Source organism: Cavia porcellus, unplaced genomic scaffold (genome assembly GCF_034190915.1).
Source record: "Cavia porcellus strain 051 isolate PalLab524CR breed Dunkin Hartley unplaced genomic scaffold, mCavPor4.1 scaffold_3, whole genome shotgun sequence".
In the NCBI taxonomy this organism is placed as follows: domain Eukaryota; kingdom Metazoa; phylum Chordata; class Mammalia; order Rodentia; family Caviidae; genus Cavia; species Cavia porcellus.
Window position 1 is genome coordinate 50,532,545 of NW_026947486.1, and position 288,358 is coordinate 50,820,902.

The following is a 288,358-nucleotide window of genomic DNA, read 5'->3' on the forward strand; positions in this document are numbered from 1 at the left end:
TGGACAATTCTTTCTAAGAAAGCAAGAGACATTATAGTAGCCACTGTTGATTTCCTGTTGTCTTGTTTAGGTCTTACGTTGTTTTTATTATTTTGTTCTGAGCTGTTTTGTTCTTTTCTGGTTTACTTAGTGCCTTTAAAATAAAAAAGAGGGGCCAGGGATTTAGCTCAAGGGCATAAATGCCTGCCTGGCAAGAGCTAGGTTATGAGTTCGACCTCTGATACATAACATAACATAACATAACATAACATAACATAACATAACATAACTTAACATAACACAACATAAGAAATTTATAATAATAAATACATTATCATTAATTATAATCACCATATTCTCAATGTATTTAAATTCAAAGCCTAGTGATTCCACATAGAGGTGAGATCATGTGAATTTGTCTTTCTGTGACTTATTTCCCTTCATATAATTTTGAAATGTGCTGCTTTCATGTTGCCACAAAAGAGGGTTTCTCCCTTATGAAATGTGAAATAGTATTTCATTGTGTATGTACACCTCATTTTCTTTATCCACTCATCTGTTGATGAATATTTAGCTTGAGTCCATATCTTATCTATTGTGAATAATGCTGAAATTATCATAGGAGTGCATATATCTCTTTGATCATATGACTTACTTTCCTTTGTATTTATACCCAACAGCAATAAAATAACTGAATTATGCAGTAGTTACACGGTTTTTTTAATCTCCCTACTGTTTTATACAACTGTACATACTTAAATCCCCAATGGTAGAAGAATATCTTTCCTTTACATGTTCAGCAAAACGTATATTTTTTCTTGTTTTTAATAACCACACTAACCTATATAAAGAAATATTTTACTATAGTTTTACTTGGAATATCTTTGATCATCAAAAATGTTGAATATTTTTACACCTACCTGTTGGCAAATATGTATTCAGAAATTTTGGCTTTTTTAAATCAGCTATAAAGTGCACAAATATTTTTTTTATTCCACAAGTTATCTTTTTCACTTGATTATTTTCTTTAGTATTTAGAAACTTTTCAGTTTGATATAATATCACTTGCCTACTTTTTTTGTTACTTGTGCTTTGGGGATCATATCCAAAAAATCATTACCAAGGGTAAAGTCATAGAGATTTTACTCTATATTTTCTTCCAGCAGATTTACCATTTCATGTTTTCAAGGTTTAAGGTTTCAAGGCTTAAGTTTTTAAACCATGATGAAGCAATTTTTATGTATATTGTGTGAGATAAGGGTCTACTTTCATTCTTGTTCATGTTGATATTCAGTTGTTTTAACAACAGTTATTAAGAAACTTTCCCCATTTTGTGTCCCTGACCCCTTTTTCAAATAGTGATTTAATGTCTTAACCATATATACATGAATATTATTTCATGGTTCTCTGTTCTGTTTCATTAGTCTATGTATTTTTCTTTAAAGGCCCACATGCACAGCACCTGCCTGGCAAATGAAAGGTTTTCACTTTGATTTTTGGTACCTTCCCTACCAATGCCAATACAGTGCTGTTTTTATTATTGTATATGTGTAGTTAAACTGCTATTAGTTATATTACTGCTCCTTTGAAAATAATGTATCCCTTTTCCTCTGGATATTTTTAAGACAATTTTACTTTTATAAAACTTTTTAACATTTTGATTATCATATCAATTTTTTATTTCTTCAAGATTCTGGAAACTGCTAGATACTTTCCTTAGTTTTGGAAAATAAGTTGTCTAATATTTCTTCTGTTACTATTTTCCCTTTTTTAAGGTTTTGGGACAAAGCCTCACTATATAGTTTAGGCTGGCCTCAAACTTATGGAAATACAAATGCTAGGATTGCAGATGTGTGCCACGATGTCCAGCTCTATCTTACTTGCATATTAGAAAATTTAAGCACAAAAATCTTACTTCACTCTACTTTTTTGTGTCTGTTTTATTTGTTTCATTTTTAATACTTATCTTGTCTGTTAAGTTTATTGATCATATTTATTATTGTATCTTTCTTGTTGTTATTCCTGTCCAGTGAATTAATAATTTGAGAAAAAATCTCTTTCATTTTAAAGCTGTAAAACATTTCACTTTATTAAAGGAAGAAGAAAATTTTTTCACATGATAACACGGATGAACCTGGAACAAATTATGAGAAATGAAATATGTAGTACACAGAGAAATAAGTGTCACATGATCTCACTGTTATGTGGTTCCTAAAACAACAAATGAAGGTCAGAGAAAAGATGATGTAGGAAAACTGGTAATAAATCACTTTCTCTCCAAGACATGTTTCTCCAAGACATGATCCAAATAGATAGATACACAGATAGATAGATATAGATGTAGGTATACATATAGGTATAGGTTTAGACCTAGATATAGATATGGAAACAGCATGACTTGATGTCTTGGCTCTTTTGAATAATGCTGAAATGAAATTGATTGTGAGGCTCTCTCTGTAAGATAATGATTTCAAATCCTCTGAGTAGATAACCAGCTGAAGTATTACACAGTAGTTCTACTTTTTGTTTTATGAAATACCTCCATTCTGTTTTCCATAATTACTACTCTAATTTATATTATTGTCAACAGTGTATGAAGTTACTGTTTTTGCCACATCCTCACTGTGTTTTATTTGTATTTTTGACAATCTAACAGGTATGAGAAAATATCTCCATATCAATAATATGTAGAACTTTTTTATAAAACTATTGGTCATTTTTTAGGTTTTTTATAAATATTCAAGTTCTTTGCCTACTTTTAACTGATTTATTTGGTTTATGGCTATCAAGGTATCTTATTTACTTATAGATTTTTGTTATTAACCTATTGTAAGATATATGGCTTAGAAATAGTTTGTGTCATTCCATAGGAATTCTCTGTATGGTATTTTCTTTTATGTATATAATATTTTAATTTGATATACTGCTATGACCATGTGAAATTAATTCCTTAGATATAAGAATGTTTCAATATACACAAATTAATAAATATATATAATGAAGGAAAAATTATACAATCATCTTACTACATGAAGGAAAATCATATGAAAAGTCTCAACAATCTTATATGACAAAATTCTTAGTAAATTGGATATAGAAGAAATGTGATTTAACATAATAGATTCACACACATATGGCAAGCCCAGGATTAACATTATTCTCGATCATGAAAAGTTGAGAGATTTTCCTCTAAAATTAGGGGGAAAACAAGACTGCTCATTTTTGCACTTTTATTTCACACATTTCTAAAATTTCTTGCCAGAGGAACATGCAAAAGTAAAATTTCCAAATAATAAAAGAAAAAGTGAACTTGTCACCTTTTCCTGATGACATGATCTTCTATGGTGAAAATTAACATTTCATAAAAAACTGATAAAACTATTAAAAGAACAGGGTAAATTTGTAGAATTCAAAGTCAATACAAACAGGCCCTTGCAACCAGGACCTGTAGCGCAGAGGCTAGTTCCCTGGCCCTTATGCCAGCACCATGCTGCCCTGGGACACCAGACTTCCAGCATGAAGGGCAGGCTACTCCCATGCCAGCCTGCCATCCAACATTCACATCCTTGGACCTCAGATCTCCAGTGCAGAGGGCAGGCTGCTCCTGCACCTGACCACCCACTGGTGCCATCCTGCCCTCAGATTCTGGACTTCCATGGTAGAGGGCAGGCCATTTCTGCACTTGCTGTCCTGCCCTTGAGGAGTCCTTGCACCTCCTGGAACTAGCAAGTACTGCTCTTGATCTTTGGCTACTGCTCCTCCTTCCTGAACCTTGGACTGTAGTGCATTGATTGTGCTGGGTTGATGGAAGACTAAGTGGCCGCTTGTCCAGAAAAGAGAGCTCAGCAGGCTCTCTCTTAGTGTGGTGAGTTTGCCTCTAAAATAGAGGTCCTCAGTGGGTAGACAGGAGCAGTGGCAAGGTTTCCTCCAGGTGTAGGACCTTGGCGAGCTTGGCAGGAGTGTGGGTGAGATCTTTCTCTATACAGAGAAGATCAGGTGGGTTGAAAGGTGTGCCAATAAGACCTCCCACAACCTGGAGAAAATTAAAAGGGCTTATAAGACACCCAGTGACACAATAAGGTCCCAGCTGAGAAAAACACTATAGACAGGGAGAACTGATGATGTGGAACAACCTAAACACATAAGAGTGAGAACTAAGGGCTGATTTACATCAACACTACTAAGCTAATAAGATAAGGAAGAATATAGTACTCACCCAACAGGACTTACAGGAGGCATTCAGATGACAGGTCCTTGTTGTCATTGTGGTACTTGGCAATTGGACAAAAATCAAGCACACAGTAGGACCCTATGATACACACTACTGACAGTTGAGACTAGTGGGATTGAAAGACCAAATATTAATCCAAGAGGTGAAAATGACAAAATGAAAAAGCAAAATGAAATACCAACATCTAGTCTACCAGGTGCAAATACAGGAAACACTGAACCAGAGGATTTTAAAAGCCATACATCTGAAATCTCTACAAAGAAAGCAAGTGAAATAAAGAAACAAATCAATGAGGCTATAGATGAAATCAAATTAGACATAGATTCTCAGGTAAAGAAAGAAATGACAACCATAGTAAATGAGTTGCACGGCATAGCTAGAGAAGAAATAAATTTTTGAAAGTACAGGAGCATGGGAAACTGATTAAAACCTTGAATGAGCAATATAGAAAGCATGAAGAATGCATGAAATAAATTCAAAGAGTTATCCAAGAATTTAAAAATTCTATTGAAAGCTGGCAAAACTATTTAAATGAAGCTGAGGATAGAATTTCAGAACTTGAGACAGGATCACACCTAGCGATCATGAAAGGATAGGACTTTTACAAATAACAAAACAGCATGAAATGACAATTCAGCAGCTTAAAGATAATGCCAAGAGTAACAACATAAGACTAATAGACATCAATGAAGATGCAGGAATCAATGCAAATAACACCAATAAACTATTCACAGAATTAATAGCAGAAAATTTCCCAAACATGGGGGAATTCCAAATGTATAGATAAAAGAGACATATAGAATGCCAAACAGTCACAACCAACATAAATCTATACCCAGACATAAACTAATTAAGATTCCAGACATACAGCATAAAAACAAAATACTAAAAGCTGTTAGAGAAAAAACAAAATTGACCTATCATGAAAGCCCATTAGAATCACAGCAGACTTCACCACAAACCCTCAAGTTAAAATGAGCTTAGAGTGAAGTATTACAAGCCCTGACAGAAAACAATTTTCAATCCAGATTGATGTACTCAGAAAAACTTTGTTTCAAATTTAATGGAGAAAAAAGATACTTTCATGACAAAGTACAACTAGAGAAATCCATACCCACAAAAGCAAGTCTAGTAAGAGCACTGAAAGACATACTAGATAAAGATAAAAATGACCACAAATTTCCGGAACAATACCAGAAAGAAAATATCAGACAGAACAAGCAATCAAACAAGGGAGGAAAGCAGAAAACCAACAATCAGAACATAAAATGACAAAGTTAAACCAGTACATATCAGTTATATCCATCAATTTAAATGGCCTCAATTCAACTATTAAAGTAATAGATTGAAAAGAATGGATCAAGATGCAGGATTCCACAATATGCTATATAGAAGAAACATATCTGACTCAAAAAAATACTCATAGATTGAAAACTGAAAGGGTAAAAATCAGTATTCCATGCAACAGGAACCTAGAAAAAATCAGGGTAGCTATTCTGTTTTCAGACAATGTGATCTTCAAACCTAAAAGGACTAAAAAAGATAAAGAATGTCACAGCATAATTGTTAGTGGAAAAATTAAAAAGAAAGAACTAAAAATTATAAATTATATATGCAACAAATACAGGAATACTCAACTATGTAACACAAATACTAATGGGCATAAACAAATACACAAGAACACAATTGTAATAGGAGAGCATGGTACTCACTGTCACAAAAAGGTAGAACAACTAGACAAAAAGTCAGCAAAGAAGTAAAAGAACTATATTATACCTGTGAACAGCTGTTGAACTCAGTAAATGTTTACAGTGTTCCATGCAAATACATCAAAGTACAGATTCTTCTCAACTATGCATGGGACATTCTCCAAAATAGAACATACATTAGCCCATAAAACATTCTTAAGAAAATGAAAGGTATTGAAATTATCTCATGTATATTATCTGACCATAGTGCATTTAAATTGGAAGTTAATGGCAAAAGAAATTGCAAAACCTGCATAAATATATAGAAATTGAATAACAAGATTCCGAACAATCAATGTGTTACAGATGAAACTATAGAAGACATTAAGCAATACCTACAATTCAATGACATAGTAGATACAACATAACGAAATCTGTGGAATGCAATGAAAACAGTCCTGAAAGGGAAATGTATAGCAAAAAAACTGGAATGAGCACAAATAAACAACTTAATGCTACATCTCAAGGTTCTAGAAAAAGAAGAGTGAGTCAAACCCAAAGCACACAGAAGAGAGAAAATTGTAAAGATTAGAGCAGTGATTAATGCAATTGAGACAAAAAAATACAAAGAACTAATGAATCAATCAGCTGGTTTTCTGAGAGAATAAACAAAATTGATTAACCTCTAGCCATATTTATCAAGAAAAATCCATGCAATAAGGACAGGAAGGAGAGAAATTACTACAGATCCTATTGAAATAAAAGGAGATCATGAATATCTACTTTGAAAATATTTACTTACATAGAGTAGAAAACAGAGGAAATGGACAGATTTCTAGAAATGTATGAACTACTAATGCTCAGAAAAGAAGATATAACAATTTTGAGTAATCCAATATCAGCTGTTGAAAAAATGATTTAAAATTTACCAACAAAACAATGCCCAGGTCCTGATAGATTCACGACTGAATTCTAAGAGAAATGTAGAGAAGATTTGATGCCAAGATCAATTAAGGCTCTCCAAGAGTTACTTATGGGACATGTGTATAGCCTCTTAGCTCCCCTGTCAGTGTTAGCTAGCAGGATGTGTCATGGTCTTTCTTGACAGTGTGGAAGCACTTATAGAAGCAGGGGAATGGTAATATTTCTCTGGTGACTCAATTTTTTACCACACTATGTAGTGGTTGATCTTTGTCCCCTGCAGTCCAACAATCCCTTTTCTCAAAAGATTGGGTGATATACCAAAGATATAGGACCTCTTGAAGGAGAGGTCCCTCCTGCACTGAGTTCTTTCTGTTCTTGAAAGGCCAGGGCCAAAATGTTGGCTATCCTTTCAGCCCTGTTATTTTTCTTCTCCTAGTATCTAAACCTCACTTGTTGAAAATCCCAAATTATTAAACTATGGTTGTATGCAGAGCCCTGGGTTTAATTTTAATATTTAATATTTTATCTAGATATTAAAAACATTGAAATAGATAACATGATAAGGGAACTGTTATTTATTTATTTACTTTTTACCAGTCATGGTTGTTTTAGAAGTTGAAACTCAGTAGAAATTTAACAGATGACAATTACAAAGTTTTGTAAAGAACACTGGAGATTTGATCCAGTATACCAGTCTGGCATGATAATTAGAATGAAATTATAGTAGAATCATTGAGTTCTGTTATTAGAACTGAAAAATGTTTAAATAGTTAATTTAATACAGAATAACCTTCTATTCAGTCAGTTATTTTTACCTAATTACAAGATATTAAGTGGCATATTAAAGCAACTGTTCCTCAATTTTATCACTTTTTAACAAAATGTCATTTAAGAAGAATGCATCTGTCCACAGATGCATCTCATATTTTTATTTATGTTTAAATTTTAATTTCAAGAGTGACAGTTCCTGGACTGCACAGTGTCTGAACATCTCTTAATAGGAAAAACTCATTGTTTTACCCATGGAGAACTTAATCTCCTGATGATAGACTATGTAAGCTTATGATAACATTATATAGAAAGATTTGCTGGAGTGAGTTTGCCATAATGCAAAGGAAACCATCAGGAATCTCATTAGTGAACCGAATCAAAACAAATCAATTTCAGGCAGCTGCATTTTGTTCTCCCATTAGAATCTAGTCCAGTAGTCCCTCTAAATCCAATGTGTCCTCACTTAAGAACCTTAATAATTTTCTCAGATTATTTTAGGTCACAATAGTCAGAATATTATTTTCAACTAACAAAAATTTTTAAGCTTTCACATAAGAGCATTTAGCACATTGACAAATTATTACATGTAAATTACAGGCATTATATTTATAAAACCCATTCTATAGTATTTTGACTGATAAATAATAAGAGTGGAATCATGCATTTGACCTTGAAAACATCTTTTACCTTTATTTAAATTTGCCCTTTTTTAAGGTTATGAACCACAAGCATTAAGGTACAAACAAATGTTTTAATAATTTTGTCCAAAAACCTACACAAACTGCTTTTATGAGAGTCTCAAAAAAGCCAAAAGCATAAAAACAAATTATTGAGCTCAAAATAATGTATTTTTTAATTTTCATTTTAAACATAGCAGCTTTGGGTATTTTAACTGGTTCCCAGCACAGATTAGCAGATAGACAAACAAGACAATTTTGTCTACATCAGAGCACGCTCTTAGATGTGTATTTTGAAAATGACACCATTTAGATGTTTTAAAAACATGAAAGAGGGGCTTCTTTTCTTTATCTTGATAGATCTGGTTTACTTTGCTATAATTAACTATTTTGAGTTTGCCTTTTTGAAACCTTTTATAATGCAAACGACAGAGTTTGTTCTGGCTTTATGCACTTTGACTCAATTATTGGCCAGGAGGAATTTTCAGAGTGTACTGCATTTTTCCCTGTGAGTGTAGAAAATTTTTGTTTGCTGGATCATTTTTATGGGCCTTATGATAGGCATTGCACATTTGACTGCTGCTTGTAGGTATTGGTTCTGTTTATCCTTGCTGATTGTTCCTGTAAACAAAAAATATCACATCTTTCCAGAGTTAATCAAAACAATATGAATTAGCTTGTCAAAACCATAAACATATTGCTCAGGATTGTTCACAAAACTCTTGATGCCATTTTTATTTTTCTTAACTCAGTATAAATAAAATTTTGATAGGTTATCTCTCTTCTCCCATGACTGTACATGGAAAGCTGCTTCTCAAGGGATGCACAAAGCTTGGTGGAGTCTGTCTCTGTGTAGGAAGGGGTTAGGTCTCAATTCTTTCTCTCCAGGGACTCATTTCTCTGTGGTAACAGGTCTGGAAAAAACTTCCATAAAATCAGGATCCATTGAATAAGTGGTAGCTTATTCAGAATGGTCATGAAGGACAAAGATAATATACATATGAAGAATTTTATTCTATTTCCCTATCACATATAAAGACAGCTACATGAAGGATAGTATTAAACTTTAAGAAGACCCATGGTGGGCATTTTTTCATCCCCCAAGGAGTAAAGTATTTATACCCCTGTAGAATAATATATGAGAACATTATTTTGGTGCCAAGGATCCACACATGACCTTGTGCTTACCAGGCAAGCACTTTTCCACTGAGTTAATCCCCAGAAAGAACATTTTTCTTAAGAATCAATGTTTCAGAAAGCATTTTAAAAGTGCCTGGGGAGATATAATGGATTTCTTAACCACCATCTGTGTCAAGAAAAAGGAAAATAGAAAGCTTTTAGCTGGCGTCTTTTAGCCTTCCATGTCATAGGACCTTGAAACCCTATTTGGGTAAGACATGAGGTTATTGGATTGGGTGGTGAAGCCCCTCTTCTCTGGAAAGTGATCTCTGATGCCTTGTATAAGGTCCACAATAGTTTTACATATGGTTCTCACAAATTGTCTAAGCTATTGTTGATAGGCAAGACATTTTTAGTTTGCTCTCTCTTTAAGAAGTTTAAGGGAAGACAGAATATACAACTGGGGGAGAATTAAGATTTTCTCTGTTGGAAGGCTATAGCTGGACTGCTGGAATCTAAGGATCCATAGTATCAATAGTAAACTGACAAAAGAAGATAGAGCAAACTAGCCCCCAAAGGAGTCATTTAAATGTTCTTTTAAATTCACATAATAACTCAAGAGGAACAGAAATCCTTTATCTTGCTAGAATTTTCTGTTTTCTATTAGTTCTCTTTATGACAGAAAAGGTAAATCAATATAATTTCTGGGATGTCAACAAAAGTTTGTGAGTTTTCTATGATGCTTATTAAAACTCTTGTATTTTATTATGTTTTTTTGAAGGACAAACTCACGTTACACAGTCTTCTTCATAACTTATCTGGAGTCTTGCTTTTTGTGAGATATAAAGTGCATCTTCTGGGGCCCTTCCTGCAACTCCTATCTCTACAAACCACCACGTGGGACCAGAGAACTCCAGCCAGACGTGGCCACTGGGCCAGGCTAGACCCGGGCCCCTCTGGCAACTCCCACTGTCCCCACAGACCACCTCTTGGGACCCTTGAACTCCAGCTAGTGGCACACACAGGGCTGGGCCAGAACCAGGCCCTTTCCATGACCCACATTCCTGTTCACCCACCTCAGGACCTAGAAACTCCAAACAATGATGCATGCCCCCACAGTCCCATTGGTGTCATCAGGGATCCCCACCTCCTGGACCTAGCATTGCTGTTGATCTTCGGCTCCCACACCACCTCCCAGAACCTTGGGCTGCAGAAGATTAACCATGCAATTGAGGGGAGACTCAGTAAGAACTCAGCAGGTTTCCATCAGTGATGTGAGTTTGCCCCTAAAATAGGAATAGAGTTCGTCACCTTCAGTGGGTAAACAGGAACAACAAAGAACCTCCCTTCAGAAGTAGGCCATAGGTAAGCTTGGCAAGTGGGTGGGGGAGAACTTCCTCCTCACAGAGAAAATCAGATAGGTTGGGGAGGGTGCAACAAGGCCTCCCCCAACCAGGAGAATATTAACGGGGCCTGTGGGACACCCAGAGACACAGTAGGGTCACAGACAAAACAAATATTATAAACAGGGAGATCTAGGAACTATGAACAACTTGAAGACATAATAACAGCAAGAACTAGGAGGTTGATTTCCATGAGTACTCCTAGGTTTGCAAGCCTAGGAAGAACATAGGACTCAGCCAACAGATCCTGCAGGTGGAATTCAGGTGACTGGACACCCTATTCATTGTGGGACCCAGCAATTGGACAAACATCAACCTTACAGTAGGACCCCAAGATACACTATACTGACAGCTGACACTAGTGGGATTGAAGGACCGAATATTTACTCAAAATGGGAAAATGGCAAAATGAAAGTGCAAGATGCAATCTCAAACATCTAGTCAACCAGGAATAAATACAGGAGATACTGAAATAGAGGACTTCAAAAGTAACACACCAGAAATCTCTGAAAGTATAGCAAATGAAATAAAAAAAAAAAACTCCATGAGGCTACAGAGGAAATCAAATTAGAATTAATCTCTCATGTAAAAACAGAAATAGTAACCTTAGTAAAGGAGTTGTTCAGCGCAGTTGGAGAACAAATAATTTAAAAAGGTACAGGAGCATGGGAAATCTTGAATGAAAAATAGAGAAAACAAGCAGAATTCATGAAACAAACTCAGCGAGTTCATTCAAGAAACAAAAAATTCTATTGAAAGCTAGAAAAGCCGTTTAAATGAAGCTGATGATAGAATTTCAGACCTTGAGGAAAGAGTTAGCGATAATAAAAGAACAGAACTTTTAAAAATAACAAAGCAGCATGAAATGACAATCCAGAAGCTCCAAGATGATGCCAAGAGAAATAATATAATACTATTAAGCATTAGTGAAGATGCAGGAATCAATGCAAATGACATAACTAAAACATTCTCAAAAATAAAGCAGAAACTTTCCCAAATATGAGGGAGAAGTCTGATATACAGATAAGTGAGGCATATAAAACACCAAACAGCACAACCAACATAAATCTATACCCATTCATATAATAATTAAGATCCAAGATACGTAGCATAAAAACAGAATATTAAAAGGCATTAAAGACACAACTCACCTATCAAGGAAAGCCTATTAGAATCACAGCAGAGTTTTCAGCATAAACCCTCAAGTCAAGATGAGTTTAGAGAGAGGTATGTCAAGTCCTAAAAGAAAAGAAATTTCAACCCAGACTGATGTACCCAGTAAAGCTTTCCATTCAAATTTAATGGAGAAACAAGATACTTACATGACAAAGAACAACTAAAGAAATTCGTGTCCACAAAACCAACCCTAGAAAGAGTGTTGAAAGACATACTAGATAGAGCTAAAAATGACCACAATCCCCAGAACAACAAAAGAAAGAAACCACTAGGTAGAACAAGCAATTAAGCAAAGAGGAAAAGCAGAAAGCAAACAACTGGAATACAACGTGACAAAGTTAAGCCAGTACATTTCAGTTATATCCATAAACGTAAATGGCATCAATTCACCTATCCAAAGAAATAGGTTGACACAATGGATCAAGAAACATGATCCCACAATATGCTGTATACAAGAGACACATCTCACACAAAATGAAACTCATAGATTAAACGTCAAAGTATGGAAAACAGTATTCCATGCAACAGGAAGCCAGATAAAGTAGAGTTAACTATTGTATTGGCAGCAATGTGAACTTCAAACCTCAAATTATTAAAAGAGATAAGGAACATCACTACATACTCATTAGTGGAAAAACTCAAGAGGAAGAAGTAAAAATTATAAATACGTATGCACCACATACAGGAGCACCTAACTATATAAGACAAATAATAATGGACATGAAAGACCAAATACACAAGTGCACAATTATAACAGGGGACCTTAATACCCCATTGTCACAAAGAGATTGATCAATGAGACAAAAAAAAAATCACCAAAAAAATAAAAGAACTGAATCATACCTGTGAGCAACTGGACTTAGTAGATGTCTACAGAGTGTTCCACCCAACCATATCAGAATACACATACTTCTCAGTTGCACATGGGACATTCTCTAAGATAGACCATATATTACCACATAAAACATTCTTAAGTAAATGAAAAGGTACTGAAATTATCCCATGTGTAATATCTGACCATAGTGCACTGAAATTGGAAATTAATGGCAAAAGAAATTGCAAAATCTACATAAATATATGGAAATTAAATAACAACCTTCTGAACAACCACTGGATTACAGATTAAATTAAAGAAGAAATAAACCAATACCTACAATAAAATGAAAATGCAGAAACAATGTAACGCAAACTATGGGATGCAATGAAAGTGGTCTTAAGAGGGAAATGTATAGCAATAAATTGTCATATCAAGAAAACAGAACAAGCACCAATAAATAACCTAATGTTTCATATCAAGCTTCTAGAAAAAGAAGAGCAAGTAAAACCAAAAGTTCATAGAAGAGAGGAAATTGTAAATATTAGAGAAGAAATCAATGCAATTGAAACTAAAAAACTACAAAGAACTAATGAATCAAAAAGCTGGCTTTTTGAAAGAATAGACAAAATTGACGAACCTCTCACTAGCCTCATCAGGAAAAACTAAGAAAAAACACAAATTCATACAATAAGGACTGCAAAAGGGGAAATTATTACAGATCCAATGGAAACTCAAAAGATTCTGAATATCTGTAATGAAAATCTCTACTCACATAGAGTGGAAAACACAGAGGAAATGGACAGATTTCTAGAAATGTATGAACTACCCAAGCACAACCAAGAAGATATAGCAATTTTGAATAACCCAATATCAGCTATTGAAATAAAAAGGTAACAAAAAGCTCCAACAACAGAGAGAAGCCCAGGTCCTAATGGATTCACAGCTGAATTCTACAAGAAATTTAGAGAAGATTTGATGCCAATATTCCTTAAATTTTTCAATGAAATTGAAAAGGAAGTAATCCTCCCTAAATCATTCCTGGAGGAAAGTATTATGCTGATACTAAAACCAGAGAAAGACCCAACCAAAAAGGAGAACCATAGGCCAAACTCACTAATGAACACTGATGCAAATATTCTGAATGAAACACTGGCAAATAGAATGCACCAAATCATCAAGAAGATTATGCATCTTGGCCATGTGGGATTTATTCCAGGAGTGCAGGGATTGTTTAACATATGCAAATCAATAAATGTAATACACCACATCAACAGAGCCAAAAACAAAACCACATGATCATCTCAGTAGATGCAGAAAAAGCTTTTGATAAAGTCCAACACATGTTCATGATAAAAACCCTTCAGAAACTCAGAATACATGGTGTGTACCTCAATATCACAATGGCCATCTGTGACAAACCAACAGACAACATTATAACTAAATGGGCAAAAGCTGAAGGCTTTCACACTAAAATTAGGAACAAGACAAAGATGTCCACTATCACTACTCCTAGTCAATATACTTCTGGAAATACTAGCCAGAGCAATCAAACAGAAGAGAGAAATAAAAGGAATAAAGATAGGAAAGCAAGAAGTTAAACTATCACTATTTGCAGATGGCATGATACCCTACATAAAAGACCCAAAAAATTCCATTGAAAGACTACTAGAGGTAATAAATTCAGGAGTACACTCCTGGATACAAAGTCAATGCTCAAAAATCAGTAGCATTCCTGTAAACAAGCAAAAAACTCACTGAAGGAGAAATTACGGAAATATCGCATTTCACAATACTATCTTAAAAAATGAAATACTTGGGGCTGGGGAATTAGGTCAGCAGCATAAGCGCCTGCCTTGCAAGTGTGCAGTCATGAGTTCAATCCCTGGTACCAATAAAAATGAAAAAGACAAAAAAAAAAGAAAGAAAGAAAAAATGAAATACTTAGGATCAACCTAACTAAGAATGTAAAATTATGCTATGCTAAAAAAGGAGATTGAAGAGGATATTAGGAAATGGAAGAATAATTCTTGCTATTGGCTAGGAAGTACCAACATTGTGAAAACGGCCACACTCCCAAAACTATTATACAGATTTAATGCAATCCCAATCAACGTATCATTGACGTCTCTCACATATCTAAAAAAGCACCCCTAAAATTAATTTGGAAAGAGAAGAGACCTAAAATAGCAAAGGCAATTCTGTGCAACAAAGGCAAGAGAGAAGACATCTTAATTCCTGACTTGAAACTATACTACAAAGCTACAGTGATAAAAAATCAGCATGGTACTGGCAAAGAAATAGACCTTAGAATCAGTGGAACAGATTAGAAGATGAAAACACAACTGCAAAGACACTCAGCCACCTCATAGTTGATAAAGAGGCTAAACATATTCACTTTAAGAAGGATAGCCTGTTTAATAAATGGCATTGGAAAAATTGGCTATCCACATGCCAAAGACTGAAACTAGACCCATGCACATCATCATGCCCAAAAGTAAAGTCTAAATGGATCAAAAATATAAATATTAAAAGAGAAACACTAAATCTACTGAAGACAAGGTAGGTAGAAGACTTGGAGATGTAGGGGTAGGCAGAGAATTTATGAACACAATGCAAACTGCAGGGAAACACTTCAAAAAATCAGCAACTGGGATCTCATATTATGGAAAAGTTTCTGCACTTCAAAAGAAATCACCAACAGAGTGAAAAGAAAACCTACAAAATGGAAAAATATTAGAGCCAGCAATTATTGTCAGACAAAGGATTTATATCCAGAACATATAAAGACTTGAAAAACATCAAGCCCCCCAAATTCAATGACCTTCTCCAAAAATGGGCATCTGAGATGAACACGCAGTTCTCAGATGAAGATATACAAATGGCAAACAAATATATGAAGAATAGTGCACCATCACTGGTCATTCGAGAAATGCAAATTAAAACAGCACTGAGATTTCATCTCACTCCGAAAGAATAGCTGCCACTAAGAAAACAACTGATAGCAAATGTTGGCGAGGCTGGTGAAAAAGGAACACTGCTCTGTTGTTGGTGTGAGTGTGGACTGGTGCAGCCACTATGGGAATCACTAGAGAGATTTCTCAGAAGACTAGGATTGGAAGTTCATTCAACCCAGCTATTCCCTCCTGGGTATTTTCCCAGAAAACCTGAAAAGATCATGTCACAGTGATATATGAGCACTCATGTTCATAGCAGCACAATTTGTGATAGCTAAATCTTGGAAACAATCAAAATGCCCATCAACTGCGGAGTGAATGAAAAAGATTTGTTTTTTTACAATGGAATATACTCAGGTATAAGAAAGGATGATATTGAGCCCTTCATAGGTAAATAGAGGCAACTTGAGACTATCCTCATAAGTGAAATCAATAGGAGTCATATTTATAAATATCACATGTGTCTCTGATGTAAAAAGTAATAGGAATTGTTGGAATAATAAACTTAAAATGTGTAATTGCTATTGTAAAAAAGAGTGGAAAAGAAAGTGCTCTAAAGAATATATCTGCGTGTATGGTTAAGTGTGTAAGATACATAACCGTATTACTAAGTTTTTGTTGGGTCATTGAGCAGAACTTTTTGCAGTCTCACTGTTTGAATGTCCACTTTGTATGTTTTAATTTTGTAACTTGAACAACTATTTCCAAGACGACAGTATGTAATTTATCAAAATAAAATAAAGTGCATCTCCTGGAAAGAAGTCATAGTGCAAATTTTCTGGGCAAAGTGACCATTTGGAGATGTGCTGAGACTCCTGATTATCCCTCTCATATCTATAAGCACTGATTTTAACTGGTCCTGAGGATCTTCCCCTTAGCATATGTGTTTGGGCACTTAAGCAGATCTACCACTAAGCCATATGAGTGTAAAGTCCAAGTCTCCTCCTTGTCAGAAACTGCATTGTATCTTCCTGGAAACCAGTGTTCCTTATCACCCAGAAAGAAGCCCAGTCATAAGAGTATCTTCCTATGTTCACTCTTGTTTAGGATGGGTATACTGATTGTTTCTGGGGTCTTCAGTGGTCTTTTCTTAACTTCCCAGACATTGCACAAATTGTTGTGTCTGGTTGATGCCCTCTAAGGAAAGTGGAGACCAAGAGTTGACTACAGTGACCCTCCATTTCTCTTTCATCTTTACCCTTACTCCAGTAAAGAATGGAGAAATAGGATGATCAGTTAGAATTGGGGGAGTCATAGCTGGTGTAGAAATATATTTAAATTTTGGAAAATGCATGGGAAGCATAATAAAAGCTATCTTAACAGCATAATGTTGCTTCAAGATAGGGGACATCCTGTTTAGAATGATCCTATTGAGTAGGGTGTGTTCATATTTTTTTATTATTACAAGCTAGGACATCAATGTCTTAGCCTTTGCGGGAATGGAATAAGGTCAGCATATAGTAAATGTAATGTGTTCATAAAGGATCCTAGGATCCTTTATCATAAAGGATCTTTATGAACATATTACATTTACCCATTTACATGTAACATGTACGCTAATATACAGTAGGGTACATTATTTTTCAAACACATAGTACACTGTTAAGCATGTGATAATCCTACAGTCATCAGTCACAGATAAATACATGATGATTTCACAATGTTAGTCATCGAATATTTTGTCCTTTATTATGTCTCTTTTATCTGTGCCTATACCAGTGCCTTTTGTTAAAGAGATGTCCTTTTCTCCCAGGCAAGTTTTTTGCAATAAGATCCATCTATACCACTTTATGATACATACTCAAAATAAATCAGTATACTATGGATATTTTACTGTATATTTACTGCATATAATTCACAATGGGCAAGCTATGGATTAAGCCTAGATGTCCATCAACCAAAGAATGAATGAAAAAATATGTGGCATGCATATATATATATATATATATATATATATATACACACACACACACACATATATATATGTATGTATACATAACAGAGTATCATTCAGCCATATGGAGAAATGTAATTATGTCTTGTACAGGGAAATGAATCAAAATGGAGATCAGCTTGTTAAGCAAAATAAGCCCAACACAGAAAGACAAGAATTTTTTCTCATATGTGATATCTGGAATTTTTAAAAAAGTGATTTGTAAAACTAATGACTATCAAGCAGAAGGACAGTGAACAATGGAGGAAGTATTAAATGGTAAAGCATGCGAATGAGGGGTAAATATGACCAAAGTATCTCATGTACATATATGAAAATGTCACAACAAAACACATTATTCTGTATTGCTAATGTGAATGAATAAGAAAGATAAAATAGAAAATTCTCCTACAACCCAACCTATGTTTTACTTTTTTCTCATTACAGATGAGTTTTCATATGATAGAGCTTTGTGGAAATGGATTCATGTAGCATGTACAATTATATTGGGCTTCTTTAATTCAGCATATTGATTTTCAAATTGATCTTAAAATTGCTTTTGTTGTGAATTAATTCATTGCTTACTAAATTAATGCTATATAATTAATTACTAATATAATGCTAACTTCATTGGACAACCCACAAATTATTGATAAATATTTTAGTTAGTTCTGTTTGAGGTGTTCTATGAATGTTTGTGTAAAAGCATTCAGACATATGCTTGCATTTCTCACCAGTAAATACATTTCAGTGAATTGTCTGACAGAGTCACCTGATAGATATATGGATAAATTTTAAGTTACCAGAAGGTTACTCAAAGCTATTGAAACATTTCACATTCCAACTAGTGGTGGGTAAGAGTTTCTGTTATTCTTTTTTATAAATTAATTAAGTTTATTGGCACATGTTAGAGATGCATAATGATCACATTGATCATAGGGAATTTGTACCTGTACATGTTATATTTTGACTCTTTTTTTCACGTTGTTCTATCCTCCCTTCAACTCCTATTTTCTTCCCTATTTATCAAAGCTTTGTTTTCATTCTTCTTCCTTTATTCTTTACTGCCTTTTCCTCTGCCCCCTCCTGAGTTCCCATATGAGCAATTTCTTCCTATTTCATAATATCTATTATATATATTGGTCCTTACTTATATTTTCAGTTTCTCACATCAGAGAAAATGTGTGGTGGTCTGAATTTTTCACTTAAAAGAATGTTCTCACGGCTCATCAATTTACCAAGAAATGTCTCAAGATCATCATTCTTTATAAATTAGTAGTAATCCATTGTATAAAAAACACTCATATCTTGCTTATTCATTCTTTAGTTTATGCATCAGATTAAACTCCCCACCAACACTGAAGAAGAGTTATTTATTCCCCAAAACCCTACCAGCATTTGTTTTTGGTTTATTTCTCAAGAACAGATATTTTTTTCTGCAGTGAGATAGAATCTCAGCATTGTTTTATTCTGCATTTCTCAAATTACCTGTGATACTGATCAGTTTTCATGTACTTGCTTAGTTTTTTACTACATTATGTGAAAAGTATCAATGTTATGTTTTGACTGGTTTTACCCAGTTTTGTTTGTTTGATTTTGCTATTTCTGATGATATGGACAACTATTTTGAAGACAGCAAGATATATTATGGTTGAAATTTCTTCCTTAAAATTAGATTCAGAATGCCCAGTAATTAGAACACTAAACCCAAGAGAGAGGTAAGCCTGATTACTGCTCCAGTTGGCAGCAGTCTTTGGCATCATCTGTGTGGTGCTGACTTTGGGAGCATGCAGAATGCAAGAATTGGGGCATTTAGAAGGCTTCCACCTTGATTTCAGAAAAAGGCATGGGAGGCCAGGTGGTGTGTCTCTGAGAGGACAGCACGTGAAACTCTGATTGTAAAGGCAAAGACACAGTTAATTTCTTCTCTGATCTTCATAATTCACTGCTTTGTATGGATTTTGGGTTTATCTTGCTCTTCTTTTACGAGAAGCTTGAGGTGGAAAATTAAATTGTTAATTTGTACTTGCCCTGTTTTCCTCTAGGAATTCTTTCATTACATCCCATAAGTTCTGGTATGTTGTATCTGCATTCTCTTGTAGTTGAACATATTGTGCAATTTCTTCCTTTATTTCATCTGTGACTCATTGGTTGTTTAAAAGAGTGTTATTTGATTTCCATGTGTTTATGCATTTTTACAGTTTCTTTTGACATTAATTCCCAATTTCATTGCACTATGGTCAGATAATATGATTAGATAATTTCAATTCCTTTACATTTACTTAAGCATTTTCTGTAGGCTAGCAATATGGTCTATTTTAGAGAATGTCCCATGTGTAGCTGAGAAAAATTTGTATTTTGATGATGTTGAGTGCAGTACTCTCAAAATATCTACTAAGTCCATTTACTCACAAATTTGGTTGATTTCTTACGTTTCTTTGCTGATTTTTTGTTTAGTTGTAATGATGAAGTATTGCAGTCATCTGTTACCATTGTGTTATTACTTTGTTTAATTTTATGTCTACTAATAATTGTCTTATGTAATTCAATGCTCCCATATTTGATGCATACATAATTATGATTCTTTTCTGTTCCTTTTAAAGTTTTCCCATAACAAGTATGAAGTGGCCTCATTTATCTCTTTTGATCATTCTTGGTTTGAAGTTCACATTGTCTGCAAATAGAATACCTCTTCTTTTTTCTGGATTCCTGTTGCATGGAAGATTATTTTCCGTCCTTTGACTTTGAATCTATAAAATTCTTTTTAAGATGGTTATAATTGGTATGTATTGGCTTATCTTTATCATGTTATTTTTCTGCTCTAGGTTCACTACATTTCCACTGGTTGAGTAGTAGACATCCTTGGTGATTTCTTTTTTGTTTTACTTTTTGTGGGAGGGGGTTTGGAATTGTTGGAATTTTTATCTCTGTCCAGAATATCTCTCAGAACCCTGTAGAGTTAGCTTTTGGTCACACATTTCATTCATTGTTCTCTTTCATGAGTATCTTATTTCTCTATTAATTTTGAAAGATAGTTTTTCAAGATACATCACTCTAGGCTAGAAGTTGTTTTCTTTCAGTTGGAAGTTGTTTTAAAAAATCAGAGCCCTGAAATTCCAAGACCCAGTCCAAAAATGGGCATCTGAGATGAATACATAGTTCTCAGATAAAGAAATACAAATGGCAAATAAATACAGGAAAAAATGTTCATCATTAGATGTTAAATGTTACTCATTAGAGAAATGCAAATTAAAACCACAACGAGATTCTATCTCACTCCAGCAAGAATGGCCCGGATCAAGAAAACTACCAATAACAAATGGGGAGAGGCTGTGGGGAAAAAGGAACTCTCCTGCACTGTTGGTGGGAGTATAGACTGGTGTAACCATTGTGGAGGTCAGTACTGGAAATACTTTACTCCAAGCTCTTCTTGACTTGAAGATGTTGAGATGTCTAACATTATTCTGATGGACTTTTTTTTTTCAGGTGATCTGTTTCTCTAACAGCTTTTAATATTCTGTCCTAGTGTTGAATTTGTGGAATCTTGATTATTATATGTCTTAATGTAATTTAATTTTTGTCATTGTTATTTGGAGTTCTATATGATTCATTTAATTATATGTCAAATTCTTTATCCACACTTGGAAATTTTATGCCATTGTTCCTGTGAAAGGCTTTTTTAAAATTGCATTTCTGCTGTCTCCAGCTTTCTCACTGACCCAATCTATTTTGTGCTATTCCTTTTGTGTCATCTTGTAGCTGTTGGATTGATTTTTCATGGTCTTTTGACTTTTAAGATATGTTTCTTTTCATGATCACTAGCTGTAATTCTGTCTTCAAGATCTGAAATTCTATCTTCCTTTTTTAAATTTTTATTTTAAAGAGGTTAAGATAAAAGAAGACATAATAAACAGATGAGAACAGAACAATTTAAGCAACACAGTATTTCATCACAAGACAACCTGATATATCAGTAGCTACCATAATGTCGCTTTCCTTGAAATAGTTGAGCATACCTTCATACACAATAGTATCAAACATAACAAAATAGAACAAAACCATTAAAGAGAATGAAAGCATTACAGGACACTCACAACCAAATAACACAAAATGAAAATGGTTACTATATTATCCCATTGTACATAAAGAGTTTGTTTATATTACCACACATGTTAAAATACAATAAGATACAACACGATAGAACTAATGGAAACAAAAGAACAAAAGTATGGTAGGACTTGAATGCAAGATAATATTAAATCAGAAATGGATGACATAATGTCTAGTTTTCTTCAAAATAGCTGTTCATACCATCACAGATAATAAAATCAAACAACCCAGGATGAAACCGTTTCAACTAATGAATGAAAACATTATAAGGCTTCAAAGGATGTAATGAGGAATCACAATTACCATAAAGTTTTATGTACTCTTATCATTTCTTAAACTAGGGAGACTATATGTTACTTATTTATGTGAGTCTTATTTATTTCACTTATGAGTGTACTCTTAAGTTGCATCCATTTATTTATAAATATATCAATGTGATCATTCTTTATAGATGAGTAGTACTCCATTGTGTAAAAATGCCACACTTTTTTTTTATCCATTCCTCAGTTGATGGACACTTAGATTGTTTCCAAGATCTGGTTATTGCAAATTGTGCTGCTATAAATATGGGTGAACATATATCACTGTGGTATGATGCTTTCAGTTTTTCTGGGAATATGCCCAAAAGTGGAATAGCTGGGTCAAACGGGACTTCCAATCCCAGCCTTTTAAGAAATCTCCACACTGACCTCCACAATGGTTACACCAGTCTATACTCCCACCAACAGTGCAGGAGAGTTCCTTTTTCCCCACAGCCTCTCCCTATTTGTTATTGGTAGTTTTCTTGATCCGGGCCATTCTTGCTGGAGTGAGATAGAATCTCGTTGTGGTTTTAATTTGCATTTCTCTAATGAGTAACGATGATGAACATTTTTTCCTGTATTTATTTGCCATTCGTATTTCTTTATCTGAGAACTATGTATTCATCTCAGATGCCCATTTTTGGACTGGGTCTTGGAATTTCAGGGCTCTGATTTTTTAAAACAACTTTATGTGTTTTAGACATAAGTCCTCTGTCTGAGGGACAGTTCACTAAGATTTTTTCCCAGTTTGTGGGTTTTCTTTTCACTATGGTGGAGATTTCTTTTGACATGCAGACACTTTTTAATAAGATGTGATCCAAGTTTTTGATTCTGAGAAGGATTTCCTGTGTGAGTACTGTTCATGAGTTCTCTACCTACCCCTATGTCTTCAAGATTTTGTGGAGAAAAAGAAACTCTCCCACACTGTTGGTTGGAGTGTAGACTGGGGTAAGCACTGTGGAGGTCATTCTGGAGATTCCTCAAAAACTTGGGATTGGAAGTCCCATTTGACCCAGCTATTCCACTTTTGGGCATATTCACATCAGAACTGAAAGCCTCATACCACAGTGATATATGTTCACCCCTGTTTGTAGCAGCACAGTTTGTAATAGCCAGATCTTGGAAACAACTTAAGTATCCATCAACTGAGGAATGGATAAAAAAAGTTGTTGTATTTTTACACAATGGAGTACTACTCAGCTTTAAAGAATGATCATATTGAGATATTTATAAATAAATGGATGCAACTTGAGACCACACTCATAAGTGAAATAAATCAAATTCACATGCATAAATAACATATAATCTCCGTAGTTTAAGAAATTGTAAGTGTACATAAGATTTTATGGTAATCATGATTCCCCATTGCATTTCTTTGAAGCCTTATAATGTTTTTATTCATTAGTTGAGATGGTTTTATTCTGTTTGATTTTATTATGTGTGATTATTTGAATAGCTATTTTGAAGAAAACAAGACATTATGGCATCCATTTCTGATTTAATATCATCTTGCATTGAAGTCCTACCGTGCTTTTGTTCTTCTGTTTCCATTGGTTCTATTATGTTGTATCTTTTTGGATTTTATTATATGTGATATTATAAACAAAATTTTTATGGAAAATGAGATAATACAGTAGTCATTGTTCCTTTTCTGTTATTTGGTTGTGAATGCCCTGTAATACTTTCATTCTCTTGAATAGTTTTATACTATTTTGTTATCTTTGATGCTATTGTATATGAAGGTATGCTTAACTATTTCAAAGAAACAGACATTATGGTAGCTACTGTTAATGTTGGGTTATCTTGTGGTGAAGTACTATTTTGTTTACATTGTCTTTCCTGATCTTCTTTGTTCTGTCCTCTTTTGTCTTAATCTCTTTAAAATAAATTAAAAAATTAAAAATCCACACTCCTTCTGCCCCTTGATTCTGATAAATTTAACTTGCCCTTTCCTGGCCACACTGTTTCATCATAATTAAAAGTTCAAAGCTACCTATGTCTTCTCTGTTCTCATTTGACTCTGGATTGAATTTAAGAATTATTCTTTGGATTATGAGTTTGTTCTTCATTATATGAATTCTAAATTTTATTTCATATCAGTTGTTTATGTGACATTTTTCCCAATAGACATTGTTTCCTGCACTGAGTGCTGACTGGAGTTCAGCTTGAGATATTTGAGACCAAAATATAACAGACAGAATCAGACTTTTGTGCAGTGATGAGGGCTTTTTATAATTTTCTGAGTGATTAGTTTTGCATCTTTCAGTTTCCAGTACTGTGTACCATCCTTAAGGAAAAACAGTATTTCTCTTACATTGACTAAGCACCAAGATTAATTTCTTTGTATAACTATAATAAATTCATTTTTCACTTGATGATGAGGGTAATAAATAGTTAAAATAATGTAAAAAATGAATAAGCTTGTTCTGGCACATGAAGAAAATCTTTCCATGAATTTTCTGTGAGCTAATTCTCTGTGTGAAATTTTCCTTCAGTTTTAAAATTCCACTTAGAGGATACTGTGAATATCAACTGATTACTAGAGACAAAGAAAAGAAAGTTTCTGAATATGTATTCTGATTAAATTGGGTACAAAGAAGTCAAAGGTGATATAAAAATGTTGAAGCTTGAGTCCCAAGAGAAAGTAAAAAAGACAAGGTTCTAGAGGAATTTGAGTACGTTTCTTGCTTTACTGATTATGTAATACATGTGAATACGCAAATATAGATACCCTGTAGCCTAATATAGTGTACAATGCAAAAGCCCAGTCTAGTTATGAGATATTAGTTTAATGTTATAGCTGCCACATAAAGTTCCTGCCGCGAGTAACTTGTCTTTTATTATGCTAATTCTTAAGGACAACTGTGACTAGGACACTTTGGTTTAACAATCTTCTAAGGATAAAAATGATGAGAGTGGAGATTTTTCCGCTCAGAGAAAACAACAAACAAACAAAAATAAAACATTTATTCTTAAAACTTACATATACTATCTCTCATGCAGATCTGAAGAGAACTAGGTTTTCAAATTTATTCAGGGCCTCTGTAATAGATGCAGTCTCACAATCATATCCTAGATAACACTAAAGTTATTTATTAGTTTAGGCTCACACAACATAATTTCTTAGGTTTAAATTTGCTACAAGGGATATTTATATTTCTCAAAGGTCTAAGGCAGATACAGGTACCAGGAGAAACAACATCATTAAATGTTGTAAGTTTTTATTTTGTATTGTTTTCTTCAAGTTAAAGAAAAAAGTAAATTAATAAAGAAACCATTTTCAGCCAAATGGCAATAGAAGGGTTCGATTGAAGCATACTCTTTATTGCATAGTAAAATTCATCTTTGAAATTTTAACTTCCAGTAAAAAATATTGTCGTCCCCAATCCTTCAGATTGGAAGGGTGGATATAGCTAGAACATATATTAGTATGCATGTAACTTCCATTTCCCCTCTTTCACTGCTTTCTGAATACCCTTATTATTCTCTTCAAGAACAGAAAATAAAAACTGTTCTCTATGAAAAGAATGTTCTCATCCTTATGCAGCAATGAGCTCATATTCATTTTCTTAACTTTCCACTGCTTCAGAAAAGATTGTTATTGCTAGCATGGATGATTGAAGGAGCCAGAAATGTGATGCTTGGAGCACTTCATCAAATAAATTGTAGTTGTTCTGCTTTCTCATAATTGATGTACTACTGCCCTTAACTCATATTAGACTGCTTCAGAAAATACTTATGCTATGACAGTGGCTTGATACAGAATATTTACTTGTTTAGATCTTTGGCTTTTAACAAATCTTTTTCTTCCATTATGATGATTTATAATATGCTCCAATTACCAGGCAATATCACAACATATCCAGGTTATCAATTTAGTTCTCTAAGAGTACCACTAAAAAACTTCAAAATTCTGAAAATTGAACTATCTCATTTTCTTTTGTCTTGTGTTTCTAAGAATTTGAAACTTATAAACTTGGAAGAAATAGAAAATATCTTCCATGCATTCTAACATAATAAAAATTATATGCATTAGTAATGATCCCCCAAAGCCTCATGCACTTAATCATGGGAGTGTGATAGTTGATTAATCCACTGATTAGTTTAGCATAGTTTTGGATGTGAAAGATAGATTTATTGAAGAGACACTACTAAACCTGGGTATGCATGACACCAACTAATAGGCTTATAGCCACAATGGAATAAAAAGGCAAAGAAAGAGAGTTCCTTTACCTCCTGACTGGTAAAAAATGAATATTTTCTTGTCTGTTATCCCCCTCTGCCATGCTGCTCTACCTTGAACTCAGCCAAGTATGAACTGAAACCTCTACAAATTATGAGCCAAAAAATAAATGTTTCTTCTTTTAAATTGTGGGTGTAAGGTATTGTGTCTTACATATTAGAATGCAAGTAATAAAGACTTTGGTATTGAGTGTGATCATTCATATGGCTACCTGACGATTTGTTTCAGAAGTTTTACAAAAAGAGTTTCTTGCAGAAGGAGTTTGGAAAAATTGAGGGATTGTGGTTGGAGAAGTATCCCTAGAATGCTGTGAACTGAGCTTGATGGGATATTCTGGTTGGAGATCAAAAGACCTGAACTTTGACTATGATATATATGGAAAAGACCAAGCTCAAGAAATTTTGGTTGGAAACAAGTAAATGCAGTTGGTCTCCAGATCATATGTCCTGTGGTCTTTCAGAAACTTTGTCTGCGTTTGCTCATGCCCTGAGACTTTGCAAGACACTGAGATTAAAGTTGGATTGATTAAGATGGTGGAAGAAATTTCAAGGCAGCATAAAGTTGTGATGGTTATATGGCTACCCTTGGGGACTTTTAGGCAACTATATCTTGAGAATAAAACATTAAATGACCCAGAAAAATGATTTAGAAAATTTTGAATTTTACCAGAAAGGAAGAATCAAAAAAGTTGGAGGCTACAATTATGGATTAGATGAGAAATTGGTATCTAAAAATATTTGCATTCAGAAGTCAAGTACTTTAGAAAATGACAATAGAAAAGACAACCTGAAGGGATCACAAAAACCAGAAATATCTCACCTTTTTCAGCCTAAACATTGCAAAATTTGAAGACTTTGCTTTGAGCCCCAGGGAACCATATTCTGCAATGGTAATGACCTAAGAAGAGTTGTTCTCTTAGGATAGAGTGTAGGCACTTGACTTCCACAGCCAAGAGAGAAGACAGCCTGAATATTGTTTTGGTTGGGTGGCAAACTTTGGTGTAAGTCTCATTGTGCTAGTTTTAGACACATGTAGAATGAAGAAGTGGTGGAGTCAGGAAGACATTCATTCATGTTTCAATATAATGCCTGGAAGGTAAGACAATGTGCCCCAGAAAGGGAAGTGGTGAAGCCAAAAGTGCAGTGGGGACCCTAGAATGTTGGAGAAGTCAGAAACGTGAATCATCTGAGTGAAAAAAATCAGGTCCAAAAGACAGGCATGGGAGTTACTACCACCACATATTGTCCAAGATGCTAAATGTGGAATAATGGGATATATTGTTTGCCTTGTTGAGTTTTTCTTTCATTTTGGTCTCACTTTTCAGGGGCTTGCAGCTACGAGTTTGCCTTAAGTCTCAGAGGAGATGTTGGTCTTGAACTTTCCAGCAATGCTAAAACCATTAAGATTTTCTCAACCTTTAGAGATGGGCTAAGTGCATTTTGAATAAAGGGATGCATATGAATGTTTTTGGTCAAGGGGATGAATGTTATGACTTATATCTGGATGCCACACAAAGCCTTAAAGGCTTATAGGTGGGGCTTTTGGGAATCACTGGATCATGGATATGTGGTACTGGATTAGTGCACTGAGTGGTTTAGGACAGTTCTGAGTGTTGAATAATCAGAAGGCCCCACATTGTCAGTGGCACAAACCAGAGGTTTCATAGCCTGAATGGAATAAAAAGGAAAAGAAAAGCAAGTTGTTCATTGCTTCCTGCCTATCACATTATGAACTTTTCTCCTCTGCCATGACTCTCTGCCAAGGTGCCTTGCTGTGCAACTGACAATAGACTGAAACTTTATTACTTGTGAGTTAAAATAAAGCTTTCCTCCTTTAACTTGTGGGTGTCAGTTATTTTTCCCAGCAATGAGAAAGTAAGTAAGATGCAATGCATATATATATATATATATATATATATATATATATATATATATATACATATACATATACATATATATCCTTATACAGTACTATCAGAAACTTAAATTGGAAGTAAAATATTCTATTTTGACACACATGAAGTCTTGCAGCTAAACACTAGATACAGTTCTAACTATGTTCTATATAACATGGTGAGATGAGTATTTTGGTAAAAAAAATTTAAGTTAATGTACTTTCCCACTTTTTAGGAATGACATCCTCTCTTGAATGTCACTGAAATATCAAAAGGGACAAGAAAATATACTGACAATATAAATAAATACACGTTAAGACCTTAACCCTTCTTGAAATGTCTAATGAAACAACTGTCACAACAATACCACCAAAAAGCCAAAGTGTTTCTCAGGAATATTTTATGAAGTGACAGATTCCAAATCTAGGTTAGGGCAGACACAAACTGAATCTGAAACATCTTATACCAAAACAAAATATTTTTATTTTGTTGAGAGCATTTCACATTCATATAGGTAACAGATAGAAAATGCTTCAATTGGCTAATTCTGAGACAATAGGTACTACCAAAATAATTATAAAAGTTATTAATCATTTTAAATAAATAACAAAAATAAAAAATTCCTGAGTACACAGATTGCTGAAACACACCTCAAAATTGCTGATTCAATAAGTCTTGGTTGCACTTAAAATTTTGAATTTCTTTTTTTTTTTAATTTTATTTAAGAGGAAAAAGAGAAAAACACAAAACAAAACAAAGCAGTGTAAGGGTACACGTAATACAGAACTACAAAAAAAAAACATAACAGTAAAAAATCACCAGTTAATAGATTACATATTATCATCTTGAAAATACTTGCTCAAATCACAGTATCAAAGAATACAAAGTGGACATTCAAACAGGGAGACTGCAAACAGCTGTGTTCAATGATCCAAAAACATTAATATAGTCAGCTATTTAACACCCCTAAAAACACTTGCTGTTATATCCGTTAGAGCTCTTTTTTTTCCCCTCTCTTTTTTACAACAAAATTTACACATTTTGGATTTTATTACTCCTTAGTTCTTATTACTTTTTTTGGGGGGAGAGAATACAGTCAAATATGGCAAAACAAAGCTGTCAGTCAAAACCAAGGATAGACATAGCACATGGTGTAGAACAGAGTACAAGGTTATCAACAATGGTTATCAACGTTGTCTCTTGTTTCCTTAAAAAGAATTGTCTATCTCATTAGATATTATAAAGTTGGACAAAACAGTACAGAACAAGACCAATAAAACTTAGGCATTATAAACATTACAGACTTCCAAAGAAGACAATAGTCAAACCAGAATGGGCATCTTCGTGAATCTTATTGCCTTCAAAGTAGTTGCCTATACCCTCAAACTTGATACTATCATACAGAACGGAACAGAGTCTAATCAGTCAAAACAAGATCGTGGGAGTATTACAGGACTTCAAAACAAGTTAATAGGAAATCAAAAAGAGTTACTATTATATATCCTAAATTTTTTTTAAATTTTCCCCTTAATTAAAACAAACAGAAATAACTAAATAATTTTTTTAAAGAATAAGGGGGAGATTGAGATAAAACAGGACATAACAATATAACAATAGAGGTCAAAGCATGACTGTTTCAGCAACCTAGTACTTCACCACCAAATAACCCGACTTAATAGTAGTTACCATAGTGTCTGTCTTTTTCCTTGAAATATTTGGATAAAACTTCATATACTATAGCTTCAAATATTTCCATATCAAGAAGCCCAGAATAAAGCCTTTCTAATTAATGAGTGAAAACTTTATAAGGCTTCAAGGCCACATAATGGGGAATCATGATTACCACATATTTTTATATATTTGAATCATTACTTACATTAGGGAAACTATTCGGTATTCACACCTGTGAGATTGATTTATTTCATTTATGAGTATGGTCTCAAGTTGTGCCCATTTATTGATAAATATCTCAATGTGATCCTTCTTTATAGCTGAATAATACTCCATTGTATAGAAATACCACAACTTTTTTATCCATTCCTCAGTTGATGGACACTTTGGTTGTTTTAAGATCTGGCGATTACAAATTGTGCTGCTATAAACATAGGTGCACATATATCACTGTGGTATGATGCTTTCAGTTCTTCTGGGAATATGCCTAGAAGTGGAATAGCTGGGTCAAATGGGGCTTCCAATCCCAGCTTTCTGAGAAATCTCCCAACTGACCTCCACAATGGTTGCACCAGTTCTACACACCCACAAACAATTCAGGAGAGTTCCTTTTTCCCCACAGCCTCTCCAGCATTTGTTGTTGGTTTTCTTGATCCTGGCCATTCTTTCAGGAGTGTGATGGTATCTCAGTGTGGTTTTAATTTGAATTTCTCTAATGACCAATGATGATGAGCATTTTTTCATGTATTTATTTGCCATTTGCATTTCTTCATCTGAGAATTGCGTATTCATCTCAGATGCCCATTTTTGGATTGGATCTTTGAATTTTGGGGGTCTGAGTTTTTTTTAATTCTTTATATGTTTTAGACAAGAGTCCCTTGTCTGAGAGAGAGTTCAGAAAATCTTTTCCCAGTTTGTGGGTTTTCTTTTCACTATGCTGGAGATTTTGTTGACATGCAGAAACTTTTTAATAAGAAGTAGTCCCAGTTATTGATTCTGGGAAGTATTTCCTGTGCAGTTTGAGTGCTGTTCATGAATTCTTTACCTACTCCTATGTCTCCCAGATTTCTACCCAATTTGTCTTCCAATAGATTTAGTGTTTCTGTTTTAATATTCAGATCTTTGACCCATTTAGATTTTAATTTAGTACATGGTGATAGACATGGGTCTAGCTTTAGTTTTTGGCAAATGGAGAGCCAGTTTTTCCAGCACCATTTATTAAAGAGACTGTCGTTCTTCCAGTGAACCTGCTTGGCTCCTTTAACAAAGATAAGGTGGTTGAGAGTGTTTGTAGTTGTGGTTGTATCTTCTAATATATTCCATTGATCTTCGGTTCTGTTTTGATTCCAATAAAATGTTGATTTTGCTACTGTTGCTTTGTAGTATAAATTCAAGTCAGGGATTGTGATGCCTCCTGCTTTGTCTTTGCTGCTTAGAATTGCCTTTGCGATTCTAGGTCTCTTCTGGTTCCAGATGAAATTTAGGAGTGATTTCTCTAGATCTATAAGGTATGTTGATGGTATTTCTATTGGGATTGCATTGAATGTGTATAACAGTTTTGGAAGAATGGCCATCTTCACAATGTTTGTTCTTCCTATCCATGAGCAAGGGATGTCTTTCCATTTTCTGAGATCATCTTCAATTTCCTTTTTCAGTGTATTATAGTTTTCACTGTATATGTCTTTCACTTCTTTCGTAAGAGTAATTCCTAAATATTTCATTTTTTTGCTTGCTAATGTGAATAGTCCACTTTCTCTTATTTCCCTCTCTGTGATTTTGTTGTTCGTGTATAGGAATGCTATTGATTTCTGAGTATGGATTTTGTATCCAGCCACATTACTGAATTTATTTATTGTATCTAAGAGTCTTTCAATGGAGTTTAGGGGGTCTTCTATGTAGAGTATCATGTTATCTGCAAACAATGATAATTTAACTTCTTCTTTTCCTATCTTTACCCCTTTTATTTCTCTTTCTTGCCTAATTGCTCTGGCTAGTACTTCCAGTACTATATTAAATAGGAGTGGTGATAAAGGACATCCTTGTCTTGTGCCCGATTTTAAAGTAAAGGCTTTCAATTTTTGGCCATTTAGTATGATGCTGGCTGTTGGTTTGTCATAAATGGCATTTATTATATTGAGGTAAAGAACATTTATTCCAATTTTCTGTAAAGTTCTTATCATGAATAAATGTTGGACCTTATCGAAGGCTTTTTCTGCATCTATAGAAATGATCATGTGATTCTTATTTTTGGCTTTATTGATATCGTGGATTACATTTATTGATTTGCATACGTTGAACCACCCTTGCATTCCTGGGATGAATCCCACTTGGTCATGGTGCATAATCTTCTTGATGATTTGTTGGATCCTATTTGCCAATATTTTATTGAGGATTTTTGCATCTGTGTTCATTAGGGAGATCAGTCTATAGTTCTCTTTTTTAGTTGGGTCTTTCTCAGGTTTTGGTACTAGAGTAATATTTGCTTCCAGGAATGACTTAGGAAGGATTGCTTCCCTTTCAATTTCATTGAATAGTTTGAGGAGTGTCGGCATTAGGTCTTCTTTGTATTTCTTGTAGAATTCTGCAGTGAATCCATCTGGGCCTGGGCTCTTCTTGGTGGGTAAGGACTTAATTATATTTTCAATTTCATTAGCAGAGATTGGGTTATTCAACAGTTTTACATCCTCTTGATCTAGCTTTGGTACTTCATATGCTTCTAAGAATCTATTTCTTCTGTGTTATCAAACTTTTGAGAGTAGAGGTTTTCGAGATAGGTGTTGATGATCTTCTGTATTTCTATTGGATCTGTAGTGATTTCTCCTTTTTCATTTCTTATTGCATGAATTTGAGCTTTTTCTTCCCTTTTTTTAATAAGGTTGGCTAGGGGCTTATTGATTTTATTTATTCTTTCAAAGAATCAACTCTTTGATTCGTTGATTCTTTGGATTGTTTTCTTAGTCTCTATTGCATTGTTTTCTGCTCTGATTTTTATAATTTCCTCTCTTCTTTTGGCTTTGGGCTTGACTTGCTCTTCTTTTTCTAGCTGTTTGAGGTGTAGCATCAAGTTATTCATTTGTATTTGTTCTGTTTTCCTGATGTGGGAACTCAGTGCAATAAATTTTCCTCTCAGGACAGCTTTCATTGCATCCCCCAGATTCCGGTAAGTTGTATCTGCATTTTCATTTTCTTTTAGGTATTGTTTAATTTCTTCTTTAATTTCTTCTGTGACCCACTGATTACTCAAGAGTGTGTTATTCAGTTTCCATGTGTTTGCGGGATTTTTGCTGTATCTTTTATCATTAATTTCTAATTTCAGAGCGCTATGATCCAATAACATGCAAGGGATGATTTCAACTCTTTTGCATTTGTTTAAATATGTTCTGTGAGCTAATATATGGTCTATTTTAGAAAATGAGCCATGTACTGCTGAGAAGAATGTGTATTCTGATGTTGTTGGGTGGAACATTCTGTATATGTCTATCAAACCCATTTGTTCACAGATGTGATTCAGTTCTGTTATTTTTTTTTTGCTCTTTTTCTGTCTGGTTGATCTGTCCCTTGCTGTCAATGGCGTATTAAGGTCTCCTGTTGCAATTGTGTTACTGATAATTTGAGTTTTCATTTCTGTTAATAATTGTTTTATATAACTGGGTGCTCTGGAGTTTGGTGCGTATATATTTAAGATAGTTATCTCTTCCTCTTGGAGTTTTCCCCTTACGAGTATTGTAGTGACCTTCTTTGTCCTTTATGGTCATTGTTGGTTTAAAGTTCACGTTGTCTGCAAACAGAATGGCTACTCCTGCCTTTTTTTGGATTCCTGCTGCATGAAGAATTGTTTTCCATCCTTTGACTTTCAGTCTGTGAGTATCCTTCTGGGTTAGATGGGTTTCCTGTAAACAGCATATGGTTGGATTTTGTTTCTTGATCCATTCTGGTAGTCTGTTTCTTTTGATTGGTGCATTGAGACCATTTACATTAATGGTTATTACTGTTAAATGCTGGTTAATTGTAGGAATGTTATCTCTCTGCTGTTGCATCTTTATCTTTCTGTTCTGTTTAATTATTTGCTTTGCTTAGTGGTTTTTTCCTTTGTGTATCTAAACTGTCTTTCAATATTTTTTGCAGGGTTGGTTTGGTGTTCATGAAGTTCTTCAACTGTTCTTTGTCATGGAAGTATCGTATTTCACCATCTATTTTGAATGATAGTTTTGCAGGATACATCAGTCTAGGTTGGAAATAATTTTGCTTTAGGATCTGGAATACTTCACTCCATGCTCTTCTTGACTTTATCGTTTGTGCTGAGAAGTCTGCTGTGATTCTGATAGGTTTTCCTTTATAAGTGATCTGTCTTTTCTCTCTGACAGCTTTTAATAATCTATTCTTGTTTTGGATTTCTGGGATGGTGATTATTATATGTCTGGGTGTAGTTTTATTTTGGTTATGACTATTTGGAGTTCTATATGCTTCACTGATCCTGATGTCAGTTTCTGATCTCATGCTTGGGAAATTTTCAGCTATTCCTTCTCTAAATATCCTCCTGACATCCTTCATGTTGTTTCCCTCTCTTTTATTAATCCCTATCATTATTATTTTATTCTTCTTTGCATCGTCTTGCAGTTGTTGAATTGTTGTTTCCTGATTCCTTGTTATTTTCAAAAGATCTTTCCTTTCCTGTTCACTAGCTGCAATCCTGTCTTCAAGGTCTGAAATTCTATCTTCACTTTCATTAAGGCAGTTTTTACAACTTTCAGTGGAGTTTTTTTTTTCCTGTATATCTCTGTGCATCTGCATTATGTATTCTGTTTGTTTCTTATATTGCTCGTCTAGGGATTCTATCTTTTTGTTTAGTTCCTCCATTTTTTAATCTGTGTTTTCTTTAGATATATTTAGAATCTCTTTCATTTCTTTTATCATTTCTTCTTTTATCTGGGAGATTTTTTTCGAGTTTGAATTTCTTTAAAGCTTCCTGGAGTTGCTTGTCAATTTCTGTAGCTATTGTGTCCAATATATGAGGTGGATGGTATATATTTTCTTCTATATACATTGCTCCTAGGGATTCTTGAGATGGGCTGGAGGTTTGAGGTTGTAATTTGGTCTTTCGTTTTGTCATTTTCCTATAATTCTGTGTTTCAAATGTTATTTGAAAGCTTCCTCAGGACCTGTTGAAAATCCTCTTCTATGTTTGCAGCTACTGAGACTCTGGCACCACGCTACCCCAAGCCCTTGGGCCTGCAGAACCAGTGGCCCTCCTCTGCATGCTCAGAACTCCGCAGTTCCAGACAAGCTGGGCCTCAGGACACTGTGCGCCCACCTGCCCCTTGGAAGCTCCACAGCTCTTCAGTCGCAGCCGGGTTAGGGTACTCACCACAGGCCGCGGTGCCTCAGGAACCTGTGATCCCTCCCTGCTTGCAGAGATATCCACAGTCCTCCAGACACACGGAGAGGCCGATGAAGGCACCCCAGATCTGCCTAGCTCCTCCTCTGCACACCGATCAGGCGCGGCAGCAAAACAGGCTGGGTTCGGGTGATCAAAATTTTGAATTTCTACAAGCACCCTAGTGGTACCTATGCCTCTTGTCAAGAAACAGACTGAAACAGTTTTATATGCTACAATGTATTGTTATAAACATTTATGGCATTCTACTACTAACATCTTCACATTTGATTCAAAAATTGAAAAACTTTTTAAAATAAAATTTACTTTTGCAATTGAAAAGGACTTTGATTTTTTTTAAATTATTGTCTCTTTTAAAAGTTTTAAGTACATATTTAGAAATGCAAGTGAATTTGTTCTCATATAATTCCTTTATGTCACCATTCAATTGTGTTAAAAATGTCTCTAGATGCTTTGAAAACCAATGACCCCAAACCAACAAAGTGCAGCAAAGAAAAACCTTAGTTATCTTAGATTTTGAGTGTATCACAATAACTTCCTTTTATTGTTTATGCCATAACAGTTTTATTCTTATAGTTGTTGCTTCCAGTTACAAATGAACAAACTGAGACATAGAGTAGTTTAAGTTTTCATATATGATAAATAGAGAATCTGAAATTCTAACCCAGGTTGACCTAAGGACATGCTCAGCATTTAATCAGTACTAGCCAGCCTTTCTGATAGAATTGTTTTAAAATGGCAAATGCATTGGATCAAAAAGGAAACATCTACATTCATTAAAATTTACTTTGTTTTTTCTTTTGTAAAACACTTTTAGGCTGGATAGTAGGAACAATGCTTCAATTGAGAAATCTACTACTCTATAAAGTTGTCTTTCATTAGAAATGGGCTCATCTTCAAGCAATTGATATTTCAAGTGGACTAAACACAGCATTGGTCCATGTGTCACCATATGAGCAAGACAAATGACATCAGTTTTATAGGTTCTAATTTTAATAGTGTACTTTGATATATTATCTCTTTAGGAAAAAAGTTGTTTTGTCACTGTACAATATTTCACAAAAGGGAACAAATATTTGCTTTAGTCTGACCCATTATTCTTGAGAGGTTCATATCAGGAAATGTCATTGCATGAGCCCCACCCAGATGCTGATACTATATATATGTATCTTCCTCATTTTTCTTGACAAACACTATGCAGATAACACAGCCATCTGGCAATGGGAACACAAATAATGTAAAAATAAGATATGTTTGTGTAGATAAAATATTGATGAATGGAACCTTGAGAGCTAAGATGAAAGTGAAACAGAACATATAGGTAAATCATTCTGATAGGTGTGGTAATGCTGATATTACATTCCTCTATTCTCTACTTTTCCTGCTGACAGCACTGCAGGTGACAAAAAACTCTCTCAATTTTGCTTCTAAAATCAGTACTGAAGCAAGCAAAGGCAGCAATTTCCATTTTGCTGCTGAGAAAATCAAATAATGTAGTGATATTGACCCTTGCGTACAATCTGTAGTTTATGATCAAATCACACCAAGGTGATGTGCAAAATAGCTGAACAATGCAATGTTTTCTCTCCTGTACCCTGATTTTGATCTCCAAAACAAGTGTAAAAGGGGAAAGAAAATGCTTGAATAACTCTGATTACCTGCCTTCACTAATATGTATAATAGCTAAAATACATAAAGTGTGCATAACAACCCAACATACTGCTGAGAAATTTATCATTTACTTTTCTTATCCACCCTATCAGAATATACTATTATTAATGGTTACACTTTTGTAGATAAGGGCATAAGTTTTGAGGAATTGAATAGCTTGCCCATAGTCATACAGTTGATGTAAGTAAAATTAGAATTCTAGTAGGCAGTCTGGTTTTAGAATTTGTGATTTTAATTATCATTGCATACTGTCTTTCATCTCCAAGGACATTTTAGCCAAACAAACAAAGAAAAAACACAGCACTAGCTTGCTGACTATTATATAATAATGACTTTCAGTGTCCATAAACATATCCCAGGCATGAATGTAATCATTTACAGTTTACTCAAAGTTTAATAATATCTTTTTTTGATTTTACAATACCCAGAGCTGATAAGGCAAAAATTGTATGGCCACTCCTCAGATAAATAATTTGAATGTCAGAGATTAAACGTGGCTGAATAGAAGAGGAGCAATATTGGAGTTAACTCAGAGAAAATCAACTAAAAAGACAATTGGAAAAATAGGAAAGTATTCACATTCTGATGCCAAAATCAATCTGAAACAAGGGACTTGTAGGTAAAGAAAAGACATAAGACCTTATAAAAAGGTGACCCAGCCCATAACATGGTTAGTGGGATTCCTGACTGCATTTGGAGCAGAAATCATCATTCATGGAAGTTTACAAAAAATAGATTGACTAAAATTGTGCTGCTAAATCAAGCCACACAGGATTGATTTGAGATATAAGCACTCTGGCTTCTTTTGCCTGCCTCCACACAGAGGACGCTGCAGCCTGGCAGCTACTTTCACTGATACACAGGGATACGTGACCAGAGAACATCTCCCTCCCAATGGCCACATTTTTTTGTTTCTTGGCTTGTTTTTGTTCCTCTTTTTTTGTCTAATACCACAACAGCTAACTGGATCCTCTAGTGACAGCAACGTTAGGGACTACAATTGTGGTGATGAAGTCAATAGTGCAAAAGCATCACTCTTCTTGCCCCACAACCAGTGGCTGAAGAAAGAGACACTTAGCATGGAATTTAAACAATCTTGGACCTTGTCAGAGTGAGTGGGAGGTTAACACTTCCCCTGCTGGAGACGACCTTGTAGTGTGACCAAGAAGCCTTGGGCTGTCTCTGTGAGAGTGGCAGCATCAACCTCCATCCTGAAATAAATGGCATGAGATGGGAAGGTGGAAGTGAAACAGAGGAGGGTGTACAAGACTTTTAGGAGCCAATTATACAAGGGACTGCAGGCAACCTTGGGCTGCCTTTGTCTGAAGGCACAACAACAACTAAGAGAAGGACTCAGACACATGATATAAGGAGAAAGGGGCCGACCACTAGGGAACACATAGAAAGTTGGTAGAAGAAGACTGATCCCATCTCCCACATCCAGAGATCAAGATCATCCCTGAACACAACACTAATTGTACTGTAGACTTGGCAGAGTTTGGGCTCTGACTTGGACACTAACACAGAATGTGGACACCGGCATAATTTTTGTTATAGTTGTTTGTTTTGTTTTACTTATTATGTCTGTTTTGTTTTGAATATTTTTGGTTAAGTTTTTACTTTTTTGTTTAGTTCCAAATTTTTCTCTTTCCTCAACTTTCTTGATTTTTTTTGATATTTTCATCCATGTTAATAGTATTCCTAGCCTTTGTGGTTTTCTTTGATTCCATTTATTTATTTTTCCTTCCTACTCAGTCACTCTCTCTTGTCCTCTTTCCTGGTTTCCCAAAGGTTGAGTGATCATCTTTTTGTCTTTCAAGCTTGATTATAATGTATTTCTTTTCATTTATCTCTCTGTTTTGTCACATTTCCCCTTTCAATTTTCCCCAACAGTGCAGAATCACTCTAAGAGGAAACTCATTGCATACAAGTTCCTGATTTATATTGGATTTTGTTGTATAACTAGATCTTCCTCCTCTGTTTAAAGGTACCAAATTTAGAGTTACTACAGTTTGTCAGTTTGTAGGCTGTTCTCAATGATATTGCTATTGCCAATTTTACTACTGTAGCCAGGGTGCAATATCTGTTCTAATTAGTTGCTTTTACATGTATGACAAACAGTATGAGTGTTTATGTTCATATCTATCATGATAAGTCAGCACAGAAGGACTGTGTGCTGAAGCAAATAGAATGTAGCTTTTCATTGCTAACATGTTGAGAAGGAACAGATCTTTGGACTGACACAAAGACTGAAGAGTCAGCTACACAGAGAAGACATTTTTGAGGAAAAGACATTTCCTAGAGAAGTCTTGATATTAGTGATAATGCTATCTACAATAAAAAAATTTTTCAAGTATCATGAGAGAAAACAAATTTAAATTTTAATAAATAAAAGATGAATAGACATAGAGGCAAAATGCAACCCCAGACCTTTAGTTCTCCTAGGACAGACCCAAGTGAATGAGATAGAGGAAAACAGAATGTATCCACCTGAACCTTTTGAAATAATAGCATTAAAATTTTAAAACCAGATGAATGAAACTGTAGGAAAAATCAGATCAGAAATAATTTTTCAGAGTAAAAAAAGAGATGACAATCAAAATGAAAGACCTTCTCAATGAATCTAGAGTAGACATAGATTTAAAATGATAAACTTAGGACAATATGGCAACTACAAATGTGCAGTGTAGGAAAAACATGGAACCTATGAAATAGATTCAAACAGATACTCAGAAGACTAAAAGTTTCACTGAAAGTATATCCAATGCATTGAACCAACCTTAGGATAAAAACAGATCTAGAAAACAGGATTCTACTTAACAACCATAAAAAGAAAGATTCCTTAAAAATTGAAGAGTATTATGAAAATCAGTCAAACAGCTTGTGGTGGACTGAAAACTGATGGTTAATTTAAACACCAGCTGAACTGAATCAGCATGGTGCTGAGTGTAGATCATACCACCAGAGGATTGCTGTTAGTATAAAAAGGAGACCTAGAGAGGAAGATTTGTGCTGCTGTTTCTCCTGTTTCAGGGGTTCTCCTGAAGTTATTTGTTGAGCTTTTTTTCCTAATATGAACTTGGTTATTCTCATCATCAGAAGAGCCTGAGGCAGCATTGTTGCTGAGAATGGCTATGGTTCACTTGTGGGATCTCTGATCCTTATGTTGAGTATCCTTCTGTGGCTCAGAGGGGATGATGGTGTGCTTTTCAGTCTCCAGGAGAAGCTTGTCATGTTGGCTTCTTGTTACAAACTCAGCTGTTATCATCAGAGGAGCTTAGGACCTTGTTATTCCTAAGGATGGCTGTGGTACTTTCTGGGGGAGCTCTGGTTCTTACCTTGAGTGTTGCTTCTGGGCTCTAGTGCAGATTTTTCAGCCTACTGGTACAAATCCTTCATCCTGCTTGTGTAGACTTTCTACCTTCCACTGCTAGTCTTGGGGCCTTCGCAGTACAGATTCATGAAACAGACTTGCATACGTCACTGTCAGGGGCTCTAAGCCTCCTGTTGGACTCATGGGAGGCATTGTCATGGACTATAGGTGTTCATCTGAACTGATGAAAGATATTACCATGGGATCTAGGCTCTTGGCTGGGTTCTCTAGTTCTTTAATGTTTGAAACATTTTCCTGCACTTTCTTTGTATTTAATTACTAGGTTAACCATTATAAATAATATAAACTATGTGTCACATATTTTCTTGTTCTTGCAATTTCTGACTACAACACAAATGCATGATGATGCAAAGAAAAATAATAGAAGATTCAATCTGTGAGAAAGTAAGAGACAGGGAAAACAACATAAATAAGAAACTTGTTAATAGTTGGGTGTGGTGGTGTATGCCTGTAATCCCAGTACATAGGAGGCTGAGGCAGGAAGATCATAGCAAGCTCAAGACCAGCCTGGGCTACAAAGTGAGTTCAATACTAGAATGAATTGCTCAGTGAGACATTGTCTCAGAAAGACAAAACAAAACAAAACAAAACAATTCTGTTAACAGAAACAATTATAGAAAACATCCCATACTTGAAAAAGAATTTGACATGCAGATAAATAAGACATATAGAACTCCAATTAGCTATCACCAAAATAATTTTTTGAATTTAACAGTGCATTTGTTTAATGCATTTGGAAGAATTTCACAGGTATGGAAAACCATAATAACTTATTGCAAACTACTCATCTAAAATGACAAAAAATATGCTTATTTCTTCACAGTGGAGGTCAAAAGATAGAATTTGTTAAGTGACAAATAACAGTTTGAAGCCAAGACTTTTGTATAAAACATTTTTGTTTTCGGTACCAGGAATTGAATTCCTGACCTTTTTTCAATTTCTTTTGTTTTTGGTACCAAGAATCAAACTCATGGCCTTTAACTTGCCAGGCAGGCACTGTGCTTCTGAGGTATACCCCCAGCCTTAGAAAGCTACTTTTCTAAGGAAATAATTATTTTAAGTAAAATGTTTTGTGCATTTTGTAATGCTGTTGAGTTTAAGCATGTATGATATTACTGTGGGCCAAAGGGATACTTTTTAAAAGCAAAACAGAAAAAAAGGACAGAAACAATACAGAATTTCAAAAAAAGTAGGAAAGTAACACTAGTTAATATATTGCATATTGTTATTTTAGAAGTAGTTGTTCAGGTTACAAGATTTAGGCACAAAAAATGAACAAACAGTTGAAAAATTAAAGCACAAACTGCTCTTTTGGATGAAGTAACAGATTAGTAGTATGGATATCTATCTTGTATATAAACATAAATAAATATACACACATACATATATATGTATATATTTACATATATATATATATATATTTATACATATATAATCTTTTATGTTCTTCCTTATTTCTTTTCTCCTCTCCCTTACCCCAGTGGTTCTTTCCTTTTGATCAGTTTCCTTCCTTTTCATGTTCACAGTATCCATTGTATGTGTTGCATATTATTACATTTTTAGCTTTTTTTACAGTAGGGAGACAACACAATATTTACAAATGTGAGTTTCATTTAATTCACTGTGAATATGATTTCAATTTGTCCCCATTTACTTATAAAGACTCAAGATGATCCATCTTTATAGCTGAGTAATATTCCATTGTATAAAAATGCCACATCTTTTTTTTTTTTTTTCCATTTTGCAGTTGATGGGCATTTGGGTTGTTTCCAATATTTAGGTATTCAAAAATGTGCTACTATAAACATTGATACACATACATCATTCTAGCATGATGTTTTCAATTTTTTTCAGAAAACACCCAAGGGGAAGAGCTGGATTGAATGGCACTTCCCATCCTAGTTTTTGAGGAATAACCACAATGGTTTCCACAATGGCTGCACCAGTCTACACTCCCACCAACATTGGAGAAGCATTTCTTTTCCAACTCAGCCCCACTATATTTGTTGTTGATTGATTTCTTGATGCCAGCCATTCTCTGGAATGAGATGATATCTCAATGTTCTTTTAATTTCCATTTCTCAAATGATCAATGATACCTGAACATTTCTTCATCTTTGTATTTACCATTTGTATTTCTTTTTTTTTTTTTTTTTTTTTTTTTTTTTTTTTTTTTGGTACTGAGGACTGAGCTCACAACCATGCACTTGCAAGGCAGGCACTTATGCTGTTGAGCTAAATCCCCAGCCCCTACCATTTGTATTTCTTCACCTGAGAAGTATGCATTCATTTCAGTTGTCCATTTTGGGTTTGATCTTTCAATTAGGGGTGCCTGCTGTTTTTCAACTCCTTATACATTCTTGAAATAAGTCCTTTGAGGGACAGCTGGCTAAAATTCTTTCCCATACTGTGGATTTTCCTTTCACTCTGTTGGTGATTTATTTTAAAGTGAAAAACATTTTAATATGATGAGATCTCAGTCATTGATTCTTTGAAGTACTTCCCATGCAGATTACACTTTGTTTATGAACTCCTGGTGTACCTCAATGTCTTCAAGATTTCTACCTACCTGGTCTTCCAGCAGATTTAGTGTTGCTATTTTAATACTTAGATCTTTGATTCATTTTGAGTAAAAGTTAGTGCATGTTGATAGGCGTGGCTCATTTCAGTCTTTGGCATGTGAAAAGCCGGCCCAACTGGCACACATCCAGCAAGCTCCAAGTGGCAAGCAGTGGGTAGCAGTCTGTCCCGGGAGCCAAAAGTGGGCCAGGTGATTCCCAATACACTGAGAAAGCTTTGAAACATTGCTCAAAACCAGAAATAGGTGTCACTCCAGCTGGCCCTGAGGAATGCCATGTTGCTCTGGGATCTTGGCCTGCGCCAACACGTGTTTCCTGTGCAACTCCCACCAGCCATGAGGAACACGTGGGGTCCTTGGACCTTGCCCCTCACAGTCACCCGCTTCCTGTGTGACTTCAGTCAGCACTGAGAAGTGCCATGTTGCCCTGAGACTGTGGCCCATGCCCAGCACACACCCAGACCCAAAACATATGCTGGCCCCTCAGGGACATTCCCTAACTCCTGGACCTAATACTGTTTTTGATTTTCAGCTCCCACCCTTTGTCCCAGAACCTTGAACTACAGAAGATTAACTGGGCTAACCTGAACAGAGATTCAGTAACTACCTTACCTAAATAGGTCTCAGCAGGCTTCAGTCAGTATGGTGAATATACCCCTAAAATAGGGTATATAGGGCCATTAGTAAATCTCCCACCAACTAACTATAATACCATGAAGTCTGACAAGAGTGTGGGTGACTCCTTCCTCTACACAGAAAACATCAGGCAAGATAAGGATTGTGCCAAGAAGGATTCTCCAAACTTGGAGAAAATCAAAAGGGCTTATGAGACACACAGGCACACAATAGGGAAACAGTAGGGCCTCAGCTGAGACAAACACTACAGAAAAGGAGATTTGATGACCTGGAATAACCTGAAGATAAAGTAATATCTGGAACTAAGAGTTGACCTACATCAATACTAGTAGGCTTGTCAGCACAGGAAGAATATAGGACTCACTCAACAGGCCCTGCAGTGAGAAGGCAGGTGACTGGCTCACCTATTCATTGTGGAACCCAACAACTGGACAAACATCAACCTTACATTAGGATCCCAGGATACACACTAACAATAGTTGAAACTAGTGGGATTGAAGGACCAAATATTAACTCAAAATGGGAAAATGGCAAATAAAAAAAGCAAAATGCAATCTTAAACATCTATGGAGCAAGTACAAGAGATAATGAAATACAGGATTTCAAAAGTAACACATCGGAAATCTCTGTAAAGATAACAAGTGAAATTAAAAAAAAAAAAAAAACGAATTCCATACAGCTATAGAGGAAATCAAATTAGAAGTACTCTCTGATGTAGAGATAGAAATAACCTTAATAAAGGAGTTGATGAGCACAGTTAAATAAGAAATAGAGAAAAAAGTACAAGAGTATGAGAAACTGAAACTTTGAATGAACAATATAGAAAACAAGCAGAATTCATGAAATACATTCAAAGAGACATCCAAGAAACACAAAACTCTATTAAAAGTTGGCAAAATCATTTAAATGAAGCTGAGGATAGGATTTCCGGCCTTGAAGACAGGATCTCAATTAGCAATCATGAAAGGACAGAACTTTTAAAAACAACAAAGCAGCATGAAATGACAATCCAGCAGCTTCAACATGCTAAGAGCAACAAAATAAGATTAAAAGGCATCAGTGAATATGTAGGAATCAATGCAAATGACATAATTAAAATATTCACAGAAATAATAGCAAAAAATTTCCGCAATATGGGAAGAAAAACTGATATGAATATAAGCAAGGCATACAGAACACTAAACAAGCACAACAAACATAAATCTACACCCAGACATATAATGATTAAGATCCCAGGCATGAAGCATAAAAATGGAATACTAAAAGCTGTTAGACAAAAGAGACAACTCAAGAAGCCCATCTCAACTTCCAGGACAACATGGCAGATAGATAGCAGCAGCTATGGAGGCTCTCTGAGATACCCCACTTAGAGTCCAGGAATGCTGCGGTGCGAGGAGTCCTAAGCAGGAGGAGATGTACCTTGCTAACCCAGGAATGAACTAAGCTAAGAGAAACCAACTGGAAACACAGTCCTGGTGCTATAACAGGAACAGATAAGGTCTCAGCATGGAAGCTGGAGCCCGTGCTGCTGGAAGCCATGATTTGAATTTCCTGCTGCCACTGCTGCATTTAAATAGGCACAGCAGGGAGAGAGACATGCGAAAACTCTGAGAGTGGGAATTGGCGAACAGAGTTGAGAGCGGGACTGGTAGGGAGCCCTGCATTGACCTGCGGTGAGTTAGCGGAACGGGGACCCTTCCATAGAGTAGGAGGCCACAGCAAAGGACATACTGGGACTGGGCAGACTTGCCAGAAAAGGATGCTGCAGTGACTTTAGTCACGTATTCCCCTCTCAAGCGGGATTGGTGGGGAGGGCCTGGCCTGGGGGACGCTGCTGACTAAGACCCAATAGGTGAGCCCAAACCAGGTCCCAGTGCCTGGAGGTGAACCCTCGCAGTGAAGCCTTCCGTAGGTTGACCCGGCGTGGCGGGCCCAGAAGAGGCTGCCCAGGGCTGTCTCCCTAGTCCACTGCAGTGGGCAGGAACACCTAGCCAGCTCAATTCAAACAAACTGTAACAGACAAAGAGAAAAAAAAAAACTGGGCCTGCTATACTCGCTTGTATGGAAGGAACAAAAAGTATGGGAAGAGGAAGCAACAAGAAAGGGTCCTCAGTCCCCAATCCTGAGAACACTGATCCAGGAAAGGTGAATGCAAAGGAGAATGAGAAATAAAACATGCAATATCAGACATGGCACCAATAGACATAAAGCGATATCTCTGTAGCCTCATAGATGAATTTAAAAGCAAAGTATTTAATGAAATAAAGCAAGATATAAGTAGAATAGTTAGAGAAATGCTAAGCACCGCCCAAGAAAAAACAGATGGTGGAATGGAAGAACAGAAAAAAGGGGAGAACTGGGAGATGGCGAAAATAGAGAAAACAAAGAATACATGAAGCAGGTTCAAAGAGATTACCAGGAAATTAAAATTCTATTGAAAGCTGGCATAACAGCTTGAAAGAAACTAAGGATGGATTATCTGAACTGGAGGGCAGATTTGTAATGTGGGAGCATGAAATGAAAAACTTCTTAAAAATAACAAGAAAACAAACAGCAATAATACAAAGGCTAGAAGATGATAGGAGGATCTATAACTTAAGAATTAAGACCATAAAAGAAGAAGTAGGAACACAAACAAATGGACTACAAAAGCTATTCACAGAAATAATCCAAGAGAATTTCCCTAATTTAGCAAAAGGTAAAGATACTCACATGTATGAGGCATACAGGACACCAGCCACCTACAACCCCAACAAAGCTACACCCAGGCATATAATAATCAAAATTCCAGAAATCCAATGTAAGAATAGAATATTAAAAGCCGTCAGAGACAAGAAACAGACTACTTACAAGGGAACACCCATCAGAATTACAGCAGATTTCTTGGCACAAACCATCAAACCACGAAGAGCATGGCGGGAAATAATTCAAGCTTTGAAAGATAATAACCTCCAGCCAAGATTGATATATCCTGCACAGCTGTCCCTAGAAATTGATGGAAAAACAAGGTGCTTCCAGGATAAAGAGGAACTAGGGGAATTTGCAACCACCAATTCAACTCTACAGAGAATACTGCAGGATATTCTAAAAAAGGAAAGTATCAAGATCCCAGAAACAGTGGTTGAGAAGCCACAATGAATGGAGCAGAAAACAAAATGAAAAAGACACACTGACAACAAAAAACAGAAAAAGATCTCAACAGAAATGATGCAGAGAAGATTGGATGGTAGTAACAGCTATTTTGTAGAAAAAAAGACATCATAATAGCTAGTGCTGATTTAATATCATCTTGTTTTGAAGTCCCATCAAGCTTTTATTCTTCTGTCTCCATCAGTCTTAACAGGTTGTATCTTATTGGATTTTATTATATGAGATAATATAAGCAAAAACTTTTATAGACAAGGAGATTATACAAAAAGCATTGTTCATTTTCTAATAGTTGGTTCTAAATACCCTGTAATACTGTCATTCTCTTGAATGGTTTTACATTGTCTTGATATGTTTGGTGCTACAGTATACAAAGTTATACTCAAAGATTTCAAGGAAATAGACACTATGGTAACTACTTTTATGTCAGGATATATTGTGGAGAAACACTATTTTGCTTAAATGGTTATGCTTTGACCTGCGCTGTTTTGTTGTTATGCCCTCTTTTATCTCAATCTCTCTTTTTTTTCTCAATTATTTACATTCTTATTTTTATACTTTTAATTAAGGGAAAGATTAAAAAATAGCAGGATACATTATAGTAACCCACTTTGATTTCCTATTAACTTGATTTGAAACCCTGTATTGCTCTCACCATCTTGTTTTGACTGATTTTCCCCTATTCTGCTTTGCTTGATAGTACCAAGTTCGAAAGTATAGGCAACAACTGTGAAGATAATATGAATCATTATGACGCCCATTCTGGTTGACTATTATCTTCTTTTAAAGTCCTGTAATGTCCCCAATGTTTTGGTTTTATTCTTTACTGTTGTGTTCAATTTTATTATAACTGATGATATAGGCAATTCTTTTTAAGATAGCAAGATGCAGTATGGTAACCATTGTTGATCACCTTGTTTTTTTGTTTTTTTGTTTTTTTTTTTACATTATCTATTATGTCCTTTCTTTTGATTTGACTGACTCTGTTCTGTTATGTCATATTTGGTTTTACTCTCTTCAAAAAAGAGTAATAAGAACTGTGGAAGTGGTAAAGCCCAAGGTGTGTAATTGTCATTGTACAAGAGAGAAGAAAGGTGGGTGCTCTAAAGGATATAGCTGCATGTATACTTAAGTGTATAGGATAGATAACCATATTCCTGAGTTTTGTTGGATCGTTGAACAGGACTGTTTGCAGTCTTGCTGTTTGAAAGTCCACTTTGTGTGCTTTAATTTTGTAACTTGAACAACTATTTCTAAGATAACAATATGCAATCTATTAACTAGTGATTCCCTGCTGTTTATTCTTTCTGAAATACTGTATAACTTGTACCCTTTTTCTGTTTTTTTTATTATTCTCCTTAAATAAAATTTAAAAAAAAGAACTCCATCTAAAACAAAAGGAAACTCATAGACTGAAAGTCAAAAGATGGAAAACAATACTTCATGCAACAGGAAACCAAAAAAAGGGTGGTTAGCTATTTTGTTTGCAGACAATGTGAACTTCAAACAAATAAAGATCAGAAGAGATAAAGAAGGTCATTACATACTGGTTAGGGGAAAACTTCAAGCGGATGAGATAATGATCTTAAATATATATGCACCAAATTCCAGAGCACCCAGTTATATAAAGCAAGTGTTAACAGAAATGAAAAAAACCAAATTAGCAATAACACAATTATAACAGGTTACCTTAATATACCATTGACATCAAAGGACAGATCAACCGGACAAAAAAATCAGCAAAGAAATAACAGGACTGAATCACACCTGTGAACAAATGGACTTGATAGACACATACAGAGTGTTCCATCCAGCAATATCAGAATACACATTCTTCTCAGCAGTACATGGACATTCTCTAAAATAGACCATATGTTAGCTCACAGAACATATTTAAATAAATGAAAAAAGAGTTGAAATTATCCCTTGCATGTTATCAGATCATAGTGCCCTGAAATTAGAAATTAATGATAAAAGATACTGCAAAAATCCCACAAACACATGTAAACTGAACAACACACTCTTGAGCAAGCAGTGGGTCAACAGGGGAAATTAAAGAAGATATTAAACATTACCTATAGGCAAACGAAAATACAAATACAACTTACTGGAATCTGGGGGATGCAATGAAAGCTGTCCTCAGAGGGAAATTTATTGCACCGAGTTCTCACATGAGGAAAACAGAACGAATACAAATAAATAACCTGATGTTACACCTCAAACATCCAGAAAAAGAAGAGCAAATCAAGTCCAAAGCCAAAAGAAGATAGGAAGTTATAAACATCAGAGCAGAAATTAATGCAATAGAGACCAAGAAAACAATCCAAAGAATCAACGAATCAAAGAGTTGGTTCTTTGAAAGAATAAATAAAATTGATAAGCTCCTAGACAAGCTTATTTTTAAAAAGGGAAGAAAAAAGCACAATTTCATGCAATAAGGAATGAAAACGGTGAAATCACTACAGACTCAGTAGAATTAGAGAAGATCAACACATATTTCAAAAACCTATACTCTCATAGGTTTGATAACACAGAAGAAATAAGACAGATTTCTAGAAACATATGAAGTACCAAATGTCAAGAAGATGTAAAATTGCTGAATAACCCAATCTCTTAATGAAATTGAAAATGTAATTAAATCCTTACCTACAAAGAAGAGCCCAGGCCCACATGGATTCACTGTAGAATTCCACAAGAAGTACAAAGAAGACTTGATGCCAACACTCCTCAAATTCTTCAATGAAGTTGAAAGGGAAGCAATCCTTCCTAATTCATTCCCAAAAGCAAATACTATTCTAGTACCAAAACCTGAGAAAGACACAACTAAAAAAAGAGAACTAATGAACACAGATGCAAAAATCCTCAATAAAATATTGGGAAATCATCAAGAAGATTATACACCATGACCAAATGGGATTCATCCCAGGCATGTAGGAATGGTTCAACATACGTAAATCAATAAATGTACTCCACCATATCAATAGAACCAAAAGTAAGAATCACATGATCATTTCAATACAGGCAAAAAAGGCTTTTGATAAGGTCCAACACTCATTAATGATAAGAACCTTACAGAAATTTGTAATAGATAGCCCTTACCTCAATATGACAAACCAACAGGCAGAATCATATTAAATGGCCAAAAAACTGAAGGCCTTTACCTCAAAACCAGGCACAAGACAAGGATGTCCCTTATCACTGCTCCTATTTAATATAGTACTGGAAATACTAGCCCCAGAAATTACATGAGAGAGATATAAAAGGGGTAAAGACAGGAAAGAAGTTAATTTATCATTATTTGCACATGACATGATACTCTACATAGAATATCTCAAAACTCTGTTGAAAGACTCCTAGATATAATAAATAAATTCAGCAATGTAGCTTGATACAAAATCAATACTGAAAAATCAATAGCATTTCTATACACTAACAACAATATCACAGAGAGAAAAATAAGAGAAGCCATACCCTTCATACTAGCAACCAAAAAATTAAATATTTAAGAATTAGTTTCACAAAAGAAGTGAAAGATCTATATAGGGAAAATTATAATACACTGAAAAAAAGAAATTGAAGATGATCTCAGAAAAGGGAACGGCATCCTTTGCTCATGAATATAGAAGAATAAATATTGTGAAAATGGTGATTTTCCCAAAACTCTTTTACAGATTTGATGCAATCCCAACAAAAATACCATCAAAATACCTCATAGATCTAGAGAAATCACCCCTAAAATTGATCTTGAACAAGCAGAGACCTGGAATAGCAAAGACAGTTCTAAGTAGCAAGGGAAGGCAGGAGGCATCACAATCCTTGACTTGAAGTTATACTACAAAGCAACTGTAGTAAAATCAACATGGTACTGGAATCAAAACGTAGCCAAAATTCAATGGAATGGATGAGAGGATACAACCACAACTACAAACAAACTCAACCACCTTATATTTGATAATGGGTCCAAAAATATTCACAGAAAGGATTACAGTCTCTTTCATAAATGGTGTTGGAAAAACTGTCTCTCCATATGTTAAAAACTAATGCTAGACCCATGTCTATCACCCTGTGCTAAATTAAAATCTAAATGGATCAAAGATCTGAATATTAAAGCAGAAACACTAAATCTATTGGAAGACAAATTGGGTAAGAATCTTGAAGACATAGGGGTAGGTATAGAATTCATGAACAGGAATCAAACCGCATGGGAAATACCTCCCAAAATCAATAGCTAGGATCAGCTCTTATTAAAAAGTCTCTGCATGTCAAAAGAAATCTCCAGCATAGTGAAAAGAAAACTGACAAACTGGGAAAAAATCTTAGTGAACTGTTCCTGAGACAAAGGACTTCTGTCTAAAACATATAATTTTAAAAAATCAGATCCCCAAAATTCAAAGCCCAATCCAAAAATGGGCATCTGAGATGAATACACAGTTCTCAGATGAAGAAATACAAATGGAAAATAAATGCGTGAAGAAATGTTCATCATCATCAGTCATTAGAGAAATGCAAATTAAAACCACACTGATATTCCATCAGTGTGGCCAGGATCAAGAAAACTACCAGCAACAAATGCTGGAGAGGCTGTGGGGGAATAGGAACTCTCCTGCACTGTTGGTGGGAGTGTAGACTGGTGCAACCACTATGGAGGTCTGTCTGGAGCTTTCTCAAAAAGCTGGTATTGGAAGTCCCATTTGTTCCAGCTATTCCAATTCTAGGCACATTCCCAGAAAAACTGAAAACATCATACCACAGTGATATATGTGCATCCTTGTTTATAGCAGCACAATTTATAATAGCCAGATCTTGGAAGCAACCTAAGTGTCCATCAACTGAGGAATGGATAAAATTTGTGGTCTATTTATACAGAGGAGTCTACTCAGCTATAAAGGATTACATTGAGATATTATAAATAAATGGACCCAGCTTGAGACCACATTCATAAGGGAAATAATTCAAACTCACATGTATAAATACCGAATAGTTTCTCTTGTGTAAGAAATGGTAAGAATACATAAAAGTATGTGGTATTCATGATTCCCCATTATATTGCTTTGAAGCCTTATAATGTTTTCATTCACTAATTGTAATGATTTTATTCTGGGTTGTTTGATTTTATTTTCTGTGATGGTATGAACAGTTATTTTGAAGAAAACAAGACGTTATAGCTAGTGCTGATTTAATATAATCTTGTTTTGAAGTCCTATCAAGTTTTTGTCCTTCTTTCTCCATCAGTTCTATCATGTTGTATTTTATTGGATTTTATTATATGTGATAGTACAAACAAAATTTTTATAGATAAGCAGATGATATAGTAACCATTGTTCATTTTCTGTTCATTGGTTCTAAATAACCCTTTAATACTTTCATTCTCTTGCATGGTTTTACACTGTATTGTTATGTTTGATGCTGTAGTATATGAAGTTATACTCACATATTTCAAGGAAACAGACACTATGGTAACTACTGTTATGTTGGTTATCTTGTAATGAAACACTATGTTGCTTAAATTGTTCTGTTCTGTTCTGTGTTATGTCCTCTTTTATCCTTATCTCCTTTTTTAAATAATAAAAAAGGAGATGCAAAAACTCCATTTAAAGACTAATATATATATATATATATATATATATATATATATATATATATATATAAAACAAACAAATTTAGCAGTGTAGCTAGATACAAAGTCAAGGATCAAAATTCAATTGCATTCCTGTTCACAAATAAAAAACTTACTGAGAGAAAATACAGAAATATCACCCTTCATGATAGCATCTAAAAAATGAAATACTTAAGAATCAAGGTAACTAAGAATGTCAAAGACCTATATGCTGGAAATTATAGTACACTAAAAAAGAAGATTAAAGAGAATATTAGAAAATGGAAGCATAATCCTTGCTCTTGCCTAGGTAGAACCAACATTGTCAAATTGGCCATACTCCCAAAATTTTATACAGATTTAATGCAATCCCAATCAAAATACCATTAACATACCTCATAGATCTAGAGAAAACACTCCTAAAATTCATTTGGAAACAGAAGAAACCTAGAATAACAAAGGCAATACGGGGCAACAAAGGCAAGGCAGGAGGTATCTCAATTCCTGACTTGAAACTGTACTACAAATACACAGTGATAAAATCACCATGGTATTGGCAAAGAAACAGACCTGAGGATCAGTGGATTAAATAAGATGCAAGCACTACTGCAAAGGCACTCAGCCACCTGGTGTTTGACAAAGGGGCTATACATGTTCAGCTCACTCCTTAATAAATGGTGTTGGAAAAACTGGATCTCCACATGCTGAAGACTGAGACTAGATCCGTGTCTATCATCATGCAGAAAACTAAAGTCTATATGAATGAAATACCTAAATATTAGAACAGAAACACTAAATCTATTGGAAGACAAGGTAGGTAGAATTCTTGGAGACATAGGGGTAGGAAGAGAATTCATGAACACAATGCATAGTGCACAGGAAACACTTCAAAGAATCAACAATTGGGATCTCATATTACTTGAAGTTTCTGCACTTCAAAAGAAATCACCAACAGAGTGGAAAGAAAACCCACGGAATGGGAAAGAATTTTAGTCAACAACCCCTCAGACAAAGGATTTTTATTCAGAACATATAGGGAATTGAAAAACATCAAGCCTCCCAAATTCAAAGACCCTCTCCAAAAATGGGCATCGGAGATGAACACACAATTCTCAGATGAAGATATACAAATGGCAAATAAATACATGAAGAAATGTTCACTATCCCTGGTCTTTTGAGAAACGCAAATTAAAACGGCATTGGGATTTCATCTCACTCTGGAAAGAATAACTGCCAACAAGAAATCAACTGATATCAAATGTTGGCAAGGCTGTCAGGCAAAAGGAACACTTCTCCACTGTTGGTAGGAGTACAGACCATTGCAACCACTATGGAAATCAGTGGGGGAGAATTCTCAGAAGACTAGGATTTGAAGTTCCATTCAATCCAGCTATTCCCCTCCTGGGTATTTTCCCAGAAAACCAGAAAAGGTCATATCACAGTGAGATAGGTGAACCAATATTTATAGTAGCACAATTTGTAATAGCTAAATCTTGGAAACAAACAAGATGCCCATCAACCACCGAGTGGATGAAAAATGTTGTGGTATTTTTACATGATGGAATATTACTCAGCTATAAAAATGATGATCTTGAGTCTTTATAGGCAAATGTACACAACTTGAGGCTATCCTCTTTAATAAAATAATCATATTTATAAATATCACATTGTGTTTATAGTCTAAAAAGTAATAAGAAATGTTGGAGTAATAATACCTAAGTGTAATAATACCTAAAAGTAATAATACCTATGGTAATAAAGAGAGGAAAAGAAAGTGCTCTAAAGGATATAACTGCATGTATGTTTAAGTGTGTAGGATAGATAAGCATATTACTAAGGTTTTGTTGAATCACTGAACAGAACTGTTTGCAGTCTCGCTGTTTAAATGTCCACTTTGTATGCTTAGCTTTTTTAACTTGAACAATTCTCTCTAAGAGGACAATATGTGATTTATCAACTAGTGATTCCTTGTTTATTTTTTTTTCAAATTATGTATTATTTCTATCTTTTCTCTTTGTTTTTTTAAATAAAAAAGAGATAAATGGTTTAATACCAATGGCCGTAAATAACTAATTTATAATAAAATTTCTGTAATTCTTTAGCAATCACTATTAAGAAATCTAATCTCAGTATTTTTTTTACCTCTGTAGGATTTTATAGAAAGGGCAGCCAATCCAACGAACTATGACCAAGAAAGAGGATAGTTATTATTTACAACTAAATTAAGAATCATGAGTACTATTCTAGACAATCTCAGAAAGTATCACTGTTCTAGCAGTTATCCATTAATGTGGCCATTTTACTGTAGAAAATATGTGAATTGACTTTGATTATGTATGTGGTTCTCTGGGCAGGCACAGGCACATTAACTAGAAAAAATTTACTGAAACAACATAGGATTATTTATTGGATCTCATCAAACAATTAACTGATAATTTCCTGATTAATAAGAAATGTGCAAAAGTAAACACTTTAAGCATGAATTAAAATTATTGATAATTATAAGTTTCAAAAATTCAAATTAGTGTAAGAAAATTTTGAATTATATATATCTTAATTTCATTCACTTGACTTCAGACTTAACATTTTCCAAATTCCAAAAGGTTTTTCTATCTTTGATTTAAAATCATGAAAACAAATATTTATTTACAGCAATCAGGAAAGCTGAAGAGAAAACATTTGGAATAATTTATTTTTTCCAATTACTTTAGGTTATAATTTTAAAACTTAGAGCATGTTATTAATATAGAATGGCATGGTTAATTTTAGGAAATTGGTACATGTATTTAGCGTACCTTGATCATTTGCAAATTAGCACTTGTATAGATTTTATTCTTCACTAATTATATTGAGTAGCTTTTAATCATTTTAAAACTCAACAAATGACTGGAGAAGATATTTTTATAGAGTCAAATGGAAGAAACTGAGTATGTGGTTTGGGCTATGAGAGCAAAATATATCTCATTCACTATTCTATATGGTTAGCTGTAGTAACTTTGTCTAACAATTTTCTTCTTACTCTAATCTGACTCTAATTGCTTACATAAATGTGTATTGCATTCAAGAGAACTCAATTCTTATTTCTAACAAATTCTCTGACTTACAACTTACTAGACTGTATTCAATTGTATATTCTTATATAAAAGACCATTTTATATTGCTCATATCAAGAGGCAGAGCTAATATCTGGTACACACATAAGTTGTGTATGAGCCATTAATTACATGCCCTGGTTGAGATGCAAGAGACATGATGTGACTTTCTATCTGAATCCTTACAACAAAGTAGGTTATATGTGATTTTATTGTCCCTGGTTTTTATGATAGTACAAAAGGGGAAGACATAAAAAAGGGAACTAATGAAACAAAGAAGGGGTTTTACAGATGTAAGAAGGGGTAAGAACAGGCTCAGGAACTAGGAAGTTTTTCCTTTATTCTGTATTAAGCTATATGGGCAAGGGTTGAAAAGATGATTCAAGAATGGTATTTCTTTGCTCTTGCCATTTCAATGAATCTGTTACCTGTCATTCCTAGATTGCTTTAAGATCTTTTTAGAAAACTCATAAGGTCAGAGATTATCTGCAGCAGATTTGTGTAAGGACTATGTGCTTGGTACTGAAGTCATGGCTTCCTGAAAAGCAATACAGGACAGACCATGTAACAAAAAACTACTAGTTTGTTTACAAGCATTTTTTAAACCCAATATATTCCTCAAGATAGAGTTCATCATTGGGAAAATTTAAATATAGGCACTATTGCCATGAGTAGATTTATTGTCACATAGGATGTATATAGGGTTTATCAACCATCATACTGCACTTGATGCCTTGATGGTTTCACATTTACCTACCAGAAGAGGACTATGGAGAATTTATGGTGTTTTACTTAGTAAGATTTCAAACTATAATCACATGCGTTACTGTGCATATTAGTCTAGCTTTCCCAGTTTGTTGAATAAAATATCTTATATTCACAACTTAAAGGAGAAAATGTTCCATTAAGCTCATGGTTTTGGAAATTCAGGTTATGACTAGATGGCTCCAAGCCAGAAACAGTATGATGCAAGGGCATGGTAGATAAAAACTCTTCAACCTATGGTAGCCACGAATCAGATAGAGCAGGCATGGGCTAGGGAAAAGAATACCCTTCTAAGTCATGTGCCAAATAACTTGCCTCTTCCAACTCAACCCTACTTCAGAATACCTTTGAATCCAAGAAATAGCATTCCACCCCTGGTCCCTCAAAGATTTGTTTCCATACCATGCAGAATGTCTTTAGGACATATCTAAGAGTTGCCAAAGTCTCAACAATTCCAACATTGCTAAAAATAGTTCAAGATCAAAGTCTGTTCTGAAATTCAAGATAACTCTTAGCTGTGTATCACTGTAAAAACCGAAAAGGAAGTTAAATACTTCCAACATTTAATGGAACACGGCAAACTGTGATAGTCAACTAATTGTGTCAATATAAGTAATAAACACCCAACTAAATAGAAACAGCATAGTACTGTGTGTGGCTGAAGGGATTTACTGAACAAAGAAGACCTACTCTAGTGAGGCTTGACACCTGAATAATATAAAAGGGACATTAAGAAGGAAGGTTCACTTCTGTTTCTTCAGAGGGGCTCCAGTCTTCATGTTCACCTTGGAAATAGTTTTTTGGATTCCACACAGACTCTTCAGCCTTCCGGTGCTTCATTAGAGATCCTTTGGCCTCCTGATATGAACTCATATGGGACATTAAGGTGAACTCTAGGCCTTCAATTGGATCCTTTTAATATCCAGCACACAGACAGCCTTTTTGCACTCTTCCACACCAGACTCTGTGGGCAGCTGTTGTAAGCCACTCTGGTAAATTCTTTGATATTTGTATAACTTGCAGTAAATCTCTCTAGTACGTGCTGACAGATAAACTTTCCCATTGCAAAAGTAAGAAAATAGGGCTTATAAAGGAATAGGATCAAGGCAAGACTGAAACCTAGCAGGAGAAACATTAAATCCTTTAGCTACATGTTCAATATCTAGGCAGGTTGTGGCAATATGTGAGCACCAAAGCACTTGCATGGCTTTCACCTATGGCGTTGTCAGTTGCAGCCCATGACCTCTCTCAGGCTGATTCTACCTACTACCTGCAGCTTTCTTCAACAGACATCCCATTTTCTTGCATCTACAACTTCCTGGAGTTATTGGTGCAGTGCTGTCTTCACTTTCACAAGTTCAGAATTGCCCTCTAAGGGATACTGGGCAGAGACTGATCCTGTCTCATGTTTTTATCTGGCCTCACAGACCTTCTACTGAAGTCTGGATGGAAGCCTCCATAAATTCACAATGCTTGCATTTTGCATGGCTAAAAAACCACCACATAGATGGTGCCAAGATCTGCCACCACCATCATGTTCCCCTTGGATTATGGCTGAAGCAGTCTGAGTGACTGGATGTCTGAAGTCAGGGAAGTATTTCCATAGGTGACTCTGAATGAGTAGGGTACCTAAGGGTGCCTTCTCAAAGTAAAGCTTTTCAAAGGAGTTATTCCCTTTTATACACTTGAGCCCGAAAAATTAGGAGTCTGGTAGTTTCCTGAGATGACTTGTTGTCATCTTTCCTATTACTCTGATGCACAGTAATGGCTTTGTTTAGATGCTAACCTTTTCACCAACCATGTTCTCCTCGACAGCTTCATAGGAGTTTCCTTTCAGGCACAACTATAAACTTATGCAATATTTCAGCTCTACTTTTTGCCCCTGATTATTATTAAAAGGTGGCTAAATGTATCCATACCACAACTTGAACATACAGCTGCCTTGAAATTTCCTCCACCATATCAATTTGTCTGCCACCTTTAAATTCAGTCTCACAAACAGTCCGAGGACATGGATAAATGTAGACAAATTCTTTACCAGAATGAAACACACATGGTCTCTAGTCCAGTTAATGTGGGCTTCTCCTTCCCATCTAAAACCTTCTGTGTCTGTCCTTTGCTGCCTGCATTCCTACCAGCATTCTTGACTTCTGAGGTAACACCAAAATTGTGTACCAAGTTCTGCTTATAACACCTCAAGGCTTTTCTAGCTGACACTTTTAAACCTTTCCAAATGCCTCCTGTAAACCAGTTCCAAAGGCTTCAAACCACAGTCACAGCAATGGCCCTACTTCTCTGTTACCAACTTTCTCTATTCACTTTTCCATTGCTGAGAAAAAATACCTAAGACACATATACAAACCTTAAAAGAGGTAAGGTTTAACTGAGGTTTAACAAAGCCATACAAGTTTGGCCGGCTTTGAAGCAGAAGCAGCATTGTGGAAGGGCATGGTAGAAGGAAGTTGCTTAACTCATGACAACCACGATGCAGAGATAAAAGGGAGAAGCTGGGTCAAGAATATAATCTTTTAGGCTACATTTTCAATGACTTGCCTCTTCTAACCAGTCCCAAACTTCAAACACATATTTTTGTGGGATATATTAGACGCAAATCATAACAGTGAGTTTAATGGCTTACGAAGACAATTAATACTAATTTAAAGACAAGCAATTTTCATTTAAGAAGCTTAATGTGATAAAAAAAACACTGATTTAATTTGTCAGGTAACTGACAGTAAGCAATTATTTGTCATATGAGTTTTTATTGATATTCATGCCCAACTCCATGAGAAAATTCTGAAACAATTTTTGGCACTATATTTATCTTCACAAACATTCTACAAAAGGCAGAATATTAATATCTTCACTTTATATCTGAAGAAATTGAAATTCAGAAATTAAACAATTTGCCTGATACTATCGGTAGCATAGGCAAGAAATGATTAGGTCTATAGACAGGGCAGTGTTCTAGATACCTGACTAAATATTATCTCCAAATATCAATAATTATATCCAAATCTTTCCTTTTATTGTTTCACTTCTTCAGCATTTAGCTTTCCTAGTTTAGACATGAGTCACATACAAATATCACCACTACTAATAAAACTACTACTGAAAAATGGAATTAGGATTTGTGTATAAAATGTGTAAATTTCTCACTATTAGAATTTTCAATTTTTCTTGATGTAGAAAACAAAATAAAAATAACCTTTATCTCTAATAGGCTCCTGCCGGGATCATGATATTTTAGTTTTCTCCACTGAATTTATATATACTTTTAACTTGTATGTCATGACAGTCATATCCACTAAAATACAATTCAAATAATCAAAGGAAAGATATGAACTGATTCAAAGATGTGGTTTTTCAAGAATGATACAAAGTAGCAGACAAAGTTGTCTTTGCAGAATTATTAAAAATGCATAGGATCACTTTCACATCTATAGCTATATATCTACAAGTCAGTCCATTCTTAATTTTTATCTCCTAATCTTATAGATTTGGTATTTTACTTTATTATTTATTTTATTGTGACACTGAGAATCGAACTCAGGACCCTGTGTTTGCCAGGCAAGTGCTGTTCCACTGAGCGGTATCCCTGGTCAGGTTTGGTATTTTAAAACAGGCAATTACAAGTATTTTTTTCTGGGGAATGTCCTCTTTAAGGAAAATCTCCTTTTAGCTCTCTGTCATCTGTTTCTTCTTATAATTTGGCATGTCAATTAGCCACTATTTTCTAGTATTTTTCAAACACTCCCTGCACCCAGAAGACTCTGAGGTCTGTAAGAATTTCAAAAATAAGGTATTAAGTTTGGTATACATCCATTATTCACATGATTCCTCTGAGTTTCCAATATTTGTATTTTCCTTGGGAGTCTCTGAGTTGGGCTATGGTATGGCGCTGGATTCTGAAGCTTCTGATTGTGAACTCTCTTCATCAAGAACAATATCTTCAGGATTTGGTGGGGGTGGACAGAAATCTTCATTAGGGCAGATTTGCTGGAAAAGTGTTTCAGCCTGGTATGGGATGAAAGGAGAAAACAACTGGATATCAATTTAAAATGTATGTGAATTTCAGGCACTATCTAAAAAGACTAAGTGTCACCTTAAAAAGTGTATTTAACCAGGTAATAATATTTGACCATTACATATAATTTTCTTAAAATCAGCCTTTACAATTGTCTTCTAATTTTACACATTTATTTAGGAACACACTTCAAATATGACAATCTTTGATCAGGTTCATTATCAAGTATTCAGATTGCTGAGAATTTAAGCATGTTGAATCTATATATCAAAAGAAATACAATTTCCTTTAATATTGCTTATCTAATTTCCCATAGCTCCTATTTTTATATTCTAATTTAGTATATAATATTTTCAAAAGTCATTGCACAAGTCAAGACAATTCTTCATTATTTGACAACTATTTGCTGTTCTGAGATAATTTTCCTCCTACCAGCCTTTGAAAAGTATTAGCACAGTTTTTAAGCTCATAAAATTTGAACAAATGACTTCCTACAAAGCCTTACTTTGAATAGATGACTTCTGCCACTTAATAGCTATGCAATTCAAGGAATGGTTAGTCAGAATTTGAACTCTGGTTTCTTTACCTATAAAATGGAATGGAGTAAGACTTGATATAGAGGTATATGGTAGTTACTAACAATAACAAAAATGTCAAAATTAATCTGAGCTTAATGTGAAAGGGAAAAAATTAAAAAATAAAAGTGATCTTACTAAAAATAGGGAGTAAATCTGACAAGTGTCAGTGATACCCTTCACTGTCAGATAAGGATTTCTACCATTGAGGGAGTTTGCCCTCTACCCTAATGAGTCATAAAAGGACCTTAAAAATATACTTGCTTGTTTTAAGAATCATGTTTTCCTGCACCATTTTGCCTTTTTTCCTGAAGCACAATCATCATCAACAATTAGGTGACAATTAGGCAGGAGGTGACAAACTATGGTCCAGTCCAGATTGCTGATTGATTTTGCAAATAAAATTTTATTGGAACACAGTTACATTCTTTCATTTAACTACTGCCAATGTCTGCTTTCACAGTATAATGGCAGAGTTGAGTAGTGGCAACAGACTTTATTAGCCAAAAAAGCAATACCTATATTAGGTGATTAAAATTTCTGCTTCTTCAAGGTAGCTGAAAGGATAATAAAGAAATGCATCTGAACTTTCACACAGATTTGAAAGAAGGGATAAAGAGAGGAAAACACTAATTTTCTTTGCTCTGGAATATGCTTCAAGGGTATATGCAATTGAGATTATATTATTATTTGTACTATAAGGCCTTATTTAAAAGACTTCCCATTTTGGCATAAAAATACTGAAGTTTATTGAAGGATTAAAAACTGCTTAGGTTATCTGTATAAACTTGTCAATTTTTGTTTGCAAAAAAAAGGCAGGACTACTGAAACTAAAATGACTAAGTCAGTTTAGGGCATAAAAGAAGATTCTGAGATAGTGTCAGAATGAATGATGGGTGACAGATATGATATCTTGCTTTTGCTTGATATCACTGATTGAATATGATTTTTCAAGAATCACCTTTAGACTCTCAAGAAGAGAATAAAAACATTTTGGCAAAAGACTTTAGATGTCAAGATCGTAATCATTGTCTACACCCTGCTCCTAGAACCAAAAAATAGATTAAAGACTGAATGATGCAATTTTCTACAAAAAGTTCCCTGGCACAAATAGGAATGAAATCTAGTCCTTGCCATGAGGCAATATTAGACCACTACCATTTATTAATTTAATACACATATCTGCCAACTCTGATGAAAATTTAGATTTATATCTCAAAAAAGTAGTTTCTGTTTTTTACTTTTTGTCAAGGGCAGAAATATGAATTTGTACACACATATATATCTTTTGCTTTATAAAATCATAATTTATATCTGGCAGCTTGCATTAGCCTGCACCTTTTCAGAAATCTGCCCAAGAATGCTGTAACAAACTTCTACTTTGATTTACCCTATTCCTCAGTAGCTATAATAATAGCTGTAGGTTTTTGACAAAACATTAATAGAACCATGTTGATCATCAAATACTAAGTTATATTCTATTCCAAGCTTAAAAATGCATTAAGACTACTTTAAAATTACATTTTGTATGACTTTTCTAATTACACCCTTATTGAAATGACTGAGGTTATGAGGGAAAAAAGTGTATTTCAAAATAATACACTTAAAGGTCAAATGCTTAAACTAGAATTGACATTTCTTCATAACACTGGCATTATAAATTCATTTTTATAAAACAGTATTTTTAACATTTTCCATCATTATTTCCACAATGGAACTCATAATTTCTTGTAATCATTATATTCAAGGATGTGAAAATATTAGGTAAATAATATTTAAAGTAGCCTTATCATTCAGAGACAAAACATCAATGGGTGAATTATAGAGATGTTGTTAAATGAGAAAGATGTTTTTCTAGTCTGCTTTCTCTCCTCTCAGAAGAAAAGAACAACCCACTTTCCTCACTATACCAACTTTTTAATACAAAATCAAGACATACAGAAAGCCTTACCTGTTTGACTGCATTATCATTTCCTAAGCCACAGTCTGGGCCAGAGCAGACATAAACGTTGGGTGGTAAATCATTATAACAGTTCCTGCTGACTTTTGAAGAATCTCTCATATTGAAGTAGAGAGCCCATAGAATTCTTGGCTTCTCAACTTCTTCATTTTCTAAATGAGGAAATATACATTAAGCTTACCAATTCCTATACTGGATAGCCAATTACCAATAAACCCACGAGTAGTCTATGCAGTAAATGATGTATATGAAAAATGGTTAAATGTACATCTAGAAACTCTGCTTGTATATATTTCAAGCAATAATGGCTTTTCAACCTAAGAAAAATTAATTTTAAAAATTATTCTGATGAGTAAGTTAATTTGATTTACCTCCAATTATGCTCCCCTGGATTTCTATTACATCTCATTAGCATCAAAGTGCTTATAATCATCATATTCAGCCTTAAATTATATCTATGAAGAGATAACATAAATTGATTTTGTGTTTCAAATGGACATAGCAGCTTGAAGTTACACAGTATACACAGCTTGAAGTTACATGTATATATGAGATGTCCAAAATAACCAATTTTAAAGAAATGAGAATTAGAAGTTATCTAGGGATGGGAGGAGCTTGGGACAAATGGAGAACGACTACAGGTGGATATGAGGTGTTTTGTGAAGGTGATAGAAATGTTCTGTACTTGACTGTTATGATATTTGGATATTATTTCAATGCATTTTTAAAAACTGAATTTTACATTTTAAATAGGTAAATTATATGGAATAGAAATGATATGTCAATAAATGTACAACTAGGGGCTGGGGATTTAGCTCAGCAGCATAAGCACCTGCCTTGTAAGCAGGCAGTCATGAGTTCGATCCTCGGTACTGATTAAAAAAAAAAAAAAACTACTAAAAGAGCACATGTGAGATAAAAAATTTGACACCCTAACTCACATTCTAATGTTTTGTCATACATGGTCACGAAATTAATGACAAACAAATAACAAAAATGAGGTTATGATAGCGTGTGTCATTTCAAGTACATTCTCTTGTTTAACAGTAAGTGTATTATGCTATTAGGTATTGACACAGAAGCAGAGGATACATACACAAATGAGGGAGACTTAGCTTTAATTCATCTCTTTGATTTGGTCCTCTAATCAGGGCCTACCACACAACACTTGCTAACTAAATAATTTCTGAATTGATTTCAACCTTATTTTCAAGTATGTGCTTGTACAGAGATCTAACCATTTTTCTGCATCTCATTAAAAAGTTTTAATTAAATTTTCTTTTGCTGAAGATATACAATATTACTGTTAATATGTTTATTGACTAGACTTTTCTCTAGTGTGTCTGAACATAAACAAATTCTGTGCACTTTTAAAAATAAATATTTATAAAGATTATGCAAGATTATGAGGCACTTTGTAAATCATAAAGAAAATGCTAAATTTATAATTATTTAGCTAATTCTGTTATTGCTAAATTGGTAATGAATATAGAAAAAATTTTCAGCTAATTCTGGTATTGAATTAATAAACCATGTTCTAGTAACCAATTTTGGACAAAGAATTTAAATTTCATTACATTTAATTTAAAGTATCTTCACGGCAAGAATACTAAATATGCTGTTTTTCTGTTTAATCTTGAATAATCCATAATTTTTAATACAAGCGGATGAAGAAATTCTGTGTGGCAGAAGTAATCTTTAAAGGTGCTTCTTTCTAATGCTAAGATCTGAGACTAAGGTATCATTAACTTCATGAAGGCACATATTACGTGTCAAAACTTCTATTGATGAAATAAAAAAACACAAGGAACTGATATTTCACAGCTAAAACTACACTGGTTTCAGCAAATTGGTGGACTTATTTTCAATATATTATAAGAGAAAGCACTTAAACAGACCATCTATATATAATTCGTCACAGTTGTCAGAGGGAGTCTTGTAAAGAAGGTATGGAATGTCTCAATTATTGCCATCCTATATTTCTAAAAATATGTTAGAGTTTATTTTGTACTTCTTGAAAGCCCCAGATCAGAGAAGAGTTTTTATTCAATGAAAGTAGAGGGAAATGAATAATCTAATACATTAAAAGAAAGAAATTTGATGGAGGCAATGGCTTTGAAAAGAAACCAAGTGAAGAGTTTGACATAGGCTAAAGATAAATGTTCTAGATACAAAGTATCAAACTTTGGCCTTTAAAAAAAACTGTCAAGGAGCTGTACAATTGTTTCATTATTTGAAGTGAGGTGGAAGGTAAAAAAACAAGTGAAAAATACCATTTAGTTTTGAACAACACAACTGTCAAAAAATAAATTTGCTGAGCTTTGGTTAGGTGTGAATCACAAATTGCCAGGAGTAGAATTGATTTTCTGCACTAGCTCATTTCTTTCCTTTACACAGTGTAAAGGAATAAGGAAGAAATAAACAATACAGAATAATAGTACTAAAAAAGCAAACAGAAAACAAGGAATCATGGAAAATCAAATTTAAAAATATTCTATAGCTGCATTCCACGTCTAAGGAGAAAGTAAACTAGTTAAGTTGCCTGTTGTGCTCTGTCTCTTTACTTGGTCTGCATTTGCCTTTTATTGTGTATCCATTTCTGTGTTACTAAATGAAGGTTTCTATGTAAGCAGATGATGAAAATTTTATCAGTCAGTATCAGCACTGTATTACTAACATGCAAAATACAGCAGATTTATTTTCATAAATTATAATTAGTTGGTCACAAATGTTAAAAAGAAAAGACAAGACTTTTGCTTTTATAGCCCAACAAGAATTTAACACTCTTACCAGCCACCAACTTCAAACTATTCATAAGAGGAATTTATTTTTTAGGAAACTCTGCTCTTTGAGACAGAAATGAATGAGATGGAATGAACTAACTTCACAAGTCATGCATAGTGGTGAGAAAAAGTGAAAGAAGATGGTGCAGTGATGACATAATATTTTAAACATTTTAAGATGTCTATTAAAATTCTTGCTTCAGTTGGCATTGAAAATTTTATGGGTAAAATAAGAAACCACTTAAGTTAGTTCTTCGAGTGAGATTGACACACACAGTACTTTATAAATCTTTCTGGGGTGCTTTGAAAGACATTCTACAATCTGGAACAATTATTACATGTAAGAGCAATGAGCAATTGCTTCACTGTCTCACAGGATCACATTCATTAAACATGAAACATCTGGTATTTCCTTGGAGCAAGAAGCAAGAAGAGTTTAGAGATTTGTGAAATTCTTAAAGGAGGCTGGCAGGTAGGATTCTAAGAAGTTATTAGTGTGACTGTTTCTTGAGCTGAAGGGCATCTTAAGAGTTCTGGCTGATATATGCAAGTGAAAATGTAAGAATGAGAGGGAATATCTTCAGAACTTAACTGGAATTTCTCATACATTATTAGTAGTTCTAAAAACATACTATAGTTGAAAAGAAAATATCGTCTTTTCCAAGTAATGAGCTTTGTTGCAAGATTACTAGGCTTGTACAAAGGTTTATGACGCAAAGTATACAGAATGCAGAGCTCAAAAAGAGAATAAGGACATTCCATTGGTAAATAGCTTAACATAAAATATTCACAATGTTCTCAAATGTAAGGGTTTGTATTATTGTTAAATAATACAAACAAAATAAAGGCTATCAATCTGTGAGAAATATGAGTTTTTGCTACAGTGAATATGCCTTAATGTATTAAACATTCTTAATGCTGACAGGGTTTGTTTAATCTCATTTAGTCAGGAAAATGAATTGAGTTCTTTTCTCCAGGTGTCTTTATATATTTGACCCACCATGGCCCAGTGCTCACTTTTTCTGGTGTTTCATTTTTAATAACTCCAACAGTATTTGTTCTTGATATTTTAATTAAAATATGATCACTACCTCATTCTGATGATAAAAAGGTCTATGTGTCAGTGAACATTAGCTTTCAGTGTCTCAGTGCACTTGAGGACTCCTATGAGAACATAGTTTTTACTAAAGAGTTTTGCTCAGGTTCTAAAAATACATTGAAAAATGAGATCATTTTAACCATTAATATTAATGTTTAAAAATATATTAAGTGCCTAGAGGTTGCTAAGTAATGAACATATAATGGCCCCAGGTTGATTTTATGAAACAGAATATTAAATGCATTTAAGAAGTGAAGAGTAATGATATAAGATCCAAACTTAGTATACTATTTGAGACAATTACACAACAAAATAACAAAAGAAACAATATGAAGTTTTCAGAAATGACAAGAAATTTAACATTTTTATAAACAAGATACACATGTAAGTAAAAGCAAAAGGTAAAGCAATTAGTCCATATTAGCTTTAGGAACATTATCATGTATACTTTTTGTCAAAAAATTTAAAAATAATTAAACAGTCACGTGATATTTTTCAAGTGAAGAAAACAAATTTTAAACAAATCAAATTCTAAAGTTGAAAAAAGTTTTCAGTTTGAAAGATTTTTTGGGCAGCACAAAAGGAAATTAACTCTATTAATATTAATTCACAAAAATGGAAACAATGGTATTCTCATACATATACAGATTCCCCTTTATGCACCATCTCTGCATTAAGAAAACAAACATACACAAAAAGTAATCAAAAGGAAATACAACAAGTAGGAGTAAACATGGTTGTCCAAACAAATGCAACACTCAAAGTAAATGAAGATATAAGAATTAATTGGAGAAAGTGGAGCAAGATTAAAGTGAATATGCAAATTCTACCAAATCATCTTCACATAAACATTCATCAGACTATTCTCTCATCAATTATACACAAAACATGCTCCATTTGCTCCATTTATGGCTATATGAACTGCCATATTATGTGAAGAAATGTTTAAAAATTTATGGTAGAAAAGCATTTGGGAATGCTTTGCATAGTTACCACATCACTAACATGATATTGATTAAAAATAAGAAATGTTCCTACAGTTGGATATTATATTTTAATCTTTTATTAGTTCCACCAACTTGTTTTTCTTAAAAGAAGGTAATTTTTCTGATAAAGGAATTACATATTATTTAGTAAACAAGGTGTAAAATAAAGAAAATTATAAGGAAAATTTTCCATAATCTTCCTAAAATGAAGAGAAAATTTTCCGATAGTCTTTCATTCACATAAATATTTATGTGTATAGATATTTGGAATTTAATTTTATACATTTTTACGAGTATATGTGATGTGTATTTTTACTTTAACATACAGATTAAAGATTTGCACATGGTTAGGAGGACACTGTGTTCAATTACCTTAGTAGAACATATGAGAGTTGTTGAATACATTGTATTTCAGTTTGTAATGCAGAAGCCTTCAAAGAACACCCAAAAAGAGTATGACAGATTATCTTTTCATAATGAATCACTATTTTTTCTTACCTATCTCCATTTCTGTATATGGAATAAACAATTTCTGCACAACTGGTTCTAAATCTTCTCTTGCTGTTTTAAAAGATGTACAAGTCAAATGAACTAAATCTGCAAAAACAAAACAAAACAAAATAAAAATTTTTACTTTCTCCCCATTGCAACTGTTTCACTCAACCTGAAGATACATATGCAGCCAAACATGTATTAAATAATATCTGAAAGAACTCACATCAAGCCTTAGTTGAGGTTCATTTTGTAAAGCTAAGAGTAGAAAAGCATAGGAAATCACATATTTTACAGAAAAAAAAAGCCTACATTAGCCCTGGGAAATTCCTAAGGATATTCATTTAGAATAAAATAATTATGTAGAAAAAGACCTCAAATGGAGTTTTTATTTTCTAAGATAACAAACTTCTTATGTTTAAGATAATCTAGTCACAAACACTTTGCTGATAAGTTAATAACAAATACATTCATCATAAAGTTCTCTAAAAGCCTTGTAGAAGAACACTGCTGACTTAGTTAGATCCATACATATATTTGAAAGTCCACAAAGAGGTGCAGATTAAAATGGTCTATATATTGTTTTAGGAATTAGAAAATATTGCTTTTTTGCATTTATAAATTCAAAGGGTCTGCACCTTAGAGAGAGAATATTTAGGGTTACAGTATATCCTATTAAACAATTAAAATAGCCCCTTCCTAGAAATAGTACAACCCCGTGATGGTGAATATTTTAGAGGTTTTAGTGATATGAATAGCCTGCTATAGCCTGGTATAAATGAGCATTGTTAGAACTACAAAAGGCCTATGCTGAAATAAAAGTTAACAAAAGTCCAAAGCACTGAAAGGAAGGATTAAGCAAATCACTAAATGGGAAAAATTCTCATTGTCCCAAAAAGAGCTAGCCTAGAGCAGAATACAGAAAAGTATATACTAGAGAAGGAGTACTAAGAAATTTTCAGCCTAATATACCAGTAGAAAGGTATACCCACTTCGTGTCTAATAATTTATTTCAGACAGAATTTTTGTTGAAACTATAAGAAATAATGCAAATTTTATTATGGAAGCCAAGTAAGAATAGGATTCTCAGTATCAAAACTCATTCCATGTTCCACTATTTCAAGATATCTAAGAATAAACTGAGGGACTCTTTTTTTTTTTTTTTTTTGTACTGAGGATTGAACTCACAACCATGTGCTTGCAAGGCAGGGCCTTATGCTGCTGAGCTAAATCCCCAGCACATTTGAGGGACTCCTAATGATTATGTGAGCCAAGATCAAATTTTGCAGTCTTGCCTTGCCTAAACTCCCCACCACTGTCTTGGTCCACTAAAGAAAGTAATAATCTAGGATATCCTCATATTTCTTAACAATATGCCAGTTGAGCCCACATAATGCTTGCAAAATTCTAGTAGTGAATTAGGACTATCACCTTGTAATTCCTCACTTTTAAAGCAATTCTGAGAAATACAAACACATTCACAGCATTTATTCTCATGCCAAGGATGCAACTTAGATGATACATTATTAATTGATCCACAAATTTATAGTATGATCAACTTTTTTGCCACTACACTTCTGTTTCTAACTCACCTAATTGTATGTGCCATTCTGAATACGTCTTAGTTTTCTTTGGATCAGAAATTGTCAGCTATAATATCTTTGATTATTTTCAAAGTTGCACTAATCTTATCTTTTATATCCTTTGTAGGAGCAGGTTTTAGAGAGCTTTTTTATACTCTTTGTGAAATACAACATTTACTAATATGTGTCCTGAATAACTGTCCATTAACTAATGATAATTTGCTTTCTCTATACAGTAACTCTAACATTCAGTGTTCAATTGTTGGAGTAGATATGCATGCATACACCAATATATGTATGCATACATTTTCATAAGGAAAATTTTTTATCTGAAATATAGAAAGTTATTTGATTTACCAAGATAGAGGCAAGGAAAATGCCAAAAGATTATCCTCAACTTTGCATGAGAAATATTCATACACATGTAAGCTATATCCATAAAAATCTCAAAACAACTTAAAAATAACTACAACTATACATCTAACATGCACATACCATTATTCTACAATATTCTAAGTGTGCTATAAGTATTAGTTTTTCTACTTATGGAATACAAGTTATCATTTTACAGATGAGAAATCAAAGAATGGGTAGGGCAAATTTCCCAAAATCATGCAACTGATAAAAGAAAAAGCTGGGACTTAGAGCTATGATGGAAGCCCAGAAGTCTGTCTTGAGAGTACATATCTTTGGTTACTAAATGATACTGTGTCACTATCATAATCTGCATAAGGTGCAGTAATTGTTTAAATCAGTGGTCTTTAAACTGGGATGTTCTAGAGAATACAAAAATATTTTTCATAAGGTACAATAACTATTCAAGAGATTGCTTTCCAGATCAATTTTGCTTACTTTTACTTGATTAAGTGATGCATTTCAATAAATTTTACTATGGTCTGTAATAATTTATTTATTAAAACTGCAATGATAGTTATTAGGATACTATGATAAATAATTATATCATATTATAATAGAAGTAATATAATAGTTGCATTAATTATTTAATGTAAAATATGTGTCTTAATACTTGGAAGCTAAATGGTTCCATTACCTTTTTTAAAAATTCTACTTCCATTCATTTTTTTCAAATGCATGATTGTGAGTAACAGATACCCTTGCTAATATATTTAAGAGTTATAGTATTACAAACAGATATTTTAATGGTAGATATTTGCAAATGATTTAAGCCTTCAAATAAAACAATGTGTATGTTTTTTTTTTTTTTTTTGTCTTTTTCATTTTTATCGGTACCAAGGATCGAACTCATGACCGCCTGCTTGCAAGGCAGGTGCTTATGCAGCTGAACTAAATCCCCAGCCCCAAACAATGTATATACTAACTTGGAAATGTTTTGGGGTACATAAGCAACAAATCTGAAGACTCAAACTCAAAACTAAAACTGTAGAACATATTGTCACATTTTTTAAAACATTCAAGTCTATATATTACATACTTATTTTATCTCATGATTTTATCATAGACATAACTTGGTAATTAAAGGCAAAGAACAACACAAGCTACATCAAACAGAACAAATGCTTTCTCAAAAGTATTACTTTCATTAACCATAAATTAAAACTGTTATTAAGAATGCAGAATATGCTATATAAGTGGAAATAGTTCCCGTAGGTATTACATAAAAAAAAGCCTAATTCTAATTTTATAAACCACTCCTTTTTCTTCATTTAGCAATTGCTTTAATTACTAGGCCAAAAAGATAACAAAATGTACTTTCTATCACAATTCTTGCACTAGTAATATATTTAAATTTGTGTTAGTATTCAAGAAACTTTAATTCAAAATAAACTGTAATTCCCAGAAACAAAAATGCAATCTTGAAAAACTCTCACGAATGGAGTGACATTCTAAACCAGCACCACTGAAAAAACGCATCTGAAATTCAGAAGTCAGAAATCAAACATGTCTAGAAATAACAATACAATTTTATTTTCCAAAATGGGATTTAGAATACTGATATCTCTTTGAATTTACTATTCTGAAAGACAGAAGTGAGGTTTACATTCAGACATACAGATGAGCATGATGAAAAGTGGTAAATGTAACGTACAATAACAGAACTACATAGTATGAGTTGATTATATGCATCTGGTTTTAACTTGGCTCTCTTTATCGGTTTGGCCAAATGAGTTTACTTCTCTGGCTTCCGTATCCTCATGATTAAATGGAAGAAGAGTAAGTTTCTCTGTAAGATCTCTTACAGTACAAAATTTCTGAAGCTAATTCCTTACTCTTTCAATGATGGCAGATTTTAAAACAAAACCTTGATGGCATTTTGAACAGGGATAGAAAACTTAAAGACTACAAAAGTTAAGACTATTCCTTAAGGCTCTAAACTTATCACAGACAGTAGTCTGTACTCAAGAAGTCAAACTTTTCCAAATGTTTTTAAAGTATGTTTTTAGGCTCAATGCTACATGCAAAGAAGACCACCAAGCTCCGTCCTGGCTCATGCCACTGGGTGTGCCAGGGTGCCTCAGTGACCCCCATGGCTGCCTGTGGAGGACAACCACCAAGCTCCAGCCTGGTTTGTGCCACTGGGCATGCCTGCATGCCTCAGCAACTCCTGCCGTTGCCAGGTGGAGAACAACCAATGAGCTTTACCCTGGCTCACCCAACTGGGCATGCCTGCTTGACTCAGCCCCCCTTGTCCCCTGGCCAAAGCTGGAGGAAGACCACTGAGCTGGGCCTGTGCATGTCGGTGCTCTCACACTGCCGCCACAGGAGGACGACTGCTATGTTCCTTTCTGGCTCAGGTTGCTGAGCCGTGCCTGTAACCTGGCACATTCCTCCCACATGCTGATCCAGAGAACCATGCACCCACCCTGGCTCAGCCCACTGCCCTCTGCTACCTTTCCTATCTCTCAGACCAAGCACTGCTGTGAACCTTTGGCTCCTACTCTCCCTCTCAGATAGTTGAACTGCAGTGGACTGGCAGTGCTGGTTTGATGGGAGACTCGTGACCCCTCGCCCAGGCAGAGGACCTTGGCAGGTTCCAGTAACTATGTACCCAACAATTGGGTGGACATCAACCACACTTTAGGACCCTAGGAGATACACTGCAGACAGTTGTGACTATTGGGATTAAAAAACCAGATATTGGCCCAGAAGGTGAAAATGACAAAACAAAAAACCAAAATGCAATCCAAACATCCAGTCCAGTCCATTATGTGCAAGAACAGATGACATTGAGGACTTTAAAAGTCATACACCAGAAATCTCTGAAAGATGGCAAATGAAGTAAACAAATAAATCCATGAGGCTTCAGAGGAAATAAAAGTAGAAGTAATGTCTTATATAAAGACAGAAATAACAACCTTAGTAAAGGATTTGCTCAACCTCGCTAGGGAAGAAATAGAAAAAAATACATGAGCAAGGGAAATTGCTTGAAGCTTTGAATGAACAATGTACAAAACAAGTAGAATTCATGAAACAAATTTAAAGAGACATCCAAGAAACAAAAAATTCCATTCAAAGCTGGGAAAAACCGTTTAAATGAAGCTGAAGAAAGAATTTCAGACCTTGAAGACAGGATCACAGATAGGACCCATGAAAAGATAGAATATATCAAAAGAACAAAGCAGTATGAAATGCCAATCTAGCAGCTTCAACATGATGCCAAGAGAAAAAAATATAAGACTCATAGGCACAGTAAGGATGCAGGAGGCAATGCAAAGAACATAACTAAGCTGCTCACAGAAGTGATAGCAGATAATTTCCCAAACATGGGAAAAAATATGACAATACAAATAAGTGAGATATATAGAATACCAAGAAGTCATAACCAACATGCATCTACACTCAGAAATATAATAATTAAGATCCCAGACATACAACATAAAAAGAGAATACTAAAAGCTGTTAGAGAAAAGACACAACTCACCTATCAAGGAAAGCCTATTAGAATCACAGAAAACCTCTCAGCACAAACCTTCAGGTTAAGATGAGCTTGGAGTGAAGTATTTCAAACCTTAAAACAAAAAATACTTTCAACCCAGACTGATATAACCAGAAAAACTGTCTTTAAAATTTAATGGAGAAACAAGATACTTCCATGACAAAGAACTGAAGAAATTCGTATCTACCAAACCAACCCTAGCAAGGGTACTGAAAGACATATGATAAAAGATAAAAATGACCACAATCTCCAGAACAACAACAGAAAGAAACCACCAGGCTGGACAAGCAATTAAATAAGGGAGGAAAGTGGCAAACCCAACAACAGGAACACAATATGGCAAAGTCAAGCCGGTACATATCAGTGGTATCCATAAATGTAAATATCAATGCACCTATCAAAAGAAATAGTTTGACAGAATGGATAAAGAAACAAGACCCCACAATATGCCATACACAAGAAGTACAGCTGACACAAAAAGAAACTCATAAACCAAAATTCAAAGGATGAAAAACAGTATTCCATGTAACAGGAACCCAGAAAAAAGAGGGGGTAGCTATTCTGTTTTCAGACAAAGTGAACTTCAAACCTAAAATGTTTAAAAGAGATAAAGAAGGCCACTACATTCTTGTAACCTGAACATTACAAGAGGAAGAACTAACAATTTTAAATATATATGCACCAAATACAGGAGCACCCAACTATATCAGACAAACCTTAATAGACATGAATAACCAAATACACAAGAACACCATTGTAATATGAGACCTTAATACCCCACTATCACAAAGAGATAAATCAACTAGACAAAAAAAAAATCAACAAAGAAATGACAGAACTGAATCACACCTGAGAGCGAATGGACTTAGTGGATGTTTACAGTGTTCCACTCAACCACACCAGAATGTACATACTTTTCAGCTGCACATGGGACATTTCCAAAAATAGACAACATATTAACTCATAAAACACTCTTAAGTTAATGCAAAGGCAGTGAAATTATTCCGTGCATAATATCTGATCATAATACACTAAAACTGGGTATCAATGGCAAAAATCCCCTGCAAAACCTGCATAAATACATGGAAATTAAATAACATTCTGAACAACAGGTGGGTTTACAGATGAAATTAAAGAAGAAATAAAACAATACCTATGATACAATGAAAATGCAGGAAGCAACATACTGTAACCTATGGGATGCAATGAAAGCAGTCCTAAGAGGAAAATATACAGCAATAAATAGTCACATCAAGAAAATGGAATGAACACAAGTAAATAAGCTAATGCCACATCTCAAGCTTCTAGATATGGAAGAGTAAGTCAATATCAAAGTCCATAGAAGAGGAAATTGTAAAGATTAGAGCAGAAATTAATGCAATTGAAACAAAAAAATACAAACAATATGAATCAAAGGTCTTTTTTAAAAGAGGATAAACAAAATTGATAAACCTCTAGCCAACCTTATCAAGAAAAAGAAAGAAAAAATTCAAACCCATCCAATAAGGACTGAAAGAGGGAAATTACTATAGATCCCATGGAAATTCAAAATATCATGAACACTTACTTTGAAAATCTCTACTCACATAGGGCAGAATACAGAGGAAATGGACAAAGCTCAATCAAGAGGATATAACAATTTTGAGTAAACCAATATAAGCTACTGAAATCAAAAACATAATTAAAAACGTACCAAAGAAGAAAAGCCCAGGTACTGGTGGATTCACTGCTGAATTCTACAAGAAATTCAGAGAAGATTTAATGCCAACACTCCTTAAACACTCCAATGAAATTGAAAGAAAAGAAGTCATCCCTAAACCATTCTTGGAGGCAAGTCTTATGCTGATACCAAAATCAGAGAAATCCCTAACCAAAAAGGAGAACTATGGATCAGTCTCACTAATGAACATTGATGCAACGATTCTCAATAAAATACTTGTGAATAGAATGCAGCAAATCATTAAGATTATATATCATGATCAAGTGGGATTGATTACAAGAATGCAGGATGGTTCAACATACGTAAGTCAATAAATGTAAGACACCACTTCAAAAAAGCCAAAAATAAAAATAACATGATCATCTCAATAGATGCAGAAAAAGCTTTTGATAAACTCCAACACATATTCATGATAAAAACCCTACAGAAACTCAGAATAGATGGTATATACCTCAATCTCAGAAAGGTCAACAAACCAACAGCCAACATTATAGAAAATGGAAAAAAATCTGAAAGCCTTTATCCTAAAATCAGGCACAAGACAAGGATGTCCACTATCACCACTCCTATTCAATATAGTTTTAGAAATATTAGCTACAGAAATCAGACAAGAGAGATAATTAAAATGAATAAAAATAGGAAAAAAAGTTAAATCATCATTATTTGCAGAAGACATGATACTGTACATGGAAGACCCCAAAAACTCCATTAAAAGACTACTAGAGGTAATAAAAAAATTCAGCAGTGTGGCTGGATACAAAGATAACAATCAAAACATAGTATTCCTCTGCACAAACAAAATCTCACTGCAGAAGAAATTATGGAAATATCACCTGTCACAACAGCATCTTAAAAAATCAGATATTTAGGAATCTCCCTAACCACGAATGTTAAAAGATCTATATTCTGAAAATCATACTGCTCTAAAAAAGGAGATTGAAAAGGATATTAAAAAATGGAAGGATATTCCTTGCTCTTGGTTAGGAAGAACCAACATTGTGAAAGTGGCCATGCTCTCAAAACTGTTACACAGATTCAAAGCAATCCCAATTAAAATACAACTACCATCCCTTAAAGATACAAAGAAAACATTCCTAAAATTCATTTGGAAACAGAAGAAAGCTAGAATAGCAAAGGCAATTCTGGGCAACAAAGGGAAGGCAGGAGGCATTTCAATTTCTGACTTGAAACTATACTACAAACGCACAGTAATACAATCATCATGGTACTGACAAAGAAAGAGACCTCAGGATAAATGCAACTGATTAGGAGATACAAACAGTACCTCAAAGATACTCAGTCACCTTATATTTGACAAAGGGGGCTAGCCGGAAGGAGAGGAGAGGGACTTTGGTTCAGCCCAGCCCGCTGCCTCTTCTAGCCAAGGAGCACATCACAGCTGCTGGCCAGGAGGAGGGAGCTGGGCCAAGTCCCTGGAACCTGCTCTGACCTCTCCTGTGACCTTCTTTTGATCTGGAGAGAACTAGCACTACTGCCATTGCCTGGAGGAAGGAGCAGTCCTGCTGAGGAGGTTTGAGGCCTACTTAGGCAATAAGGGGACCTTCTATCAGCCTGGGGAGTTTTTCCATCCAAGCAGCTGGATTGTTACACAACATCCAATACCCAGGAGAGTATGAGATCCTTGCTCTAGGGGGTTGGGGGCCCACTGGGCTTGCAGCCACACTAGACTGGGCTTAGCAGGATTTGGGATTGCTTGGACCACACCAGGTGGCATTCTATCCCTCAGGGGAGCTTTGCTACCAGAAGGGGAAACTGTGCAAACTGAGGAAGCTTTAGGTTTACCTTAGAGGAGCTTGGCAAGCCTCTTTTAATCCAGGGGCTCTGCTGCCCAAGGAGGGCGCTACTACCAGAGGAGTCCCAAGAGCCCAGGACATAAAAGTCAATTTACAACATGACCAGGGGAAACTCTGGAACAACACTTGAAACACGGTAATATAGGAAAATGACAAAACGAAAGACCAAAATGCAATCTCAAACATCCAACCCATCCCAAGAAAGCCTAGGAGCCATGTACATAGAAGAAAATACATGCCATATACCTGAAATACCTGAAACAATAGTAACCGAAATAAAGAAGCAACTCCGGGAAGCTTTAAAGGAATTCAAACAAGAAATAATCTCTCAGGTAAAAGAAGAAAAAATAAAAGAAATGAAGGAGATGCTAAATATATCTAAAGAACACACAGTTAAAAAAATTGGAGGAACTAAACAAAAAGATAGAATCTCTGGATGAACAATATAAGAAACAAACAGAATATATAAAACAGATGCAAAGAGATATACAGGAAATCAAAAACTCCCCTGAAAGTTGTAAAAACCGCCTCAATGAATGCGAAGATAGAATTTCGGACCTCGAAGACAAGATTGCAGCCAGTGAACAGGAAAGTAAAGTTCTTTCAAAAATAACAAGAAATCAAGATATAACAATTCAGTACCTGCAAGATGACGCAAAGAAAAACAACATAAGGTTGTTAGGGATAAATGAAAAAGGAGACAATATAAAGGATGTCAAGAGGATATTTAGAGAAGTAATTGCTAAAAACTTCCCAAACATGAAATTGAAAACTGATATCAGGATCAATGAAGCATGTAGAACTCCAAATAGCTACAGCCAAAATAAGACTATACCCAGAAACATAATAATCACCATTCCAGAAATTGAACAAAAGAACAGAATGTTAAAAGCTGTCAGAGAGAAAAGACAGATAACCTATAAAGGAAAACCTATCAGAATCACAGCAGACTTCTCAACACAAACAATAAAGGCAAGGAGAGTGGAGTGAAGTATTTCAGACCCTAAAGGAAAATGATTTCCAACCTAGACTGATGTACGTTGCAAAACTGTACTTCAAAATTGATGTAGAAATAAGATACTTTCACGACAAAGAACAGCTGAAGAAATTCATGATCACTAAGCCAATCCTGCAAAGAATACTGAGACAGTTTAGATACACTTAGGAAAAAAACACTTAACAAATCAGACAATTAAAAAGAACAGAAAGATAAAGATGCAACAGCAGAAATATAACATGTCAGCAATAAACCAATATATAACAGTTATAATCATTAATGTAAATGGTCTCAATGCACTAATTAAAAGAAATAGACTGGCAGAATGGATCAAGAAACAAAATCCAACCATATGCTATCTACAAGAAACCCATCTAACCCAAAAGGATACTCACAGACTGAAAGTCAAAGGATGGAAAACAATACTCCATGCAACAGGAACCCAAAAAAAAGTGTGGGTAGCTATTCTGTTTTCAGACAGTGTGAACGTCAAACCAATAATGATCAAAGGAGATACAGCAGGTCACTATATACTGGTTATGGGAAAACTTCAAGAGGAAGACATAACTATCTTAAATATATATGCACCAAATTCCACAGCATCCAGTTATATAAAATAAATATTAACAAATGAGATACCAAAAAAGCAATAGCACAATTATAACAGGAGATTTTAACACACCATTGACACCAATGGACAGATCAACGAGACAGAAAATCAGCAAAGAAACAAAAGAACTGAATCACACCTGTGAACAAATGGAAATGATACACATATACAGAGTATTCCGCTCAACAACAACAGAATACACATTCTTCTCAGCAGTACATGGGTCATTCTCTAAATTAGACCACATATTAACTCACAGAACATATTTAAACAAATGCAAAACAGTAGAAATCATCCCCTGCATGTTATCAGATGATAACGCTATGAAATTAGTAATTAATGATAAAAGATACTGCAAAAATCCCACAAACACATGGAAACTGAATAACACAATCTTGAGTAATCAGTGGGTAACAGAGGAAATCAAAGAAGGAATTAAACAGTATTTACAAACAAATGAAAACACAAATACAACTTACCGGAATCTGTGGGATGCAATGAAAGCTGTCCTCAGAGGGAAATTTATTACACTGAGTTCCCACATCAGGAAAACAGAACAAATACAAATAAATAACTTGATGCTATACCTCAAACATCTAGAAAAAGAAGAGCAAATCAAATCCAGAGCCAGAAGAAGAGAAGAAATAAAAATCAGAGCAGAAATCAATGCAATGGAGAATAAGAAAACAATCCAAAAAAAATCAATGAATCAAAGAGTTGGTTCTTTGAAAGAATAAATAAAATCAATAGACCCCTAGCCAACCTTATTTAAAAAAAGGGGAGAAAAAGATCAAATTCATGCAATAAGGAATGAAAAAGGTGAAATCACTACAGACTCTACAGAAATACAGATTATCAACACCTATTTAGAAAACCTCTACTCTCAAAGGTTTGATAATACAGAAGAAATAGACAGATTCCTAGAAACATATGAAGTACCAAAGCCAGATCAAGAGGATGTAAAACTGCTGAATAACCCAATCTGTATTAATGAAATTGAAAATGTAAGTAAATCGTTGCCTATAAAGAAGAGGCCAGGCCCAGACTGATTCACTGCAGAATTCTACAAGAAATACAAAGAAGATCTAATGCTGACACTCCTCAAACTATTCAATGAAATTGAAAGGGAAATAATCCTTCCTAAGTCATTCCTGGAAGCAAATATTACTCTAGTACCAAACCCTGAGACAGACCCAACTAAAAAAGAGAACTATAGACGAAACTCCGTAATGAACACAGATGCAAAAATCCTTATCAAAATATTGGCAAGTAGGATGCAGCAAAGATTATACACCATGACCAAGTGGGATTCATCCCATTTATTCAGGGATGGTTCAATATACGTAAATCAATAAATGTAATCCACCATATCAATAGAGTCAAAAGTAAGAATCACATGATCATTTCTACAGATGCAGAAAAAGCTTTTGATAAGGCACAACATTCATTTATAATAAGAACTTTGCAGAAAATTGGAATAGATGGTCTTTACCTCAACATAATAAAGGCCATCTATGACAAACCACAGCCAGTATCATACTACATGGCCAAAAATTGAAGGCCTTTACTTTAAAATCAGGCACAAGACAAGGATGTCCCTGTCACCGCTCCTATTTAACACAGTACTGGAAATACTAGCCAGAGCAATTAGAAAAGAAAGAGAAATAAAAGGCATAAAGATAGAAAAAGAAGAAGTGAAATTATCACTATTTGCAGATGATATGATATTCTACATAGAAGACCCCCAAAACTCTATTGAAAGACTCCTAGATATAATCAATTCAGCAATGTGGCTGGATACAAAATTATTACTCAAAAATCAAGAGCATTCTTATACACTAACAACAAAATCACAGAAAGAGAAATAAGAGAAGCCACCCCCTTCAACCTAACAAACAAAAAAATGAAATACATAGGAATTCTTCTCATGAAAGAAGTGAAAGACCTACACAGGGAAAATTATAATACACTGAAAAATGAAATTGAAAATTATCACAGAAAATGAAAAGACATCCCTTGCTCATGAATAGGAAGAATAAATATTGTGAAAATGGCCATTCTCCCAAAACTGTTATACAGATTCAATGCAATCCCGATAAAAATACCATCAACATACCTCATAGATCTAGAGAAATCATTCCTAAAATTCATCTGGAGTGAGAAGAGACTCAGAATAGCAAAGACAGTTCTAAGCAGCAAAGGCAAAGCAGGAGGCATCACAGTCCCTGACTTGAAGTTATACAATAAGCAACTGTAGTAAAATCAACATAGTCCTGGAACCAAAACAGAGCCAAAGATCAGTGGAATAGATTAGAAGATACAACCATAACTACAAACACACTCAACCACCTTATCTTTGATAAAGGGGCCAAACATGTTACTGGAAGAATGACAGTCTCTTTAATAAATGGTGTTGGAAAAACTGGCTCTCCATATGCCAAAAACTAAAACTAGACCCATGCCTGTCACCATATACTAAAATAAAATCTAAGTGGATCAAAGATCTAAATATTAAAAGAGAAACACTAAATCTATTGGAAGACAAATTGGGTAAAAACTTTAAAGAAATAGGGGAAGGTAGAGAATTCAGGAACAGGATTCAAGCCGCACGGGAATACTTCCCAGTGTTGATAACTGGGATCACATCTTATTAACAAGTTTCTTCACATCAAAAAAAAAAAAAAAAAAACTCTAACATAGTGAAAAGAAAACCCACAAACTGGGAAAAAAATCCTAGTGAACTGGCCCTCAGACAAAGGACTTCTGTCTAAAACATATAACGAATTAAAAAAAAAAATCAGACCCCCAAAATTCAAAGACCCCATCCAAAAATGGGCATCTGAGATGAATAAACAATTTTCAGGTGAAGAAATACAAACGGCAAATAAATATATGAAAAAATGTTCATCATCATTAGTCATTAGAAAAATGCAAATTAAAACCACACTGAGATTTCATCTCACCCCTGAAAGAATGGCCAAGATCAAGAAAACCATCAACAATAAATGCTGGAGAGGCTGTGGGGAAAAAGTAACTCTCCTGCACTGTTGGTGGGAGTGTAGACTTGTGCAGCCATTGTGGAGGTGAGTCTGGAGATTTCTCAGAAAGCTGCGATGGGAAGCACCATTTGACCCAGCTATTCCACTTCTAGGCATATTCCCAGAAGAGCTGAAAACATCATACCACAGTGATATATGAGCACCCATGTTTATAGCAGCACAATTTGTAATCACCAGATCTTGGAAACAACCTAAGTGTCCATCAACTGAGGAATGGATAAAAAAGTTGAGGTATTTTTACACAATGGAGTACTACTCAGCTATAAAAATTGATTACTTTGAGACATTTATAAATAAGTGGACGCAGCTTAAGACCATACTCATAAGTGAAATAAATCAAACTCACATGTATAAATACCGAAGTTTCCCTAGTGTAAGAAACGATAAGAATACATAAAAGTACGTGGTAATCATGATTCCCAGTAACATTGGTTTGAAGCCATATAATGTTTTAACTCAGTAATTGGAATAGTTTTAATCTGAGTTCTTTTATTTTATTGTTTGTGATACTACAAATACCTATTTTGAAGAAAATAAGACAGCGTAATAGCTAGTGCTGATTTAATATCATCCTGTTTTGAAGCCCCATCAATTTGTTGTTCATCTGTTTCCATTGGTTCTAACATGTTGTATCTTATTATATGTTAATGTATGTAATAGTATAAGCAAATTTTTTATAGGCAAAGAGGTAATATGGAAACTGATGTTCGGTTTCTGTTAGCTGGTTCTAAATACCTTGCAATAATTTCATTCTCTTGAACGGTTTCACACTGTCTTGATAAGTTTGATGCTATAGTATATGAAGTCAGACTCGAATATTTCAAGGAAAGAGTCACTATGGTAACTACTATTAATGTCAGGCTATCTGGTGGTGAAACACAATGATGCAAAATAAATTTTTTGGTTCTGACTGGTGTGGTTCTATTGATATGTTCTTTTTTTATCTCAATCTCCACCCCCCTTTTTTTAAAATTAATTTATTTCTTAGTATCTTTTAACTAAGGGAAAACTAAATTAAAAATCTTGCGATATAGTAATTTTTTGGTTCCCTGTTAACCTGATGTGAACCCCTGTATTGTTCTCCACATCTTGTTCTGACTGATTTTATTATATTCTGTTTTGCTTAATAGTATTAAGTTTGAGGGTATAGGCAACCATTTGGAAGGCAACCAGATATTCTATGATACCCATTATCGTTTGACTATTATTTTCTTTGGAAGTCCTGTAAGCTCTCCAATGTAGGTTTCATTGGTCTTCTGTACTGTTTTGTTCAATTCTTTTATACCAGCTGATATATGCAACTCTTTTTAGGATAACAAGAGGCATAATGGTAACCACTGTTGATCACCTAGTAATATATATATTTTGCATTATATACTATGTCCATCCTCCTGTTCTAACTGACTCTGTTTTGCTTTGTCACATTGGGTTTTTCTTTGGTCTGTCTTGTTTTTTTTTTTTTATGTTTCTTATTTTCCTCTTCAAAGAAAAAGTTATAAGAACTGTGGGAGTAATGGAAACCAAAAAGTGTGATTGTTAGCGTAAAAAAGAGAGGAAGGAAAGTGATCTAAAGGATATAACTGCAAGTATATTTAAATGTGTAGGATAGAGAATCATATTGCTGAGTTTTTGTTGGATTATTGGACAGAACTCTCTGCAATCTCACTGTATTAATGTCCACTTTGTATGCTTTAATTTTGTAATATGGACAACTGTTTCTGAGATGATAATGTGTGATCTATTAACTGGTGAATTCTTACTGTATATTTTTTCTCTTGAAATTCTGTATTCCTTCTAGCCTTTTAATGTTTTGCTTCATTTTAGTTTTGTTTTTCTCTTTAAATAAATAAATAAATAAATAAATAAATGAATAAAAAGATTTGACAAAGGGGCTAAACATGTTCACTGGAAAAAAAACATAGCCTCTTTAATAAATGGTGTTGGAAAAATAGGCTTTCCAAATGCCAAAGGCTAAAACTAGACCCATATTTATCACCACACACTAAACTAAAATAAAAAAGAATTAATACAGAAACACTAAGTCTACTGGAGGACAAGGTAGGTAAAATTTGGAGACATAGGGGTAGGAAGAGAATTCATGAATAAAACGCAAGCCACAGGTGAAATGCTTCAAAGAATCAACAACAAAGTTTCTGCTCTTCAAAAAAAGTCACCAACAAAGTGAAAAGAAAACCCACAGAATGGGAAAGAACTGTAGTCAACAACCCCTCACACAAAGGAGTTATATCCAGAACATATAAAGAACCGAAAAACATCAAGTCCCCCAAATTCAAACACCCTCTCCAAAAATGGGCATTGGAGATGAACATACAGCCCTCAGATGAAGATATAAAAATGGCAAACAAATACATGAAGAAATGTTCACCATCACTGTGCATTCGAGAAATTCAAATTAAAACAGCATTGAGATTTCATCTCCCTGGAAAGAATGACTGCCATCAAGAATACAACTGATAACTAATGTTGGTGAGGATGCAGGGAAAAAGGAACACTTCTGCACTGTTGGTGCGTGCGCAGACTGGTGCACACACTGTGGAAATCAGTATGGAGATTCCTCAAAAAACTAGGATTGGATGTTCCATTCAATCCAGCCTTTCCCTTCCTGGGTTTTTCCCAGAAAAATTGAAAACATCATATCACAGAGATATATGTGCATCCTTGTTCACATCAGCACAATTTGTGACAGCTAAATCCGGGAAACCAAAATTTCCATCAACTGCAGAGTGGATGAAAAAATGTATTTTTATACAATGGAATATTACTCAGCTACAAAAAGATGGTCATGAGGCCTTTATAAGTTAATGGAGGCAACTTGAAAAATATATTCATTAGTGAAATAAACATGATTCACAGTAGTAAATGAAAGGGTTTTGGCCCAGACAGGACACTGTAGCCAGGAAAGCCACAACCAGAAGCAGGAAGCCCCATCTCCCCTGCCCCTAGGAAGTTACCTGTGACGCCATCTTCCCGCCCCTGGAAATTTACATATGGCGCCAAACCTACGACCAATGGGCTACCCGTGTATCCCTAATGCCCGCTTTAGGTTCCACCCCAAACTGAGGCTATTTACAGGCCCCAACGCCACGTGTCCGCCGGAGAGATCGCCGGACGCCAGCGGTGGGGGTGCCGGTCATCTCTCTCCGTGTTCTCAGAATAAAGGCCACTTATTTTATATTTCTCATCTTTTGTTAATATTTTTCATCTTTTGGAAATAACCCTAGCAGTAAATATCACACTGTCTCTCTGTGTAAAAAACAATAAAAACTGACAGAATAATGGGATCCAAATTGTATAATAGATATTGTCAAAGTGAAAGGAAAGTTAAGTGCTGTAATGGGTATAATGGCATATATAGTGTGTAAGATAGATGACCGTATTACTGAGTTTCTATTAGAACACTGAACAGAATGATTTGCACTGTCAGTGTTTGAGTGCCTAGTCACTATTTATGCTTTGATTTCCTGACTATGGCAACTATTTTTTAAGATGACAATGGGTAAGGTATCAACTACTGATTTTAGGATGTTAAGTTTTTTGAATCCGATATTGTTCTACAGTTCTTTTCTGTTTTTCTATTTTCTGTTTCAATTTTATTAGAAAAAAGAGAACAATGTGCAATATAACAACAATTCTTAAATTCTTTATTGTTTTGAAAACCTGTACTGTTTTTGTTCTGAGGTTGCTGTTGCTGTTTATATGTCTTTTGCTTTTTGTTTTTCTTTTCTGAGTTTTCTCTTTTTAAAATAAAAAAAAGAGTATATTTTAAGGTATGTTTTGTTGTGCAACCTAAGCAAACAGAATTTGTGTCTTATATTTGTGTTTAATACAAGAATAAAGGCTAATGCAATTTATAGAATATGAATATAGTATTGTGTCACTGAAATAAAAAAGGTAAGAAGTTCACTTGTACTAACTGAGATACTGAGTGTGACATATAATTGCTTTTCATGTGTAGTTTTTATTTTTTAAATTTTATATTAAAGAAGGTAAATTAAACATGAAAAACAGAACAAAAGATATCAGAGGAAAACAATGTATGAAACACAGATTTCAAAGCAAGACAACAGGAGATCTTCAATGTCTGTCATATTGTCTCTTGTTTGCTTCTAAATAGTTGTTCATATCTTCATATACAATGAATTAATACAAAACAAAATAGTATTAAATTGATCAGAATAGGATAATGAAAGCATTTTTGGTCTTGAAAACCAGACAACAGGGAAGTCAACAATGGCTGCCATAATGTCTCTTGTTCTCTTCAAAATGGCTGTCCATATCTTCATGTATGTTGAAATTAAACAATACAAAACAGACTAAAATCACTCTGACCAAGAATAATAGTATCTCCGGATTTCACAGCATGACACTACAGAATCAGCCCTGGGAACCTTACTGTCTTTTTTTCTTCAAAGTAGCTGTCCATTTCATCATGCATTATATAATCAATTCTCATAAGTGTTTAGGAGAAGTTCTACGCATGCATGAGTCTCTACATGTATACCTATCCTTTCTGTATTAGAGGGAAAAACAAAACAAAACAAAACAAATTCCTAGAAAACCACCAGACCCCATCCCCCCAAAAAACAAATAAATAACAATAGGAAGGAGCACAAAACAGTGACAATACAGACCTGACAAACAAGGTGGTATGAGCATAACTAGAGTTATTATTTTACATACTGATCTTCAAGAGTTCCTCAGATCACTATACATGTACAATTGTTTCAGTCCTATGAATGTTAACTATTTTGTTCCAAGAAATTATATTTTGTAGCATAATCATCTTAGCTATCCTAAATGTGTTTATATAATTTTAGATGTATTTTTCCCTTCCGCTTTTTTCATTGTTTTCCCTGAGATGTTATTTTTACCGTTTAAGTACATTCTTACCCTATCACTGTATTTATTGAGTCTTTGTATGTTATGTATTCTTATCATTTCATACACTAGGGAGACTATATGGTATTTACGCATGTGAATATGGTTTATTTCACTTATGAGTATGATCTCAAGTTGCATTCCCTTACTTAAAAATATCTCAATGAAATGGATGTAGTTTTAAAAATGGTAAGAATATATAAAAGAATGTGGTAATAATGATTCCCCACTATATTGCTTGGAAGCTTTATAATGTTTTCATTCATTAGATGGAATGGTTTTATTCTAGGTTGTTTGATTTTATTGTCTGTGATGTTATAAACAGCTGTTTTTGAAGAAAACAGGACATTATAATAGCTAGTAGTGATTTAATATCATCTTGTTTTGAAGTCTCACCAAACTTTTGTTCTTCTGTCTCCATCAGTTTTATCATGTTATATCTTATTGGATTTTATTAGATGTGATAGTATAAACAAAAATTTTTATGGATAAGGAGATAATATAGTAACCATTGTTCATTTTCTGTTAGTTGGTTCTGAATACCCTGTAATACTTTCATTCTCTTGAATAGTTTTACACCGTCTTGTTATGTTTGATACTATAGTATATGAAGATATACTCAAATATTTCAAAGAAAGAGACACTATGGTAGCTATTGTTATGTCAGGTTGTCTTGTGGTGAAACACTATGTTGCTTAAATTGTTCTGTTCTGAAAAAAACATCGCAATGTGATCATTCTTTAGAGCTGAGTAGTACTCCACTGTATAAAAATACCACAATTTTTTTTATCCATTCATCAGTTGATGCACATTTAAGTTGTTTTCAAGATGTGGTTATTACCAATTGTGCTGCTATAAACATGGGTGCACATATATCTGTTGTTTTCAGTTCTTCTGGAAATATTCCCAAAAGTGGCATAGCTGGGTGAAATGGGACTTCCAATCGGATTTTTGAGGTACCTCTAAACTAACCTCCAAAGTGGTTGTACCAATCTGCACACACACCAAAAGTGCAGAAGAGTTCCTTATTCCTGCAGCCTCTCCATCATTTGTTGATGGTAGTTTTCTTTATCCTGGCCATTATTTCTGGAGGAAGATGGAATGTTAGTGTGGTTTTTATTTGCATTTCTCTAATGACCAATGATGAGGAACACTGTTTCATGTATTTGTTTGCTACTTGCATTTCTTCATCTGAGGACTGTGTGTTCACCTCAGATGCACATTATTGGAGTTGGCATTTGAATTTCGTGGATCTGATTTTTTTTTTTAAAAAAAGCTATACGTTCTAGACAGAAGTCCTTTGTGTGAGGGACTGTTCACTAAAATTTTTTCCAAATTTGTCAATTTGCTTTTCACTATGCTGGAGATTTCTTTCAACATGCAAAACTTTTTTAATAGAACGTGATTCCAAATATTGATTCTGTGAAGTATTTCACATGCAGTTTGTTTCTCTATCTACCCCATGTCTTCAAGATTTCTACCTACTTTGTCTTGCAACAGATTTAGTGTTTCTATATTGTAATCAGATCTTTGATTAATTTAGACTTTAGTTTAGTACATGGTGATAGGCATGGGTCTAGTTTTAGTTTTTGGCATATGCAGAGCCAACATTTCTACCACCATTTATTGAAGAGAGTATCTTTCTTCCAGTGGACATGTTTGGCCCCTTTATCAAAGGCATGGTGGCTGAGTGTGTTTGTAGTTGTATCTTCTATTCCATTGACCTTGAGATCTGTTTTCTTCCAGTATCATGCAGATTTTATTATAGTAGCTTTGTAGTATAAATTCAAGTCAGGGATTGTGATGCCTCCTGCCTTCCCTTTGTTGTTTAGAATTGCCTGCGTGATTCTAGGTCTCTTCTGATTCCAGATGAATTTTAGGAGTGATTTCTGTAGGTCTATGAGGTATACTAGTGGTATTTTGATTGGGAATGAATTAAATATGTATAGAAGTTTTGGAAGAATGGCCATTTTCACAATGTTTGTTCTTCCTATCCATGAAGAAGAGTTGTCTTTCCATTTTCGGTGGTCCTCTTCAATTTCTTTTTTTCAGAGTATTATAATTTTCCCTGAATAGATATTTTACTTCTTTTGTTAATTCCTATTTCCTTTTTTTTTTTTTTTTGACACTATCATGAAGGGTATATCTTCTCTTATTTCTTTCTTTCTTTCTTTCTTTCTTTTTTTTTTTTTTTGTCTTTTTCCTTTTTATCAGTACTGGGGATCAAACTCACGACTGCCTGCTTACAAGGCAGGTGCTTATGCTGCTGAGCTAAATTCCCAGCTGTTATTTCTTTCTTAGTGGTATTACTGTTAGTGTATAGGAGTCCTATTGTGTTATGAGTCTTAACTTTTTTTCTTTTTTGTCTTTTTCATTTTATCGGTACTGGGGATCGAACTCACGACTGCCTGCTTGCAAGGCAGGTGCTTATGCTATTCAGCTAAATCTACAGCCCCTGCTTGCAAGGCAGGTGCTTATGCTATTCAGCTAAATCTACAGCCCCGAGTGTTAACTTTTTATCCAGCTACATTAATGAATTTAGTTATTATATTTGGGACTGTTTCAATGGAGATTTTGGGGTCTTCTATATACAGTATCATGTCATCTGCCAATAATGATAATTTAACTTATTTTCCTATCCTTATTCTATTTAATTATTCCTCTTGTCTAATTGCTCTGGCTAGTATTTCCAGCACTATATTGACTACAAGTCGTGATAAAGGACACTGTTGTGTTGTTCCTGATTTTAGGGCAAAGGCTTTCAGTTTTGGCCATTTAATATGATGCTAGCAGTTGGTTTGTCATAGATGGTTTATCATATTGAGGTAAAGACAATTTATTCCAATTTTCTGTATGATTCTTATCATGAATAAGTGTTGGACTTTATCAAAAGATTTTTCTGCATTGATAGCAATGATCAAGTGGTTCTTACTTGTGGCTTTATTGATATAGTTGATCACATTTATTGATTTCCATATTTTGAACCATCTATGCATTCCTGGGATAAATCTCACTTGGTCATTGTGTATAATATTCTTGATTTGCTGCATTCTCTTTGCCAATATTTAATTGAGAATTTTTGAATTTATGTTCATTAGTGAAATTGGCCTCTAGTTCTCCTTTTTCGTTGGGTCTTTCTCAGCAAGAGTAATACTTGCTCATTAGTAATATTATTCCAGGAATGAGTTAGAGATAACTGCTTCCCTTCCAATTTCATTGAAGAGTTTGAGGAGTGTCAGCAGCAAATCTTTGAATTTCTTGTAGAATTCCGTAGTGAATCTGTCCGGATCTGGGCTTTACTTTGTAGGATTTAACTACATTTTCAATTTCATTAATTGAATTTGGATTATTCAGCAGTTTTACATCTTCTTGAGCCAGCTTTGGTAATTTGTATGTTTCTAGGATTCTGTTCCTTTTTTTTTTTTTCTATGATATTAAGCCTAGGAGAGCAGATGTTTTCAAAATACGTACTGATGATCTTCTGTATTTCCACAGGGTCTGTAGTGATTTTACCATTTTCATTCCTTATTGCACGAATTTGAGCTTTTTCTTCCTTATAAAATAAGGTTGGCTAGGGGCTTATCAATTTTATTTATTCTTTCAAAGAACAAACTGTTTGATTCACTGATTCTTTGTACTGTTTTCTTAGTCTCTGTTGCATTTATTTCTGCTCTGACATTTGTAACTTCCTCCCTTCTTTTGGTTTGGGGCTTGACTTGCTCTTCTTTTTCTAGATGTTTGAGGTGTAACATCAGTTTGCTTATTTGTGTTCATTCTGTTTTCCTCATGTGGGAGTTCAAAACAATAACTTTTCCTCTGAGGACTTCTTGCATTGTATCCCATGTGTCCTGGTAAGATGTATTTGTATTGTTTGCTTGTAAATATTTAATTTCTTCTTTAATTTCCTCTGTGACCCATTGATTGCTCAGGAGTGTATTATTCAATTTCTATGTGTTTGTGTGGTTTTTGCAGAGTATTCTGTCATTAATTTTTAGACTCATGGTGCTATGATCTGATATCATGCATGGGATAACTTCAATTCTTTTGCACTTAAGTATGTTTTGTGGGCTAGTATATAGACTATTTTAGAGAATGTTCCATGTGCTCCTGAGAAGAATGTATATTTTGATGTTGTTAGGTGGAAGACTGTATATGTCTATCAAGTCCATTTTTTCACAGGTGTGATCCAGTTGTTATTTCTTTGCTGATTTTTTGTGTATTTGATCTGTCCCTTTGTTTCAATGGCATGTTAAGATCTCCTGTTATAATTGTGTTATTGCTTGAGTTTTCATTTCTGTTAATATTTTTGTATAGCTGGGGGTTCTTGAATTTGATGCATATATATTTATAATTGTCATCTCTTACTCTTGAAGTTTTCCCATAACTTGTATGTAGTGACCTTCTTTTCTCTTTGGATCATTCTGGGTTTGAATTTCAGATTGTCTGCAAACAGAATGGCCACCCCTGATTTTTTTGGTGATCCTGTTCCATGGAGTATTGTTTTTCATCCTTTGACTTTCAGTCTATGAGTTTTTGGGATAGATTGGTTTCCTGTATACAGTATATGGTTGGATTTTTCTTTTCTTTTCTTTTTTTTTTTTTTTTTTTTTTTTTTTTTTTTTTTTGAGACATGGTCTCCCTAGTAGTTCAGGCTAGCCTTGAGCACACTTTGTAGCCCAGGCTGGTCTCAAACTCAGCCTTGGATCCTCCTGCCTCAGCCTCCAAAATGCTGGGATTACAGGTGTGAGCCAGTATGCCAGGCTTTGGATTTTGTTTTTTGATTCACTCTGGCAGTCTGTTTCTTTTATTTGCTGAATTGAGGCCATTTACATTAATGGTTATTACTGTTATATATTAGTTTATTTTTGAAATGTTATCTTCTGCAGTTGGTTCTTTACCTTTTCACTCTTTTGAATCCTTTGCCGTGTTTAGTGGTTTTTTTCCTATATCTATCTAGAATGTCTTTCAGTATTCTTTGCAGGGTTGATTTGGTGGTCATGGTGGTCTTTAGCTGTTCTTTGAAGTGGAAGTGTCTTATTTCTCCAACATCAGTCCAGGTTGGAAATCATTTTTCTTTAGGATCTGAAATACTTCACTCCATGCTTTTCTTGACTTCATTTTTTGTGTTGAGATTGCTGTGATTCTGATAGGTTTTCCTTTATAGGTGATCTGTCTTTTCCCTCTAGCAGGGTTTAATATTCTGTTCTTATCCTGGATTTCTGGGATGGTGATTATTATATGCCTGGGTGTAGTTTTATTTTGGTTATGACTATTTGGAGTTCTATATTATACACTGATATTTATGTCAGTTTCTATTCTCATGTTTGGGAAATTTTTAGCTATTATATCTATCTCTAAGTAGCCTCTTGATATCATTTGTGTCATCACCTTCTTTTTTGTTTATACCTGGTAATGTTATAGTGTTTTTCTTTGCATTATCTTACAGCTGTTGAATTGTTATTTTCCGATTCCTTGTTATTTTTAAAAGATCTTTCCTTTCCTATTCACTAGCTGCAATCTTGTCTCCAAGTTCTGACATTGTCTTCACTTTCACTGAGGTGATTTTACCAACTTCCAATGGAACTTTTCATTTTTTGTATATCTCTTTGAATCTGCTACATACATTCCATTTGTTTCTTATATTGTTCATTCAGAGTTTCCATCTTTTTGCATTATTGCTATAATTTTTTAAGTAGGTCTTCTTCAGATGTGTTCCGCATATCTTTTATTACATTTATCATTTCTTCTTCTACCTAGGAGATTATTTCTGATCTGAGTTCTTTTATAGATTCTCAGAGTTGTTTCTGTATTTTAGTTTTTATTATTTCAGGAATTTCAGCTGTATGGCTTACATTTTCTTCTGTGTCTATGTCTCTTAGGCTTGCTTGGCTTAGTCTGAAAGTTTAAGATTGCATTTTGGTCTTTTGTTTTGTCATTTTCCTATAATTCTGGATTTTGAGTGATGTTCCAAAGGTTCCCCAGTGTACTAGGAATCACCTGGCCCACTTTTGGCTCCCAGGGTAGGCTTCAGGCAATTGCTAGCTGATTGGAGGTCACTGGGCATGGCCCAGTTAGCCCTGAGGGGACCTGTAGTGCATCTTCCTGTGGTTTGGGACCCTGGGTGTGGTCTTGCCACCTGGGTGAGTTGTTCCAAGGCTTTTCAGTGCATTGTGATTTAAGTCACACACATTCAGCTCCCAGGACTGAATTCTGTAGTTTTTAATTTTAGCTTATTAGTACATATGTGTAGGATATGATGTTTACATTCCCTGTGAGATGGTAGTATGTGTATATAAATAGCAATTCCTTTTTTTTTTTAAATTCCTTATTTCCCCATATACTTTGATCACTTTTTTTGGGTATATGTTCACATCATATAATGTTTATATGTTCCCTTTTCGTGATAGTACATGTATATAACACATCTTAATGTCTTTTTGCACTTCCTTCCCTTCCTTCTCTCTCTCTCCTCTATTTTTTAATCCCTCTTCCCATTTAAGAATGATCTTCTTACTTAATGTTAGATTGTATTTTGCTCTTTTTGTGATTTGGATTTCTCATATAAGGGAAACCATGTGATATTTAAGTTTGTGTGTCTGATTTATTTCACTTTAAGGTTTTGGTCTCAAGTTCCATTCATTTTCCTACAAATGAATCAAGTCTATATTTTATTGCAGAGTAATTCATGGTACATAAATATATTTTCTTTTTCTGTTTCTTTGTCTGGACATACGGTCTACTCCCATGATCTAGCTACTATGAGTTGTGCTGCTATTAACATATGTATACATGTAAAAGCTCAGAGTCAACTTGTACATTCATAGCATTATTCATAAAAAAGTATGAAAACTTTTGATAATAAGAAAAAAATCAGTTTACTTGTAAAATAAAATCTTTCATGAAAATAGTAATAAAATAATTTAAAACAGCACATTTTCAAATAGTGAATAACTAAGCAAAATGTTAGGGCAATTATTTTAAACCATTACCTAAATTCACTTTTTATTAAAGGTATATAACATTTCAATGGAGTCGCAAAAGCAGACAAGAAGGATTTGAACATGGCTGAATAGAGGAGGAATCACTTCCGAAAGACTCAGAGAAGATGAACTAAAAACACAAGTAATTGGAAGAGGAGAAAGAAAATATAACCATCATGCAAAAAAAAAAAAAAATCAATTTTAAGGAAGAGATGTGTAAATTAAACTAAACATACATATAAGAGCTTAGAAAAGAGGCAGGCCCATAGGCATGGCCCAGAAGGCCCCTGCCCATGCCTATCACCCAAAGCATCAATTCTGTAATAGGTGGCAGGATCCAAACTGCTCAACAGAGTCTACCAGCATAGTCTAGACTTGGGGCATACAGGCCCTTAGCCTCATCAAATGCAGAAGAGGCTGCAGTTTGGTAGCATTTCACCAGCACACAGCAGAGGTGAGTGATCAAAGCTTCTTCTACCTGTCCATTTGTCCTCAGACTCTAAGTAGAAAAGTGATTGCTGCTTGTGTTGAAAGTCTTCAATATTGGACCCCAGGCACACCCGAGTCACCACAGAGATTGCCTGTGGTTTCTTCCAAGTCAACTGGGACATCTATCTGGCACACAGAGCTGGCCTGCCTTAAGTCCATACTTAGCAGTACAGGCTCCCTTGGGCATACACCTAGCTTTCACTGTCCTGCTCTAATTGAGGCCTGCTGAAGTCTCCATCTGACATTTAGCTCAAGGATCCAAGCAACTCGGTTTTACAACTTGATGTTCTAAGTCCATGTAAATCTCTACCTTTTACACATGGACTGTGGCAATGTCCATTCAGCACCAAAAGTGCTATCTCCATGCTGGGAACAGCAAAGTCTCCATCCTTCATTTAGCCAGAGCTCTATGCCTGATCCCTGCCTATTCTGCCTCAATGTACTCTCGATGTCCATGAGATGCCACCCGGTGTCCTACACTCTCAGTGGGGCTGCAGAAATCTTCCTACATAAGTTTTGGGCATATTTGTTTCTCTGCTGAACAACTGGAGTTGACAGGAGTCTCTGCATGGTGTCAGAATTCTATACCATGGACACCAGAATGTATATCAGGTAACCAGCATTGGCCCCTAACCAGCAAAAATCTATGACAAGAGTCTCAGAACCAAGGCATACATTCTTTGGTCTGAACTCCCAGTTTGGAAAGCTGCCACAAATTGGTTTATGCAGAAAGGCATCCTTGAACTGAATAACCTCCATACAAACTCACAGGCTATAAAGAAGGACAAAGAGGAATGTGACTTGTAAAATAAAGACTATTGGTCTGGAAAGAAGATAGTCTTCTGGAAATACAGAGGAAGTCTTTCTCTTTCTTCCTCTTGCTTTTTCTTCCATTTTGTAACTTTATTGGTATATTTTTTAACTATCACTATTTTATTTTTTAGTGTAGGTCGGAATTTCACCATCCATATTCTTGTCCCTCCTTTTAAATTACAATTTATTTGTTTAAAGAGATCTTCCTATTCTTTCCCTCTCCCCTTTTTTCACTTTCTTCTTCCAACTTGTTCCTTTAGCATTTTTCTCATTTCCTTTTTCTCTACTTTAATCTGAACTCCCCATTATTTTTCACTTTTCTATTTGGTCATCTCTGTTAATGTTATTTAATACCACTAGTTTCCCTTTACTCCTTAATAGTACCTTTTATATCTAGTTTACCACATTCTTCACAACTTATATTGCTTTATTTTCCATAATTCATTTTTCTCTTTCAACTTCATATCACATTCACACCATTCACCTGTGTGAATATATAAGTACCTAACAATATTTTACTAGAGTTGAATGCTGTTTTATGGTAAAAGGGGATAAAAATTCTCTATTGAGTGGACACTTGCTGTATATAATTTTGTGATTTGTCTAAATTTTGCTATATAAATATAGCTCTTCACCTATGGTTAACGATGACAACATATCAGTTATGAGAATTTGTCATGTTTTAGTTTATTTGATGCTAATGTTATTAGTGATTATTTTACTTTAACTAAATTGATATAGCTGCTGTGATCACCTGATCTCTCTTGTACACCAATACTTAGATTGCCTAGCGGCCACAGTACTACAGTTCAATGCAATAGGACCAGGTAATAGTTGAAATATAGGTTGTAGTCTTTTTCATCTTGGGGCAGACTCAAAGGGCAGGTGCAGCCATGCCTAGAAGATGGCCCTGTAAAGTAGTCATTACACAGAGAGGTCTGTATTTTAGTAATAAAATTACCTACCATAAGAAATTTACAAACCTCAGTGCAGAAAATGAATATACAAAACAGCAACAACAAAATAGAAAGTGAGAAATCATGGAAACAAAAATGTCAATCCAAAACAACAACTTTCCCAAAACAAATCCAGAGGGCAATAAAGTAGAGGAATTTGAAAGCTATCTAACTGAAATTTCTGAAATCGTAGTAGCAGAAGTAACAAAGCAGATGAACAAGTCTCTAAAAACCAAATCAGGAATAATTACACAGATAATTAAAGAGATGATAACCAAAATGAAGGTAGTGGTTAGTGAATCTATGGTAGATACAGATTTAAAAAATAGGAGACCTGAGGAATGACACAGAAATAATGAGCAAACAATATAGGAAAGAACTGGATTCCATAAAACTGATTCAAACAGATATCCAGTACATTAGAAATTCTATGAAATTTATACACAACAAAATCAGTTAATACAAAGATAAAATATCAGATCTAAAAGACAAGGTTTTGACTAGGGATCATCAAATGAATGCATTCATAAAAAGAGCAAGGGACCATGAAAAATTAACCTAACAGCTAGTAGATGATGCCAAGAATAATAATATAAGATTAATTAAAATCAATTTAAAAAGCAGAAGACAACAAATGTGCATAAAAATCTACTTTATATAAATAATAGTAGAAAAATTTCCGAGCAGAGACCAAGAATTTATAGACAGATAACTGAGACATTTGCAAATCTAAATAGCCACCAGGGGAAAAAAAGTTACACCAAAACATATTATAGTCCAGATTCTAGAAGTACAACAAATAAACACAATATTGAGAGTGCTAGAGAAAAGAAAGGAATCATCTATAAAAGAAAACGCAACAGAATCACAGCAGATTTCTTAACACAAACCCGTAAGTCAAGAAGAGCTTGGTGAAGTATCTCAATTCCTTAAAGAAAATAACCCTGAACTAAGATTGGTGTACCCTGCAAAATTATCTTTCAAAATTCATGGAAAAATAAGATATTTCACTGATAAAGAACTCCTGAAGTAATTCAGGATCACAAAACCAGCAATCCCAAAATGGATTGTGAAGAATATTCTACATCAATGAAGACAACTATTAAAAACTTCGAAAAGAATGAATCTACCAGGAGAGGCCAGCAATTGAATAGAAGGGAAAGAAAGGGAATCAACGTCAGGAACACAATATAATGATAAGGAGAAATAACTGTCAGTTTATATATCAATATAAATGGTCTCAACTCAACCATCAAAAGAAACAAATTGGCAGAATGCAACAAGAATCAAAATCCAACAACATCCTTCACAAAAAGAAACATTTAACTCAAACAACAAAATCATAGATTGGTGGTAGCAAATCTATGAAACACATGCAACAGTGGGCTATTTATATCATGGGAAGCTTTAAAATATTGCTATCACTATCATATATTGAAAGTCAAAAATGAAAACAATAGTCCATGTAACAGGAGCCCCCACAAAAGGATGAATGACTATTTTATGTCCAGACAAAGTGTATTTCAAGACAAGACTGCACATAAGACACAATAGTCTCTACATACTTGTTATGGGAACAATCCCAGAAAAAAGGACAACAATCATAAATATATACACATCATATTCTAGCACATCCATGTATACAAGACCTATATGCATATGAAAAATCAGATAACTTTTTAATATGTAAAAACCTTCTAATAAGAGATTTGAACTGTTGATTCTGAGTTGTATTTCCCACACATTTTGATTTTTGTTCATGAATTCTCTGCCTACCCCTATGTCTTCAAGATTTCTACCTACTCTGTCTCCCAGCAGATTTAATGTTGCTGTTTTAACATTTATATCTTTGATCCATTTTGACTTTAGTGCCTAGTGACAGGCATGGTTCTAGTTTTAGTTTTTGGCATATGGAAAGCCAGGTTTCCAAGCACCACTTATTACTTATTAAGGGTCTTTATTCCAGGGAACATGTTTAGCCCTTTTGTCAAAAATGGTGGCCGAGTGTATTTGCAGTTGTGATTGTATCTTCTAACCTATTCCATTGATGTTCAGGTCTATTTTCATTCAGGTGCCATGCTGATTTTATCATCATAGCTTTGTCATATAACTTCAAGTCAGGGATTGTGATGTCTCCTGCCTTGTCCTTGTTGCCCAGAATTGCATTTGCTCTTTTGGTCTCTTTTGGTTCCAGATGAATTTTAGCAATGATTTCTTTAGATCTTTGAAGTATACTTATGGTATTTTGATTGGAATTGCATTAGATCTGTATAACAATTTTAGGAAAATGGCCATTATCAGAATGTTTGCTCTTCTTATCCATGAACAAGAAATGTCTTTCCATTTTCTCAGATCCTCTTCAATTTTTTTCCAGAGTGCTGTAATTTTCACTGAATATATCTTTCACTTCCTTTGCTAGATTATTTCATTTTTCTGGATGACATTGTAAAGTGTGTGGTTTCTCATATTTCTCTCTCAGGGAGTTTGTTGTTTGTTTAGAGGAATGCTATTGATTTTTGAGTGTTGACTTTGTATCCAGCTACATTACTGAACTTGGTTATCACATCTACAAGTCTTTCAATGAAGTTTTGGGGGTCTTCTCTGTAGACTATCATTTCATCTGTAAATAATCATAATATAACTTCTTCCTTTCTTATCCTTAGTTCTTTGATTTCTCTCTTTTCTAATTGCTCTTGCTGTGTTCCCAGAACTATATTGAATAGGAGTAGTGATCATGTACATTCTTGCTTTATTCCTGATTTTATAGTGAAAGCTTTTAGTTTCTCACCATTTAATATGATGCTCGCTGTTGGCAAGTCATAGACAATTTTTATCAGATTGAGGTAAAGACCATTTATTCCTATTTTCAGTAGGGTTCTTATCATGAATGAGTGTTGTGTTTCATCAAAAGTTTTTCTGTTCTATTAATGTTGTGAGTCATTTTTGGCTCTATTGACACAACATCTTCAATAAACATTGTGAAAGGATAGAAACTGCTCAAAGGGGAAAAATAAGTCAGGGAAAAGGAAAAGTATGAGAAAACAAAAAAAGATACAAATTTGTATATATACACATAAAATAGCTAAGATGATTGTACTACTAATTCTATTAATTCTTGGAATAATTTTTCATGTCTATATCTGGTAATCTGAGTAGCTCTTTTGAAGATAACTATGCAGAATAAAAATCTTTGTTATGTTCCTACCACCTTGTTTTTAAAGCCTATTTTGTTCTTACTGGGGCTCTTTGTTACTGTCATTTATTTATCTCTTTTTTTTCTTTTTTTCTTGTATTTTGTTTTGTTTTTCCCTCCAGTACAGAAAGAATTGATGTACATGTAGAGGCTTAGACATGCCTAGAACTCCTCCTGAAGAGTTTATAAGTATTGTTTTTATTACATGTGATGGTATGAACTCCTACTTTGAAGAAAATGACATATTATGTCATCATTTTGTTTTGAAGTCCAATAATGTTTTCATTTTTTGCTTTGATTGGTTTTAGTCTGTTTTCTATTGTTTAATTTCAACATGTGTGAAGGCATGGCCAGCTGTTTAGAAGAAAACAAGAAACATTATGGTAGCAATTTTCCTATTGTATAGTTTTGAATGCCATAATGCTATCATTCTTTTGTTTTAATTAGGTTTGCACTACGTTGGTTTGAATTCATTGTGTGTAAAGACATGGACAACTATTTTGAAGAAACATTATGGAGGCCACTGTTGATTTCCAGTTGTCATGTTGTGAAGTCCTTGTTGCTTGCTTTGTTTTGTTCTGATATGCTTTGTTCTGTTTTGCTTTATTCTCTTTAAAATAAAAAAAAATAAAAATCAGATAAGCACTAATAAAATTGTAATGGGGGACCACAACACCCAAGTATCACAAATAGATCAACTAGACAAAAAAAAAAAAATCAATAAAGAAATATCAGAGCTGAACCACGCTTTTGAAAAAATGGAATCAGTAGATATCTACACTGCTCCACCCAACAAACACAGAATACATACTCACTTCAGCAGCAAAATTGAATTTTCTGAAAAACAGACCAAATGCTAGCTCATAGAACATGCTTAAGTAAATGTGAAGACATTAAACTTATCTCATGCATATTATCAGATCACAGTAAAATGAGAATGGAAATTAATGACAAAAGAGACCACAAATACTGCATAAACACATGGAAATTAAATAATTCCCTAATGAATAAAAAATGGGTCACAGATGAAATAAAAAAGAAATTAGACAGTCGACAATGGAATAATGTCAATATGATATGTAGGAACTTATTAGATACATTGCCAGTCATAAAAGGAAAGTTATTAGCAGTGAATTCCCACATGAGAAAAATAGTACAATATCACACAAATAACCTAATGTTGATTTTTAAGATTCTAGAAAAAGAAAAATTTTAAAGCAAAGATCATATAAGGAAGGAAACTGTAAAATTTAGAGCAGAAATAAATACTATTGAGAATAAGAAAACAAAAAGAATCACTTAATAGAAGACTTATTTCTTTGAAAGAATAAAATAGACAAACTCTTAGTCAACCTTATAAAAGCAAGGACAGAAAAGACAAAAATCCATGTAATTAAGAATGAAAAGGGTAATGTTAAAATGGATCCTGCAGTAAAGTAGAAGTCCATCAGTATGTACTCTGAGAACTTGTACTCTAACAAGATGGACAATTCAGAAAAAAACGGATTGATTCCTAGATACATATGAATTATGAAAGCTGAATCAAGAAGATATAAAAATTCTAAATAACCAAATATCAGTTAACAAAATTGAAGAAGTCATAATAAACTGCCAACAAAGAAAATTCCCAGTCCTGATGGATTCACTGTTGAATTCTATAAAAACTTTAGAGAAGATCTAGTGTCACTACTCCTCAAACCATTCAATGAAATAGAAAGGGAAACAGTGCTCCCAAACTCATTCTTGGAAGCAAGCATTTTATCCTGACACCAAAACCAGAGAAGAACGCAACCAAAAAAGAAACTAAGAGGCAATCTCCTTAATGAACATAGATGCAAAAATTCTTAATAAAATATTAGCAGTCAATGTGTAACAAATCACCAAGAAGACTATAAACCATGAAGAAGTAGGATTCATTCTAATGATACAAGGATGGTTCACCATATATATGCAAATTAATAAATACAAAAGAAAATCCCAACCCACTAGATGTCTGGCAAGTTTATGTTCCCTAAAACAAAAGAATTAATTTTACAAACAATGGAGGCTGAGACATAAACACATTTATTGAGAGAAAGTTGTTGACTTAGCAAGAGAGACAGAAGGGGTCCCAAGTAGGTTGCTGAGGATCCTGCCATATTTAGTAATTTTTATAGAGCAAAGTCATAAGGTGAGGTGAGTTCAACGTGGGGAAAAATGGGAACTCACAAGGTGGGCATGAGGTGAGCACAACTATGGTCAACCAAAAAGATTACAAGTATAATTTCTCAGGCAAAATTATTTACACCGTGAACAAATGGGGAAACAAGTCAGGCAGTAAGTGGGCATGAATACAGAATAGGGCCTTGGCCTGTAAAGGGTTAGATTACTGGCTCCTCAAGGTGGTGGATACATATTTAGAATATGAATACCAGATGTTTATCCTTAAGGAGTGGCTGCATCTGTTTTGTCTTTTGTTTTGAGATCTAGCCTGCAGAGGGAGCTGTTTGTTTTCTCCCATAGTTGCAAGGTATCTGGTCTTTTGCCAGGAATCCTTCATGGTCCTAGTCCTGTCTGACTGCCTATAATATTTCTATCTAACTCAGTAGTCTACAACACAATGTTTTAACAGAAGCAAGAATAAAAACCATACGAACATCTCAACAGAAGAGGAAAAAAGTACCAGACAAAGTCCAACACATATTCATGATGAAAACATGGAATAGGATAGAAGGACTTTATCTCAATTTGATAAAAGCCATCTATGATAAATCAATACCCACATTATATTAAATGGTAAAAAAAATAGTTAGCTTTTGTTTTCAAAGCAGGAACAAGACAAGGATATCCACTATCACCACTCTTGTTTAATATAGTTCTGGAAAGAGGAATATGGATAGAAAAGAAAGAAATTAACTTATCATTTGCTGATTACATGATAGAAAACCATAAAACTCCAACACTTCCTAGAATAACCAATTTCAGCAGTGTAGTAGGATACAAAGACAACATTAAGAAATTAACAGAGTTCCTATATACAAATAAAAATGACACTGAGAGAATTAGAGCAAAAACAACTTCCACAAGAGCATCAAAGGAAATGGAATACTTAGGAATCAATCTAATGAAGAAAGTGGAAGACTTTTACATTGAAAACTACAGTATGCTGAAAAAGGTGTTCAAAAAAGATGTCAGAAAATGTACAGATATTCCCTGTACCTGGGTAGGTAGAACCAATATAGTCAAAATGACCATATTTCCAAAACTTTTTTTCAGATTTAATGAAATCTCAGTCAAAATGGCAACAGTATATCTCATAGAACTACACATAGAAACTCTAAAATTCCTAAAATGCTGTGAAGATATTCATAACTTCCACTATTTGATTTTTTGCCTCTGTCTTTTTTCCTTTTGAAATCCAGAAACCCTAGTCTTGAAAATATACATATTTTAAGGCCCATACATTATTGTTTAGACACCTAGTTAACAGTTAGACCTCAAACAGCAAGTGAACTTTTGTCAAATCCCCAAAAAGCCTCCTACTCTCTTTAACTATAAAAATTACAGAAAAGGAAACAAATGGGTTTATCTCAAGGCACCAAAATGCCTGGTGTCCACACTCAGGATCAGTGTCAATTAACAAGATGCATAAGAGGGGTTTGTAACATTCCAAGGCAATGATAGTGCTGTGAAAGGTGGTGTCCACTGGAACCCCATGACCTTGTGAACTCATCTAGGGATTTATAACAGAAGGAAACAAAGGAATACAGGTCAGCCAGTAACCAGTAACCACTAGTTTCAATGGCAAAAGCTACTTGACCACTGAAGTTTGAAATAAACCTCACTTTTTTCTGGAACTTTTTATCCTATGGGTTAATGTCTTGAGAATGCTGTAACAATGGAACTGGAAGAAATGTAGAATAGTAAAAGCAATTATGAGCAACAAAGACAAAGTAGGGTGTGTCACCATCCCTGATCAGAAGTTCTACTATAGAGCTAGTGTGATAAAAACAGCATGGTACTAGCAAAAGAAAACCAAACCAAAGCAAACCAAACGCAGACTCAAGGATGAAAGAAACAAAATAGAAGATGCACACTCACCTATCCTACATGCAACAAAGGCACCAAACACCTTTTAAAAATGATGCTGGGAAAAGTGGCTTTCCACATGTCAAAGATTAAAACTAGACCCACACAATATTTATCACCATGCATGAAACTAAAATCAAAAAGGATCAAAAATCTAAAAGTCTGGCAGAAGAAAAAACAATTAAACCTCTTGAAGACATATGTGTAGCCAAAAACTTATGAAGAACAGCCCAATTGCACAGGAAATACTACAAAGAATCACATTGGGGATCACATCAAATTAAAAAGGTTTTGGGCTGGGGGTTTAGCTCAGTGGCACAAGCACCTACCTGGCAAGATCAAAGTGATGGGTTCAATCCCTGGTACCAAAAAGAAAATTAAAAAGATTTTGCACAGTGAAAGAAACCATCAATTCAATGAAGAAGCAACCCAGATATTGAGACAAATTTTTATCACTTTCTCTTCAGACAGAACACTAATATCCAGAAAATATAAAGCACTAAAAAAACCTCCTAAAGCCTTCCAAATTTAAAGAACCAATCCAAAAATGGTCATCTGAAATGAATACATATTTCCCAGATCAAGAAGTATAAACAGCAAATTAATACATGATAAAAACGTACAATATGACTAGTCATTCCAGAAAAGCAAATTAAAACCACCCTGAGATTTGATCTCACTCTAAAAAAAAGTAGCCACATCAAGAAGTCAACCAATAACAAATGCTGGTGATACTGTGAGCAAAAAGAAACACCTTTCCAATAGTCAAGCTCCCAGAAATCCAGCACTGGAACAGAATAACTAGAATCACAGAGTTGTCAACATAAACCATGGAGTCAAAAAGAGTTTGGAATGAAGTGTTTCAAATCCTGAAAGAAAACAATTTCCAACCCAGACTAATGTATCTTGAAAAATTCTCTTTCAAAATTGACAGAAAAATAAGATACTTCCATGACACAGAGTAACCAACGGAATTCATGACCACCAAACCAATCTTACAGAGAGTGCTGAAGGATATTCTAGAGAGAGAGAAAGATGATCACGGTCCAGGAACAGCAGCAGAGGAGGACTGCCAAACACAACAGACAACTGAATGAAGGGGAAAAATGCAGGGCCAACAGCAGGATAGCATGGCAGAGACAAACCAATGTATGCTAGTTGTAACCATTAATGTAGATCACCTCAATTCAGCAATGAAAAGCAACACAGGGAGAATGGATCAAGAACCAAGATCCATCAATATACTGTATAAAAGAAACACATTTAAATTGAAAGGAAATTCAATCAAAGGAGAGAAAACAGTTCTTCCATGTGATAGGAGACCAGAATAAAAGCAAGGGTTACTTGCCCATCAACTATAGAATGGATAAGAAATATGGGACAATTTCATACAATGGAAAGCTACCCAGCTATAAATTAGAATAATCTCAAGGATCTTGTAGGTAAATGGATGCAACTAGAGATCATGTTCATGGGCGAAACATTTTGAACTCATATGAGTGAACCCTAGTATAAAAAATAGGAGTTAATGGGATCCAAAAAGCAATATAGTTATTGTAGAAGCAAAAGGGGAGGAAACACCTGGGAGGGAAAGGTGGTAACTGCTGTTAATTTCTTGTCTTGAACTCTTGTATTGTTTTCACAAGTTAGGTTTGGTTTTGTTCTGTCTTGTTCTGTTAGATTTTAATTTGGTCTGATGGTATGGTCAATTATTTTGAACATAATGGGATATATATTGGTAATCATCGTTGGCTTCCTACCTTGTTTTAAATTCTTATAATGCTTTCATTCATTTGTTAACTGGTTTTATTCTGCTTTGATTTGATTTTATTATGTGTGATGGTATGAACAGCTATTTTGAAGAATACAAGACATTATGGCAGCTATTGCTGATTTCTTATCGTCTTGTTTTGAAGTCCTATCATGCTTTTATTATTTTCTTTTTATTGGTTCTATTCTGTTGTGTATTATTTAATTTTATTATGTGTGACAGTATGGACAACATTTTTTGAAGGAAATGAAATATACTAACGATTATTTCCTGTTATCTGGTTTTGAAGTCTTGTAATGCTTTATTTCTTTTGATTGGTTTTATACTATTTTGATATTATTGTGTATGATGGTATGGTCACTATATCAAAGAAAATAAGAGACATTATGGTAGTCAATGTTGATATCTTGTTGTCTTATGAAGTCCTGTGTTGCTTGTATTGTTCTATTCTGATTTGCTATGTTCTGTTTTGTTTTGTTTTGTTCTCTTTAAAATAAAAAACAAAATTAAGCAAAATGGATGCAATTGCAAGTCATTAATCTAAAAAATATAAGGAGGCATAGAAACACAGCCCATGGTCTTATTTATACATTAAATGTAAAAATGAATCTCATAATATAGAGAAACAAAAATGGTTATCAGAGGCTGGAAAGAGGTGAAAAGATAAAAGAAATGTTGATCTAAGGATGCAGTTTCATTATACTAGAGAACTAAGTTTCAGTGATCTAAGGTAGTACCTGATCACCACAGAAAATAAATACTGTATGTTTCAGAACTAATAATTTGTAATGTTCTTATCTTCAAAACATGTCAGTGGCATGAATTATGTATTAATTAAATTAGCTTCACTGAACTTTTCTAAAATTTATACATATTACTATCACATTGGACCTCATAAGTAAATATAATTACTACTTGTAATTTAAAAATATAATTCAGTATATGTTTTAATTAAGCATGATTTACTCAGGTATAATGGCACTGTTTACACTGGCTACCAATATGTGCCAGGTAATTATCCCAAAATAAAGAACAATGAGTTTAGCTCATAATTTTGCTATTATAGCCTCTATTTTCAGAGCAGTAAAGTTACATGGTTTCACTTAGCTGGCTTTAATTACAGCCCTATTACTTATACATTGTGACCAAAGTCTAAATGTGTTTGTTTTCTAATGTTAAGTCCAGGGAAAATAAGTCACAACAAAATCTCTGTTTAGAGTTAATGACTTAAAATATATTAAATTTTCACAAATTTTAGAACTTATTCTTCCTAAATACTGATTCACTTTTTGATTTCAAAAAGTCATTAAAAAACAGATGAGCAATAATAGTTCAATATCAATAAGTGGTATAAATATGAGAAATCCATAATTTAGGATCTTACACCACAAATAATCACATTCAGCATTTTCATGTTTCAGTGCTTGACCTAGAAATAATGAGATTTTGATTTCAAATTATTCTGTGAGGAAGCAATCATGTAAATTTAAAAGCATAGCTCCATTGCATTTTACTGAAAAGGTTCAGGAGAAAGGGTAAAACTTATAAGATGTTGAGCAGTAGTTAACAAAGAGAATGTTAGTATAACATTTTAAACTAAGTAGTTTACCAATACTTGGAGAATTCTCAGAGTGAGAAATGAAGAGGTTTGGTTCTATGAAATAAACATGTAAGAGTTCCCTCATTTTTTCTGAGAGAAAACAGAAAAGAAAAACAAGAGAAAGGAAAAGAGTAGTTTAAAGCCTACTGTGATGTTTTTATTGGACTAGTTCTGTTTTAGAAGATAGAGCCAAGAAGATAAAAATTTGCAAAGAGTTTTCATATAAATACTCTGTTAAGAAATACTCTGTTAAGGAATGGTGCAGGAAAATACACCATTAAAGACTTTAAATGACCAAGTTACCAGTTGTACCTGATGTCTGTGAACAGTCCCAAAGCATAAGAAAGAAAAATCATATATTTATAGTAAAAGCAAGTATGTGATAAAAATGTCACTTTTGTATTTGAGTGTCATTTTTTAATCTACTTAAATATTACATCAACCATCAGCTGTATAGTAGTATAATTATTAACTAAATTTTGTTAAATAACATATTATTATAAAGTACATGAAAATATTGAGAAATGATCAGTCATGAACTTCTCTTTTTCTCTATAACAAGGCAAAGTGTAAAGAATGAATCCAAGCCTATTTTTCAGGCAATCGTCCTGGAATATAAGCTTTTCATTGAGACTAAAAAGCTGAAAGCTAGTCTGTCTATAGTACTGGTTTTGTAGTGATGAACTCATCAAGACATAATGATGTTCATGAGATAGTTTTATTACAAAAGAAGCAAGTAAGATATTGGAGTTGAAGAAGGCCTTAGAAGAAAACAAATCTTGATCCTTTTGTTTGAAGTTTGTTACATAAAGAAAACAAAATAATGAAAATGACACATGCTTACACTGTGGGATGATTGAAATCAAGGTAGCTAATATATCTCCACCATGCAGAATTTACCTTTCTTTTTGTGACAAAAACATGTAAAATCTACTCTTTTACCAATTTTGAATAAATATATTTCAAAATACCACGCTGCACCTCATTCATAAGTAACTACTATTTTTCAAATAAAAATAAGAATAAAACTGTTCATCTTCATACACAAACTCAAGAAATAAGGCTTCATATGAAGTTTATTTTCATTTTTCCAGTGTTAAGTAAAATGTACTTATTTAAAGTCTATGGACATAATTGGTAAGCTATGGTCCTACTCCTCATTTTAGACAAGAAATACAAATGTAATTATGTTGCGATTGATCTGAGAAGGCATGTAGTGTGGTGGTTAACTCTAAGCTTTGGGATAAATCCTCCATCTGTGATCTGGGAGAAATTAACTTACCTTTTCTTTGTCTCAATTTTCTAGTATGAATAGAGAAAAAAATGAGACCTATCTCAGATGTGTAAGGAATAAGCTGAGTTAACTCATGTGGATATACATAGTTAACAGCTATTACTTTTTATTATTATTAAATGGAATAAATTATTAACCCAGAGGAAAGTATAGGATGCTTGCTAAACAGAACAAAATTCTATTTGAATGTACCAACCTCCCTTGATGAATGTAGTAATTATGTACTACAAACATGTAGAAACTCAAATATAAACAAAGTGAATGAGTCAGGAAAATGGATTGAGAAGCTTGTAATATGGGAACAGTATATACAAAGTCACAAAAGGAAGAGAAAACCATGGTAATGTTAAAATGAATAATATTACTGTATGCGGTATCCACAGTCCAGTATATTAATGAGGTATTCTTACTATACTTCCTGTTATAAATAGAAGCTGCTATTCTATGCCAGGCACTATGTCAAATGCATTATAAACCCTGAATCTTTTTAACAGCCTAAATTCATTAAAACCCACAATTTTTTGAATGACTATCATACAAAGATATAGAATTTTCTATATTATATAACAGAAAACAGCCCAGATTCTAGGGCTGGTCTACTCTATGATTTATGACTAAAGAAATATATGTGGATAGAATTAATACTATTTTTAACTTTACAACTTCAGCATAGAGGTAAGCTTTTCAGGCCCTGAGTCAGAAGAAACTATGTTTGTATCCAAGATCTAACACTGAGGCTTATGATCTTAAGATAATCTAATTAAATTCCCAGAGATTTAGTTTGCTAATTTAAACAAAAGCCCTATAGTACTTAGTTCATAAAGTTAAAATTGTATTAAATGATGAATGTAAAGTGTTTAGTCCATTCATGGTTATGAAAAATTATTGATATTATTACTATAATTTTTCAAGGGTAAACATAACAATATGGCCTTTGTTCATGGGACACTGGTATCTTCTGATTCAGTTATATACATGAGGGGCTTAAAGATCATCTATAGGGCAATTGAGATGCTATATATCCAGCTGACTGACAGTGCCTGCAATCAAACAAGACTCATTAAAACTATTTATCAGATGCTGCCATAGAATACGCTTCAAAAATAGTGATCTACTGTATTTGGACAGGGCAGAGACATTCTTCTAGCATCAGTTGCATACATCTTTGCACTCTCAAATATACTAAAATGAGGAACTTCTTTGATGTCTTCAAAGTGACTATGTGAATTAATACAACTAACAAAGAATTTATGAAGATAAATACATAGATTTCTAACGAGTATTACTGTTTCTCTTCGAGAACATATTGGTAAGTGAAAATGTCTAAATTTCAGGAAAATAAATAAGGGATATTTAAAATAATTATGACATTGTTTATAAAAGTAAATATGAACGCCATAGTACTACTTCATGCTACAAATCACAATACAACACAAGAGGAATGGGTTGCCCATTCTTACTCAAATTAGCTGACCAGAAGAAAATGTGTGGAATTGGGAGAATACATCCGCATTGATATAGATATATAGATAGATATAGATATAGATATAGATATAGATATAGATATATAGATATATCAGATGTAATAACCCATCAGGAAGACAAGAAAGAATTCAAAGAAATACTAACATTCTCAATATAGATCAGTGATTAGTATGGCATAAGCAAATTGGAAAAGTTAAATTTCAGGAAATGCTCACTAAGGTAGGAAGAATTTACTGAAATGATGTTAAATGGTAACCTTAATGAACTCATAAGATATTTATGTATAGCAGTAGACTAGAAAGAGACATGCAAAATGGGGATTCAATCAATATGGTAGTAAGATGCTCAAGGTAATATCTGAAATTATTATGTATTTTAAATTATCAGACTAAAAAGAAAAATCATGAATCGAACAATAAAAAAGCAAAACAACAAAAGCAAAATGAAAACAACAACAACAAACAACAAAAAATGGCAATACAGGATTTCAAAACAACATGATAGGAATATAACAGTGTTTGTTATACTGCATATAGTTATCCTTAAAGTAAATTTTAGGCTACCAAATACAGAAAAGCAAAACTGATTAAACAGTAAACTTTCCTTTGGGTAGTTTCTTTCCTTTTCACCATATCTAATATAAAATTTAGATCTCATTTACTCTTTTAGTTTTTTACAATAGTGAGATAATACATTGTTTACACATGTGAGTTTTCATTTACTCAACTTTATGAGTATGGTTTCAGGATGCATCTAGTGACCTATGAAAGTGTCAAGTCCATCATGTTTATGGCCAAGTAGTATTCCATTATACAAAAATACAACTTTTTTTTAAAATTTGACTTCAGTTGATAGGCATTTGGATTCTTTCCAAGATTTAGCTATTACAATTTATGCTGCTATAAACATGAGTGCAAATATATCTCTGTGGTATATTGTTTTCAATTCTTCTAGGAAAATATCCAGAAGGGGAATAGTAGGACCAAATGAAGCTTCTAATCTTAGTTCATTAAGGAATCTCCATGCTGATTTACACAGCGGTTTTACCAGTCTACACTACCACCAACAATGGAGAAGTGTTCCTTTTCCCCCATTGTGTCATCAGCATTTGTTCTTGGTTAATTTCTTGACGTTATCCATTCTTCATGGAGTGAGATGATATCTCAGTGTTGTTTTTATTTGAATTTGCCAAATGACCAATGATGTGAATGTTTTTTTATACATTTCTCTGCCATTTATATTTCTTCATCTGAGAACTGTGTATTCATTCTAGATGGCTATTTTTGGATTGAGTCTCTAATTTGGAGAGCCTCACTTGTTAAATTCTTTACATGATCTGACAAAAGTCGTTTGTCTGAGGGACAGTTGACAAAGATCTTTTCACAATCTGTTCATTTTATTTTCCCTCTGTTGGTGATTTCTTTTGGTGTGCAAATACTTTTTAATAATGTGAGAACCCATTTGTTGATTCTTTGAAGTACTTCTCACGCAGTTTAATTTTTGTTCATGAACTCTCAGCCTACTTCTACGTCTGAGATTTCTATTTAATTTGTTTTCCAGTAGGTTTGTATTTCTGTCTTAATGTTTAGATCTTTGATTTATTTTGACTTTAGTTTAGTGTATGGTGATAGGCATGGGTCTAGTTTAAGTTTTCAGTAAGTAGAAAGCCAGTTTTTCCTACACTACTTACTAAATATGTTGTCTTTCTTCCAGTGAACAAGTTTGGCCCCTTTCTCAAAGATTAGGTGGCTGAGTGTGTTTGTAGTAGTGTCTGTATCTTTGGTTCTGTTCCATTGATCTTTGGGTCTATTTTTTGCCAGTACAATGCTGATTCTATTATAGCAGCTTTGTAGTATATTTTCAAGTCTGGAATTGTGATGCCTCCTACCTTATCTTTGTTGTCCAGAGTTGCCTTTGCGATTGTAGTTCTCTTCTGGTTCCATATGAATTTAAGGAGTACTTTCTCTAGATTTGTCAGTATGCTAATGGTATTTTGATTGGAATTGTATTAAATCTGTATAAGGTTTTGAGAATATGAACATTTTCTCAATGTTGGTTTTTCTTTTCCCAGAGGAATGGATATCTTTTCATTTTCTGAATTAATCTTCAATTTCTTTTTTTCACATTGCCATATTTGCCAGTGTATACATCTTTTACTTCTTTCTTAGATTGATTCTTCAGTATGTCATTTATTTTAATGTTATTGTGAAGGGTGTGGGTTCTCTAATTTCTTACTCAATGAGATTTTGTTTGTGTACAGGAATGCTCCTGAATTTTGAAGACTGACTTGTATCCAGTTATGTTGCTTAATTTGCTTATTAAGTCTAGAAGCCTGTTTGTAGAGTTTTTAGGGTCTTTTATGTAGAATATCATGTCATCTGCTAATAATGATAATTTAACTCCTTCCTTTCCTATTGTTATTCCCTTTCTTTCTCTTTCTTGTTTAACTGCTATGGCTAATGTTTTCAGAACTATATTGAATAGGAGTGGTGATAGTGGAAAATCTTTTCTTGTTCCTGATTTTAGAGTTAAAGCTTTCAATTTTTGACCATTTAGTATGATGTTGGCTATTAGTCTGTCATAGATGGCTTTTATCAAATTGAAGTAAAGACCATCTATTCCTGTTTTCTCTAGAGTTTTTATGATGAATGAGTGTTGAACTTTAATAGGAGTCATTTTCTGCACCTATTGAGATGCTCATGCGATTTTTGTCTTTGGTTATGTTGATATGTCACATTAAATTTATTAACCTGCCTATGCTGATACATCCCTGCATTCCTGGGATAAACCCCTCTTGGTCATAGTGTATAATCTTGATTTGCTGCTTTCCGTTTACTAGTTATTTGTTGAAGCTTTTGGCATCTATGTCTATTATAGAGATTGGCCTATAATTTTCTTTTTTGGTTAGTCTTTCTCTGGTTTTGGTATCAGGGTCATTTTTGCCTTCCAGAATGAATTTGAGAGTAATTTTTTCCCTTTCAAGTTCTTTAAAGAGTTTGAGGAACATTGTTATTAATCATGGCTAAATTTCTTATAGAATGTGCTGATTCCATTAGGACTTTTTTTTCTAAGTATTTAGTTAGGTTTTCAATTTTATCAACTGGTATTGGGTTATTCAGAAGTTTTATATCTTCTTGATTCAGCTTTGGTAATTCATACGTTCCTAGGAATCTATTTCTTCTGTGTTTTTGATACTATGACAATAAAGGTTTTCAAAGCAGATATTGATGATCATCTGTATTTCCACATGATCTTTAGTGATTTCACACTTTTCATACTTTATTGCATGAATTTAAGGTTTTTCTTTTATTTATTTTGATAAGGTTGGCTAGGGGTTTATTAATTTTATTTATTCTTTCAAGGTACCAGCTTTTCAATATATTAATTGTTTGTATTGTTTCCTTAGTCTCTAGTGTACTAATTTCTGAACTTATCTTTAAAATTTTGGGATTTGAGTTTGACTTATTGTTTTTCTAGAAGTTTGAGGTATAGCAGTAGGTTGTTTTGTGTGTGTGTGTGTGTGTGTGTGTGTGTGTGTTCTTTCCATTTTCCTGTTGTGATAGTTCACCAATTTGAATTTCCCTCTGAGGAATGATTGCATTGCATCCCACAGGTCTGGCAAGATTTATTTGCCTTTTCATTTCACTGTATATATTGTTTAGTTTCTTATTTAATTTTGTACATAACCAATTCATTGCTCAGAAAGGTGCTCTATAATTTCCATCTGTTTATGGAGCTTTTGTGGTTTCTTTTTCCATGAATTTCCTATTTCAGTACACGATGGTCAGTTAACATGCATAGGATAATTTCAATTCCTTTTCATTTAATTAAGCATGTTCTACGGGCTACTATATGTTCTAATTTTGAGAACATTCCATGTGCAACTGAGAAGAATGTGTATTCTGATGTTGTTGTGTGGAACACTCTGTAAACATCTACTAAGTTTATTTGTTCACAATTTTGATGTTATTCTGCTCTTTCCCAATTTTTTTGTATCACTGATATGTCTCTTTGATTGAATGGGGTATTAAGGTCCTCATTATAATTGTAGTAAGTGTTAGCTTGATTTTTCATGACTATTAATATTTGTCTTGTATAATTTTGTGCTTTTATATTTGGTGCATATATATTTGTTCGTTATCTCTTTCTTGAGGTGTTCTCCTAACAAGTACGTAGAGACATTCTTTATCTCTTTTGATCAGTCTTGGTTTGAAATACACATGATCTGCAAACAGAACAGCAAATCATTTTTTCTAGGATCCTGTTACCAGGAGTATTATTTGACTTTTAGTCTGTGAAATCACATTTGAGTTAAATGCATTTCATGTATACAGCATATCATTAGACTTTGTTTCTTAATCTACTCTCTCAATCTGTTTCTATTTATTGGTGACTTCAGGCCACTTAGGTCAATGGTTATAGCTGATATATATTGGTTTATCCTTGTTATGTTATTCTTCTGCTGTTGGTTCTCTACTTTTGCCCTCTGTTTAATTGCTTGTTCTGCTTGTGGTTTTTCTTCTGTTGTTGTTCTTGGAACTGTGATAATTTTTATCTCTTTCTAGAATGTCTTTCATTACTATTTGCAGTGTTAGTTGTGTGATCATGAAGTTTCTTAAGTTGCCCCTTGTTGTAGAAATATCTTATTTCTCTACTGATTTTGAAAGATAGTTTTGCAGGGTACATCAATCTTAGTTGGAAGGTTTTTTGTTTTTTTTTTTTTTTTCCATACTTGAAATACTTCACTCTGTACTCTTCTTTATTTGATGGTTTGTGTTGAGAAGTCTGCCACGATTCTGATAGGGTTTCCTTTATAGGTTACCTATTTCTTTTCAATAGCAACTTTCAATATTCTGTTCTTATGCTGAATTTCTGGGATGCTGACTTTTATGTTGAGGTATAGATTTACTTTGGTTAGGGCTACTTGGAAGTCTAAATGCTGCACTTATTCGCAGGTCTGGTTGTTTTCCAATGTCTTTGGCAATTTTCTGCTATTTCTTTTGCAAACTATCTTTTTATATCATTTGTGTTGTCTCCTTTTTTTAGTTGACACCTATCAGATTATATTGTTTCTCTTTGCATCACCTTGCAAATGTTGAATTATTTCCTGGTTCCTTTTTATATTTTTATTTTTTGTTATTATTATTATTATTTTTTTTTTTTTTTTTTGTCTTTTTTCCTTTTTATCGGTACCGGGGATCAAACTCACGACCGCCTGCTTGCAAGGCAGGTGCTTATGCCGCTGAGCTAAATCTCTAGCCCCCCCTTCCTTTTTATTTTTAATAGACCTTTACCTTTATGATCACTAGCCAAAATTCTATCTTTGAAGGGCTGAGAGTCTGTCTTTAATTTCATTTATGCAACCTTTCCAACTCTCAGTGGAATTTTTGATTTTCTGGCTATTTCCTTGAATCTCCTTGAATCTGTTTCACACATTCTAATAGTTCCCTGTATTGTTAACCCAAGGTTTGCATCCTTTTTCTATGCTCTTCTATTTTTTAATCAATGTCTTCTTTGACATACTCACCAATTCTTTTATTATGTTTATCATTTCTGTTTTTACCTGACAGATTATTTCTTACCTGACTTCCTTTCTAGATTCCTGGAGTTCTTTCTTTACTTCCATCGGTTTCATTTCAGAAATTTCATGTGTGCGGTTCCTGATTTCATTAATGTTTGTGTCTCCTGTGCCAGATATGGATGAGATACTACTTTGAAACTGCATTTTGTTGTTTCGTTTTGGCATTTTTCTATATTTCTATAATTCAGTTCTAGTTACTTAGTGAGCTGGCAGCCCATCTAGCAGCAGGCCTTATTACTTACTGAGGGTTGCCAATGGCTATGGGTCTTTGTGTGCATTGTCTTAGTCCTCATGGGCTTCAGACATGGTTCTTGCACATGTGAAGATTACTGGGGGAAAACTCCAAGTACCTGGAGGCCTTACTGAGGGTTCTTGGTTGACTGTGGGTTGCTTAGTGCACATTTTCAGTCCCCATGGGCCTCACCGAGGGTTCCTAGGTGACTGCTGTTCCCTAGGCATGTACTTCTCATCACTGTGGTCCTCAGGGATGGTTCCTCTGTGTGAGCAGGTTGCGGGAAACACACTGCTAAAAGCTGTGGGCCTTAGAGTGAGTTTCTAGATGACTGTACATCACGATATACAGCACACCATTTCCCAGGAGCCTCACCTATGGTTCCTGCGTGTGGAAAGGTCACTGCATACAGCATCCCAGTCCCTGTGGGCCTCACTGTGGGTTCCCAGAGACCTTGGTTACCCAGTGCAGTCTCCCTATCCCCATGAGTAAAATAAAAACTTCATTTAAGTTTACAACAAAAAACATCAGAAAAACAAGTTAAACAAACAAAGAACTAAGCATCAGTTACCTTCAACCCAATCAGTTGGAGATGACCTCTGCTCTTAGTATGTCAATTTCAATTCTTTGGAATTTGTTTCTTATACACTGATAACTGTAAAAATGCAGATGTATATGTGTGTTTTTGGGTCTATGTACACACACACATATATATATATATATATATATATATATATATATATAAACATGTATGTGAAGGATTAATATATTTGGAGATATTATGTATACATATATACACATACATGTATATATGTATTCACACACATACACACACACACACATATATATATATATATACACACACACACATATATGTATATATATCTCCAAATATATTAATTCTTCTCAACTCTAAATAAGTTTAAAAATTTTAGCAGGTAAAGATTACTTCAAATATATTGTGAATCAATATTACCCTGATATAAAAGTTAAATAATGGCCAAAAAAAAAAAAAACCTACACAAGAATGAAAGAAAACTACAGGTCAACTTTGATGAATATGGATGTACAAATCCTCAGCAAAATACAATCAATACTATCAGGGTTAATCCCAACGACACAGGGACAGTCTCACATGAACAAGTAAATAAATGTGCTATACCACAACTACAGATCAAAGCACAAATTATTATCAGCTCAATAAATGTAAGAAAGACACTTGATAAAATTCAACATCCTTTCATTATAAAAACATTAACAAATTAGGTAGAGATGGAATGAATTTTAATATTATAAAGGCCATTTATAATAATCCAGTGATTAACATTATACTGAAAGAGGAAGAGCTATAATCCAAGTTGTTAAACAAGACAAGGATGCGCAATTTCACACCTTTAATACACACAGCTTTAGAAATGCTATGCAGAGCAAGAGAAAGAAAAAACATCATAAAAATGGAAAAAGAGTAAGTCAAATTTTCATTGTTTGTAGACAAAAGAATCTCATATACAGAACTTCCTCCAACACCCAAAAACATCTATTAGAATAAATGAACTTGGCAAAGTTGAAAAAAAAAACATTGTACAAAAATTAGTTGTGTAGGTATACATCAATAGCAAAATATCTGAAATAGAAATCCTGAAAGGAACCCCATTAACAAAAGCTACAAAAAAAATACTCAGGAATAAATCTCATCAAGAGACAAAGAATTGCTACAACAAAAATTATACAGGGCTGATAAAAGACATTGAAAAAGACACTAAAAATTAATACATTGAAATTATTATAGATAATATATCCATAGTACCCATCTTAACTAATTTTTTTGCTGAGACACAGTACCTGACACCCATAATTTAAAGAAAGAAATGTTTAGTTTGGCTCATAGTGTGTAGAGATTTCAGTCCATAGTTGTCTGGATCTAAGGTAGCATTACATGTAATTACTTAGAAGACAGAAAGGAAGTAGAGCAGGATTAAGGGATAAAGAGGGAGATATAACCTTCCTGACACACACACACACAAAGTGATCTACCTCTTCTCACCAGGATTTACTTCCCAAAATAACTTCCAGGTATAAACAGATCAATGGAATAATCCAGTGATGAGTATAACATACCCATGATCTAGTCACTTCTCCAAAACGCCACCTTTGAGTGGATGTAGCTTTAGGGGAACATTTAGATATAAACCATAAGAGTACACAAAACAATCCATAGATTCAATATGGTTCTTATCAAAATATCAATTTGAATTAAACAAAATGCTAAAATTGGGCTGGGGATTTAGCGCAGTGGCATAAGAATGAGGTTGTGAGTTCAAACTCTTATACAAAAAAAAAAAAAAAAATCTTGGGTGGGTGTTTAGCTCAGTGGTGTAAGTGCCTGTCTGGCAAGCACAAGGTCAAGAGTTGAATCCCTGGTACCAAAATTAGGAGGAAAAAAAAAAAAAAACTTTTCCTGCGAAATGCTAAAATTTATATATAATCATAAAAAACTCAAAGAGTCAAAACCATTTGTTGAGCAAACCCAAAAAAAATGATATTATAGTACCTCACTTCAAAACATACTACAAAAATGTAGTACTAAAACTGCATGGTATTGGCGTAAAAACTACACAGAGATCAATAAGACAGAACAGTGAGCCTAGAAGTAAATCTTAACATCTACAGATGTTTTACAAGTGTATCAATAATTTTTGATAATTTTGTTCTAATTTAGAAATACTTTTAATTTCTGAAATAAAACCCATGTAGATAAAATCTCAAATATTTAATATGGTACATATTTCTGTACAAATGGTAAAAATAAGTTTAATGTTTCTAGACAAATATGGCTGTAAATTTCTGTACAATGGCAACTCTGGGATGGCTTTTTCCAAAGTTGGCAGCACAGTTTAATTCTGCAGAAATTCAAATAATATATATTTATCTGAAAAAAATCAATTAATAACAGTATGTTATGCATAAATAGCAGAAACAGCTTTTCCAGGTCTGCAGTCATCTAAACAAAATTGTAGACCAAGAACACACCATTAGAGAAACAACATTCTTTTCAATAAGTGGTACTGGGAAACATGGGGATCAATAAGCAAAAAAATAAAATTATTACTTTGTTTCATCATTTATAAAACAGACTCAAAATAGATTTAATCTTTAAAATGTAATCCATGCAACGGTGAAACTACTGGGAAGAAATACTGATGAGATGCTTTTGGTCAAAGAACTTCACAAGTATTTTTTGACAAAATGTACTGGCAAAAATAGACAAATAAGATTTAATCAAACTAAAAAGCTTCTATATAGCAAAAGAAACAATTGAGAGAGTGACAACTCTGAAGAATAGGAGAAAATGTTTACAAACTACTCTTCCAACAAGGATTATTATTCAGAACTCCAGAAAGTCAACAATACTGTACTCAATTGATCAGCCCACAAGAAACCCAACTAAATAATGGGAAAATAATGTGAAAAAATTTCTCAGAAGGAATACAAATGGTGAAATACATTAAAGTATACTCAATTTGTTTACCCATCAAAAATAAAAAACAAATTAACAATTAGATATTTTACCATAGTTAACTAGCTATTAACAAATAAATAAATACTCAGAAACAAATTAAAACAAAACATAAAACCCAGTATAACACCAGAAGATGCTGGTAAGGATATGAATAAGGGAATTGCTGTGAACTATTAGTGAAAACAGAAATTATTAGAACCACTGTGGAAAGGATTATAAACATTCCTTAAAAATTAAAGGCAGAAATAATGTATCAACCAGCAATGTTACTACTGGGTATATATCAAAAGGAAATAAAATTAGTACACTGAAGAGATATATGCACTCCCATTATTCTAGTACCACTACAAATAATAGATAAGAAAGAGGAACTTAGGTACCTATCAAGTGATAAAAAATTAATGCATGTACACAATGAAATACTAACCAAAAAGAATAGACTCCAGTCATTTGCTACAATACAGATGGACCTAAAAGGCATAATAGTAAGAAAAATAAGCAACGCACAGAGAGGCAAGTGTTACATGAGCTCATTCATATGAGGAATCTAAAAATACTGACATAAAAATGTTCAGAGCAGAATAGTGATTATGTGTCTGGGGAGTACAGAAATGAATGAGTGATAAGAAAAGGCTAATATTTGTTTACAGTTAGACTGGAGCGTAAAGTGAGATAAGAAAATGTATTATATATTTTAAAAATCTAAAAGAAAGGATTTTGAAAGTTTTCACTATAAAGAAAGAGCAAATTCTTGAGGAGGTACATATGTTTAACCAGATCAAAACATCACAATAACCCATTAATACACATGTAATTTGTCTCTTTATATACCAGAAAATAAATTTATATAATCATAAATAAATATATGAAACAGTTTAAAATGGAGATCCAAAGAGCATCCTTTCTCCTTTTACCATTTGAGGACATAGAGAAGATACCACTAGAAGAATGGGCTCTTCCTCAGATATAAACTACTGGTACCATGATCCTGGACTTATCCACCTCTACAACTGTATAAATTAAATTACTATTGCTTACAAACTATCTATATTTTGTTATATTATTCTTAAAATACTAAGGAAAATGGTAAATAAGAAACTGAATAGTTAAAATAAATTGTGTGAAAGTAAGGTTTTAATAAACAAGGAAAATTGTTGAAAAAATTATGATTATATAGAAATGATTTCACTGGAGAACTAGAAAATTATGCCTGTGAAGATATAATCTGTATAGAAATGTTTAGAGGCAATAGGAAGACAAGAAATGACTTATCATATGGTCACATACTATATGAATAAATACTGCTAATTATAAACAAATGAGAAAATCTCTATAAACACAACTATATGACTGTAATAGCTATCTCTCTTATTCCCTAAAAAAAATCCAGAAAAGATAAATAGTACACCTGTACAATACTTACATGTGCCTTTCATGCATGTCATTGTTGAGGAACATAACTCAATGACACGAACAGCAAAAGTTTCTGGCTCCTCTCCTGGTACTGTCAAAATGGAAATCTAAAACCAGAAAAAAATTAGTTAAAATTGTTAGATTTCATTTTAACTCTTATATCATTAGGGTGCTAACTTATAAACTATCCTTGGTGTTTGAAAAACAAAATTGGCTTGTAGGAATTTAATTTTGGAATATAATTTGAAATATGTTGTGGGAAACCCTGTAACTGGCCATCATCTTATGTTAATAAGACAACAGGCATCTTAATGTTAAGTTTCTATCTTTTCTCACCTAGCCTGTCACATGTCTCTGTGGTTTGGCCCTTACAGCAATTTATGGGCCTGCACCCAGGAGACTCAAATTACCCTACAGCCCCTGGCCTCTTTAAAACTTCCCGCTGTTGCTAAGTTACCTGCTGACGTGTCAAAACCCAGCCCCTTCCCCAATACCCTATATATTTGTTACTTTTTCCTTGAATAAATGAGACTTGATCTGACTTCTGACTTGTCTCCATTCTTCGCATCTCTTGTCCCTTTCATCCCCACTCCAGCTCTAGGGTCTCCGTGGACTTACCAGCCAGGACAATATGTAAAATGTGTATGTGTGCTTTTGCATTTACTTTCTGTATTTTTATATCAGATACATTGTGTATATAATTCTCATTGACATTAAATATATAAAATCTTCAGTATTTAATAAATTCAAATACCGTTTTTGAAAGATTTAATTATAATGTATTAATTCTAAAATAGATGTACTTTTAGTATTTAAATACCAGATATTATGAATACACTTTTGATTATTTAAGGGCTAAAAATAGCAGTTAGAAAGCACTAAAATGATGTTACCAATCAACAAAATGTTAAAATTTGCATAAGTAAATATATACTGAAACATTTCAAAGTGAAAGTTTTTTAAATCTAATGAAAGACTATCAATAAGACTAGAAATTCAAATACAAAAGTGAAACAAAAAATTATTACAAAATACTCTTTATTGACATGCGGTACACTTTCTTAAAACTACTGTTACATCAAATGGCTTTATATGTAAAAGAATAAATGACAATCAGGTCAATATTTCTCTGTACAGCTAAGGATTCAACATTAATCCTCATACTAATCTACAATCTGGAGAAATTATATTCTCTAATATATTCTATAATGGAGAGATTGCTTGCCAAAATAGAAAGGTCCAGTGGTATTTTTCCCTATAAGTACTATACTTACATTTTAACTGGGAATGCAGTATTGACAGATCACAGAGAAAACATCTATAATAATTTCTAAAAATAGAAACTGATAATCATATCTGTCCTACTTTATGTGTTCAAGATAGCTCAAAAGCTGAGTTCTTCACATTCCTCTTAACTTCCTTTGGTGGTATTCATGACAGCAAACATTAAAGAAAAAGAAGCATGTAAGACATTGACTAAAAATATACTCATAATTGGAAAAGATTCTCAAGAACTTTACCAACAAATAAGACTTCTTATAATTCCTGAAACTATCAAATTTTCATTAAGATACTATCAGCAACCATCTACTGCACTAACCATCACCTAAACTCTGAGAAGTTAAATATCTCAAATCTTAGAGTTAATAAAAGACATTAAGAGAATTCTCTCAACCTTCTATTATCAATCATGTCCAGAAAAGTTACCTTGACTCATATTTATTCTTTTCTTTCTCTAAGTCTTGCTTTTCTGTCACAGAAAGAAAAAGAGTGAAGCTATGATTGCTCTGTGGAGGACAGATGTGAAAGAGAGATCAGAGGCAGGATGATGAGTTAAAAAAGGCAGAGGTAATGAGCTCTATAACCAGAACAGAGACAGTAAGATTGATAGGAAAGAAAAGTTCCTAAAACCAGCTCTTGGAAAGTTACATTGGCAGGAACTCAAGGCTGCTGAGATGTCAGAGAGAGGCAAAATGTTATTGTTGTTAGAAAGGTATCAGGAGAAAGGAAGCATCAATGAGAAGAAGTTTTGTGAGGGAAGATGTGAAATCAGCTTTAAGGGTGTGCCACTTGACAGATGCCACACAGACAGTCTGGTTCATGGGAAAGACATTCCTGTGATACATGTATAAGTGCCTGAACCAATATTTATGCATAGTTGAAACTATGAGAATACACAGAGACATCTGGTGAATGCGCATGGAGCAAGATAACACTGTGGGATAAAAGAGAAATCTGGAGGAGCCACAAATATTTAAGGACAAGATAGAAGAATAAGAGTTCATAAAAAAAGCAGAGAGAAGATAGCCAGAGTCATGAGAACCAGCAAAGTACAGTGTCATAAAGCCCAAAGAGTATAGCCTTAAGATAAAGGGAATAATAATTGTTAAATGTACCACATAATTTGTCAAATGTACCAGAAAAATTCTAGTAGAGAAGGGTGAAAAAAATATCTCCTGACACCAACTCTTATGACATTACTAATGAACTTAACAGGACAAACTGTGGTGGAAATATAAGGGTAGTAGTCAGATTGGTGTTGTTTAGAAATGAACAGGAGGTAAGTAACTGGAGGCAGCAAGGATGCACAGTGTCTTGAAAATGTTGATGAGGGGAGAAGACAGATTGGATACTAGTTAGAGATGGAGAAGAGCCAAAGGAATAAGTTTTTTGTTCATTTGATTGTTTTATTTAATTTTATTTATTTATTTATTGGAATGAAGGTTGCCTGCTCCCTTTACATTGAAGGAAAGATATTGGTAAAAGAGTCTGAAAGCATGACACAAAAGGCAATAAAGGATGGCATGTGTGTGTGAGCATGTGTGTATTCATTTATCAAGGGGATTTGTGAAGGATGGTAGTCTGAGGAAGGGATGGATAGTAGGACTTGGAAGTGAAGAGTCATTGAGTATGCAGTAGCCTCATTTTTTACCAGTGAGGTAAGAAAGTAAGACAAGTAAGGGAGGAGTACTGTGGGTAGATAGTGAAGTTTGAGACTAGTTACTGCATGAAAAACAAGCAGGAAATAACTAAAGCCAGTGGAAGAGTTTACTGGTAGTGGGCGCTGAGGCAGCTGAATGAAGTTCACTTCCATGACTTCGAAGTACTGTGGCTTTCTCAAACAGCCATCAGTGACTCAGGTGCACAGTATAGCCTGATCCAAGGACAGGAAACCTCTTTGTGGGTAGAGTCATGACACATGGATACACGGGAATTGAAAGTGTTGGAAAAAGGGAATTTCAGAAGATATCAAGGGCAGAGAAAAGTAAAGAGGGGAGATTATAAACGGGGAAGAAACAGAGGGGATGGGAATTTGTGACTCTCTTAACATGGTGGGTATAAGAGAATAAAGGAGCTGGAAGAATGACAGCAGATTATGGAATTATAAATCCACGATCTTCAGACTTGATCATTAACATTGCTCCACAATATGACTGAAAGAGAGATCATTGTTCAACTCCATGCAGTGACATATCCTTGACCCACTTGTACACCTCCATTCTCAGATGATAATTCTATTGTGTAGCTTAAAGAATGTTCCATGAGATGGGAACTCGCAAACCTATAAATGGTCCTGCACTTGCCTTCTTGTTTCACTGTCATTCACATCTTATCTCAGGGCAATGCTTCAACCTGTTCCCTGAATCTCATCCTCCTAAACCTTTGCCTGGACTTTGCTCCATCAATTTTTCTCCTTCCTCTTAGTTCTTTTTTTTTTTTTTTTTTTTTTTTGTTCTTTTTCATTTTTATCGGTACCAGGGATCGAACTCACGACTGCCTGCTTGCAAGGCAGGCGCTTATGCCACTGAGCTAAATCCCCAGCCCCTCCTCTTAGTTCTTATAGCTTAGCTTTTTCCAAGAGTTGTCTTTATTTAATCTCTCTTTATTTTCATGCCTCCATGTCACACTTTGATCCACTCTCAAACATCACAGTTTAACCAATGATATAGAAAAATCAATTGGCAATGAGAGGTTAGTAAGGTAAGTGATATAACAGCTGCTACTTTTACTATACCCATGTTCACACTTGTCATACTGAACTGTACTTTCTATTCGTCTGCAACTGTTTTGACTTCCAGACTGGATGCTATTTGAGGGCAGGGATGCTATCTTGGTTAAGGTTATCATCTCAGAATCTGGTACATTGGTTGGCGGGTAAAAGGCACTTGTTTACTAAATGATTAAATGAAATGTGTATTTACACTTGCATATATAACATACATTATTGGTGCCTCTTTATATATAATGTTCATTTGTTAGCAATAAAAACTGAGAAAACTAAATTTATCCACTCATATATACTTTTTATATAATAGGAGGCTTCTAATTTAAGGAATCCTAGGTGCCTACATTTAGGCATAGCATATAGAACTGACACTCACACCTGAGTAAGCTGATTTTATATCACTGTAATAGAGAATCAGAAAAGGAACCCATGAAATTTAGATGCTTGGACTAGGAAAAAATTATTGGCCCAAAGACACTCCAGTGGAATTGGGAATAAGAAGAAGATACTAAAGTGAACAGGGGTGATTTAAAAATATCATAACAGGGATTGTGTGCTGAAATTAAATCATATCAAACATAATTACTTTCTGGATTTGCTATAGTTGCCTACTACAAAGCCTTTTGTCCTAAGATTTTTCAAATATATTCTTTAGGAATTCTCTTTTCTTTGCATAGCACTACATTTTCAATTTCACAGAAATAACTGTCAAAACAAAGATTTAGTGCACTATTTGTTGAATAAAACTATATATAAGATTCAATTATTTACTGCACTGGAGGTAAATACTTAGGAAACCATAGCTATTATACTATTGCCATTATGTGTTTTCAATGTATTTTAATATATTTTACTTCAATAATGTTGATTTCTACATATTGCTATGTAGATTAAATTATGTAATAATGTTATTTAAAAAACTAGATTCTAAAATATTGCCTCATACCTGTGGGATGGCTAGCATCAATAAAAGAGATATCATGTGTTGATAAGGATATGGATAAATGACAACCCTTGTACACGGTTAGTGGCAATGGAAAATGGTACTAAATTACAGAAAATAGAAGAAGATTCTACAAAAAATTAAAATCCAGAAATAAGCATGACCTAGCAAATCTGCTTCTCGGTATATATCTGAAGAAAACAAAATTCTTTTCTTAAACAGATATTTGCACACCCATGTTCCTTACAATATTGGTCCAAATAGACAATACATGGAAACAACCTATGTGTATATCAAATAATAAATAAAAAGTACAACATGTGCATATATGGAATAATAATATGTCAAGTATTATTTATCCCTAAAAAGGAAAGACTATCATCTCGGACAACATAGATGAACATGGAGGACATTTTATTAAGTGAAATTATCCAGGCACAAGCACTACATGATGATACTTATATGTACAGTCTGAAAAAAAGCCAAATTCATAGAAGCAGAATAGAAGACTTGTTATTAAGGTTTGAGGAATGGGTGAAATGCAAGAGTTGGTCACAGGATAAAAATGTTGAGACAAACAGGAAGAATACATTTTAGGGATTAAAGGTATAATATGAGGGCTACAGTAAATAATACTATACTACATATTTAAAATTTGACAAAAATAGATAAAAAGTATTCTCACCACAAAAAAAGTAACTAAAAAATGGATATGTTAATTAGATTGACAGTAGCAATGTGTTCCCCATGAATACTATACCACTGTAATTTCCATTTTAATATACACAAATTTATTTATAAAAACATAGGACTGAATTTACCTGTTGCTCTGAATTTGTTTTTAATACAGATCTATCTGTAATTAGGACTGCTCTGGAGATTTGCCTGGAAAACACAAGAGTAAAACAGTAATTTAGAACCCACAGATAAATTTCATGTATAGTTATACAATCACCAGGATGCATGTTTCAAATATTCAACTCAGGATAAAAATGATACCTTCAAAAACAAAGTAAAGTTCTGCTTTAATCTCTTAACTCATAAAAGAGGGATATGTGACCTACAGATAAACCCTGCCTTATGCAAAAATATGTGAAACCATGCAAGAGAAGAGTAGTAGATATTGAGTGCATCTTTGGTTTGGCATAGCTTTGCATAAATTACAGAATCACACAGAAATGTCAACAAAATCACAGGACTATTTCACCTTTCTTTGCCTAGCAAATGGAGAAATATCTTACCTGTATTGCACAAGTGAGCAGGTGTTCTCAGAAAAGTAACTGTCCTCTACAAGAAAATGCTTAGAGTTTATTCTCTGACCAAACTGATCGATGACTGCTTTACATCTATAAAGAAGATAAACATAGTGAAAAAGTTTACAATAATGGGTAAATAACTGAGAAAATGTACATTATCAGCTATTGATTGAATCAAATACTCATGAAGATTAAAGAACTACCTATAATTCCATGATTTGACATAAAATTGACACTGATTACAGAATATATGCTATTGTTGCTGTTTTAACATTTTAAAAACTGTAACATGACTGTAGAATACTACCAAAATACTTACTTTTATTGCCATTAACAATGAAGAGTAAAGTTTGGAAAAATAATTGTAAGTATAATTAAAAACATTCCTTATGTCTAGGAACATAAATCTTTTTCTTTTAGAAAACATTTTCTTTTTTCCCCTTTAACAGTTCTAAGAAGACAAGAAGAAAAGTCTTATTACATGACTCACAGCAAATAAAAGCTACTAAAGGCTTTTCATCTTTCTGTTAAATGTTGCTTTTTTGTTGAAGAATAACTGTCTGGTCATATATTTGATAGTGCTTTATACTGGAAAGAAAAGGATAGTGCTTTTTAAATATTTGTGTATACTCTACTTCAAAGAATGATCACAGAAATGCATGAACATAATCAGGTCTCTGTCATCTAATATATGTTGAGACAATGAATCATATAGAACCCTGCATTGACCTTCTTTCAGTGTGTCTAGATAAAAGGACTGAAATTAGAATCCATCTCCTTACAGTACCACAAGTTATAAATGTACTTTATAGGGCTAATTATCCAAACCAATGGACTAAGAGTGACATCCTTAAAATGGACTTCAAAGCTGCTATGTAATATTTCAGGAACTATATACAAATGACTGTTTGTTACATTTTTTTATTACAGAAATATCAGTTTACTTTTGTTTTGCTTCTTTTGTAATCAGAATTTATTAGAAAAACACTGCACTGCATAAAATGCAAATAAATAATTTCAAATTCATATTTAAAATGTACTGCTATAAGCTAATGTATGCTCAACTGCTAAAATAAACAAAATACTTGACATTTACCAGGCATAAATGTATTAAAAATAAAATAACAAATACTCAAATCCAATAGTCATGGGAATTTAATTTGTGATTCCCAAAGGCAGACTATGTTTTGTTAGTACTTTGGAATAAAAGTCATATCATCGTTCTCCAGACAGAATATGATGTTATGTGTGCGTAATGTACATTTTGACCCCATTTTATATAACATTTGTTATACGAATATAAAAACAATTTTTCTATCTCATTTTTACTTTCTTTTGCCTGCGATACCTCCACACATTTCACTATACTGTAGTTCTTGTCTTACAAAATATTTAAGTAAATAAACATAAGGTATTATGATTATGTATTTTCTAAAATAATTGTTTCATAACTGAAAAAGTTTCTCATTCACTCTTCTGTTTTGAAGCATCCATAAATAATTTAAAAAGCAAAGTCTTTCAAGAAATGGAGAAATGTACAGATCTACTATGATACATTGATAACTTGTGTTCTGTAAGTACCAATTAGCCTTTTCCTTACCTTTTACGGAGAGACTACAGATAGGTCAAGAAGAAATAATGTGATTTGAGGAAAGTGGTCTGTAAGATGTCCTATACCTTGACAAGGATTTTGGTTACTCAGATTTATCACTTCTTAAAACTCAGCAAATGAGTGATTAAGATTTGGACATTTCACTCTAAAATTAACATCAATAGAAAAACACTGAAAAAAGTATTGAATTAATTTGTGAATTGCACAGTAAAGTATTTAGGGGTAATTTTATAAATACATGCAATATACTGTGAAGTGTATAAAAAGGTGAATTAATAGATAAAAGTTTGAGAATGGTGGTACATATCTATAATCTCAGCATTCTCAGAGGGAGGAGAATAGAGAGTTTGAGCCCAGCCTTAGCAATTCAGTGACTTAGGGGGACTCTGTCTGAAAACAAAACAAGTGGATGGGGATGCAGCTCAGTGTGGAGGCACTGGCATCAATTCCCAGTACTAGAAAAAAATGGAAGGATATTTGGATAGATGTGCGATTTGGATATTATATTAAAATATTAGTTGTGAAGCTTTGGTTACAGGTATATAGTTATTCACTTTAAATTCAAGTTCAGCACAGGTTTTAAAATTTTCATCATAAAATGTTGCAATAAAACAGAGAGGAATGCTATGAATATAAATCCTAGAATTGCGTATCCTTTGCAAAGGGTTTTCATTTAAGTAATTTAAGTAATCCACATAATTAAACTGGGCTTTCAAGCTTGTGCATACCTTGCTTTATAGGATTCTAAACACTAACAAGGCCAATTTAGTGACTACCCATTTGGTAACACGCAAATATTGGTTTCAAAAGTTATAGTATTAGAAAGAATTAATGGGGATCATTCAAAGAGAAAACCTGGGGTATGGGAATGTAAGAGTTTAACCATGGAAGGACATGACACTAGTAATTGTGTCTATGTTGAAGTTTCGGATGAACCAGTGATTCTCAAAGGAGGAGGAGAAGGAAGCAAATCAGAATCACACCTGGGGGACTTTTACAAATTATAAGTACCCCTGGAGATTCTGATAAGCTTCCAAATCCCAGGAAAGAATCACTGTCAAACATGCCACTGCTACTGTTGTACATTTTTGTTGTGCTAGGTAGAGAATAGTAAGCAGCTATGGGTATAGAGAAAATATTTATGCAGAGACAGAGGTGACAGTAACATATATCCAGTCTCAGTCTGATACTATGACTCACTGGTTAGTCTCATTCTTACTCTGAAGTACTGAAGCTCTAGACCTAAACCAGTGGTGACAAAACTATGGCATGCATGCTGCATCGGGCTGTTTGTGTCACTGAAAGCTCTAAAAGACTCACCATCACTGATAAGCAGTGCAATTCAAACCAAGACATGATTACGCAAGTAATGAGACTTTTTGTTTCTTTGTTTATCCCCAGATACTTGAGTTACCGTCATATATTCAGTCTAATTGGGAGTAAAACGAAGGAAGGAATATTGATTTGGGACTTGGCGTTAGTCTTTGTATTATAAAAATTAATAGAAAAATTAGATGACACTCAAGTAAAAGAAAACAATAATACAAAACAGTGTTTCCAGAGACATTAAAATAGCTTGCTGGCCACACCTTCCATATAAACCTAATAAGTTCTGTTAAAGATGAACAGAACTTACAATTTAGTTGAGAGCCTTGTTAAGTCTCATAAATAGTAAAGTGAGGAGGAATATGGTGAGAGTTTCCTAATTTAGGGAACACAATAACCAAGTTGATCATAAGAATCACTAAAGCTAGACAGAACATTTAAAGGGCTAAGTTATCCAAACAAACAAATTACAATACTTATTCAGTTCTTGGTTCAGTGATATTAGAGCATAAATACAAAAATGCCAGTAAGTAAGAAAACACTAAGCAAGATAAAACTCAGTATCTTGTGGTTGGCCCAGAAGAGAGTAACTTTATAACAGGTATTCAATCCTTATAGTTTTCAAAATACGACAACTATACAGTAAACAAGGTAAAAATCACAGGTGAAACAATTCAAAAGAAAAGTATTAATTAAGGGAACTGGATGATCCATAATCATTGAAGAAAACAACTCTATTCAATATACCCTTTTCAGCTTCCTCAAACACATTAGTTCAAATATCACCTCACTCATGAAGCCATCCTCAAAATGCTACACCTGCATTTTTTTTCTTGGATGAAAATCTCCAATAGTTTTGAAACATTAACAGGTAAATTATTCTAAGTCTATGATTTTTTTTTCTGTTTTGATCTCTTAACAAGTTCAGCATTTTTACTATCATTTTCTTGATAGACTCCATCTATACATTTAAAAAACATCTAGTTGAACAAATAAGCATTGTATATATTCAAGGAGAGAAATGTGATGATCTGACACACGCACACATGGACAAATGATCAATCCAAATAATACATCCAATCATCATATAGTTCCTATTTGTGTGTTTTTACCAAATTCAGGTATTTCAGGTAATACAATATTATTAATCACATTCTTAAAAAAAAAAGCACCATGTCCCAATCTTGAGTTTATCATGGCTCTTCACTTGCTCCACTGCCTTTGAAGTCTTACATCAGATAATGGCACAACCAGTCATGTTTCCTTATTTCAAACGCTTTTCACATCTAACCTGCTACTTGATTTTTTAAAAAAATTTATTTACGTTTTCGGTTCATGTAGTTTAGTCATTTTGGGACATGTTTACTCAATGTTTATTCTACCTTACAAATATGTCTTACATTATACATTTCTTCTCTACATCTCTACTAACAAAACCATAGACTTAATGGATTGCTAAATTGTTGGTAACGCATTTGGTTAAACTAAATGTATAGTGCAACCACCATGTGTCAATCACCATTCTAAGAGGCAAGGAAAAATAAAAGTGTCTTGCCCTACAGGAGTTTACAATATAATAAAGATTCTATCATGGCCAATTTTAAGATACTAGCAAAGTTCAGTGATAAACAATAAGGACATGGCATTATAGAGTGATAAGAAGAGGTATTGAACTCAGTTTAGAATGGTTAGGGATTACAGAATGTTAAGTGATATATTCAGTGCTTCTAAAGGACTTTACATAGTTAGGCAAGCTAATAAAGATAACAATATTATGGGTAGAAGAACAGCATTTACAGAAACATAAAGTAAGAGAAGGGCAGATACAGCCACCCATGAACAGTTAAATATTATGATGGTTATACTTAACTGTCATCTTGACTTTTTGGGAGCTACAGAGTTGATTAATAAAGCACACTTCTGGATTGTTTGGGTAGATTATGGAGGCATGACTTTGAGTACTATATCTGATCCTTGGCTACTTCCTCACTGGTACTCTTCCCCTGCTCTGCTTCCCAGAGGTCATGATCTAAGCGGCTTTGTTTCATCATATCCTTTGATGTTTTTGCCTTAGGGACAGCTGACAATGAGCTAAAACCATGATCCAAATAAACCTCTTTTCCTGAGAGTTGTGTGTCAGGTGTTTGGTTTCAGTGATGGGAAAGCTGACTAGTACAGAAAATTGGTATCAGAAGTGTGATCATTGAAGTGGTTTTACTTGACCTAGTGATGCAAAAGTCACTGAAATAATTTGTCAGAAAAGTTTGGAATAGCTTAGATACGTGGGTTAGAGAAGCCCTAGAAAGCTGTACACCAAGGTTGATAGATTATTCTGGTTAGAGCTCATAAGAACAGAATGCTGATAGGAATGCTGCTAGTAAAGGCCAGGGGCAAGAGGTATCAAGTGGAAACAAGTATTGCATTGGTCACTAGACTAAGGACCATGTGTGTTATATTCTGGCAAAAAAAAAAATCATGTACAATTTGCTGAGACCTTGAAAGAAGACGAGATTAAGGGCAGTAGACTAACTGATTTCACAAAGGAAGTTTCAAGGCAATCTGATATTTAGGCTGTGAAATTGATGATAGTGGCAGCTCTGAGCCAGACTTATAGTAAGAAGAAGCAGGAACAAAAAGATGAGCAGCATGATTTCACGAAACAAACAAACAAATGGTCCCAAAGGGGCCACATGTAAAGTTATGGCAAAATGCAGTGTAGTTGATGAGTGTCACTAAAAATAAATCAAGCACTTTGAACAGTGACAAGAAGGTGCCTTTAGAGTGTTGGAACAAATGGTCAGTCCCCATTCATTGCAGGCTAAAGGGTACAAATGTATAAACATTTTCTCTATTTCTTTGTAATGAGCACTGAATACAGGGCCTTTGAACTGGGTAAACCCCCAACCCATTTTATTTTTTATTTTGAGATACAGTCTTACTAAGTTAACCATGCTGGGCTCTAACTTCTTATCCTTCTGCTGCAACTTCTAAGATTATAGGTATGGATTATAGGTATGTACTACCAAACTTGGTTTAAACCTTTCCATTGAGAAGTGATTCCTAATGCCCCTGTTTAGGGACCATTTGGGACATTGGTGCCTCAAGATTTATTTTACTATGCTTAGCCACAAAGATACTCAGAGGACTTGGCAGTTGTGGTTCAAGAAAGGCTGGCTACTACTTGAGTTGGCAGCAAACCTCGGCATTGTCCAGGTGATGTGATGTTTTTTAGGTATTCAGAGTGCAAGAGTTGTGGGGTCATGGAAATTCTCACTCAGATTCAGAGGAAGGTCTGGGAGACCAGTGTGCCCCCATGGGAAGTGGGTACATGAAGCTGTGGGAATAAAGCGAAAGGTGGAGTGGACATACACCAAGTAAGAAATGCTAGGAATATGGAACACTTTTTTAAGAAAACCCATAAGCAGTGAAGGGAGACAGTTCAAGAGAGAAGTCATGTGGGCTACAACCAGCAAGGCCATGGAGGAAGGGCTGCCCAAGTCCCTTGGAACTCAAATTTCATTACCAGATGCTGTACATGTAATTCCAGGATTTAATATATGATCTGCTGGATTTTAGATCTTGCTTTGTTCCTATTTTTTTCTATCTTCGTATACCTCTTTTTTGAACTGGAAATGTTTACACTGTACCATTGCATAATGGGACTAAATCACGTGTAATTTAAGTTGTACAGCGATTCATAGCTAAATTTACCCTGAGTTTCAGAGAATACTGACATTTTAGCAATGTGGAGACTCTAAAGAAAACATTATATTGTTTTCAGTTGTATACGGGGTAGTTTATCATGTTAGGTGGAATTATAAACTTATTTTTGTCTTTATTTGGAGATTAAGCATAGCTTAAGGAGATATGTCTGGATGTCAGACTCACAAATGGTTCAATGCAACGGTTATGCTTCACTGTTTATTTGAAAGGCTTGGGAGCTGCCTAGGGGATTAGTGAAGCACACTTCTGTGTCTGAGTAGGTCATAGAGGCATGACCTTGGGTACTCTATCTGGCCCCTGGGCTCTTCCTCTCTGGTGATTATCCCCTGTTTTGCTTTCTAGAAGATATGAACTAAGCAGTGTTACTCCACCATATCTTTCTGCCCTAACGTTTCTTCCTAGGAGACAGTAGGCCATGGACTAAAATCTCTGAAAGCATACTAAAAATGAGTATGTTCTGCTTTTAAGCTGATGTGCCCCAAGGATGAAAAATCTGACCTATTCAAAGCATAATCTGATTATGAAATGGAAAGTGATGAAGGAAGAGTTTAGAAAGGCAGCCAGGAGCAGATCACATTCCACATGTCATATAGGAAGGTTTTAGACTTTATTTTGAGGTAATATAAACTCCCTGAAGCTCTTTAAATAGGGAATGAGAATTGGATCTGCAGAGTGTATAGATCTCAGTGTACAAATATTTGTTCATGTATTTATTTTATAATATCTCCCTGTAGACTGTAAGCCTGAAGAGCAAAAGATCATGGTTGCGTTTTTCCTTTGTATCCCCAGTGTGTGACACACAGAGAAGACATTATATTACATTTTCTTCTTATATGAGATGAGTGAAATGGTGGATTATGGAAGTACTTTGTGTATGTGAAAAAAAGATAGAAAAAATACAGAATGTCTGATTTAGGAGGTAAAAGAGTCTCTTTCCATAATAGTGCTTCTTCTAAAACTCTGCCAAGATACTAATTTAAAAACAGCGAATTTGATCTTGTTTAAAGGTACAACTGATAGCAGAGCATAGCAGAGAACAATCTTCACAATAGGTCTTCCTACATGTGATGGTAATGTCTCCAATTACATTAATGATTGCTCGTAACATGTATTGAGGTCTGATATGAATAACAAAGGGAATTCTAAGATTTATGCATTCAATTAATATTCACAATAAACATATAAGGTAAATACTGCCAAATGCTCCACTTTCCAAATAATGAAACTGTGGCACAGAGAAAACACATTTAAATTCACATGGCTAAGAAGTCATGAAGTCTGCATTCAAATCCAGTCTACTTGACTTTAAAGCCTGAACTCCTCAATACAGTCGCTGTACAAAAGAGCATGTTCTGTTTCATTTAAATCTTTATCCTCAAAGCAATGGGGGCTAGCAAAGGTTACATATCTGGACTATAATCACTTTACTATGCAAAAAGAATATATTAAAATTTGAGAATATGCAATGATAAATATTACTAAGAATCAGCCACCTATTTACCCTAAACATACTTACTATTAACATCTAAATATACAAGTAAAATATAGATTTTCCTGACATCTGAAGAAAATGCTTTCAAAAAATTTGCATAGCAAGCTATCTAGTTACGAAATAGCTGAAGTCTACATGGAACACTAGCTGAAGTAATTAGATAAAGTACTAGTTATAGATATATTTGATCTAAAGACAAATCTACCTTATTCAAATACTGCATTGCTAAACAACAAAATTTAATTTATAGTCTTACCTAGTCAGCATAGCTTAAACAGAAAAGGAAGCTCTTCAACAATAGTTTTAATTCCAGAAATAGTCAACCAAGTTACAGTATTAGAATTTAGAAAAGAACCACTGAGATATATCTCCATTTTCTCAAATTAAGAAAGCAGTGCCAAAGGATGATATAGTGAGGAAAGTACCAGGCAGTGTGGGTTTCAAGAAAAATGAATTAAATCAAAATGAAGAATACAATTTAGCAGAAAACAGGTGTGTATTAGTTTACACATTTCACATACTTTTGTTTCATGTGCATTCAATATCCTATTTATTCTCTCCAAGTCTGTATAGTACTTTGTACCTTGATATGTGTTTGTCACAATAAACTCAGTGATATAATCATTTATGCTTCTACCAACTTTTCTAAATGTATGGAGAAAAAGAAAGCACAAAGGGCTACAATAAGTCTTTAATTTTCATTTGTTCATTTAAGTCAAAGTTATTGAGTATAATGGTGCTAGGAACCTGCCTTTGTTCTGGAGATGCAATACTAAGGTCCTTCCTTTACTTACAGAGAACTTATAAAATAAGTATACCAAAGAATCTGACTGAGAGTCTAACAGAGGATTTGGTTCCAGGCTGTGGGATCAGAAAATAAACTTAGAGCTCTGACCTAAACAATGAGGATCTCTTAACAAAAGGGAAAAAGAGATGTCAAATGTTCCACATAGAAATATAGGGGAAGAGAAGCAAAATAAAACCCTAAGGGGACAAATGTAAATATTTACATATTGCTTACTTAAAATTATATTAAGTAAAACAATTTTCTGAATTATATTAGAATTCTTAAAAAGACAGATGTGTTGGATATATCCAACTATAAAGTTGAGGGTTTTTCCCTCAAAAAATTATCCTTCACTTTATATTTAAGTCATAAGCAAAATCTCTATTACTGTTATCTCTATGAAATATTTGATGCTGAATGACAAATTAGTCCTGGAAAAGACATGTTAGCCTAAACCACATTGAATCAATGCTAGTAGCTTTAGAGACTATTTGAATTGATAGAATAGATTTTTTAAAAAGGAAAAAAGATAATATAAATCCAGTAGTAATTATTGCAGGTATACACTAAAATTTGAAGTAATGTTTGTTTCATAAATAAAAAAAAAATAAAAAATCACTAAAGCAATTCACATATTAAGAATACAGTGGAAACCTCAATTATAATAAATGCAAGGCAAGTTTTAAAAACTGTCCTACTATTATAGAAATCAATATTTACAACTCAGAATAAATTTTCCAGTATAAGAATTACATAACAGATATAAAATGTCTGTATCTTTAAATAAAAATAAATAAATAAATAAAAACCAATATAGATTAAAAAATGATGTTCACTGGTAAAATGGGATTCTATTAATTGATAATAACACAAAAGAGACGCTGTCCTATTTTACTTTTATTCATAAAAGTAGAAACATATAGGTTGTTAAATAATTCTTTTTGCTTTTCACTGGAACTGAAAAATAATATCTAATTTTTAATTTAGTTTTGACAGAGTATTAGGTAGTTCGGGCCAGCCTTGAATACACAATATAGCCCAGAATGCCCTTGAATATACAATGTAGGCCAGGCTGGCACTGAACTTATGTTGATCCTCCCACCTCAGCCTGCCAAGTGTTGGCACTACAGACATGTACCACCATGCCTGGCAAAGATTATCTCATGTGAGAATCATTTACATTTGGCATACAAAATATTTCAAGCTTATTTATTTATAAATATTAAGGAAAAGCTCTGTATTTTCTACAAATTTTAAGTAAACTGAACCATAACATATCTGAAAGAAAAACAGATTATCGTAATCTGTCTTCCTCATGTTGCAGTTTTAGTAACTGGTTCAGAGAAAAGGGTGTTCCCACTGTCATTTATGGTAGTGACAAAATTCTAAGTCTTGTCTTATTTCAAGGTTAATAGACCTTACTATATAAGTTAGGTGTTGTATGCTGAATGTTATATTTTAGTATTTCTATCTAATTTCTACTAATATTTTAGTATTTCTATCCAAAGAGCTGTTTGCAAATCAAGGCATGAATATCCTGACCTTTAGGGTCATATTTTTTACCATAGATTATCACATTTCATATAGATAGTATCTTTCTGTTAAAGAGCTAAAGTGCTTTATAAGCCATTTAAATCATGTGTCGTTTTATTTAACTAAAGTACTATATGTTTCTAGAGGTGAGATTTTTAGCCATATCTCAAAATACTGATTTATTACACTACAACTAGTTTGTTAGAAAATAATACCTATTTTTGCCATTTAGACTATATTGTAAAATGAATAGAAAAAGCTTAACACTTATACTGTTTAAGGTTCTAGTTTAAATATGGAGGCATTTTATTCTTGTTTATTATATCCTCCCCAAAACAGTGATACATGACATATAGGCTTGAGAATATATGACATGAAAGAAAAACACTGCAATTTCAACGTATCTTCCTGCCACAGTACAGTTTCAGTGTAAAACCTAGAAATGGTAGAATAGTATCTAATGTAATTTAAAGTACATATTTTATTAATAATAAATGTTAGAAAATAATTGAAATATAAAAATTCACAGGTAAACAGTGTTCAATTTTCCTTTAAAAAGAAAGCAATTTTGTATTTCAATCCAAAACCAGTGTTAGGCTGGATACTGATATAAAAAATTTTATCCTCAGACAACCAGGCAGCATATTTTATTATACCAATCTGAAAACTAATTAAAGTCTTTTCTCTTGGAGTGACATGTGTTATCAGTAGAGATTAATCGGATGGATTTTTAGGTGAGCTTCACTTATAAAAATGCAGTAACATAGGGCTTTGTTATTATCTGATGAAAATCATTTAGAGGAAGAGGTAAGGCCACAAGGAAAACCAACATCACTCATCACACACTCCAGGCAGCTGAAATGATTTGTCTTCCAAGCTTAGATGATAAGAAACTATTGTACGGCCATACTGCAGGAAAATTAATTTAGTTCCTATATTCTGAACTCACTTTCTTTGTTCCGGAGGACCTAAACACAAATTACTTTTAATCAAGGTTGATATATTATTAATATCAAGGAGGATCTTTCTAGAATATTTTTTTTTAAAAATTGACATTAGTATTTTTCAACTGGATTTAGGGGCATAAATATAGGAAGGTTACTTATATCATCCTTACTTTCCAGATTCTTTGTCCACTACAAGGCACTGTATAGAATGGCGAAGACAATAGATTCCCCCAAAAACAGCACACATCCTAGAACGAGATTAGAAACATAAGAATTAGGATGATTGGGTTGAAGCTTGAGGTTCTATTGTTTTAAGTATTTTACATTTAGTATTTGGTATTACAGATAAAACATTTTAACAATTTCTAATTTTCTCTATCATGATATTAAGAATCTCTGAGGTAAATTAGCCGAATCTTGATGTAGCACAATTGTTACTGGTAGAAATAATAATACTGAAATCCAGAATTGGGATTAAGTCAAAAGTGTTCCTAAACAAGGGTCAAATATCATACTAAAATGATCTCCTATATGTTTAAGGTACATAAACCACAAATATTCTCAAAAGTTGATGTATGAGACACACAACAGAAATTACCATAGAATAGCGTTAATTAAGAAGAGATCAACTGGGGAAGACTATGGGAGACTGGAAATTTTATATGGCATAAAAGTAAAGTTTATGAGTTAATGAATCAGAAGCTCTAAGGAGTTTGTCTCTCTCAGTAATCATCAATGCTTGGGTTGTAATGTTCATGTAGGGAGAAAATAGACTTTAAGATCTAAACAAGGAAAGAAGTAGAAAAGGAAACAAGAAGCACCTGGAGTCTTAAGGGGATAAACTTAAAGGATGATCTACAAAATAAATCTACTTACTAATTGAGGGAAAAAGCAAATAAAACATCCTTTTATTGTTTAGTTTAACCTCACAGTTCGGGAGACTTGATAATACATTGCTACATAATACAAGACACTCTTATCCAATCGATGAAATATAAATATTGGCTCCATGTCAGTGACAACTGTGGTGTCTTGTTGAAAGCAACAATCAAAGCTTTTTTGGAGGATGTTATTTTACTGAAGCCCACGTAAAACTGTCAAAGATAATTACTTGATGATGACTTTAGAATCTAAAATTATATATTGAATGAAAAAACTAACAAATTTGGGTAAGACTGAGCAGACACAACAAATAGAATTAAATTGCTCAAAACTGTACTCAGAACTAAGTAGAGATTATGAATATGCTTTAAGTGAATGAATCAAAGAATGAAATTTCCAGAGCACGGTAGTAGGCTGAAAATGTAGCTCCCAAGATGTCCACACCCTAACACTTTGGACTTAATTATGCTAAATCTTATGTGGAAGGATTTTTCTTTTGTGGAAGAAGGATTTCTACAAAACAGTAATCATATTTTTACACATATATTTTAGAAAACCCCTAATCATGTGTACAAGATGATGGATGTGAAAAAATGCTTATGCACTTTTGTAGTGCAGCATGCCATAGTTATTAAGGAGCAGAATTCCAACTGCCTAATTTATGTGCCAATTATTCTACCTTCTGTGTGACTTTTAATACAGTAGTTAGCCTCCCCATAGCCTAGTTTCTTCATTTGTACAATAGTAACATTTATTCATATAGGACTCTTCTGAGAATTATTCAATATTTTTAAAGAAGTTAGTAATTTTTAAGAAGTTAGAAGTGACATACAAAATATTTTTAAAGAAGTTAGAAGTGGCATACAAAATTTCATATATATATATTTATATTCATTAACAAACAAGTACTCTTTTATAAAAGATGTATCACATAAAATCCCAATATACATCAAGAAGAGAATGAACAAAAGAAAATATATATTCCCAAAAGAGATCTAGCTATAAGCTTTATGCTCGAATTCCTGGAAGTGATCTGTAAACCCCTGAAATATCATATCTGAAAGAAATGTTTTTGTTTGCCTGGAGGTACTAATTCACCATACATTCTTTTTTTTTGAAAAAAAGTAAAACTAAATTTCATAACAAATTAATAGAAAAATAACAATACTTAATGGATTACATGTTGTTATCTTTATAGTAGTTGCTCAGGCATAAAACATGGGCATAAAAATTTCTGCAACTGATATTAGTGCAAATTTGATTTTAATGAATTAAGAGACACTAATAGTATAACTGCATTTTGACCCTTTTCCCTACTGTCCTTTCCCCTTTCACCCATTCTACTTCCTTTTTTCTTCTGAACAATTTCTTCCCGTTTCACAATATATATTATACATTTTAGAACTTATTTATTCTTTTGGTTTCTCGCAATAAGGAAACAACATGATATTTACACATGTGAGTCTGAGTTATTTCACTTAGAGTATGGTCTCAAGTTCATCCATTTACCTATAAAAGTCTCAAGTTTATGCTTCTTTATAGCTGAGCAGTATTCTATTTTATAACCGTAAGATTGAGGGCAGGACTGAATAAAACTGGATAGCTTTAAGTCGACCAGATCCAAAAAAATTAATACTGTAATACTGACAAAATTGTAAGTACATGAGTATTCTTTATAGTCTTTGTACTTTCTGATATTCTGAAACTATATTATAATCTATGGATTATAATGAAAAGTGGTCAGTGGCAGAGATACATGACATTCTCTAAACATGGTAGTGATATTTCTATTGTCTTTTAAAACTTTTATAGTATTTTTATTATCTTTTGACAAAGCTAGCTAAGATAGGTTAGAGGTTAGATAATAATTCTTTCTGGTCTCAAATAGCAGCGATAAAAGGAAAAAAAAATTCCCTATTGAAAAGCTTAGAATTATAAAGGACACATTAGTTTCAGCATGAAAACTTTTACATGCTTGAAAACCTGTTAAGGCTATAAATTTTATGCAGCACAGCAGCTGTAAGATATTCTTTTTTCTTGGTAGTCTTTTTCACGAATCATGTATTAAAATATGCAATAGTATTTACTAATCATGCTGGCACACCCAGTATAATTTGAGGCATTACACTCCATAAGTTTCTAAAAAAGTTAGAAAAAATATTTTCAATTGCTTATCTGCATTTTTCAAGACATATTTCTGCTTCTGTTGTTTACAGACAAATGCTTAATTCAGAAGAAATTCAGATCAAGACAATCAGCCAATCTTTGCTATCAATTTCCTATTGCTAGCAAAAAAAGACTATATACATGTGAATCATTACTGCACCACTCCAAATACATAGGCTGAATTATGCTAAGACCGCCAAATGGACCTTACAATCAATGATCTCATTTGCCTTGAGATGGCTTTATGTCATGTGACAGTAGCATCAGCATTTCCAAGCTCCTCACAAGCAGCTATAAATACGTTTACAACAATCAATTGAGTTTTTCATTTTGGTTAGTTTGGTTCTAGACATACACACACCCACACACATACACCACGCTAAGAGAAAATTTAATCCTATTGTATCACTTTCTCCTTGGGGAAAATAATTACTTTTAAATGTTTTCCTAGATTCTATGAAAAATAAAGGAATCAAATTAGAAGTTGCACAAAGTTAAAAAATTATAAAATATTATGTGACAGTGTATTACTATATTATCAAAAGCACATGGAATACACTTAAATAAAAATGAATTTATTTTCTATAAAGACCTTTCACTTTATATCACAGTATTTATGAAACTCATTGTTACCTTATATATCAAGCATCTATTAATTTACTTTGCGATTACTAGAAATCGAATTCAAGGTCTTTATGCTGAGCTACATAAGCAGCCTTTTTAAAATTTAATTTAGAAACAGAGTCTTGCTCAGTCTCTGTGGCTTGAGTTAGGCTTGAACCTGTGTGATCCTCCTGTATCAGTCTCTGAGAATGCTGAAGTTATACTCATGCACCAACATGACAGACGTATTAAATACCAACATTAATTTACATGATAATTAATTTGACTCTGAAAATTAATTTGTATGATATTTGCAGATTAAATAATGTCTCCAAAATATTTATAAATTCTACATAATAAAGGAATCTAATGTTGAGAATCAGTTAAGTGTGTGGCAAGGAATATTAGAGAAAGAAGCCTAATCAGACATAGTGGTGACAATCCAACTCAATTTTCTCTTAATTTTAAATGAGAACTTACATGAGTTATGTTTGTGGAAAGCATGATTATTTAATATTAATGTTTGCAACTGTACATTTTCTACAGTTGAATGTGTGTTTATATTTGACACATTGCTCTTCTTGGGATGTTCTTCCCATATCAAGCTCACCTACTAAACAAGGGAGATAAAGTACAAGGATATAGCTCAGTAGGACAGGGCCTCCCTGGGAAGCACAAGGTCCTGAGTTCAATCCTCAGCACCAATAAATACATAAATAAACAAATAAATAACAGAAGGAGAAATAACATGTAGCTTACAATGGTGGTATTTGATCTTTCTTTCACCTCTATTTTCTTCATGTATCTTAGGTTACTGTGACAAAAACCAGTGATTTGTAAGAAGTGTCAGGGAAAAATGAGGATATTGATAAAGAACTGTCTCTCTGCTTGGCTATTCTGCCCAGTTCTTTGCATATTCACTCTTTAGAAAAAAATTTTTTTTTGGTTAGTAGGAGCTACTTGGAGATAATCAGCAATAGAGGTAAACTTTTATAAGTAGGTAAAAAGCACAAAAATGCAGTTCTTGAGCACTGCATTTAAAGCTAAAATAATCATCATGTCTAACCCCAACAACGCATCAGTAACCAGCGACCTGCAGTTATCCAGGAACCCTTGGTGAGGCCTTTGGGTACTCAGATTCTGTGCAGTGACCCACAGTCATCCAGGAAACCTCAGTGAGGCTCATGGGGATTGGATGTCTGCACCCAGTTACCCACTGTCATCCAGGAACCCTAGATGAGGCCTGTGAGGAGGACTGCGAGTCCACTCCCAGTTATCTATCCATACCAGAGAACCACTGGTGAGACCACTGGGAAACAGGAGTCCATACTCAGTGACCTGCAGGCATCCTGGAACCCTTGGTGAGGCCAGCAAGGACTCAGAGTCTTCCCAATGACCTGCCCACGACCTGCCCACATACAGGAATCATCTTTGAGGCCAACAGGAACTAGGAGTCCATGGTCAGTGACCTCAAGTCATCTAGTAACCTCCAGTGAGGCCCATGGGGACTAGGAGTCTGCCCTCATCTACCCCCTCCCCTCCCCAGCTGGTGTCTTGGTTACTTTTCTCTCATTTCTGGGACAAAATACCTGACACCCAAAATGAAGGCAGGAAAAATTCATTTACATTAAAGTTTTTGGAGGTTTCATCCCATACTCAGCTGGTTCCAAGACATAGTGTCATGGCTAAGTTGCAACTACCATGGCAACCACAAGCAACAAGAGCAAAAAGGGTAAAAAGGTAAAAACACACTTCCTTCCTTCCATTATACTGTATATCAGTTACCCGTCTATGGATGGGAGCAGTACTCACATCACCAACCCTGCCCCTAGGCATTGCTGAAAAGTCCAGGTCCCAAGCCAAGATCTGATGCAAACTCTTAGCTTTAACCTCTGTACAAATGAAAACAAAATGAAACACTCCCAACATTCAATGGCACAAGATAAACCTTACCATTCCAAAGTGTACATGTTTTAGATTTAAAAATTTGTACCACAGATAGTTCAAACTTGGACAAACTTTTATGGCCAGAAAACAAAACTGATGTCAAAAAGGAGAGAAATGTTATCAAATACATCATAACCACATAAAATTACTTGTAGCATATAGTATACTACTGTAATAATTCCATACCCATTCCCTGTTGCTAATGTGAATTCAATGGTTATAAAATATCTACCTAAAATCACTGAGTGATACTAATTATCTTCTCTTTTCAGTAGTTCAACCTTCCAGTAAATTTTATATTATAGCAATGAATGATCTTTCACATTTGTTAAATATTTTTCACTGTATAAGCACAATTTACAAAATATGTGTTACTTGGTTGTTTACATTAATAAGATTTCAGGTCATCTATGGGGAGGCAGAACAGTTTAGGAGGAATCTAGCTATACACAGAATTTTCAAACTTCATGGGGATAGAGGAAAGCAGCCACTGTAACCTTGGTGAGTCAACTGCACTAAACTCTGAGTTTCAGCCTAATAAGAGCCATGGATAGGGAAGAGGAGAGATAAGCTCAATAAATCCCCCAAAATCAAAACAAAGGAGACAATAGAGCAGAAATTAATAAGCTATAAAATAGAGAAATTTTTGTTAAAAACTACATATTTAATTTCTATAAGTTTGTAACTTATACAAGGCTATACGCCAAAAAATTAAGAAAGCTTCAATCCTGGTAGTATGCCTTCTTTGTCAGGTTTTTTTTAACTACTGGGCATCTTAACTCATTAAAAAAGGATAAAAGCTAAGTTTTCTGTATTTCACTAGATCAATTTTAATGACCTACAAATACCATCAATATGATAATACAAAGTACATTCAGTACATAAAAGCCACCAAACAAACATTACTACAAGTCAATAAGGGAAGACAGCAATTCAATAAAAAAATGGATGAAGGATATCTTAAACCAATGATGACAAACTTTTTAGAACTTTCTGTGACACCAATAGCATGCTGTATTATGTATGCCATAGGTTCACCAACCATTATTCTGAACCATGAGTGTCAATAAACATATAGGAAGAGGCTCAAAATCACAAATGGTCATGAAAGTACTATATATGATATTTTATCTATCTATTTATATATATAAATTATAACTTATGTGACATGGCTGACAAACATTTTAAAATGGCGGCAAACATCTTATACACTTTGGAAACTCACACACTATTAGTAAGATGTAACTGGTACAAATGTCTGGAGAAACAATGGGGCAATATGGTATAAAATGTTAAATATTCATATATTCTATGATTAAAGTATTTTACCCCTAGACATGTATCCTAAAGAAACTCTTGAACACGTAAGAAGAAACATAATCAAAGATTCTTACATTGAAAATCTAGAAATATACTAGGTTTGCAAAAGTACATTCTGAATGTATATTTATTTTTTTTATAATTTTCATATCGTTCAAGTATTGTCTTCAGAAGAGACCAGAAAACTAATGTGAAACTTACCTGCAGAAACACTGGGGGAGTTCTCCTTGACCATACAAAGGAAACAAAAATGGAGTGTTTCCATATCGCCCAAGACAATGAAGAAAGTTTTTGGTAGCTTTGAGACCATCTATGGTACTGCTGGTTGTTTCTGATGTCATTGCAATCGAATGCAGAACAAAATATTGGAGGTTCGGGGTTAATTTTTGAGTTTTTAAAAATTCAGAAAATGTTATTGTCTCATAGGCTATGGAAAGAAAGATGAAAGTTAGTGACTAAAATAAGAACTAAATTATTTCAAATCAATTTACACAATTTAATCAAGTCTGCTAATACACTTCCCAAGGACATAGGTGGTATAATTATTATTTCATTTGGAACAGTGACTGGTGATACTAAGGGAGGATAAAGGAATAAATTTTCTACTTTAATTGGACTGATGGTATAATTTTAGGCTTTGGGTGATGAATCATTGTGTAGTGTTTAACAAATTTAAAGTAACAAAATATCATTAAAGAACTCAGTACTTCAATGAAATTGGCAATAATTTCAATAATCTTTTTGATAACTTCAAAATACTACCAATAGTCACAGTTAAAAATATTAAACATGATAAAATGGAATTCTATTGACAGAAATGATGGAATATTTTACTTTTGTTAAGTGTATATCCCTTATTAAAACTTACAATGATACACCGACTGAAAAGCAACTAAAATAATTTTTATATGGTTACTGGAATTGGGAACACTGCCATATTATCATACATCCAAACATAAGGGATAACTATAAAGGAATCTTTTAAATCAAGAACAAAAATGATATTACTGGACAATTACTGGTATGATATAATAATTCCATGACAAAAAATTATGATGCATTTTTAAAGTAATAAGTAACTCACTAAACTTTGTCAAGTAAATAAAAACTCAATTAATTGGAGAACACAATTTAATGAACAACAACACCTTTATATTCACCTTTATATTCATCAGGATGTTCCTCATATTCCATACAAAATGTAAGAAATTTCATGAGCATTCGTTTTTCTATTACAGTGAGGTGTCTGTTATTAAAGACATCTGCTCTGGAACAAGGAACCTAAAAAATATTAAGATTTTCAGTTAAAAAACGCTTCTCAATGACACTTGTATTTCAAATTACATTTTCCCTTTCACATTTCATAGGATTATTACTTCCTTTCTAGTCCAGTTGTTTAATGTTACCATCCATCAATTCTAATGTCATCTCTGTTAACATCAAAGCTTATTGTAGAACTCTTAATTCTTGTAAGTTGTTGTTCACACCATTAAAAGGCCAAAGGCATATCACCTTTAAGACGGAATAAATTACAGTAATTCAAATCTACCAGTTCAGCCTGGTACTGTGATAACTCGGTTTATGAATTTAATTCATTCCACAACTCTGGAGAAGATGGCTACATTGGTGTTCATGCAGGGAAAAGGGTTAACATCATGTTTCTCACCTAACGTAGTTTGAGAACACAAAGAAAAATCTGCCTAATGCTCTTTTCGTGAACTGAATTATTCACAAACCAAAGTGTTCATGAACCAAGAGTTATTGTAACTCATGAAAATATTAGTTAGAAATTTTACTAAGCAATTCTTTTCATTTAAATTTGTAAAACACTATACATGATTGGAAGTAACTCCCTTACTAGAAAAATAGCAGTCTTGTTCTTTCATCCTTTCAAAATAGACCATAAAATCTTAAAACTCATTCACATATATAATACCAGATCAGAACAGTACCTGTTCCACTCTTCCTTCTCGAAATGAAAGAATCCTGGTAATATTTTTGAACTCTGCATAACGACTAACATTAGATTTGATTAAAAGATCAATCAGCAAACCCCTAGAATATAGTAGCTGTAAAAAGAAAATATTTTAGAGGATAAAAGGAAAAAAAATGGAAAAAAGATGAACACAAATTATATATATATATATATATATATATACTTGATAGATTTTAAAGTTAGCTATGAAAAAAACTATACTTATAAATATTATGTATAATGCAATTTACTAGAGGTTCACAATTCACTATCTGAAATTCAAAATCCAAAAACCTCTATAACATACAGGTCTTTTTTCATAAGTATTTTGGCCAGAAAACCTGACCCAAATTGCTGTTAAGCCCTTTCTATCCTTGTCCCAACAAATATGAATATTCATTTCACTGAAGCAATGTTAATGTGTTTTCCTGTTAGGTTGCTGAGTGGCTCCTTATTACAGCACATGAAAAAAAAAAAAAAAAAAAAAAAAAAAAAACCTCAATACACAACACACCAAGACTTCAGAGTTTTGAATAAGGGACTACAGACCAATATAAAGCCAGGAGGTTAAAAGAAAAAGTCAATCAGTAGACCAACCCAGTACACCAAAAGAAGACATTTGGTGTGTTTCCAATGAGTGAAATTATAAGGTTCTTCAATAATCCTAGATGTCTAGGTTTTTGTGAGGTATATCTTTGTCAAGAAATGAAGATTGTTAGTGTCAGCATGTATATAGGGAATTGACTAATCTTTCAGCATTTCTCATAACTATTAGAAAGATAAACACAATAATTTAAACAGTATTATCTAACTTGTTTTAAATTTAGCTATGTTATTAAACGAAATAGACTTGTCTATTTTCTGTAATCAACATATCTTTATATAATGTGTATAAATAAATGTTGCATGGCTAAGTGGCAAAATAAAATTTGTTTTATGATACAAATAGAAAGAAATTCTCAAAAAACAAACCTAACAAAAGCATGAACTTCTAAGAAAAAAAAAGACTTTCAGTCTCTTAGTTTAGTGATATTCTACAAGTGATCATTTTAGTTCAGCATTGTGCAGAATATTCAATGTATTCTTAAGTTAGTATCAATATCCTAATAAATATGACATTTTTAATCATTACTTTATTCCTAGCATACTAAAAAACTGATATAAGCCTATTTTATAATATATTGTCAATTGTTAATTGTAGAATAAACAGATACCTAAGAAAACCTTATTTGTACAAAAAAAGTATTTGAGATTTAAGTATTCCTCAGTAGCCATAATAATTTCAAAAACATGAAGCCCAATACTACCAAATATATATTTAAACATAACTACCTTTTTATCACCCTCTTTTTGATATATCATGGCAATTTCACAGTGATGACAGGCTAAGAAACACTACAATTTGATTAAAAAACTGGTAAATATCTATAATCACTAACAAGTTTTGTTTTACTTTGCACAGTATCTTCATAATTATTTAAAGGAATAAATTGACAAAATGAGATTTTATTATAGAAATGTATTTGTTTTTATTTTCTTTTTTAGTCTGAACAGTGGAATACTATATAGATTTTAACTAACTAGTTTATGCTGAGTTGTCATTTAAAAAGCTATATATGCTGGGCATGATGATGTATCCTTATAATAACAGCATTCTTGGAGGCTGAGGCAAGAGAATGAAAGGCCAAAGCCCAATCATGGCAACTTAGGGAAGCCCTGTTTCAAAATAATAATAATAATAATAATAATAATAATGAATAAAATACAGTGAAAAGGCTGGGGATATAGCTCAGTACAAAAGTCCTGAGTTCAATCCCTAGTACCACATGCAAAAAAGGCTATATATACATACGTGTGTGTGTGTGTGTTTTATACACCATAAACCCCTCCTCTACTTGTTAAATTATACCATGATGACTTTGAGATGCAATATCTGTTGAAACTTCAACTAGAAACTTCAGGGGACTTTAGAAAAAAGAGAGGGCTTAAGATAAGATATATGGTAATCAACCTAAACATTTATGTAAAACCTTCAATTATTAGAACAGACAAAATTTCCAGGGAATAACTGATTAAGCCACAAAATAGAATATACTATTCTCAATATAGCAGGAATTGAGTAAATCAGCATTAAGTGACTAATATTTAAAGAAACATTCTTTGCATACTTCTACTTTTGCAAAAGGAGCATTTAAAACATTCTTTGCATACTTCTACTTTTGCAAAAGGAGCAAAGTAAATGTTTTTGTTTTTGTTTTAATATGGAAACTGTACAAGACAAATTATGACTTCATAGTCAACTCTCTCCACTTTTCTTTCTTACACCAAGGAAACAAAGTAACCATCTAAATCTATAAAAACATCCAAATATCTCCTTCAAAGTCTTCCCAATTGTTTCAGTTATTTATTCCAATGCTTTGTTCCTATCATTGCCATTCATTTTCTTACATAAGCAATTTAATGGTTTACACTAATTCTTCCAATTGAGATATATTTCTTGATGAGACATATATTTCAACTGACCTGAAACTCCTGAGTTTGAACCTTGCTAAGATCTAGGATTTATAGGTGAGGATATCTTTTTCAATAAATTAGAAGTTAATGTTTTATAATAAAATGGTTAAAATTGCTACGTACCTTTGATACTAAATCAATATTAAATCGCCTGCCTTCTTTAATAATCTGAGAATAAGCAATTCTATTTTTCTTCAATTGTTCTGTACTGTCCTCTGCTGTAGACTTATTTTTACTTGTTTCCTCCTCTGAAGTTTTATCATCACTATGGCTTTCTTTCTTCCCTGTCACTTCAGCATCATTTACTTCTGGGGCAACTTCTGTATCACTGTTTGGGGTTTGATATGCAGTCACTTCGCTGTTCAGAGGGCTTAATGACACTTCTTCTGTAGACAGACAGTTAGGATCTGCAGCTTCTGTGGAGTTTGCAGATGTCACAGAAGCATGATTTTTCTGCAGTGCACCAGTTTCTTCAATATCTTCATGCAAATTCTGACTAATAAATGACAATAATAATCAATAATTTACTTTTCACATTTGTATACTGTTCTACTTGTTACATGTTGCCATGTAGGATTCAAACATTAAACATGTAAGCTTTAAATATAATATGAAACATATTTCAAAAATAAATATTTCAGGATTTAGGACATCATGATACATGTACATTTTTATAAATTTTAAGAAAACATAGGAACTGAGTTTTAGAAGCAACACAGCACAGCTTTAAGAATTAACAGATCTGTGTTACTCCTTCTGAGATCCAAATTATACACCTATATCAAGATAATGCCACATAGTATCTGGCTTTGAAAATTAAATGAAGTATTTCATTCAAAGAACTTGGAATAATGAATGGGAAATATAAATGCTCAACAATATTTATCAATGATGATTATTACCAAGGAATATTTGACTTGATAGTGTGAGAGAAATATCTTCAGGTAAGTGGGAAAAACACAAAAATAAAACACCAGGTTGTCACAATATCATATCTAACAAGATATTTCTGTATTCATTCCTTCCATATACCATTTTAGTATTAATGTCATTAATATACTGAAACTCTATTTTCAAAGTTACTATTAGAATAAACCTTCTTAGTCCATCATTGTACTGATTGATGCACCAGCTTCCCATTCATTCTACCTACACCATGAAATTCTCTCAAACAGAGCTACTATTTTCATTTATTTGATGTACTGGTCAATACTGTTCCAACACCTTATATTTGACAGACTCTTATAAGGGAACATCTGCAAATTGGTTGCTCAAGTACTAGCATTAGCATTTCGTTCAATCAGATCTAAATTGTGCCCCTGAAAAAATCTTCCTCTTTCTACATTTAAACAAATTCTCAATTTGCTTAAACCTTTCATCTGATCTCTTCCAACTTTTTAACATAGTATTTCTAATATCAAAGTTAGCAACAGCAATATCCACATTTTGTTCCATATCATGTTTTTAAATGTTTTTTTCTTTCCACTCCCCAAAATACTAACATTTCCCATTTCCAAACATGACCACATATATTAGAAATCTAGTTTACATTTCATATTCAAGAATTATTCCTTAAACTTACCACACTCATCACTCTATTGTTCCACGCAATTATAATACACACAGTGTACCCTTGCATTCATTTATCCACTCTTTTTAATATTCTTTGGTTGTACAGTACAGGTTGAGCATCCTCAACTGAAAATCTAGAATTTGAAAATGTTTCAAAATCTCAAAAGTTTTCAGTGCCATGTTGGTGCTCAAAGCTTTTGGAATTTCAAACATTGTTGGATGTCCAATGTGCAGGTTAGCAATACTCAGGTGGTAAAGTCTATCTCAATACTGTAATATCAGAAAAACAGACTGAAATTTGGAACACCTTTGAATGCAAGAATGTCAGATAATCAATGCTTCGCTTGAAGACTCAAAAATCTATTTTTATATGTTCCTAATGCTATATACTGAATTGTACTGCAAACACTATATCAAATAAATGCTTGAAGGATTCATGTTCTGTAGATGCAAAGAACATTTTTAAATATGAAAAATTATTTGCAGAAAACAAAAGAGAACATTAGGCCAAGTTAAAAAAAATGTAATATAAATTCGAAAGTTAGCATGCTGTGAAAAATGTAATATAAACTCGAAAGTTAGCATGCTGTGAAAAATAAATGAAGTTTCTTAATTAAAATTAATAAATACAACAAAAAGGTAACAAAGAATGAAATTCAAATGTCAAGAAATAAAATACTATATAATATTTTGATACAATCACATAAACAGCTGCTAGATGATACAAAGAATAATATAAAATTAACTGGAATCAATGAAAAGAATTGAAAGATAGTACAAAGGGTATAAAAAACTGTTCGCAAAAGTAATAACAGAACATTTTCCACGCATGGAAAAGAATTTTACATATACTTAAGTGAGGCATATAAAACTCAAAATTGTTCAGAAAAAAAACTGCATCAAAACATATAGTAGCAAAGATTCTCAAAGTTCAACAAAACAATGGAATTTTTAATGGAATTAATGAAAATAAAGAAATCACCTATAAACAAACCCATATCAGAATGTCAGCAGATTTTTTAAACACAAACCATTAATTCAAGGAAAACATGTAAATAAGAATTTCAAACCCTAAAAGACAACAACCTCCAGCCCAGATTGTTGTATTCCAGTGTTATTTTTCAAAATTGATGAAATAAGAATCTTTTTTTATGAACCCCAAACAAGTACTCTAAAATGTTACAAGGATGTTTTAGAAAGTGACAACAAAGAAAACAACTCCAAGTATCCAAATGAAATGAAACCACCAGGTAAGGCAAGCAAATAAATGTAGGAGAAATGCAACCAGAAACAGGAAAATGATATGATGAGAGTAAATTAGTACCTATCAGTTATGACCAACAATGTGAATAATGTCAGTTTACCTATCAAAAGAAACAGATTTTCAAAGGCATCAAGAAACAAGATCCAATAACATGCTGCATAAAAGAAACATAGCTAACTCAAAAAGAAATTCATTAACTGAAAGTCAAAGGACTGAAAACAATATTCCACGCCAGAGAAACACAGAAAAATGCAGATGCAGCTGTTCCATTTGCAGACAAAGTGAATTTCAAGGTAGGACTGATAAAAGGAGACAAAGGTCATTACATATTTGTTAAACAAATAATCCAGAGGATGAGGTAAAAACCATAAATATATACATATATACGCCAAATACAGGCATAACAAATTATGTAAGACAAACAGTAATACATGTGAAAAATCAGAAAATCAGTACTAGAGAACCCCACTTCTACGCATACATAGATGAACTAGACAACAATTCAATAAAGAAATACTAAATGTTAAACAAAGCTTGGAGCAAATGAAATTAGCAGATACCTACAGAAAGTTTCACTAACAATATAATACATATTTTTCTTAGCAGTACATGGCGTTTTTCTGCAAAATACATCACATACTAGCTGAAAGAACACCCTTAAGGAAAAACAAAGAATTGAGATTCCTGCCCGGACCAGTGAGCAGGGATGACACATGGAATCCCGTCCTAGTGTGCTGGAACTCTCTTCTTTGCCTGGGGACCAGCCCGCAGTTTCCTGCTGGGACCAGTGAGTGGGGACCAGGTGCAGAATCTGGTCCCAGTCTGGAGAAAATCTCTTCCTAGCCTGGGGACCAGCCTGCAGTTTCCTGCCAGGACCAGTGAGTGGGGACAAGGCATGGAATCCCCTTCCAGTGTGGCGGAACCCTTCCTCGCCTGGGGGCCAGGCCGCAGTTCCCTGCCGGGACCAGTGAGTAGGGACACGTGGAATACTGTCCCAGTCTGGGGGAACTCTCTTCCTCACCTGGCAGCCAGGCCTTGGTTCCCTGCTGGGACCAGAGAGTGGGGAACAGACATGGAATCATGTCCCAGCCTGGCTGAGCACTCTCGCTCACCTGGGGGCTTGCTGCCAGGAAAAGTGAGTCCAGTTGAGCCACGGAACCCCTTTCGGAACTCCATCACAGCCTGGTGGGTCCTCTCTCCCTCACTTGGAACAACACTTGAAGCTCAAAAATATAGGAAAATGACAAAACAAAAGACCAAAATGCAATCTCACATATCCAGCCCATCCCAGGAAAGCCTAGGAGCCATGAGCATAGAAGAAAATACATGCCACATACCTGAAATGCCTGAAATAATAGTAACTGAAATAAAGAAGCAACTCTGAGAAGCCTTAAAGGAATTCAAACTAGAAATAATCTCTCAGGTAAAAGAAGAAATGATAAAAGAAATGAAGGAAATGCTGAACATATCGAAAGAAGACACAGTTAAAAAATTGGAGGAACTAAACAAAAACATAGAATCCCTGGATGAACAATATAAGAAACAAACAGAAAATATAAAGCAGATGCAAAAAGATACACAGGAAATCAAAAACTCCACTGAAAGTTGTAAAAACCGTCTCAATGAATGTGAAGATAGAATCTCAGACCTTGAAGGCAAGATTGCAGCCAGTGAACAGGAAAGGAAAGATCTTTTAAAAGTAACAAGAAATCAGGAAATAACAATTCAACACCTGCAAGATGATGCAAAGAGGAACAAGATAAGTTTGATAGGGATAAATGAAAAAGAAGGGGACAACATAAAGGATGTCAAGAGGATATTTAGAAAAGTAATAGCTGAAAATTTCTCAAACACAAGATTAGAAACTGATATCAAGATCAATGAAGCATCCAGAAGTCCAAATAGCCATACCCAAAATAAAAATATACCCAGACATAATAATGATCATCCCAGAAATCAAACAGAAGAATAGAATATTGAAAGCTGTCAGAGAGAAAAGACAGATCATCTATAAAGGAAAACCTATCAGAATCACAGCAGACTTCTCAGCACAAACAATAGAGTCAAGAAGAGCATGGATTTTTTTTCCCCTTAGTTTAAAATAGAAATTTAAAAAATTAATTAATATTTAATGAATAAGGGAGAAGTTGAGATAAAAGGGGGCATAACAACATAACAATACAGGTTAAAGCATGACACTTTCAGCAACCTTGAATTCCTGCAATACCCCCCGTTATCTTGTTTTGACTGATTAGACTCTATTCTGTTCTGTATGAAAGTATCAAGTATCAGAGTACAGGCAACTACTTCGAAGGCTATAAGATTCACTATGGTGCCCATTCTGGTTTGACTATTATCCTCTTTTGAAGTTCTGTAAGATTTACAAAGTTTAGGTGTTATTGGTCTTGTTCTCTACTGTTTTATTTAACTTTACAATACCTAATGAGAAAGACAGTTCTTCTTAAGGAAGCAAGAGGCATTATGGTACCCATTGTTGATAACCTTATACTCTGTTTTTACATCATGTGCTATGTCTATCCTTGGTTTTGACTGACAGCTTTGTTTTATCATGCTTGATTTTATTCTCTTGCAAAAAAAAAGAGTAATAAGATCTAAGGGAGCAATAAAACACAAAATGTGTAAATTTTGTTGTAATACAGAGAAGGAAAGAAAAGTGCCCTAAAGGATACAACAGCAAGGGTGTTTAGGTGTGTTAAATAGAAGACCATATTAATATTTTTGATTGGACTACTGAACACAACTGTTTGCAATCTCATTGTTTGAATGTTTGCTTTGTATGCTTTGATCCTGTGACCTGAAATAGCGAGTAATCTATTAACTGGTGATAGCTTAATGTTTTTTTTTGTTTGTTTGTTTGTTTGTTTGTAGTTCTGAATTACTTGTACCCTTACACTGTTTTGTTTTGTTCTGCTTTTTTTCTCTTTTTCCTTTTAAATTAAAAAAAAAAATAAGTTACTGCTATATAAAAGAAAGAAGAGCCTGGAGTGATGTATTTCAGAACCTAAAGGAAAATGATTTCCAACCTAGGCTGATGTACCCTGCAAAAGTGTCCTTAATAATCTATGGAGAAATAAGATACTTCCATGACAAAGAACAGCTGAAAAACTTCATGATCACCAAGCCAAACTGCAAAGAATACTGAAAGACAGCTTCAATACATTTAGGAAAAAAACACTAAACAAAGCAGACAAACAGAGCAGAAAGATAAAGATGCAACAGCAGACAGATAACATGTCAACCATAAACCAAAATATAACAGTTAAAACCATTAATGTAAATGGTCTCAATTAAAAGAAATTGCACCAATTAAAAGAAACAGACTGGCAGAATGGATCCAGAAACAAAATTCAACCATATTCTGTCTACAAGAAACCATCTAACCCAAAAGGATACTCACAAACTAAAAAAAAACAATACTTCATGCAACAGGAACACCAAAAAAAAAAAAAAAAAAAAAAAAAAAAAAAAAAAAAAAAAAAAAGTGGGGGTAGCTATTCTGTTTGCAGATAATATGAACTTGAAGCCAATAATGAACAGAAGGGATAAAGAAGGTCACTACATACTGGTTAGGGGAAAATTCAAAGAGGAAGAGATAACTATCTTAAATATATATGCATCAAACAGAGCACCCAGTTATATAAAACAAGTACTAACAGAAATGAAAAACCAAATAAGCAGTAACATGAATCAAACAGGAGATTTTAACACACCAATGACACCAATGGACAGATCAACCAGACAGAAAATCAGCAAAGAAATAAAAGAACTGAATCACACCTATAAACAAATGGACTTAATAGACATATACAAAGTATTCAACCCAACAACAACAGAATACACATTCTCATGGGTCATTCTCTAAAACAGACCACATATTAATTCTCAGAATATATTTAAATAAATGCAAAAGGGTCGAAATTATCCCCTGCATGGTATCGGGCCATAGCACTATGAAATTAGAAATTAATGAAAAAAGAAACTGCAAAAATCCCACAGACACATGGAAACCGAATAACACACTCTTGAAAAATCAGTAGGTAACACAGGAAATTAAAGAAGAAATTAAACAATATTTGCAAACAAATGAAAACACAAATACAATTTACCGGAATCTGTGGGATGCAATGAAAGCTGTCCTCAGAGTAAAATTTATTGCACTGAGTTCCCACATTAGGAAAACAGAATGAATACAAATAAATAACCTGATGTTACACCTCAAACATCTAGAAAAATAAGAGCAAGTCAAGTCCAAACCCAAAAGAAGACAAGAAATTATAAAAATCAGAGCAGAAATCAATGCAATAGAGAATAAAAAAAATCCAAAAAAATCAAAGAATCAAAGAGTTGGTTCTTTGAAAGAATAAATAAAATTGACAAGCCCCTAGCCAACCTTATTTATAAAAGGGAAGAAAAGGCTCAAATTCATGCAAAAAGGAATGAAAGAGGCAAAATTACTACAGACCCTATAGAAATACAGATCATTAACACCTATTTCAAAAATCTCTACTATAAAAGGTTTGATAACACAGAGGAAATGGACAGATTCCTAGAAGCATACGAAGTACCAAAGCTAGGTCAAAAAAGATGCAAAACTACAGAATAACCCAATTTCTATTAATGGAATTGAAAATGGAATTAAATCTTTACCTACAAAGAAGAGCCCAGGCCCAGACAGATTCAATGCAGAATTCTGCAAGAAATACAAAGAAGACCTAATGCCGACACTCCTCAAACTCTTCAATAAATTTGAAATGGAAGCAATCCCTCCTAAATCGCTCCTAGAAGCAAATATTACTCTAGTACCAAAACCTGAGCCAGAGAGAAAAAAAAAGTTAAATTATCATTATTTGGAGATGACATGATACTCTACATAGAAGACACCCAAAACTCTATTGAAAGACTCCTAGATATAATAAATGAATTCAGTAATGTAGCTGGATACACAATCAATACTCAAAAATCAATAGCATTCCTACACACTAACAAAAGTCACAGAGAGAGAAATGAGAGGCCACACCCTTCACAAAAGTAACCAAAAAAAATGAGATATTTAGGAATTACTCTCACGAAAGAAATCAAAGACCTATACAAGGAAAATTATAATACACTGAAAAATGAAATTGAAGAAGACCTCAGAAAATGGAAAGACATTCCTTGCTCATGGATAGGAAGAATAAATATTGTGAAAATGGCCATTCTCCTAAAAACTGTTATATAGATTCAATGCAATCCCAATAAAAATGCCATCAACATACCTCATAGAACTCGAGAAATCACTCCCAAAATTCATCTGGAGTGAAAAGAGACCTAGAATAGCAAGGACAGTTCTAAGTAGCAAAGGCAAGACAGAGATATCGCAATCCCTGACTTGAAATTATACTACAAAGCAACTGTAGTGAAATCAACATGGTACTAGAAACAAAGCAGAGTCGGAGATCAGTGGAATAGATTAGAAGATACAACCACAACTACAAACACACTCAACCACCTTATCTTTGATAAAGGGGCCAAACATGTTCACTGGAAGAACAGTCTCTTTAATAAATGGTGTTGGAAAACCTGGCTCTCCATATGCCGAAAACTAACACTAGACCCATGCCTATCACCATGAACTAAAATAAAATTTAAATGGATCAAAGATCTGAATATTAAAACAGAAACACTAAATCTATTGGAAGACAAATTGGGTAAAAACCTTGAAGACATAGGAGTAGGTAGAGAACTCATGAACAGGACTCAAACCGCACGGGAAATACTTCCCAGAGTCAAAAATTGGGATCGCCTCTTATTTAAAAAGTTTCTGCATGTCAAAAGAAATCTCCAGCATAGGGAAAAGAAAACCCACAAACTGAGAAAAAATCTTAGTGAACTGCCCCTCAGATAAAGGACTTCTGTCTAAAACATACAATTAAAAAAACTCAGACCCCCAAAATTCAAAAACCCAATCCAAAAATGGGCATCTGAGATGAATAAACAATTTTCAGATGAAGAAATACAAACGGCAGATAAATACATGAAAAAATGTTCATCATCACTGGTCATTGGATAAATGCAAATTAAAACCACACTGAGATTCTATCTCACTCCTGAAAGAAAGGCCAAGATCAAGAAAACCACCAACAACAAATGCTGAAGAGGCTGTGGGGAAAAAGGAACTCTCCTGAATTGTTGGTGGGAGTATAGAACTGGTGCAACCATTGTGAAGGTCAGTTGGGAGATTTCTCAGACAGCTGGGATTGGAAGTACCATTTGACCCAGCTATTCCACTTCGAGGCATATTCCCAGAAGAACTGAAAGCATCATACCACAATAATATATGTGCACCCATGTTTATAGCAGCACAATTTTTAATAGCCAGATCTTGGAAACAACCTAAGTGTCCATCAACTGAGGAATGGATAAAATAGTTGTGTTATTGTTATACAATGGAGTACTACTCAGCTATAAAGAATGACCACATTGAGATATTTATAAACAAATGGATGCAGCTTGAGACCATACTCATAAGTGAAATAAATCAAACTCACATGTATAAATACGGATTCCCTAGTGCAAGAAATGATAAGAATACATAAAAATAATTTTAATCATGATTCCCAATCATATGGTTTGAAGCCATATAATGTTTTCACTCGTTAATTGCAAAGGTTTTAACCTGGGTTGTTCGATTTTAGTATCGGTGATAGTACGAATAGCTATTTTGAAGAAAACAACACGTCATAAAAGCTAGTGCTGATTTAATATCATCTTGTTTTGAAGTCTCATCAAGGTGTTGTACATCTGTTTCCACTGGTTTTAACATTATCTTACTATGTTTTACTATATGCCATAGTATAAACAAAAAATTTTATAGACAAATAATATAGAAACTGTTGTTCATTTTCTATTAACTGGATCTAAATATCCTGTAATTCTTTAATTCTCTTGAATGGCTTCACACTCTCTTGATGTGCTTGATGCTATAGTATACGAATTTATACTCAAATAATACAAGGAAAGAGGCACTATGGTGACTACTATTATGTTCGATTATCTGGTGGTGAAACACAATGATGCTTAATTTGTTCGGTTCTCACCTGTGTTGTTCTGTTACAATGTCCTCTTTTATCTCAATCTCCTTTTTTAAAAATTAATCTATTTTCTTCTTTTTTTTTTCAATTAAGGGAAAACGAGATTGGGGAATAGCAGGATTTATTATAGTAACTTTTTTGTTTTCCTACTGACCTGATTTGAACCCCAGTGTGCTCTCCCCATCTTGTTCTGTCTGATTTTGCTGTGTTCTATTTTGTTTGATGGTGTCAAGTTTGAGTTCATAGGCAATCGCTTAGGAGGCAATGGGATTCACTGTGATGCCCATTATGGTTTGACTATTGTCTTCTTTTGAAGTCCTGTAAGGTCTCCAGTGTAGGTTTTGTTGATCTTGTTCTGTACTGTTTTGATCAATTCTATTATACCTGATGATATAGGCAATTCATTTTAAAAATAGCAAGAGGCACAATGGTAGCCATTTTTGATCACCTGATACTCTGTTTTTGCATCATGTACTGTGCTCATCCTTCTGTTCTAACCAACTCTGTTTTGTTTAGTCACATTAGTTTTATTTACTTCAAAGAAAGGAATAAGAACTGTGGGTGTAAAAAAACCCAAAAAGTGTGATTGTTCTTGTAAAAAAGAGAGGAAAGGAAGGTGGTCTAAGGGATATAACTGCATGTATGTTTGAGTGTGTGGGATGGAAAACCTTATTATTGAGCTTTTGTTGGATCATTGAATGAAACTGTCTGCAATCTCACTGTATGAATGTCCACTTTATATGCTTTAACTTTATAATTTGGACAACTGTTTCTAAGATGGCAGTGTGTAACCTATTAACTAGTGATTTCTTATTGAATATTTTTTTTCTTGAAATTCTGTATTATTTGTACCCTGTTACTGCTTTGTTTTTTATTTCCTTTCTTTTTTCTCTTTAAATAAAAAAAGATGTGATACTTTTCTATAATGGAATATTACTCAGCTATAAAAAAGTATGATCTTGAGACCTTCACAAGTAAATGGAGACAACTTGAGACTATCTTCATAAGTGAAATAAATAAGAATCATATTTATAAATATCACATTGAGTCTCTAGTGTAAAAAGAAATAGGAACTGTAGGGTAATAAAACCCAAAATGTGTTATTACTATTGTAAAAAAGAAAGGAAAAGAAAGTGCTCTAAAGCATATAACTGCATGTATGTTTAAGTGTGTAGGGTTGATAACCTTATTACTAAGATTTGTTGAATTGTTAAGCACAACTGTTTTCAGTCTCACCGTTTGAATGGCCACTTTGTATGCCTTAATTTTGTAACTTGAATAACTGTTTCTAAGAGGAAAATATGTAATTTATTAACTAGTGACTTCTTACTGACTTTTTTGAAATTCTGTATTACTTCTACCCTTTTTTCTGTTTTGCTTTTTTTCTCTTTAAATAAAATTTAAAAAAAGAAAAAAAACAAAGAATTATGCCATGTGCATTATAAAATGACAATTCAATGAAATTGGAAATCAATGGCAAAAGAATACACAAAAAATGCATAAACATATGAAAATAAAATATTATCTGATTGAACAACCAATGGGTTACAGATGAAATCAAAGAAGGAAATAGACAATTTCTACAATTAAATGATAAAACAAAAACACACCAGAACTTATGAAAGTAATGAAAGTAGTTCTATGAGGAAAAATTATAGTGACACCAGAAAAACATTGTTGGCTCAAATAAAGAACCTAATTTTGAACCTCAATATTCTAGAAAAAGAAGAACAAGTAAAATACAAAAGTCATATGAGAAATTAAACTGCAAAGATCAAAGCAAAAATTAATGCAATCAAGACTAAGAACACAATACAATGATTCAATGAAGGAAACAGTTGGTTCTTTGAAAGAGTAAATAAAATTGACAAACTTATAGCCAACTATGTCAAAACAAGAAAAGAAAATAATTAGTTCCACGCAATTAGGAATGAAAAAGGAGAAATCACAAGGGATTCAGGAGAAATCCAGATTATCAGTACCTTTGTAGTAGTTTTATTCTAATAAGATAGCAAATTCAGAATAAACAGACAAATTCCTAGATATATATGAATTACAAAAGTTTCATCAAGAAAATAAAAAAAGTCTATAAAACTGAATGTGAGGCAAAAGAACTGAAGAAGTAGTAATAAAGCTATCAACAAAGAAAATTCCAGGTCCAGAGAGACTCATTGTTATTTCTATAAGAAATTTAAAGAAGACCTAATACCACTATTTCTCAAACTCTAATGAAATGAAAAGAGAGGCAATACTCATAAAGTTGTTACTAAAAGCAACCATTAACATGATACCAAAATCAGTGAAGAATCCAACCAAAAACGTGAACTAGAGTCCAATCTCTTAATGAACATAAATCTAAATATTATTAATAAGATACTGGCAAACAGAATGCAGAAAATCATCATAAAGTTTCCCATCATGACCAAATAAGATTCAAGGATTTAGGCATTGTTCAAGATACATAGATTAAAAAACCAAAGACAAAAATCACAAGATATTAAATTATCATTATGTATGGATGGCATGATGATCTACATAGAAGACTGAAAAATTTCACCAAAAGATTTGTAGAATTAATAACCAAATGTACTAGCATTGGAAGATACCAACTCAACAATCAAAAATCAGTATCATTCCTGTACATAGATAACAAACTCACTAAGAGAGAAATTAGGGAAACAACACTTATCACAATAGCATCAAGAAAAATAAAATATTTAGGAATCAATATAATATAGTAAAAGATCTTTCTACTGAAAATTACAGTACTCTGAAAGAGGACCTTGAAAAAGATACCACAAAATAGAATAACATCTCCTGTTTTTAGATATGCAGAAACATTGTATTGAAACTGGCCATATTTCTATAACTCTTAAACACATTTAATGCAATTCTAATGAAAATAACAATCATGTACCTCAGAGAAAAGCAGAAAATAATCCTAAAATTCATATGGAATCAGAACACACCTATAATATCAAAAGCTATTCTGGGCAGCAAGAGCAAGGCAAAGGGTATCACAATCTCTGATTTGAAGTTACACTACAAATTTATCATGGTAAACACTGCAGGGTACTGACAAGGAAACAGTCTTGAGAATCAAAGGAAATGAATAGAAGAAGCAGAAACCACTGCAAGCACTCAGTTACTTTATCTTTTACAAAGCTGACAAAAACCTTCACTGGAAAAAAGACAGATTCTTTAGTAAATATTACTGGAAAAAATGGCTTTCTACATGCTGAAGACTAAACCTAGACCCATGTCTCTCATCATGCACTCAACTAAAATTGAAAGGTATCACTGATCTAAACATAAAAGCAGAAACAATCTGCCACAACATAGAATAGTTAATACTCTAGAACAAATATGGGTAGGCAAACTTTACGAATAGAGGAAGTACTGTAATACAAAGAATCCACAACTGGTATTACATCAAATTAGAAACATTTTACATAGTGAAAGAAATTACCAGTAGAATGAAGACATAAGCCAAAGAACAGGAAAAAGTATGTATTAGCTACTCCTTAGACAAAAGACTAACATCTAGAATATACCGAGAAATAAAAAAAGACACACCCCCCAAATTTAGAAACCCAGTCCAAAAACTGGGCATCTGAAATGAATAGATACTTCTTAGGTGATGACGAACAGCAAGCAAATAAATATACCAAAAAGTGTTCACCATTACTGAGAAATGTAAAGTAGACCAAAACTGTGACTCCATCTCCAGAGACAATTGGCTGTCATGGAGCTAGGTATGGTGGTGCACATCAGTAATCCCATTACTCAGGAAACTCAGAGAGGAAGATCATCATGAGTTTGAGGCCAGCCTGGACTGAAAAGTGAGTTCAAGGCCAGTTTGAACTACATAGCAAGATAGTGTCTCAAAAAACAAAGAAACAATAATGGTTGTCATCAATACATCAACCAGTAACAAATGTTGGCAAAAAGTAAATATATATATATAACTATAAGAAACAGAACTCTCACTAAAAAAAATGATCATTCAAAAAAATGGGTAACTCAAATGAATAAACACTTCTCAGAAGTGTACTCCACTGCTGCTGTCAGTATAAATTGTTGATACAAGCACTACAGAAATCAGTATGGAAGACCAAGGATTTAGCTCAGTGGCGTAAGTGCCTGCCTTGTAACAAGCGCGAGGTAGTGAGTTTGATCCCTGGTACCAAAAAAAAAAAAAAAAAAAACCAGTATAAGAATTTCTAAAAAAATCTAACACTAAAAGTTCCATTTGATCTAAATGTGCCCTTGTAGATATCTTGCTGAAAGATTTAAAACTTTCATACCATAGTGATTTATGCATACCTATGTTTAAGAGCAGCACCATTTATAACTAAATCTCTCATACAGCACACTTGGCCATCAAGAGATAAATGGATTAAAACATCTGATATCTATGCACAATGAAGTAGTTTTCAGCCATAAAAAGGATGAACAATTCATTTTTAGATAAACAGATGCACCTCGAAACCATTTGTTAAGTGAAATAAAGGAGACACACAAGTTTCCTTCATTATTTCTCTTGCATAAGAAACCCTAAGGGTAAATAAGGAGTAAAATGGAGGCTAGATATTGAGAAATAGGAAGAAAAAAATCAAATGGGAAGGGGAACAAAGGAGGAAGGAATGGCAGGGGAAGGAAGGAAAAAATGATTAAAAGAAGAACGTAAGGGGCAAAATGGAAACTAAGCTTTTGTCAAAGGGAAGAAAAAGAAGGGTGGAAGGAGAGGAGAGGAATGGGAAAAAATTAAGGCAAATGTACAGGTACAAACTCCCTACAATGAACATGATCATAAGTTATGGCCAATATGTACTAATAAAAAATTTTTAAAATAAAAAAGATATATTTACAAATGTAAATGTGATTCCTTACAAAGGAATAAATCAGTCCATCTGAAACTATTAGATCCAATTACAAAAATCAGTAAACTATCAAAGAAAAAAATTACAAGCAAAAATTGATAGCATTTTTCTATGTCAATAATGAATCCCCAGAGGAAATGAATCAGAAATTCTGTACACAGTAGATTGAAAATAACTAACTAAATAAATATACATACATACTTAGGAATCAGAGTATCCAAACAGGTGAAATACTTTTCTAATGAAAATTATAAAATGGTGAACAAAGTAACTGAGAGACAGTGGAGACTTCCAGGAATATAGCAGAGTGGTAGCAGCAGAGAAAAAAAGCCTTTCTGGGATTTGGAGTCCAGACACTGAAATATAGTAACATGAGAAGGAGAATAAGGAAGGAAGTAAGACCCAAAGACCCAGGAATGATCTAATGTGAAAACTGAAGCCCATGGGGAGAGCAAAGAGAAAGAGAGACTTCAAAGAGGAACAAAGAGATGGCAGGTAGTACTTTCTCCCAGAGCCCAGACTCAGTGTGTGAAGGGCAGCTTGGTGACTACTGGTTACTCAAGAGGCCTCCACAGAGAAATGCACCAGTATAACACAGCAGTGGGCACAGAATGGACTGCTAATTTATTCATGTTCAGATGTCCACCAGGATAGGGCACTTGGCTGACAGCCATCTTGAAAGAGTGGCCAACTAACCTCAGAACTCAGAATAGCTGTAATCTCCATCTAGTGGCTCCCATTGACAGGATCAGGATCCAAGTGCAAGCCAGGAGGAGCCAAGTTCAAGGCAGGAGCAGAGCCAGAAACCAGCCTGAAGTTCAGTGCAACTAAAGGTATATGCTCACTAGAAATGTAAACAACTCGGCTGTAAATTATGGCTGGATTGCTGGGATTAATCAATTCAGATCTGTACTTAGCCCACACCGTCTACAAGGAACAGCAGAAGCACACCATGAGGAAGACATTTTTTTCTATATCATTCTTTTTTTTCTTTTTTATCCCTTTATTTTTTCTTTTTCTTTTTTATTGATTGTTATTTTTATGAGTGTAAACATGGTTTCTAGTTTTTGCTGTTATTGTTGTTTTTGTTTTTGTTTCTTCTTCTCTCTTTCCCTCCTGTCTTTTTCACCAGTTTCCCAAATTTTGTGTGATCTTCCTTTGTCCTCCAGTCTTGCATCTAATTTCTTCCTCTTCTTCTGTATCTCTATTTTCTCTCTGACTGCTTCTAAATTCTCACCACTGATGGTAAAATGTCTATACTGAGGGCTTATTTATTGCATACAATTTTCTGTTTCATTTAGATGGTTATACAACCACAAATGTGTTTAAAGGTGGCAAATTAAAACTTACCTCAGTTTGTCATTCTAGGCTGGATTTGATGCTATTATTCCTGATTGTACCACTTTAGCCAAGGTGATACAAGTGTTCTAATTAGCTGTTCTTCCTGGTATATCAAGACTAAGATTGTCTAATGGTCATAAAAAATACAATATACCAGCACCAAAGAATGAGGGGCTGGCCAAGTAGGAAGCAACTTCTCATCCTAGGAGATTGAAGAGACTGGATCTTGCAACAGACTCAAAACCCAAAAGCCAGCTACATTTTAAAGACAACTCTGAGAAGTATACAGTTCCTAAAGGGTCTAAATAGTAGTGACAAGGCTACTCACTTGTCATAGGCAATTTGCATGCACTAATACAAGAGTATTGAGAGACTTCAACAACCCACGATCACAAAGAGACACACGAACTAAACAAAAAACAAATCAACAATAAAATATTAGATCTGCGGCCAGCGATATAACTTAGCAGCATAAGTACCTGCCTGGCATGTACAAGGTCCAGAGTTTGATTTCCGGCACCAAAAAAAAAAAAAAAAAAAAAAAAAGCTAGAACTGAACCAAGTTTCCAAACAAATGAACTTAGTACATGTCCACAAAGTGTTCCACCCCACAACATCAGAAAAAAGATTCTTCTAAATTGCACACAAGATACACTCCAAATACACCACGTACTAGCTCACAGAATATGCTTAATAGAACAGAATTGAAATTACCCCATGCGGGGCTGGGGATTTAGCTCAATGGCATAAGCGCCTGCCTTGCAAGCAGGCAGTCGTGAGTTCGATCCCTGGTACCGATAAAAGTGAAAAAGACCAAAAAAAAAAAAAAAAAAAAAAAAGAAATTACCCCATGTATATTTTCAGATTATAGTACAAAAATACTATAAATCAATGGCATATACCCAATAAATAAATAAAACTTCTTAAACACATGAAAATTAAATTATACCTCTGTAACAACCAATGGGTAATAGATAGAATATAAAAAATGAGATAGTTTCTACAGTTGAGTTAATGACAATATGATGTACTGGAACTTATGGAAAGCCACACACAGTTTTATGAGGGAAATTTGCAGCAGTGGATTTCCATAACAGAAAAAGAGAAAGGCTTAAATAAACAACTTAATGTTGAACCTCAAAGCTCTAGACAAGGGAAATCAAGCCCAAAGCTTCTATGAGTGAGGATATTACAAAGATCAGAACAGAAATTAATAAGAGACTAAGAAAACAGTAAAAAGATTCAAATGAATACAAAAGTTGATTCTTTGAAAGAGTAAATAAAATTGACAAACGCTTAGGTAACCTTATCCAATGAAAAGACACAAAAGACTTAAATGCATGCAACTAGGAATAAAAATGGTGAAATCACAACAATCTTGCATAAATTCAGATCATTAACACCTATTTCAAGAAATTATATTCTAGGAAAATAGAAAACACAGAAAAATGGTCAGATTCCTAGATACACATGAATTATCAAAACTGAATCAAGACGATGCAAAAATACTAAATAAACCAATAATGAAATTAAAGATGTAATCAACAACATATCAGCAAGGAAAAGCCCAACGCCTTCCAAATTCACTGCTAATTCTACAATAAATTTAGAGAAGATCTAATGCCACTACTTTTCAAAATCTTAAATGAAATTGAAAGAGAAGCAGTCCTCCCAAATCACTCCTGGAAGCATGCGTTAACTTGATATCAAAACCAAAGAAGCACACAACAAAAAAGGATAACTATGGGCCAATCTCTCTAACATAGATTCAAACATCCTCTAAAAAATACTGGAAAACAGAATGCACAAAATCATCAAGAAGATTATATAACAAGACACATTAGGATTCCTTCCAGTGATGCGTGGATGGTTAAATATGCAAAAAACAACAAATATAGTACATTCATTCAAAAGAGTCAAAGACAAAAATCACATGATCATCTCAACAGATGCAGAAAAGCTTTTAATAAAGTACAACATTCATTCATGATAAAAAATCATATAGAAAATCAGAATAGATAGTCTTTACCTTAAACTGATAAAAGCTATGTATGACAAGCCAACAACCAGCATCATACTAAATGCTCAAAAATTGAAAGCTTTCACTCTAAAATCAGGAATAAGACAAGGATGTCTAACATTATCACTCCTATACAATACAGTTCTGGAAACAGTACAGTTGGACAAGAAAAAGGAATAAGGATAGAAAAGGAAGAAGTTACATTATCATTATTTGCATATGACATGCAAAAACTTTTGCCTATGATTTCTAGATTAATAACTAAATTTAGCAGCATAGTTAGATACACAGTGAACATTGAAACATAAATAGTATGACAAAAATAAACTCACTGATAAAGAGATGAGGGAAATATCTTTCACAATTGCATTCAAAAAAATTAAATAGCTAGTAATCAATCTAACAAAAATAGCAAAAGGTCTCTACATTGAAAATTACTCTGAAAAAATGAGACTGAAGAGGATACCAAAAATGGAAAGATATTTCTTCCTGTTGGGTAGGAAGAACCAATATAAGAAAACTGTCTATGTTTCCAAAGTTGTTACACAGATTTAATATAAACCTTATCAAAATTCTAATAGCATATCCTGCAGGAATAGAGAAAACAAACCAAAAATTCATTTGGAACTAGAAGACAGCTAGAATAAGGATCAAATTTTGCCAACAAAGGAAATCCAGGGGCATTACAATCCCTGACATGAAACTATACTGCAAAGTTACTGTGATAAAAACAACATGGTACTGGGGGAAAAAAAAAGAACCAGACCCAACAATCAATAGAATGGATTACAAAATACAGAAAGAATTCCAAACACATTCAGCAACCTGACTTTTCAAAAAAGGGCCAAACACATTCACTGGAAGAAAGCCTCTTTAATAAATGATACCAGAAAAACTGGCTTTCCACATGCTGAAGATCAACACTAGATCCATTATCTTCACAATGAACTAAACTGAAATTGAAATGGATCACAGATCTAAGTATTAAAACAGAAACAGTAAATCTGCTGGAAGACAGAATACATAGAACTCTTAAAAATATTGGTGTAGGCAAATCTACGAAAAAAAACTTCAATCACATAGGAAATACTGCAAAGAATGAACAACTGCATTCTTACCTTATTAAACAGCTTTTGCACAGCAAGAGAAATCGTCAACACAGGGAAGAAACAACACACAGTGTGGGGAAAAAATTGGCCAGCTGTTTTTCAGACAAAGGACAAATATCTAGAATATATAACACATATACACACAAATCAAAGCCCCCAAATTTAAAGACTCAGTCCAAAAATAGGCATCTGAAATGAAGAGATGCTTCTCAAATGAAGACGCAGAAACAGCAAATAAATATATAAAAAATGTTCATAATCATTGGTCATTGGAAAGATGCGAATTGAAACAATGCTAAAATTCTATCTCACTCCAGAGAAAATGGCTATTATCAAGAAATCAACCAATAAGAAATGCTACAAGGGGGAAAGGAACCATTCTCCACTGTTGGTGGGAGTGTATACTGGTACAACCACTGTGGAAATTATTGAGTAGATTTCTCCTCAAAAAAGAGTTTTCCTCAAAAAACTAAAACTAATGGTTCCATTTGGCTCTGTTAATCTCTTTGATATCTTTCTAAAAGAATTAAAAGGATCATATTAGAGTGATAGATTCACATTCATGTTTATAGCAGCACAGTTTGTAGTAGCTAAATCTTGGAAACAGTACCAGCTACCCATCAACCAATGAATGGATAAAGGATTTTTTTAAAATATACAATAAAGTACTATTTTTCCAAAAATGATAAATTTGAGACATTTCTGGGTAAATGGATGCACTTTGAGCCTATAATCTTAAGTGAAATTAATTGGACAAGCACATTCTTTCTGTGGTGTGAGAAACCAAAAGGGTAAAAAAGTTCAAATGGGAAGGAGAACCTGGGAAGAAAGGAAGGAATGAAAAAGAACAAAAAATGAGAAAAGAAAACAAAATGGAATGGAGTTTTTGTAAATATGGAGGGGAAGAGGGATTAAAGGAGGATAGGACAATGGGGAAAAAAGAATGAAGATGTATCATGTACAAGTACAAATTTCCTATGATGAATGTATTCATTATGTGTACTTAAAATGTACCAATAAACTTATATTTAAAAATTGTGAAGAAATGAAAGAGAATATTAGAAAATAAAGACATTCTTTATTCTTGGATCTGTGGAAACAATAATGTAAAACAGCTATTTGACCAAAACTAACTTACAGATGTAATGCAATCACATTAAATATCAATAACAATGTTTCAGAGTCTAGTAAAAAAAAAATCCCAAATCTCACATGGATTCAAAATGAATGAGAATGGCTACAGCAAAAAGAACAAAGCTGTAAGTATCTCAGTAATGGCTTTCAAGTTATAATCAAAAGCTTTAGTAACAAACACATGGTTCTGGCACAAAAATAGACATGTAGACCAATGAAATACAAAACACAACACAGAAAAAAATCCAGTGTATCTACAACCATATTTTTGATAAAGAGACAAAAAACATACATTTTAGAAAAGATAATCTCTTTTTAACAAATGATTTTTGGAAAACTGGATATCAACTTTCAGAACATTGAAACTATTTCTGTACTTATCAAAGCAAAACAGATCCAAGCCCTAGACATAAAAGAGAAAACACTGAAACCGCTGAACCATAATATAGGGGAAACAAATGAATAGCCATAAGCAAAGACTTTCTGAGTAGAAGCCAAATGTCACAGGAAATAATACCACATGTCAACAAATGAGATTCCATTAAATTTTAAAAAAAGTTTCTGCACAGCAAACAAAAGTCAAAACAGTAAAAAGACAACATATATAAAGGGAGAAAAAATGTGCTATTTACTCCCCTGATAGATACCAAAGTCTAGATTCATAGACCACATAAAAGAACTCAAAACATAAAAAGACATAAAAAATTAACCCCCAAAACAAGGAACCCAATCAAATAACTGGCAAATGAAATGAACAGGTATTTCGTAAAATAAAAAGTCTAAATGATCAATTTATAAAAATGTGCTCAGTTTCTTTAGTCATTAGAGAAATGCAAATCAAAACAACTCTGGAATTCCACTTTAGCCAAGGAACAATGGCTATCATTTAAGAACACACACACACACACACACACACACACACACACACACAGAATAACCGTGAGGATGCAGCACATAAGAAACCTCCCACATTGTTGGTAGTAATGTAAACTATTACAATCACTATAGAAATCAATACAATAAGTTCCTAACTTACAAATATTTGAGTTGCAAACATTCACAGATATGAATGTACCTCTCCTTATGAACATTCATAGATGTGAACAAATCATGGAAGTAGCTCATGTGTCTACTGGATACTATCACAGTTGTGTAGCTGTGTGCTTACTATAAAGTGAAATAATGTTATGCTGTGGTTTATTTAAATGTCCCCCAAAGCCTCATTCAGTCATGGGGGCGACTGAATCTAGCATTTGTGATTGGTTGGTTGTCTAGTGCTTGGATTAGGGTTGTGTTTCACCCACCCAGGGCTAGGGCCTGTGTAAGGGTGGGAAGAAAGTGGGTCTTTCAACTTTGCTTTCACTTTTGCTGTTTGCAGAGGCCATGAATGGCTACCCTGACATGCCAAAGTGCCTTAGAGCCAACTGAGTATGGACTGAAACCCCGAGAACTATAAGAAATTCCTTCCCTAACTTTGGGCATCGGGTATTTTGTCTCAACAATGAGTAAAAAGTAACCAAGATGGTATAGTGTTTTGTGTGTGTTGTTTTTATGTTTCACATTGTATATTTGTATTCAAAAGTATATAAGACACACTTTATTGAATTTATAAACAAATCAGACTTACGAATGTTCTCTGAAAATGGAACTTGTTTGTAAGTTGGGGACTTACTGTATGGAAATTCCTCAAAAAATTAAAAACTAAAAATAGAAATTCCTTTTTACTTAACTACCCCCCCACTAGCTACATTCACAGGAGAATAAGAGGCATCATACTATAATGATATCTGCGTTCCCACATTTATAGCAGCATGATTCATAGTAGCTAAGCTCTTGAAACAGTGTAGGTGTGAATAAGTGGACAAATAAATAAAGAAAAGATGGCATATATGCATAGGGGAATATTATTCAGCCACAAAGAATTATATTGTGTCATTGTAAGAAACATGGATGGAACTTGAGAACTTTCTGATAAACAAAATAAGTAAACAAATATTTTACCTTACATAAGAAACCTAAATTATAAATAAGTGAATGAATAAAATAAAGGAGAGATGACAAGAAACGAGAAGGTAGACACTTGGAGGTGGGGATCAGTGGTAGGTTAGAGTAAAAGAGAGCTGAGAATAAAAAGGATTGGAATGATCAAGATATGTTATATGAATATACCAATTCCTCAAATGAACATCGCTATTCTGTATTGCAAATGTGCAATAATAAAAAGTAACAACTTTTTAATGTATTTGTCACAGAATAATGTATTTGTCACAGAATAAAGTGTTAGTAACTTGCCACATATAGAGGGAGAGTGAATGACTGAGAGAATAAGAGTGAGACAGCACCAAGTATTCAAGCTTGACATCTCTTTATAGGTTCAATATCCCTTATCTGAAATGATTGTGATAGGTAATCTTTTCAGAATTTTGATTTTTCTCAGATCTTCGAATATTTTCATATACAAAATAAGACTACCTTCGGCATGAAAGTAAAGACTAGTATTAAAGTCTAAGCATGAAATTCATTTATATTTAATTGATACCATATATGCATGGCCTGAAGGTAATTTTACACGGTATCTTTTAGTGAGCCCTCATTTTGACTGTAGCCTATTACATAAAGTTAGATGCAAAATTTTGCATTGGTAGAATCTCAAAATGGTTTGAATTTTGGACCACTTTGGATTGTAGAAGCTCCATCTGTCTTGCTTGATACAACTAAATAGTGTAGATGCTTAGTGTGAATGGCTGGTAAAATATAAGATTCTGGTAATTTGTCACTCAGCCAGATTGCTAATTTGAACTGTCAATGCTAAGACAGTAGTGTGTAAGAACTGGAACAATGTTTTTAACAAGTGAGAGACCATAAATGATTGGACAGTTGGTGAATAACTATAAAGTCTCAAGGATGTGATAATAACATCCTTTCTGATTAAAGGTTCGTTAAGTAGTCTTAAAGATAAGTAGAAAAAATAGTTAACTGTGATATGTGGCTGTGGGTGGAAAACACATGATTCTCCAAAAAAAAAAAAAAAAAAAGTTTCCTTTAAAAAAGCAGCTTATAGAAAGACAGAAAACTGATATATTGAAGAAGTATTATCCAGACAGGAAATACAAGGAAACAACAAAAATATTTACAAAATAGGAGAGTGCAGTAATATCTTAGGATACATACAAGATCAACATATGAAAATCAGTTGCACTTCTAGATAATAGCAATGCTTGTGTGAAATCAAAAATTAAAAACAACATTTACAAATGTTCCAAAGAAAATAAAATATTCAACTGTATAATTAACAAAACATGCACAGCATCTTGATGCTAAAAACTGCTAAGTTTTGCTGAAGTGAATCAAAGACAATTTCTAAAAATGGAGACGTATATCCTGTTAATAGAGTGGAAGACTCAAAATAACAAAGGTATCAATTCTGCTCTAAATTGATCTATTGATATAAAACAATTACATTTCCCCCAATGTTGTTAATATAGACAGGCATATTAAAGCATTTATATGGAAAAGCATAAACTCTAGAATATCTAAAACAATCTTGACCAAAAAAAAAAATCATTAAGTGGAACCATTCTACTAGCTATCAGAGCTTATTACATAGCTGCAGTAATGAAGGCAGTGTAGTATTAATGAATAAAAAACACAAAGATCAATAGAATAATAATATAAAGAACCCACCCCAGTAAAGATAATCACTCCAGTATACAATAGCCTTTTCAACAAATGTTGCTAAAGCAATTAGATGGCCTGAAGAAAGGGAGAGCAAAAAACATAGACCTAAAGTTCACACTTTCTACAAAACTTTACTGAAAGTGAACTATGAATTTAAATATACAATATAAAACTATAAAACATTTCTAAAAGAATAGGAAAAATCTTCTGGATCTAAACTCAAAAAAAGTTACCAGAGTTGACATCAAAAGCATAATCCATAAAAGAAAAGGAAAAAAAAAGGTAAACTAAACTTTATTAGAAGGAAAAACATTTGCTCTGCAAAGTATCTTATTTAAAGAGAATAAAGACTGGAAAAAATATTCACCAAATCACATATCTGGCAAAGGACATACAATTAGAATAAAGATGTCTAAAAGGAATAGTAAAAAAGTCCAATAAAAACATAGTAAAAGGCATTAATAAAAATGTCAACAAAAATGGTATACAGATGTTAAATAAGTACATTAAAAGATATTCAAAATCAGCCATTAGGGAAATACATATTAGGATCACAAAGAGTTATCGCATCTATCACAATAGCTAAAATTTTAAAAAGTAGCAATATCAAATTCAGGTGAAGATGTGGAAAAACTCTATTATTCACATGTATCAAGTAGGAATTTAAAATAGTGCAACTCTTGTGGAAAACAGCATGGCATTTAAAAAAACAAGAAAAAAGTACTAAACATGCAATTACCATTTGATACAGCAATTTTACATTTGGATATTTATACAAAGAAAAAAGAATACAAAATCTTTATCCCAGAGGAACATTTTTTTGAAAATTGCTCACATAAGAACTTATACACAAAACATACCATAGCATTATTTTTAACAACCAAAAGCTGGAAAAAATCCCAGATGTTTTTCAATTGAAGAATGATTAAACAACGGACAGCAGAAAAAATGAAGAAACCTTTGATGTACACAACAATATGTAAGAGCCTCCAGAAAATTATGCTGTTTAAAAGCCAATGCCAGAGGATTACATACCATATAGTTCCCTCTGCATAATAGTTTCAAAAAAAGAGTCTAGAGTTAAAAAAAAGATTACTGCTTGCCAGGAGTTATTGTCTGCTGCGAGGGAGAAAACAGAAACAAAAAGATGAGATATAGTTACAAAAATAAAACAAGAAGCTTACTTGTGATAAGGGAAGTGTTCCATTTTGTAATAACTGTGGGAGTAGGTACCTAAATTTTTATGTGTGATAAAATTGTGTAGAACTAAATACATAGACACAAACCATATATCCGCAGATATTAATAAAACACAAAAATGGAAGAGTCAAGAACTTGTACCAATACTTTTCACTGTTCATAAAGGGGTATTAATGCAGATTTTGTGAGGTATCCTTCAATATCAAAATTTTACCACATAACACTACCATTACTTTAAAAGAAATAAAACTTTCTAGATAACTAAGTTTGGCTCTTAACCTGATAATTTTTATTCCAACTGTTTCTAATATGCATCTTTCAAAAATGTAGTTTAAGTCCTACTATTTTTCAAGTAGAGGACTGAAAATATAATTTAGCTTTTACTTTAAGACACTGTGACATAATATGAAGATGCATGGAGGGCTCTCCTGTTGTGGAAAGTCCTTTTCTACCATACTGAATAGCCTAATGACTGCTCACGACTTGCTGATACAATATTTTCTTTTGTTAGTTTAACACCTAGTACCTAAAATAGCAGATTAGAGCTCAGGGAGACTTTTGTCTGGTGAACCTTGTAGAGCTTTCAATGATACAAATAGTCCACAGCAGCAAAAGTGCCATAGGTTCACCACCACTGAGTTGTAACCCTTCATGTTTAACTAGTCATAAAACAAAAGCAAAAAGTGGGGACATCTCTTACTGTTTTTCAAGTATGGAAACAAAATTCAGTAAATGCTGTTGCAAGTGGCATGCAAAATTACAGTATGTCTTAATTCACTTTATTTACCAAATCTGGTACCATATGACATCTGTGTTTTCCCCAAAATCAATATTACCATGAAAGGCAAACATTTCAAATTGATATAGTACATCAAGGCAGTAAGGACTGTGCAATTAAAGACATTTTAGAACGTGCCAAGAACAATGAGATTAGTTTGTTGGAAGTTAAGGGGAGCATTTTGAGGGAGATTAATGGAAATATGTTTCTTACTAAATAATTTTTAATTTAAATACTCATCATATTTTGAGCATGTTTCAGACTATAACCACTGAATTTAATTTTTAAATGGAAAATTATAGTCTTCAATTTTGCTACACTATTATGCAAGAAGGATGGTGTACTTAGAAGGACACTGAAGTAGGAATAAAGAATACTGGGCTCCAGCAATTCATATAACTTTTGGCAAGTTACATAAGCTCTGACACTATCAAAGATTCTATACCAAAATCATTAAACCAGTTTGATTAATAACCACCATCAAATTTTTACTGCTGGCTTTTTCTGAGTAGATGTCAAAAAGAAGTCGTTACTTTATCCTAAATAAATAATTTTCATACCTGGCATAACAAAATACTTCCACATTTTGAATTGTCCTGTTCTTCCTACTAAGAACAATGGCTTCTTCGTTTTCAAGGATCTGTTCTTTCCATATGGAACTTTCAATTACAATGTCATTGTTTTCCTGAGTAGTACACAAAGTTTTAATTAAATTGAGCAATCAGAATCCCTAACTTTGTAATAAAATTTCTCTTGTCTAAACACATGTTTTTCCTTTAAACACTTTAAACCTCAAAAAGGCTTATAACTTCAGAGTCATTTAAGTAATTCAAACAGTGTGTCAACTTTAAAGGAAGGAGAGGGAAGCAATATGAAAAATCTGTGCTATTAAAAACTAGCCTTATAATAGATTTCTATCAAAATTGTGATATTTTGAGTCATTTGGACATTGATGTTTTGATAATGCTTAAGAACCAGTACAAACATCCTTCTATTTCCTGAGAAACAAGCATACCCATTATCAATTTCTTGTTACCAGAACAATTTTATTTTAGTTTAAGAAACAGCTGGGTCAAAATGACTTCCTTCATTCAATTTACTTTAGATCTTTAAAGAATAGTCACTAAACATGTCAAATTTGTAATGTATATATGTATTTTTGAAAAGTACTCAGAATAACATAAATAAGGACTCTATAATAACCAGGTCTAAATATCTTATACTCAAAAAAGGCGATAAAAACAACAATGTATAATAAAGCATGCAAACTACGAAGGATTGAAAGTGTTCCCATAAGATTTGCATTAATTCTTAACTACATACATTTTTTGGAGGAAATTTCATGATATAGAAGTATTTGTATACAGGAGGTTTTTTAAGACATCAACATATGATTTGTCCAAATATCTAGGATCAATTTTTAATCTGTTTAAAATTTTAAGTTGCTTGATACATATATTCTTCAGAGAGGACATTATTTTTGTACTAGGGATTGAACTTAGAGCCTTCACACTCAACTGCATTCATTGCTGACTCTTCTTATTTTGAGACAGGGCCCTGCTAAGTCACTAAATTGACCAGGCTAAGATTGAATTTCAGTCCTCCTGCCTTACCCTTTCAGAGTGCTGGAATTACAGGTGTGTGGCACTATACGTGGCCAGAGAAAATTTTTAAAATTGTGAAATTTTATATATATTCAATGAACTAGGAGTAAAATATAAACAGTATTATCACTTGTGTTAAGTTCATATCAGAAAATTTCTAAACTTAAAATTTCAAAAGTAGGTTAGTAGTTTCAAACGGCTTTGCTATGATAAATTTCCTATCTTAATATGAAGAAAACTAGTTTCAGAAAGCTATTACTATAAAGTGTGATATTAGATAATACTAAATATCCTGACATAAGTAAAAGGGAAGGTATATCACAACTTCAAATGTGATTTCCATCCCAAGTAAAGAACGGTGGATCAAGAAGGGAAAGTAAAGGAGAAAAAGATATAGTGAAAGAATCAAGATTCTGAAGTAAAACAAGCATTGAAACAAAAGGTTATTCTACAAATACATTTGGATTTAAATAAATGTAACCTATTAAAAAGTTAGTTCTAAAAATGCTTTTACCCAAGTTTTTCATTTAGTCAACTGGGCTGCTATTTGTTGTGGCTGTTGTACTTGCTGTTCTGATAACTAGTGGTTTTTCTCATGAAAGTACTAAATATGTATAAACATAAGATGACTTTCACATGTGTGATAAAGGTAAGGTCCAAAGCAATTTCTGATCAATTTAAATATATGAGTATTTTAGACACATAAATAAAACAGCTACATGTCCAGTTTTATCTATCCTGATTTACAAATATATTGAATTATTATGAAGTGTTACTTTACAAATTCCATGTATTACTCCATACTCATTTCACACAATGGTATTCAGACTGTAATTTCACCATATCTTGAACATCAGTCATATACACCACTAAATCAACCAATATAAGTACAATGCTTAATATGATAACTGGCATGCAAGTGCTTAAAAAACTTTATTTTTAGTCAAATACAGTTTTCTGGAATATATCATTCTGCTTTCTAAACAGTTGAAATTTTTAAAGAAAGTGCTTTCTGATTTCACGTAAGTTCTTAACAGCAGGAATTTCATTTCGTCACATGTGACCTTTTAATACAAAATTAAGAAATTTTTTAAAGTCTGTGTTATAAAAATTGGAAAACACTAACATAACCAACTCTCCATATTATGACATAAGTGATCTCTAAAAGCTTGGTTAAGAACCTACCATATTGCCTTTATTTTTTTTCCCTTTTATTGATTCTCTCAGGTGGCCTAGAAGAATATGCAAAAGCCACTACTAACTGAGATCATTTCAAATGAACTTCCCCAAACAGTTGTGGGGCTTTTCATCATTGATATTATTTAAAATATAATAACTTAAAAGAGTAATTAGCAATTTGTGAAACTTTATAAGAAATTGGATACTTTTTGTGAAAGATAATTGGGTTAGGAAAAAAATCTTGCCTTATATTTAGGCACACAGAGTAACTAGGGAATAAGATCAAATTTATATAATTAGTCTTTAGCCAACTTATCTACCTTTAAAAATTTATGTCTATTATTATGAAGGCATCAGAAAAGCATTAGATAAAAATATATTTGTGTATATATTTGCCAAATGAGTGTATAAGGTATCAAGTCTATATTAATTAAGATTAGAATTTTCTTGAAAGCAGGGATTATATGACACAAAATACAGCCTAGCAAATTAAGAGATCAGATAAGAACTTTACCTGATATTCCTTTATCCAGGATAACAGGCCTGAGAAGCTAAAACTGGCCCAGTTGCCTCCATAATAGCTTCTTCTGTAAAAATAAAATAAGAGGAAAAAAAAAAAAAAACAGTGAAAAACTAAGTCAGCAATCATCATCAACCAAACCATACTTGACTCTTAAATTCATTTTATTGTCTGATACTGCTGCCTCAAGAGCTCAAAAGTTCATAAAATTAAGGGGTTAACATAAGAGAAAGTAATAGTCTAAAATAAAATTGGGATTCTAAAATCAAAGGAAAAATTCTATTGCACTATGAATTAAAAATATCTTTAATCTCATTAGTTTCCATTCTTGATCATGTGAATATTAACATGGCATTGAGTGGGCAACATGAATATATGTGACTCTTCAGCTCACAAAAATACCTAGAAAGATAGCCTTAATAGAGCTCAAAGTCACACACACACACACACACACACACACACAGGAACACACACGTGCTTATGCGCACATACATACATACACACACACTGAATTTTCTATAAGTAGTTACATCCCTGTCATAACCACACTGACATTCCATATCAAAAGTCTCTCTCTCTCTCTCTCTCTCTCTCTCTCTCTCTCTCTCCCTCACTCTCTCTCTCTCTCTCACACACACACACACACACACTTGGTTACTTTATATAAAGCAGACAAACTTCTCACTGTAGATAAAATAAAAGTAGATTGTGGGACACAGTTATTCTTACCAAGATATGATAAATTAAATGGGAACAAAATTCCCACACATAATTGCTTTAACCAGTATCCTTTACTACACATTCCAGTGATAATTGCTCTATTTGGAATAACCCAGAAGTCTCCTAAATAAGATCTGGCAAACACAGCAGGTATTGGACTGAAGTAGATATTTTTTGACAAGAAAAACTCTAATTCTACAATGAATATTGGTCTTTCTAATCCTTGCAAAACTATTTTTATTTAAGTGACAGTATTTGTCATGGGATCCTACCTACAACTCACATTCCATTTCTACTGCTAGATATTTTTTGTTGTTGTTGTTTTTTGGTACCAACAATAAAATTTGAGACCTCAAACTTATCAGGCAAATCTGGGCCAATGAGCAGCCCTGAAATTCCTGGTTTAGTTCTTATATTCATTAGTTGTTCCTCTATCTTTATGAAATAAATGTTCATAGAAGTTCTTTAAAGATTGAAACAAAAATATTTTATATTACACCCCAATTTTTACTTCCATAATGTTATGGAACATTGTCTTAAAATTCTAGTATAATTCTCCTCAGTCAATTGTTGATATGAATCAAAGAATATTTTATGAAATAATCGTTTTGTTGCTCTAATAGAGAAAAAAGTTAAACACTGGCCAAAGTAAGTCTGTTGATATAATCACTATTTATATATGATAGCTCTTTCAAGGATAATGTAAATTCATACTTAGCTTAGAATCTAGAGTAGCCTTTAAAATTTAGATACAATTTCAGCTAAATTACTAATTCTAGATGGTCACCCCTTGCTAAAATGTTAAATTTGGAGAGACTTGGAAGCTGTTATCCCTGCATCAGAGAATGACAGAAGGGAAAGAAAAAGGATAGCAATGACAAGTATGGAAAACAAGAAGGCAAAGAAATGAACATTAGCAATGGAAGTTTTCCAACTTCATTTTACAACTTCTCTCCCTTCCCTCAAAATAAATCATATCTGTTATCACTTTCCATCCTCCAAAAATAACTCAACAAGGCCACAAATTATACTGGATATTGCAGGTAAAATGCTGAAGTCTTTGTTTTTATATTTTCTGGAAGATATTAAGATTTATTTTAAGAGATCACAAGGTTATAGGTGAATAGCCCTAACTAACAAATATGTTAAAGTTCCAATATCAAAGTAAATTCATTGGGAATGAAGATATATATATTGCTACTAGTTGGAATAAAACAATTGATATATTACAATAGATAAAAATGAAAATCTTTGTAAAACATCATTTTGAAAAATGAGTGATCCAGCCATAATGTAGGAGTAAATATCCAAAATTAATTTGAAAAAGGCACTAGTAGGCCATTTGCAGACTGGCAGTAGAGAGAACAAGGCCACATCAGGAAACAAGCGCAGTGTGAGAACCAGCGCCATGTGCAGACTACCAGCTAAATGGAAAAAAACAGACTCCAGACTCTCTGTGAGCCAGCGCCATTTGTGATGGGGGATAGGGAGAAGAAAGCCACACCAGGAAACAAATCCAGTCTGGGAACCAGTGCCATGTGTGGGCTGCCACCAGACTGGGAAGACACAGAACTCAGCCTCTCCCCATGAGTCAGCAGCATTCCCAGACTGGGAGTAAAGAGAACAAGGCCACACCAGGAAGGAAACCCAGTCTGGGAACCAGCACCTTGTGCAGGCTACTGGACTGGGAACAGACAGATCCCATACTCTCCCCATGAGTCAGCACCATTCACAGACTGGGAATAGAGAGAACAAGGTCACACCAGCAAGCAAACCCAGTCTGGGAAACAGGTCCACGTGCAGGCTGTTATAACCTAAGCCCCCCCTAACTGCTTCGCCATGTAGCCTGTTCTGTAAAGCGCTGTGCTGCTCCCCCTCCCCTTCCCCCCTTCACATCTAACTAGGTTAAGTTTCAATTTTCTAAAAGGCCTGAGGGATCAGTTCCTGTGTTAATTGTGTTGTTCTTTACAAAAGAAGTGCTTGCTGTTCTTTAAGAATTGATTAACCTCAGGAAATTACAGAAAGTTCTGTAAGGTCCAGCTGCCAGCTGCAATCTAATTGTGTCAATAGCAACAGCATTCCTGTGGTTTTTTGCTTTATAAGTCACTGCCTTGAGCTGTGAGGCACGCAGTCTCCAAATTGGCTCCTGGAGACTGTGACGCCAGGCCTGGCCTAAAATAAAGCCTTTGCTCCCCAAATTTTAATTTCTTGCTTCCTTGGGTTTTATTCCGGGGTCCGAGCTATCACACAGGCCATCACCAGAATGGAAAAAGACAGATCCCAGCCTCTTCCTGTAAGTGCCATTTGTGGACTGAGGGTAGAGACAACAAGGCCACAGCAGTAAACAAGCCCAATCTGGTAACCAACACCATGCATAGGGCACCACCAGACTAGGAACAGACAGACCTCAGCCTCTCCCCATCAGTCAGCACCATTCACAAACTGGAAATAGAGGGAACAAGGCCACACCAGCAAGCAAGCCCAAGCAAGCACCATTCATAGGCCCCACCAGACTAGAACAGACAGAGCCCAGCTTCTCCTCACCTGTCAGTGACATTTGGGGACTCAGGGTAGAGATAGAAAAGCTACAGCAGCAAGCAAGTCCAGTCTGGGAACCAGTGCCATGTGCGGTACCAGACTGAGAACACATAGGCACCAGCCCTTTCCAGCAAGTGGGCTCGCAAACAAAAAGTACCAACTCCCCCTCCCCCTTCTACCCATAAGCTACTAGCTTACCAGAGAAACACAGGCTACGATGATAGCTATCAAAGTCAAATGCAATTGGATGCCTATGGTGCCTTGGTGTTTCACTAACATTGCAGGTCTAGGGCCAGTGGTCTGATCATAGGTTCAGAGGTAGTGGTACACAGTGTGGCATCTAAGGGGGGCATATCGTTTTGAGGGTTGTAGCCATTGTTGATTCCTATGGTCTCATTTTAAAGTCCTATATCATTTCCATTGTTTTGTTGGGTTGGGCTTTATTCTCTTTGTTTAGTTTGATTATGTTAAATACAATGGCAAGAGCAGCTATCTCTAGATAGCAAGATATATTATGGTAGCAATTTTGGATTTCCTATTGGCTTGTTTTGAAGTCCTTTACTGCATTCATTGTTTTGTTTTTTATTGTTTCTATTCTCTTCTGTTCTGTATGGTTTTTACTATGTTTGAAGTTATCTGAAGCTATTTTGAAGATGTCAAGGGGCATTATGGTAACTTTTGTTGATTTCATAATGTTTTGAAGTCTTGTGTCTCTTACATGGGTTTCTTTTGATGTTTTATTGTGTTTTATTCTCTTTAAAATAAAATTTTTAAAAATCACTAGTAACTAGGATATTTAAAGAACTATTTCATCTTAATAAAACAAATACCCAATTTTTCTAAATGGTCAAAGGTTTGAATAGAAACTTCATAAAGATAGTAAGAATCACATGAAAAGGTACCCACTATCATAAGCCATAAGGTAAATACTTATAAAATTTGCACTACAAATGAGTATAAAGAGATGTGAGTGGTGTGGTTCATGTCTATAGTCCCAGCAACTAAGGAGGTGGGATCAGGAATATCACAAGTTCTAAGTTTGCCCGGGCAACACAGCAAAAGCAAACAATGACAAATATAATGAGAACTAGCTCACATCTACCAGAATCATGACAATAATGGGCTATTGATAGGAGATCCAGGATGCTTTTTTTTTTTTTTTTGAAAGAATAAAATGGTACAAATACTTTTTAAAAATATGTAGCAATTACAACTATTTATCTCTACTATGATCCAATTAATTCAGTAAATCTATTGCTAAGCAAATGATACAATAAAACTGTGTATCAACAAAAAACAGAAATATCTTTTCATAGTAAGTTACTTCATCCTCTACGTGGCTCTTTTCTGCATTCATCACTTCTACAATTGTTCTTCCTAAAGTATAAGTATACATTCCACAGAGAGCATTTTTAATTTTTCACATTGTTCAATGGATTTTTCTGGCAATTGTGTAAGATTTATACAAGTTGTATTACTATTTACATTAAGACAGAGACCTCTCCATATACACATTAGGCAACAGTCAGGGCCATACAGCTACAAATGGTACATATGCAATTAAAATTCAATTCTCGTCAACACTAGTCTTATATATCACAATATATAAACTTCCAAACTTTTAAATGGGCCAACATTTATCATTCAGGATAATGGCAGCTATGGTTCAATGAACACAAACCCTTAGAACCTTAATATTATCTTGTCCTACTAACTAAATTCATCTATCTCAAACTGTATTCTAAGGCTGGGGATATAACTCAGTGGCACAGTGCCTACCTGGCAAGCACAAGTTCGATTCCCAGTACCAAAAAATAAGTATTCCATTAATAGCAGCAATAGGTGTTTCAAGAAAAAAAGGTATAATGGCAAAACAAATTTGAAAAAGGCTAGATTTAAGAAAATTAAAGAAAAATGAAAACTATTTTTTTCATAATACACCTTCTTACCACTATTTAATATGACAAGAAAACTCATTTGACTAATGAGCATTTTTTAAAAACCATGTTAAATATGTTATTGGATTAGGCTTAGCAGAATAAATTTTTGAGAGATGGTGTAACTCTTATTAAAGAAAAAAGAGAAAAATAGGAAAAATATATGTATGCATACTGAGCGTGGCATTTTACATCCACTATTTCAGTTAGGCTTCACAAGAATCTTGATAGATGACTGCTATAATTATTTCCATTTACAATTAGGAAAACCAAAATGTTGCAGTGGTTTTGCATAATCCACTCAAAGAAATGGTAAAGCTAAACTTAAGCCCAGGGTATACCTAGTCTTAAAGCCTAAGTACTTCCTACTATATAACATTATCTACTGTAACCTACAAGATTCTGGAAACTAACTGTAAGTGAAAGCAGCAGACTCTGTTTTAAAACACTAGATGGAATTAAGTATATATTGTTTTAATTTATTTCTATAATAAAATGGGATAAAATATTACAATAATAACTTCATGACTATGTCTACTTTAATTTCAGAGTTCAAAAACAATTCATTTCTAGAAACCAAAGAAAACAAATTTTATTTGTTGTATATTCAATATATACAGACATCTTCATCTGTATGGTAGGATAGAAATATGGTAGTCTTGGCCAACTACAACATACTTTTATTTAAAATACTCCATGCACATTAAACAGAGCATAAATGTCAATACCCCAGAGACCAGGCCAACCAAGCCCTTTGGAGCTCACATTATACAACAATCTCCCCTGGGTGCTGGACAAGAAGTTATAGGATTTAACCTTTGCCTTGATGCATTTCAGTGTTTGTCTCAAATTCTTTCTATGGACTTATTCCTCCTTTGGAATCGGAATGTTTGTTTACCTTGGCCTATTGTATGTTGGGAGCATTTAACTTTCTTTTTTGATTTTATATGGGCTCAAAGCTATAAGTTTGCCTTCAGTTTCAGAGAAGATTTTGAACTTGAAATTTTTAGCAATGCTGGAACTGTTAAAACTTTAGAGACACAGAGATAGATTAAATGAATTTTGTATAATGAAGTAGATGTGAGTCACTGGAGGGTTAAACTGTATTGCTCAGATCTAAAATATATATAGGACTGTGCTCCGCCTCACTAGCCAAATGTACATACAGTGATTTCCATCTCACAAGGAAGCCTTGGCTTGTTGCTTGAGACTGAAAGGACCCTGCCCAGCATCCCTATTATCTCCATCATCGGAGGACCCACAGGAAGGTCCCAGTGGGCCTTTTTGATCCCCACCCAACAAACCCTGAGTGGGCAGAGCCACATGCGCTTCCTCTCATGAGCAGTAAGTGCACGCAGCTATTTTCATCCCATAGGGAAGCCTTGGTGCATACCTTGGACATAAGTAGGGAACCGCCCGGCATTCACCATACTGGGCGACCCAACTGAAGGTCCCTCTAGGCCATTTGGATCCCAAGCAGTGACAGATGAGGGGCCTGGAGCCACCTGTGCCCTGCCTCATAAGCCCAAAGGGCATGAGGAAATTTCCATGCCACAGGGAAGTATTTGTGCATGGATCGGACACTGGTAGGATGGACACTGGTAGGACACCATCCAGCATCCCCCATCACCAAAGGACCCACAGGAAGGTTCCTCTGGGCCTATTTGGGCCACACCCAGTGACACAGTGTCTGGGAGCCACCTGGTAAGGCCAGTCTAACAAGCTCCATTCAACTCTTTAATGAAATTGAAAGGGAAGCAATTTTCCCTAACTCATTCCTGGAAACAAGTATTACTCTAATACCAAAACCAGAGAAAGATCAAACCAAAAAAGAGAACTACAGGCCAGTCTCCCCAATGAACAGAGATGCAAAAATTCTCAATAAATAACTGGCAAAGACATTGCAGCAAATCATTAAGAAGATTCTACACCAAGACCAACTGGGATTTATTCCAAAAATGCAGGGATCCTTCAACATATGCTCACATGCTTATTGCTATAGATGCGGAAAATCCTTTGATAAGGTGCAACACTCATTCATGATAAGAACCCTCTGAAAAAGTGGAATAGATGATCTTCACCGAAATATGATAAAAGCCATCTATGACAAACCAACAGCCAGCATAATATTAAATGGACAAAAATTGAATTTTTTTTCTCTAAAATCAGTAACAAGACAAGGATGTCCATTATCACTGCTCCTATTCAACATAGTACTGGAAATACTAGCCAGAGCAATTACACAAGAGAAAAATAAAAGGAGTAAGAAGAGGAAAAGAAGAAGTTAAGTTATCATTATTTGCAGATGATATGATACTCTACATAGAAGACCCCCAAATCTCCATTAAAAGACTCCCAGGTACAATAACTAAATTCAGTAATATAGCAGGACACAAAGTGAACAGTCAAAAATCAGTAACATTCCTATACACAAACAACAAACTCACTGAGTGAGAAATAAGAGAAACCACACCCTTCACAATAACATCCAAATAAATGAAATATTTAGAAATCAATCTAACAAAATATGTAACAGATTTATTCAGGGAAAATTATAATACCCTGAAAAAATAAATTGAAGAGGACCTCAGAAAATGGAAAGACATTCATTATTCATGGATAGATTTAAGAACAAATATTGTGAAAATGGCCATTCTCCCAAAATTGTTATAAAGATTTTTTTTAAAATTTTATTTAAAAGGAAAAAGAGAAAAAAAAAAACAAAACAAAGCGGTGTAAGGGTACAAGTAATACAGAACTACAAAAAAAAAAAAAAAAAAAAAACAGTAAGAAATCACCAGTTAATAGATTACACATTATCATCTTAGAGATAGTTGCTCAAGTCACAGTATCAAAGCATACAAAGTGAATATTCAAACAGAGAGACTGCAAACAGCTGTGTTCAATGATCCAACCAAAAACATTAATATGGTCAGCTATTTAACACCCCTAAACACACTTAAACACACTAATTGTTATAAAGATTTAATGCAATCCCAATCAAAGTACCACTACATACCTCACAGATCTAGAGAATTCATTCTTAAACTTCATCCGGAACCAGAAACAATCTAGAATACCAAAGGCAATTCTGACTTACAAAGACAAGGCAAGAGGCATCACAATCCCTAACTTGAAGTTATACTACAAAGCTACTGCAATAAAATCAGCATAATACTGGAATAAAAACAGACCTAAAGATAAATGAAATTGATTAGAAGATACAACTGCAACTACCATACACACTCAGCCACCTTATCTTTGACAAAAGGGTCAAACATGTTCACTGTAAGAAAGATAAGTGGTGCTGGAAAAACTGGTTCTCCATATGGCCAAAACTAAAACTACATCCATGCCTATCACCATGTACTAAACTAAACTCAAAATAGATCAAAGACCTAAATATTAAAACAGAAACACTAAATCTGCTGGAAGACAAATTAGGTAGAAATCTTGAAGACATAGGTAGGCAGAGTATTCGTAAACAAAAGTCAAACCACACAGGAAATACTTCCTAGAATCAATAACTGGAATCTCTTTTTATTAAAAAATTTTTGCATGTCAAAAGAAATGTCCAGCAGAGTAAGAAGAAAACCTACGAATTTTTAAAAACTGTTCAGTCAACTGTTTCTCAGACAAAGGACTTCTGTCTAGAACATATAAAGAATTTTTTTTTAAAAAAGCAGATCCTTAATACTCAAAGACCCAATCCAAAAATGGGTATCAGAGTTGAATACACAATTGTCAGATAAAGAAATACAAATGGCAAATAAATACATGAAAAAATGTTCAGTATCACTGGTCATTAGAGAAATGCAAATTAAAACAAACTGAGGTTCCATCTCACTCCAGAAAGAATGGCCAGGATTAAAAAAAAAAAACTACCAACAACAAATGTGGAAGAGGCTGCAGAGAAAAAGAAACTCTTCTGTATTGCTGGTGGGAGTGTAGACTGGTGCAATCACTAAGGAGGTCAGTCTGGAAGTTCCTCAAAAACCTGGGATTGGAAGTTCCATTTGACCCCACTATTCCACTTCTGGGCATTTTTCTCAGAATTGAAAACATCATATCACAATTATATATGTGCACCTATGTTTATAGCAGCCAGATCTTGGAAATAAACTAAATGGCCATCAACTGAGGAATGGATTTAAAAAAAAAGAAAAAAAAGATATGGTATTTTTATAGAATGGAGTCTACTCAGCTATAAAGAATGATCGCATTGAAATATTTATAAGTAAATGTATTCAACTTGAGACCATACTCATAAGTGAAATAAATCAAACGCACATGTGTAAATACCATAGTGTCTCCCGAGTGTAAGAAATGGTGAGAGTACATAAGATACAATTTTGACTGTATGTGTCTGGTGACCTGAGGAATTCTTTTGAAGATCACTATGTAAAATAACAACCTTAGTTATGTTCCTATCACCTTGTTTTGAAGGTCTATATCTTCATTGTTTTGAGCTCTTCGCTATTATTTGGCATTTGTTTCTTGTTTTTCTAGTAATTTGCTTTCTTTTGTTTTGTTTTTCACTCTAATGCAGAAAAGATAGGTGTACATGTAGAGGTTTATACATTCATAGGTCTTCTCTTAAACAGTTTGAGAATTTATTGTATTATGCATGATGAAACAAACAGCTTACTTTGAAGAAAAACAGATATTATGGCATCGATCAGTGATTCCCTGTAGTCATGCTATGAAATCCAGTAATGCTTTTATTCTTTGTTCACAGAGGTTTTATTTTATTTTTTATTATTTAATTTCAATGAACATTAAGGTATGGGCAGCTATTTTGAAGAGAACAAGAGACATTATGGTATCCACTGTGGATTTTCTTATTGTCTGGTTTTGAAGACCTGTAATGCCTTCATTTTTCTGTTTTGATCAGTTTTATACTGTCTTGTTTTGTATGAATTCATTGTGTGTGAAGATATAAACAACTATTTAGAAGAAAACAAGAGACATTATAGTAGCCACTATTGATCTCCTGTTGTCCTGCTTTGAAATCCGTGTCACTTACATTGTTTTCCTCTGATCTGCTTTGTTCCATTTTGTTTTACCCTTTTTATAATAAAAAAATAAAATAAAATATACCCAAAAGTCTCATGCTAAGCTGAGGTATGGTCAGAAAGAATGAGTCACTGTGAGAGTAACTTGGAAGGGTGTATTCTTGCCCCTGGTTCCTTCCTTCTTTTTTTGCCTTCTAGCCATTATGCAATGAATAGCTTTCCTCAGTCCTACATTTCTGTTATGCAGTTTCTTACTTGGAGACAGTTACTGTTCACCAAATGTCTTAAACTTTAAGTCAAATTTACCTTTCCTCCTTTAAATTACTAGTGTTGAGTACTCTGCTGCAGAACTAGGAAAGTGACTGTTACATATACACTCAACAATGAGTCAATTGCTTTCACAGTTCTTTGTTTTTATTAATGATACTGCATATGTACAAAATACTATCACACAATACTGTCACAAAAAATAATGATGGAACTATCAAATTGGTCAGCAATCTCAAACCTAGTATCATCTCCAAGATGTAACCAAAAATAGTATGCATCCATAGCTTTGCACATAATTCTGAGTTTGTCTTCACGTGTTGTAATTAAATTATATGAATATTTCTTCTCACTAGACTAACAGCAATTTATAGCTAAGAGTGGTAACTTAGTCATCTTTGAGCTTTTAATGCAAGGTAATAATTGATAACTAAGAGAAATTATTACCACTAACATGTTGGTATTAATCAAAGCTTTAGGACTTGACAACTGGTTTCAAATTCCAGCTGTGCCTCTGACTCGCTGTGTGACTTTAATCAATCTCCTTATTGCAGTTACTCTTTACAACCTCATAGTTTACATTTGTAACTATGACAGTACTTAAAGCAGTGTCTAACAGATGGTAAGTTATCAACATCATCATCATCTTCTGGAATACACAGATTAAATGACTGAGGATTTCTGAGTGGTTCTCTGGCTTACTCTATCCTCTTCTGTGGAATCTTGACAGCTCCTTAAATTTGTAAGCCATGCTTGACGGAAGATTCTGGGAAGAGGTTAGAACACCAGAATATTAACAGTAATGCATCTAAGAGAATAATCTCAAGAGGTTTCAATAGAGAAGGACTTCTTCAGCAGTTGGACTCCAGGCCATGTATGTTATGATTTGGGAGAAAATTTTCCTGTGTTTTGCTAATGTCTGTAGGGTTTGTAAGAGACAGATTAAAGTCTGAAGACTAACCTGCCTGAAGAAATTTCAAGATAGTCCAACATTCATGTATTTGCATGCCTACTTTGAGAGGATTTTAGCCATCTATCTGGAGAGTCAAAAACAAAAGGCACCACCGGTGTTAAAAGTTTTGAGTTTGGCTAGAAAACAACCAACAGGAGTCTTGGAAAGGTGAAACACTGGAGAACTGTTGCTTAAAAGATTAGCATTAAAAAGAAGGCAAATTTAGGGCTGGGGATTTAGCTCAGTGGCATAAGCGCCTGCCTTACAAGCAGGCAGTCGTGAGTTCGATCCTCGGTACCAATAAAGAAGAAAAAGACAAAAAAAAGAAGGCAAATTCTTTGGAACTGAACAATCGGAAAAATAACATGAGGGTATGTAAGGAACATTTCACAGGCTCAAAACTGCAAAATAGAAAGACTTTGCCTGGAGAAGAGTGTACTCTGTTGGAGTAGGTCTGCTTAAGGAATTGGTTCTCTTGGACTCAGTTCACCATGGTCAGTCATCCTGACACTGGGAAGCTCCTGCAAGCAACAACAAGATACAAAAGGGTTCAGCTACTGTTCCAGCAGACAGCAGATCTTGGTAACAACCATACAGTGCTCCTTTTACATGCATGCAGAATGCAAGATTTATAGAATCAGAGGGACTTCCACCCAGATTTCAGAAGAAGGCCTGGGAGGCCAAGCAGTGTGTTTCTTAAGAGCACAGTGCATAAAGGTATATGAAGCCAAAAGTGCTGTGGAGACCAGGATACTGGAAAAGCAAGGAACAAGGAATATCTGAGGCAAGCAGCAAGCAGCACACAAAGCTTGATGAAGAGAGAATGGTTGAGGGCTAAAACCACCAGCAATACCACAGGGCTTGGGCTTAGCATGTTACTTGAAGTTCATCTCACCACAATTTCCCTTGGCTGTGAGATAGGGAGCTACAAGATTTAATAATATTCCTGAGCCTTGCTTTGGTCCATTCCTTTCTTTCTTTGAGTGCTGGAAGTTTTTAGCTGTCTTTTCACTTTTACAAGGGCTCAAAATGAAAAAGACTTTGGACTTGACTTTTCAACAATGCTGAAACCCTTAGCAGTTTGGCACTCATAGAGATAAACCAAACACATCTGCATAAAGAGATGCGCGTGAATCTTTTGGGGGCCAAGAGTAAAATGTTATAGTTTATGTCTAGATGTCCTTCCAAAGCTTAATGCACTCACAAGAGGGACTTTGGGGAGACTATTGGATCATGGGTACATGATACTCTTCAGTGGGTTAGTCTACTGATGTGTTTACAGTTCACTGTGATATTGAGAATTGACGCCTGGCTTAAGGAAATGGATCAGTGGAGGCATATTGGAAACATCTATTTCCCTCCTTCTTTTTTTGGTTTCTATCTGCTTCTTGATTGCCAAGTCTTTTACTGCTTCTCCTCAGCCATGCACTTCTGCATTGAAGCTTCTGTATACAAACTATACTTCAACAAACCATGAGCTAAAATAAATTTTTCCTTTAAGCTGTAGATGCTGGATATTGTGTCCTGACAACAATAGAAGTGACTAAGACTGTCACAAAGTAAGCAGATCTACTTTCTCATGGCTTCTTGACTTGATGTTACATCTTTGAAGCCAGAAAATCATGAAGTGAAAACTCTGAATTTCAGAGCCAGGTTAAACAACTCCCTTATGTTGTGACTGGCAGGTATTTTGTTCTAGTAACAGGATACTCAAAACTTAGTTGAGTTAAAGTTTATCACAGTAAGGGCTAACTTATATTTCTAATCTAGCTTTATTTTTAAAGTATTAACAAACTCCACATATTTCCTTAAATAAGTCTTTATTCTGAGAAAACTTCATACTTTGGGAATAAGAAAACAAAATAAATTTAAACCTAAAGTTAAAAAGGTACAGCTACCTATGAAAAATTCAAAAAGTAACTTAACCTCTCTATGTCTCATATTGTCTGCTTATTACATTCAGATGATTGCACCTACCTTCAGTGGGCTATGATGCAAATTAAATTGCATAACATGTAATAGAACTAATATGTTAACTATCATAACATATGACTTCAAAATATAATAACTTTTACTATCACTATCTATATAAATATTTTTATATTTTATTATGAAGCTTGAATGTATGAAGTCATCAGAAGTAAATTTAAACTCATATTTTTATTAGAGCTTTTAAAAATAATGTCCAACACCTGAATTTTTAATGTGGAAAACATTTTGGCATGTGAATCCTTGTTTCATAAAGACTGATGAGAGAATCATACAAGTGGCTGTATATATAATAGTGAAAAAGAATTCCAAAGGTGAGCCATATAGGAAAACTAAATTTAATTTAGAAACTCTATCCAATAACTAAGAAGTTAATAGTCTTTCAAAATAAAATAAAAAAGCAATAAATGTAAATTAATGCCATTTTTTGGATTCCTACATATTCATAATCGGATAATTTATGTAAAAACAAACTGACAAATCTAGTGATATCTCATTTTCTGGCATTCTGTAAATCACTGATTCCTAATTCACTTAGTATTTAACAGAAAATAGAAAACATATTTATTCTCCTTTGTGCTTTTTCAATGAAATATTAGTGTACCAAGATACAATAGTCAAAAGCCATAAATGCATAAGTAGATTAGGAGTTTGTTTCGGGGCCATTGTGGGAATAGAAGCTTAAAATATGTTTCATTTCATACATCTACTTTCCAATAACTTCCTTTTATTATCATCTTTAAAGGAAAATATAATTCTGGATATTTCTCCTCATTCAGATTATTCTAAATTTAAATTTTAATGATCTTTAAAAACACATACAATCATATCTGTTGGCTACATTTTACAACAATCAAATATGAAGCCTAAAATACAGAGCACATTTAAGTTTCATATACTCATACATATATATATAAGTGAAATGGTAGGTATGAAGTTTCCAAGCCTCTTGGAAAATTACTTATTTAAGTAACAAAACCACTCATGAGAAAATTAAAATGATCCATTGGGTTTACTCTCAAAGGAAACAGGACCTATTCCAAATAATACAATAGAAAAACTTTTATGTTATATATTTATATATCTATATAATATGGGTAAAATTAAGTAAACCCAGTTCCTTTTCTAACTTAAATTTATATACATATGTATATACACTTAAATTTTAAACTTTTATACAGACATTCAGAAAGCATTAAATACTCCCATTGATAAGACTTACGAGTCAACATGTAGAACCCTCTGGCCACTCCTTGAACATGCAGCTGCAAAGATGGATTCAGGCAAACCTATTAAAAACACACATCTATATCATTTAGAATGTAGAAATATATACATATATATACTTATTTATTTATTAACACAAAATTTTCAAGTCATACTATCATTGTATAGACTCATTAAACAAAAAGAAGTATCTTTGTTCAAAATTACACTTTGTATTAATTACTGTTAGAAGTTCCTTAAGCACATACCACTGCTACTGAAATTTTTATGCAGAAGAGAGATTTTTAAAAAGATAAAAATTTAAATATTTTCACCTAAAAATTACCATAAATGAGCAATTGTGAGACTACTATTTATATAAACCTGATGTTTCCAACTCCAGTAAGACATAAGGATCTATAGCTATATTCTAGAAATAAAAAAGAATCTGAAACTTGAATACATCAACCAGTTACAGCTTAGAAGAAATAAGTTATAGAGTGGAAAGTAAAACTCATATTGAACTTCAAAACTACAATGCCTCTAAGAGGAAAGAGAATACTGTTTTGGTTTAAGACATATGGACAGATGTGGGGGCATCGGCCTGTAATCTCAGATCTCAAGAAGCTGAGACTGGAGAATCACTGTGAGTATAAGGCCAGCCTAAACTACACAGCAAGACCTTGTCTCAAAATAAATAAATAAATAGCAGGGGGGCGGGATATTAACTAGTGCAAAAAGTGGCCATTAATAAGATAATATTTTAATTTTGGTCAGTATAGCAGCTTGCACAAAAAAACATTACTGGCTTGGAATCAAATGTCATACCAAAGAGTCAATTATTATAAAAGAAAATATATACTACTAATACTACTACTATTGATACAACCAAAAAGATAAAATGGTCAAAAATAATGCTGTGTAATTTTAAAACTTCAGGTTTCCACTGTATCAATCCTCTAAATTGTAAGTTCAAGACTTGTCAATAAAGATTTTATCAGAAAAGCTGCCATTTCAGTGGACATTACTAATTTTTTTTTTTTATTTCAGTCCTACAAATAACCATGTTTTAAAAGTTTAGTATAAACTCAGACATGGTGGCTCATGCTTATAATCTCAGCACTCAGGAGGCAGATGCAGAAAGATTACCACAAGTTCAAGGCTAGCCTGGAATACACAGTAAATTCAAGATCAGCCTCAACTGCATTGTGAGACTCTCTCAAAATAAAATAAAATAAAATAAAATAAAGAGAGAATTTATTATAATTTTATAGAACTACCATTACCAGGAAACATCCTGATCCATTAGTACTTTAGCTAGCAGGAAAAAAGCATTGTTCCACTCTTTCAGTACACTAAATATCAAGGATTTCAGGAAAAGATAAGATTATCTTCTTTTGACTGGGGATTTATCGAAGTAGCACAGGCACCTGCTTGGCTATACGAGGTTGTGAGTTCGATCCCAGGTACTAAACAAACAAAAAAAGATTATCTTCTTTATATAAAAGTTAATATGCCCACGGAAGCAAGAGAAATAACCAACCTCTAGTTAAAAACAACATTAAATATAAGGTCTAGCTGCCTACAAGGAACAATTACTTTTCTGGGGTCTAACACTGTGGATATATAATGTATGGTTCAAAAAAGCAAGTTCTGACAAAATGTACTAAACATAATCATTAAATATCAATTATTAGAAACAAGTCATCATAAGTATCCCATTTTCGCTTTGGATACAGCTCAAGATACTAAAATGCAAATTTTTAGGGCAGAATCAAATACAAGGAGTGAAATTTTAAATAGCTAAGCAAAGTAAATCCTTTAGTTAAAACTATCAATATCCTTTATCTTAAAATCTTCTAAAACTTTTTACAAACCACAAATAAATTTTCTTGTCAAATAAATCAAATCATTATAGTACTTTAAAAGCTGATAAGCAACTTAGAAGGACAACAGCAAAAAATACACCTAAGTATATTAGCAGAATTAGCATATTAAAGGTTGATGCTCTTTGTATAATAATGACAACATAATAGCACTTAATGTTACAGGATTTGGGGCTGGGGATTTAGCTCAGCAGCATAAGCACCTGGCTGGCAAACAGGAGGTAATGAATTTGATCCCCAGTACCAAAAAAAAAAAAAAAAAAAATAGAGGTGGGCCTAGCCATGGGACCCCATTGCAGCCTGGCAGCTCACTCTTTCTCACCTGGGGGCCAAGCTGCAGCTTCCTGCCTGGAAGAGTGAGGTGGGCAGAGCAGCGGGACCCCGTTCCAGCTTTGCCCACCACCCTCTCTCACCCGGAGGGCACACAGCAGCTGGCCCACCTGAAGGAGGGAACTGGGCCAAACTGCTGGAAACTGCTCTGACCTTACCTGCAACCTTCTTTTGGCCTGGAGCATTTCAGCACTACTGCCACCTCCTGGAGGAGGGAGCAGCCCAGCTGAGGAGGGAAGCTTTGCTGCCACAGTGGGGAGCTGTATAGCTTAAGGAGGCTTTAGGTCTACCTGAGAGGAACCTGGCAACCTTCTCTTAATCCCTGGGCTTCACTGCCCAAGGAGGGAGCTACACTACCAGAGGAGTCCCAGGAGTCCAGGACATAAGAGACAATTTCCAACACACCCAGGGGAAGCTTGGGAAGCTTGAAAATATAGGAAAATGACAAAATGAAACACCAAAATGCAATCTCAAACATCTAGCCAATCCCGAGAAAGCCTAGGAGCCATGTACATAGAAGAAAATACACGCTACATACCTGAAACACCTGAAATAATAGTAACCAAAATAAAGAAGCAACTGTGGGAAGCCTTAAAGGAATTCAAACTAGAAATAATCTCTCAGGTAAAAGAAGAAATGATAAAAGAAATGCAGGAAATGTTGAACATATCTAAAGAAGACACAGTTAAAAAATTGGAGGAACTAAACAAAAAGATAGAATTCCTGGATAAACAATATAAAATAAGAAACAAACAAAATATGTAAAGCAGATACAAAGAGATATACAGGAAATCAAAAGTTCCATTGAAAGTTGTAAAAACCACCTCAATGAATGTGAAGATAGAATTTCAGACCTCAAAGACAAGACTGCAGCCAGTAAACAGGAAAGGAAAGATCTTTTAAAAATAGCAAGAAATCAAGAAATAACAATTAAACACCTGCAAGATGACGCAAAGAGAAAAAACTTAAGGTTGATAGGGGATACATGAAAAAGAAGGGGACAACATAAAGGAAGTCAAGAGGATATTTAGAGAAGTAATAGCTGAAAATTTCCCAGACATGAGATTGGAAACTGAAATCAAGATCAAATAATCATAACCAAAATAAAACTGTACCCAGACATATAATAATTGCCATCCCAGAAATCGAACAAAAGAATAGCATATTAAAAGCTGTCAGAGAGAAAAGACAGATCACCTATAAAGGAAAACTTATCACAATCACAGCACACTTCTCAGCACAAACAATAAAGTCGAGAAAAGGATGGAGTGAAGTATTTCAAATCCTAAAGGAAAATGATTTCCAACCTAGCCTGATGTACCCTGCAAAACTCACTCAAAACTGATGGAGAAATAAGATACTTCCATGACAAAGAGCAGCTGAAGAACTTCATGATCCCCAAGCCAACCTTGCAAATAATACTGAAAGACAGCCTAGATACCTTTAGGGAAAAACCACTAAGCAAAGCAGATAATTAAACAGAACAGAAAGATAAAGATGAAACAGCAGAAAGATAACATGTCAACAATAAACCAATACATAACAGTTATAACCATTAATGTAAATGGTCTCAATGCACCAATTAAAAGAAACAGACTGGCAGAATGGATCAAGAAACAAAATCCAACCATATCCTATCTACAAGAAACCCATCTAACCCAAAACGATACTCACAGACTAAAAATCAAAGGATGGAAAACAATACTTCATGCAACAGGAACAAAAAAAAAAGTGGGGGTAGCTATTCTGCTTGCAGACAATGTGAACTTTAAACCAATAATTATCAGAAGTGATAAAGAAGGTCACTACATACTGGTTAGGGGAAAACTTCAAGAGGAAGAGATAACTATCTTAAATATATATGCAACAAATTGTAGAGCACACAGTTATATAAAACAAGTATTAACAGAAATGAAAAACCAAATTAGCAGCAACACAATTCTAACAGGAGATCTTAACACACTAATGATACCAAGGGACAGATCAACCAGACAGAAAAACAGCAAAGAAAAAAAAAGAACTGTATCTACCTGTGAACAAACGGACTTGATGGACATAATACAGAGTACCAATAACAACAGAACAAACATTCTTCTCAGGAGTACATTTGTCATTCTCTAAAATAGACCATATATTAACTTACAGAACATATTTACATAAATGCAAAAGGGCTGAAATTATCTCTTACCTGCTATCGGATCATACCGCTATGAAATGAGAAATTAATGATTAAAGATACTGCAAAAATCTCACAAACAAATGGAAACACAAGAGTGTGAATAACACACTCTTGAGTAATCAGTGGGTCACAGAGGAAATTAAAGAAGAAATTAAACAATACCTACAAACAAATGAAAACACAAATATAACTTACGGGAATCTGTGGGGTGCAATGAAAGCTGTCCCCAGAGCAAAATTTATTGCACTGAGTTCCCACATCAGGAAAACAGAACGAACACAAATAAATAACCTGATGCTACACATCAAACAGCTAGAAAAAGAAGAGTAACTCAAGCCCAAAGCCAAAAGAAGAGAGGAAATTATAAAAATCAGAGCAGAAATCAATGCAATAGAGACTAGAAAAACAAAACAAAAAAATCAATGAATCAAAGAGTTGATTCTTTGAAAGAATAAATAAAATCGATAAGCCCCTAGCCAACCTTATTTTAAAAAGGGAAGAAAAAGCTCAAATTCATGCAATTAGGAATGAAAAAGGCGAAATCACTACAGACCCAATAGAAATACAGAAGATCATCAACACCTATATCAAAAACCTCTACTCTCAAAGGTTTGATAACACAGAGGAAATAGGACAGATTCCTAGAAGCATGTGAAGTACCAAAGCTAGGTCATGAAGATGTAAAACTGCTGAATAACCCAATTTCTATTGATGAAATTGCAAACGTAATTAAGTTCTTACCTATAAAGAAGATCCCAGGCCCAGACAGATTCCCTGCAGAATTCTACAAGAAATACAAAGAAGACTTAATGCCCAAATTCCTCAAACTCTTCAATGAAATTGAAAGGTAAGCAATTCTTCCTATATCGTTCCTAGAAGCAAATATTACTCTAGTGCCAAAATCTGAAAAGGACCAAACTGAAAAAGAGAACTACAGACCAATCTCACTAATGAACACAGGTGCAAAAATCCTCAATAAAATATTGGCAAATCAGATGCAGCAAATCATCAGTAAGATTATACACCATGATCAAGTGGGATTCATCCCAGGCATGCAAGGATGGCTCAATATAAGTAAATCAATAAATGTAATCCACCATATCAACAGAGCCAAAAATAAGAATCACATGATCATTTCTATAGATGCAGAAAAGCTTTTGATAAGGTCCAACATTCATTTATGATAATAACCTTGCAGAAAATTGGAATAGATGGTCTTTACCTCAATATAATAAAGGCCGTCTATGACAAACCAACAGCCAGTATCATACTAAATGGCCAAAAATTGAAGGCCTTTACATTAAAATCAGGCACAAGACAAGGGTGTCCTTTATCACCACTCCTATGTAATGTAGTATTGGAAATACTATCCATAGCAATTAGAAAAGAGAGAAAAATAAAAGGGGTAAAGTTAGGAAATCAAGAAGTTAAATTATCCTTACTTGCAGATGACATGATACTCTACATAGAAGACACCCAAAACTCCACTGAAAGACTCCTAGATAGAATAAATAAATTCAGCAATGTGGCTGGATACAAAATCAATACTCAAAAATCAATAGCATTCCTATATACTAACAACAAAATCACAGAGAGAGAAATAAGAGAAGCCACACCTTTCACACTAGCAACCAAAAAAAAAATGAAATACTTAGGAATTACTCTCATGAAAGAAGTGAAAGACCTATACAGGGAAAATTATAATACACTGAAAATGAAATTGAACATGATCTCAGAAAATGGAGAGACACACTTGCTCATGGATAGGAAGAATAAATATTGTGAAAATGGCTATTCCCCAAAACTGTTATACAGATTCAATGCAATCTGGATAAAAATACCATCAACATACCTCATAGATCTAGAGAATTCACTCCTAAAATTCATCTGGAGCGAGAAGAGACCTAAAATGGCAAGGACAGTTCTAAGCAGCAAACGCAAGGCAGGAGGCATCACAATCCCTGACTCGAAGTTTTACTACAAAGCAACTGTAGTTAAATCAACATGGTACTGGAACTTAAACAGAGCCAAAGATCAGTGTAATAGATTAGAAGACACAACCACAAGTATAAACATACTCACCCACCTTATCTTTGATAAAGGGGCCAAACATGTTCACTGGAAGAATGACAGTCTCTTTAATAAATGGTGTTGGAAAAACTGGCTCTCCATACACCGAAAACTAAAACTGGACCCATGTCTATTACCATGTACTAAAATAAAATCTAAATGGATCAAAGATATAAATATTAAAAACAGAAACACTAAATCTATTGGGAGAAAAATTGGGTAAAAAACTTGAAGACATAGGAGTAGGTAGAGAATTCATGAACAGGACTCAAATGAACAGGACACAAGGGAAATACTTCTCAGAGTCAATAATTGGGATCGCTTTTTATTAAAAAATTTCTGCAGGTCAAAAGAAATCTCCAGCACAGTTAAAAGAAAACCCACAAACCGAGAAAAAATCTTAGTGAACTGCCCCTCAGACAAAGGACTTCTGTCTAAAACATATAAAGAATTAAAAAAAACCAGACCCCCAAATTTCAAAGACCCAATCCAAAAATGAGCATCTGAGATGAATACACACTTCTCAGATAAAGAAATACAAATGACAAATAAATACATGAAAAACTGTTCATCATCATTAGTCATTAGAAAAATGCAAATTAAAAGTACACTGAGATTTCATCTCAGCCTGAAAGAATGGCCAAGATCAAGAAAACCACCAACAACAAATGCTGAAGAGGCTGTGGGGAAAAAGGAACTTTCCTGAATTGTTGGTGGGAGTGTAGACTGGTGCAACCATTGTGGAGGTCAGTCTGGAGATTTCTCAGAAAGCTGAGATTGGAAGCCTCAGTTGACCCAGCTATTCCACTTCTAGGCATATTCCCAGAAGAACTGAAAGCATCATACCACAATAATATATGTGCACCCATGTTTACAGCAGCACAATTTGTAATAGCCAGATCTTGGAAACAACCTAAATGTCCATCAACTGAGAAATGGATAAAAAAAGTTGTGGTATTTTTATACAATGGAGTACTACTCAGCTATAAAGAAAGATCACATTGAGATAGTTATAAATAAATGGACGCAGCTTGAGACCATACTCATAAGTGAAATAAATCAAACTCACATGTAGAAATACGGAATAGTTTCCCTAGTGTAAGAAATGATAAGTATACATAAAAGTATGTGATAATTATGATTCCCAATCATATTGGTTTGAAGCTATGTAATGTTTTCACTCATTAATTAGAATGGTTTTAATCTGGGTTGTTCGATTTTATTGTCTGTGATAGTACAAATAGCAATTTTGAAGAAAACAAGATATCATGATAGCTAGTGCTGATTTAATATCATCTTGTCTTGAAGTTCCATCAAGCTGTTGTCCATCTGTTTCCATTGGTTTTAACATGTTGTATCTTATCATATTTTACTATATGCGATAGTATAAACAAAAATTTTTACAGGCAAAGAGATAATATAGAAACTGTTGTTCGTTTTCTGTTAGCTGGTTCTAAATACCCTGTAATTCTTACATTCTCTTGAATGGCTTCACACTGTCTTGATATGTTTGATGCTATAGTATACGAAGTTATACTCAAATAATTCAAGGAAAGAGACACTACGGTGACTACTATTATGTCAGGTTATCTCGTGGTGAAACACAATGATGCTTAAATTGTTCGGTTCTGACCTGTGTTGTTCTGTTACTATGTCTTCTTTTATCTCAATCTCCTTTTTTATTAATTTATTTTTTTATTTTTTTAATTAAGGGAAAACTAAATTAAAAATAGCAGGATATATTATAGTAATTTTTTTTGTTTTCCTATTAACCTGATTTGAACCCCAGTATTGCTCTCCCCATCTTGTTCTGTCTGATTTTATTATATTCTGTTTTGTTTAATAGTATCGAGTTTGAGGGTATAGGCAACCACTTTGAAGGCAATAAGATATACTATGATGCCCATTATGGTTGGACTATTATCCTATTTTTGAAGTCCTGTAAGGTCTCCAGTGTAGGTTTTATTGGTCTTGTTCTTTACTGTTTTGATCAATTCTATTATACCTTATGATATAGGCAACTCCTTTTAAGATAGCAAGAGGCATAATGGTAACCATTTTTGATCACCTGATATTCTATTTTTGCATCATGTACTAGGTCCATCCTTCTGTTCTAACAGACTCTGTTTTGTCACATTTGGTTTTATTCTCTTCAAAAAAAGTAATAAGAACTGTGGGAGTAATAAAACCCAAAAAGTGTAAATGTTATTGTAAAAAGGAAAGGAAAAGAAAGTGGTCTAAAGGATATAACTGCATATATATTTAAGTGTGTAGGATAAAAAACCGTATTACTGAGTTTTTGTTGGATCACTGAACAGAAATGTCTGCAGTTTCACTGCATGAATGTCCACTTTGTATGCTTTAATTTTGTAATTTGGACAACTGTTTCTAAGATGACAATATGTAATCTATTAACACGTGATTTCTTACTGTATATTTTTTCTTGAAATGCTGTATTATTTGTACCCTTTTACTGCTTTGTTGTTTTTTTTTCTTTTTTCTCTTTAAATAAAAAAAAATTATGGGGTTTTATACTCTTCACATTGTCATCTCATTTATTTCTTATAATGGAAATAGTATTGCCTGTGTGAGGAAACAGATTCTAGCATGTTGCCAAATACATGTCAAGTATTTCAGTATCTCCAATTCAAATTAACATGTAAGTCACTATCTTCAAGTTGGACATAGCTTTGAGAATAAGAATTTAAGGTCAGTACAAGGAACACATTGAAACGAGCATGGATTCAGTGGAACAGACTTAGTCCTTAATCTTTTGTTGGTTAACTAGTTGGACAACCTCAAACAAATTACTTCAATATTACTATTTACCTATTAGGACTATTTAGTTGTTAATAAGGATATTTGCCTCATGAACTCTATGTTTATTAACATTTAAAAAGATAGATTAGGACCACCTAACTTTCACTTAACACTACCACAAATATGCTAACTCCAATAGCGGTAAACATTATTCTCTTCTATTTGGCCCAAAACAGCTGCCATTTCCGGTAGACAGATAGGATATAGTAATTCCATGCCTGCAATCAACTCTGTGAGAAGTTAAATCTCTGCTGATAAAACAAAGCCAAAAATAGATTAAAACACTTGAGTCCAAATTATACAAAACTAAAATGACAATCATTTGAACTTTTTTTCTATACCTTCATGTACACATCCCAAGTTTGTGGGACAAACAGGTTGTTCCAGTGTTAAATGTTCATGATTAAAAAAACAAACAATACAACTAGCAATGTCTTTCTGGCGAAGATCATATATATATCTTCCCATCCATTCAATGAACATAGTTCTTTGAGCATCTAAAACACATATTCTCGATAACTATATGCTGGAGAAAACAAATGGAGAAAGAGAAAAAGGGAGAAAGAAGAGAGGGAAGACAGAACAGAGCAGACTGTGATAGCCAGTGTGGATAAAAAGGATTAAAGAAATTATCCTAGCCTAACAGATTCTAGTCTAAAGACCAAAAATTTAAATGTTAATAGAATTAGTATATTTAAAACTGTTATAGAAAATCAATGGGAGAAAATAATCCCACTGTTGGAGGGAACACTAAAAAGCTCCAGACAACAAAAGAAAATAGCTGGGTCTTTCAGAATCTTCAACAACATAAAGTCAAGGATGTAGAAGGAAAAGCAAAATGTAAGCAAGTATTCTTATTTTTTAAATTTTATTTTAAAGAGAATAAATCCAAGCAAAACAAAACAGAACAAACCCAATCAAAACAAATCAGTTTAAGTGACACAGGACTCCAAAACAATATGAAATCAACAATGTTTATCATAATGCCACTTATTGTCTTCAAAATTGCTGTAGATACCTTCAGAGATAGTAAAAATCAAACAAAACAGAATAGACAAAACAAAACAAAACTGTGAACGCAACAAGACCTCAAAACAAGACACTAGTAAATCCAAAATGGCTACCATAATATATCTTGCTATCTTTAAACAGTTGCCCATACAGTCAGACACACACACCCACAAATGAAACAAACAAAACAGAATAAAACCCAACCCAACAAAACAATGAGAATGATACAGGACCTCAAAACACAACCATAGCTACCACCTTCAGAAAGAGATCGCCCTCTAGATGTCACACTGTGTACTGCTATCCTCTGAATAGATGATCAGACCACTGGCCCTAGACTTACAAGGTCAGTGAAACATCAAAACACCACAAGCATCAAACTATATTTCACCTCAATAGCTATAATCATATGCTGTTTCTCCAGATAAGCTGGTTGCTGAGGGGTAGGGAGTTTGGCTCTTGTTGATTACCAGCTCACAGGCTGGAAGCAGCTATGGGCTGGCTGTTCCCTGGCAGGGGTGGCCTATGCATGGTGCTGGTTTTCAGGAACAGTTTGCTTCTTGTTGAGGTATTTTTCTCTTCCCCCGCAGTCTGCAAATGGTGCTGACTCATGGGAAAAGGCTAGGGTCTGGCTTACATGATAGCAATTATCAAATAGTATGCCATTATATAGCTATGCTAGATTCTCTTTATCCATATTTTTCTGTCAATGAACATTTAAATAGTTCAATATTTGATAGCAAATATTTTTTCATGTATCATGTAAGCTTTTCATACTGAAGATGATTACTAAACTACAAGGCTGTACCAAAGAATTGGCTTTGCTGTGGCATTAAAGGAAACATGTATAACATGACAGCAACAGTCGCAGGCAAGTCATTTTATTAAGAACATAAATATAAGTTGCGAAAAGAGTGTTGCGTAAGAGATATAACTGAAGAAATTGAGGTTTGGTTTATCACACCTTTCTCTGTTGAAATTCTATTACAGAGTTGGCAACTAAAAAAGAAAATATACCACAAGAATACTATTCCATATGGTCCTAGTTTTCACTATTTTGTAAAACCTATCTGAATAAAATAAAAATGTTTATCAAATAAAAGAAACAGGCTAAAATCAAGGGAAATTAGTGGGAAATTGACACTTTCAATAATTTTCCTTACAATATTTTATAGGAATGAGGCCAGTTTTCATTAATTTTTCAAACTCCTCTTTTAATCCAAATCCTTAGTGTTAAACCTTATCTTTTAAAATTATAATACTTAACTCTGTGACATAGTCTTAAAACTATATTAGTATCTGGCATTGATTCCCTTACACTATATTTATATAAGATAAACATAAAAAGATTTACACCATTCCCAGCATATTGAACAATAAATAAGCGTTTACCGACAGGACTTTAATGACCTTATAGCCCAAGTCATGTGGAACCATACATCACTATTTTATAGGACAACTCAAAATGGATACCTGCTTTCTACTTTGAAAGTCATTTAAGATGATATGTATAACTAGTAAAGATCAAAATGGAAAGAAAATTACATAGAACTAGAAAATTTATGGTGCCTGATTTAACAGAGAATAACTTCCTTTTGTAGGAAAAAAATACTGACAAGGAAAAAAACATGTGAATACAAAAAGTTTTTAGAGACCTAGACTTTTTACTACCTAAATAATCTTATGCAGACCCCTCATGCTTTATCCTAAACAAAATATACATGACATTTGGTATAGAACTGATTGGAAATTAACACAAAGTTGCAACTGCATGCTTAACTCATGTTGCTGCCACTAAAAAAAAAAAGACAATAGTAAATTAGGCAGAAATTAAATTATAAACCTGATTCAAGTAGTTTGACTCCTACCTTAAATTTTACATTCAAAGTTTATAACTCTACCTTTTTATTGACTACATCGACTAGAAAAAAATAAATAAATAAACTTCCAGGTTAGTAGAGGGAACTAAGAACAGATACAAAAATCTTTTAGGCATAATTATCTTTTTAAATAATTATGTTATTAACTCTTGTTCCTCACAATTTACCAAATATATTTTTTAAATGCAGAAATTTGAAATTGATAGAACTTTTTCCTCATGCAAGTACTATATTTATACTGATGAACTTCTTAGAATTTGAGAAAAATGCACTATCATTAAATTGTTAATGCAAATTTTCCTAATTTAAAAAACTCCAGTATAATGTAAGCCCTTTGGAATACTTAATAGCAACAATACTGCTTCTGTACACAGACTACTAAAATAAAAGTTGGGAGGACTGGCTTCTTCTTTTGCAGTTTATATTAAATATGTGTGACATCAGGAAGATCACATCATGTCTGCAAGTCAGCTTCTATATGGACATCCTTATTAGAGAAAATAAACGTCTTGCGGTTAGTTACTAAAGGGTTTCAGTTTCTGAAAGGGAAGTAGTTCAATAATCTTGACTTGGATTCTATCTGGGGGCAAAAGGTTTGAATAATAATATAAAAATAGAACTTTGGGAACACTGCAAATGCAGCAGCTATTAGAATCTTCAAGAACCTCCACAAAAAAAGTGCACACAAAGTATCAATTCTCAAATTTCAGGTTATGTATTTAATTATTTTCAGAAAATAAAAGAGAAAGTCCTTAAAGTAATGAAGCATGAAAAGTTACCCTTGCCTATAGTCAATATTAAAAACACAAAAATCTGGGGCTGGGGATTTAGCTCAGTGCATAAGCACCCGCCTTGCAAGTACACAGTTGTGAGTTTGATCCACTACATGTTTTTTTTTTTTTTATCCTACACATTAAAAAGTTGAATAGTGATTACATTAATTACCCTGAAGTAAAGACCCAGTAAACTGCAAAGTTAAGATCAGCACCCGCAGAATTTGTGCTCTATTCCATATTATACTATTTCAGGATATCTTTCTGCCTATCCCCAACAAGTAGCTTTATATTTAATTCTGTTTACCAAATGTTTCCTGAGCTTAAGTAGATATTGTAACTGGTGAGCATCAATAAGAATACAAAGCTGTTAGGATATATTCTGGCATAAATTTAAGAAGCACATTAAATGGCAGCTAATCCATAAAGAATGACTCAAAAAATTACAAAATAATTATTTTTCAAGTCCAAATAAAAATATAGTGGGCCTTCGAGTTATGACCAGTTTCATATATGAACAACTTGGGTTATGACCAGAATTTACAACTTAAGTCTTGAGTTACAACCCAACCCAGGCCACTTGTACGGTTATACACAGACTCACAATGCCAGAAAAGTATACGTAAGCATCATTCTAAGCCCAGATGCATGTTTCTGGATGTAATTTCATAGATCTTATAAAGGATAATCCATCAAAAAGTGGTAATGGTGAAACATTTTGTGCCAGTAAGGGGTGGTTTCACAATTTTAAAGAGAACCAAGATTGATAGTATAACTAAGCATGGTAAATCAGCCACTGCTGATAAAAGGACTACGGAAAATTATATACAATACATTGAAACAATGACACAGAAATGGCATTTGCCCTCTTCAAGTTTTAAATTATGAAATTGGCCTTTTTGGAAGAAAATACCCACTACAATATATATTATCCAGGAAGAGAAAAAAAAAAAAAAATGCCAGGCCACAAGCCTATGAAGGAGAGGCTAATCTCTGAGCCAATGTAAGTGGTGACCTCAAGATGAAGCCTCTGAAACCCCTAGAGTGTTCACAAAATATAAAGCCATAAAGAATAATAAGGGGTTATTTGATGATCTAATGCAAAAGCCTGGGTAAAAAGAATGATTTTTTTTTTTTTTGAGTGCATCAGTCGGGGATGCTTTCCATTTTACCATTAATAGATATTGGGGCAACCCACTTTTCAGGCCCCCTTCTGTCCCTCTCAAACAGAATCTTTCTTTCTCTCAATAAATTCTTTCTACTGTTAACTTCCATTGTTATCCCACCTCACACCCATCTTATAATTTGCCAATGGATCAATATTACCTTAGTGAGTATACCTCCAATCTTATTGATTATAGTTCTGTGCCTCCTTTAGCCTGCCTCACCTTCGTGACTTTACTCAATAAAACACCCTTGAGATCCTGGGTTGATAGGCAACCCATTTTATGAGCCCTTTCTGTCCCTCTTAGACAGAGCTTTCTTTCTCTCAATAAATTCTTCCAACTGTTAAATAAAAAAAAGAAATATGTAGAGAACAAAGGTTTACCACTTAAAGTTCTCCTTATCATGAACAATGCTCCTGATCACACATAAAATATGAAAGAATTGACTGAAGAACTCCCCCTGGTTCTCAGCCAAGTTCCTCTAACCTACTACAACTGTACTACAGCCTATGGGCCAGCATATTATAGCTAACTTTAAAAAACTATAAACCAAGAAACTGTTCCTGAAATACTTCCAGATGGTCTCAGATACAAATTTAACTCTCAAAAGAGCTCTAGAAGGAACATTACAATATCCTTTCCTGGGTGGAGTTAATTGAGAAATCCTGGGGCAATGTCTAAGGACACTGCGATGTGCCTGGAAGAAAGTGTGGCCTAAAATTATACAGGAGACTTGGAAGGCTATGCAGAGGAGCCAGAACCTTCACCTGATCCTGTAATTGACTATATTATACTATACCAGAGTCCATAGGCTTGTAGGTAGACAGTGCTAATGTTGAAGAACTGGTGGAGGAACACTCAGAGGAATTGTCTACTGAGGAATTTAAACAACTTCCAGCTGAGCAGCAGAAAATGGCAGCTAAAAATTCTTTAGCTTTATGAGGAGAGGGGAAATATCAACAATCAGTGCAGTAGAGTTTTTCTAAAGTAAAATAAATTCTGAAACAACCAACAGAGCTACAAACATTTACAGAGAAGACCCAATCAGAAAAAAAAGTCAATTGCTGCATTTACTTGCTTAATGACAATGTCATGTCATTCTATGAAACACTGTTTAAAAAAAGACATAAACGAACAATATGAGACCAGTTTTTAGTTCTGAAAAGGTTAAGAACTAGTGATCGAGAAGCAAGTGCTAGTGGGCTACAGACTCTCCAAGGAGAAAAAGACACAATAAAGCCAGATTCCTGGTGTTCTTAAAGGAAAGGAGCTTCCCTTCTAAACAATAACCTCCTTCCATTTCATCCTCACTTCCTGCAAGCCAAAATGTTAAGTTGAATGATGAGTACAGTATAAAATTTTTGTTTCCGGTAAACTAGGCACATTTTTAACTTTTTGATGAATACAATGGAAAAATTATTGGTATTTCTGATAAATTACAAACATTATTCAACCCTTTTTTATTAAGAAAATGTTAGGTAAGGGGTACTTTGGGAGGTTCAGAATGCATTATAAATATTTCCATTATTTTCTATGGCAAATGGTCTTGACTTACAACCAACTTGAATTACAAAGAGCACTTGTGAGCAAACTGAATTCATAAATCAGTGTCCACTGTATCGACTTATGCAATGGGTGTCAATTAATAATAAATAATTACATGAAAGGTTGGTATGAAACTGAAAAATCTGTACAATGCCAAATTAAACATATGGATTATTTTCAATACAAATGAGGAAAAATACCAGAGAGGCATGAAAAGGTCATTATTTTATTCAAGAGTCAATCCTAACACTGACAGATCAACTAGAGATTATGTGTCTTCTAGTATGTTCTAATATGACATACATACCACCTAAGATATATATATATATATATATATATATACTCTAGCCAAAAATACTAACCTGAGTCCATCATACCTTTAGATGTAACTTTCAGAAGTTACAGGAAAGATATGGATGATGAATACAGAAAACAATACTCACCACAAGGAAGAAAGAATCTAAAGGGTCACTGGCCTAAGCTCTTCAACTAACACCATTTTTTAAAAAAGAATAAATTAACTACTGTACAATAACAAATTTTATAGGACATATCAACCAAAACGCAATTCATGATACAGAACTAGATGTCACTACACATATCTGCAGAAAAAGTTAATGGTGACAATAAGTTGTTAGGAAAAGTTAAAACAGGATTCACATACCAGAAGAGATAAAAATGAAATGGAATGGGTTAAAAGGTGAGAATTGTGAAGTGTAAAAATACTTGCACAGTGGTACATACAGAACAATCTTATTTTATCATGAATATTTTCTGATATTATAATTTCGTGGGAGAAAGGACTTAAAAAACTGAAAACTAAAGGGCAAATAAATACATTTACTTTGATAAGCCAATATAACCTAGTGAGTTTGAAGACTTGCACACCTAGGATACTATATAACAGCAGTAGGTAGAGCAGAGTTATGTGCATCTATGTGAATTAAACCCACAAGTGTAACACCAATCAACAAAAGCAAGTCCTGCAAAGAAAACAAATTTTACATTTCTGAAAGTTGGGCAGGCACAAAACAGTTAAAACTAGGAATTCATTTTACTATTGCTCACTGAAGTATACTTATCTGTGTATTGCATTTGTAGGGACCGTATTTATAATAAAACAGAAAGCTGTGGACCAGATCAAGCACTACATTGTAAGAGTTATGTACTCAGCTAGCCATCTATGTAGCCTCCTTTGAGATATATGGGTTTTTTAATAAATATCAAAAATTTATACTCCTTTCAAATTTTATTATCAGTAATGTAAAATATGGCTAGCATTATCCTTATACCTTTTTATCTATTTTAAATTATTTCCTTGAGAATTAATTTTCTAGATCTAGAGTTATGAAGTCTAAAGCAAAGAACATATTCACAATTTGATCTGTCAAATCATTTTGCCAGGATCCCAAAATACAATATTATCAGCATACCAACTGAATACAACTTTAAGAACAATTAGCTATTACTGCCAATGCTTTATTAGGTTATATGGCATATCACTATTAGTTAGGAAAAATATTTTCTCAACATTTTGTTGACCCTATGTTCATTCTTCTCATTTATTTATAGCCTCTGCTCACTTATCTACAGAAATCTTGATGTTTTTCATGCAAATTTGCAGGAATTGTTAAATGTAATTGGTCCCTTCATAGGAGTTGCCAATATTTTCCCTCTGGCTTCTTTTTCATTTTACTATTTTCCAGAGCAGGTGCTACAATGTTTCATACATTCAAACATTAATGTTTTGTTTTCTGTGCTTTCTATACTTTCAAAGAGGGAAAGCTAACATTTCCCAACATACCCAATGACCTATTCTATTCTTCCTACCTTATGCTACTTATTTCTCATTTTAAAACAGACTACACTGAAACACTCAACTGGAAGAAGAGAAATTACAAAAATAGATCATCTAGGACAAAATATAGGAGTTGTTTCAATTCAGTGCTAAGAATTACATTACTAGGCTGGGGACCGAAAGGTGAGTGTCCAGCTGAGCAGAGGCCGGCCCTGCTGCCGCCTATCCTGCCCAGGACCCATACCGCCACCGCTGGGGACTGGAAGGTGCGCATCCAGCCCAGCGGAGGCCGGCCCTGCTGCCACCTCTTCCGCCCAGAGCCCAACTACCACCGCTGGGGACCGGAAGTTGAGTGTCCAGCCGGGCGGAGGCCGGCCCTGCTGCTGCCTCTCCCGCCCAGGTCTCATATTGCCACTGCTGGGGACTGGAAGGTGCACATCCAGCTGAGCGGAGGCCGGCCCTGCTGCCACCTCTCCCGCCTGGGGCCCATACTACCAGCTCTAGGGACCCGAAGATGGGCATCCAGCTTAGCGGAGGCGACTCTGGTCCGGCCCTGAAACGGTGCAAACTGAGGAAGCTTTAGGTCTACCTAAGAGGAACCTGGCAAGACACTTTTAATCCGGGGGCTCCACTGCCAAAGGAGGGAGCTACTACAAGAGGAGTCCCAAGAGCCCAGGACATAAGAGTGAATTTACAACACAACCAGGGGAAACTCTGAAACAATACTTGAAACAGAGTAATATAGGAAAATGACAAAACGAAAGACCGAAATTCAATCTAAAACGCCCAACCCATCCCCCCAAGAAAGCCTAGGAGCCATGTACATAGAAGAAAATACATGCCATATACCTGAAATACCTGAAACAATAGTAACAGAAATAAAGAAGCAGCTCTGGGAAGATCTGAAGGAATTCAAATTAGAAATAATATATCAGGTAAAAGAAGAAATAATAAAAGAAATGAAGAAGATGCTGAACATATCTAAAGAAGACACAGCTAAAAAATTGGAGGAACTAAACAAAAGGATAGAATCTCTGGATGAACAATATAAGAAACAAACAGAATATATAAAACAGATGCAAAGAGATATACAGGAAATCAAAAGCAACATTGAAAGTTGTAAAAACCGCCTGAATGAATGCGAAGACAGAATTTCGGACCTTGAAGACAAGATTGCAGCCACTGAACAGGAAAGGAAAAATCTTTTAAAAATAACAAGAAATCAAGAAATAACAATACAACACCTGCAAGACGACGCAAAGAAAAACATCAGGTTGATAGGGATAAATGAAAAAGGAGACAATACAAAGGATGTCAAGAGGATATATAGAGAAGTAATTGCTGAAAACTTCCCAAACATGAAATTGGAAACTGATATCAGGATCAATGAGGCATACAGAACTCCAAATAGCCATAAGCAAAATAAAACTATACCCAGACATATAATAATCACCATTCCAGAAATCGAACAAAAGAATAGAATATTAAAAGCTGTCAGAGATAAAAGACAGATCACCTATAAAGGAAAACCTATCAGAATCACAGCAGACTTCTCAACACAAATAATAAAGGCAAGAAGAGCATGGAGTGAAGTATTTCAGACCCTAAAGGAAAACGATTTCCAACCTAGACTGATGTACCATGAAAAACTGTCCTTCAAAAATTGATGGAGAAATAAGATACTTCCACGACAAAGAACAGCTGAAGAAACTCATGATCACCAAGCCAATCCTGCAAAGAATACTGAAAGACACTCTAGATACACTTAAGAAAAAACCACTTAACAAAGCAGACAATTAAATAGAACAGAAAAAAAGATGCAACAGCTGAAATATAACATGTCACTAATAAACCAATATATAACATTAACATAAATGGTCTCAATGCACTAATTAAAAGAAATAGACTGGCAGAATGGATCAAGAATCAAAATCCAACCATATGCTGTCTACAAGAAACCCATCTAACCCAAAAGTATACTCAAAGACTGAAAGTCAAAGGATGGAAAACAATACTTCATGCAACAGGAACTCAAAAAAAAAAAAAAAAAAAAGCGGGGGTAGCTATTCTGTTTGCAGACAATGTGAACTTCAAACCAATAATGATCAGAAGAGACAAAGCAGGTCACTACATACTGGTTATGGGAAAACTTCAAGAGGAAGACATAACTATCTTAAATATATATGCACCAAATTCCAAAGACCCAGTTATATAAAACAAGTAATATCAGAAATGAAAAACCAAATTCACAGGAATTATAACAGGAGATTTTAACACACCATTGACACCAATGGACAGATCAACAGGCCAGAAAATCAGCAAAGAGATAAAAGAACTGAATCACACCTGTGAACAAATGGAATTGATAGACATATACAGAGTATTCCGCCCAACAACAACAGAATACACATTTTTCTCAGCAGTACATGGGTCATTCTCTAAAATAGACCATATATTAACTCATAGAACATATTTAAAGAAATGCAAGAGTTGAAATCATCCCCTGCATGTTATCAGATCATAGCGCTATGAAATTAGTAATTAATGATAAAAGATACTGCAAAAATCCCATAAACACATGGAAACTGAATAACACACTCTTGAGTAATCAGTGGGTCATAGAGTAAATTAAAGAGGAAATTAAACAATACCTACAAACAAATGAAAACACAAATACTACTTACCGGAATCTGTGGGATGCAACGAAAGTTGTCCTCAGAGGGAAATTTATTGCACTGAGTTCCCACATCAGGAAAACAGAACAAATACAAATAAATACCTTGATGCTACACCATAAACAGCTAGAAAAGAAGAGCAAGTCAACCCAAAGCCAAAAGAAGAGAGGAAATTATAAAAACCAGAGCAGAAATCAATGCAATAGAGACTAAGAAAACAATACAAAGAATCAATGAATCAAACAGTTGGTTCTTTGAAAGAATAAATAAAATTGATAAGCCCCTAGCCAAACTTATTTTAAAAAGGAAAGAAAAAGCTCAAATTCATACAATAAGGAATGAAAAAGGTGAAATCACTACAGACCCAATAGAAATACAGAAGATCATCAACACCTATATCAAAAACCTATACTCTCAAAGGTTAGATAACACAGAAGAAATAGACAGATTTCTAGAAGCATATGAAGTACCAAATCTAGGTCAAGAAGAAGTAAAACTGCTGAATAACCCAATTTCTATTCATGAAATCGAAAATGTAATTAAGTCATTACCTACAAAGAAGAGCCCAGGCCCAGATGGATTCACTGCAGAATTCTACAAGAAATACAAAGAGGACCTAATGCTGACACTCCTCAAACTCTTCAATGAAATTGAAAGGGAAACAATCCTTCCTAACTAAGTCATTCCTGGAAGCAAATATTACTCTAGTACCAAAACCTGAGAAAGACCCAACTGAAAAAGAGAACTACAGACTAATCTCCCTAATGAACACAGATACAAAGTTCCTCAATAAAATATTGGCAAATAGGATGCAGCAAGTCCTCAAGAAGATTATACACCATGACCAAGTGGGATTCATTCCAGGTATGCAGGGATGGTTCAATATATGTAAATCAATAAATGTAATCCACCATATCAATAGAGTCAAAAGTAAGAATCACATGATCATTTCTATAGATGCAGAAAAAGCTTTTGATAAGGTACAACATTCATTTCTGATAAGAACCTTACAGAAAATTGGAATAGATGGTCTTTACCTCAACATAATAAAGGCCATCTATGACAAACCAACAGCCAGTATCATACTAAACGGCCAAAAATTGAAGGCCTTTACTTTAAAATCAGCCACAAGACAAGGATGTCCCCTGTCACCGCTCCTATTTAATATAATACTGGAAATACTAGCCAGGGCAATTAGACACGAAAGAAAAATAAAAGGCATAAAGATAGGAAAAGAAGAAGTTAAATTATCACTATTTGCAGATGATATGATACTCTACATAGAAGACCCCCAAAACTCCATTGAAAGGCTCCTAGATATAATAAATAAATTCAGCAATGTGGCTGGATGCAAAATCAATACTCAAAAATCAACAGCATTCTTATATACTAACAACAAAAATCACAGAGAGAGAAATAAGAAAAGCCACACCCTTCACACTAGCAACCAAGAAAATGAAATATTTAGGAATTACTCTCACGAAAGAAGTGAAAGACCTATACAGGGAAAATTATAATACATTGAAAAATGAAATTGAAGATGATCTCAGGAAATGGAAAGACATCCCTTGCTCATGGATAGGAAGAATAAATATTGTGAAAATGGCCATTCTCCCAAAACTGTTATACAGATTTAATGCAATCCCAATAGAAATACCATCAACATACCTCATAGGTCTCGAGAAATGAATCCTAAAATTCATCTGGAACCAGAAGAGACCTAGAATAGCAAAGACAGTTCTAAGCAGCAAAGGCAAGGCAGGAGGCATCACAATCCCTGACTTGAAGTTATACTACAAAGCAACTGTAGTAAAATCAACATGGTACTGGAATCAACAGAGCCGAAGACCAATGGAATAGATTAGAAGATACAACCACAACTACAAACACACTCAGCCACCTTATCTTGATAAAGGGGCCAAACAGGTTCACTGGAAGTATGATAGTCTCTTTAATAAATGGTGTTGGAAAAACTGGCTCTCCATATGCCGAAAACTAAAACTAGACCCATACCTATCACCATATACTAAATTAAAATCTAAATGGATCAAAGATCTAAATATTAAAACAGAAACACTAAATCTATTGGAAGACAAATTGGGTAAAAACCTTGAAGACATAGGGGTAGGTAGAGAATTCATGAACAAGACTCAAACCGCACGGGAAATACTTCCCAAAGTCAATAACTGGGATCACATCTTATTAAAAAGTTTCTGTACATCGAAAGAAATCTCTAACATAGTGAAAAGAAAACCCACAAACTGGAAAAAAATCCTAGTGAACTGTCCCTCAGACAAAGGACTTCTGTGTAAAACATACAAAGAATTAAAAAAAAAATCAGACCCCCAAAATTCAAAGACCCCATCCAAAAATGGGCATCGGAGATGAATAAACAATTTTCAGATGAAGAAATACAAACGGCAAATAAATATATGAAAAAATGTTCAATCACTAGTCATTAAAGAAATGCAAATTAAAACCACACTGAGATTTCATCTCACTCCTGAAAAAATGGCCAAGATCAAGAAAACCACCAATAACAAATGCTGGAGAGGCTGTGGGGAAAAAGGAGCTCTCCTGCACTGTTGGTGGGAGTGTAGACTGGTGCAACCATTGAGGTCAGTCTGGAGATTTCTCAGAAAGCTGGGACTGGAAGTACCATTTGACCCAGCTATTCCACTCCTAGGCATATTCCCAGAAGAACTGAAAGCATCATACCACAGTGATATATGTGCACCCATGTTTATAGCAGCACAATTTGTAATAGCCAGATCTTGGAAACAACCTAAGTGTCCATCAACTGAGGAATGGATAAAAAAGTTGTGGTGTTTTTATACAATGGAGTACTACTCAGCTATAAAGAACGATCATGTTGAGACATTTATAAATAAATGGACACAGCTTGAGACCATACTTATAAGTGAAATAAATCAAACTCACCTGTATAAGTACTGAATAGTTTCCCTAGTGTAAGAAACGAGAAGAATACATGAAATTACTTGGTAATCATGGTTCCCAGTCACACTGGTTTCAAGCCATGTAATGTTTTCACTCATTACTTGGAGTGGTTTTAATTTGGGTGTTTTTATTTTATTGTCTGTGATACTACAAATGACTATTTTGAAGAGAATAAGAGCGTAATAGCTAGCGCTGATTTAATATCATCCTGTTTTGAAGCCCCATCAAGTTTTTGTTCATTTGTTTCCATTGGTTCTAAGATGTGGTACCTTATTATATCTTAATGTATGCGATAGTATAAGCAAGTTTTTTATAGACAAAGAGATAATATAGAAATTGATGTTTGCTTTCTGCTAGCTGGTTCTAAATTCCCTGCAACAATTTCATTCTCTTGAATGGTCTCACACTGTCTTGATAAATTTGATGCTATAGTATACGAAGTTAGACTCAAATATTTCAAGGAAAGAGTCACTATGGTAACTACTACTAATGTCAAGCTTTCTGGGGGTGAAACACAATGATGGTTAAATTTTTCGATTCTGACCGGTGTTGTTATATTGATACTTCTTTTTTTTTTACTCAGTCTCCCCCCTTTTTCTTTCCTTTTTTTTTTAAAAATTAATTTATTTCTTAGTATCTTTTAACTAAGGGAAAATTAAATTAAAAATAGTGCGACAGATTATAGTATTTTTTTGTTTCCCTATTAACCTGATTTGAACCCCTGTAGTGTTCTCCATATCTTGTTCTGACTGATTTTATTATATTCTGTTTTGCTTAATAGTATCAAGTTTGAGGGTATAGGCAACCATTTGGAAGGCAACCAGATATTCTATGATGCCGTTATTGTTTGACTATTATCTTCTTTGGAATCCTGTAAGCTCTCTAATGTGGTTTTATTGGTCTTATGTACAGTTTTGTTCAATTCTTTTATACTAGCTGATATAGGCTACTCTTTTTAGGATAACAAGAGGCATAATGGTAACCATTGTTGATCACCTAGTAATCCCCCCCTTTATTTTTTTATTTTTATTTTTTTTTTCATTTTATGCTATGTCCATCCTCCTGATCTAAATGACTCTGTTTTGCTTTGTCACACTGGGTTTTTCTTTGGTCCGTCTTGTTTTGTTTTTTGGCCTTTTTTTTCAATCTTTTTTCTTTTCCTCTTCAAAGAAAAAGTTAAAAAAAAAACTGTGGAAGTAATGGAAACTAAAATGCATGATTGGTAGTGTAAAAAAGAGAGGAAGGAAAGTGATCTCAAGGATATAACTGCAAGTTTATTTAAATGTGTAGGAAAGAGAACCATACTGCTGAGTTTTTCTTGGATCATTGAACAGAACTGATTGCAATCTCACTGTATTAATCTCCACTTTGTATGCTTTAATTTTGTAATCTGCACAGCTGTTTGTAAGTTGACAATGTGTGATCTATTAACTGATGAACTCTTACTGTTATGTTTTTTCTCTTGAAATTTTGTGTTGCTTCTAGCCTTTTACTGTCTTGCTTTGTTTAGTTTTGTTTTTCTCTTTAAATTAAAAAAAAAAGAATTACATTACTAGCTCAATGGTGCTGAAATAACTGGCTAAGGGAGACAAACTGCATGCTCTACAAAAAATACATTTGAAATGAATTAATGTTTAAATGTGAAAGATGAAACACTAAATTCTTAATCTTAGAGGGAGGAGTAGGGGTTTCTACTCCTCCAAGAAAAAAAATAATAAAAGAAAAAAACGTTGATGGACTTGATAATATGAAAATTATGCATTTATACAACAGAAAACATTGTAAAACATTGTGTACAGTGGCACACATTTGTAATCTTAGCACTCATGAAGCAGGATATATATCTCATAGTAGTTAAAAGATTCTAAATCTAATAATAACGAAAACAATTTAAGGAGACAGGTGATATAAACTGGGCATTAACATTATTTTTTTGTCTATTTTACATTTTCAACCATTTACATAGTAATAAGCACAGCCTAACTTTTCAGTTAAAAGGTTTCACACAGAAACTGAATAGTAGATGATGTAGCATGAGTAACAGCTCAATTATATGGGATTATAATTGTTTCTCTTCATTGGGACTTTATGTTAAACAGGAGAGTGTGAAGGAGCAGCCACATCTGATTTTAATTGCTCTAGCATGAGTTATCCAAAACATCATGCAAATACTACAGAAAATGAGAAAATGACAAGAGACATGGGAGATGAAAATTATGCTACTGAAAGAAGTTGGATAACAGATGCAGCTTTTGGATGAACTGGCTCAATGTTATGATTTACAGAGAAAGGTAGGCAGCTCTAAGACAGTCTTTTACAGAGTTAAATAACTCCTGTTACATTTCTAGGTTTTGAGAGCAGAAAAGACATATTTTTCCATCAACAAACGCCTGAATTATGCAAAGCATTTTTTCAGAACAGCAAAATGCGGGCTTTATTTAGCTACTGAATTTTGCTGTTGTACTGACAAATAAACATTTCATAATATGTCAAAATGAAATGTTAAATCTGTACAAAACAGCCAGGGATTTAGCTCAGCGGCATAAGCACCTGCTTGGCAAGCATGAGATCATGAGCTTGATCCCTGATACAAAAAAAAAAAAAAATCTGTTCAAAACAATAGTGATACATAAGTAAAGGTGGTGAACAAAACAGAAGATAGAAAGGAAATTTAAAGTCTGATAGAAATAGTGGTAATAGACACACAAAAGCAATTCCCACCAAGCAGCCAATGCAAAGAGGAACAAGTTAAAACTGGCATTTGAATCTTTTCAGCACTGTCCACAGAAATCATAAGCTCTTCCTAGAAAGTATTGAGGTAATAGTTATGGAAATAAAGCACCTCATTATGGTTTTGTGAGGCATAAAAATCAACTGTATTTTCTGAGTACTTGCAAAGCCTTTTATATGAATTATTTCATTCATTCTTCAGTACTACTCTGCAATATATTCTATTTACAAACAAGAAAATTGAAGATTGAAGAGGTTAAGGAACATCCTTAATTTGGCACAAGAAGCAGAACTGAGATTAAACCTCAACTCATCCCATTTCTGAACCAAACTGTGATTGTTACATTATACTGTTCAAAGGAGATACATGCCTGTCAAAGTGACTCAAATACACAGAAGGTATAGCATTTGTAAAAGTAAAAGACTTCTTAAATAACGCTTTCACTTCTACACATTACGCTATTTAGTTCATCAATATTCTCCGTTGCAAACTTTCAAATTTTGTACCAACTCCTGTAAAAAAATGTTATCTATATAAATAAAACACATTCATCCTTATCAGATGTGTTCTAACAGTCTACTTTTCGTAAAAAATACTGCAATTCATTTCATGCCCCATAAACAGGTAGCATCTTGTAATTTAAAAAAAAAAAATTAGCCAGTTATGGTGCACACCTGTAAATACAACAGTCAACAGGCTAAGGCAGGAGTCTTGCCATAATTTTAATGCCAGATTGAACTGCATAATGAGATTAAGATTGGTCTGAACTACACAGCAAGAGCTTGTCTCAAAAATCTAAACATACAAAAAAAACCAAAACCCTGCTCTAGACAACAGGTGTATGTATGTGTGCAAAAACAAAATATACCCTGTGACATTAGAAATAAATCAGATAACCTAAGAGAAGGTTAAATGAGATATACATGTGGAAAATCACTTGAATCCAGTAAAAATGGACATTTGTCAAATACCAATTACCAGGACACTTGCTGCACTATTAATCTTCCCCAAGGCTTAGAGAAGTAAAGCTACTCTACTACTATCGTAAGGACCATAGTCAAGCAATACGCTGCTATTCAGTTAACTGCCCAAATACTTCAGTTCAAAAATATCAAGAAATAGGACTGAGCTACTACATGACTTATGAAAAAAAGCAGCTAATCTGTTTCAAAAAATGTCTTTTTATCAGCCATATTTATTGAAAAACATTCTAAAGTTAACACTGACATGACTTCTTAAAATGATTAAACAAAATAAAAATTAGTATTTTTCCAATGATGCAGTCATAATCTGTGACACACAATGGTAACTTTAGACCTGGTAAATCCCTACATTACAGATAATCTAATTCAAATCACTTATTTTACAGATAAGCAGACTGATGCCCAAAAGTTTGTCTAATTTGCCCAAAGTCACAGAGTAGAAAGGTAATATGTTTACCATATACCATGTTACCACATTTCCAATTGTACTATGCTGAAGACTCTCAAGGAAAGCAGAAATTATGGGCAGTATCACAGTGCAATTTCGCCCATGTTATTTTTGTCATCCCTCTCTTTTCCCATATCTTTAGCAATAATACTCTTGAAAAGGATTGGTCTGCTTATCTCTGCAAGAATAAAATAAGTTAGCCTATTCCACAATCCACTTCAGGAGAAAAACTCAGAGATAACACATGGTGTGTTTTATACAGAAAAGCAATGCTGAAGGAATTTTTACATAGTTTTCAAAAGTAAAAAGGATTAAATGAAAAACCTACATTGTCTAAAACACAGCTTTAGGGACTTTACTGTCAGGAAGTGACTCTGAGCAGGATTTAAAATTAACCAGTTGGCTTTCTATGTTTACTTGTGAGTCTGTCCCAGTCCTAAACCTCTTGTCTGGAAGTAAACCTCTATGAATTACTGGTTCCTCTGAGGCCTGTAATTGCCTGTGATGTCATGACACCACAAAGGACAGGACAAGGCTACATCTGAGGATGCCTGGCACCAACCCAATTAACTAGACTGTAGCTGCAGGTGTCTCACTCCTGTGGTGAATGTCAACCTGGAGTTAAGATAGTTAGCATAAATTAACAGAATTTATTACTTGGAAAAGTTCTAGAGTTGATTTCCAAGGACCTGCTTAGTTTTCCGCGCTTTCCACAATTATCCTCCACCCTTTTTTGAAAACCAAATAAATAGCGGCTGCCTAGAGAAGTTCTTTGTCTCAGCCCCCAGAGAATCTTGAATTCTGCTAGAGGATTTTGATACTTCTGGAGCCCTAAAATCATCACTTTGTCTCCTTATTTAAGCCTTCACCATTCACTCTCACTTAGAAGTTTGTAGGTCTGATCAGTCTGCTTTAAGGAAGGACAAAAGTTCATGAGCAAAGGCAATATGGTAAACTTCACAAGGGCAAGAGACTAGGTCTTCCCTACACTAAATGGTACCAGGTCACTGTGCTGTTTTCATAGAGATTTGCATTTCAGGAGTTTCTCTCTTCCTTTTCTTATAAAGATACCAACTGACACTTATAAATCTAATAGTACTCCCCCACAGTCTTGGTAGGAGTTGACAATACTCCTTGTATCCTTAAATTCCAAGGCAGTAATATATTTTGAGCATGCTGAAACTACTCCTAAGAATGAACATATTCTGATTGAAGACCTGAAGAATTACTGTATGTTGGAAGCATGTCAACATTTCCACATAGCTCTTATAAAGTACATCTTAACCACTCACAAGTTCCTGGCTTGTGGCAGATAATACAGGCTGCCACTTAAATTACTTCTAAGGAAATGTTGTATAACGAAATATTTTTAGCTTGGGGCCAAAGTTCCTTTTTTATAACCCACAAAATTTCATTCAAAAGACTTTTTAAATGACAAACTATCCTGAAATGTGTGCCTGAGCCATTTTTGTCCTATTTATATTCCAGTTGACCTTCTTTTATTCTGTTCCCTTCTTTTTGATTCTCCACAGTTCAAGTACTTCACCTTATTCCTCTGCCTTTGGGTGTTCAAGAGATACTTCCCATATTTTCTGACTGGAAGGAAATGGGCAGCTTAACTTAAGAAAATATATTCAACATTTTATTTTTTAAAAAATAGTATCTTTAAAATTGGTTATTCGGGAAAAACTTTTACCTTATTTTACAGAAAATTGGAATAAAATGAGTCAAGATCAAAGGGAATTTAATATATCCTCAAATGATTGTACTTGAAGATCCAAGTGACTTTTGATGCTCTACTAAACTGTTCTGAGAGAAAAATTACATTTCATAGCCTATTTCAATGTTTCTTATATATGCATGATTAATTCTGCTTTTGTTAATAAAATGAAACTATGAAACACTTTATTTCCCCCTCAGTAGCATGTTTAATGAAGCAAACATTTATTTTAAATGCTTTTAGCAAAGTATTTCAGAAAAGAAACAGTAGGAACACATCAAAATAATTCTAATTAAATGCAGTGATTCAAAGTGTTAAAATCACTTTGAGAGATGCTTTTAATAATTTTTCCACTTTTGATAAAGTAAAAAAGTTGTATATCATAAATTTAAGCAACATGTTTTATAAAACCCAGAATGTGTAACTTTTAAGCAATGTTAAACACTTACTGTTCAAAATTAACTTAGAGTAAGCTCTTCTCACACATTGAGAGTATTACACTCATTAGAATAAGTCTAAAAAGAATCTTTTTCCAAATCACTTCTGACGCCTTTCAATACAATTTTCTGGATTATTTAGGCTCCTCCTACCTACTACCTCCAGGACAACTCCAACAGGATGGATGTGTTCCTATTTTCATAAGAAGGCAAAAATATTACAAAGTAGTATCAACAGCATTTAATAAGAATAAATACTTATCAAGTGAAATTTAGACACAGACAAGAATCTCTTGATTTAAAGAAAAAAATTTTAAACATCTCAAATTCCTAGGTAACAAAAGAGAAAGGCAAAACTATAGAAACTAAATATGTTTTAAAATGAACACCATTATAGATGGATATTTTTCTTAGTAAAACTAAGATGAATTGGGAAGTAAAAATGAGTAGTATAATGGCTTTTTCTAGTTCTCATTCAACATCTGTTCACAGTAGTTACAAACAGGGTATCTGAATCCAAGAAGTTCCTTTCAAACTAGGAATAAGCAGGCAGTCGTGATTTCGATCCCAGGTACCGATAAAAAGGAAAAAGACAAAAAAAAAAAAAAAAAAAAAAAAAAAAAAAAAAAAAAAAAAAAACTAGGAATAAATGTCTTTGCTATTCTAAAGACAAGTACCCAGGTGCAATTACAATAAGAGAATTTTTTGTTAAACAGCTTAAAACCTATGTAGTTTACCATGTCTATATTCCAAAGCAAGAATACTGAGGATCTGAGAGAGAGCCTGCCCCCCCCCATTCACATAGCTAGTTAATGGTGAAGCATTGTTTTCCCAATTATTTCTACTAAAATATGCCTCAATTATGTTTACTAACATATGAACTTTGAGGGTCAAAACAGTGATTCTTGTTTCTGAGACAGAAGAGTGGGCTTTTGGAAATTAACCAACTGTATAATCTCTGGCAAGTTAGATTCCCAACTCCCCTTTTTGTCTTCTGTGACATTTAGAGATTAAGTATTCTAACCAGGTTGTCATGATATTACATCTGACTTAAGTGCTTGGCACACTGATTAGGAAATAATAAACATTTGAAAGCAGGTAGTTGTTAGTTTTACTCTGATCTTGTAAACATGGCTGCTCCTACTGTTTGGAAAGACAAGAACTAAATGCTTTAATACAACGGGCAAGGTCACATCTACCAGAGCTTCTCAGACCTACCACGTTAGAAAGACAGGAGAAAACTACCCACAACTGTCCTGCCCATCTAAAATTCATCCCTTAGAGTTTTAATAAAAACAAAAAGCTAACTTGCTGCCAAATGTCTTCTGCCGTGTGCTGTACCTTCAATTTGTCAAACAGAAATTGCAGGGGGTTCCTGCCTTCACCTAAATCACAAAGGACAGAAAAACAAATGGAGAGGTAAGGTTACACACCAGAACTGAAACTCAGTTTGTTCTGAGCACCTTAAATAGTAAGTAGATTAAGTGTGTGGTAGAAAGTAAAATACTTTCAACATCAAAAAGCAGGAATGGCTACCACAATAAAATGCAATTCACTAAGCTTCCAACACCATACCAATTAAGCATTTCTTTATAACTGCAGATTAAGCTGGATATCAGCAGAGCTGCACCCTACCAACACATATGAAAAAGTTCGATGAAATGGCAAGACAAAATAGTAGGGAATATCACCTTGAAATCAACAAGGAAAGAAGCATGTCCTGCTAAAGGCGTCTCTACTCATAAAACTCCGACTTTCCATATTCATTCAACTTCAAACCCACCTTCCTCTAATAACATTAACAGGAATCACTCTAGAAACAACCTCAGCAATCAGGCAAAACAAACGGATCCCTACTCAAAGGCGCAAGGCACCGCGGGTCCAAGCCCCACCCTGGGGCTGCTAAGTGCCATGCTGACTCCAGATTACCTCACTTCCTTTCTGTGCTCCCTCCCACGCTCGACCCTGGGTTCCTGTCAATGACAGACTACATAGGAACAATAGAGACTTCCTACACTTTGTCGGAGGAGTATGGAGCCACACATACCCGTCCCTATTACGATCACATCAAACTCCGACGGGAGACTATCCGCCATCTTGACAGGAAACGTCATGTGACTATTACTTGTGGAAATGAGATTAAATTAGGCTTTCCCCCTTAGAAAGCGAAAGGAAGAGTGCATTCTGGGTACTGTAGTTCTTGCGTGCCGCGTCCAGGTAAACAAGGATCCCATTCTTTATGAAATCTCTAGAATGTTAAAAGTTCCGTTCGTTTTCCAGGTTAAGTACCGTAGCTCACTTCTTTTGGAGATTAAGCCTAAAAAATAATGTACATTTTTCATTCCGCTGACTAGAATAAGTGTAAGAAAACCAAGAGTTATTGGAAAACAAGAGAGGAGGAGTAAACTGAAAAAGGCTTGCTCCATGAAAAACGGAAATTTTTATTTCGGCCCGAAAACTTCCTTCCTCTCCCTGAATGCCTGTATTTTTGTTTTGGTCCCCCACAGCATAGCTTTTCACACCAATCTTTCAAACTATGTTCCTTGTCTTTTTCGTATCTTTCTTTACTTTACAAGCTTTTCAAAATAAACCAAACAGAAGATACAGCAATGAGATCTTCCACTGTAGTTCCTGTCCTCTAAAACGCTGCTTTTCATCCCCAGGGCACATTCGGGTGTTTTGTTTTGTTTTTGTTTGGTTTTTTGTTTGTGTGTTTCTTCTGATGTTTGTGAAAATGCGCACATTTGTTGTTCCTTCAGCATGGAATGATGTTCTCTTTCTCTAGATAACTTTTATTCCTAGAATTAGAGTGAAGATATATTTAACCTGAGTTAAAAATTACACAATATAGAAATTATCAAAACATCACAATACCTCATAACTATGAACACTTTTTATCTGTCAGTTCAAAATATATTTTAAAATTATGAAATAAAGCAAAAAATAAAGCTTTGGAGAAAAATATGTGAGTTTTTGAGATAATTTTTGAAAGAAGATAATGCTCAGCTTCAGATCTTCCTTCTTTCTTCTCGATTTTATGTTGGATTGTTTCCCTGCATAGTGCTACTGCTCTATGAATTCCAGTAGTGTATTCTGTCCCCACATATGCAACAAAAACATACACCCAGAAATACAGCACTGTAAAGTAAAATCTCCTGTATGACAGAAAATAAGTTTTCTTTATCCTTACACCATGCACTTAATATAAGCCTGTTTCCATAGTAAAGATTCAATAAATGCTTCAACAGAACAGAGTTCTGACTTTCCTAATAAAGATATTAAGCATTATCAGGGCAAGGAGTAAGTTGTGTTCACCTTTTCATCTGCTCATCACTATCATATATCTTGTAATTTTAAGATGTTTGACATATCTAATCTTGAAAAATTCCATGCAAATTCTTTAAAATGTGTTTTGATGTGGATTTTTAGTTGCATTTCTGTTGCATTTTGCCATAATCATTAGGAGTACTGTAGAATTTCATTAATTTTTAATGGATTAACTTGTTGTATTGAGCAATTTTCTTATCATATGATCCTCTGATGAATATTTCATGTAAAGGAGATTTCCCTGACAAGTGTTATGTATTGTTCAATAAAACACTGTTGTTTGCCTTGGCTATAAAAAGAAACTATTGTTCATTTTCAGAAGTAAAATCAATATTATTTGTGAGACTCTTCATGGTAACAATGAGGGGCCATGGATGTATGGTTTAAAACGTGAAAATTAAAGTGTTTGTATCTTGTTTTGGAGATACATGTACATATACATGTGTAAGTGTTTATGATACACATTTATCATATATGGATCTTTTTCAATATAGGTATCTAAATTTCTAATTTTTTAAATTACTTTTCCTAACAATAACAGTGAAGATAAAACTCATTAATTTGTTCCTCAAATACTCTTTGAACATCTACGGTGTTCAAGGCACTGATTAAATGCTGATATTGTAACAAGGAATTAAATAAACAAAAACAAATTTTACATCTAGTGGGGTAAAACAAATTAAATAATTTGTGTTATTAACTTTTCAATCTCCAATCTGTCCTATCCCAAACATGAAACTTTTCTAAGAGTGTAGAAAGCACATCCTCAGAAAGACAGTAGTACCAACATATATAGCTGTCCTTTCTCCAAAGTTACCATATGACTCGTTTACACTGTGGAAATGCTTTAGGAAAATTAAAAGCATCAGCATGGAGAAAATGCTCAAAATATTTTTTCTTTCAATTTTTAAAAAGATTTTATTCTAAATAAAGGCAACTATAGGGATTGATAATGTTCATTAAAAGACATGAAACAAATGCCTGAATTGTCTATTATTCTAAGGATATTTTTTCTTGAGAGCTGAAATATTTTATTTGGATAAGTTATACTACAATGAGATAATAACTAAGACGACTAGCCTATGTAACCACTATAGCAATAATTTTGTACCTATTGGTTTCTTGAGTTGGAAAACTAATTTTCTGAACAATTACGTTGTATTCAACTGTGCAATGACTATTACCTGTTCACAAACAAGTAATTTAATGGTCTTTATACCTGTGGCCTTTGCTTTGACTCCAGAATCATATATTTAATCCTTTACTCAACATCTCTTCTGAGCATATCCAGTGCTAAACTACTAAATATTCCAACTGTACTCCCAAATCTTCTCCATCCAGTATTACCTGTCTTAGAAATAGTGCCACTATTCTACTCACTCAAGATAAAAATTAAGAAACATTCTTGATACATCATTTTCTTTCATGCTTAAGTCATATTACATCAACAATTCATGCTAGGCTTGTCTAAAAATATATTGTGAATATTGTATATACAAATCTGAACAAGCCCCACAGTCTTTTCCTTCACTACTGTAGAAGGAGCAAACTAGTCTTCTCACTGATGCTTACTTCTCTCCAGTTCCCTCCCCACACTGAAAACAAAATAAACATCCTAAAACTAAAAACTGACCATATTTTCCTTGATATTCTTCATGATTTTCCATTGCTCTTAAAATATACGTCATCATCTTAAACATGGGCTAATGATCACTATTTAAGCTTTCAAATTAATCTCATACCTCTTCCCCTTCTCTCTATAAGCTACAACTGTTAACTCTCAATTTCTACTGATAGTCCATGAGCTCTGTAATTTAAAAGTTATTGTGCAATCCTCATAGCTCACATGAATAAGTGTTATAAAATATTTGAAGAGAGCGCTAGTAAACTTTAACTTCCTTCCAAATTTATTTGATCATGAAGCCCCTATTCATGTCCTGCACAATTACTTTCACCAGAACACTCCTTGGGAACATGGTTCTGAGACAAAATCATGTACATTGCCGTATTCAAAAGATCACTAATGTCATGACAGCAATCATTTTCACTATATAAGAAATGTTTTAAAAACTAGTTTTAGTAGCAAAATGATTATTTTTGCTAACTACTGAATTTTCTAGCTTTTTTAAGTAAGGATACGGGATCTACCAGACTCCCTTCCTAGGATATTCTAATGAAAATCATAGCTATCAGATGCAGAATAATATGTTTAAACAAATTGATATTTGTCTGGATGTAAAGTGGGCTTCAGTAGCTATTTTATATGAGGCATCTATCTTGTATATGAATGACAGGAAACAAATATAACAGAGGAATTCTGCTAGTAAATTTGACATGCAGAAAGATACAGAGTATCTATGAGAACAAAAGCAAATTGCTGCTCTCAAGATAGAACTGTCATCTCTTTCCATAAGGATGGGCTGCGGTTTGTTTTATATCCTCATTTCCTGCAAACTCGAATGTGTTTTCACAATAACTGCATCTTTTCTTTAGCTTACCAAAGTGGTTATTACAACAAAAAGAGAGGTTTTGTGTTTTCATTTTTTTCAGTGCTGTGCACTTAACCCAGAGCCTCAGACATGCTAGGCAATAGTTTTATCACTGCACTACATGTCCAGTCCAAAACAATTAAAATTCTTTATCGTCTTGCAAACACAAAGCCAAAGAATTCTGATTAAAAAGTTTTAAAGCACTTATATAACCCAAGAACAAATTAGCACACAGAGCATACAAAATCTGATTATAAATTATTCTCTACTGTTAATTCTCCTAAAAATTATATCTGAAGTTTTTAAAAATTTACTCTACAGGCCCATGCCTATCACCATGTACTAAATTAAAATCTAAATGGGTCAAAGATCTGAATATTAAAACAGAAACACTAAATCTATTGGAAGACAAATTGGGTAGAAACCTTGAAGACATAGGGGTAGGTAGAGATTTCATGAACAGGACTCAAACTGCATGGGAAATACTTCCCAGAATCAATAACTGGGACCACCACTTATTAAAAAGTTTCTGCATGTCAAAAGAAATCTCCAGCATAGTGAAAAGAAACCCACAAACTGGGAAAAGATTTTAGTGAACTCTCTCTCAGACAAGGGACTCTTGTCTAAAATATATAAAGAATTAAAAAAACTCAGACCCCCAAAATTCAAAGATCCAATCCAAAAATGGGCATCTGAGATGAATACGCACTTCTCAGATGAAGAAATACAAATGGCAAATAAATACGTGAAAAAATGTTCATCATCATTGGTCATTAGAGAAATGCAAATTAAAACCACACTGAGATACCATCTCACTCCTGAAAGAATGGCCAGGATCAAGAAAAGCAAAAACAACAAATGCTGAAGAGGCTGTGGGGAAAAAGGAACTCTCCTACATTGTTGGTGGGAGTGTAGACTGGTACAACCTTTGTGGAGGTCAGTCTGGAGATTTCTCAAAAAGCTGGGATTGGAAGTCCCAGTTTATTCCAGCTATTCCACTTCTAGGCATATTCCCAGAAGAACTGAAAGCATCATACAACAGTGATATATGTGCACCTATGTTTATAGCAGCACACTTGGTAATCGCCAGATCTTGGAAACAACCCAAGTGTCCATCAACTGAGGAATGGATAAAAAAGTTGTGGTATTTCTATACAATGGAGTATTACTCAGCTATAAAGAAGGATCACATTGAGATATTTATCAATAAATGGGCAAAGCTCGAGATCATACTTATAAGTGAAATAAATCAATCTCGCATGTGTGAATACTGAATAGTTTCCCTAATGTAAGTAATGATTCAAGTATATAAAATATGTGGTAATCATGATTCCCCATTATGTGGCCTTGAAGCCTTATAAAGCTTTCACTTATTAATTGGAAAGGCTTTATTCTGGGCTTCTTGATATGGAAATATTTGAAGCTATAGTATATGAAGTTATATTCAAATATTTCAAGGAAAAAGACAGACACTATGGGAACTACTATTAAGTCAGGTTACTTGGTGGTGAAGCACTAGGTTGCTGAAACTGTCATGCTTTGACCTGCATTGTTATGTTGTTATGTCCTCTTTTATCTCAATCTCTCCTTTATTCATTAAAAAATTATTTAGTTATTTTTTATGGTTTTTTTTAATTAAGGGGAAAAATTTAAAAAATTAGCAGGGTATATAGTAACTTTTTTTGATTTCCTATTAACTTGTTTTGAAGTCCTGTAATACTCCCACTATCTTGTTTTGACTGATTAGACTCTGTTCCATTCTGTATGATAGTATCAAGTTTGAGGGTATAGGCAACTACTTTGAAGGCAATAAGTTTCACTAAGCTGCCCATTCTGGTTTGACTACTATCTCCTTTGGAAGTCCTGTAATGTTTACAATGTTTATGTTTTATTGGTCTTGTTCTCTACTGTTTTGTTCAACTTTATAATACCTAATGAGACAGATAACTCTTTTTAAGGAAACAAGAGGCATTATGGTAACCATTGTTGATAACCTTGTACTCTGTTTTTATATCATATACTATGTCTATCCTTGGTTTTGACTGACAGCTTTGTTTTGGTATATTTGACTTTATTCTCTTCCAAAAAAATTAATAAGAACTAAGGAGTAAAAAAACCCAAAATGTGTAAATTTTGTTGTAAAAAAGAGAGGGGAAAGAAGTGCTCTAAAGGATACAACTGCAAGTGTGTTTGCGGGTGTTAAATAGCTGACCATATTAATGTTTTTGGTTGGATCATTGAACACAACTGTTTGCAGTCTCTCTGTTTGAATGTTCATTTTGTATGTTTTGATACTGTGACTTGAGCAACTATCTCTAAGATGATAACGTGTAATCTATTAACTGGTGATTTCTTACTGTTTTTTTTTTTTGTAGTTCTATATTACTTGTACCCTTACACCACTTTGTTTTATTTTATTTTCTCTCTTTTTCCTTTTAAATAAAATTTTTAAAAATTTACTCTTCAAATACTAGAAAAATTAATTTCCATGTATACATTGATCAGGAAATCATATTATAAGCAAAGAGCTTAAATTATCAATGTACCCTCTTCCTATGATCCAGTTAACAACTAGATGATCTCTGGAACCTAATGAAATCTATTCTACTTGGAAATCCTCTGAAGAAGAAAATTTCATAGCATTTTTTTCCAATGTCCTCACTGTTAGGAGCCTATAACTCACAAGCTTTGGCTTCTTTAATGTTTGCTTGTTTATTTGTCTTTCACTGCTAAGAATAAAGGCTAGGTTCTTTACATACTAAACATGAGCTCTACTAAGTTATACCTCCAAAACCTCTATAATTTTAAACATTAAATTTAGAGTTTGATATGATGTATTGATATCAATTAACATATCATGAAATTAGTGAAAATAAAACAGCTAAATCCAATTTAGTTTAGCATTAAAAATTCTGTGTTAGTGACTTTTTCCTTACTGGCACACACTACCCAGTGCAAAAACATAATGCGTAAATATTCATTTTTGTTTCACAGTTGGTAGGGGTTTCCGTCCACAGCCAGCTGGCTCAAAGACATGACGACATGGAAGAGGAGAATTGGTCATGGCATGGCAGGCAGGACACAGACAGAGATCAATGAATATGGAGGGAGATACATCCTTCCAGGTCATACCCTATATGACTCACCTCCTTCTATCAGATTTTACTTCCAAAAGTTGCATTTTGCTATAAACTCATCAGCAGACCAATCTGCTTGTTAAGTTTCACAGCCCCATGATACAATCACCTTCCTAAAGCCTCATCTATGAGCATATAAGGCTTTAGCACGACATCTAAATATAAACCATAATATCAACCATACAATGGTTTCTATATAAACATTGTGTCATAAGAGGTCAATTAAAGGAAAATCATAGATTCCTTTGGCTTTACAGAGAATAAAAGAAAGAGTTTTTATGAAATATGAAACTATCAAAACACATATAAAGGTATGAACTATTAAAGTATATGAAACCATAGTAAGTAATAAGGAAGCTTAAATCACATTCCCAGTGTCCATCAACTCAGCAATGGTAAAAAAGTTGTGGAATGTTTATAAAATCGATCACTACTCACCTGTAAAGAATGATAACATTGATATATTTATAAATAAATGGACGCAGCTTGAGACCATACTCATAAGCGAAATAAATCAAACTCACAAGTATAAATACCGTATAGTCTCCCTTGTTAAGAAATGGTAACTATACATAAAAATATGTGGTAATAATGATTCCTCATTATATTGCTTTGAAGCCTTACAATGTTTTCATTCATTAATTGGAATGTTTTCATTCTGGCTTATTTTATTTTATTGTTTGTGATGGTATGAACAGCTATTTTGAAGAAAACAAGAGATTATAATAGCTAGTGTTGATTTAATACCATCTTATTTTGAAGTCCTACCAAGCTTTGGTTCTTCTGTCTCCATTGGTTTTATCATGTTGTATCTTATAGAATTTTAGTATATGTGATAATATAAACAAAATTTTTTATGGACAAGGAGATAATATAGTAACCATTGTTCATGTTCTGTTAGTTGGTTTTGAATACCTTGTAATAATTTCATTCTCTTGAATGGTTTTATACTATCTTGTTATGTTTGATACTATAGTGTATGAAGCTATACTCAAATATTTCAAGGAAAGGGACACTATGGTAGTTACTGTTATGTCAGATTTTCTTGTGGTGAAACACTATGCTGCTTAAATGGTTCTGTCCTGGTCTGTTTTGCTAGGTCCTCTTTTATCTTAATCTTTTTTAAATAAAAAAATAATTTTAAAAAAAGTGAAGATAGACTTTCAGACCTCAGCGACAAGATTATAGCTAATGAACAGGAAATGAAAGATTTTTTAAAAAAATAAAGAATCAAGAAATAACAATTCAACAGATTCAAAATGATGCAAAGAAAAACCACATAACACTGATAGCTATAAATGAATAAGAAGGTGACAACACAAATGATGTCAAGAGGCTATGGAAGTAACAGCTGAAAATTTCCCAAACATGAGAATGGAAACTGATACAGATAAATGAAGTATATAGATCTCCAAATAGCCATAACCAAAATAAAACTACATCCAGATATATAATAATTAATATCTGAGATATCCAACGTAAGAGCAGAATAATAAAAGCTCTTAGATTGAAGAGACATATGATCTATAAAGGAAAGCCTATCAGAATCAGTGCAGACTTCTTAACACAAACAATGAAGTCAAGAAGAGCATGGAGTGAAGTATTTCAGGTTCTAAAGGAAAATGACTATAAACCCAGATTGATGTAACCTGAAAAATTATCATTCAAAATTGACGGAGAAATAAGTTACTTCCATGACAAAGAACAGCTGAAGAACTTCATGACCACAAACCAACCCTGCAAAGAATACTGAAAGATACACATAGAAAAAAACCGCTAAGCAAGGCAAACAATTAAACATAGGGGAAAGGAAAAGAATGAACTGCAGAAAGATAACATGTCAAATATATATATATATCAGGTGTAACCATTAATGTAAATGGCCTCAATTTACCAATTAAAAGAAACAGACTGGGAGAATGGATTAGTAAACAACATCCACCCTCATTTTGTCTACAAGAAACCCATCTAACCCAAAGGGAAACTCATAGATTGAAAGTCAAAGAATAGAAAACAATGCTTCATGCAACAGGAACCAAAAAATAGATAAATAAATAAGCAGGGGTAGCTATTCTATTGGTAGAAAATCTGAAATTCAAATCAAGAGTGATCAAAAGAGACAAAGAAGGTCACTACATACTAGTTAGGGGAAAATTTCAAGAGGAAGACATAAAAATCTTAAATGTATATGCACCAAATTCAGGAGCACTCAGCTATACAAAAAAAATATTAACAGAAATGAAAATTCAAATAAGCATGAAAACAATTATAACAGGAAACCTTAGCACGTCAATGACACAAAGAGACAGATCAACTAGTCAGAAAATCGGTAAAGAAACAACAGAACTGAATCACATTTGAAACCAAACGGACTTAGTGGACATATACATAGTGTTGTACCCAACAACATCAGAATACACATTCTTCTCAGCAGCACATGGGACATTCTCTAAAATAGACCATATACTAGCCCATGCATTTAAGTAAAGCAAAAACTTAAATTGACCCATGTGTGTTTTCAGGTCATAGAGCCATGAAACTAGAAATTAATGGCAAAAGAAACTGAAAAAACTCCATAAACACATGGAAACTGAATAATACACTCCTGAACAATGAGTGGGTCACAGATTAAATTAAAGAAGAAATTAAACAATATCTACAAGAAAATGTAAACACAAATAAAATTTACCAGAAATTGCAGGATGCAATGAAAGCATTTCTGAGAGGAAAATTTATTGCATTGAATTCCAATATCAGGAAAACAAACACAAATAAAAAATCTGATGCTACACCTGAAACATCTAGAAAAAGAAGAGCAAGTCAAGTCCAAAGCCAAAAGAAGGGAGGAAAATTTAAAGATCAGAGCAGAAATCAATGCAATAGAGACTAAGAAAACAATACAAAGAATCAATGAATCAAAGAGTTGGTTCTTTGAAAGAATAAATAAAATTCATAAGCCCCTAGCCAACATTATTTTAAAAAGGAAAGAAAAAACTCAAATTCATGAAATAAAGAATGGAAAGTGTGAAATCACTGCAGATCCGATGGAAATACAGAAGTTCGTCTATACCTACTGTGAAGCCCTCTACTCTTATAGGTTTGATAACACAGAAGAAATGGGGAGATTCCTGGAAATGTGCCAATAACTGAAGCTGGGTCAAAAAGATTTAAATCTTCTGAATAACCCAATTTCACTTAATGAAACTGAAAATGCAATGAAAAACTTACCAACAAAAAAATGCCCAGGTCCAGACGGATTCACTGTAGAATCCGAGAAGAAATTCAAAGAAGACTCAATGCTGACACTCCTCAAACTCTTTGATGAAATTGAAAGGGAAGAAATTCTCCCAAACTCATTCCTGGAAGCAAGTATTTCTCTAATACCAAAATCAGAGAAAGACCCAAACAAACAAGAGAACTACAGGCCGAACTTCCCAACTAACACAGATGCAAAAATTACCAATAAAATACTGGCAAACAATGCAGCAAATCATCAAGAAGATTATACACCATGACCAAGTGGTGTTCATTCCAGGAATTCAGGGATGGTTCACCATATGGAAATCAATAAATGTAATCCACCATATCAATAAAACCAAAAGTAAGAATCACATGATCATTTCTATAGATGCAGAAAGAAGCTTTTGATAATGTCCAACACTCATTCATGATAGGAACATTATAGAAAGTCAAAATAGATGGCCTTTACCTCAATATGATAAACGCCATCTATGACAAACCAACAGCCAGCATCATATTAAATAGCCCAAAACTGAAAGCCTTTACTCTAAAATCAAGCACAAAACAAGGATGTCCTTTATCACAACTCCTGTTTAATACAGTGCTGAAAATACTAGCCAGAGCAATTAGACAAGAGAGAGAAATGAAAGGAGTAAGGGCAGGAAAAGAAGTTTAATTATCATTATTTGCAGATGACATGATATTCTACATAGAAGACCTCAAAGACTCCATTGAAAGAGTCCTAGGTATAATAACTAAATTCAGTAATGTAGCTGGATGCAACGTCAACATTCCAAAATCCATAGCATTCCATTACATTAATAACAAACTCCGAAGAGAGAAATAAGCGAAGCCATACCATTCACAATAACATTTAGAAAATGAAATACATAGGAATCAATCTTACCAATAGAAGTGAAAGATCTATACAGTGAAAACTGTAGTAATCTATAAAAAGAAATCGAAGGAGATCTCAGAAAATGGAAACACATTCATTGTTCATGAATAGGAAGAACAAATAATGTGAAAATGGCCAGTCTCCCAAAATTGTTATACATATTTAATGTAATTCCCATCTAAATACCACTAGTATACCACAGAGATCTAGAGAAATCATTCCTAAAATTATCTGAAACCAGAAGAGACCTAGAATAGCAAAGGCAATTCTGAGCAACAAAGGAAAGGCAGGAGGTATCACAGTCCCTCACTTGAAGTTATACTACAAAGCCACTGTAATAAAATCAACGTAGTACTGTAATGAAAACAGATCTGAAGATCAGTGGAATAGATTAGAAGATACAGCTACAACTACAAACACACTCAGCCACCTTATCTTTGATAAAGTGGCCAAACACTTTCACTGGAAGAAAAACAGTCTCTTTAATAAGTGGTCCTGGAAAAATTGGCTCTCCATATGGCAAAAACTAAAACTAGAATCATGCCTATCACCATGTACTAAACTAAAGTCAAAATGGATCAAAGATCTAAATATTCAAGCAGAAACACTAAGTCTACCTACTAACACTAGGAAGAAATCTTAAAGACATAGGGGTAGGTAGAGAACTCATGAACAAATGTCAAACTGCATGGGAAATACTTCCCACAATAAATAACTGGGATCTCATCTTATTAAAAAGTTTTTGCATGTCAAAATAAATCTCAAAGTATAAAAGAAACCTATGAATTCTGAACAAATGTTAGTCAAATGTCTCTCAGGCAAATAACTTCTGTCTGAAACATACAAATAATTAAAAATATCAGACCCCCAAAATTCAAAGACCCAATCCAAATTGAGCCTCTATGAATATACAGTTCTATGTTAAAGAAATACAAATGGCAAAAAATACATGAAAATGTTCAGCATCATTGGTCATCAGAGAAATGCCAATTTAAACCACAATGAGATTCTATCTCACTACAGAAATAATGGCCAGAATCAAGGAAACTACCAAGAACAAATTCTGGAGAGGTTGTGGGGAAAAAGAAACTCTTCTGCACTGTTGATATGAGTGTAGACTAGTGTAACCACTGAGGAGGTCAGTCTGGAATTTCCTCAAAAACCTAGTTTTGGAAGTCCCATTTGACCCAGCTATTCTACTTCTAGACATTTTTCTCAGAGGATCTGAAAACATCATACCACAGTGATATATGTGCACCCATGTTTATAGCAGCACAACTGCTAGTAGCCAGAGCTTGGAAACAAACTAAAAGCCCATCATGTGAAAAATGGATAAAAAATATGTGGTACTTTTATACATTGGAGTCCTACTCAGCAATAAAGAATGATCATATTGAAATATTTATAAGTAAATGGGTGCAACTTGAGACCATACTCATAATTGAAATAAATCAGACTCACATGTGCAAATACGGTATTGTCTCCCTAAAGTAAGAAATCATAAGAGTACATAAGATACAAAATCCTCAGTAAATACAGTGATCTACTCAAATGGGGGAAAATAATATCTCAGAGAAAAGGAGGAAAAACAAAAATTAAGGGAAAGGAAAAATGTATCTCAGTTTGTATAAACACACTTAGGACAGCTAATATGATTGTGCTACAGATTATATAAGTTCTTGGAAAAATACAGTTAAAATTCAAAGAGTTGGAATAATATTGCATGTTTGTGTTTGGTGATCTGAGGGACTCTTGAAGATCTCGTAAAATAACAACCTTAGTTATGGACCTACCACCTTTTTTTGGAAGGTTTATACTGGCATTGTTTTGGGCTCTTTGCTAATTTGTTAATTTTCATTTTTGTTTCTTATTTTTCTAGTAATTTGTTTTGCTTTTTCCTCTAATACAGAAAGGATAGGTGTACATGTAGAGACTCATACATGCATAGAACTTCTCCTTAACAGTTTATGAGAATCTATTGTATTATGCATGATTAAATAAACAGCTACTTTGAAGAAAAAGAGACATTATGGTATCGAATGCTGATTCCATATCATCATACTGTGAAACCCAGTAGTGCTTTTATTCTTTGTTCAGAGTGGTATTATTCTGTTTTGTATTGTTTAATTGCAGCATACATGAAGTTATGGACAGCTATTTTGAAGAGAACAATAGTACGTTAGCCATTGTTGATTTTCCTATTGTCTGGTTTTGAAGGCCTATAATGCCTTCCTTATTCTGTTCTGATCCGTTTTATACTATTTTCTTCTAAATGAATTCATTACGTGTGAAGATATAGATAACTATTTAGAAGAAAACAAGATGCATTATTGTAGCCAGCGTAGATTTCCTGTTGTCTTGCTTTGAAGTCTGTCACATTGTTTTCTTCTGACATCCTTTGTTCTGATTTTTGCCCTATTTAAAAGTATAAATAAAATAAATAAAATTCATGTACATTAAGTGCTGCACACTTAAAACTTAATAGTGTATATTTTATATGTTCTTATCAAAGAAAAAGAGAGAAGATCATAATTCTTTGGCCCCACAAAACCTTGTCTGAATACAAGTCTATGGAATGTCATAAAAATGTTTGGCCTCCTGTGGGATCCTTTATGCCACTGAAATGGAGAACTAATGGCATCTATCAAACAGGAGCACTGTTGGGTTATACTATCACTAGCAAAAGATAAAAGACTGTTTTGGTGTCAACTGATGCTCTTTCCTGCTGATCCATAGACTTCAGTGGGATTGTAAGATGGAGACTGGGAGTGTAGGAGAATACCTGGGGATAGCCAATACAAGAGAAAGAAAAAAGATGCCAGAACAGAATATGGGGAGTGAAGTTGTCTCCCAACTGATCCCAGAGGCTGCTGGACTCATAGAATGGAAACAGGCATGGTGAGATGTGTTACAGTTGTAAGGTCAGAACATTGAATTTGGAGAAGGGCAAACAGGTGAAGGTATGCATAACAGGACCCAATTCAAGAACCCAAGAAGACACCTGGCTAAAGGAGGGACAACCATGGTCTGCTATCATCCTGGGAATACTACTGACTACTAAGAATGGTTGTATAAATACTACAGTATGTACAAGACACGTGGACATTTAGCATAATCAACAAAGTAGAATATTTGTTCCTTTTTTCTTGTTTAACTTTTGTCATTTTATGTGTTTGTGTGTGTGTGTGTGTGTGTGTATGGAAATAATTGCTCGTACAAATTGTACTCTATTGCCCCTAAAATAGTCTATGTTGTTTAGTCACATATGTCAATATCAACAGGTTTTTAAATCTATCTAACTTTGCTGTCAGTTCTATAGTTAGATACAAACTCTATTATCAACTTTCATTTATAATCTTTTCTTTGCTTTCTTTACTTTCCATGTTTATTGCTATCTTTTTCAATTTTCTTTCCATGTTTTCTCTGTTATATACTACAGAATGAATCTCTATATAATAAGCTTTAATTTTTCTAGCCTGTTAGACTTTCTTACTCTGTCTTCTCCCAAAATGTCAAAACAGTAGAAATCTTTTTCAAATAAATTCCTAATTATCAGGTATCATATAAATCTATCTTCTCAATTATTGATATTACTGAAAGACACATTTTCCTCTCTTAGCAATGTTAGGGGTTGAACTTACCATTCATAACAGATGAGGATGAAATGTTTACAAAGAGACATATCCACCACCATTGACATATCACACACACACACACACACACACACACACACACACACACACACACACTAATCAATATTATCCCCACAGGACAGCAGAAGAGATGGTTTTTCCATGTGTGCCACAAACTATTAGGTAGTGCATGATTACCATAAAGAGGGGAACAAGGTACCTACAACACAGCTAATTCCTGAAAATCTTATTGCACAGACACTTCCATTGATCAAATTTCACACAAAAATTTCAGAAATTTAACAGGTTATATTATTAAAGAATAAATATGCAACTGAATGACCCAATTAAAAGATGACCATTTCACTTAAAGAAGATAAAAATAAGAAGCTGAATGAATTATGGGAGATAGGGAATAGTATGAAAGAACACTTCAGTAAAGAGTTAGAATATATTTTTTAAGAAAAATTAACAAGAAGAAATCCTGAAAAAGTAAAAGCCAAATCAAGTGTTAGTAGGTAAGATCAGTCAGAGGAAAGATATAAGGTCTCAGGACAAAGTAGATAAAAATAAAACATTTGTTCAATAATAATGATAGATAAGAGAGTATTAAAGGACTATCAAAGACTTCTAGACAACTCTAAAACAACAAATTGAAGGCTGGTGTTTTATCATATTTGAAAAAGGGGTTTAAACGAGATAATTGCCTAAAAATATACACTGGAATTATTGCAGAAATTTCTAAAATATAGAAAACAGGATGTCTAACCAAGAAAATGAAGCATTTTACAATGACAAGTACTCTAAAAGAAACTTCTCCTTGACACATCACATATAATATGTTAGAAATTTAGAAAATAGGGAAAATATTTTTAAAACTGCTAAAAACATAAGAGAAATCACCAATGATGGCAAAGTCATCAGAATAGCATCAGACATTTCTTTTTCAATATTGTGAAACTTTCTTATTTACTAAAGCTAAGAAAAAGAGAGAACTAGGTAGAGAAAAGTCTACCAAGCAAGATTTGGCTGATTTTAAAAAAAGATGAAAAAGAAAGGAAAAGTAAAAATAAAAAATAAACATATAGAATAGTTTGGGGCTATTGTGAAGGGAGATGATAGCAAGCAGCAGATATTTCAACACAAACTTCAAGCCAAGAGATTTTGGAGTGAAGATTTTCAAATGCTGAAAGAAATAGCTGCAAGCTCAGATTACTATGCCCTGAAAAGCAATCCTTCATAATTGCAGGAGAAACAAAGATCTTATGATATAGGCTAATGAAATTTGTGACAAAAAAAAACTAGCCAAATACAATTACAGGTTTATAAACAGTGACAAGAGGAAAGGTAACATTCATCAGGTCAAAAAAAAAAAAAAAAAGAGTATGTCTCAATGGGAGACTAATTAAACATATGAGTTATAGGGTATTATCAAGGACTGAACTAGAAAACAACACAAAATCAATACACATTATTTTATCATAAAGCTCAATGTAAGCGGTTTTACATTTTCAATAAAAAGGCAAGATAGGCAGACTAAATAAAAAATGAACCCATTATGAGGTATTCAAAGGATTCATCTCATTTACTAAAAATAAATTGCAAAATACAAATAAATGATTGTAAAAAGGTGCTCCAAACTTTTGCAACCTGAAATCATCATTAAGGGTAGCTATTTTATTTTAGTTTTAAACTTTTTTATTTTAAAAATAAAAATACAAAAAATAAACAAAATAAACAAATAACTCAATTCCCAAAACAATAGTGATATAACATTTCCAGACAAGATTATAGGAATTTAACAATGGTTTTTGTATTGCATATTGTTATCTACTAAAGAGTTGCTCAAATTACCAGACACAGGCATGCAAAATTGATCAAACAATATGAGCATTAATTGCTCCTTTCCTTGAACTAATAGAATTAGTAGTACAATTATCTTACTTATTATATATATATATATATATATATTATATATATAATATTTTCCTTTTATTTTCCTTCTTGTTGACTTCAAATCAGAACTTTTCAAAAGAGAAAAAAACCACTATATTATATAGGGCAAGGGAGAAATTAAGCAAAAAGTGTTAATTTAAAAATATACAGGCACCAAATATCAGCACAAGCAACTCCACAAAAACTACTTGATAAAAACTATTGAAAGAGATCAATGTAAATATGGTAGGAACTACAATTACTCATCGTCACAAATGAATAGTTTAACTAGATAAAAAATCTACCAAGAAATGTGAGCTAAACTAAACAAAGAACAAATTTAATTAACATAATATCTCATTCAACAATAGCCAAATATTCTTTTCAGCAGCCCACAAAACTTTCTCCAAAATGGACTGTATTTTAGATCACAAAGTTTGTCTCAATATACACAAAATGAATTATTTTCATGCAACTCATTAGAACACAACACAATGAAATTAGGCATTGACAGAAAAAGAAAATACAAAAACTACATAAATACCTAGAAATTGCATAATACATCTATTAGGAATCACAGAAAAGAAATAAGGGAAAAACTTAAACATTTTGAGAATAAAATGAGACACAATGAGAGGTGTACTTACAAGAAATTTTATAGTCACAAATACCTACCTTATAAAACTAGAGTAATGTTAAATAAATAACTTCAAGATTTATTTCAATTTCCCTAGAAAAACAAGAACAATAAAAATCCAAAAATAAAAAGATCAAAGATTAATAGCATTGAGACTAAGAAAACACACAAAAGATCGATTTCTCAAAGACTTTGTATTTAAAAACAAACAAGATTGATAAATCCTTAGTCAAACTTACCAAAAATAAAGACAGAGAAAAAACAATATCAATAAAATTATAAATGAAAAAAGGAAAATTGCAACTAACACCACTGAAATCCAGGGATTATTAAGAAATATTTTGAAAGTCACATCCTTTTTTTTGGAGTACCAGGAATCAAACTCAGGACCTCACACTTGCCAGGCAGGTGCTTTATCATTGAGCTAAATCCCTGGCCTAAAAACTACATTCTTTTTTTTTATTTAAAGAAAAAAAAAACAGATAAAAAGGGTAGAAACAATACAAAATTTCAGAAAAATAAGCAGTAAGAAATCAGCAGTCAATAAGTTACATACCATCATTTTAGAAATAGTTGCTTGAGTTACCATTCTTTCTGGAATAAAATCAAACATCAGTGTTGTTTGAATTTGCACTAACCAGATGGCCAGTGATACTGAACAATTTTGTATTTACTGGCTGTTTGTATTTATTAATTTTAGGAGTGTCTATTCATATCAAATGTCCATTTTGAATTGGGTCTTTACATTTCTGGGAGTATAAATTTTTTAATTCTTTACATTCTAGATATTAATTCTTTGTCTGAAGACTAGCTTTCAAAAAAATTTTCCCCATTCTGCAGGTTGTCTCTTTACTGTATTAGTGGTTTCTTTTGGTATACAGAATCTTTTTAACTTGATAAGAACCTACTTTTTGATTCTTTGTATTGTTTTTCATGCAACTAGAGTTTTGTTCAGAAAGTCTGCCTACACATATGTCTTCAAGAGGTTTACCTATTTTGTCTTCCAGCAGATTTTATTTCTGTACTAATGTTTACATTTTTATCTGCTTTGATTTTAGTTTAGTTAATTGTAATAGATATAGGTCTAGTTCAGTCTTAGGCATGTGGATAGCCAGTTTTCCCAGCACCATGTACTAAAATGACTATCTTTCCTCTGTTGAAGTGAATTGGCTACTTTGTGAACAATAGCATAACTGAATAACTGAGTGTGCCTGGAGTAGTTCGTGTCTTCTATTATGCTCCATTGATGTATGAGTCTCTTTTTCCCATTACCATGTTTTATTTTTTACTATAAATCTGTAGTATACTTTGAAGTCTTGGATTGTGGTGTCCTCTGCTTTGCCCTTGCCTGAAATTCCTTTTGCTATTCTAGGTCTCTTCAGTTTCCTTATGAATTTAATATTGTTTTTTCCATTTCTGTAAGGAATGCTATTGGCAAATTGATTGGAATTGCATTAAATCTATACAACAGTTTTAAAATTATGGCTATTTTAACTATATTCATTCCAGCTATCCCGGAAAAGGGGTTATCTTTCCATTTCATGATATCCTATTCCATGTCCTTTCTCATAGTAATATAGTTTTTGTTGTAGAGTTCTTTCACTTTCTTGGTTAAGTTAATTCTTGTGTTCCATTTTTCTTAATATTACATAGAAAGGTATTGTTTCCACAATTCCTCCTTCCCCGATGAGTTTTTCATTAGTGTACAAGAAATGCTATTAATTTCAAACTGTAGATGTTTATCCTGCCACACTTCTGAATTTAGATATCATTTGTAAGACTCTTTAAAGTTTTGCTAGTCTTATAGTTATAGGACCATGGCATTGGTAAATAAAAATAATTTAACTTCTTCTGCTACCCATATATATTTTATTTCTTTCTTTTATGTCATTGCTCTAACTATTGCTCTAAAAACCCTATTAAACAAAAGTGATTATGTGGACATCTTTGTCTTGTTTCTGATTTTAGAAGAAAAGCTTTCAGCTCCTCTCCACTTAGTATAATGTTAACAGGTGGTTTGTCATAGATGGATTTTATTAGGTTGAGATAGCAACATTGTATTTCTATTTATTTTGGGGTGTTTTTCTTTTACAAAAATTGATGTTGGATTTTCTCTAATGTGTTTTTAGTATGTTGAAAGGATTACATGATTTTTGTACTTACTTCAGCTCATGAGATGCATTATATTTATTGATTTGCCTATGTTTAATTTTCCTTGCATCCCTGAAAGAATCCTAGTTGATTTTTATGTATGATCTTTTTGATGATTTTCTGCATTCTGCCTGCTAATATTTTATTGGGGAGTTTTGCATCTGTGTTCATTAAAGATATTGGCCCGTAGTTCTCTTTATTTGGCTGGATCTTTTTCTGGTTTTGGAATTAGGGTAATGCTTGCTTCCATAAATGAGTTTAGCAGTACTGCTTCTCTTTCAATTTCATTAAATAGTTATGAAATACTGGCATTAGATCTCTCTAAAGTTCTTTCATGATTCACCAGTAAATCTGTAAACATCTGGACTTTTCTTTGTTGGTAATATATTTTATTAGTTCTTGAATTTCTCTGACAGATATTCAGGGTTTTATATATTTTTGGTTCAAACTAGAGCAATTCATGTGTTTCTAGGAATTTACATATTTTCTCTGAATTTTGCATTTTCTAGAGTACAGTTTCTGAAAATAAATATTTTTGGATTTTTAGTAGAAATCCTTTGTGATTTCATATTTTTCATTTCTAATTGCATGGATTTTGTTTTTCTTTTGGCTTTCCTTAATTTGGAAAAATTGGCTAAGGGTTTGCCAATTAAAAAAAAACTTTCAAAGAACTCTTTGATTCACTGTTTCTTTGTTTTCTTTTTTATCTCAATTTTTAAAATTTCTGTCTTGGCTTTTATAACGTTCTATGTTATATTAGCTTTGGTTCTTGTTTTCCTAACCTCTTGGGATGTGTCATTAGGTTATTTAAGTTCATTCTGCTTTTCTGATTTGGGAATTCACTATTATGAATTTCCATACTAGAGTTGCTTTCATTGCATCACAAAAGTCCTAGCATGTCATTCTGGCATTACCATTTGATTGCAGAAATTGTCCAATTTCTCCTTTAATCTTATTTGTGACCCACTAATTGTTCAAGACAGTGTTTTACTTCCATGTGCTCATATAGCTTTTATATATTATTCTGCCATTCATTTCTAGTTTCATTCCACTATGATCTCATAATATACAAGAGACATTTACATAGCCATAGTTTCTTGGTTAGTATGTGGTCTAATTTGGAGACAGGGTCATGTGCTGCTGAGAAGAATGTGTATTTTTTAGGATGGAACATAATGTTTGTTTGAAGGTTTGGATTGATTCTAATATTTCTTTGCTTTTATTTTTATTTCAAAGATAGTAAAATACAGCAAATCGAGACATAACGATTCCAATTGATACAATACAGTACAATTGGTATGGAACTTCAGAGCAGGATACTGGGCTAACAATAATAGGTACAGTAATATAGCTTGTTTTCCTCACCATAGTTGTCCATTTAATCAGGTATAGCAAAATCAAACCAAAAACAGAACACTTAAAAAACCTGTCAAAACAGATTATTGAATAGAGCAAAACATTTGATTGGAACAAAGAAAAGCAGTGAAAACAATATTTGCCTTCAAAAACAATATAGAAAAAAATCCCCCAAATTTTCTGTATTTGATACTGTCATCCTCCCAAAAGATGCTCAGATATCGGGCCCCAGGTGAGCATAATCAATCAAACCATACAAGCAGTTAGTTGCTTTATGTGCTTTAGTTTCTATCAACTCTGGCTGTCCTCAAAACTAAACAGTGCCTAAGGGGGGGGGCACATTTGATTTTCAGCCCATGCGCTGGTAAGCTCATGGAAGACACTGATTTATTCTTTTTTTTTTATTTAAGAGGAAAAAGAGAAAAACACAAAACAAAACAAAGCAGTGTAAGGTTACACATAATACAGAACTACAAAAAAAAAAAAAACATAACAGTAAGAAATCACCTGTTAATAGATTACATATTATCATCTTGGAAATAGTTGCTCAAATCACAGTATCAAAGAATACACAGTAGACATTCAAACAGAGAGACTGCAAACAGCTGTGTTCAATGATCCAAAAACATTAATATAGTCAGCTATTTAACACCCCTAAACACACTTGCTGTTATATCCGTTAGAGCTCTTTTTTTTTTCCTCCCTCTCTTTTTTACAACAAAATTTACACATTTTGGATTTTATTACTCCTTAGTTCTTATTACTTTTTTTGGGGGGGAGAGAATAAAGTCAAATATGGCAAAACAAAGCTGTCAGTCAAAACCAAGGATAGACATAGCACATGATGTAGAACAGAGTACAAGGTTATTAACAATGGTTATCAACGTTGTCTCTTGTTTCCTTAAAAAGAATTGTCTATCTCATTAGATATTATAAAGTTGGACAAAACAGTAGAGAACAAGACCAATAAAACTTAGGCATTGTAAACATTACAGGACTTCCAAAGGAGACAATAGTCAAGCCAGAATGGGCATCTTTGTGAATCTTATTGCCTTCAAAGTTGCCTATAGACTTGATACTATCGCACAGAATGGAACAGAGTCTAATCAGTCAAAACAAGATAGTGGGAGTATTACAGGACTTCAAAACAAGTCAATAGGAAATCAAAAAGAGTTACTATTATATATCCTAATTTTTAAAATTTTTCCCTTAATTAAAATAAACATAAGAAATAACTAAATAATTTTTTTAAAGAATAGTAGTTACCATAGTGTCTGTCTTTTTCCTTGAAATATTTGGATAAAACTTCATATACTATAGCTTCAAATATTTCCATATCAAGAAGCCCAGAATAAAGCTTTTCTAATTAATAAGTGAAAATTTTATAAGGCTTCAAGGCCACATAATGGGGAATCATGATTACCACATATTTTTATATATTAGAATCATTACTTACATTAGGGAAACTATTCGGTATTCATACATGCGAGATTGATTTATTTCACTTATGAGTATGGTCTCAAGCTGTGCCCATTTATTGATAAATATCTCAATGTGATCCTTCTTTATAGCTGAATAATACTCCATTGTATAGAAATACCACAACTTTTTTATCCATTCCTCAGTTGATGGACACTTGGGTTGTTTCCAAGATCTGGCGATTACAAATTGTGCTGCTATAAACATAGGGGCACATATATCACTGTAGTATGATGCTTTCAGTTCTGCTGGGAATATGCCTAGAAGTGGAATAGCTGGAATAAATGGGATTTCCAATCCCAACTTTTTGAGAAACCTCCAGACTGACCTCCACAAAGGCTGTACCAGTCTACACTCCCACCAACAGTGCAGGAGAGTTCCTTTTTCCCCACAGCCTCTCCAGCATTTTTTGTTGTTGGTTTTCTTGATCCTGGCCATTCTTTCAGGAGTGAGATGGTATCTCAGTGTGGTTTTAATTTGCATTTCTCTAATGACCAATGATGATGAGCATTTTTTCACGTATTTATTTGCCATTTGCATTTCTTCCTCTGAGAACTGCGTATTCATCTCAGATGCCCATTTTTGGATTGGATCTTTGAATTTTGGAGGTCCGAGTTTTTTTAATTCTTTATATGTCTTAGACAAGAGTCCCTTGTCTGAGAGAGAGTTCACTAAAATCTTTTCCCAGTTTGTGGGTTTTCTTTTCACTATGCTGGAGATTTCTTTTGACATGCAGAAACTTTTTAATAAGAAGTGGTCCCAGTTATTGATTCTGGGAAGTATTTCCCATGTGGTTTGAGTCCTGTTCATGAATTCTCTACCTACTCCTATGTCTTCAAGGTTTCTACCCAATTTGTCTTCCAATAGATTTAGTGTTTCTGTTTTAATATTCAGATCTTTGACCCATTTAGATTTTAATTTAGTACATGGTGATAGACATGGGTCTAGCTTTAGTTTTCAGCAAATGGACAGCCAGTTTTTCCAGCACCATTTATTAAAGAGACTGTCGTTCTTCCAGTGAACCTGCTTAGCTCCTTTATCAAAGATAAGGTGGTTGAGTGTGTTTGTAGTTGTGGTTGTATCTTCTAATCTATTCCATTGATCTTCAGCTCTGTTTTGATTCCAATACCATGTTGATTTTACTACTGTTGCTTTGTAGTATAATTTCAAGTCAGGGATTGTGATGCCTCCTGCTTTGTCTTTGCTGCTTAGAATTGCCTTTGCGATTCTAGGTCTCTTCTGGTTCCAGATGAAATTTAGGTGTGATATCTCTAGATCTATAAGGTATGTTGATGGTATTTCTATTGGGATTGCATTGAATTTGTATAACAGTTTTGGGAGAATGGCCATCTTCACAATGTTTGTTCTTCCTATCCATGAGCAAGGGATGTCTTTCCATTTTCTGAGATCATCTTCAATTTCCTTTTTCAGTGTATTATAGTTTTCACTGTATAAGTCTTTCACTTCTTTCGTAAGAGTAATTCCTAAATATTTCATTTTTTTGCTTGCTAATGTGAATACTCCAGTTTCTCTTATTTCCCTCTCAGTGATTTTGTTGTTTGTGTATAGGAATGCTATTGATTTCTGAGTATTGATTTTGTATCCAGCCACATTACTGAATTTATTTATTGTATCTAAGAGTCTTTCAATGGAGCTTAGGGGGTCTTCTATGTATAGTATCATGTCATCTGCAAACAATGACAACTTAACTTCTTCTTTTCCTATCTTTACCCCTTTTATTTCTCTTTCTTGCCTAATTGCTCTGGCTAGTACTTCCAGTACTATATTAAATAGGAGTGGTGATAAAGGACATCCTTGTCTTGTGCCTGATTTTAAAGTAAAGGCTTTCAAATTTTGGCCATTTAGTATGATGCTGGCTGTTGGTTTATCATAAATGGCCTTTATTATATTGAGGTAAAGACCATCTATTCCAATTTTCTGTAGAGTTTTTATCATGAATAAATGTTGGACCTTATCGAAGGCTTTTTCTGCATCTATAGAAATGATCATGTGATTCTTATTTTTGGCTTTATTGATATGGTGGATTATATTTATTGATTTGCGTATGTTGAACCATCCTTGCATTCCTGGGATGAATCCCACTTGGTCATGGTGTATAATCTTCTTGATGATTTGCTGGATCCTATTTGCCAATATTTTATTGAGGATTTTTGCATCTGTGTTCATTAGGGAGATCGGTCTATAGTTCTCTTTTTTAGTTGGGTCTTTCTCACGTTTTGGTTCTAGAGTAATATTTGCTTCCAGGAATGACTTAGGAAGGATTGCTTCCCTTTCAATTTCATTGAATAGTTTGAGGAGTGTCAGCATTAGGTCTTCTTTGTATTTCTTGTAGAATTCTGCAGTGAATCCATCTGGGCCTGGGCTCTTCTGGTGGGTAAGGACTTAATTACATTTTCAATTTCAGTAACAGAGATTGGGTTATTCAACAGTTTTACATCCTCTTGATCTAGCTTTGGCACTTCATATGCTTCTAAGAATCTGTCTATTTCTTCTGTGTTATCAAACTTTTGAGAGTAGAGGTTTTCGAAATAGGTGTTGATGATCTTCTGTATTTCTATTGGGTCTGTAGTGATTTCTCCTTTTTCATTTCTTATTGCATGAATCTGAGCTTTTTCTTCCCTTTTTTAATAAGGTTGGCTAGGGGCTTATCGATTTTATTTATTCTTTCAAAGAACCAACTCTGATTTGTTGATTCTTTGGATTGTTTTCTTAGTCTCTATTGTATTGATTTCTGCTCTGATTTTTATAATTTCCTCTCTTCTTTTGGCTTTGGCCTTGACTTGCTCTTCTTTTTCTAGCTGTTTGAGGTGTAGCGTCAAGTTATTTATTTGTATTCATTCTGTTTTCCTGATGTGGGATCTCAGTGCAATAAATTTTCCTCTCAGGACGGCTTTCATTGCATCCCACAGATTCCGGTAAGTTGTATCTGCATTTTCATTTTCTTTTAGGTATTGTTTGATTTCTTCTTTAATTTCTTCTGTGACCCACTGATTACTCAAGAGTGTGTTATTCAGTTTCCATGTGTTTGTGGGATTTTTGCAGTATCTTTTATCATTAATTTCTAATTTCAGAGCGCTATGATCCGATAACATGCAAGGGATGATTTCAGCTCTTTTGCACTTGTTTAAATATGTTCTGTGAGCTAATATATGGTCTATTTTAGAGAATGATCCATGTCCTGCTGAGAAGAATGTGTATTCTGATGTTTTGGGGTGGAACATTCTGTATATGTCTATCATTTTTTCACAGGTATGATTCAGTTCTGTTATTTCTTTGCTCATTTTCTGTTTGGTTGATCTGTCCCTTGGTGTCAATGGCGTATTAAGGTCTCCTGTTACAATTGTGTTACTGATAATTTGAGTTTTCATTTCTGTTAATAATTGTTTTATATAAGTGGGTACTCTGGAGTTTGGTGCATATATATTTAAGATAGTTATCTCTTCCTCTTGGAGTTTTCCCCTTATGAGTATGTAGTGACCTTCTTTATCCTTTATGGTCATTGTTGGTTTAAAGTTCACGTTGTCTGCAAACAGAATGGCTACTCCTGCCTTTTTTTGGATTCCTGCTGCATGAAGAATTGTTTTCCATCCTTTGACTTTCAGTCTGTGAGTATCCTTCTGGGTTAGATGGGTTTCCTGTAAACAGCATATGGTTGGATTTTGTTTCTTGATCCATTCTGCTAGTCTGTTTCTTTTGGTTGGTGAATTGAGACCATTTACATTAATGGTTATTACTGTTAAATGTTGGTTAATTGTAGGAATCTTATCTCTCTGCTGTTGCATCTTTATCTTTCTGTTCTGTTTAATTATTTGCTTTGCTTAGTGGTTTTTTCCTTTGTGTATCTAAACTGTCTTTCAATATTTTTTGCAGGGTTGCTTTGGTGTTCATGAAGTTCTTCAGCTGTTCTTTGTCATGGAAGTATCGTATTTCACCATTTATTTTAAATGATAGTTTTGCAGGATATATCAGTCTAGGTTGGAAATCATTTTGCTTTAGGATCTGGAATACTTCACTCAATGCTCTTCTTGACTTTATTGTTTGTGATGAGAAGTCTGCTGTGATTCTGATAGGTTTTCCTTTATAAGTGATCTGTCTTTTCTCTCTGACAGCTTTTAATAATCTATTCTTGTGTTGGATTTCTGGGATGGTGATTATTATATGTCTGGGTGTAGTTTTATTTTGGTTATGACTATTTGGAGTTCTATATGCTTCACTGATCCTGATGTCAGTTTCTGATCTCATGCTTGGGAAATTTTCAGCTATTACTTCTCTAAATATCCTCTTGATATCCTTTATGTTGTCTCCTTCTTTTTCATTAATCCCTATCATTCTTATGTTATTCTTCTTTGCATCGTCTTGCAGTTGTTGAATTGTTGTTTCCTGATTCCTTGTTATTTTTAAAAGATCTTTCCTTTCCTGTTCACTAGCTGCGATCCTGTCTTCAAGGTCTGAAATTCTATCTTCACTTTCATTAAGGCGATTTTTACAACTTTCAGTGGAGTTTTTTATTTCCTGTATATCTCTGTGCATCTGCATTATGTATTCTGTTTGTTTCTTATATTGCTCGTCTAGGGATTCTATCTTTTTGTTTAGTTCCTCCAATTTTTTTATCTGTGTTTTCTTTAGATATATTTAGAATCACTTTCATTTCTTTTATCATTTCTTCTTTTATCTGGGATATTATTTCGAGTTTGAATTTCTTTAAAGCTTCCTGGAGTTGCTTGTCAACTTCAGTAGCTATTGTGTCTGATATATGAGGTGGATGGGATATATTTTCTTCTAAATACATTCCTCGTAGGGTTTCCTGAGATGGACTGGAGGTTTGAGGTTGTAATTTGGTCTTTCATTTTGTCATTTTCCTATATTTCTGTGTTTCTAGTGTTATTTGAAAGCTTCCTCAGGATCTGTTGAAAATCCCCTTCTATGTTTCCAGCTACTGAGACTCTGGCACCACGCTACCCCAAGCCATTGGGCCTTCAGAACCAATGGCCCTCCTCTGCTTGTTCAGAACTCCGCAGTTTCAGACAAGCTGGGCATCAGGGACACTGTGCACCCTCCTGCCCCTTGGAAGATCCACAGCTCTTCAATCGCAGCCGGGTTAGGGTACTCACCACAGGCGGCAGTGCCTCAGGAGCCTGTGATCCCTCCCTGCTTGCAGAGATATCCACAGTCCTCCAGACAAAGGAAGGGGCTTCTGCAGGCACTCCAGATCCGCCCAGCTCCTCCTCTGCATGCCGATGGCTAGGCGAGGCTGGGCTCGGGGGATAGTGTAGGCCCGCCCACCCGTCGGGAGCTCAGCAGACCTCCAAGTGTAGCCGGGATGGGGAGGCGGCTGTAGTGGCCTCTAACCCACTGCTCCACTTCACTGCACCCAGAAGACTGGGGGGTCTGGAACAGTCTGAGATTTGGGCAGACTGTGCTGTGCACTCACCACAGGCCGAGGTGCCTCAGGAACCTGCGATCCCTCCCTGCTTGCAGAAATATTCAGTCCTCCAGACAAAGGAAGGGGCTTCTGCAGTCACTCTGGATCCGCCCAGATCCTCCTCTGCATGCCGATGGCTAGCAACACTGATTTATTCTTTCCCTGGTGCACCTGTGGCTTGCTTGCACCTCCGCTTACCAGGAAGGATGGCTTGTTGCTTCTTTGTTGATTTGTTACCTAGCTGATCTGTCCATTTTTGACAGTAAGGTATTAAGGAATTCTAATTAGCATTGTATTGCTGTTTATGTGATTTTTAATATCAATTATTATTTGAAGAAGCTGAGTGTTCCGGTATTTCATACCTATGTTTATAATTATTACTTCTTTCTTTTGAATTATTCCCTTTACTAGTATGTACTGACCTTCTTTATCTAGTCTGATTAGTCTTAGCTTGAAATCCACTTTGTCTGAAATTAAGATAGCAACTTATGCTTTTTTTCTGGATTTTTATTGCATGGAATATTATTTCTTATTCTTTGACCCTTAATCCATGAGTGTCTTTCTATGTTAAATGTGTTTCTTGTATTTAACATTGTTTTTTTTTCTTAGAAAATCCGTGTCTTCTAGTTAGGTATTTGAAATGATTTATATTGAGAATTATTAATAAGAAATATTGACATTACTCTTATTGCATCTATATTTCTGTGGCTTTTTTCTCATCTGACTCCCTTTGCTTAGCTGTTGATACTATCAGCAATATTCATTTCTTTTAACTTATTGACACTGTTGGTTTCATTGTCTCTTTCTAGGATATTGTGGGGATGTTTTGGGGATTATGGTTTGGTTTTCATGAACTTTGTCAGGTGCTCCTTATCATGGAAATGTCTTATTTCCTCAACAATTTTAAAGGAATGTTTGGCATGGCACATAAACTGATTTTGAAAGATGATAATTATAAACCTTTAAACATTTCACTTCAAGACCTCTTGGTCTTTAAATTTTTGTAGAGTTGTATTCTGTGATTCTAATGGGCTTGCTTTTGTATGTGACTCATTGCCTTTTTTCAAATCTTTTTAAGGATTTTGTCCTTGTGATACATATCTAAATTTTTGAGGAAAATGCAGCATGAAGAAGTTCCATTTTGGTCATAGCTATTTGATACTATATATGTCTAACTTATCTCCATGTCTATTTCTTTACTTATATGTGGTAAGTATTCTGCCATAGTTTCTCAGAACAGGTGTTTATGTCACTTGGGTTGTGTTCTGATTTCCGATAATTCCAGTTATTCTCCAATTAGTCTTATGTTTAAATTTTAAAAAGAACAAAACAAAACAAAAGAGATAAGAACAAAGCAATGCAGGCAACACAGGATTTCAAAATAAGACAACAGGAAATCAGTCATGCCTATCACAGCATCTCATGTTTTATCCAAAATAATTTTCCATATCTTCATACACAATGAACTCAAACACAACAAAACAGTATAAAATTGATCAAAACAAAAGAATGAAAGCATAATCAGCCTTCAATCCAGACAATAAGAACATCTACAACAGCTACCATTAAGTCCCTTGTTCTCTTCAAAATAGCTGTCCATGCCTTCTCACATATAGAAATCAAATAGTAAATAAAAGACTAAAACCAAAGAATAAAATTATTATTGGACTTCAAAACAAGATGATAGAAAATCAGCAATGGCTACCATAATGTCTCATTTGTTTAAAAGTAGATATTCATGCCATTACACAAAATAAAATCAATTCTTGCAAATTCCTTATAATGAGTTCTAGGCATGTATAAACCTGTACATGTATATCTATCCTTTCTGTATTAGAGTTAAAAATAAACAAAATATGAGAAAAACAAAAAAATAACAGAGACAAATAAATAACAATAATGAAGAGTCCAAAACAATATAGACTTTCAAAAGATTGTGCTACTAAAAATTGTGCTGCTATAAACATGGGTTCACATATATCACTGTGGTATGATGTTTTCTATTCTTCTGGAAATAACCCAGAAGTGGAATAGCTGATTCAAATGGGACTTCCAATCACAGTTTTTTGAGGAACCTCCAGACTCGTTTTCACAGTGGTTGCACCAGTTTAAAACCTCACTAACAGTGCAAAAGTGTTCCTTTTTCCTCTTAGCCTCTCCATCATTTGTTACTGGACATTTTCTTGATCGTGGCTATTCTTTCTGAAAAGAAATGGAATCTCAGTGTTGTTTTAATTTGCATGTCTCTAATGACATGCAAAATTATTGAACATTTTTAAACTTATTTATTTGTCATTTGTATTTCTTCATCTGAGAAGTGTGTATTCATCTCAGTTGCCAATTTCTGGATTGGGTCCTTGAATTGAGGGGATTTTAAAAGTTTTTTTTATATATTCTGGATTGAATTCCTTTGTCTGAGGGACAGTTGACTAAGATTTTGTACCAATTCATGAGTTTTCTATTTACTCTGTTGGAGATTTCTTTAGACATGCAAAAGCATTTTTAATAAGATGAAATCCCAGTTCTTGATTCTGGGAAGTATTTCCTGTGCAGTTTGATTTTTGTTCATGATCTCTCTGCCTGCTCCTACAAAATCAAGATTTTACCTACTTTGTTATCTAGTAAATACAGTGTTTCTGTTTTAATATTTATATCTTTGCTCCATTTTGTCATTAATATAGTGCATGGTGATAGGCATGGGTTTTAGTTTTAGTTTTAAGCATATGGAATGCCAATTTTTCCAAGACCAAATATTAAACAGGCTATAATTTTTCCAGCGAACATATTTGGAAGTTTGCTGACTGTGTTTTTAGTTGTTTACATATCTCCTGTTCTATTTTACTGATCCTCAAATCTTTTTTTCACTAGTACCATCATGATTTTATTATTGCAAATTTTTAGCATAATTTCAAGTGAGGAAATGTGATATTTTCTTCCCTGTCTTTGTTGCACAGAATTTATTTTGATATTCTAGGCATCTTCTGGATCCAGATGAATTTTAGGAATTATTTCTCTAGATCTGTGAGGTATGATAATGGTATTTTGATTGGAATTACATTAAATCTATATAAAAATTTTGGGAGAATGGCCATTTTCACAATGTTTGTTCCTCCTATCCATGAACAAGTAATGTTTTCAATTACCTGAGATCATCTTAAATTTATTTTTTCAGAGTGTAAATTTAACTTAATAGACCTTTTACTTTCTTTGTTAGATTGATTTCTAAGTATTGCATTTCTTTGGATGCTACTGTGTAGGGTGTGCTTTCTCTTATTTCTCTCTCAGTGAGTTTGTGGTTTGTGTACAGAAATGCTATTGATATTTGAGTGCTGACTTTGTAGCCAACGACATTACTGAATTTGCTTATTGCATCTAGAATGCTTTCAATGGATTTTTGGAATTCTTGTATGTAGAGTATCATGCCACCTGCAGATAATGATAATTTAACTGCTTACTTTCTTATCCTTATTCCTTTTATTACTCTCATTCTTGTATAGTTGCTCTTGCTGATATTTCCAGAATTATATTGAATAAGAGTGGTGATACTGGACATCATTGTCTTGGTCCTGATTTTTGAGTGAAAGCTTTCAGTTTTGACCATTTAATATGATGCTGGCTGTTGGTTTGTCATACATAGATTTTATCAGATTGAGGTACATCTATTCTAATTTTCCACAGGGATCTTATCGTGAATAAGCATTGGAATTTATCAAAAGCTATTTTTACATCTATTGAAATGATCATATCATTCTTATCTTGAGCTCTATAGATATGGAGCATTATGATTTATAATTTGCATATGTTGACCCATCCTTGCATTCCTGCGATGGATTTCACTTGATCATGTTGTATAACCTTCCTATATTCTTTCCGAATTTTATTTGCCAGTATTTCATTGACAATATTTGCATTGATGTTCATTAAACTGACTGGCCTGTAATTCTCTTTTCTCACAGGATTTTTCTATGGCTTTGGTGTCAGGGAAATATTTGCTACCAGGAATGAATTAGCAAGAATTGCTTCCCTCTCAATTTCACTGAGAGTTTGAATGTTGGAAGTAAGTATTACTTGAACTTTTTTAGATTTCAGCAGTGAATACACTAGAATGTGGGCTTTTATTTATTGGTAAGTTTCTAAATACATTTTAAATTTTATGAAATGAAATTGGATTACTGAACAATTGTATATCTTCTTGACCCAGCTTTGGTAATTCATGCATGTTTAGGAATCTATCCATTTCTTCTGTATTATCCAACCATTGAGAGTAAAGTTTTTCAACTGCTCATCATCCTGAGCACCACTAGAGTTTAAGACCATTGTGCCCAGTGGTCAAGGATGCACCCAGCTTCCAGCCACACTACACTGGGTTCTACAGGTTCCTGGCCTGCCTAGGCCATGCCTGGTAACCTTCTTTCAATCCAGGGAACTATGCTGCCAGAGAAGGGAACTGGACTCCCAGGGAGAGTGAGTTCTTGCTCACCATCCCGAGCCCAAGGAGAGTCTAAAATAATCACTTCCTGTGGTCAAGGACCTGCCCAGGTTCCAGCCACACTAGACTAGGCTTGGGAGGTTTTGAGGCATGACTAGATTACACCCAGTGACCTTCTTCAATCAGGGGAGTTGAGAGCACATGAAGTGAGTTCCAGTGCATTGCTCCTTTCAAAGCTTGGGACCATCATCCACAGGTGTTAGCTGCCCACCCAGGATCCTGGAACACTGGAGGTGGCATGGGAGGTCCTGTGGGCCCAACTGGACCATGCTCAGCAGCCCCCATACAGTCTCAAGAGATGGGGCATAAGAGAAGATTTCCAACATGCCCAGGGGAAGCACTAGAACAACACTTGAAACAAGAAAATATAGGAAAATGACAAAATGAATGAAGAAAATGAAATCGCAAATTTCCTGCCCATCAAAGAAAACTTAGGAGCCATGTAAATGGAAGAAAAGGTAGGCCATGCACCTGAAATACCTGAAATAATAGCAACTGAAATAAAAAATCAACTCTAGGAAGCTTTAAAGGAATTCAAACTAGAAAGAATCTATCAGGTAAAAGAAGAAATGATAAAAGTAATGAAAAAGATGAAGAACACATCTGAAGAAGACATAGTTAAAAAATTAGAGGAACAAAACAAAAAGATAGAATACCAGAATGAACAATGTAAGAAACAAAGAGAACACATGAAGCAAATTCAAAAAGATATACAGGAAATAAAAATTCCATTGAAAATTGTGAAAACTGCCTCAATGAAAGTGAAGATAGAATTTCAGACCTCAAAGACAAGATTGCAGCTAGTGAACAGGAATGGAAAGATCTTTTAAAAACAAGAATGAAACAGGAAATAACAATTCAACAGCTTCAAGATGATGCAAAGAAAAACATTAGATTAATAGGTATAAGTGAAAAACAAAGGGATAACACAAATGATATCAAGAGGCTATTTACAGAAGTAATAGCTGAAAATTTTCCAAACATGAGAATGGAAACTGACATTAGGATTAGTGAAGCATATAGAACCCCAAAAAGCCAGAACCAAAATAAAACTACACCCAGACATATAATAATCACCATCCCAGAAATCCAACATAAGAACAGAATATTAAAAGCTGTTAGAGAGTAAAGAGAGATCAACGATAAATTAAAACCTATCAGAATCACAGCAGACTTCTCAACCAAAGCAATGAAGTCAAGAAAAGTGGGGAGTGAAGTTTGTCAGATCCTAAAGGAGAATGATTTCCAACCTAGACTGATGTACCCTACAAAAATATCCTTCAAAATGGATGGAAAAATAAGATACTTCCACAACAAAGAATAGCTGAAGGACTTTACAATCAACAAGCCAACCCAGCAAAGAATACTGAAAGACAGTTCAGATACACTTAGAAAAAAACAACTAAGCAAAGCAGACAACTAAACAAAATGGAAAGATAAACATTCATCAGCAGAAAGATAACATGTCAGCAATAAAGCAACATGTAACAGTTATAACCATTAATATAAATGGTCTCATTTCACCAATTAAAAGAAACAAACTTGCAGAATGTATCAAGAAAAACAAACTATATGCTGCCTACAAGAACCCCATCTAACACAAAATGAAACTCATAGACTGAAAGTCAAAGGATGGACAACAATACTTCATGTAACAGGAATTTAAAAAAAAAGCAAGAGTAGCTATTCTGTTTGCAGACAATGTGAACTTCAAACCAAGAATGATCCTAATAGATTAAAAAGGTCACTACATGCTGGTTAGGGGAAAATATCAAGAGGAAGAGATAACAAATGTAAATATATATGCACCAAATTACAGAGCACACAGTTATACAAAGCAAGTACTAACAGAAATGAAAAATCAAACTACTAATAACACAATTATAACAGGAGGCCTTACCACACCATTGACACCAAGGGACAGATGAAACAGACAGAAAATCAGCAAAGAAAAAACAGAACAGAATCACACCTCTGAACAAGTGGACTTGAAAGACATATACAGAGTTCCATCCAACAACATCACAATAAACATTGTTCTCAGCAGTACATGGGACATTCTCTAAAACAGACCACATACTAACCCACAGAACATTTAAATAAATGCAAAAGAGTTGAAATTATCCCATGCATGTTATCAGACCATAGTACCATGAAACTAGAAATTAATGATAAAAGAAATTGCAAAAACCTCACAAACACATGGAAATTGAATGACACAATCTTGAGCAATCCATGCTCACAAGGGAAATAAAAGAAGGAATTAAACAATACCAACAAGCAAATGAACATATAAATACAACTTAGTGGAATCTGTGGGATGCAATAAAAGCAGTTCTCAGCAGAAAATTTATTGCACTGAGCTCCCACATCAGGAAAACAGAATGAATACAAATAAACAACCTGATGCTACACCTCAAATATCTAGAAAAAGAAGAGCAAATCAAGCCCAAAGCCAAAGGAGGGGAGGAAATTATAAAAATCAGAGCAGAAATTAATGCAATAAAGACTAAGAAAACTCTACAAAGAATCAGTGAATCAAAGAGTTGGTTCTTTTAGAGAATAAACAAAAATTGATAAGCCTCTAGACAACCTTATTAAAAAAGGAAAGAAAAAGCTCAAATTCATGCAACAAGGAATGAAAAAGGTGAAATTACTACAGACCCTGTGGAAATACAGAAGATCATCAACACCTATTTGTAAAACCTCTAGTCTCATAGGTTCGATAACACAGAAAAAATGAACATATTCCTAGAAACATACCAATTATTGAAGCTGGGTCAAGAAGATGTAAAACTGCTGAATAATCCAATTTCTAGTAATGAAATTGAAAATGTAATGAAGTCATTACCTACAAAGAAGAGCTCAGGACCAAATGGATTCAATGCGGAATTCTACAAGAAATAAAAGAAGACTTAATGCAGACACTCCTCAAACTTCAGTGAATTGAAAGGGAAGCAATCCTTCCTAAGTCATTCCTGGAAGCAAATATTACTCTGGCATCAAAACCTGCTAAAGACCCAACTAAAAAAGAGAACTACAGGCCAATTTCCCTAATGAGTACATTTGCAAAAATCCTCAATAAAATATTGGCAAACAGGATGCAGCAAATCAGCCATAAGATTATATACTATGAACAAGTGGGATTCATCCCAGGCATGCAGGGGTGGTTCACCATACGTAAACCAATAAATGTAATGCACCACATCAATAGAGCTAAAAGTAAAAATCACATGATCATTTGTATAAATGCAAAAAGGCTTTTGATACGGTCCAACATTCATTCATGATAAGAACCTTACAGAAAATTGGAGTAGATGGTCTTTACCTCAGTATGATAAAGGCAATCTATGAGAAACGAACAGCCAGCATCATATTAAATGGCCAAAAACTGAAGGCCTTTATCTTAAAATCTGGCACAAGACAAGGATGTCCCTTATCACCACTCCTATTCAACATAGTATTGGAAATACTAGCAAGAGCAATTAGACAAGAGAGAGAGAAGTAAAAGGGGTGAATTTAGGAAAAGGGCAAGTTAAATTATCATTATTTGTAGGTGACATGATACTCTACATAGAAGACCTGCAAAACTCCATTGAAAAAATCATAGCTATAATAAATAAATTCAGCAATGTAGCTGGATACAAAACCAATACTCAAAAATCAGTAGCATATCTACGCACTAACAACAAAATCACTGACAGAGAAATAAGAGAAGCCACACACTTCACACTAGCATCCAAAAACTGAAATACTTGGGAATTAATTTCAAGAAAGAAATAAAAGATCTATACAATGAAAACTGTAATAAACTGATAAAAGAAATTGAAGAGCATCTCAGAAAATGGAAAGACATCCCTTGTTCATGGATAGAAAGAATAAATATTGTGAAAATGTCTATTTTCTCAAAACTGTTATACAGATTCAATGAAATTTCAATGAAAATACCATAAACATACCTCACAGATCTAGAGAAATCACTCCTAAAATTCATCAGAAACCAGAAGAGACTTAGAATACAAAGGCAATTCTAAGCAGCAAAGGCAAGACAGGAGACATCACAAACCCTAACTAGAAATTATATTACAAAGCTACTGTAGTAAAATCAAAATGGTACTGGAATAAAAACAGTTCTGAAAATAAATGGAAGAAATAAGAAGATACAACCACAACTACCAACACACTCAACCACCTTATCTTTGATAAAGGGGCCAAACATGTTCACTTGGAGAATAACAGTCTCTTAAATTAGTGGTGCTGGAAAAACTGGCTCTCCATATGCCAAAAACTAAAACTGGACTCATGCCTGCCACCATGTACTAAACTAACATCTAAATGGATCAAAGATCTGAATATTAAAACAGAAACACTATAATAGGTAAAAATCTTGAAGATGTAAGGGTAGGTAGAGAATTCATGAACAGTAATCAAACAGCACAGGAAATACTTCCCAGAGTCAATAACTAGGTTCACCTCTTATTAAAAAGTTTCTGCACGTCAGAAGAAATCTCCAGCATAGTGAAAAGAAAACCCACAAACTGGGAAAAAAATCTTAGTGAACTGTTCCTCAATCAAAGGACTTCTGTCTAATATGTATAAAGAATTAAAAACTTTCAGTTTTAGTGTGGAGGTCAGTCTGGATATTTCTCAGAAAGCTGGGATTGAAAGCCCCATTTGACCCAGATATTCCACTTCTAGGCATATTCCCAAAAGAACTGAAAATGTATCACAGTGATATATGTGCACCCATGTTTATAGCAGCACAATATGTAATAGCCAGATCTTGGAAACAACCTAAGTGTCCATAAACTGAGGAATGTATAAAAAGTTTTGGTATTTTTATACAATGGAGTACTACACAGCTATACAGAATGATTACATTGAGATATTTATAAATAAATGGCCCTAACTTGAGACCAAGCTTATAAGCAAAATAAATCAACTCACACATGTAAATACCATAGAGTCTCCCAAGTGCAAAAAATGGTAAGAGTACATAAGAATTTATGGTATTCATGATTCCCCATTACATTATTTTAAAGCCTTATAGTGTTTGCATTCATTAGTTGGAATGATTTAGTCCTCGTTTGTTTGATTTTATTATTTGTGATTATATGAACAGCCAGTATGAAGAAAAAAAGAAATGATGGCATCCATTGCTGATTTAATATCATCTTACTCTGAAGTCATACCATGCTTTTGTTCTTCTGTTTCCATTGGTTCTATCATATTGTATCTTATTGGATTTTATTATGTATGACAGTATAAACAAATTTTCTATGAAAATGAGATCATATAGTAGCCATTCTCTGTTATTTGGATCTGAATGCCCTGTAATACTTTCATTCTCTTGAATGGTTTTTACTATTTTGTTATGTTTGATGCTATTGTATATAAAGTTATTCTCAATAATTTCAAAGAAAGAGACATTATGGTAGTTACTGTTAAATACGGATTTTCTTTTCAAATACTGTGTTGCTTACATTGTTCTGTTCTGATCTGCTTTGTTCTGTTCTCTTTTGTCTTAATCTCTTTAACACAAAACAACTCTTAAAAGGGAGTAAAGTTTTTCAAAGTAGGTATTGATGATTTTCTCTATTTCCACAGTGTCTGTAGTGATTTCATTTTTCACTTCTTATTGCAATGAGCTTTTCTTTGTGTTTTAAAATAAGTTTGGTTAGGGACTTAACAATTTTATTTATTATTCCAAAGAAACAACTCTTTGATTTGTTAATTCTTCCCATTGTTTTCTTAGTCTCTTTTGCACAGATTTCTGCTTTGATCTTTGTAATCTCCTCCCTTTTTTGGGCTTTGGGCTTGGCTTGCTTTTCTTGTTTCTGTATATTTGAGGTATAGCATCAGGATTTTCATTTGTGTTCATTTTGTTTTCCTGGTGTGCAAAGTCACCACAATAATTTTCCTTCTAAGGACTGTTTTCATCGCATCTCATAAGTTCTAGTAAGTTGTATTAGCATATCCTATCACAGTGATATTTGTATACTGCTTATAGCAGTATAATTCATAATAGGTAAATTTGTCTCTCAACATATAAATGACTAAAAATGTGGCATTTGTTAACAATGGAGTACTACTCTGCCATAAAAATGATAAATTTGGGGCTGGGGATTTAGCTCAGTGGCATAAACACCTGCCTTGCAAGCAGGCAGTCATGAGTTCGATCCCTGGTACCAATAAAAAGGAAAAATACAAAAAAGAGAAATTTGTAGCAAAATGGATACACTTTGAGACTATACAGTTAAGTGGAGAAATTAGATGCAAAATCTTAAATATTGCATGGTTTTATAGGAAATATGTATATCTGATAATAACATTATAGGAACATAGGAATAACATTATAGGAATATGTATATCTGATAATAACAGTATATATCTGATAATAGGAATATACATCAGATGACAGAAAAAAAAAAAAAAAAACAAAGAACAAAAAAATACGGTACTCCAGTGTAGACATGTCTCTAAAAATTGTACCTTGGTAGTGTCATGGCACCAAAGTACTTGTCTCTAACACATTGCAGAGAGTACCTTAGCTGGATGGGCTGCTTTTCTTGACCTCTTCAAGCAATAGCCTGTGTAGGAAAGACACTAGGAGACCCTAAGACTGCACAATGCCTCTTGAAGTTCATTCTTTACTTCAGTTTCAACCCTTTTGCATTTATTTAAATATGTTTTGTGAATTAATATATGGTCTATTTTAGAGAATGACCCATGTCCTGCTGAGAAGAATGTGTATTGTGTTGTTGTTGGGTGGAATACTCTGTATATGTCTATTAAGTCCATTTGTTCACAGGTATGATTCAGTTCTTTTATTTATTTGCTGATTTTCTGTCTGGCTGATCTGTCCATTGGTGTCAACAGTGTGTTAAGATCTGTTAGAACTGTGTTACTGCTAATTTGATTTTTCATTTCTGTTAGTACTTCTTTTATATAACTGGGTGCTCTGGTATTTGGTGCATATATATTTAAGATAGTTATCTCTTCCTCTTGGAGTTTTCCCGTAACGAGTATGTAGTGACCTTGTTTATCCCTTCTGATCATTATTGGCTTGAAGTTCACATTGTCTGCAAACAGAATAGCTACCCTTGCTTTTTTTTTGGGGGGGGGGGTTCCTGTTGCATGAAGTATTGTTTTCCATCCTTTGACTTTTAGTCTGTGATTATCCATTTGAGTTAGATGGGTTTCTTATAGACAACATACGGTTTGATATTGTTTCTTGATCCATTCTGCCAGTCTATTTCTTTTAACTGGTGCATTGAGAGCATTTATATTAATGGTTATAACTATTATATATTGGTTTATTGTTGACATATTATCTTTCTGCTGTTGCATCTTTGTCTTTCGGTTTTGTTTAATTGTCTGCTATGTTCAGTGGTTTTTTCCCAAATGTATCTAAGCTGTCTTTCAGTATTCTTTGCAGGGTTAGCTTGGTGATCATGTAGTTTTTCAGCTTTTCTTTGTCATGGAAGTATGTTATCTCTCCACTGAGTTTGTAGGACAGTTTTGCAGGGTACATCAGTCTTGTCTGGAAATCATTTTCCTTTAGAATCTCAAATACCTCACTCCATGCTCTTTTAAATTCATTGTTTGTGCTAAGTCTGATGTGATTCTGGTAGGTTTTCCTTTATAGGTGATCTGTCTTTTCTCTCTGACAGCTTTTAATGTTCTATGCTTTTGTTCAATTTCTGGGATGGCCATTATTATGTGTCTGGGTGTAGTTTTATTTTGGTTATGGATATTTGGAGTTCTGTATGCTTCATTGATCTTGATATCAGTTTCCAATCTCATGTTTGGGAAATTTTCAGCTCTTATTTCTCTAAATATTCTCTTAAAATTCTTTATGTTGTCCCTTTCTTTTCCGTTTATCCCTATCAACCTTATGTTTTTCCTCTTTGTGTCATCTTGCAGGTGTTGAATTGTTATTTCCTGATTTCTTGTTATTTTTAAAAGATCTTTCCTTTCCAGCTCATTAGCTGCAATCTTGTCCTTGAGGTCTGAAATTCTATCTTTACATTCATTGAGGCATTTTTACAACTTTCAATGGAATTTTTGATTTCCTGTATATCTCTTTGCATCTGCTTTATTTATTCTGGTTTTTTTTTTTTTCTTATATTGTTCATCCAGGGATTCTATCTTTTTGTTTGGTTCCTCCAATTTTTTAACTGTGTCTTCTTTAGATATGTTTAGCATCTCCTTCATTTCTTTTATCATTTCTTCTTTTACCTGAAAGATTATTTCTAGTTTGAATTCCTTTAAGGCTTGGACCATTGCTTCTTTATTTCAGTTACAATTATTTCAGGTATTTCAGGTATGTGGCATATACTTTTTTCTATGCACATGGCTCCTAGGCTTTCTTGGAATGGGCTGGGTGTTTCAAATTGCATTTTGGTCTTTTGTTTTGTCATTTTCCTATATTTTTGAGCTTCAAGTGTTGTCTCAAGTGAGGGAGAGAGGTCCAACAGGCTAGGACGGGTTCTGTGGCTTGGCCGGACTCACTGTTCCAGGCAGGAAGCTGTGGTCTGGCCCATAGCTGAGGGAGAGAGTTCTGCCAGGCAGGAATGGAATTCCCTGCCCCCTCCTGACTCACAGATCCGGACTGGAAGCCATGGCCTGGCCCCCAGGCAAGGGAGAGAGTTCCGCCAGGCTGGGATGGGATTCCCTTCCTCTGCTCGATTTACTGGTCCCAACAGGAAGGCCCTTAATATCTTTAAGGTAAGAAAAAAATTTAAAAACTATACCTTGACTTAACACAGTTGTCTTATATATTTGTACTTTCACCTGTATGTCTCATTTTTAATGTGATTTAGAATTTCATATTTTTTTAAGTATGTGCTTTATTACTTAGATCACAGCTCTGAAATCAAGCTGTGTAAATATTTTCTATTTTCCCTTCATGGCAACATTTGTTTGTACAATACACAATTTTAAATAAAAAGGAATGGTCTTCACTTATAGTTAGATGAACATTTTCCCTGAAATATTTTGTATTCCTTAAAATCATTTTCATTTTTATCTACATAAAAATAAATCTTTTAGAATTTTTTTCTTTTTAATTTTCGAAGGCATATGCTTGATTTTAAATGCTGTACTGTTAGGATTTTTTAAAAAAAATTATCATTTTTATTTCCTAGGAAAGATGAGAAGGTTTAGCTCAGTGGCATAAATGCCTGCCTGGCAAATGTGAGGCCGTGAGTTTGATCCCAATACCCAAAATGAAAAAAGCAAAAGTGAAAAAGAATAAATATATAAATTCATAGTAGAAAAAGTATTGCAGCCATAAATCATGTCAAGTATTATATTGAAATTTTCAATTTATATTAATATATTTAGCTCTCTTTACTTTTTTTTTTTTTTTTTTTGGTCTCTTTGAGATAGAGTCTCACTATGCAGTTTAGTCTGGCCTTGAGCTCACTTTGTATCCCAGGCTGATTGTCAACTTTGAATGATCCTTTGCCCTCAGCCTCTCAAATACTGGGAATACAGGCATGCACCACCATGCCACTTTTTATCTTATCGTTTTAAAAGGATTGTTTTTACTGCATATTCTCTGTAAATTGGTATTCTAACCCCACTGTTATCACTGACTCTAGCCATTTTATTCTGAATAATCTGACTTTTGTTTTTTTTATTATAAGCTTTATTAAAATATGGGTTGAAATATGCTCTTTTACATATTTAAACTCCACAAGATAATGTGCAGAAATGTAACATTTTCTTAGAAAATATGATCTAAGGAAAATTAGAAATCTATAGATACATCATGAGATAAAGAGTTCCTGTCCTAAGTATACAGGAAGACTATATTTAGTTGAAATACCTGTATGTCAGGGATGGGGAATTTTCCTTCTTCTTACATAGCTTCTCACTTTGTTTAGGTTGATAGTTTCTGATGATTCTGCAACAACAGAGGCAATAGAAAAAGAAATGTAATTAATAGCATTAGGACAAAAAAAAAGACATGGGTGTTAGAAAATACATAGATGAGAAGACACACCTGTGGGTTGATTTGATTTAGGGTTTTGCTTAGTAGCTTTTATAATGACTGCACCATGATTCTGCATTAAAATTCTAACATGAATATAAACCTGTTCATGTTTCATTTGGCTGCTATAAGAAATTATATATTTTACCGTTTTAGGAAATTAGTTTGTGTAGTATTGTTCCTGGAGATTTTCATTTAATAACCAGCGGCTGTGGAAATATGACCTTGTGTGAAATAAATGTTTATCAATTTTAATTGTGGCTGTCAAATCAGAAATATAGTGATATAGCAGCTTACCTTTTGTTTTCAATTGCAATAAAGATGTTGAGAGTTGCCCACATAATTGTAGAAATGTAAGAAGTAATTTTAAGTATGTTGCTTATTTCAGGAAGAACTATGCACAATGATAGCCAGTAGAGAATCTATGATAACCATGTAAATTTTTACCCCTTATAATCTGAAAGATTCTATTTGTAGAACCAGTTGTCTTTATCAACGGTGACTACTTTTTCGATGCCCATTCTCGACTGCTGGGAACTATTTACAGGTGGTGAGCTGCCTGAATTTTGGGTTTTATTGATTAGGCATTTATTTAGACTAGTCTCAAATATCTTTACAAATAAGTTACTTCTTCCACTCTATCTCTCAGAGTCCTATTCTCTAACAGAAAGGAGGCTAGATTCACCTGCCAAGACTTGAACTTTAAGAATGTTTGTGGGGTGTAACTCAGCATATTGTTTTCAAGTTATTTGCAAAGTGATATATAGTATTTTCAGGACATACTAACCATATTTATACTAAGTCTAAGCCAACAAAGAAAATACCAGACAGGAAACTGAAAGTAAGTTATAAAAATGACCAAGTAATACAGAATTTTACGTGCTTTCTCTGAAATGTCTGAGAAATTTTTGCAAATGAGTTGTCATGTTTGTGTTAGCTATGAGACTGTGTTCCCAAATAAAATTTGCAATAAATGACTATTAGCACTTTTTATCACTTCAAAAATGTTTATCCTAGAATTAGTTGGAACTTGACAAAATTTCAAGAATAATATGTTTAGTATTTAGTCAGGTTTCTAAAGAGAATTTCCAGCTTATATTGATTTTGAGTATCCATTTCTTCAGACGTATATACATATCAAAATAAAAGATGGTCATTATACATTGTCATGGTTTTTTCCTATAACTTTTATAAAATGAAGCTCATGAAACTTAATTTTTTACATAAATTTGGGCACATTATTATCTCACATTTAAAAGATTTTACATAAAAGTGGATATAAAATACAAAAGACTTGTAAACACACTTCAAAAATAAACCTCATTTTTCTATGGTTCTATGACACTTGGTTCATCAATTTTGAAGTTAGGAATATGACTGTGTATACAGTGGCCCTAATGGGTAGATTGAACTTAAACTCAGTAAATATGTAAATCCTTATTGGAAAACCTGAAAATTCTTTGAGATCCAAAGTGAGAGTATTGTTGAAATGCAATTTATATACCAGAATATCCAGCCCTTTATGAAACATAATTCTCTGATTTTAGTATACTCACAGAATTATATAACTGGTACAACGATCTGATTCTAGAATTAAGTTGTCATTTCATGTCTGTTAGGACTCATTTGAGGGCCATAGATTTAGCTGAGCACTCAGAAGCATAAGCACTTGTCTGGCAGGCACGAGGTCATGAATTTGATCCCTGGTATTAAGAAAACAACAACAACAACAAAAAAAAAAAACCCAAAAAACTAAAACAAAAAACAAACAAACAAAAAAACCCAAAAACTCATTTTACATTTCTCATCAATCCTTAGCCCTAGAAACTGCTAACCTATTAATGTGTAAATTATCCCCATGAATTTGCCTGTTAAAAATATTGCATCTAAATAGAATCACACAATGTATGAGCATTTGTGTATGACTTTTTTACCTTAGCATAATGTTTTCAAAATTCACCCATATTGTTGCAAGCATGAGAACTTTATTCTTTTTGATACCTGATAATATTTCATTGTACAAATACATCATATGTTGCTTTTACATTTATATTTTGATAAACATTTGGGTTGTTTCTACCCTTGGCTATTGTAAATAGTGCTTTTATCAATAGCCACATGTTAGTGTTATTTATTTATTCACTTTTTTTTTATTTGGTAGTAGAAAATGTATGTTTATTTCTCTTGGATATATACCTCAGAGTACAATTGCTGGGTCATAACATAACTGTGCTTAACGCTGAGGAAATGCTAGTTTTCTAAAATAACTGTAACCTTTTATACTTCTGAAGCTAATATTTTAGATTATACAATTACAGATTGGTGTCAAATAAATTTACCTTGATCCAGCATTTCCTGGATATTCTGTACTCTATGGGCTTTGTTGTCCAAATTTCATGACAATTTGACATTACAGTTCCACTTAATAAGGCAAAGCTGATCCTGCCAAGTAGCAAACATTCTAGTTCCCCTAGGAATGTAAAGATAAATAGTTATGACTTTAAAAAACATTTAAGAAGTGATGTATGACAACTTTATGGATGAAGAGAGGAATTAACTTCTGATTTTTAAAAAAAAAATTTGCATGAAATAAGTATGGAGCAAGAAAATAAATCACACCTCATCATAGCAATATTTTCATCAAAAGAATGATTTTGTTGATACAGTTTTCTTCCAATTACTCAGTATCATAACAATTAACTGGTCACTGTTAGAGTCTTCCAGCACAAAAGAGAAAAATTAAAACAAAGTAGAGTGAATATAGTGAGTATGTGGAAAAGAGCACATAGCCTATGGAGGTTGAACTACCTCCCTCGCCAGATACAGAGAAGCAGAGGTTTATATGACATCTGATCAAAAGTGACACATGGGGTGGACATTGATGATGTGTGAGGAATTGATTGGAATTTTCTTTGTGGATAAATGGGAAAGGGAGTTGCAATTACGGCTGAGGAAGATGTAAACTTTGGCCTTCTGCCATGTTAGACCACCAATATAATTGTACAGTAATTTATGCTAGGGCAAAGTCTCTCTTACCACTTCCTGAAGAAAGGGAGCATCATACTGGGGTTTAGGGAGTTGACAGAATGATGGTTGATGCCCATGTGGAAGTTGACACCAGAGTTTCAGCCAGCAGAAGGAGTTTGTCATTGGTGAATGCTTGCATCCTAGATTGGATAAATAAAAAGACAAAGTGCTCTGAGAAAGTTGGTCACTATCATAATTAAAGGACCCAGAATAGGGAGAAGGAAGAATGCCCTTGATCTGAATATGTTATTCCAACTGAGCCATCATGAGGAAGAATATGAAAAGTAAGTGTGGAGATGGAAGTTACAGGGGCAATTATTTTCCATCTGAAAGAGTATAAGACAAAAATGTAGAGAGGGCTTTGTCCTTGGTCTAAGAGTTGAGCTGCGAAAAATGGGAAGCATGAGAAATATAAGGCCTGACAGTTGAATCATGCTTGAGAAATTACAGACAAGGGGTGAAGAGGGCTGTGGCTCTGTCACTATAAGTGAAAGAAGAGCCCAGACTGACTGGGGTCTCATGTTTAACTAAATAGATAAGGGTGGAGAGAACTAAGATAGTTGTTATATAGAACAGCATGAAACAGTTTTATGTATAATGTGGGAGACTTTAGGAAAGACTGCCTAAAGTCCTATAGCAAAAAGAGTCTGAAAGTTGTGACTATAGGCCCTGGGTGTGAGAGAGAGACAGGTGGTAGATAGGAGATGTGATGATCATTCAGGATGCATACAGTCAGGAGAATTAGGATTAGGATGGCACCACTTAGCTTCACGGGCAAGGAACCAGGATGACAGTCTAATGACCTTGACTGATGTTAGAGTTACAAGGAAGACCAGGTAGAGGCCACTTCACTTTAATTGCAGTCCTGTTGAATGTTTTAACAGATAACACCTGGACCACTGTCTGACTGTATACTCTTGAGGTAGACCAAATTTTGGAGTAATTTCCTGTAACAGGACTTTACCAACTGCATCAGCATCTCCCTGGTTGTGGAAAGACTTTTTTCAATTCTGAAAAAGTACAGACACAAATCTCAGAAGATATTTAAGAGTTTTGTGGTGGGGCATGTGTATAAATTTTACCTCTGTCCTGACCAGGAATGTGTCTCTGAAACTGATGACTAGGAAAGCAAAGGGGTGGTAGGTGTCCCAGCAGAGAGCTTTTAATACAGAAATGACTTGAGTGAGTAATCTGAAGGATGATAGCCCTCAAAGAAAGATGTATAACTAGTGGGGCTAAGAGCCTGTATAGAGTCTGTTTCCATATGGAAACAGTTGTGTAAGTCAGTGATGATGTCTAAGGCCTGCTGGTCTGGGAAAACAAGTTTTGATCCCTGGAAAATCCATCCTTAAGTGCTTTGTGTGTAACCTGATCTACGAAGTAAGCATTTGGAGGTGATCTTTATGTAGAAGGGATATGGGACATGTTGGTATTACCAGAAAGCTATGGGTGAAGAAGAGAGTTGAGAACCTGCATGGAATGGGCCCTGTTTGAAAAGACTGTGTAGCCACTGAGACCCACTACATATACTGGGGATTTAATATAATGGCCTGAAAACTCAGGAAGAACACTATACATGGCCTTCGTGTCTACAAGAACAGAGAGTGTCTTACCTGAGACCTCCAGTGAGACTTGGGGCTCTGAGAAGGATACCTTAATGTGGTCTGTGAGCCCTGAGCCCCATCAGCCTTCAGTGTTAAGTCCAAGTATATTAACCAGTGATAAATCTGTTGGTGAAAAAAAAATCTCCATGAGAGCAAGGAGATAGCAGATGGCTTACTCACTCTCTGGTGGCTAGGACAGTCACTATTCCAAAAGCTCTTGAGATTGCATCGGTTAGGGTCCCAGAAAAACTCATGGGTTGTGGCATTCCCTTCCCCACTGTCCTTCCTAGTCCCACTTGAAGCATGGCCTTGGAAGGGACTGGGCAGCACCACCTTGTTTCAGTTTATGCAAACACAAACTCACTTATTAAGAAGGTTTCTCATTGTGGTTTGAGAGCCAAATTTAGCCTTTTGTCTTGGGATCTGGCCCATAGTGCGAGGTATCTGTCTCTTCCAACATCACAAAACATCTGATAATCTATGCTGGCTCCTTTGGGGCCTGAGTATTGTCTGACTCTCTATAATATTTTTAACTGGCTCAGCTGCCTGTAACACTTCTCCCTCTGAAGAAGTAACTCAAATTGCTATGAGGGGTAATGGGCAAAGATCAATCTGGCTTTTTCAGGCTGAAGGGAGTCAAAGTTGTTGAACTGCAGTCAGGGATATTCTGCAGAACTTTTAACTAGTGGCCCTCAGTAGATAGATAGCAGGCATTTTCATCTTGGGTAGGAGTATAGCTTTAATTCTAGAAGAGATATTCCTTTAGGATCTGAAATACTTCACTCCATGCTCTTCTTGACTTTATTGTTTGTACTGAGAAGTCAGCTGTGATTCTGATAGGTTTTCTTTCTTTCTTTCTTTTTTTTTTTTTTTTTTTTGGTCTTTTTCCTTTTTATCAGTACCGGGGATCGAACTCACGACTGCCTGCTTGCAAGGCAGGTGCTTATGCCGCTGAGCTAAATCCCCAGCCCCCTGATAGGTTTTCTTTATAGGTGATCTTTCTTTTCTCCCTGATAGCATTTAATATTCTATGCTTTTGTTGGATTTCTGGAATGGTGATTATTATAAGTCTGGGTGTGGTTCTATTTTGGTTATGGCTATTTGGAGTTCTATATGCTTCACTGATCCTGATATCAGTTTCCAATCTCATGTTTGGGAAATTTTTAGCTATCACTTTTGTGAATAGCCTCTTGACATACTTTATGTTGTCCCCTTCTTTTTCATTTATTGCTATCAACCTTATGTTGTTTTTCTTTGCATCATCTTGCAGCCGTTGAATTGTTGTTTCCTGATTTTTGTTATTTTTAAAAGGTCTTTCCTTTCCTGTTCACTAGCTGCAATCTTTTCTTAGAGGTCTGAAATTCTATCTTCACTTTCATTGAGGTGGTTTTTACAGCTTTCAATGGAATTTTGGATTTTCTGTATATCTCTTTGCATCTGCTTTATGTATTCTTCTTCTTTCTTATATTGTTGATCCAGGGATTCTGTCTTTTTGTTTAGTTCTTCCAATTTTTTAACTGATTCTTCATTAGATATGTTCAGCATGTTTTTCATTTCTTTTGTCATTTCTTCTTTTACCTGAGAGATTATTTCTAGTTTGAATTCCTTTAAAGTTTTGCAGAGTTGCTTCTTTGTTTCAGTTGTTATTATGACTGATATTACAGGTGTATGGCATATATTTTCTTCTATGTACCTAGCTCCTAAGATTTCCTGGGATGACGTGGAGGTTTGAGATTTTAATTTGGTCTTTCATTTTTTCATTTTCCTATATATTCTGTGTTTCAAGTGTTATTCCAAGGCTTTCCCAGGGACTGTTGGAAATCCTCTTCTATGCCCTTACCTCCTGGGACTCTGGCCTCCCAATTATCTGGATTGAAAGAGGGTCACTGGGGGTGGAGCAGGCTGGTTCAAGAACCTCCTAGCTGGTCCAGTGCAACAGGAAGATGCAAAGTTCTCTGTCCGGTGCCCAGTGAGGATCCCAAACTTGCTGTGGGGACACCAAAACAAAGCCAAACAGCCTCTGGAATTGATAGTGCTGGCAGGCCCAGAACTCCAGAGTCTGACAAGTCTGGCAGAAAGCAACAAGACCTGTGCAGGCTGGATCAAGATCCATCAAGCTAGTCCAGTGCAACAGGAAGCTGAGAGAGACTCTTAGATATAATAAATAAATTCAGCAATGCAGCTGGATACAAAACCAATACTCAAAAGTCAATAGCATTCATATACACTAACAACAAAATCACTGAGAAGCCACACCATTCACACTAGCAAACAAAAAATTGAAATATTTAGGAATTATTCTCACAAAAGACTTACACAGGAAAAATTATAATACACTGAAGAAAGAAATTGAAGGGGATCTCAGAAAGTAGAAAGACATCACTTGCTCATGGATAGGAAGAATAAATATAGTGAAAATGGCCATTCTCCCAAAAATTTTATACAGATTCAATGCAATCCCAATAAAAATACCATCAACCTACCTCATAGATCTAGAGAAAGCACTCCTAAAATTCATCTGGAGTGAGAAGAGACCCAGAATAGCAAAGACAGTTCTAAGCAGCAAAGCAAGACAAGAGGCATCACAATCCCTAACTTGAAGTTATACTATAAAGCAACTGTAGTAAAATCAACATGGTACTGGAATCAAAACAGAGCTGAAGACCAATGGAATAGATTAGAAGATACAACCACACCTACAGAAACACTTAACCACCTTATCTTTGATAAAGGGGCCAAACATGTTCACTGGAGGAACGACAGTCTCTTTAATGAAAGGTGTCAAAAAAACAGCTCTCCATATGCAAAAAACTAAAACTAGACCCATGCCTATCACCATATACTAAATTAAAATCTAAGTGGATCAAAGATCTGAATATTAAAACAGAAACAATAAATCTATTGGAAGACAAATTGGGTAAAAACCTGGAAGACATAGGGGTAGGTAGATAATTCATGAGCAGGAATCAAACCACATGGGAAATACTTTCCAGAATCAACAACTGGGATCATGTCTGATCAAAAAGATTCTCTATGTCAAAAGAAATCTCCAGCATAGTGAAAAGAAAACCCACAAACTGGGAAAAAAATCTTACTGAACTACCCCTCAGACAAAGGACTTCTGTCTAAAACATATAAAGAATTAAAAAAAAATTAGACCTCCAAAATTCAAAGATCCAGTCCAAAAATGGGCATCTGAGATGAGTACACAATTCTCAGATGAAGAAATACAAATGCAAATAAATACATGAAAAAAGTTCATCATCATTACTCATTAGAGAAATACAAATTTAAAACCATATGGAAATTTCATCTCACTCCTGAAAGAATGGCCATTATTAAGAAAACCACAAACAACAAATGCTGGAGAGACTGTGGGGGAAGAGGAACTCTCCTGCACTGTATGTGTGAGTATAGACTGATGCAACTATTTTGTAGGTCAGTCTGGAGATTTCTCAAAGAGCTGGGATTGGAAGTCCCATTTGTTCCAGCTATTCTACTTCTAGGCATATTCCCAGAAGAACTGAAATTTTATACCACAGTGATATATGTGCACTCATGTTTATAGCAGCACAATTTGTAATAGCCAGATCTTGGAAACAACCTAAGTGTCCATCAACTGAGGAATGAATAAAAATGATGTGGTATTTCTGTGCAGTGGAGTACTACTCAGCTATAAAGAATGATCACATTGAGATATTTATAAATAAATGGATGCAGCTTGAGACCATACTCATAAGTGAAATAAATTAAACTCACATGTATAAATACCAAATAGTTTCCCTAGTGTAATAAATGGTAAGAATACATAAAATTATGTGATAATCATGATTCTCCATTATTTTGCTTTGAAGCCTTATAATGTTTTCATTCATTAATTGGAATGCTTTTATTCTGGGCTGTTTGATTTTTTTATCTATGATGGTTTGAACAGCTGTTTTGAAGGAAACAAGACCTCATAATAGCTAATGTTGATTTAATATCATCTTCTTTAAGTCCCACCAAGCTTTTGTTCTTCTGTCTCCATCAGTTTTATCATGTTGTATCTTATTGGTTTTTATTATATGTGATAGTATAAACAAAACTTTTTATGGACAAGGAGATAATATAGAAATCATTTTGCTTTTTCTGTTAGTTGATTCAATATATCCTGTAATACTTTCTTTCTCTTGAATGGTTTTACATTGTGTTAATATGTTTGATGCTATAGTATATGAAGTTGTACTCAAATATTTCAAGGAAAGAGACACTATGGTAACTATTTTTATGTCAGGATATCTTTTGGTGAAACACCATTTTGCTTAAAAGGTTATGATTTGACCTGCGCTGTTCTGTTGTTATGCCCTCTTTTATCCCAATCCCCCCCTCAATCCCCCCTTTTTTAATTATTTACTTTTTTTTATTTTTTTAATTAAGGGAAAAATAAATAAAAATAGCAGGATACATTATAGTAACCTACTTTGATTTCCTATTAACTTGATTTGAAGCCCTTTATTGCGCTCACCATCTTGTTTTGACTGATTTTACTCTATTCTCTTTTGCTTGATAGTATCAAGTTTGAGGGTATAGGCAACTACTTTGAAGACAGTAAGATTCACTATGATACCAATTCTGGTTTGACTATTATCTTCTTTGAAGTCCTATAATGTCTCAAATGGTTTGGTTTTATTCTGTACTGTTTTGTTCAATTTTATTATAACTGATGATATAGGCAATTCTTTTTAAGATACCAAGAGGCACTATGGTAACCATTGTTGATGACCTTGTTTTCTGTTTTTGCATCATGTACTATGTGCATCCTTTTGATTTGACTGACTGTGTTTTGTTTTGTCACATTTGGTTTATTTTCTTCAAAAAAAAGTAATAAGAACTATGGGAGTAATAAAACCCAAAATGTGTAATTGTTATTGTAAAAAAGAGAGGAAAAGAAAGTGCTCTAAAGGATATAACTGCATGTGTAAGATAGATACCCATATTACTGAGTTTTGTAGGATCATTGAACAGAACTGTTTGCAGTCTCACTGTTTGAATGTTCACTTTGTATGCTTTAATTTTGTATCTTGAACAAATATTTCTAAGATGACAATATGTAATCAATTAACTAGTGATTTCTTATTGTTTATTTTTTTTTGAAATTCTGTATTACCTGTACACTTTTTCTGTTTTTTTCTTTTTCTCGTTAAATATAATTTTTAAAAAGTCTAGAAGAGATAAAAATTAATAAATAATTAAATATGCATGTGCTAAATAATAGAATCAAAAGAATAATTGTGAATACAATTCTAGCAATGACTTCCCATAAGGAGGATAAGGAAAAAATTCAGGGAATTTTGGAAACTGACATGTCATTGATGTGTCATTTATGCATTTAGTTTTCACAATTGCATAAGTACGTACTGTGATATTAGAAGGTTTGATGCTATCTGATTTTGGAGAATGGCTTGTTTTATTAATTTTCCTTGTTCGTTTAAGACAGAGATCAGATGCAGTGTCAATTAAGACCTTTTGACTGTAGTTAATTATGGCCTCAATATGCATCATACAACCTTTTTGTTGAGAAGATCTGGTGGATCTCTGTAAAAGGAATATAAAAGAAATTTAGGACATTTGTTATTTTTTTATCTGTATGATGCTTGGGGTTTGGTACCTTTTAGGCAAGGACAAACTTCAATCAAATCATGTATAATCAAGGTATATATGCAAAGATATGTATAATCAAAGCATGAGCAGTAAGGCTCACAGCTAAGTTTCAAAACTGTTTCTAAGTTTTAGCAATTGTAACCTATTGGCTGTTAGGTCATTTTGTTGATGGACAGTACATAAATCTGTGACTATATGTAGGTTTGCTTTAAGTCTCTTGGCTGGAGCACAAGAAAAAGGAAGATATCTGGATCTATAAGAAGATATTTATCATTGTAAACAATTCCAATTTTATACTTGAAGCCACGAATACATCATAAGACCAACAATAATGAATTGTCTTAGCCATATGAAATTTATTTTTAGTTTCTTCCATATGGTTATGGAAATTAATGGGGGTTTCTGATGAACGAATAAGAACTGATTACAGTTGTTACCATGTGGCTGCTTTCTTAGTAACGAATTGAAGTGTTGTCCAAATTTTCCTCACCCAAAGGGATTTTGTTTGACCAATTTTAGCATCATTTCGACCAGCTGCCAACCCAGTTGAAGAAAGCATGCTTTTAAAATTTATAATCCATGGAATTCTGGAAGAACATGGTGGATAGATAGCAGGAGCTATGGAGGCTCTCTGAGATATCCTGCTTAGAATCCAGGAATGCTGTGGTACAAGGAGTCCTAAACAAGGGGAAATACACCCTGCTGACCCAGGAATGAACTAAGCTAAGAGAAACCAACTGGAAATCTACTCCTGGTGCTATAACAGGAACAGATAAAATCTCATCACAGAAGCTAGAACCCGTGCCACTGGAAGCCACAGTCTGAATTTCCTGCTGCCGCAGCTGTGTCCAAATCTGCAGGGCAGGGAGAGAGATGCGTGAAAGCTCTGAGAGTGGGAATCTGCGAACGGAGTTGAGAGCAGGATAGCAGGGAGCCCTACATTGACTTGCAGTGAGTGAGGGGAACAGGGACGCTTTCATAGAGTACGAGGCTCCAGCAAAGGACATACTGGGACCAGGCAGACTTGCCAGAATGGGATGCTGCAGTGACTTCAGTCACATATTCCCCTCTCAAGCAGGATTGGTGGGGAGAGCCCAGCCTGGGTGATGCCACTGACTTAGACCCAGTAGGCAAGTCCAACACAGGTCCCAACACCTAGAGGTGCACCATAGTGGTGAAGCCTTCAGGAGGTTGACGTGGAGGGGTGGGCCCAGCAGAGGCTGCCTAGGTCTGTGTCTCACTATTACACAGCAGTGGGCAGGAACACCTCGCTGGCGCAATTCAAACAAACTATAACCAAAAAAAGAGGAAAAAATTGGGCCTCCTACATTTGCTTGTATGGAAGGAACAAAAAGTATGGGAAGAGGAAGGAACAAGAAAGTGTCCTCAATCCCCAATCCTGAGAACACCGATTCAGAAAAGGGAAATGCAAAGGAAGACAGAAAACATGCAATATCAGACACGGCACCAATAGACATAAAGCGATATCTCCAGAGCCTCATAGACGAGTTTAAAAACAAAGTATTTAATGAAATAAAGCAAGAGATAAGTAGAATAGTTAGAGAAATGCTAAGCACCACCCAAGAAAAAACAGATGGTGGAATGGAAGAACAGAAAAAAAGGGGAGAATTGTTTGATGGAGAAAATAGAGAAAACATAGAATACATGAAGCAGGTTCAAAGAGATTACCAGGAAACTAAAAACTCTATCAAAAGCTGGCATAACAGCTTGAAAGAAACTAAGGATAGATTATCTGAATTCGAGGGCAAACTTGTAATATGGGAGCATCAAATGAAAAACTTCTTAAAAATAACAAGAAAACAAACAGCAATAATACAAAGACTAGAAGATGATAAGAGGGTCTACAACCTAAGAATTAAGAACATAAAAGAAGAAGTAGGGACACAAACAAATGGACTACAAAGGCTAGTCACAGAAATAATCCAAGAGAATTTCCCTAATTTAGCAAAAGGTAAAGATACTCAGATGTATGAGGCATACAGGACCCCAGCCAACTACAACCCAAACAGAACTACACCCAGGCATATAATAATCAAAATTCCAGAAATCCAATATAAAAACAGAATAGTAAAAGCCATCAGAGACAAGAAACAGATCACTTACAAGGGAACACTCATCAGAATTACAGCAGACTTCTCAGCACAAACCATCAAATCACGAAGAGCTTGGGGGGAAGTAATTCAAGCTTTGAAAGAAAATAACCTCTAACCAAGGTTGATATATCCTGCACAACTGTCCCTAGAAATTGATGGAAAAACAAGGTGCTTCCAGGATAAAGAGGAACTAGGGGAATATGCAACCACCAATTCAACTCTACAGAGAATACTGCAGGATATTCTAAAAAAGGAAAATACCAAGACTTTAGAAACGGTGGGAGAGAGGCCACAATGAATGGAGCAGAAAGCGAAATGAAGAAGACAAACTGACAACAAATGACAGAAAAAGAGCTCAACAGAAATGAGGCAGAGAAGATTGAATGGTAGGAACAGCTATTTTGGAGAAAACAAGACATCATAATAGCTAGTGCTGATTTAGTATCATCTTGTTTGAAGTCCCATCAAGCTTTTATTCTTCTGTCTCCATCAGTCTTAACAGGTTGTATCTTATTGGATTTTCTTATATGTGATAATATAAGCAAAAACTTTTATAGACAAGGAGATTATACAGAAACCATTGTTCATTTTCTGATAGTTGGTTCTAAATACCCTGTAGTACTGTCATTCCCTTGAATGGTTTTACATTGTCTTGATATGTTTGGTGCTACAGTATACAAAGTTATACTCAAAGATTTCAAGGAAAGAGACATTATGGTAACTACTTTTATGTTGGTATGTCTTGTGGTGAAACACTATTTTGATTAAATGGTTATGCTTTGACCTGTGCTGTTTTCTTGTTATGCCCTCTTTTATCTCAGTCTCCTTTTTTAATTATTTACTTTTAAATTTTTTTTCTTTTTAATTAATGGAAAAATTTTTAAAAAGCAGGATATATTATTATAGTAACCTACTTTGATTTCCTATTAACTTGATTTGAAACCCTGTATAGCCGTCACCATCTTGCTTTGACTGATTTTCTTCTATTCTGTGCTTGATAGTACCAAGTTCAAAAGTACAGGCAACTGTAAAGACAATAAGATTCATTATGATGCCCATTCTGGTTGGCTATTATCTTCTTTTAAAGCCCTGTAATGTCTCCAATATTTTGGTTTTATTCTTTACTGTTTTGTTCAATTTTATTATAACTGATGATATAGGTAATTCTTTTTAAGATAGCAAGAGGTAGTATGGTAACCATTGTTGATCAGCTAGTATTTTGTTTTTACATTATCTATTATGTTCATTCTTTTGATTTGACTGACTCTGTTCTGTTATGTCACATTTGGTTTTACTCTCTTCAAAAAAAAAGTAATAAGAACTGTGGGAGTAATAAAACCCAAAATGTATAATTGTCATTGTACAAAAGAAAGGAAAAGAAAGTGCTCTAAAGAATATAACTGCATATATATTTAAGTGTATAAGATAGATATTACATATTACTGAGTTTTGTTGGATCATTGAACAAAACTGTTTCCAGTCTCACTGTTTGAAAGTCCACTTTATATGCTTTAATTTTGTAACTTGAACAACTATTTCTGAGATAACAATATGTAATCTATTAGCTAGTGGTTTCCTATTGTTCATTTTTTTCTGAAATTTTGTATAACTTGTACCCTATTTCTGCTTTTTTCTTTTTCTCCTTAATAAAAAAATCTATAATCCAAATAAAGCTTCATCAAGTGATCTGAAATTACAAAAGAAAAAGGAAAAACAGAAAAGATTGTTGAACTCATATAAAAAGAAACAGCTGTCTACATATCCGACAAATTAAATGTGGACAGATTATCTGCACAGTACAAACATATGGGACAAAAAAGACAACAGATATACAGATAGACTGACAAACATTTTCCAAAATCAGTGAACTCAAATGTATTTGGGCAGTTTAAACTATAATAAACAAACCAGTGTGAACCTTTCTGTAGGTAAATTAACAGAGTTCTCTTGAAATTAGAATAGCAGAAAATGACCCTAATTTATGGTTTATGGGATCTATGGGAGAAAGGAACATGAATATGAATTAGTCTCTAGGGATCATTCTGTTTCTGAAGGGATTGAGGCTGAAAAGATTGTGGAGTGAGAGTTGTAGATTGCCACTGAGCAGCCAACTGCCCAAAAGGGATCTGTGGGCAATTGCAGGGTGATTGACCATAAAATGGCCATTCATCACCATGTGACAAAGAAGCATGAGATGGAGACTGGTTATCATGAGACCCACAATAAGATGGCTGCTGCCAGTTACATAGTGAGGGAGCACAAGATTGTGACTGGTCATCATGTGACCTGCAACAAAATGGCCACTGCTGACCCCATAAGGATGCACCACAAGATAAGTTTAATTTACCCTGTCACCTGTCACAAGATGGTGGTACATTGCCACACGATGGAAGAATGCAAGATGGTAACTGTCCTCCATGTGAGCAGCAACAAGATAACTGTTGAGGACTGCATGGCATTGGACCACAAGATGGTAGCTGAGCATCATGCTATCTGGTGGAAACACACAAGCCTGAGGATGGTGAGCCAGTGGAGAGGATGGCAACACAGGAGTAGTGGGGGTAAAAGAAGTGGGCTTTCCAATGGTATAGATGACTCACGTTGAGAGATTTGGACTTGGAGATATGTGGGAGGAGCAGTAAAGACAGAAAGCACATCATCTAAAGGGTCTAGTAGGGAGGGAGAGATACTGGTGGAGTAGAGTGAGCCAGAAATATTTGGGCCACTTACATGACTAATGAGAGAAGAACATGTCCTCAAAGTGAGAAAAGCCTGCCTGTAAGGGGTTTTGGACAACTTGCCACTGTAGTGACAAAACTATAAATAAAAGACCAGTTTTTTGGGTTTTATAGCCTTTTTCAAATCAAGAGCACCAATTTTATGAACAAGCACCTCAAAGATGTGATTTCTGGGAGATAGGAAATGGTATTCCTCATAGTGACTGCATTAGAGGTGAGACAAGAGAACAAATTTGTCCGGGATGTAAGAGCTTTAGCTTGCCCCTGAAAGGAATGTCAAAGCTGTTTTGGGGCACATTTGTCAAAAGATATCATCACCTGTTTTGCAAGTGGGACAAGGAAGGTCCCTACACCCATTCTCATTGACTATCACTGATAGCACAGTTTGGATCCCCATAGAACAAGAGAGGAACAGTTTTGCCTCCAGATGTCCTGCACAAGGAGCATGAAAACTGCTAATTTTGTCCAGGGATGGCAATGGATAGGTTTTTTGACACAAGCTTGTGAATTTCTAAGGCTGAAAACAGCTTTGCCTTAGTTATGGAAGGAATGTGTTAGCTGTTATCCACTGAGAAATTGAAACAGAAAACCTCAGAATGGTAGCTCACCTGTTACAAATGAGGTGGTTTGGTGTTGGATGCTGGCTAGCAGTGGCAAATAAGCAGGTCCCAGAGGAAGGAAAAACAATTCACTAGGCAGGGTATCTTGAAGTGTGAGTGACTCCCAGTGGGCAAAGCACTCTGTCAATCCTAGTCATAGCACCAAAATGTTACAGTTTTCTAGTGCAATAGCAAAGTAAAAAGTAAAAAAAAAAGTAAAGGACACATTTAATGAGGACATGGAAAGGAGCACGCAATCTGTAGCAGTTGAGCTATCTCCTTTGACTGCATACAGAGAGACAGAGGGTTATATGACCTTTGTGGCACATGGGGCAAACATTGATGACATGTGAGGAATTGGTTATAATTTTCTTTGTGGACAAATGTGAAAGGGAGTTTGAATTAGGGCTGAAGAGAGAGGAAATGGTAAGCATTTCTACTTTCACCTTCTGCCATGATAGTTCACTGCCATACCGTTAGGTAATTTATACTAAGGCAAGAACATTTCAGTCACACAATGAGATTAGATTACTTAGAGGGAAATAAAGAAGTGCAAATGTAACAATAGCTAGAATAAGACCATGTCTATTTTCATCCAAGGGCAAAGAGATGGGAATTTTCTAAGGTTTTCCTGTGGAAATAGCATAAACAGTGGCATAATTAGTGAGAAAGCAAAAAGCAAACCCTAAGAAAGTTGCAAATAGCTAAACTGTCTTAAAGTACATGTCTCAGGGGCGTGGTAAAATTTCAAAGGAGTTCTTATATATTTTTGGGATTTTCCCATTCTTGTGGCTTGCCAGGGAAATTTCTTTCATTACTAAACCTTAACAAAGTTAAAATAAAAGGTTTTCTAAAGGAATTATCAAATCAAAAATTGCATGCATAATGTTTACCTTATGCATCTCGTAACTATATATATGGGACCTGGCCATGATTCCCAATTGCCTGTGTGAGGGATATGAAAAAATTATGAAATAAGAAACAGACATATTTAGTAATGCATGAATGATGTCTGGGAAGTCAAAGCCTCAGGAGGGAGAACAAATACACTCGAAGGCAGATACTACTTATTGGGTGTATACAATGATAGGAGTGGCTAGTTGAAGATTAAGGTTGGCAGAAGACTGAGGTTGATGACTCTGGGGGCAAGAGGTGATCCTGCAATGACTCAAGAGACGGCAGATGATTTTATGCTAAGAAGAATCTTAACCTGAAGTACTTTTTAACCTTGGTTTTTAGACTTAGTGGGTAGGACAGGATGACCCATCCATAAAGAGTTAATAGGTAATCTCAAAAGGGTGATACTGATAGTCCCAAGCTTCCATTTATCCCTTAAGGAAGTATGTAGAATTAGTCATTTTGAATTTGTAGTGTCCAACACACACATCCATATATATATATATATATATATATATATATATATATATACATATATGTATATATATACACACACACACATAAATATGGATCATGATAAAAGAATATATCCATCTCTTTCTATATATGGATAATGATAAAAGGATAAAGGCTACATATGTGATATTTACAAAAAAAAAAAACCCTCAAAATATATTTCAGTTTAGATTATATTATTAATCATCCAGAAAGGAAAAGAAAAATGACTGAAAAAAGAGGAAAAATGGAAACAAAGCTTTTGTAAATAGGAAGAAAAATATGTGTTGAAGTGAGGGTAGGGTAATGAGGAGAAAAAAGAATCATGATACATGAGAAAAAACATGTACAGGTATAAATTCTCTATGATGAACACGATCATTATATATACCTAAAATATACCAATAAAATTTTTAAAAAGAAAAAGAAATATAATTTGAAGAAAAAATCCAAACCCCAAGATACACAGTGAAAATTAGTATATCTCTAGGAATAAAGAGTACTTTTGCAAAAACTTTTTTAGAAACCACTATTAATGTCACTGAATTCAGGGGCCCCTATATGTGATGAAAAGTTAAAATGAAGGTCTCACTGAGCTAATTAAAAACTAGTAAGATATCTTTGATCTTTCAGCCAGATTCCAGCAATTAGAAGAACAATTCAACTCAATTCTTAGTTATTAGAAAGACAAAGGCGCTAAACACAAAAGTAGGAATACAAAGACAGAAAGCTAGGGACCTGGAAGTTCCCAGGTATCATGAGTAACTTAAGAATCACAAACATTCCTTTTAATTAATCTTTAAACCTAAATAACATATCTGTAAGGCCCTCACCCATAATCTTACCCTTCACCAAAGGACAGGGAAAAATCTCATTTTCAGAAGAAATGAAATATTAAAATGAAAGGCAAACCAGGGAGCCAATTAGATTCCAGGAGCCCACAGAGGAAGAGGAAACTTGACAAAAAGAAATGATAAAAAGATCCCAAAAGCAATTCACTTTAAAATTCTCTGTACTTGTTCTCAGTAGCTGTCTGTCATTTCTCTTTTCCTCCTTTCTATCTTTAAATAAATTGCCTTTTGATATTGGACATGTGATATAGTGATGATATGTGGACCTCCAAATAAAATAAGGGAAATATTGTAACTCCCAATAGATGTATGAAAGACCAAGTTCATATTCTGTAAATTCAAGGAATGAATTCTAAGAGCAATGGAGGTTAATAATAGGAAGAACTAATTGAGAGAAAGATAGTTTCTAAGACCAAAGGAGATGCAGAAAGTGGGTGGCTTGAAGACTCTACTTATTAAGGTATTTTATTGAGCAAACCACTAGGTGATGCGAAGTTGAAGGTAGGTCTACTAATAAGATTACATGTGTAATCATTTAGATAATATTGATCCAAAGGAAAATCACAAGGTGGATATAAGATGTGACAAAACTATGATGAATCAATAGGATAACAAGTATAGTTGCCTAGATAATATTGATTAAACAGTGATCAAATGTGGAAGCAAGTCATATAGCAAGCATACATGGAATAAACAAGAATTTTCTGGGAAGGAATGAGCTAGAGAGGTTTTGGTCCCCCACTCAAGGTGATTGATGCTTATTCATCCATCAAATAGTGTTCATTCATCAAATAGTGTCCATTCATCCCTAGGGAAAGTATGTGGGTGTAGTCATTCCTGTTTTTCTTAGGGTCTGATTTTCAATGAATGTGTCTCCTATCATAATTATCTTCTGCACTGAGGGCCCAACCCTGCCTAACTGTCCATAATATTTATAGGTAATTTAGCAGTTTCCAGTAATTTTATTTTAAGCATGGCCTCTTTAATTCTTTACTAATGCCAAGGACTGCTGGTGATATAGGAGAAAGAAACTGCCAACCTACGAGTTGTCCAGTAGGTGTTTGTGTCCTCTGAAAGTGAAGAATTAATTTTAGAGATATTGAAGGTTAAGAGCACAATGTATTTTTGAGAAATAAAGCATCTCTGAGACAGAGAGAGAGAGAGAGAGAAAGAGAGAGAGAGAAAGAGAGATACAGAAGGGGTTCTGAGTGTATTGTCAAGGACCCTGTATTAAGGATTTTATGGATGAGGTAGGTCCAAATTGAGGAAAATGGAGACTCCCAAATTGGGCATGAGGTGGGATAGAAGTATGACTAGCCAATAAAATTAATTGCTCAGGCAAAATTAATTAAATCAGCAACAAGTGAGGAGGTGAGTCATATGGGCATGCATAAAGAGGAGTGACTCTCTGGAAGGGTTGAATTAGTGACTGCTGGCTTTCTCAGGATGATAGAGACTATTTAGGATATCATTCTGTGATATTTATCCTTAGGAAGTATGTGGGTGCATTTGTTTTATCTTTTGTCTTGAAGCTTGGCCCATAGAGCAACTGTCTGTCTCCCCCACAGTTGCAAAGTACCTGATTTTCACCATTGGCTCCTTCAAGGACCCAGCCCTGTCTGACTGTGTATCATATTTCTGTTTACCTCAGTTGCCTGTAACACTGCTATTTGCTTTTTCCAACAAAACAATGATTTGTGTTTCACACCTGGATGTTACAATAAGAATTCAAAGCAGAAAGAGTATAGGCAGTTAGTACAGGTAATATTTGTTTCATTCATGTATAAAAGCTTTATTTTTATCTTACTGAATGAAATTGATCAGGCATGTACTTTCAAACAACATGTTTTCTTTAGCTGAATTAGAAACTGACAAAATTAATAGAAGACACTTGATTAGACATAGTCTCACCTGTATAATGACAATTTCATGGACTCTGGGAAACTGCACTGGTTGTGGCATTCTCAATTCTCCTACAACTCATGTAATCCAAAATATATCTCTGAAGTATTATAATTTTCACTGTTATCAGTTGTTTACATCTTAGTGTGAATGAAAATTTCAGAGCTGATACTGATGAAAGGAATGAGTTCCCTTGGCAATTTCTGAGCTGAAAAGATCAAGGCAAACATGAACTCAGCAGTCGAAGCAGGTTTATTGCTAAACCTTGAAGGGACCGCTCTGTGAAAACAGAAAAAGAAGGGTTTCCTACAGGCTAAAAGCCTTTTTAATAATATTTTTGAGTGGGCTGATGACAAAAATTGGAGAATGTTACTTGGCAAGCACTGTTTTCCATATGCAAATTGAACTTATGTTTATTGTGTGTGATAAACTCTATATCAGATCTCTTTTTTACATGAATTAAATTGTCATGCCTTTCTAACTGGATAATGAAACCTTCTAAATCCTCCTTGATTGTCATTATAACATACTACTATTTATTTTAAATGGCTTGCAGAAATTTGTGAAAATATCTCCAGAAATCTCCAGGATTAATTTGCATTTAAATAATTTTTTTCTAGAAAGCAGAAGTTATTTTCTTCTGAAGCTCAATGTTTGCATTTTATAGGGAAGGTAGATCTACGAAACATATATCCCTTATTATAAGAACAGTGTGCAAATACTCTTGCCTTCAGTTACTCTGTTTTATAATCAGCTGGGAAATAAACAATGGAGTTTCAATGCACTGTTATGGAAATAGTGTTTGCTTTCAAAACAGATTGAAAAAAGAACAAAACATTTATTTTTCTTATATTGACACTGAAGTTAATATGAATGATTTCAAAATGTCTTTCTGATTTCCCAAAATAGACATCAAATAGAATGAACATTTTAATATTAGTTCCTTAAGAAGAATATGTAGACTTCTTTTTGAGGGGAAGAGGTTCATGTTGTTGTTTTAGGGGTAATATAAAAGGAATAAAAGGAATTGATTAGGTGTCTTATAAAATTTTATTGTTACACCATTTTTCTGACTCAACTGCCATAAATTTTTCTCATAAACACAAACATCCTTCACAACTGTTTACAAAGTCAAATATATCACTCAAAAGAATAATTGATGAACTATGAGGAGAGAAAAAACTCACTAGTTTAATAAAGCATTTTCAAGGAAAATCAGCATTACAAATGGTGCTGGGGAAAATTGATACCTTGGTACTGATATGTTAAAAGAAAAACCCACGATTTTTTTTTTTTTGGAAAAATCCAGTAATTTGTCAGCTGTAGGAATGCCGAGTTAGTAGGAGCCTGCATAAGTTGAAATGAAATGCATAGGCTCAAATGAATATTGTAACCTTTCACATTCTACCACCACCATGAATATTCAGCTATCACAAGGTAAGCATTTTTGAGCTTTTCTTTTTAAATATTCAAGTGGTTCAAAAGACTAAAGAAGTAGTCTTTTATTGTAAGAAAGCAAAATGTGTAGGCTGTTATTTTACTGGTAAAAATGACAAGACAAAAGAAAGATTCTTTTTCAAGTTTTTGAGCACTATGCAGTTTTCCCAGGATTTTTAAATTTTCAGTTGTTGAAGTAGATATTTTTAGTCATTTATCCCTTTAACAAATATTTTCATAGACATTTTGCTTTCACATACTCAAGGAACCATTTTGTTTTAATGATTTAAATATACCTCCACATCATTTATAATTGTAGAA

General features: G+C 34.0%; 1 protein-coding gene across 4 annotated transcripts; it reads right to left on the bottom strand.

Annotated features, from left to right (window-relative positions):
* Positions 1-58,908: 58,908 nt before the first annotated feature.
* Positions 58,909-224,640, bottom strand: Chm (CHM Rab escort protein). Of its 4 annotated transcripts, XM_005008657.3 has the most exons (15): positions 224,568-224,640; positions 193,127-193,193; positions 178,481-178,553; positions 175,744-175,868; positions 149,237-149,609; positions 146,577-146,693; positions 145,785-145,905; positions 144,826-145,051; positions 137,877-137,954; positions 126,272-126,376; positions 125,852-125,915; positions 120,092-120,188; positions 68,095-68,193; positions 62,720-62,880; positions 58,909-60,183 (listed from the first exon to the last, which is right to left on the bottom strand). In XM_005008657.3, the coding sequence occupies exons 1-15, from the start codon at positions 224,632-224,634 to the stop codon at positions 60,055-60,057; spliced, it is 1,902 nt and encodes a 633-aa protein (XP_005008714.3). In that variant the 5' UTR covers positions 224,635-224,640; the 3' UTR covers positions 58,909-60,054. The 4 variants fall into 4 exon arrangements, with proteins under 4 accessions (XP_005008714.3, XP_063102229.1, XP_063102230.1 ...); XM_063246159.1 differs by lacking the exon at positions 137,877-137,954; XM_063246160.1 differs by lacking the exons at positions 58,909-60,183; positions 62,720-62,880 and adding an exon at positions 62,956-63,183.
* Positions 224,641-288,358: the final 63,718 nt, after the last annotated feature.

What these genes read in the sequence shown, in the direction of transcription:
- Chm (XM_005008657.3), bottom strand. Translation starts at nt 224,634, where the DNA reads ATGACGTTTCCTGTCAAGATGGCGGATAGTCTCCCGTCGGAGTTTGAT. An exon ending in GTGGACAAAGAATCTGGAAA is followed by an intron (nt 126,377 to 137,876) that starts GTAAGGATGATA and finishes TCTTCTTTATAG; the next exon opens with ATGTAAAGCAGTCATCGATC. An exon ending in AAACAAATTCAGAGCAACAG is followed by an intron (nt 120,189 to 125,851) that starts GTAAATTCAGTC and finishes TTCTGGTTTTAG; the next exon opens with ATTTCCATTTTGACAGTACC.